This window comes from Mastacembelus armatus, chromosome 1 (assembly GCF_900324485.2).
Source record: "Mastacembelus armatus chromosome 1, fMasArm1.2, whole genome shotgun sequence".
Taxonomy (NCBI): domain Eukaryota; kingdom Metazoa; phylum Chordata; class Actinopteri; order Synbranchiformes; family Mastacembelidae; genus Mastacembelus; species Mastacembelus armatus.
This window is the reverse complement of record NC_046633.1, coordinates 19,035,637-19,314,017: the sequence shown is the minus strand read 5'-3', so window position 1 is coordinate 19,314,017 and position 278,381 is coordinate 19,035,637. Positions and strand designations below refer to the sequence as shown.

Here is a 278,381-nt window from a genome sequence, read left to right as displayed (position 1 = left end):
GGACCGACCAACAGAACAAATATTTCACCTCTTCAGGTAACCAAACACTAAATATTTACATTTCCATTAACAGTTATTCAGCTTATAGAGCACATATATACTTTTGATTGTGTTATTACACAATCTGTTCAAACAGGCGAGTCCAAACTGAAGTCGAGCTGCTTTTTACTTACAGATGAGGATCTTATCAAACACATCCTGGCAGATGGACAGAACTTCTTTCCTCATGCAGATGAAAGTGAGATGGCTGACCTGTAAGTCTGTCGTCTGAACTCTATACTGAACATATAGTCATTTTACAAAAACAGCGAATTATCAGCAGTTCTTGGGACATTAGTTTTATGGCTGCAGTTGAATTGTATTTCCATCATTTGTGTGTCAGGTCGAGCATTTTTGAAGACAAGACTGAAGTAATTCTTCTCCAGAAGCTAAATGAGCCTCTTCCTCTAGAATATGTCAGAAGAGACCCACCAAAAACTGCCTTTACCTCAAATACAGGTAGGTGTGCGTGTGCGTGTGCATGTGTGTGTGTTGAAATGAGGGGAAGTGTACATAATAGAAATGTCTGCAAAGTGACTGGAAACTATATCAGTGCGTACTTTGTTTATATTCTTGAATAACTTAAAAAAAACAAAACATGAGCGTAATCCTATCAAATGTTCAAAATACATTGTAAAATGAATTGATTTTTACTCACCTAAATTCAAATTTCCTCTTTTAGCTGCATGATAAATATGGGCACTGCTCTGCATTTAGATTTTTTTTTTGTGATCACAGTAGAGATGGCTTAGCAGAATAGAAAGGTTGTCAGAAGTCTATTTCTCCTTCTGTCTGTATCTGTACTACTGTAGCTCAGGATTATCAAGCACAATGACAGCAAGGTCCATCTTGTAGATTTTAAATCGTTCGCAGGTACAAAGGTCTTTGTGCTACAAATTACAGGAAATCTACCATCACCACAACAAAGTAAATGTAAAGTATCTTAAAATTGAACAACAAAGGACATCAAAAGTCATTTGCCTCAGAAAATCAATTATCTGCAAACTGCTCTGCTGTTACTGGAGATATTTTGCTTTTGGATCAAATTAGTGATGCATGAGGACATTAGGTAAAGTTCTTACAATGTTAAAACTTGATTGTTAAAAGGATTTAGAGTTCTTGTGGGTAACCAACTTATTTCCCTTTAACATTTACATTTATAGAGTACTGAATTCATAATGTATATGCCCTGAGAAGTGTCTTTGTTTTGTCTCCACTCTGGTTTTTCATTTTGTTTTTCTTTTTCAGTATTTCCTCTTACAAAGTTTCCTCACTCCTGACTGTTTCGCTTCCCTCTCCAATTATCACAGATGTCTGCCGTCCCAGACGGTTCCCTCCCTGGTGTGGATGTGCTGCCCTGTGGGGCAGCTGGGCAGGGATTGTTCTGGCGAATGGCATTTCAATTTGGGCAGGCCATGGGTTCAATCAAAGTGTGGCCATGATGTGGCTCCTCTCCTGTTTTGCCAGTTTCCTGTTTTCCTGCCTGGTGTTGGAGCCAATGAAGGTAGACACACAAACACTGACTAATATTCAGTGATGTGACTATAGATGAAATAACTGCAGTTTGAAAGATGTTGCTTCTAGTTATGTAGTATCTCCCATTTGTCCGAGTGTGTTTGAGTGGCTTTCACCTCCTTGTTGTTTTACAGCCTAATGTTTATGCTTTGGTTCACTCTCTCTCATTAACCTCCATTTTCAGCCACAGAGAGCAGCTGTGTTCAGTGGATAAACAAGCTGCCACTACCTGCTCAGCACAAACAGCAGATATAGGCTGCCCACACATACAGCGTCATACTTTTGCAGCCAGTAAAATGATAATCACCACGGTGTCTGCTCTTTATGTTTCTGTAAATAAAAGGACAAAAGTATTAGCAGCCAAATATACTTCAGGAACAAAAATTAAAATGTTGCATCTCACAATAATGTATTTGATACTATTGGATCATAATTATTGATGCATTCCTGTGTTCATCACTTTAATGCTGCAGCTGGTAAAGGTGGAGCTAAGGTGAACTAACATATAAGAGTTACTTCACATACTGCTGGGTAGCTGGTGAATTTGAGGATCAGTGAAGTTTTATGATTATACTGCATTTTGTTTTATCTGATTTCAAAAAGGTAACTAAAGTTATAAAACAGATGTAATGGAGTAAAATATTTTCCTTTGAAATGTAGTAAAGTTAAATTATGAAATAGCAGAAAATAGAAATGTTCAGGTAACTAAAAGTTGTTTTTGAGTAAATGTAATCAGTTATTTTCCACCACAGCATATTGGTGAACACAGTGGAGCATGTCCATGGTAAAGAGCCAGGTATTTCTCTAATGTATTGTGTAATTTTGTGTTCACAGCTTGTTGTGCTGCCCTAAACAGGCCAAAACAATCAAGACACGATGTTGAAAATGTGATTCTGCCACTTTTGTACCGCTGAGACCCTTAAGATTATTTCAAAACACACTGAATTTGGGATGTTTTCCTTTGTTTCTGAAAATATATACACAAACAGCCCACACCCACATTCTTTTTTTTTCATCCATCTGGCTGCAGTCGTGTTAACACTTTGTATAAAAGCATTATCCAGACTGCAAGCTCAATTTCTCCCCTACTTTCTGTCCCACAGGTGTTGTGTGAAGCTGTTTACTATGCAGTGTGTGTGCGTCGCCTGCGTCCGGAGGACCAAGATGTGCTGGTGGAGTTCCCCCGGGTGGAGCGGGTGGTCCAGCGGGTCCCCAGGGTGAGACCACCACAGGGCTTTGCTCTGTCTCAAGCCCGGAATCAGGCCCGCAAGGTCCAAATGTTGCACAGCATGCTCAAGGTGAGTCAGAAAGAGATATATTAGATCTTTTGAAGCTAAAGCTGTTTTATATTCAAAGCTGTATTTCTTGTTTGATGACACAAGTGTTGGTTCTCATTTTCAGAATTTCCTGGTTTACATGTTTTTCCTCTTGGTGGTTTTACTTCTCAACTACTCTGACTCGGCCAAAGACACACACAGCCTCAGACTGCGCTCTCAGCTGCAGCAAGCTCTACACATAACTGAGTACCACAACATCAGCAGGTGCCCACTCAAATAACAGTTCCCAAACTTGACCTTATTTGTCGATACTGTGCTGGTTCACTTAGACCTTTTTATAGTTTGCTCCTTTGAGAATCTATCTCATTTTTCAAGGATGACTGTTGGCTTTTCTCCTCCAAGATTTGCAGCATAAACATTTGAAGTGTGAAAATATTTTTTGGCTGCGCCCATGACTGAGCCCTAGTTTTCTTCTATCACAGACTTGAAATTTTATTTATATATTTTAGACCGAACTTTCCCAAATACAGTGTCTTGAGGAAATGGTGTCTTTTCTTATTTAAAATAAAGCAGAATTAGTTTCCTTTGGTCAGCTGTTCAGTCATACTGTATGATGCCCTGCAGTTTGACAGCAGTGAGTGACAAATACCCTGATTTGTCTTTTAGTCGAGGCGAAGTTCTGTTGTGGTTGAATGACTCCTTGTTGCCACGGTTACTGGATGACTCCGCCCTCTTGAGAGACACAGGAAGCATGTTGCTTGGCACAATAAGGCTGCGACAAATCCGTGATACACAAGGTGAGATGGTGTTTACCTTTCTTGTGAACTCCCTTGTGGGTAAATATTGAAATAATCTAATTGATCTGACATAAACTCTCCAACCTGGTTAGTCTGTCTACATGAAAATATTTTTTGTGGATATGCTTTTTTTGTTGATCTTTTAATTTGATTGTTTAAAATCCACTTGTCTGTGTTTTGCACCACATTTACTCCAGCAGATGTTAGTTACCGTTCCTGAACATCTGTTTACTGAATGCATTGTTGTTAATGTTTGAGTGAACCTTTCTGGAGGAATCTAATAGGTCAGTGCAATTTAGTCTGTTTGATATGGTTGTAAATGCACTTTTTCCCAGTTGCAGGTGGTGCCAGGGCAGGAGAGGGCTGGGTTACATCTCTCTCTAAAGACACTGGGAATTTCACAGCTCTTGGTGATACCAATGCAAACTGGTGAGGAAAGGGTGGAAAGCCTGACTCTAACAAGGACTTTGTTAAGCTAGTTTTTTGGTTAGATTCAGATCTGTTTAACATCTGTTTTTTGATGTCATGTTCTTTTTTCACCTTCCTAGGGTGTGGCATGTGGGTCAGATGAGGATGTACAGTGGAGATGTGGTCCATCAGCTGAACAGAAGCCTGGTCGAGGCCTCATCCCTCTTACAGCAGCTGCAGCAGCTGCACTGGCTTGACTACAGGTAGCAAACAGGGCTGAACATAGTGTAAAAAAAAAATCATTTTTATCAAGGCCAAGGCAATAAAGACATGATTTAAAAGTGGTTTGCTCAAGGATTTCCTTGACCAGATTGGAATAACACAGATTCATGAATCCTTTGTAAATCTAGAGATTTATTGTTTATCAGTGTCCCTGTGGTGAAATTTGCCTTACTGCCTGCAGCCATTAAAACATTGTGCACTGAGGCCCATCAGACAATAAAATAAAACATGGAGTACTATTAAGTAAAGAATCTGTAGGAATGTTGGCTCACTTTCATCAGTTGTATGGGAATAATATTGACTGGTGGCATAAACAAACCTTTAACCCTGTTAAAACCGCATTTGATATTAATTATGGATATTCAGATGGGAGCAAATTAAGCAAGTAAAAAAATAGGTGGGGAGGTCTCTTACAGATGCTCAACTCTATCTATTGCACAAACTGAGTTAGTGCTTTATATCACTACTATGAAATAAAACACCTATCTTAAGTAAGATGAGTATTAAGAAGAGGAAGTTAATGTTTTTGTAGTCCATTTAGTCTGTATTTTATGTGTGTGTTCCTAGAACTCGTTCTGTGTTTGTGGAGTTCTCGCTCTACAACATCAACACCAACCTCCTGGCTGTCTTCTCGTTCCTGTTTGAGTTCCCGGTTTCGGAGCGTGCCCAGTCCACTCTTGACCTCCTTGTCATCACTCTGTGGCCAATCACAGGCCTGGACCTGCAGCTCCTTCTCACGGTAATCACTGGAAACCTTTCTGACACTGCAAGTAGCTGCTGTTCAGCTGTGAAGTACAGATGAGTCCTTTGTCCTGTTGTTGGTATTGGTATCTTGGTGACACATCTGCAATGAAACAATGATTCTGTGTTTTCCAGATCATCCTCCTCACCCTGGTGTTGTATTTCCTGGTGCGTGGGATTTTGGGCTTCCTCAGAGAGGGCTACAGGTACCTGCTCTCAGTCTGGAGGCTCCTGGGCATTTGTAAACTGGCTCTGGCAGCATCTGTGTGTGGGCTGCACCTGAGCCGCTGCAGTCTGGCCAAGGAGCAGTGGACGTCGTATGTGAAACACCCACGGGATGCATTCACAGACTTCTACCCTCTGGCCAGGCAGAGTCAAATCTACACCGTCATGTCCGCTTTGCTGCTGTTCATACTGGTGCTCAAGGTAAGGGTGAGATGGAAGAAAAGAGCTGTTTCTTAACACAATACATCTTGTTTGTTGTCACTTTAGTTTTATTTCATAGCTGTGATCATCAGGACCCATTGTACTGTATGTAGCTATGGCATTTAAGTTTATTCCTATGGCATTTATTTTTCTGCTCTGTCCCTCCTGCTCTCTCCATTCTGATCTTACAGGCGTCCCACCAGTTGCGGTTTCTCCGAGAGTGGGCTGTATTTGGCAGAGCGCTGCGGCGCTCAGTCTGGGAGCTGTTGGGAGTCGCCCTTGCATTACTGCTGTTGGTGCTGGCTTACTCACACATAGGACACCTGGTCAGTTTTTTCTGTTCTTTTTTGGTCCTTTTCTTTCCCCAACAAAGGCTAAACATAAAGTATACTTGTATATAATTTGCAAGTACATGAGCTGTTCACCATCTGTCCTCCATATGTTAGTTCATGCAGCTTTATATTTACTTTTTTCAGAAATTGTCTGTCTATTCATAAGACAGGATTTCCTAAACATTCACTGTAGCCCAGTCACATAATGTAGCTTTACATAGACATTTTTGGATTTAGTTTGTTTGTGCTTTGGTGTTTTGTTTGCAGCATGCAGATACTGGATATCCACAATTTAATTTTTTTTTTAATTGTTGACCAACACACAAGCTTCCTTTTGTAATTTGTAAGCTGACAAACTTTTATAGAAGTAATTCGAAGCCAAATCTTTTGAGAGAGCACAAACCCAATTTCGAGAGCTACTTAGTCACAGTTCAGCATTTGAGAGAGAGCAGGTGCTGATTTGAGCGAACAGATGCAGTTTTGAGCGAGCAGAGTGTGTTTGCACGCTCTCGTTTCTGTGGTTGCTCTCTTCCACTTCCTCCAGGTATTTCGGCAGCTTCTGAGCACCTATGGCCACGAGAACTCAGAAATGCACACTTTTGACCAAAAAAAACAGCAGCAGGACACACCCACACCGAAGACACATTGTAATTTGTAAAAGACAAGGACAAATCAAATGTGGTTATAGTAACTTCGTGTCAATACATTTCAGTTTTTAGGATAATACAAAGAAATGATGGTAGTCTTTATCTCTGTCTGGTGGTAGGTTGGTGTCAACTTTTAATTTGATCACAAAGTTTTGAACAAGAGGAAAATTATGATCTCAAACTACCAGTTGATGCTCGTGAGTTTTAAAAGGACTCCAGCTGGTCTGAAATGTTTGACATTACTCCTCTCTGTTAGTAACCCGTGTGGTTTAGAATAGGAGAGCATGAGAAAAACTGCAGCCTGTGCAGATCAAGAGATGTCTATTTTTCTCATTTGTGATTAATTTGAGACCTACTTTTCTACAGACTTTGCAATTTGAAATGTTTCCACCATTGTTTTTTTAAGCACCATCAGCAGTTTAACTTTACCCTCCGTCTCTTTCAATCCAGCTCTTCCACTCTGTGCTGGATGGCTATGGTAGCGTGAGCTCAGCCTGTCTGTCGTTGTTGGGAACTAATGGGCGAGGGCTGTTATCATGGCATCCTGGATGGACGATTACCAGTCCCTCTAGCACCGTTTCCTCACTGGGGTTCCACACGAGCTTTGCCATATTCCGGCTGGTGTTGCTTTGGTTGGTGGCGTCAGTGTTAATGAGGAACTACCGCCGTGCACGAGCGGAGTTGTACCGTCCAGCTGTGGATCTCCAAGACTACGAGATGGTCGAGCTGTTCCTCAGACGACTCAAAATGTGGATGGGACTCAGCAGAACCAAGGAGGTATTTCCTGTTCCGTGTGTACAACAGCCTCTCAGGGAAGAAACACTATTTTTATCTTTTTGGGAATATTTTAGAGGGACAAAATCAGAAAAGATTGATGCAAAAAAAAGGGCAGCATATTGATATGTTGGTTAGCACTGTTGTCTCCCAGCAAAACGGTTCCAGGTTTGACTCCTGTGTGGAGTTTACATGTTCTCCTCATGTTCTTGTGGGTTTTCTTCAGGTACTCCAGCTTCCTCCCACAGTTTAAAGACATGCAGTTTGGTGTTAGGCTAATTGGTGACTCTAAAATGTCCGTGGGTGAGAGTGTCTGTCTGTGTGTCAGCCCTGTGATATATCTGTCCAGGGTGTAACTCACCCCCCAATCTTCTATTCATTTCTTAGTTTCGTCACAAAGTCCGCTTTGAGGGTATGGAGCTGCCACCATCCCGCTCGTCCTCCACCAGCGACTGTAAGTCCCTGTGTTTGCCGCCACTGGATGGTCCTGACTCCCCGCCCACCCCGGACAGCGTTGATGCTGGATCCGAGGCCTTGTGGCGCCCAGCCTCCTCGAGCCCCTGCAGCCTTACAGAAGCTCCAGGGATCGGTCTGGGACTTGGGTTGAGCCTGGGTTTGGGGCTCAGCCCAGGGGTGATTGTGGGCGGTACCAACTGGAGGGAGAGGGCAGAGACTGAAGCCTCTCTGAGGAGGCTCCTGCCCACACTGGACGCCCTGCTGCAACAGCTTGACCGTGTCATGCTGGCAACAGAGGATCTGTACCACATGGAGTGTAACATGGAGCGAGCCCAAAGGAAAAGGAGGCGTAGAGGGAGAAATAGAGGAGGTCGTGGTCAGGGAGGAAGGAGCGAGGCAGGACACAGGGAAAAAGGGGAGGACAAGGACACTGCTGGATGGAGAGAGCAAAAGAGTAGCAACGAAAAACACAAAGGGAGCAAGAAGTGGAAAAAGATGGAAAAAAATGAACTTTTAAAAGACAGTGGAAATGTTGCTGCCAACCTCAAAAAGACTCCTGCAGCCACGTCGGTTTCCTTTTTAAAGCCCAGACCAGCCTCTGCTTCAACACATTCCCCAACTCCTCAATCATCCAAACCCTCAACCAGCGCACCTCCTCCCACACCAGTCACAGATAAGTCTGCCTCTGACTCCTCAGCAAGCACTCCCCCCACCTATATCACACCACCCAAAACACCCACTGGACCTCCATGTACCCCTGTGCCTAGCACCTCCTTGCCTTCTACTCCTGCCCCTACAGCTATAACCCAGGACTGGGACCCTCCCACCGAGAGAGAGACCCTCCTTTCCACCAGCCTGTTCAACCACCCAGCTCACACCACCACCATTCCCACGCGTAAGCGGAAACGCAAGCCTCCACCCCTCAAAAACAAAGTGCACCCTAATTTAGACAGGCATGGCCCTGGACACCCCAAATCCTGAGGACTCTAAATGGAGGGACAAACAAGTAGAAGGTGCAGGAAGAGAACATGAGAATAAATGGTTGGGTTAAGGACGAGAGGAGGACGAGGACAGCAGGTTTTGTCCCCAGGTGCCCCTCTCTAAACCCAGAGGAGAGGAAATATGATAGTAAATGAGAAAGTTATTGAAAATCATACAAGAGACAAGTAGATAATGAAGACTTTGATGACTGAATGATGACTATGCAGGCTTATAAGCAGTGATTCAACCAAATCCCTGTCAAGTTCTCTCAAACAAGGTGCAGGTCACCAGATTGTTTAAACAGCCTGCCAAAGGTCAACAATGAAACCATGAAATTTACCCACATTCTTTATTCCCCCCAGACCAAACCTTGACCCTGAGTGACCCTGGAGGTCATGTGAGGTCATTGACAGGAGCACATGGACGTGCTCACCAGAGGATGTAATGTACTGAAAGCACAATGCAGTCAGACTTTTTGTGTGGGAAAAAAAAAAAAAAGTGCTAATTTCTCAGTTTGTCTAAAAATTTTTATATTTCAGTCACTGTGGGTACTTTTGTGGCCTGTGTCATGTTTTATAGTTTTGAACCCAAATTTGCATGCAGACACACACACAAATAGATATACACACATACAGGTACACATGCATAGAAATAACACTGTAGGCACAAGCATGCTCATCGTGATGTGTTGTACACTTCAGTTCATGAGGAAACAAACACACACATGCTTGTCTTGTGTGTTGGGACGACACTCGCGGATATGATGCATTCTCTAGCCCCTAACTCTAACCTTCACCATCACTAAATAGCGAACCCCAACCTATACCCTAACCTAAACCTAATTCTAACCTGAACCCTAAAACTAAGTCTTAACCTTCAAATACCCTGGCCAAAAGGTCTTCCCATCATAAAGCTATAATGACTCCCAGCATCATGGTCTTTTCTAGATGTTTTTTAAATTGTGATTTACAAGCACTTTTGATGTAGATTGTTTTTAATGGGGTGTGGTGTAAGATAATAAGCTTGGTATTCAAACCAATAGAGGAAGCTTCATTCATACTGTATGTTAACTATAAATGCTGCCAAAGCTTTTGTCATTTATGCACCCTGAGTTTTTACCATGCCTAGTAACTGATTCAGTTGTTTTGTACTTAGCACTTTATTTTCTAATGGAGCTGATATCCAACGCCATATTTAATGTCAAGATTTCATTTTGTATCAACGGTATAGAAACATCTTAGTAATATCGAGGTATTGAAGCAGTACTACGCAGCTGTGTCTTGTACTTTGTCTGGTCATCGTCATGTTGTTATTGTCTCTATTTTGATGAAAAATATACTTCCTGTGTCCAGTGGGCAGATCTCAGGGAACCCGCCCTTTCTACAAAACCTGGAAAGACCAGGAAAACCAAAACTGGGGATGCTTTTATCCATCAAAGGAAATGATGAATTTTATACTTAAATCATGCCACTGACACTGATTTCAGCTTCCCTTTCTTTTAGCCAAAAAGTGGAAAGTTTATTTGTCATTTTTAAGGCAAAGGTACTGGTACCCAAGTGTGATTTTAGGCATGTCTTCCCCCTCTTCCCCTCAAAACCCCACCATTAGACAGCAAATAGCAACATTTTATTTTATTTTGAAATTTGTCACCCATGTCCTGCTCAGCAAGATGCCTAAGATCTCACGAGTTTACGAATCTATGTGCGTGTGTGTACATTTCTGTATATATTGGTGCTTTGTGATGTATATATTTTTGCTTTTGATGATCAGTATTGTTTTATGTGCTGCAGTGGTATACTCATAGGTCAAGCACTGGTGTTGCAAAGCTCAAAGTTTTACATTTCCCCCAGTCTAACTAAAGCACTACAGCCAAAGCCTTCAGTGGCTTTAATATCAGTCAACCTGCCCACTAGAAACCACAGAAAGCCCAGCCATCAACACTAAATGCCTCCACTGGCCTTCATATTCCTGCTCTGTGTGTAACAACCGTTGTCTTCCAGCTGCCTTATTGTGTTGTATGAAGTGTTGTTTTAAAACAGTATTATGTGTTTACCTTTGAAAAGATTTGTCTCTGCTCGTTTGTATCTCATCTGTATTTTTCAGTTGTAGCACTTCTCATGCTTTTGCACTTGACAAAGTCAAATAAAGTGTTTGACAGCTGAACGGTACACAATGGAAGTGTTTAAATGCAGATTACTAAAAGGCTTGAGTGCAGAATACTAATGTTGTGCTCTGGCTTATGGTCTGCAGCTACCTGTGGTATCAGATTAATTTTTTCTATAGATGATGGCAGCAGACCAAAGTTGTGAACATTATGTTATCCCTTTTAAGATATTTTGCTGAACTTGTTCAGTGAGAAGTTGCTTATTTACACATCCAACAGTTGGAGAACATCATCACATTCCTCTTGAGTTGTTTCATGGTGATGATGACTTTATCTGTTCAGTTCTGCCCGACCCTGCAATGGGCCTTCTCTCACTAGGCTTTCCAGTCTGGTACTGTTTCATACATTTGTTTCATGCTCTGGCTGGTTTCAGTGTCTTTGATAGTCTGGCTTCCTTTTGCCACCAGCAATTCTGAGTATACTTTCTTCAGTGACTTCATTGACATGGCCAAAATAAGTAAGCCTGAGTTCTGTGGTTTTACATATTCCACTTCTACCTGCTGTTCATTTTTGAGGAAATCTGCATGAGCCTTGTCCAAATTTGTCTTTCTTCATTGATCCTTTTGATTGGATGTTTCAGGCCTTTATTAGCCTGTCAAAGATCGTTTCGTCAAGCTTCAGATTATTACGATGCAGTTCTTATAAAAATAACTTACAACCACTTAAACATAACCCTGATAAGAAGTGCACTTGGATTTTAATTTATTCCTTCTTCTGGAAACAAGAAAGAGTATAACTCCATATCTCAAATCTTTTCCATTGTCACTTTTTAATGCACACACGTTTACACACAAACTCACCCCTGTGTGTGGTTGTGTGTGTTGAGATAAGAAACGTAATCAAACAAAGTCAGTAAAATCATCTACTGTTGATACAAGTCTCTTCCTCTGCCCAGAGGCTTCTGGGTTGGGTGCTGGAGTGTTTGGCTGAAACGACTTGTTCTGCTGAGCATGTCCTTGAGTCAGCGAGATGCCAGGAGTCAGCCGAGACTGAATGTCTTCTTGAGCCTGAGTCAGAGCAGAGAGATAGCAAGGTGGATGAAATAGTGGATGTGAGAGGAAACTAAAAATGGCAAGAAGTTCAAGTAGTGAGAGATGGAGAATCATTTGTTAAAGTTTTATGTGGGCGTTATTCTCACCCTGGTCCTGATCCTCTTAATGTGCCGTAATCTCGCTAGCCACTTGGATGCATAAGCGTCAGAGGGGTTTGCTCTGTACTGATGCACCAAAGAGGCCATCTGCAGAGAGGAAAAAGACGGAGTGTGCATATGAGTGCGTGTGACTGTGCACAAAGTGTTATGAGTGCACTCAAGTGTAGAAGAAAAAGCACTATGTAAGCCCATAAGACTTAAGTGTGAGGCAGCGATAACAGAAAGACTTACATTTGCATGCAGAGCCATCTGTCTAACTAAGAGTGGAAGGTTGCGGTCTGAAACGATTTTCGCCACTGTCGTGTCCACTAACCCCTCCAGGTCTGAAAGAAAGAGCAGGTGAAGGAATAAAAGATAAGAAAAACTGACAGCAGCAAGTAACGTGACCAGAAAAAAATGTGATTGGCTTACCTTTGCGACACTGGAGGGTGACCAGGTTACATTCATAATCCAGTGGTTTTATAATGACTTCAACAAAATTAAACTGACCCTAAAAAAAGGACAAGAAACTAGAGCTGAATCACAAAAAGGTACTGCAGTTTTCAGATTTTGTGTGTGTGTGTGTGTGTGTGTGTGTGTGTGTGTGTACCTTAATTGTGCCCAGTTTGTACTCCTCTCCAGAGTCATTGTATACCACCATGACAAAATCATTGCCGATGTGACGCTTTTTATTACAGCAGCCCTTATCACTCTCTCTGTTTGGCATTAGTGTGGCTATGTGGAAGATGGCTGCAGAGGCATGATTTCATTAATAAGCTGAGCTGTGGAAAACAAGTACCATAAACATCAGTCTTTTTCTCTCTCTCTCTCTCTCTCTCACATGCACACAAACCTTGCATGATGTCGTCATGCCAGCAGTAAGTGAATTCGCCATCATCTCCATACTGGTCCAGCCCTCCAAGGAAGATCTGATCAGGGTCGCAGTCTTTCAGATGGATTAATTTGCCAAGGCCTGTTAGAAAGGCAGCGTAGCGGTTCGAACCATATTCGTTTGACAGGATGGCAACCTCATTGTTGACCTGAGGGGAGCAAAGAGGATGAAGGTGAAGAAATTATCTGGCAATAATAGCCAAGATATCAGTCAGTGCTCGTCTTCTCACCTGACCAGCTCCAACAAACACCACTCCAATCTTATGGGTGTCATAAGGAGGCATCTGGTCCAGAACCTTCACAGCACGGTCAATCACCTACAAAAGAGAAAATACGATAAACAACATTACGTACATGTCACTGGAGCAGACTCCAGGTCAACGGAGGTCAACTAACCTGAGTTTTGGGCAGAAGCAGTGGCTTGTTGGCTTCATTCCCAAAGAAAGGAGAGTGGTAGAGCTGGAGGAAGACAAAACTAAAAAAGACATACAGAGTGAGAGAATAAAAGTGGTGGGCATAAGAAAGAAAAAAAAACTACAATTTTTAACTTGCTATTCTTAATTTTTCATAATGTCAAACAAGCTCTTAAATTTCAAACCATGATGTACAACTATTTTCTTCACTGGCATGCTGCCTTTGCCAATAGAGCAAAGTGTGTGTCTTGGCACTTAATTTTTTGTGTAAATTGTGGAGTACCTGGGGCTCAGTCCAGAGGTCTTCTCTGTGTTCCCTGGTCCAGGTCGACTGTGGTATGAGTCCCTGTCAGTCCTTCTCTCCCTCCTGGAGGATGGGGCTGATACTGAGATAGTGTGACCCCGGGGTCGGTGGCCTCCACTGGGAGATATTGGTCCAGGTTGTGCTGCTGCCGTCGGAAACTCCAGCTTCATCTTTGCCCCTCCACTTTGAGATGATGCTACACCTGGGCTTTCATCCCCTTGATTCTGAGATCCTAGTCCATTAAGGTCCCCTCCTGTGATTCCCTCCACCTTTTCTTTCTCAAAATGAGGCTGCTGCAGCAGAGACTTGCCCTCAGATGGTGCTCTGGGCTGTGATGTGTCTGCCAGCATAGCCTCAGACTCCAGAGCAGCCTTGGTGAAGGCTTCAGGTAATGTCTGGAGTTCTGGAGAGGAGCTGGACTTGTTAAGTCCATGACCCTGGGACTGAGAGTGGCCCTGGAAGGGAAGCTCAGGGTCCTGGCTGCCTGGGGTGGAAGGCCCCATATTGGGTTGATCAATGGGCATCGCTCCTTCACTTATTTCCTCTAGAGTCGACTTTTCGTCATCATGACTGGAGGTGGAAGAGGACTGGAGGATAAAGATAAACAGAGACGATTTGAAATGACTGTACCAATGGGTTCAACATGTTTTAGCAGATTAATACATTCATTAAAAAAAAAGTAAATAAAAAAAAAAAAAAAAGCAAAACCACAAGCAGTTGTTCCTAGGCAACACTGGACTATCAGCTGTTCAAACAGCAACAGGTGGTGAAGATGTTAACTTCATCTTTTTTCACCTTTCAAATGTTGGAAGAGACAATAGAGCCAAAACATCCAATGTGCATTTATGAGTTTATGTTATTTTCCATAATGTAGTGTACATATACTACATTGTAGGGAACAACGCTATTGTGTTTATATTTGTTTATGTGTTTTGTACCCACCCTGCTGAGCGTTCCAGGAGGCGGAGTCTTTGTGAACTTGTCAGCAGACATGAAGATGGGTTCGGAGGTCACCGGCTCAAACTCATCACTCTCCAGCCAATCAGATGGGGTGTGTGCTGTGGTGACCCCTGAGCCTTCCTCCAGCACCACCACAGAGTCTACAACAGGACATGGCAACAGCAACCACATGATTATTAGTAGACGTACATACCCACAAAAACAGAACCTACTCACCAACACACACACACACACACACACCAAAGTGCTGTCCACCACTAGTTAAACAATCGTACACAAAAGCATACACAAGTGCAACACCCCAACAAAAAACATCAGGGATTTTATGACAGCTGTCAGTACCAATATTGACATCAACAAATCACACACATTCTCTAAGCTCATTAGATTAAGATCAATACCTACAAACACTGACATGAGAGCCACAGACCATTGCAACAGAAGTATTTATGCATTTCTGTTTTCTCTACTTGATTTCTACCAGGACACATGCATCTGCTTAGTTGCCTTGGTGGTTATCTCAGTCCAGACACACTGCAACTACTTCAACAGCAGCCCAGACCAGGCCCCACAGTCCGATATCTGTCAAACGACACTTTCCCGACACTTAGAAGAGGAAGTGACCAAAACAATCAGGCACACGATTATCATCAAAACTACAGCCCTGAAAATGTTCTCATCACCCCACTGTTTCTCCAGTAAGGAAATGAAGTGCATATTACTTGGATGAGGTCTGGGCTTTCCTGTTGACAACATCAGGAGGCCAGAGGTTAAAGGGTTATATTTAAGAAATTTAGAGAAAATGATTAGGAAAGAAAAACAACTCATGGAAGGAGTCAAAAAAAAAACAAACAAAAAAAAAAAACAAAAATCATGATCCATCTTTAGGTGTCAGTGGACTGAATGATCCCAGTGCAGGCTTGTGTTCAGCATCACGTGTGGATGATCCTCCCCCCAGGTTAATACAGGACAGACGTTTAAGCGGAAATGCTCAATTCTTTCACTTGCACAGCTTCTGAATATAAAACAATTTCTACACATTATCTCTCACTTACAATAACAGAACAGTTTCACATTTTGGAGAATATCAATACTACTCTAATAAAGGATATGAAAAATATGAAGCTGCAACAGGGAGAGAGGTGACCTGTCCAGGGTGTACCCCTGCCTTTCATCCCAGGAGAGCTGGGATAGGCTCCAGCAGATCCCCATTCCCCTACATAGGAATAAGTGGATATAGATAATGGATGGATGAACAGGGAGAGAGCTAGCTTAGCTTAGCACAGAAACAGGAGTCTCTGCTGGTTGCCTGTTATGCACTGAAATGAGGAGGTGGTTAGCATTCCAGTCCTGCAACTCCTCATAAAACAGCAACTTGTCATTTGCACTTTGGTTTTAGTACAGGTGAAACCAAGAAGATATTATGTATTGATTAGTGACACTATGAGGCGAAGGCAGATGGATTTTGTTAGCTCTGCTCAGTGCTAGGCTAGCTGTTTCCCCCTTGTGTTCAGTCCATGTGCTAAGCTAAACTAACCATCTGCTCTAATCAACAGAGACATGAGTGTGTCATAAATCATCTTGTCTTTAAGAAAATAAAAATGAATATTTCTCAAAGAGTCAAAACATTTTCAGGGAAAATATTTCTTTTCTTTTAACTGTCACTTTTTAATAGCAAGCAAGAAATAATGTGCAGCTATCTCTGCCAACAGTTTTTAACTTCCTTATAATAAGGAAATAATGAAAGCCATATGATGATCAAATGTCACTTCCAGTTTGTGCTGGCAGACCATTGTACAAGTGTGAAGAAATACAATTCACCAGGAGTTTTCGGAGGAGGGGGAGAGGTAGGTTCAAACATGGTGGACAATACCTGCCCAGGAAATACTCCTGTGCAACCTGCCAGTAGCTGGAGGGCCTGAGGGGACAGAGCCCTGACCCAGAGACCAGAGAGAGGCGCCCACTGCAGGCGAGACACCAGAAGACAGGTTGGTAGCACATGACCGGACATAACAGAGTGCAGCCAATCTCAAAACAGCATGGCAGTGAGAACAGAAAAAAAACATGAAAAATTGAGGCAATGAGAAAAGAAAAAAATGTTGACAGTAAAGAAAAAAAAAAGATGAGTTAAGTTAGAAAAAGTGTGCAGATGAATAACTGGAGGAAGTTGAGCCCCAGAACAATAGAAAAAAAATGTACAAATGTACAGGACACTGGACATCATTGAAAAGGAGGCTTCTGCAGAATAACAATAATGACTTAGAAAACGAGTGTGTCAAAACAATGATCTTAGATTAACACTGAGCAGAGCAAATCCAAGATGGTTTATGGATCAGCTTTGGGTTCAAATAAAGTATCTGCAGCAATGATGTCAAAATCTCTGGCCCTCAAGGGCCACTGACCTGCTTGTTTTCCAACTATCCCTGCCCTTGCAGCTTCTGATTGGGTGAACACACCCGATACAGGAATCCGCAGTGGGTAGGGCAGGGAGAGTTTGTTTGACACCTGTGATCTACAGGCAATTTGGCACTTTGTCTGTCCACTAACAGGAATCCAAGACAGGCAGTTAGGCAGAAATTAGGGATGTGTTCATGCTTAACGTTAAATGTATTATTCCACTAATAACTCTTCTCTTGCTAGCTCTTCTGGATGATGTTTTTGTTTACAGATGAAACTGATATTTTTATGGTCATAACATTTTGAAACGTATAACTCACCAATACACACCACCAATATATATACACATATTAGGACCTCTGATATTTCTAGCTTTCTCTGCTTAGACTGTTACTCACCAGTGTTTGAGCGCTGGATCAGGTTTGCCTTCCCTCCAATGCTGCTTGCTTGAGTCAGGGGCTCAGAGACAGGCGCTGGTGCGGGAGCAGCAGTGCTGGCAGGAGCGCTGGCTGTCTGAGTAGGAGGCTCCTTCACTCCTTCCATCGCCATCAGGACACTGGAGAGCTCCTGCAGTGGCATATTGCCAAGCTCAGAGGAGAAGGGACTAGGTGGGTTCTCTAGACACATCAGCCAGCTCGTGTTACCTGTAATCACAGAAGGACGACGCCTTTGACAGTGCTATTACATTTGTACATCTAAAATGTAGTTAACTAACCAAAATGTGTGAAAGAACTGGGATGATCTGGTGTTTGTAATAATAATGAAAAGAAGTCATCGACCATACAGCTGCCAGTGTTGCTATGTGTTTTTATTTCCCCCTACCAGACGGTCTTCGTATGAAGATCTCTGCCCAGCCCTGTGTTAGCATGGGGACAAACTCAGCCAGGCTGGGGTTGTCTCTGAGAGCTGAGGGAGCAGATGGGGGGGCAGAGGAGGAGGAGGGAGGACCCAGACCATCTAAAGTGGGGCCAGAGGAAGGAGAGAGTGAAGTGGCTAACTCGCCCTCAGAGGGGGACACCAGAGGACTGAGGCTCTGAGCAGGACCGGCACGTAGAGCGTGACCACCTGCAAAATGAAAACATATTTAGGCAGAGAAGAGGACGAAATAATGTATAATGTGCAGCACAGAAGAGTACAGTATATTAAAGCATGGAACATCACAGCTAAGAACATTGCTTACATTGTTTACCAGTGGAATAATGTGAATGTTACCATGAATATTTATTACCTGACATGGAGCGGACCCGTAAGCGTGTGGCTCTGCTGTGTTGCTGGCTGGACTGCGACTCCAGTTTAGCTGGAGCCTCTTTGGTTATTCGGGTGTGTAGTGATGGATCAGACCTGCAGGACCAGAAGAGGGAAATGATGATGTATCAATAATGTGAGAAAGTCATTTTCTGTGTGTGTGTGTGTGTGTGTGTGTGTGTGTGTTTTCACCTTGTCATTTCTGTTCCTCCCAGACGTTCAGACATGTCCAGTCCCAGCAGTGCTTGAGTTCTGACTCCTCCACTGGTTGTAATGGTCACCAGCTTGTTGCCCACGAGCCAGGTCATACTGCGACCACCTGCCAACAGGAACTCTGCAATGGGAGACCTAAGAGGATGGTCAGAGGCCAAATTTACATTCACACTCACATTACAAATACTCCATTTTTCCAGTGACTGCTGTAAAGTGCCAATTGGCATACAAACACAGAGATAAAACATGTTTTCCAACCTCTTGGGCAGTGCAGAAAAGTTGGAAAACACGTATCGTGCCATCATGTCCAGACAGGTCTCAGTGAGCTCTAGGTGGACCATCTTTAGCCCCTCGTCTGCCTGAGTCACCGCATTTTCATCAGCAGAACCCAAACTGCAGGTTGTGGTTGAAGTGTGCATCCTATGGGAGGAAACAGAGAGAAGGTTAGATTACAACAAGAGGTGCAGAGTAAGAAGAGGACACATTAGTTGGTGACACATTTTAATACGTAATCAGTGCGTACAGAGACATGCAAGCTATAAAATATATTTAAAATGAGAGAAATGAAAACATAAATGCGCATTGCTGTCCATATCACAAGCAACCTAAGCAGTTACATGCACACTACTCTACATGTGTTCATGTAGGCAAATGCACCATGAGGTAAAAATTACAATTTGTCATGCACACAGCCACACTAGCTGTCATACTGGTTATCTCCATAAATACAAAAACTGAAGAGATTTATGATGCAGTGTATTGTAATGTATTGCGTCTCACTAAGTCAGAAAACAGCAGAAAAATCAGCAGCCAGGAGCTGTGTGTGAATGTGTTTTACTGTGCACTAATGTTGCAGCTGAAGCCAAATCTCTTTATTAGTATTCATTGCAGAGTGAGCAGCACCTCTTTGTATCCACAACAACCATTACTGCATGCTGTCCAGGCAAATCAGGCTGAAAGCACATTTACAAATGTTAACATCAGTCTCAGTCAGGGCTGGAGAAATGTATTGCATATCAACTGAAAGCCATGCTGACTCACTACTCAGAAGTATAGTAAACAAAGCAAAAATGAGCAATTCACAAAAGCAATTTGTGGATGTCTGAGCCCAAATATAATATCACTGTGCATGTATCAGCGTGTAGTATTCAAGGCTGGCAGAGCGGTTGGTGCAGAATCATCAAGTAAAATGAACTAAAGCAACACAAATTAAAATAAACGAGGCAGAAAGCAATTATAGAAGGAATAAATAAAGATAATGCAAGAGAAGCTTAGGTCCATCTATCATGATAGACAGTTAATTTTGTCTTAGCACTATGAAAAATATATAACAGCTGAGGGAAGGTTATCTCGACAGCAATACATCTCATCTGATGATTCTCAAGGTATATAAATTAGGAAGAATACAAATTGGAATATATGTACATGGTTAGAAAATGACTGAGCTGTTTAAGCACAGATTTTTATTACATCTGTGCAGATTCATTATGGACAAGAAAAAAAATTATATAACTATTCCACACACTTTTACACTTACCATTATTATACTGGCAATGACTGATTTTTCACTTCAATGTCTATTGGACACATACTTTAAGCAACATGCCCATGAAACACTAACAACTGAAAGTGTAAGCTGTCTTTCATTATTTAAACTTTATCTCACTGAAACAGTTCAAACTAAACCTGAATTTTATGGCACTTATTAGATGCTACATTAAAGATAACTTCTTGATGGCACATCAAATTAAGTTTGTTAGAGTATGTCACCATCACATCTAAAAGCCTAAACCATGGGCATGTTGTCTAAGATAAAAACAAATGTCCACCAGAAAACTTAACTCAATTTAATTTGTCAATCAGGTGTCACCATTCAAGGAAAACAAAAACAAACAGTCCGAGAAATCAGCAGATTTGCAGCCATTTAGCAACTGAAGCAGGTCTACACTGCAGTTGTTTAGCCTCCTGAAGTGCCACGTTTCTCTGAAACACTTTATACAGAAGTGTCCAACATTACATTATTGTGCTTTTACTTCCATCTGTTGGACAAGAGTGGTATGACATATTGAAGAGCGTGGCACTGCAGCCACATCTGACAACTGCAATGATAGATCATACATCTGTCACTCAAGCAGATCAGCCAAGCAGAGATCAGTATGAATGTTTGAAGTTTAGAGAGGCAGCAAGTGTGTACATGTGTGGTGATATGCATGATTTCAGCCTTTATATCAAACAGTAAAGTTCACATTAGCTCAGATAGTCCTAAAGTCTGACACTAGATTGCCATGGTCATAGAAGCACAGTGTATACTTGTGAGTGTAGCATAACAAAATAAGTCAAGCAAGCAAACAAAGCTGTTCTGTTGCTGTCGTCCTTTTCACTGGCAGAGGAAGCAAAATTCCCTCTCAACCAGGAATAGGGAGGGAAAGCTGCAATTAAATCAAATCCAAACCAAAAACTAATTCGGTGTTAGAGCTAAATTAAGTGGAAAAACATCAACATAGATCAAGATGTTTTTCAATGTCTGCAAACACTGCATGCAAAAGCAAATCAAAAGAATACAATCTGTTTGTGTATGATCACAGCCCAAGACAAATGAAAACACAAACCTTCCTCCAGCATGCACCACCCCCGCTCCAGGTGTCCCTGGTAACAAGGCCCAAGGCCCACCCAAGGCCCACCCAAAAGACCCGCATGACAATGACACCGCACCCCATCAACCATCCCATGAAGGAAGCAAAAGTGTTTGTTTTTTTTGTTTTGTTTTTTTTTTTTGTTTTTTTTGCTTGGTTACCCAGAAAGCTCTTCTCTAACCTGCGGACCGCGTGTTCGGAGACACTGATGCTGCGGGAGCGGAAAGCGTCCATTGCTGACAGGTCCCTCAGCTCTTTAACTGGAGAGCTGCTGCTATTGGCTACTGCCGCTGCTGCCTTCGCCACTTTTGCCGCCCGCAGACTGGGCGATGATGAGTACCCCATGGCAAAGCGGGAGGGAAATGGGCCCGGGTTGCAATACGGTGGCAGTGGGCAGTAAGGGGATGGGTCATCATAAGGGGGGAGGTGGTTTGGTGGTTTGTGTGTGGTGGTATACCAGGAGGCAGGAGGAATCATCCCCCAAGCACCATCGCAACACGAGCAGGTGACCAGGGGGCATACACGCCACGCGGAGCCAAGGACAGGGAAAGGAGGACAAGGTCACAAAGGTGAAAGGATAGAGGTCACAGGAGAGGGAAGGGGTCAGGAGCAATGAAGAAAGGATCCAGGATGACATAACCACCCCCAAAACACCAACCACAACGCAGCACCCATTTGCAGGAGGCAGGGGAGAGGTCAAATGAAGAATTGAAAGAAAAACAAAACAAGGTGAAAATTAACAGCAGTGAACACTATGAATCCAATTATAGGAGAGCAGAGTAAGAAAAAGAAGATAACAAAAAGGATAAACATCAACTAAAAGGGAAAACAGATAAGCTACAGCAGGGGGTAAACAGCTTCTGCTATTCAGAAAAGAAAATACACACAAAGTATTCAGGAGAGCAAAAAAATTAACATCATTTCACACAGCAGGTACATAGTGAAGCCAAAGACTGGTACAGAAGTAAAATATTAGGGATGGGCTCAGCACAGGCCTGACAAAATGAAAGTTAAAACACAAGAACAACACATCCAACTGAAAATGAAATGCTGGGTTAAAACTGTGGATTGGAGCACAGCAAGTCTGTCCTAAAAATACTAAGAACTAGAAAACGCTATAATTAATTACTTGCTAATAGTTTAATACATTAAATATTAAACACAATACCAGCCAAAGGTTTGGACACATGTTATTTCTGAACTGAATGGGCAATTGTACATAACTGGAGACTTTTGGAGACCCCCAAATTTAATCTTGATATCCCAACCAGAAGTAGTGTGCCCATGAAAAACTGGATATATGATCCATAGGGAATATGACATGCAGCACTCCAATCCAACAGTGGGCAATGAGCAGCAGAAGGACAGATCACTGGATGATAAACACAATATGGAACACTGAAAGTGGGATGATACAGAAGATCGGCAGAAACCGATGTTAGCAGAGGCAATATGTCCCACTATAAAAAGATGTAATGAGGACTGTTGGCAGCAAGGGTGTTATAAAGTTTGAAATCAACTATTAAGTGTGAGGACCCAAACAATAAAGAGGCTTCACTAATACTTTAACCTACATAACTCAACAACAGAGGAGGAGGAAATAACATGTAGCAGTGTCATATATTATTTAGAGACTATCCAGAGTTTAGAGTGTGGCCTCAAACAGCATTAGTTAAATTTTAACAGTTATTTGGGGCACTGTGAAAAGATTAGTTTAACAGGAGATGAAGCTACCCATTCTAATTTTTAAAAAACAATTCTCTGAGAAAAATGACCTTATCCTCACTACTTTTTCCAGGTCATTGTTGTAAAGGTTGTTCTTTTAGTTGGCAAGAAAATGTGCATATTACAGCCAACATCTGTTTAGGAGATTAAGAGACACGGCCTAGTTAGTCAGCCAAGTGTCAGCTGGTTCGACCTCTGTTCTGGCTTCTCTTTCTTTGCGAGTTCTCTTTTAATCAGTTACTCGAGATATTTTTTTAATCCCACAATGTTTGGGCGATTGAGACACGAACAACTGACAAACATTCACACCATGTACAGATGAGAATGACGCCTTGCTGTGAAAAGCTTCCTTACACCTGTGTGTGAAAGGCAGTGTGTATTTTTCTTTGTGTTGAGTCTATTTTCACTGTGATCATAAACAACAGTCATGTAGCGAGATGTGACAACTGAAAAGAAAACAGTTCTACTGCCATGGCATCACTCTATATGTTTTTTTTTTTTTTTTAAAAAAAAGGTACAGGAGATGGGGAAAGAAACACAAACACCTGGAAAATATAATACAATCCAATATCTGGGAACATAATATCACAACCTCAAATATTTCTTAAGAGTTGGCTCAAAATAGACAGGTGTTAATGTTATTTTGGCCACCCCCTGTGTCATGAAGTAAAGTGGATTTTAAATAAACAGAAATCGTGGCAAAAAGAAGAACTTTCAAAATGTAAAAAGCATAAAAATAAGATGTACCAATGATCACCATGGCAACCTAAGAGGAGTCAGTGCAACCATCACGTCACAGTACCAGTCATGCTGAGTCCCTTGTTACCTTGGCAACCCCAACCCTCTTACACAACAGTGGCCACAGGGTCAGTGTGTGCTGTTGCTGGACTGTACGTCAGCTGTGTGTGCACATATGCGTTACCTCTTGGGTCTTTCATTGAGACTGGTGCTACGGGCGCGAAAGGGACTCTGCTCATGACCATCATCAAAAGGAAGCAGGGCGTTAGAACGCAAACCCTGAAGAGAGAGAGAAAAACAAATGTAAAAAGACAGAAACACAAAGTTTGACTAGTATTATAGTATTGAAACTCTACATAACATACACTATCTTATAAAGACTTAAAAAAAAATTAGTCTGCTGCTTTAAATGTAGAGCAGACATGACACCACTAGTATGGGGTTTTTAATCTAACAGCAAAGAAGAAAATGATAATACTTTCAAAAATGTCAAAATATCCTTTCAGCTATTATCTCATAATAACAGGACAACTTCTCTACTCTCAAAGTCTCTTCTTTACAGGACTGAGTCAAGAAAAGTTACTGCAGATCAGGAAAATATTTCCTAAAATGTACATTTTTCTGTTTTAAATGCATAAGCAAAAGGAGAGAAGATGAAAGTGATGACAGTGAATTCCATGTGGGAGTTTTGCTTTTGTACTTTTTCATTATTATACTGTCTGGCTGTATTTTTTTCTGCATTACATGAAAACACAAATGGCAAGTCATGAAAAAGTCACAGAGATCAGGTACAAAAATAGCACACACCTTAGTAATGTACTGAACAAAGTCTTTGCGGAAGGGGAGTCTGCAGCGTATGAACCACATGGCGATCACGTGGTGAGCCAGGGACACAATGTACTGGTTGAACCTGATGGGAATGGACGAAACATACAGGTCAGAGTGTGTCTGAGCACCTGGGAATACACTTATTTGTGAGTATGAGCACTTACTTGGAGGGATTAGTGTAGGGCAGGGAGATGGCAAACACACTGACATACTGCTCAGCTACAAAGTTGGCATACAAATGGGGCAGGCGCACCAGAGCTATGAAACAGAACAGCAGAAAGAACACATCTAAACATCTGAACAAAGCTGAACTGACTTTGACCACTGCAGTGAGAAAAGCCTTTGGTACTCACTGGAGAGGAACTCAAGCATAGGGGATGCCATGGCAACAGTGGCAGAGATGTGGGTGAGCTTGACGATAAGAGCCGGGAGGAGCTTGATCATGATGTCAGGCATCTCCACCGTGCACATTGTGAGGGCCACTACACACTGCTTGGCACAGCGGTAAATGAGGCCAGTCTCAAGGCACTGAACCAGCTCTCTCTGCAGACAGGAAATAAAATCAACTAATGCAGCTGTATGAGCTGTTTCTGTGCACCTATTTTCATGTATGCATGTAAGCAATAAATCCGAGGAATCCTGTTGATAGTGTCACAGATAGTACGACTAGTACTTCATAAACAATTGTTTGTACCTGTCTCGACTGCTCAAGGTAGCTGTGATAGGAGGTGATCGCTGTGAGGACAGGAACCACTGCCAACTGAACATCAGTGCGGGAAAACCCCTCCGGTGTCTTCTTCATGCGCTCTGAGATCAGTCGATCTGTCACCTACAAGCACACACATTAGTGTGCAACATTCTTGTCATGTGTATACAAGCAAATTCACATGTGTACAGACTTATTTCCAATACCATGCAGCAGAGTGTAGAACAGAGCTGGTCCAAGCTACATGGTGACGTCAGCAGCAGCACTTTATACTGCAGCGTCCACGGCAGTTTGTCGAGAACTAGCTTCACCACCTTCCAATCTGTCTCCTGCAAAAAACAAACCAACAAATGCCTGATACCTTTAAAGAAAACAGGGTAATCACTGCTGAAAGTGTATCTGACTAGAGCTGTACTGGACTATTTACTCCAAAAAAATGGCAGACTATTTTGATACATGCACGCCACCTTTCTGTGAGTTGGACACGATCATTCTGATTTTGTGTGTTTATGTACCATCTTGAGGCACTGCAGGAGAACACTGAAGGCTGGTGCGTAGGGAAGGTAGGCTGAGCGTATCGAAGCGGTTGAAGGGGGAGGAGCAGTGGGGGGAGCAGGGCTGCCAGCAGGAGGAGATGTTGAACCTGCTGGCTTTTTTTCACCAACTCGCTTCTCTTGTTCTCTGAAACAAAAAAAACAGCATAATTAATTAATTTTCTTATTATTAGGGGGCAGGAGTCCTTGCAAGAATGGTACGTGTGCTTCATCACCCTGTGTCACAGTAGCAGTAAGGGCTGAACCTCATGGCTCCATCCTTATTAGGAACTCCAATACGGTGAAGGGAGTCTGCACGCAGCATTAGGAAGAACTCAAATACCTGAAGGAGAGAGAACGTTCAAATAAAATAAATGACATGTACATCACAAATGAGGCACACATATTCACAGAAAAATGAATTACCCCTACCTGTATTCTAATACTGGAAGCAATAGCAGAACAGTACTTATGTTTGTAATGAAGCTGCAGGTGGCTAATAAGCAACTCATAAACACGACTAGCGTGACTGGCTGGTAGGCTGTAAAGCTTGCTCTGCCGGAAGAGAAAAATTAGGATTATCACCAAAAAGTTTATACAAGAGTCATTTACCAGATTGACAAAAACATTTTCATTGCTGTTAGATAGATAGTGTACTTCATTAATCCCTGAAGCAAAATGTTCACATTACAAAAGACATTACACAAAGAACTCAGTATAAATAGATAACATGAATAAAGTAAAATAAAAAAGTAGGAACCAAGCTTGAAATAGGACTACATATACCACACTAAATGTACATTAGTGCATATCAAGTGAAGAGTCTATATTTATCAAACAGTACACTGGACTCTACAGTGAGTCAGCATCATTATCATCAGCAGTTAATTTTATTATTGTCCTTCCTGCTACATTTGCAAACATTACTTAAGCAAAGATCACACTGCTTTATCTATTGTATATTTAAATGTTTGGAAATACAGTATGAAAACACAAAGTTAAAGTCATAAGAGTATAAAAATCATGTGAGCTGAGTGTTTACTCTTCTTAACAAATTATATTTTTCCTCAAATAACATCATCACCATCATTCTTAAAGAGTAAAAACACTACCATGAAAAGTTTTGACTGTTGCATATCTAGCCCTTAAAATCTCTATGTCAGTATAGTACCTGCAGGATTTCCAATAAGCCCAGTACAGCAGTTCTGACGTCCTCCATAGGAGACTCTGCTGTGGGGTCTCTCTCAGAAACCTCCAGGGACCCTGAACACACCAGAGAGCGGCTGGCCACCTAAAGAGAAACAAACACTGAAACATTCCCATCTTGGCTAGAATACAGAGAATTAAATGACTTCATGAGAGTAAAAGTGAGATTATGTGTTTGTGTGAATGTGTATATGTACCCGTTCAATGATGTCCAGCAGGCTGGTGAAGTGGTGTGTGTTGCAGCCCTCAGCAAGGTCCACCAGTAGCTGGGTGGCCTGTTTTCTGACAGCCGGGTCCCGGTCATCAGCTATTCCACTAAGTTGGGGAATCACCACCATTTCAATCAGTTCATCCTGGAACAAGTTATTGAAGGGGGAAGACACCAAAAACAACAGAAAGTTAATTTTGAGGATAATCAACACATCTGAGCAAACTGCATCAAAAAAAAAAAAAAAACATCAAATACCACACATTAGTGCACAACAGTAAACCATTTAGCAGTAATTGTACAGACACTCTAACAGTCAGTGGGCATTGGACCAGATAACAATGATGTTATAAGCCTGTATCTTGACAGTGAAGTGTGCACACAGAGAGGCTAACAGATGACAGTTTAATACTGATGCAAATGCGTGTGTCCATGCACGTGAATAAACAGACCTCATACAGCTGTCTGTTGGTACTGAGCACGAAGGACAGGATATGAAGCACTTTGATCCTTATCACACTGCGAGTCTCGTTCCTTTGAGAGAGACAGTGAGATGACAGAGAAGGACAGGAAATATGTCAGAGATGGAACAAGAATGGGATCGGGTTTATCCAACAACGAGGGACACAAAGAAAATACAAACAACTGGCAGCAAGGTATGTGTGCCCTACTTGAAGAATTTCTCCATGAGGCGGTGAAGGCTCTGAATCCAGCCGTCCTTGGCTGGCTGGATAGACTGGGCCCTGTACGAGATGAGGGTCAGCACTGATGCATCCTGTCAAACACACATTGAAGACTAGTATCAGAAAAGCAGCAGCAGTATGTAAAAGGATTACATGGCAACACAGGATGGCAGGGACAGATACTCAAAAGAACTAACAGGTCTTCTGTCAGCACATTTCTCCACTAGACTGAAGAACTTCTCTGTGGAGCCGTGGTAACCATTCTGTTCGTACAGCTCTTCTACTGTGGTCAACAGCTCAAAGACGATAGCCTTCAACTCTGCACTGCCTATTGTCTGAGAAAACAAATGAGACAGGCCACTTGGTCAAATCAAAACTGACATTTTACTGTGTGCATGTTCATACATCTGCAATGTGTATAGTATGTGTACCTGGATCTGCTGTAGCAGTCGCTCTATGATGCTCAGCAGGATGTCCCATGTGACCACCTGCAGCTCTTTGCCATATTTCTTGATCAGTCTGGTGATGGAGAGGACGATTTCATAGGACACTACCTCATTGGGACACGACATGGCCTGAAGGTGAACACAGAAACATAACTGATTTATTCCATTCATAGTATCAACACAGTCCTGTGTATTCAGACTAACCTTGGACTTTCTTATGTATCTCTACTCAATTCTGTCTCATCTCTTCTAAGTCAAGGCAGCAACCAATAACCTCCCACCTGACATGAAACAATATATAATGTATATCTGACATTAAGACATACTAAGCCAGACTAAGAATAGTCTGGCTTGGTTCTGGAGTTACTGTTCTGGTCACCTACAGTCAATGAGGGCAAAGAGTCTTCTTTCAGACACCCTGCCTCGATATAATAGTGTTCCACAAGGAAGCATATTGGGTCCTACTCTGTTTAATATTTATATAATATTGCATTTGCTTTCAGTGACTCTCTTACAAATCTGTACACTGACGACACCATTTACACATCCAGTTTCTTCCGTGACTACTGCACTGTCCACATTACAGGTGCGTTTCAACAGCATTCAAAGCGCTTTCTCCAGTTGGTTTTCAACAGAAATCTACCACAAGTTGAGTGTGCCCCTAAAATTTCCACCCTGGATGGCTGTGAGATTGATTTTGTCATGAGCTACAAGTATCTTGGAATCTGGCTTGACAACAAACTCTCTTTTGAAACTCACATAAATGTAGTGCTCAGTAAGGTCAAATCCCCCTTTACACAATCAGCAAATCAGTGTCTGGACAAAATGACAATGCTCCCTATTCTGGACTATGATGATGTAGCCTACAGGTATGGCTCAGAATCTCTCCTTCACAAACTGGATGTAATTTACCATGCTGTGATCCGGTTTGTGACTGCAGCCTCATTCAACACTCACCCCTGCCACCTATATTCTCTGTTGAACTGACCTTTAACTCCATTCTCATAGTCAAACTCACTAGTTTTTGTTCATTTATAAAACTCTCATAGGGAAAACTCTGTCATACTCTGTCATTTCTGAATATTCACAACACATGCATAACACACATAAAAATGCATTTGGTCACTACTCTCTTCAGTTTTCCTTACCCTTAAGCTGAACTTTCATCCCACTCTCTTCTTTTAAAGATTCAATACAATCAATAGTACAAGACCATTGCACTTGCAAGTCATTTATTAATGCTTGTCACTGTATATATTGTACTTTTCATTGTTTTTGTAACCCTTGTGTGCTTTCTTTTATGGTTGCTTGACTATATTTATGCTGTTTTATGCTGCCTCTTGGCCAGGTCGTCATTGCAAATGAGAACTGGTTCTCAATTGACCTATCTGGTTAAATAAAGGTTAAATAAATAATAACACACACAGCCTTTGCTGCACATTTGTACTTGTGGAATGTTTTTTTATATATTATATTAGAGGTTTTATATAATATTAGAGGTGAAACAATCAAAAAAAAAAAAAAAAAAAATCACAACAGAGTGAAGGTAACACACATATTTTTGTATGTTACCTTGTAGAAAGATGGCAGGACCAGTGTGGGTGTGTTTTTGAGGGCAGGGAGTCTGTGTGCCCCCCACAGTGCCATCCCAACAAAGAATACAGCTCCTCTCAACAATGGAGCATCCTCCATGTAAACCCTGGTGGAAATTGCAGACAGTTAGACACACATGTATACATAAACACATATAAAGAACCACATACGCTTCAAAACAATGTAGACTTAATGTACCACAAGCTCAGAAAGACAAAAGAACAATACCTCTCCTCCATGATGCGACACATAGTGTAAATAGCACTGTGACCGAGGTGAGTCCCTAACACCTTCCTCATCAACTAGAGAATAAAAGAGCAGGATAACAAGAAGGACCAAAGCACAACAGAGGAGAGAAGATCAGAAGAGGCAAATATGAATGATGTTCCTTCAAATCAAAACCTACAGACAATACATGTGTGTCACTCACTTTCCAGCAAGATTCACAAAACTCTTTGACGTTGACCGTACGACAGAGAGTAATGATGAACACAGTGAGAGAGTCTGATGGCAGGCAGTTGTAACACACCACTGCATCCAGTACCTGTAGTGCTACCTGGAAACAATGACACAAGACATGATATACACAAACAGGACAGAAGCTGCAGATCGGCATTAAATAAACAGCTTACAAACGCACATGGCAGGGGCCTGATTATGAAAAAAAAAAAAAAACAATCATGATTATTTTGGTCAATATTGAAATTACTATCATTTAACACAGTTTGTCACAGTACAGAAAACCAAGCTAACAGAAACATGTTGCATTTCTTGAACTTGGAAAACACCCTCAGGTGCTTAAAGAAAAATTGTGGTGCTACCCAGTGGTGCAGACCCCACCCTGCAGCAAATCTTGCACATGTTTCCAATCCACATCAGATTCCTCAAAACTTTAACTCTTCCCAGAAAACAGAATTGGTTCCACTGTTTTTGCTGACCAAACTCTGCTGGTCCTGCTGCTGCTATTACTCTCCTCCCACCGTCTTTTTTGATAGACTGTTCTCCAACCTTGGTTGAATTATAGCAGTCAGGATTCTTTAGAATCTGTGCCTATCAATACACACAGCCTCACACATGCTGAAGTTTTGCCTCATTTGCTGCAAAATCATGAGTTTCATTTTTCCTGATTACAATTTATGTAATGGCTTTGTTGGTTTTCATATCTGATAACATTTTGGAAGTTACCCACCTCAATATCTGTTGAGGATGTTGTTCTGTTGCACAGGAGACAGATTTTTCTGCAGGGAGCACAACAGAACAAAAAAAAGAAAAAGCAAGTTAATAACACTTCTCCTACAAAAGAAAAACAAAAGTGTGTATGTTTCTGTTTGTATGACTTACTGGACCATGATGGAGACATTTTGGTCCAGGTAGCAGCTGTTGAACTTCACCAGATTTACAAGAACATGGAGAAAGTCAGAGGTGAGACCAATGTCCATCCACAGTAGGACAAATCGTGCTGAGGGAAACATGACATAAACAGGAGAAAAATATATTACAAGTGATTAAGTTGTGTGAAACAATTTAGCTAGAATCTCAATTTATGAACTCATATCTTTGGCCAAATAACAGATGCACTGGTAAGAAACAACCTGTAAAATTACAATAACCTAATAAAATTAAAGTTCATACACCAAAATGATCCTGGTGCATCAGAAAATAACCTACTGTTTAAAAAGTACTTCAACATCCCTCTGTGATATGTCCTCCTCCATGTGAGATTTACCTATGTCCTCCTCCAGGTGTGTGATATCCTTCCCGTTCTCAGTTAAGGCCTTGAAGACTTCCAGCCTGTCAGAGAGATCTTCATTGCATGGCTGGTAGTCGCTGATCACCTTGAAAAAATAGGCTCTCAGAGGGCCAAGCCGTTCACCCTTCACAAGAAGAAACAAGAACTAGATTTGCATTTTGGATGTGTGTGTGTGTGTGTGTGTGTGTGTGTGTGTGTGTGTGTGTGTGTGTGTGTGTGTCTGTGTTGCATCAATATACCTGTCCCTGTATAATAGCCCTCAGCAGCTGCAGGACCGCATGTCGGGCCTCAGGCGGCTGATCCGGAGTCAGCATATCCTCCACAGCTTTCCACACTGCCTCCACTGCATGCTGAAAACACATATACAAACATGTACATGCACACACAGCCTAACAAAAACAAATGACTGCATGTACTGCTACATCATAAATAACAGACTCACCTCTTCAAACTTTTTTGTTTTGGCAAGATCGCAAACGTGGTTCATCATGCGGACACGGTTGCTCAGACCACAGTCCGGGTGGAGCTCCTGAAAGACAGAGAGATGAAAAGCAAGGCCACAGCACCATGTAAGACATGATGAGAAAAAACACTAAAATTACTGAGTTTAGTGTGCCTCTTGTACAGACCTTAATGATGTCAGTTGTAATAATAAACTCAGAGAGTTTGCTTTCACTCGGTTTGCTGGGCAGACGTGAGGGGCCCAGCCCAAAGATCCCCTTCAACTTGTCCTTGACACTCTCCTTGCTTGGTTGTTTATTCATGGCCCAGCCTGGTGGGTTGGCACACTACTGTAATGGAAAAATGATGTTTACTTGTATTCACAGATTGATATTATGAGAACACTGCAGTTGCAGGTTTTTGTTTTTCATGTCTCCGTTTTATCAAGTGTCTACGTGACAGAACATTGTGTACTCAAGGTTGGTTGTATTGCTGTGGCTATATACCAATATGTGAAGGAGTATTTGTAAGATATGCTTCTCCATTATGTGACAGAAAACTGGGTGTGATGAATAAAACAAGCACCAGAAAGCACACCCAGGATGAAGAACTAACTGCCAAATGAGATTGTAAGTTTCTGGGATATAACCATATTAATGAATAATCTTTGTAAAAGGATAAGAAAGAGAGAGAAGTTCGCATCTGTGTATAAATTGAAGCCCTCAACCAAGTAGGAGCTGAGCAGCTGGGGATATAGCAAAGTGTCTGGATTTGTATACTGCTCCTTTCCTTGCAAGGAAATAAAACTCAAAAAACAATTTGGTCTGTCATTCTCTTTATTGCTCACCTCAGGCTTTTTGCCACAACACTACACACTACTGACAGCTGCCCAAAGAAACAGTAACACACTAATAAATTTTTGCACAAACCATCCCAAGTAGCTTAAGATTATTATATAATGCAAAAACTATAGTCCAGAAAAAGTATCTGACTTTGTATAAATGAGACTTGATGTTGCTTGCCAGCTAGCACTTAAATGGATTGTTGCAATAAAATACATATGCTCAGCCAATGCCCACTGCAACTGTTAAATCACTTCGCAATGAGCTATTATCTAGATGAATACAGACCAGAAATATCACTGCATGATGGACTGATATCAGCTATAACTACAGTTACAATAACAAGTAGCAACCACGAAAAAAAAAAAAAAAAGCATTCCTGTGACTGGTTGTTGGCTAAACACATTAGAGTGATAAATGCATAAAACACGTGCAGTTAATAGATTATAAATATTTATATCCCCTTTCTTGTCCTTCTGTAATTCTTTCAATGTTAAATAGCATGGGACTGGAATCGGGATAGTTCTTAAAATGATCTTTTTTGCATGATGAAATAAGCCTTACTTTTAGGTTGAATATTGACATTTATACCTTCGTTTGCTTTCTACGTCTAAGCTGCGACTGTGTGAAGTTACACAGACTTCTTAAGACGACATCAGGACTTTCATTCAGAAATTGTTTAGCTGAGGTAGTCAGTCACCCAAAGATGCTGACACATCAGTTTAGTCAGTCGATGACAACATTAACAGCTGACACAGTCATTACGTATATTGCACTGCAACATAGGTAATGAAATAAAATTAAACATAAATAAAATAAAACATACGTAATTTTGTCTGACAATTAATGTTTTGTGTGTGTATTTCACAATGATGTTTATGGTGGTGATGCTGGTTTGATTTAAGCCTACTGTAATTAAGAAACGGGGGATTTTTCCATATATTATATTTTTCCACAGATATTGTTGAACCTGGCCAATTAAAACCAAAATCACAGAGACCAAACAGGGGCAACTCTCTGTCCTGGGGGTCCATTTATCTCCATTATCATTTCTGGATTATTGTGTAGGGTTGTCTGCTATTGAACCACATCTGTGCATGTTGGTAGATATTCCACCGTCTCTGACACCAGACCAGAACTGCTTAAGCAGTTAAAGAGTTTCTTGCACTAAGCCTGCATTAGGAGTCCATTGGAAGTAAATGAGAAAATGTTTTCTGTAGTTTGGCTGAACAGACACTTTAGGAGTCCAGGTCACTACTAATCAGCACTGAAGTTTGGAGTCCCAGCCTGTTAATGTGTAAACAGGGGCAGGTTTGAAGAATCTGCTGTCATGTGGACTTGACAGGGACAGAGACAGAAGGGAGGGGAGGTGAGGAGACAGACAACGATTGTTCTGTCTCACTTCAACAACAACCAGCACAGCGGCGCAAGGTAGCCCCAATCTGACCACATAAACACGGAATAACCCTGAGAAAGGCGCAACGGTGCTAATGAGCAGCTGGCTACGTTTTGCGTTGCCTGTCAGGGGCTAGCATTCCAGTGTGGCATTCAGTGTCTGGTAGCTTAAAAAACAACGCCCCCTCCCCCCTTCTCCCCTCTCCTCTCTCCTCTCACCTTGTTATATTTGAGTCTGTTCCGCTTTCATTTAGCCACAGCTTCGTCCACACGCAGCCTCCAGAGCCGCCGCTGTCTGTGCGTTGTTGTGACTCCGTATCTGCGTCTGAAACCTCGTCCTCGGCCAAGCTCAGTCCTCCACTCCTCAACTGGATGGCACAGTAATACTCTGACAGGGACACCCGACAAAAACACGGGTTTTTTTTTTATCGCGCTCGTCCATGGGAAATGTAGTTCTAAGATAGCTAGCGTCAACTCTAAACTACGCTAAAGTCCATTTGTTAGCTTGGTTTTCTGCACTGTGACAAATAAAGCGCAAAGTATGTAACGCTACACTAGACTAGACCACTTTAATGTTTCCCAACAGCTCCATAAAACTGGTTCATTGTGGAATAATGGAGATATAAGCGAAACGGTACCAGAGGGAAGTTAGCCAGTAGCTAGCTGACGGTGCTGAAGTTGGTTCCCCGTTGGTGCGGCGCTGCAGTGCAGGCAGGCGGCCTCAGAGGGGCGCTGTGGGCCACATGTTAGGGTCTGGTCATTTTACTGATTATAGTAGATTAAGCTTTCCTCGTGTCACAGGGGGCGCTATCACTGTCTGTGCTGCAACAACAACATGGACACAACTGAAGATGTTGAAATGGTTGTCCAGCCATCAGTGTTCAAACTAAAAACCTAATGTATCTGACTACATAAACTGTTGAATAAGTTGCAAATGTGTCCTGTTTTCTCCTCACACCCACTTTCCACCGTGACAACAACCCTGTGTATTTAAAACTGAACATTTGTATAAGATAGTGGCATATAATATTAAATGGAGTAGTTCTTTACCTTGGGATAAATCATGCATGCTTTAAGCTTCAATTATTTGAAATAATCTAAAACGAATTATATTTTTATTTATACCAGTATGTACAGACATAAGTTTAAAAATATAATATATTCAGGGCCTCCGCCGTGCCAAATCCACAATGCGGATCAATTGATCCGCTGTGGCGACCCTGAATGGGAGAAAGCCCAAAGGGAAAGAAGAAGATTTTTATTTGACTCAACTTCTCCGATCCCCTCGTGACCAGGAAACTCTGATTCTGAAACCGACTTCAATTAAATGCTCGCCGGCCGCTGCAGCTCCAAGGTGTGTTTTGCAGGGAAATGTGTTACAATGACTTCTCCTTATTTCATGCAGACCAGGTCTGTTGTCACCCGGAGTGGAAATCAAACTGCAGGCTGCAGACCTGCGGCCACGGTCGGATCCAAACTTACCAACAGACGGAGGACTGCGGATCCGGTTTCTTCTGTGGAGGTGAAGGTGGAGGTGGAGGAGGCGAGGATCGCTGAGCAGAAAACCCCCTCGGACTCCTCACCAAAGGGTGATGTTCACGTTAAGCTGCTATCTGTAAAAGTGTTTGGCAAAGCATGAGCCATCGTTTCTCTTAACTTCGAAAGGGCTACTGCGCCTGCGCAAAAGCTGGGAGAGTTTTTATTATTGTTTGGATTGTAGACTAGACCAGACTGGACTAACAAAAGCTTGCAGAGGGTACAGGGGTTTAATGCGTCCTGCAGGAATACACAATATACACTATATGGCCAAAAGGCTGTGGGCGAATCAAGGTACTTTTGTTCTGGGGTTGTTTTAATGGTTAGTGCCTATTAAAGACTAATTACTGTGAACGGGATGTTCAGTGAGGCATCCACATTCTTTATCCTAAGGTCTACATACCTTCTGTCATGTAGTCAATGTAGACATATTGCTGTGCTCCAGGGGATGTTTATCATTCTCTCTCCTCCATTCAGGTGGTGGCTATGAACTCCAACAACAGGCCTCTGTCCAGCCAGAAACGGTAGCAGATGCTCCACGACTGTCTTCACACAACCGCAGGAGGAGACAGCTAAAGGTGGAATATGACAAGGATGAAAGTGTTTCACTGGTAAAGACAGAGCACTGGGAACCCCCAGACTGGAAGAAACAATTGGGGTTCATCCGTGAGATGAGGAGCAGCCATGACGCACCTGTAGATCATATGGGAGCAGAGAAATGCTATGACCCAGAGGCCCCTGCCCATGTAGGTGTGGTGTGGATTTTTTTGTTAAAAAGTTGACATAATTCAGATGATCAGTTCCAATGAATGCTGCTCTATTTTCACTGTCGACACAGGTGAGACGTTTCCAGGTGTTGGTGTCACTCATGCTGTCCAGTCAGACCAAAGACCAGGTGACAGCAGCAGCTATGCAGAAGCTCCGAGCACATGGCTGCACTGTAGAAAATGTCCTCGCTACTGATGATGAAACACTGGGAAAACTCATCTACCCTGTTGGCTTCTGGAGGGTAACGCAAAATAACTGTAAAATAACTCTGTATTTCTTTGTTGCTCCGCAAAAACTAATCTGTCTGCAGCCATGTCTCCCCCTTCACACTCCTTCCTTCATTATTACTGTTCACATTTGGACCTGAATTGTCACCTTGTGTCTTCTACCCAACCTAATGTAGAATAAGGTGAAGTATCTGAAGCTGACGTCAGCTATGCTGCAGAAAGAGTTCGCAGGGGACATCCCAAAGTGTGTTGAGGGGCTGGTCCGCCTCCCGGGAGTTGGACCCAAAATGGCTCACCTGGCTATGGACATTGCCTGGGACCAAGTGTCAGGCATTGGTAGGAACTCACAGCCAAAGCATGTATAACCATTTACAAATAAAAGAAAAGAAAATATGTTTAGTCAACAGTATGGATTGCTAGAGAAAAAGACCATTTATTAAGTTTTAAGGTTGATTCATGTTGCTTATAAATAACATACTAAATGCTATAGTTATATGTCACAACACCTGACTCCCTGCATGCTGCTCTCCTACAGTCCAGTGTTACAAACACTGGTTGTTATGGGACTGTTGTGCATTTTAGAATAAATTCAACCTTTTTACTTTAAGGTTAGCTTAGATCTCTGAAAGCTGTAAGCAGCAAGTAAGTTTTTCAAAAGAAATCAGAAGTGTTTTTATGAATGCTGGTGAACTTTTTTTCCTACACTGCTTACAACACATTAGCTAATATGGCTACAACTGCTAACTAATTTATCAGTCCATTGATTGGTTGGTCTATTAAATGTCTGAAAATAGTAAAGTCAAAGTGATGTGTTCACATTGCTCGTTTGTCCAACAAAGAGGACAGAACAGCCTCAAAATGTATCTGCAGGAAAAGATCATGTTCGGTGGTTTTCCTCAATAAGAGACTTAAATGTCAGTATAGCTGCAGGCTAATTTGCCGTTTTGGTCTCAGTTAGGCCAACATTATCAGAATTTTCTTATAATGTGATTAGAGTTGTTTGGTAATGTCTTCAAGGAATTTGAGGTTGCACTGCAGATATTATGGAATAAATAATAAAAGCTAATGCATATGTAGTTTTGGGAGCAGACTGCGTGGGGGCAACATCGTGACTCCTCATTACATTTACCATCTTTTAAAATGACGTTATTAAGTGTGTGAGATGTCATTGATGGTGGTGATCTGTGTTTAGGCGTGGACACACATGTGCATCGCATCTCCAACAGGCTGGGCTGGCTCAGGAAGCCAACCAAGAACCCGGAGGAAACACGCAAGGCGCTCGAGGAGTGGTTACCCAGGTAACAGATGTACCGCTGACCTGTGCAAGCTGGTTAATAGGGACCAACAAACCTATAAAGATCAGAGCCGCTGTGATTGACCTAGATACACACAATTTATCACTGTCTGGTGGCTGATTAAAAGTCATCACCATAAGATGCTTTCAATGAGAATTCAATGAAAATAAAATCTTTATATACAGATTTTTACTGAAGATTTTTTGTCTTTAATTTGACAGATGTTTAAGCAGGTTACAAATCACCCGGATATGTTCTCTTACACTGTTGCAGGGAGCTGTGGAGTGAGATAAACTGGCTGCTGGTGGGTTTTGGACAGCAGGTCTGTCTACCTGTCAGCCCTCTCTGTTCTGTGTGCCTGAACCAGCACAGCTGTCCATCTGCCCACAAGAACTCCCCTACAAAGCGGCCTAAAGTTAAATCCTCTCTGAGCCCAAACTCTTCCTTCAACACTAAAACTGAACCTGGACAGGAAGCTGCTATTAAAGATGAGGGGACAAAGAAGGAATCACTGCTCACAGCTGGTTCCCCCTCCACACAGAGAAGGAGGCTAAAAAACAAGGTTAAACATTGATTTGTTTGTTTTGATGTTGGTGCCTGAGCTATGACCAGATGTTGGCTTCAAAGACAAACATACACTGAGCACCTGACTATAACCTGAACATTGTGAATGTGGTTAATTTACATTTCATATGAGATTAAATAATTTTTGTACTGTTTTTTTACCAAATAAAAAATATGCACTCAATTATTGTTTGAAGCTTTAATTTCAAGAAAGCAAAGTTGGTCAACTATTAAAAATCCAACCAGAGAAAAGAGGAAGAAGGGAGGCAAAATAAAAGAAAAGGAACACGCAACTTACTCTGTTCATGTCAGCACTTTATATTTTGAAATTAAACGATTAACATAAGAAATGTTCTTTTGAATAAAACTGTCCTCAATAGGCTATTATAGTCTACTTATCCTACTTACTCTTATGAAGCTGTGTTGCTCAGTCCTCTTCATCCAGTAATAATAAAATAGGAACCAAAATAACACCCTGTGTTCTCACTAGTTCGGCTACTCCCATAAGATTGTTGTCTATAAGTCCAACACCAAGCAGCTCAGTGAGTGTCAGAGAGATTAGTGTAATATGTCAGCCTTTGTATACGGATCTGAAACTTTGCTCAAGGGCACGACACGTCTGCAGGAGAAAGGGTTACTGTCACGGATGAATCCAACTGTAGAGCAGCCAAACTACTAATAGGCCCATGTTCACAAACATCAGGGGCGTGGTGGCATCTGTTGTTGACGCCCCCCCCCCCCCCCCCCCCCCCCTCACCGGATCCGACAGGAGGACACACGCCCAGCTGACAGGAGCATTAAGTGTTACGTGCAAGGAGCAGCTTTCTAATCCGTGATCTTTTGGATCATTCCTCCACAGGGTTCAGTCCTGTCCGTGGTTTTAGCCGCAGTTTCACACAGGCTGCGCACTATTTTGCGCGCTCATACTTGAACATCTGTCAGTTGAGTTTTTTCCTATTATTTGGTTTGGTTTAAATAGCATAATGCTAAATGATGTTTATGGTTTGGTCAGTGAGGAGCGCAGCTGTTCACGGGATTAAAAGCCAGAGTCTTTTCGCAGCTCTTGGAGCAAACACTTTTATTCTCCTGAGAAACTTTGACCTGTTTTCCTACTGCTGACGCTGCGATGGAGAGTGATCTGAGACCCAGGCTCTGTTACCTGTCTAAAGGAGATCGTGGCTATGGCTTTCACCTGCACGGGGAGCGGAATAAAGGAGGACAGTTCATCCGCAAAGTGGAGCCGGGCTCCTCGGCGGAACTGGCCGGGCTGCGACCAGGAGACCGGGTGGTGGAGGTGAACGGCGAGAATGTGGAGAAAGAAACTCACCTTGAAGTGCGTAATGTATCTATAAATCTTTCTTTAAAAACCACAGATGTGTGCTGATGTGGCAGAGAGAGGATCCAGGTATATTGGCACTGACAGACAATGACTCCTATACCTGTTACAACACGGGGGAGGAGGGGGCGACTAATAGGCCGATGTGTAATGGGAATCGGGGATATCTTATGTGCAGCTTGGTCATTATTCACTAAATGACAGCACAATAATGTCTTCATTCTCTGTCCCTGCCCTGCTCCTGTCTCCAGGTGGTGAGTCGTATCTGTGGAGCGTCTCTCCGCACCAGGCTGCTGGTGGTGGACAGAGACACGGATAGTTACCTCCGCAGCCGTGGACTGGCCTGCACCGAGGATCTGGCCATTGAGATGGGAAACCTCTGCCCGCTCCTGCCCCGCGCACCCACCTCCTCCTCTTTTCTTATTCCCAGAGAGAATTCGTCCCTGTCCCTCAAACAAAACCACATCCAATCACTTCAACTTACTGCTGCAGATTCAAGCACAGCCGCTGATACAGAGGTAAGAGACAGAGACTCTTCGTGGTCTCCTTAGCAGGAGAAGTAGGTTTTTGGGCGTTTGTGGGTTTTCTGTAGAGCTTATATTAGAGAAAAGGGAGGGAAGAGTCCTAGTTCTGAAGTGATGATGGTACCAGACCCACACAAATCTCAAGTGCACTGAGGAGGAGAGACGAGAACAAAGAAATTAATTGAAGCCGCATCAGAGGTTAAATAAATACCCAAGTCAAATAAAAATGGACAGTCACTGTTTGGTGGGCTTATTATTTTAGTTGTTTTTGGCTTCACACAAAAAAACACTGCACTCCTTCCTGTTCCTGTCAAAAATCAGCCTGTAGAGTCTATTGTAGTGCTTGGCCTATAGACATCATATTAGGATGAAAATACAACTCTTTTTTTGTGGGCTCAGAACATTTTACAAACATACATTCAGCGTGGATAGGAGCTATGGTAATAGGGTATGTCATGTCAGCAGTTTTACAGCTTTATTAATGGGGGTCTGTGGGGTCCACCGATTTGACAGGTGGAGGTGTGCTCAATTTGCATTCAATGTGCCCTCAAAACTCTTTCCCCGATTCTGTAGAGAGTCAGATGAAACAGGAATTTCATTAAAAAGGTAAAACTGTTTTAAAATCTCAATTCAATTCAATTCAGTTTTATTTGTATAGCGCCAAATCACAGTACAAATCATCTCAAGGCACTTTACAAAAACTAAAAACCCAACAAATCCCTTATGAGCAGCACTTGGTGACAGTGGAGAAGAAAAACTCCCTTTAACGGAAGAAACCTCCAGATGAACCAGGCTCTCAGACGTCTTATTTTGACAGTCGGCTCTGTTGATGACTGTACTTAGATCTTTGTAGCCAACAGGGACCAATTGTCCAACAATTTTATCACTGCTTGACTTTAATTCAGGTGGGTTTGGGTGTCTGCTGGAAGAACAAAATGTACCAAGCAGACATGAGAGGTATCAGATTTCAAGCTATATATTTTTACATAGGTGTTGTAATATGTTTGTTTAGCTTATTTTGGGCTACATGATCCCACATTCTCCTGCTGCGTGACCTAGAACACCTTCGACCTTACAGCTAAAAATGGGATCAAGTATAGACAGAAATATCCTTTGGTATGCTCGCAAAGCTTTGTTACTGTACACAAAATACACACAAACCCATGCAAGTTTATAAGCCAAAGTATGATGCAACAAAAAAAAAAATTCCACAAGGGCTCCAAAAAAAGGAACCCAGGATCCTCAGGACCAGTGGCTTGTGTCAGAGTGTCCTCTGTTTAGCCAAAAGCAGCATAAATACAGGCTCAAACATGGCTGGCTATTGCAACTGTCTTTCCCAGTCTTGGTAACGCAGATAAAACATCATATGCAATAACAGCAGCACCATACAACATAGTGCAGGCCATTACATCATCGGCAACTGTGGCTCCAAATATGAGCTGATCACCTAATGTTAATTACATGTTAATTACTGTTGTTTTTGTTATTGTAACTGGAGTAAATGGGGAAACATAGGGTCCTAGGTTTTTACACCAAAGCATTGTATACTTACTAACATTGATCAGTTATTAAATTACATCACCCATTTGTAGGCATTTTCAGTGAGTGACTACTAATCTGCCATGATTAAGTAGCCATTATGCCATATTAATTCCAGGCCAACACACACACACACACACACACACACAGTTAAAATGTTTCTCATCTCACTTCTTGTTCCATTCACATTATTATACATGTAAATACAGATGTGGTTTCATTGTTGCATGGTGTTATGGCAGCAGACACCCATATACTGTATTCTTACATAAACACTGTCTTGGTTTATTCACACACTTCATTCTCATACACACACAGAAATAAAACACTTTCGCTTTCCTTTCCAAATAAGACTTGTTCTCACATTCATAACATTAATGTTTTGTTCTTCCTGTTATATCTGTGTTATCTGTAAACTGGTGTAAGAAAATGTAACAGAGACTTTGAAACTATAAGAACTATAAGTTGACTGATGTGGTAAATACAGTAAACAGGCCAACAACATAAACAGACATCTTTAAAACCAGTACCAAACATGGTGACCTGTTGCCACAGCGACCTGACTTGCCACCATAGCAATCTGCTGCCAAGATGTTCTGTTCCATTACTGCGATCTGAGACTCCAGCTGACAGATAATGACAGACTCTGATACACTGAAAAACATGTTATCATTCATACACAACACCATAGACTCTTTCACCATCTGTGTATATTTCAAATCTTACTTGATGCAACAGAAAGAACAGAGAGATCTCAGCAGTGTCACCAGCCAGTCACGCTGCCTGGGCCTGGCAAGAACAACAAACACAAACAAACCCACACACACACAGTACAGCATATACCTGGTAGTAGAAGTACAAGTTCATTCAAGCAGATAAGTGTGTCAACTTTTGTCTTTGATCAACAGGTTCAGGTTTGTCTTAATGTCTCTCAGCAAGATCCACTTAGCTTGATCTGCTCAGCCCTGACACCACTGGTTTATCCCAGCAACCACTTTCTCCTGATTGACTCATCATACCACCTCATGAATATACAAGTGGATATTTTCCAACATAAACACTTGTTGGTTAAACTTACGTGTCTTTGCACATTTCACATTTTCAAATACATGTGACACATTTAGATTATATATGTTTTTTCCATTATGATAAAAGCAGCCAATGGTTTTCATTCATTTCCATTGGATGTGAAAATCTAATCTTAATATTATAGAGAGCATCTGATTACTAGCTTATGTAATATCTGATTTTTCATCTTAGGCTTTATTGTTTTAATTCCCATATAGCTGCAGATGGAGGTTCTTCCCCGACTGTGTCATCTGGTGAAGGGGATTAATGGCTACGGCTTCAACCTGCACAATGATAAGACAAAGGGTGGACAGTTTGTTCAGTCTGTGGAACCTGGCTCAGCTGCAGAGAGTGCGGATGTCCGGCCTGGAGATAGATTAATAGAGGTACAGTACAACCAAAGCGCAAACACCTTAAAAGCATCCCATCATTAGATGTACAAATTTAGGAAATGGATAGCAAAAACAACAGTACCACTGGTGAGTTTTACCTCGAAGTTCTTAAAAGGGTGTTGTACGCTGTAGAGTTTGTAAAACTCCTTTAGGCAAATTTATGATCACAATAAATTTAACTGACACACTAAAATTTTATAAAGTTGTGCTTCAAATTTCAGGCTGATGTTTCAAACAGACATACTTAAATAGATATGTTTAAAACTAAACTAAAAACATTAACCTCATAGAGTCCTACATACAACCTGCATCATGTGAGACAAAATACAATAAGGGGATAATAACATAAACGTGAAATTCAAGATTTATGAGGGAACACAGAGCCCTGAGTACAACAATAAAATATATTTCTATATACATATTATCAAATTTAACAGGCTGAAGGAAACAATTTATGCAAAAATATACAAATATCAAAAAAGAACATGATATATTTCCTTGTTAGATGACACTAAACAACAGTAGGCTATGCTTCTTTTTGTTTGATCATCATCTACCGTATGTCTTTAACTGGTTATACTGTAGGTGTGGCAGAATAAATATAAAGTGTCATAACTCTTAAATGTTTTATCTGGTTCCAACCAAACTGCCTTGCACAGAGTAGGGAAGCAGATGAGAAAGTACAAATTCATACAGTTTTAACAATATGGGAGCTACAGTAAAAAAAAAAAATCCCATACTTACTGTATAGGCAGAGAATGAACTGGGAATTATTACTACATGCTTAAAAGATTCCACCATATGGCCATTGATATACCTTGAAATGTGAACAGTTAACAATATGTGATGAGCCAAAGAGTTGGTGCGAATTCCCCCATGGAAGCTTCATATACAGATGATGCTTAACCTATTACATGGCCCCAAAGACAGCCATGCTGATATAAATCTTCAAGACCGCCCAACAAGCATCACCATCCCCCACCCTAGCCTATCATAAAATGCACTTCCAGTGATTTCCTAGGCACAACTACAGTACTGGGGCATAAATGCAGACCACCCGGCTGGCTAAGGCCCAGAAGGCTCCAGCATCCCAGAACCTCTCCCTCATCAACCTGCACCCACACCCCCAACACACTCCTTGATCAGCCACATAATCAATATCAAACCACAGCTAGTCCATGACAAATACTAACTAATCCCCACGTTAGCAGCATGATGCCTTATCCACCAGACACTTCAAATAACCCATCAAATCTTCATCTGCCCCCTTTTGTAGGCAACCGGTGCTCACTCTGCATACATGAACCAGTTAACTTTCATCTCTAACCCACTACTACCTCCTATCTACGCAAAACTGGTAGCCTGCCTCACACACCAAACATCTGATAAAAACCTAGTCCTCATGATCAAATGTAACTCTGTTTAACACATATAATCCCAACATGAGTTGCAGATTACAATTCAATCCCATCTACTTGTTCTACACTTACCTGTTTTTGCCCAGTCACAAAGATTTTCTACCGGAGCCGCTCACTGGAGTTGACTGCACTATCAGCCATGTTTTTCACTTTAGGCCCCGCCCTCTTATACCTAACTCACTTAACACAAAAAAATTACTTTCCAACAAACCCTCTGCATCCAACCTCCACTAGGGCAGATGTTAACTTTCCAGCTGAAGTACTCTACCTCCATAGCCTGCCTCCATGTAAATCTAAGCATTTTCCTCTCGTAGGCTACACTCTTCTACCACCACATATTTGCAGTTACAAACACACTTCTGCGTTTGACAGTTCTTACATATTTAGGAGACTGATGATTTCATTCTGTTTGTGATGTCTGTTATGATTAAAGAGGTATTCATTTAAATAGAGATAATATTTTTGAATATTCATCTATGGTAAAGAGCATAGAATCATCAAAACCTGAAATGCTATACATGTTAAAGTGAAACTGGTGCTCCATGAAGAAGTGGTCAGCATATTGAAATGTGCTGTCTTTCATCCTCATTCACTTTACTCCACTGCATCTTTTTTGTCTAATGTCTCATTTTTCCCCATCTCAGGTGAACGGAGTGAACATAGAGGGCCGGAGGCATTCAGCGGTGGTGACCCAGATTAGAGCAGGAGGGAACAAAGTGCAGCTCCTAGTGGTTGATCACGAGACGGATGAGCTATTACAAAGACAGGGAATCACACTCACCACTAACAATGCCAAAGGTCACACATTGCACATACATATAGGTACACACAGCTCCTTCGTGCCAGCATTTTAAATCTTGTGTCTTCTGTTTTTTGTATCACAGAGGACTTTGAGGAAGAATCAGCCTCAGAAAGCATGTCATCCAAGCATTTTCCCAACACTGAACTCCCCACTGGAAAACCTTCAACCATAAATGTCACAGTGACAGACTCTCCAGATGCTGTCAGGTCTCCAGAATACCAGGACAATGGTAGCTCAGCATCCCTGTCCTCCAGAAGTTCAACAACCCAGTCAGATAGCAGCTCAGACTTCAGTATCCAGGTAGAAATGATGAAAGAAGACAAAATAACAAAGAGCAAATGAGAAGATAATTAGTATGCACATTAAACATGCATGTTTGTGTGTATTGTAGGCCCCTGATGAGTATGACAGGCGTGTTTCCAATCCTTCCGTGGACAGTGGTCTACGTCTGAGTCCTACAGCTGCTCAGGCTAAACAAAAGGCCCTTGCTTGTCACAGCAGGAAGAGAGCACCCCATATGGACTGGAGCAAGAAACAAAAGATCTTCAGCAACTTCTGACTGCAGAATGCAAAGGAAAAAGAGAAACACAAAGACAGCACAGGACAATAAATAATCCTGTGATTCTTTACTGTTTGTATTGTAACCTTAAATACCTCCATCTTGTAGTCACAATAGTAATATGAAAAGCAAAAGATAGAAAAGAATAATATGAGCAAAAGACGTTAGTAATCTTATTACATTTCTTCATTGTAAAGCATCTAATTATATTTCCTAGATGCCTACTTTACAGTATCTATAGGGGTAAACAGTGTTATCAAATCAATCAATCAAACAAGGTTATCCGTGACTGGTAAACAATGTATTGAGAGGCTTGTCAATGCACACTGTTTCTCTTCATTAAATCAAAGTCATTTCTGAGCCTGTGTCCATGATATTCTTAGCACATTCTGACTTTGGGCTGTATTTGCTCTCGAAAAAGCATTTCTGTTTTACCTTCTATAGATTTTTGTGTCATCTCTTTTAATCTTACAATGAGCTGGTGTCTAACTTATATACAGGCTATAAACTGTCAGTTTCATATAGCACATACCATTAAAGTTATGAAATATATGATGCTGGACCTCACCTCAGTGATTCTCGGTGATTTATGAAAAGGGAAATATTTAAAAGACATGATTAGACTGATTACAGTGAAGAACTGTAGAGCTCCTGGTCATGTCTTTCTTTTAAGGAATTATCCCCATGTGAGTTGAAACACCTCACAATGAACAAAAAAGTGTAAAGTGCCAGAATAGGACATCTGTTATCAATACACAGTAAATAATAAATAAGTGAGCATTCTTTTAGAGCTCACCTAATGTTTGAGCTCATATTAACTATATAACCTGTCATTGGCCTTGTAGGATCCGGATGTGTCAACAGATCACAATGAGACCTCTAATTTAACTCAGTTTAACCATGAGCCCCAGTTATTTTTCTAAAGCTACATTGTGTTATCTGACAAAAGACATCAAACTGGCAACTCTAACACCCAGCCTTCAGCATGCATGACATGATTTATTTCAAGAATCCACAATCCAGCTGGATTTTCTGTAGTTTTTACACACATAAACTATAAATCATACAAAGCACTAAAAAGCATTTTATTTCCATCCCCAAGTTCAAAAAGGGAACATGACTGGCGAAAGTAACCCACAGAAAAACAAAACTACCCAAAGTCTTTCTGCCAAACTGCAATAATGTCAAGCTCTTTATTATATAAACAGAATTTTGGGGGAAAAAAAACATTCCTCCTCTATCTCCCTCAATCTGTCCTTTGTTCCCATCTTTTTTATACCTGTGTATCACCCCTCCTTTTTCCTTTCTCATGAACCTGTACTCATGAACCTGTCACTGGAGCAGACTAATACAGTACCATCCAAAAGAAAATGTAGCTGTTCTTAAAGATACAAAAACCATTCATGAAACATCAGTTAGAAATTAACACGCATCCTGTAGAAGTAGAAACAGACCAGGGTTCAGATTGTCTTGTATTTGAACTTATCAGTGATTGGGTTTGATTAACTGGTGGTTACAGTTTAGGTCAAATCAATTAAGTGCCAACATTTTGTTAATTTCCAAATATGGACCTGGAGGAAAAAAAACTGACATAATATGAATAAAAAATGAAGATCCCTGTAGTCAATTTTGCTGGCAAACATATTTCATGATTACTCCTAAAAAGCCCTACAGTGCCTATACTTTGACATCATCATGATGTACTTATTAATTACTGAGATAGCAGCTTTCTGTACTCTTTCACTTTTAAATTTCAGTCAGACTATTGCTCTTTGGCAGTGTCCTAGCTCTTATTCTTTTAATTCTTCTCTGCTCTCCTCTCATTGTGAACTGAGGTGGCATGTTGGTGTGTAAAGGGTGGTCATATTACTTTGATATATATGTAAAACATACACCACTGCGCACACACACACACACACACACACACAGAGTGACAACAGACACAAAGCATGCACACAAATTAGGTTAGGGCAGGTTAAATACCCTTCCAAACAAAAAATACTTGCACCCTCACTGTGCACACACCTTAAGAACAGCATCTAACTATCCAAAACATGCTCATAGGTCAAAAAGGTTCTCATGCGCACCTACTCATGCTCATGCCTACTCACACGTGTACGCACACATACACACACCTCAGCAATATGGCAAGGTTAGTCATTGTAAAAGTGCGGATTAGTCGCAGTTTCACAAAGGTGTTTTTATTTGCCATTTAGTATTGGGATATTTTTGCCAGTCAAAGACACGTAATTTCACAGTGCAACACAGTATGACAAACACTGACATTAGGGTCAAGACATATCATATGGGTGAGGTTAAAAAAAAAAGTCCATACAAAAAAGAAAAGGTCAAATAAAAAGTGCAAAAAAACAAAAAAAAACAACAAAAAAAACTTGTCACTGAAAATAGCATTATTTCAAACATTTTTTGCGTTAATTGTGCGAATTTAAGTTCACTATAGAAACAAAACTCATCAATAGCAGCAAAAAAAAATGGACCAGTTTTAAAACATTATAAAGATCACAATGACACTGCCAATCACTGTTTTACTAAAGATATCAATATGGCATCAAATGGATATCAGTATGAATGTAGACATAAACACATACACACTTTATCTTGCACACACGCACGAATACACACAAACACTTGGTCACAGTTAACAGGTGCCAAGGACATTGCGGTGGGAGTCAAGTTTTAGCTCGGTACCATATCAAAAACAATACATAGTTCACACACTGTTAACACAGAATGCCGAAGGAAGGATTTACAAACTGCACATGCATGCGCGCACGCACACACACACACATATACACACAAAACCTGAAAGAGACAACTAAGGATGTGATTTTCCTTTCTACAGTTCCCTCCCCCACTGATGAGAAAACAAAATGTGTTAGCCCTAATTCTCCCTTCCTAGAGGAATGGTTTCTGTGAAGCCACGAGGAAAGACACTTGCTCTTATATAATTTTTTTTTTGTTCAGGTAGAAAATGTGACAGGAATATGTCTGATAGATGGATAGCTATGAAGCAGCACTGGTAAAATAACGGTAGGAAACGCAGATGCAGATAGTGAGATCTTACAGTTAAGAGGAATTCAGTAACTACAGATGAAGTAATTCATATTGAATCCTAGTCCCCAGAAAAGAAAGATATCACCCAGAAAATGAACAGAGTTTAGACACCTGTCTGTCCCTAACTACATGCATTAGGTCTCAAAAAGTCTAAATAATAGTGCCGCCCACAGTCGGTTCCATGTACTGCATGTACAGCATGTGCAAGTGTGTGAGTCTGTGTATGTTGGTCTGTCTGTCAGTCAAGCTATCCATTACTCTTAAGTTTTAAGAATCCCATTAAAATCTCTAATGTCCCTGTGCTCCCAGCCAAGTAACAGACCTTTCTCTAGCTCTTTTTCCCTATTATTGATTTCCCTCCCTCTTTCCCTGACCTCTCTCTGTGCCTCCATTTCCCTGCGTCTCTCCAACTCTACTCCATGTCCTTCTCTCTGTCCTTCTCTATCTGTCCCTACCAGTTAGTTTTTCTGTGTCGGGTCCCTGCCTAGTTAATCTAGAGGTGTCCCCCTGTCCCTCCCTCCCACCCGCCCACCCTCCCTCTATGGACAAACACATAGGGCGTGGGGGCCGTCCGTCAGGGGGAGCGGCCAATAGCGTCCCTCTCCCTCCCCCCAGATCAGGGCAGTGCAATACACAGATGGATGAGTTTCCCATTCACCCTCCTCCTGCTGGCTCACCTAGGAGGACAGATATAGACACAAAGAAGTTAATTTCAACATAATCCATCCTCCATATAACTATGATTTGACTTTATATAGTGATGTGTGTGAGGTTACCTTTAGGGTGGGTGTAGAGAGTCTAAACGCCATAGCAGGCTGCCAATCTCTCCTTCAACAGGGGGGGGAACTGCTCTGAGAACTGCTGCCAGTTCTCCTCTCCAACCTGCTCCTTAAAACCGTGCAGGATCTGTGCAAAAAGGCAGAAAAAAAGTTTATTTCAGGCACATCATCAGAATCTCAATGCTGCACTGACCAGAGCTTGGCTAACCAAGCCTGCATTGGTACCTTTTGCTTCGTTCAGGTTTTCATTTTAAAAAAAATTCATAGATGCCACAAAAGCCACAATTCATTTATATAGAAATAGTATGAATATATGCATCTGTGGTTTTGCAGTGTCTCTCAGCCTGCTCTAGTTTTAGCTTAAAGCTTATATGTACATTAACTAAGATTTGACATAATTTCTAAACAATCAAGAGAAAATGGGACATCATGTCTCACAGCTACACTACATCCCCTCCATGACATTTAGCTCCTCTCCTGTTATTCCAGTTTGTCTAAACTGTGCTGTACAAATACATTCCATAAATTAGCTCCACCTGCCAGTGAGCACAGGCTGTAAGAAGCATTTTTCAAATCATGTAGTCATTCTGAACTAGTCAGCCAGGGTCAGACTGAACCATCACCTTGTAGAACATGTCCCTCAGGTCATCTTTAGGATTCACCCAAGATGCCACCGCGTCACAGAAGAAGATGAAGTCCTGAAGAAACACATAAGTAGTATTGAGGAGGCTCAGAAATCAAAAGGTGTCAGGATCAAACCCTAAATCAGATTTCTGTTTTACGGTGTCTCACCTGCACCACACCTCCTGGGTTCACACCAATCATCATGCAAATCCCACGAAAGGCAGAGTCTTTCTCTTCATTGTCTCGGATGTTTCGCAGAGACGTACACCTGCCACGTAAAACTGACCAATCAACAGCTGGAAAAGGTAACGCTGTCACAACTCTTGTATGGTCTATGAGAACATTTTTAGAAATCTACTTAAATGAAAACAAAGAGCTAGAACCAATTTCAAATAGCAAAATAAATGGTAACATCCAAATTGCCATTATCCTACAGCATAGGACCTTTGTCTTTTTTTTCTATGTCTGGGAAAACTCTCACACTTCCTCATTTCCTTCTCACTTCCTGCTGATTCCAGTCAATTCAAGAATTTTTTTACAGATTGTCGATACTGCAGCCTCTGTATGGCTGTGATTGTGTTCTGTGATGTGGAAAAACTATGAGAGGCAGAGCGCCTGTGCTGAGTGTGTGGTATATAAAGCAACTGCCAATGCAGACAGCATATGTGCACATTATAAGTGCACTATAAAGGTGATACTGTGTAGAATGAAAGACAGAGAAAGAGATTTAAATGTCTCTCACCAAGGTCGGATAAACTGTGGCAGCATGGGAGCCACCTCCTGAGGGCACACGTAGCCCAGTCGACCAATGGTGATTGCTGGAAGTGGATAGAGATGAGTCAGGACTGCATTTAGAAGAGTGTGTGTACAGTATTGTGACCCTAACTGCAGTCATTTCTCCCACACCAACCAATAAATACCATTTTCACTGGAATTTGCACTAAACTGTCAGTCTTAATTATTATATCTGTCAAATTCCCTTTGAAAAACAAGTATAAGAATATGTATTTACCAGTATTCTCCAGCAGGGTCTTAGGGGTGTTGGGTCGATTAATAATCTCAACCAGCTGGTTCAGCACCATAGCAATGTATGGCTGCATCTCCACTCCTGGCAGAGCAAAAAGTAATGTAAGACACATATATCAATATATTGTGTTCCATATTCCACAGCACAAGCACAGAACAGTGTTACATAAAAATAGATTTGCTGCCACTCACCCATCTGCATGCAGATCTCTCCTATGGCCCAAGTGGCATTGTTGCAGACAGAGATGAACTCTGGGTTCAGGTTTGTCCCGAGAATTGGCATGAATTCAGCTAAAGGACACACACAAAAATGTCACCATTACATTAGAAACACAAAAAGGAGGATGATGGGACATTTTGGAGGGGGGTGGGGGGCATGATGAGATAATTACCAATACATGGCTTCACATGAGGGAAGCAAGCCTTGGTTAAGTCACCAAGTAGAGCAAATGAACTCTGTCTTACTTCAGGCATCGTATCCTGGGACAAAAGAGACAGAAAGACAAAGACAAATGTGAACATACACCATCAACACACCTAAACCTATGGCTCTTCTTCTTACTCAGTTAACGTTGGGCCAATAAAATCAGCTGACTGACTGTGCAGACAAGTAGTGCATTTCCTGTGGCTCTTTCACAATAAATGCAACTGTGAGTTGCAAATACAAATAGAACTGAACAAAAAACCTTCTATTAATGAGATAAAATAAAGTCATATGTGCAGATGATGTTAATCTAGTATAGGAATGATGAACCCTGCCATGATCAACAGAAAGTTCAACACAAAAATGTAAATCTACTGAAAGTCTTTTGCTGAAGAAAACATCAGATTAGAAACCATTGTAAGACAAATGAGACATACAAACACAGGCTCTCCTCACCTGCATGCACTGGAAAAGTAGAGTCATGATATTACTGCGAGCCACAAGCGTGTCCACATGACCCCCAAGTCCCTCAGCCAGGCCACTTAAAAGATCCAGAGCCACGATCATGAAATCCTTGTCGGGTGCTTCGTACTGGTCTGGCTGCTGACTGTACATCTGAGACACACAAGCAGAGCATGTCATTTATGTAAATAATTTATGTAAATCAGCATCAAGTGCATTTTAATCAAGTCCATTGAGTACACAAACTCCACAGTGACTTGGTGTTTAACACTCACCATAGCCTGAGCCAGTGTTTTCTGAACTAGGGTGACGCAGCGCTGGTAAACAGGCTCGCAGTATGGGAGGAAGCCGCTTTGCAATGCCGTGGCAACAGATGACAAACACTCGAGGAGAGGGAAGAGGTCTTTGTCTTCATCCTTCAGCTCATTCCACTTGGCTATAAGTGGAGGCATCAGCTTCTGTATGTACTCCTAAAAACACATTGTGAATTTTGGTTATGATTTCTCATACCATTACTAAAATGATCCACACAACACATACAAAACATGCTATGTAAAGGTGTGTGTCTCTGTGTGTGTGTGTGTGTGTGTTTGAGGCTCACAGGCTGGTTGAGATGGTGTCCCACAGAATCTGCCAGTGTTCCTATGGCATCATAAAGGATGAGCAGGTTCTTGTGCTGATACTTTCCAAAAGCAAAAACCAGTGTGTCCAGGATGAAGCTCAGATAAGGCACCAGCTCTGTACATGCCTCCTCCTCCAGGGTGGCAAATGCACTTTAGAAATGATGAGATGGGTAAGGAAGAAATAGAGTTTCAGCATGAAGTGAGAGAACACGGGACAGATCGAAATATGGAAAATGTAAGGCCTGTACCTGCATGCTGCCTCCTGCACCCTCTTATTGCCATCCAGGATACGTTTCAGCAGTTCAGTCATGAGGGGTTTGAGGTGAGCGTCAGGGGGCTGGCTGACCACCCAGTGGGCATAGCGGCTGAGGGTCCAGCAAGCAATGGAGCGGACCAGGGCCTTCTTATCACATAAACACTGGATGAGGTGGGGGATGAGCTCTGGCAAGTAAGGTACCATGCCTTGCATACAGCCTGAAAGGATAAAAAGATATCATATACTGGGCAGGTCTCGAGTTCATATTACAGCATCTCTGAAGTCATTCTGGAGTAGCTTTACTTTAAAGTTTGCTGCATATTTTTCTGTAGCTCTAGCCCATACGTCCAATCTGGTTTCATTAATTGGACTCCAACATTGCTAGAACATTGATTAGAGGTTGACATAATCACCTACACTATGATTGTTTTGATTAATGTTTCAATATGGACCAGAACATTACAATGATTTGTTTGTTATTAGTTAATAAAGATTGTGTTTGTTCATATTTGTAACTAAGCTGAGGTTTTAACTATATTTAAAGAAAGACTTAGACACAGATGTAGATCAATCCACAGAGTTCCTGTACTTTCCGCTCCACTATAAACTGTATTTCAATAGCAAATCTGTGCTGTGCCTTACCCTCAGCGATAGCCCCCAGGACCAGAATGCCAGACTCCTTGATGACCCAGTCAGGGTGGAAAAGCAGGCCCTTGAGCAGGGGTAGGAGATGGGGAAGCAACTCCTCACGAAACACGTTGGCAAGAACATCCAGTGCCGCGGCTGAACACTTCCCTGCAGGGGTGAAAACCACCATCAGCATTAGATAAACCTGACACAGTAATCACGCTGTGTGTAAAAACTGGCACAACACAGCACTAGGTAATACAACTACGCACATAATACAAAACAACAGTGAGTATCGGAGACTCAGGTTATGATTGAAAAAAAAAAAAAGACTCTGAGGCTGAGGAATCTAACAGTGCATTCATACATACAGAGGCAAAGTATGTGTAGCTCTAGGGTTGTACTGTGCTGAGCACATAATTTACATCTTCTGCTCCAAAGCCTTTTGAATCCATATGTTTGAATGAGCCACATTAGTGTAAAAACTGGCCAGAGGGTGATTACTACATGTCTGTGACTTACGTAGGTTCCAGTCAGACAGCGTATCATCATCGTCGTCTTCGTCTTCATCAATATCTTCCCCCTCCTCTCCCTCCCCTCCTTCGTGCTGCAAAGTGACAGTGCGGGACTTGTGGAAGCGAGGTTTGATGTCTTGCTCGCTGTCTGGAATTGTCTCATCCTCTTCGACATCGCCCTGGCGGACAGAGAGGAAGATGAATGTGGAATGGACACAGGCAAACAGCAAATGACAAGAAGAGAAGGCAGAGTGTTTGTTTAAAGAGCTGGGAACATTTGATTTGCCCAGGACTGGCTGACCTTTAGAAGAATAATGTCAATCTCAGAGTATTTCATCCCATTCACCAAGATTGGGATCAGTCTGAAAGAAGAGACCGACAACCACATTAGCACTCAGTTGAAATTATCTTCTCATCACCTTAACCAAGTTCAGTGACTTGCTGACATATAAGCACTTACTGGACCAAGTGTCCAGAGAGGGCTTCTTTACAGATGGGCTGTTCAGCCAGAGTCAGCCAGAACTCACAGGCCTCCAGTGCAACGTTCTCATCTGGGTCCTGGGTCCGCTGCAGCATGTACTGATAAACAAGTGGTGACAAGAATAATGAGGGAAGGAAACCCAAACGCTGTCTGTCTATGGTAGTAGGTTAGATTAAGCCACACCCTCACCTGGATGATGCTGTGCATGTGTGGGATGAGGCGGTCAATGCGGACTTCCAGCAGCATGACGAGAGCCCTGCACACGTTCTTCCGCACTTCACTGTCCTCATCACCAGCCAGTGCAAAGAGACTCTGGGTAGTAAAGAGACAAGGAATGGGAGAAAGGGGATAGGTGGCAGAGAAAACATTAAGTTTTGTTAAAAGTTAGCAACTTCTGTTCTGCTTTGCCATATTCACATTAAAAAAGATCCCAAGGACAATATTAAACTGCCAGAAAACACTCAAACCATTGATGAGACGTTTGAAATGACAGAAGCCTCGCCAAAACAAGATCTTGAAAACATTCACCTCAATGAACGTATCAATATTGTCCATCAGAGCCTGAGCTCGACCAATGATGAACTGGTTCACGCACGCTATAGCATGGGACCTAAGAAAAAGACAAACAACTGCAGATTTTAACAATGAAGGCTGACAAGGAAAGGCAAATTGCTGGTGGAGCCAGATCCACACAGAAACCACCAGTGTTTCACTAACCTGATCTTAGGGCTGCAGTGTTTAAAAAACTGGAGGAATTTAGGGATCATGATGTTGAGAGGTCTGTTCAGAGCATCACTATCCAGCAACTCAGATGAATCCTCACAGATCTTCTGCAGAGCTCCAAATGAACCCTAAAAGATAAAAAATCATCAAGAGTGTTGACAGATCAAAATAAACAGATACAAATCAGATTATAACATTAATGTTACAAAAGCTGTGTGTGGGTCCAGGTATAGAAGCCTGACCTCGCAGGTGTTATAGTCCTCCGAGTTTAGCAGATTACAGAGCTGAGGCAACAGTTCCGGCCAGGTCTGCAGCTCTCCCTTAGAGGCTATGGTCGTGATCAGGATACCTTTACGAAAGAAAATAAGTAAGTAAAAATAAGCAACACTATTGAGTAACTCAACATCATATTCAATAATTTTCAAATAATCAGTCAAATACAGCAATGACTCCCACACAGCCACATTACCTGCAAAAACTCAACCACCTACAAAGTATTCTGACTCATGCCAGCTAGGAAACGCAAACTACAAAAGCTTTTTCTTTCGACCACTTGCTGTGTCTCACTCAAACACCCACCGATTGTAGCTCTGATAAGCGGCGAAGGGTCTCCGATGTTGTTGAGGCATTCTCGCTTGATGAAGTCAGCCACATTGGGAGGGAAGTTTTGATAGTGAGCCTTGACATTATTCTTCAGTATCAGTCCACTCAGAGAGCGAGTGGGCTCATCTGGAATAGAAGGGCAGCAGAGATGAATTAATATTCAAAAAAGGGAAGGAGGTTAGGTACAAAAATATTTGCTAAGGACCAGCAAATATCAACTGTTTTTAAGTAAATGAAGGTTATTCAGCAAGCAGTCTTCTTGTTTTTATGTGCACATACATACCCTCGGATTTGAGGCTTGTGAGGACAAAGATGAGATAGTTGTTGAAATCTGGAAACTGATTAAGTTGCTCCAGTTTCTGTAGGCTCTGTTAAGGGATTCAACCATCCAATCCATATATAAAATCTACAAAGTCTCATCACACACATTGTGTTTTATTCAGGTAGTGTAAATGAAAGCTGCCAAACACACATGCTTGATGCAAATTGCACGAAAACACACCCATTCCATTTTCGTTGTCATTCAGAGTCTCAATTTCTGATGGAGGAAGTAAAATCTTGAGCCACATTCTCTCACCCACACTATCAAACATACACACACACACACACACGCAGACAGACAAACAGATAAACAGATGTGAGGATACTTCTTGCACAGCTCTCTGTGTTGCTGTGTCTGGGGACTGGGAGTCCTTAAGGAGCTGAAGCACTTGCTGCAGACCCTGCTCATCTGGCTGCCACTCCATCCTATAACACGCACACACACACAACACACACTACCTGTTTATAAAGCATGTACTGCTCATATCGGTGTTTACATCCAGACAATCCCGCTTCTAACCTCAACACACCCTAAATTACAACTCCAGTCATGTGGTAGTAACGTAACCGGCTCAGTAACGAACACACCCCGCAAGCTGCCGTTACAAACAATGTGTCCCATAACTGCTGACCTCATATCGAGCTGATTCATGATTATAGACTAAATGCATTCATTAGAAATATTTGACTCCAATGTAACAAAACGCTGCACTAATGTTTACGGACGTTTTTTGGTTTCTGGCTATCTGGAAGTTATAAATATGTCCCTCCTAGGTCGCCCCTTGGTGTTGCACGAATAAAGGAGTAAGACCAAGAGCATGAATCGAGAGCTGACCAGTCTCTCCCACATGAGGCCCATACGGCACAGACGCTAATGTCTGGCTCATTTAGTTAGCATGCTAGTTAGCGCCGCTATGATACTTAGCTAGCCCCTCTCAGATTCTCACCCACAAAAACTGCACATCGCTATCTTACATTAAATATCACGCCAGCAGTTTGCGCTGTTAAAGTCATGTATGCGATCAAATCAAGCAACACGGCGCAAATGGAGTGCATTAGTATTCATAACAGAGCAAATCAACCCCCGGCAGCTACCAGTAGCTTGGCTAGCTAGCATCGTCCTGAAAGTACCGCGAAGACTTTACCTGCTCACTCCGGTGTGGTAGATCTATATTTCTATAGATAGTAGTGCAGTTACGCTGTAATAACTAACATTAAATAAAATATGACGGCGATCTGTGTAACTAAATACAAACTTATGTTCTCAGTAGATCTGTGTGGTTGCTATGCTAGCTGGTTTGTGACAGAGATTGCATGCCGTGCAATCAAGCCGGGTGATCGGTTTGATCACATTCGGCTTCCGTACTGGACGGAGTGTTGGGCAGTCAGGCTCCAGGGAGTTAAACAAGTGTTAGTTTGCCCTAATCTGATGGTTTGCTGGTCTGTTGGAAGTATTAAGTACACCGTGTAATCAATATATCTGTGTTGCAAACTTTTAATTCTGTGAACAGGCATGGTTTGTGTGAGCTGCAGATGTTATAGCATTAAACAAATAAATAACTGATCTACCTATACACGAAAGCTGAAATACCATTGTGAACTGATAGCATTATAACAAAATACAACAGAATACAACTGTGATGCTTGTTAAGCCAAAATGACACTGTCTCATTGTGATAGTTCAGCTTTGGTGGAAGTGGAGCTAAACACCTTGAACATCTATAAATCAACAACAAAACATCATTGTAAGCCTATTTTGAAGGTCTGTTTTGCTTGATTTCAGTGCTGCTCTGTTTATATATAAGGTGCACTCCTGTAGAAACCAGATGTAACTAACAGAATATCAAGGCACACCATGTACTCAGTCTCACCACTTCCTTCATTTCGTAATCTGAAATGTTTCTAAAATAACGTGTTGGGAAAGAAGAAGTATTCTAAGAGCCTGAAATATTATTTTACTATGATTGAGATGAGATTAAATACATTTATTTTTCCCTGAACTGAAAAAATATTTTGCAACTAAAACAGAAACATTCATAACAACTACACTAATCTTCATTAAATATATGTATCAATCTGTGTTAATCACAATAAACACATTTTGAACACATCCACTTTCCTATTTTGATAGTTCACGCTTGGATGGGGAGTTTAGTGGGCTGTGTAATTTGAAGTGCTTGAAGTGTGAAAAAAAAATAAGGAATCACATACAACAACAGCAAAAGCAACAACAACTCTTCATTAGGAGATTATGTATCTTTAAGAAAGTAGGTCATGTTTAGCACAGAGAGCTGATTTCACTCTTGCTACAGCCCCACTTGCAACAGGCATTCGATAGTCCAACCACTACATCCCGTCCTTTTCTATCTGCACTCCGTAGAGCCTCCAACACTTCCTCTGAGATTGGCGAACGAGCTGAGCGGCTAAATCCAACAGGCACAGATGCCACATCCAGAGTTTGATCTTTCCATGTCTGGGACTCTGCAGAAAATTGTTCACTGCTAAGTTGAGGAATGGGATTTGTGTTCCATGGGTCAAAGTCCTCTTCTCCAATAAGAGCTGATAAAAAGGAAGTGTCAGTCTATTAATATTACATTTTGGTCCAGGATAGTGTATAGTTTCACACACACAGACTTACCTGAATTTCCTATGCTTCTCCTCCAGCGAGAACCACCACAAGTAAAGATGACAGCTCGTATGAATTCCCTTCCACACAATTTGACCCCATAGAAAGTGGGGTGGTTGTCAATGGGGCGCACCCTGTCTACCAGGGCCACCAATAAACCCAGGGTCAAGAGTGCTGCCTTCCACATGGTGAGAGTTTAAAGACTGGAAATTGCTTCAGGTGTCTGTATAGTTTATGTTTCTTTCAGAGCAGGTCCCCAGCTTATATAGGCTTTAGCATCTGAGAGAAGGACCTCAGCTCACCTCCACTCTTCGCCATGTCCAGAGATAAGACCAGAGACCTTTAGGTACAACAATGCATCCAAAGAAAAATAAAAGTTATGATTGAGTAGTGAATGAATTCAGAGGTGATGTCAGCAAAGCTCCTGACTATCTAATCACCTGTGACCTTTTAGTGGCCTTTCTGTCTCTTACATCAGTAGGTTTGTGCTGTGTGTCAGAGGACTATCTGCTCTGCTGGCACTGGATCAGAGATCACTATCCATTCACACCAAGGTGAACTAGGGGGTATGTATGCGCTACAAGTGACACATCATATATACACAGTTCATAGAGATTTCTGAAGGCAGTGTCTGCAGTGACACAAATCAGATGTGAACTCCTGAATGTTGTAGAATCTGAATTATTTGTATGATAATACAGAGGGCTGAGAGATAAGCGACGGTAGAAACACTTTTCAATGAATGAAGTGACATTCCGTCATTTTCAGCCTATCGGCCTGACATTTTCTGTAATCAAAAAAGTAACATTAGAAGTGAGAATTCTGACGTCAGGCTCTGGCAAAAGTGACCGACAGGGACTGTCTTCCAATTAACAATCGATTATTTCACCGAGGCTGCAACCACCTCCCAGGTCAGCCAATCAGAATTTAGTATAGGGCGGGGCGATGACGGGAGGGTAGCAACAGTTGCCCCGGTGAAGGCAAGGCGCCATAGTCACGGTAGTCCTGGCGACAAGAACCAAGCAACGGGAGTCAACAACAACAACCAAAATCTATGGAAAAAAACTTTAACGACTAACAAGGACAATACTGGAATACACAAGAGGCGATAAAGTAAAAAATGTAACTATTGTTTTATTTATTTTTTTAATTATATATGTGTGCTTGTTTGTACAGTCGGCGTTAATGTGGAATTGGTCTAGCAGAGCGTGTCGGTGATGAAAGTCGTTGCTAGCTTCTTTCCAAACGCAGACCGTTGTTATGGCGATGTCAGATTTTTGATAAGAGCACAAGATGGCGGGTGTGTTGTACTGCCAGTCGTACTTTTTAGCTCATTTGTCAGAATGCCCAGAATGTTCGTTACAGTTTCGATTACTGTGAATCCACAGTGAGAAGTGTTTGCTGGCGTAGTCGTAGAAATACGGGCTATCCAACATGTGAAGCTAGCAACCAGCTAGCTTGCTTTAGCGTCACAAGTCAACGTGAGCTGCTAGCTGGCGAGGCTATCACTCTCGCTTTCTCAACTCACTTTTCGAGCAAGTAATGCAGAAGCAATACATATAAAAAAGCACATGGAACTGCCCTCAAAACTAAACCTGTTTGATTATAAACAGTGAGAGGTCGGTCTAGGATGTTTAATAGTTTTTTGGGACTTTGAAAAAGTTTTTGGTCTGACATTGAATTGGGGCACGTCACACCGTGTGCCGGATGGTCATCTGATTGTCTTGTTTGCTGTGTTGGTTTAGCATTACGCAGGAGTGGCTTACTTTCCAGTGGGATGGCCTACAATCCTGACTGATATTAGGTACAAAGATTTAATATTTCCAGGTAGTAGATCTTTGGCACGCCATGGTTGTATATTATTTTGAGTTAATCACTTAGCCATTTTATTTCACTTGAAGTATATTGTTCATGCTGAATTAACCTTATTTCTCAAATATGACTGAAATTAAACACATTGTTTTATTTATTGTGATTAAATCGTGCTATGGTTCATTCTGGATGACACAGGAAAGGCTCTAGACTACTGCTTAGTCTCAGACAAAAGCCCTACTTCCTCCTTTGGTTTATGTTCCATACACACATGCCAAAACATGTGTGAGCACATACACACTAGTTTTATCTGGCTAAAACCTAGAACGATGACATAATATACAACCAAACGTGTTTCTGTGTGTTTGTAGCACTTTCATTAATGAGTGATGTCTCTTTTATCCACAGTATTGGTGCCTCAAAGCATTGGTTGCCATGGCAACTTCTGGATACTCTGGGGACCTTCGGCCTCAGCAGACCAACCCAGTAACCATAGCAACACCTGCTGACACCACACCTTCATCTGCAAAGACAGCACACTTCCTGTCTGAGATTCCACCGACCTCTGGAACCATCGCAACAGCTAACCAATCAGCCACTGCTTCAAAAACAGGACAGGATGCGCTTTGTTCTCAAGCACCACCTACTCAGGCACAGAGCCAGAAGGCAGTGGTTCTGACCACTCCTACGCAACACTATGTAACCCCTGAAATCCAGCACTCTGCGGTCCAGAAGAGTAATGGTCAGAGCAGCTCGCCACAGTACATCATAGTAACTGTTACAGGTGAGAGACTCAGAAAGGACTGACAAGATACCTGCATAATGCATGATTTGTACACACATATGATATGCACTTAAGCAGCTGGCAGGGATAATATGGCATAAAAGCATCCCTCAGTTTGTCCCACTAATTTGCTTTTTCCCTGTGTGCTCTAAATTTTAAATGAAACATCTTTGGGCTTTACTCTGATGATTGGACAAAATAAGCAGCATGACAATATCACCAATGAACAAGTTTGACAGTGTCATCATGGGTATTTGAAATGTGTTTTTAGACATTTTACAGACCGCATCATTAATCATTTTTACTCGACAAATTGATCACCAAAATTTTCTTTATCCCAGTTTTCGCTTCCCCATCAACATTTTAACAGTAACTAACAGTAAGATGTCTGAGACTGAGAAGAAATCTGTGTATATTTAGGACATCAATAACTATAGTCCTAGTGGGCACCAGAACATTGGTTCAGTAGTTTCAACAGACCTTTGAGTAATAATTTGACTGAATTTGTGTAAGATGTATGTATTTGTTATTATTTTGTAGATATCTAAATGCAACCAGGACCACTGAGGTAGTTTTCCTGTCTGGTTGGGTAGTGCATATATTATGAGGACAAAATAAGCTGATGGAACTGGTTGCTAGGCTGCATAGTCTCCATCATGGGAGTGTGGATGACTGATAGATGGAACCCAGTTTTTCTTTTACCCAGCTGCTTTTGCTGTTCTAGAGAGAGATGGTGGCATAATGATGTTTTGTTATTATATTAGATCAACATTGGCTTAAAGACAATTAGATAAGCCAGTACTTATGGTAGATAATGTAATGTATATTTAAATGGCTTGAGACATTTTCCAGATATTAATTGAAATTAATTTATGGCATGGCTTTTTAAAAAATGTATCCTAATGTTTCCTAGGAAACTAATAGATATTTTAAAATATGCTGTTAACTAATGGAAATGAAAAAGAATCACCCCCAACAATGTCCATCAGTATGTTTATTTTAGGGTCATCTATTCATAGATCTTTTTGCCTGCTAGTATCAAGTAACACTGTGCACTCTCACCCAGAGTGAGAGTCACAGGCTCAAGGCTTGTCTCATTCTCATGGAGCAGACCTGCTTAGTTAGCTGAGTAGCTGCTTTTTAAAAATTCCCTCATACCTAAAATATGGACTGCAGTGAAAGAGCTGGGTTTTGCTCAGAACAATTGTGCAGCTAATTTAATCCTGGTTCATGACAAATGAACCTGGGGTAAACACTGCATGCAAAGAAGGAAAAGACATGCAGCCAGAATTGTTACACTGTATAATATTGCAGGTTTTTTGTCACTCTTCCTCATATCCCTGAACAGTTCTTTTGTGGCATGTCCCTGTTTCTATATGCTATTGTATTAGTTTATTGTATATGTTTTGTGTTTAGGTGATGCCATAGATAATAATCAATAAATCAATGAAAGAAAGTGACTGAAAAGTAATAGACAAATTTTGTGCCAATGAACTAATCAATTAATCAACTACAGCATGTCTGTGATTCAGAAGTGCTAGGTCTGACCTACTCACAGACCACCCCACAGATTCTTCAAGATATTTTACTTTTCAGTTAAAAGACTGCTTCGTTTCTAATTCTCATACTCCATATTTAAAATGGCAGAAATGCCTTCCTCAACAACCAGATAGAACTGTATGCATGCCGATTGCAAAGTTACACTCACCAAGATTGGATAAACCTGGTCAACTTAAACAAAGCTTTGGTCCACACTGGCTTACACAGAGCAATGTCGGTTTCATTACTTTGTTTAGCCAGAAATCGCTGAATCCAGAATTTAATGGCATTCTAAAGTAAAATGATAACTGGTTGGGCATTTGACAAGCACATAGCCTGTGGCAAAATTCATGTCACCTCTACAAAATAAATATTCACTGTTCTTTGTTCTTGAGAAACATTGAGGAACATTCCTGTGGGGAGTTTTTTTGTATAAACATTTAACCTGGAAATGCAGCACAGTGGGAGTAGGACACTGCAAAACGTGTTTCATCACCTGAAGGTATATAAAAGTGAATTGTATAATTGAATTACCTTTTCTTCCACCCATCACCCACTACCCTCCTCCTCTGTTTTCTGCCTCTTTCCTTCATCCCTCATGTGTGTCTCATTTCTCTCTCTCATCTGATCTGCATGTTTACACGATGGAGGGATTTCTTTCTCCATCTGGGGAGATTAGCTGTCCAAGGCTGTCCTTCTGCATGCAAGATATAAGGATGAACGGACAGTTGGACAGACACACTCTTCCTCCTCTTCACTATCATTCTCTCCTCAGTTGAGCAAAAGCAGAAACTTAGTTGCAGGATGTTCTGCGGTGGCTGTTATTACGATTTGGAAGCAGTGTGTCGTGAGTACTGACTTGTGGTGACGGTTACAGGCTTTTGTGTTTGAGTTTTATTTGATCATCTGATGCAACTTCTCTCCCTCATTATCCATGTCCCATCCCTAGAGGGTTCTGTTCACTCCAATGACAGCCTGTCAGACTCCAGCCCGCCTGCTCCTGGTGTACCTACTCAGGTGGTCCAACCAGTGCAGACCACCCCTCAGGTAAGACTCTCATATACCCTATACCCAAATCCCCTGAATCTGTCACTTGACCATGTAGGAGCAGGCTACACAAAGGGTTGAGTGTGAGTAAAATTTTATCCAACACTGTGGCTTTACTCACCAGCAGAGGTCAGTGTTGCAAGCGGTGTCACAGGCAGCCAAGCGGATTCAGACAGGCCACATCAGAAACCTACAGTCTGTGCACATTAACCAGGAGGTAAACAGACATACACAAGGCATTTCATCTTAGCATGTAAGAGAATAGACAATGAATATATACAGTTCAAGTGTAGCGATAATGCCATGTGTACATTACTAACAGTTTTGTCAAGTGATACACTCAAGGGCAAATTAGAAGGCTGTTGGAGAGAAAGTCATTTGCCTTGCATGTTGCTTGTGAGAGAACAGAGCAGTCTCCATGTCTGTCAGTCTTCCTTTTTTAGTCTTTCATCCCTCACTCTCACTGCAGGACTATTTGGGATATGCTTGAACACTGTACTGTCATGCCAAACCACTTATATTAATCTTTAACCACAAATTATAACCCTGCTTCTCCTTTGTTTTTCCCCAATTGTGTTCCTTAATACCTATGTTTAAACTATCATAGCTACTAAGGAATGTGGTGAACAAATGGCTTTCATGTACAAATACCGTAATGATGGCAGCCTGTTTCAGAAGTTGTCTGCACGGCCCCTCCTCTGAACAAAAACACTTTTGATCCAGTTACTTAGCATGCTACACTTTTCCACTGCTCTTACAAGCTAGGTGTTAGTTTGGTTAAGACTTCAGTTTAAAGCTGCTGTAATGTGGATCATTGGATCAAATGACCAGGTGTAATGTTGGGGTTTGTTTATAGTGATGAACCCATTGAGAATTATCCCCAAAATCTGCCAGTTCCCTCACTTCTGCAGCTTTACTGTTTTGGTTGACTCTCACTGAGCTGATCCACACAGCAGGCTGAAAGTAGAGCACAATGACTATTGGGCTTGGGTTCATCTCCTCAGGAACAGGATTCCAAATGAATGCTAACATTGCTCCATTTCTGCTGAGTGTGTAAATCGACAATTGTTTGCTAACAAGTTTGCTGTATCATAATGTAATAATATATTGATACTGTGTTTACAGCTTGTTGTGCTGCCTCCCAGCAGCCAAAAATAAATCAGTAACCACAGTTTCCTCTTTGTTTGTTATTCAGGTGGAGCATGTGTACTCTGGCCAGGTGCAGTATGTGGATGGAGCAGGAGAACCAACTTTCACCCCATCCACCATGTGAGTAGCGAGGATCCTGCTTGCATATGTTCTGTGCATGTTGTATATCTTATAGACATAAACATAAGTCACACACATCTTGATACGTCACAGGACTGTTCCTATTCAGCACTCATACGTTCCTCTGTGTCTTTGTGTGTGTCTTTTCTTGTCCAGTCGATCAAGCAACTACCCTTTCTCCGACTCACCCCTCTACTCTCAGACCCCTCCCACCTCCTCCTCCTACTATGAGGGCACGCCCAGCACTGAGTCAGACATCACTAGCTCTGTGACCTCGCAGCCAGTTTCTGTGGCAACTGGAGGAGCCAATAGCGGGACAGCTGCTGCAGGTGGACCAGGCTATGTTATTCAGGGAGGTTATGTGTTAGGGGGAGGAGCAGCATCAGCAGCAGGAGGAGGAGGACAGAGTTACTCTAGCCCTAACTCTCGTGCCCCACCTGCTACTGTGAGTACTAAAGTTGTGATAAATGTATTTGGTTATAATTTATGACATTAAGGTTCATGAAATTTGAATTCTGTGATCATCCACCATACCTAGGTGCAGTGGCTATGTGATAACTACGAGGGGGCGGAGGGGGTGAGTTTACCTCGCTGCACCCTCTACTACCACTACCTGCTGCACTGTCAGGAACAGAAACTAGAGCCTGTTAATGCTGCATCTTTTGGCAAACTCATCAGGTCTGTCTTCATGGGGCTGCGTACGCGAAGATTAGGCACCAGGTATCTACGTATAGAAATATATATATATATATATATATACCAAACACAAACAGTACCTTGATTCTGCTGCAGCGGTATCTAAGGCCATTCGTGCAACTTTTTCAGAGGGAACTCTAAGTACCACTACTATGGTTTGAGGATCAAATCTGGGTCCCCTCTGCTCAGACTGATGGATGAACAACAGCATATGGCGATGAGGCAGCAGCCTTTCTCACAGAAAAACAGGTATCCATCCATACATCATGGATATCTACTTCAGTGTAATAATACATTTTAGCATTACTTTATTTCTTGTGAAAACAGTATGAAATCATAACACTCTAAAAGGCTTATTCTCTGCATTTATATGATTGCATTTATTTGTTTGCAGGCTCAGTGAAGTAGGGCTGCATAACACATGCATCATAAGCAGTCACACATCAGCCATGCACATTATAAGTGAACAGGGCATTCAGTGCATCTTTGTAGTAAAAGTATATACTGTTACTTGCTTGATTTTATTGTGTCCTGTTTTTTCAAGAGCTTCAATTACAACATTAAACATAACCCGTGTCTGCCTGTCTCCCTGAATGATGGACACTGTCCAACAGGATAAAACCAGTTCAGAAGTCACAGGGGATCACCAATGGAACGCCAGGTGGGACAAATCAACAGCAGGCGGCAGCACTCTGTGATATTTCAGCCCAGGTGCAGCACTATCAGCAGTTTCTGGGTGAGGAATACCTGTACCATCCATAATTATTACCACTGTTGTATAGCATCAGTCTCTTATTTTATGATTTCACTGAAAAGAAATTAACAGGCTTTCCTGATGCGATGTTGCTCATGATCTGGCGTAAAGGTGGTGTGATGAATATATGGGTCTGACATGTGAGGCTGAAGAACTTGTTTGTCTCTTCTCTGTATGTGCTGGATCTTGTGTAGAGGCAGCACACCCGCTTCCAGACTTTGTAGACATTGATCTGCAAGATCGAACTCTGCCTGATGGGATCCTCCTTGAACACCTCAAGGCCTTTCAGACTCTTTACAGGGAACACTGTGAGGTAGGCAGCTGTGAATCCTTATATCAGATCAAAACATCAACTGTCATGGCTGTATGCTTGTTTTTATTGTATTATCTTTCTATATAGTTTTAGGACAGTTTGTGACTTCATAAGTTAGATGTTTTTTATACACTCTGCACTCTGTCATATACCTTTCTGCAGTTACTGCTAAAATTATGTTTCAATAACATTCACTGACTTATGTCTAAAGGTACAATGGACTTACTGTTTAGCACATAATGACTTAAGCTCTAATAGGATGTCGAGCTGAAAACAACAAGCAGAAAAAAAGTATTTATTCCCAACAGGCCATTCTGGACGTGATGGTCAACCTTCAGTTCACTCTTGTGGAGACACTGTGGAAATCCTTTTGGAGGTTCAGCCAAAGTAACGACACAGAATCACTCAACCTGTAAGTATCACAAACACAAACAATCTTATAAAAGAAATAAAAACACAGATCCCCATCCACTGCTACAACTCCGTCCACCAGGCACAATGAGTCTGAGAAGCGCCTGCCCAAATCATGTCTGGTGGTGCTGTGTAAGTTTGAGCCAGTGCTACACTGGACGAGAGAGTGTGACAACCTGCTCTACCAGACTCTGGTGGAGATCCTCATCCCTGATGTCCTGAGACCCATCCCTAGTAAGTTAGCAAGACCTATAAGAGACTTGTATAGAGTAGAAGGAAAAATTATTGATTTGTCTACGATGCAATACAAAGCATATCCAGGGTTTTTAATTTATATTAAATAAACTATATAAAATGAAGAAAATTCAAAGCCTTTAAAATGTATGAAAACTTAAGAGTATATTCTGAATGTCTATAATTTCTTGAAATTGATGAATATGCAACATTGTAGTATAAAAAAAGATGAGGAACCATTGCTTTTAATATAAAACTCAAAGTAAGTTAACCCCCTTCCTATCTTATTTCACCACCAAACTTACTTCAGGTGCCTTAACTCAGGCCATCCGTAACTTTGCCAAGAATCTGGAGACTTGGCTGACAGGTGCCATGATGAACATCCCAGAGGAGATGGTTCGCATAAAGGTATTTGTATGTTTGTAGACCGATTAGGTATCAGGACAAACCTCTGCATCCTGTTTTTTTTTTTAAGCTATTTCCAACTCTAGATCTAGCTGACTCTGCCTTTTTATTGACATGTTAGTATGGCTTTCTTCACTGTCCCCATTCCTTCAGGCGGTATGTGTAGGCTCCTTTTCTCAGACACTGCGTCGCTACACCAGCCTGAACCACTTGGCACAGGCAGCTCGCGCTGTCCTCCAGAATTCAGCCCAGATCAACCAGATGCTTTCTGATCTCAACCGGGTTGACTTCACTAATGTACAGGTTTGTACTACAAATGTTCTCCCATCTATTGTTTTCCCGAGTTGATGTTAAAGGGAAAGAGAGCAGAACCCTGACACTCCCCACCCCTGGCCCTCTTAGGAGCAGGCATCCTGGGTATGTCAGTGTGAAGACCGTGTGGTCCAGAGGCTGGAGCAAAACTTTAAAATGACTCTACAGCAGCAAAACTCTCTGGAGCAGTGGGCTACCTGGTTGGATGGCGTTGTCTCCCAGGTCCTAAAGCCCTATGAGCACAACCCTGCAGCCTTACCAAAAGCTGCAAAGGTCTTTCTGCTCAACTGGTCCTTTTATAGGTGAGGAAAAGGGAAAAGAAACATGTAAGAATGTAGCACCAAGTGAAAAATTTGGTTTCCTGTTTAAAGATAAATCTGCTTTCTCACCAGTTCTATGGTAATCCGGGACCTGACTCTGCGCAGCGCTGCCAGTTTTGGTTCCTTTCACCTGATTCGCTTGCTGTATGATGAGTATATGTACTACCTGATAGAGCACAAGGTGGCCCAGGCTAAAAGAGAGACACCCATCGCAGTCATGGGAGAAGTAGGTTTCTGCATGTGCAGTCACTCAGTGCAGTTGTCATTTGATGATCGATGGTTATACTGGTCCAATCCTTACTCTCTTGCAGTTTGCCAGTACTGTCAAGAACCGAATCTCTTCAGACCTGGAGAAAGGTAAATTTAATATGCTTCTCATCACAGATATACAGAACTTCAAGTTCACTTATAAAATCATTTGTTACCGCCCTTTCTCCATCAGAAGAAGAGGAGGATGATGATGAAGAGGAAAGCGATGAGGAGAGCGGAGATCTCGTGCTGCAGTCCAGTTCCCTGAGCACAGTGGATGAGAAGGAGTCGATGGAACCGCTTGCCAAGCAGCCCAGAACAAGTTTGAATCTGCACACACTTACTGAGGCCCACAGCACATCACCTTAGCTACTCACCTGCAGAATGAATACATAACACTGCAAACTCCTTCGATCTAAGTTTAACATCATGCCATCCCATTCTTTCACTTCATGTACACTTCTGATTTGCAAACAGACGAAGGTTGATGTCAAGTGTGTGATCATCTGTTGTGTGTGCAAGCATGTGAGCAAGTGGGAGAACACTTTTGTATTCTGTACTTTAGTGCTGCCATTCTTTTTCTTTGCCTTCATCTGATCATTTGTAACCTTTCCCTTTTTCCCTGTGTATCCAGTCAGTCACTGTCAGTTGCCACTCCTATCCAGCTAAGCTATACACTATACATTTTCTCAATCCCCTCGTGCCCTGCCTTAAACACTGACCCGATTGCTGTGGAGAGAAGTCTCTAGTGTTCTTTATTTTCCTCTAAGCTCAAAAATCTCTTACATTGCCTTTGAAGCAATGACTATGCAGGAGAGCTGGACTTTAATTAGTGGCACTGTCTGCATTTTTTAGTCTAAGAGTAGCATCTGAAATCATTCTGCAATGTGAATTTTATTAGCACATGGATACATTTACAGCTATTTGTGAATGCCATATTTTACTTTTTATGTTGTTATTAATTTGGCCAACTAACTGATAACCTGTGCCTTTGAGAGATTTCTACCCTGAAAACGCTTGTATTTGATATATTCTTTATTAGTGGAATAATAAATGAAGGTCCTGTGAAGTAGTCTTGGTGTTGTTAAACCTTTGCTAGCTGTAAAAAAAACAAAAAAAGATTGACATTCAAGCCTTGTGGTAAGCCCACCCAGTTTGCTGTTCATCCATCCTTTTACCCATTTATCATCCATTCATTCTTTCAAGGTAATCTGTTTTTATAAATACACAAATCTACTACACTGTATCCAACATTTGTACCAGCTACAGCTATCTCAAAGTTTTTGCAGTGTAAAGGTAGATTTTTATTTTCTGGGTATCTATGTTGAGTATACTGTAGAGGACCTATATTGTGTACTTTCTGTGAACACCATCGTATATCCAAAGTATTTGTATGTTTAACCATTATTGCCTTAAGAGATATGTTGTGGTATGTCCACCATCCAGAGTATTGAGCTATATTTTTCTTGTGATGATGGACCAAGCATGTGTGGTGAGTTTCTAGGGGAAGCACAGCAGCTTCTCACACAGCATGAACACATACTAAGTGTTGGACCTTGTACTGAAAGGCAAAGGGGGAAAAAATGGATGGTGATGTCTTTCAGGATGATCTAACTACCAAGATGTCACCAAAGAACACTATATAGAAAAAAGGGTATATTTACATTTATTCATATGGTGAGGGCAGAAGTCAAAATGACATGAAAAACAAAATCAACTGCTGAGATGTCCCAATTATATAAATTGCCACTTGGATTCTGTCCCAGCTTGTGCTGCTGATCCTTTTCTAAATGAGGTCCTCTTGATGTTATTCTGAAGACCTTTGTACTGAAATCTGTGATCATTTGTAGCTTTATTCTCACTGTTAACTAAAAGAATGTGATTGCTCTCAATACTTGTGCAACTTTTTTTTTTTTTTGGCTTGGGGCCTTTTAGAGGTGGATATTCCGGCAATGTAATATTGTACTTCCACAAAGATGGGAAACTTGTAAAAGATAGATTTGAGATAAAATTATCCAGTATTTTGCAAATAAAACATCACCCAGTATTGCCAGTAAGCATAACAGGCAAGACAACACAATTTAGACCTGGAGTTTCACTGACCCCAGACAACCAATAAGCTGAAAGCATCGCTGAATAGGACTTTTGTCTGAAAGGTGATTTAACACATAAGCACCTATTAAGCATTTAGACAATACACTATTGGCAAATCTGCAGTGCGATGTAAAACACTGCTAGATGACATTTAAACCAATCACCCACAAAAAATCCACTGAAGATTTTATTTTTAACAAAAATATCCCAAAAGAATGAAGTCTTACTTCCATCTCAGGAAACATAACATGTCAACCAGCTGAGTAGGTAACTCCAACAACTCTACTTCTATGACGAAGGTTTAAAAACACATTAAGTGATGCAGTGATGTAGTTCTGGTTTCACTTTGTCTCAGTTTAAATACTGTGGCCTTATCAATGAATATAGTGAGACTGAACTGGTCCAGGCAAGTGAGGAAACAATATGTTCAGAAGCAGCAAAATCTCAAATTTACATACACATTAAACATGCATACACACCCACTCTCTCTTTCTCACTCACACACACACACTTACTCTGTGTGAATGCACCTTGTCACATTGCACAGGTGCAGACAATACATACATTCAATTCCTGACACACAAACAGAAAATAACAGTACGTCTTCAGTATTTAAAAAAAAAAAAAAAAAAAAAGGGGTAAAAACTAAAACTTCATTTAGTCCAGCTCTTGCATGTGTTGGTTTCAATAATACAGTACACATTAAAAAAAGACTAAAGTAGTAACCTGATTAAACACAGATCACCTTAAAATTCAACTTGACAGTTTCATCTAGGACCGCCCATCCTTCAGTTTCAAACTGACACGTGTTTTATCTACATGTTACCAAGTGCACTGTATGTGTGCCGTTTTGCTCCTTGCTGCCATGTTGATGTGTATGTGTGTGCTTCTGTTTCTGTTACTTTGTGACCCTTTTTGTTCTTCATAATACAATCCAGGTACATCGGTCACTGTCTGCCAACACTTGCAGAGACGAGCCTAAGGGAGAGAAGACAAGTGAGATTTGATTTCAAACGCTTATCTACACAAGTGCACAAATCAAAAAACAAGCTGCAAGGACTCTGAAACTTATACCAATGCCTGGGACCATTGTCCAGAAATACACAATGTAACCTAAAAGACAGCCAGTGCTAAACTTTCTTTTGGCAGGTCCTGTGAAGTCCACACTGTACTAATGATCTTGGACATCTGAATATTTTTACAGATTTGTGTTGAAGTCTGTGTTAAATATCAGACGCTGGTATGGGCATGTAACTCACCTTTGTGCAAAGCCTCATTGGTCATGCGATTGATATAGCGGGAGCTGCTCTCGGGAACCAGCCACTTCATCACCGTGTTCACACAGGACTTCCTGTAAGAACTCCACACACTCCCACTGACAAGACACAATCATCCCATTTACAACCACATAATTAAGCTCAGCTCCACATGTACCAGGCAGACTGGCAGGAGTGTTAGAGAGGGAATGGCAGTGGCTCACCTGGTCTGACCTTTGACCTCTGTCAGGTCACCAACACCCACAGTACAACACACACCCGTGTTTAGGTCCCAGCTAACTTGCAGGTTGGAATGGTATGTGTTTGGCCTGTGAATATACATAAAAATAAAAATAATAAACCAAAAACTAAACAGCTGCCTGATAAAATGTTATGATTGATGCTGACAAGTAATTCAGCAACAGATAAGAGATTCAGGGGTGATGGAATATTTGGGCTCATTAGGACTTGGTTAAACAGCAGAGGAAGACAAATACCTGCATTGCTCCTCATCTGAGTTGGAGAAGGCCAATAATAGCAGACCAATGTTGATCATCACGGTGTTGGTCTCTGGACACACCTGATACAAATCAAACACGCATTTTATTCTTCAGGTTGATTTGTTCTTCCGCATAACCACAACACCCAGAAACACAGCAGTACCGTGTGTGTGTGTGTGTGTGTGCAATTACTGACTTCTAATATCACAACATCGTAGTCACTGAAGGAGCAGAACTGAGGGGCCCAGGCAGCATCGCTCCTGATCACCTCATTGATAAGATACTCAAAGTCTAGAGTCAACTGCTCCACACACACGCTCTGCAAGAAAGAAAACATAAATTAAATTTCTGTCTGCACAGATGGTGTCGCAAGAGCAGAGGCTCTGATGATTTATGTGTGTCTACACAGGAGGCATCCAACACAACACTGAGTTAAAGGCCAGGAGTGTTTTGGCAGTGATCAGTCTAATACATAATCACTGTAGTTACACACAGTAAAATAGACACGAAGTGTAAAAATACTATTTGGACGCATTTACGGGAACAAAACAAGAGTTGTTAACGTGGCCTCTGCAGAAAGCTCGACTGATTCGAACAAAATATGGGCTGCTGAGAGACACAGCAGAAACACCTTCTGTGTAGACATGGCATACAGAAAACACTCAGTAGCAAGAAAAAGCACACAATGAATCAGTCAGACTTACAGGTGCAACATTAATAGCCATCATTCTTATCACAATAATAAAGGTTTCTATAATATAAGTTGCTTGTTATTTTGTATTATTTTGGAGTTAATAAGAAAGCCTTCACATGGAAACAGATGCAGTCAACCCATTCAGCAAACAAGGACTGTCAACAAAATAAACTGCACGAAAAAAATGATATTTACCTTTAAATTGCAAAATCAGTAATTTATAAAACAGTGGGAAAAAATATCAGATGTAAGCCATTATATGTCTCATTATATGACCCCTTCTTTTTGTAACTATTTGTAAAAACTCTACTAAAGGCTTTTAGGAATATGGAAGCACACTGACATAAATACCTTCCACTGTGGCTACTGATTACAGTATTTCAAGGACAAGTAGTAAAACTGTATATATATATATAAAATTTAATGAAATTTAGAGCCACAGTTACATTGGCACATGCACACACCTGTCCATTGTGTGGCCCAGTGACAAGCTGCAGGTTCCGTCCTTTTAGGTCAGTGACTGTGAAAGGAAGCTGAACCTTATCATCTTCATACCCTAGAGATGGAAACAGAGGGGAAAATGTTGGTCAACTTCAGATTTGACCAGACAAAAGTTGTTTTTTTTTTTTTCAAAAACTCTTTGTCCTTTGTCTCTCACCTCCTGTACCTCCTGTATTCGGCTCTGCTGCCCCTGGCTGCTGGAGGCAGTACTGCAGGCGTGAGTAGTTTACATACCCAGGCTCACTGGGACCAGCCTCGTGGGATGAGAATGGGGTTGGAGGGGATGAAGGTGATGACGAAGATGATTCAGGAGACATCACTTGTTCTGGGCACTGTTGCAACCTCTGGCTTACACCTGATGTTGATGCTTGTGATAAACTAGTCCGTCTCTCCTCTCTTCTCTCTACATTCATACCTTTATCTCCTGGTATCTGTGCTACCTCTTTATCCCCTCCATCAACTGTTCTCCTCTCTTGCTGGCCTTCAGTTTCTTTTCCTCCTCCTCCTCCCTGGGCCCGCCTGAAGAGGTCCGCTGCAAACTCCCGGGCTTTCACAGCTGCCTGTGACTGGCTAGGAGATGAGGGGATTGGAGCAGGCCTGCTAGGCGGCAATCGGCTTTCGGGAGATCCCTGAGGTAGTGAGGAAGAAGAGGCTAAGGAGGTGGAGGACAGGGATGAGGAGACTTGACTTGACAGAGCTGCTCGCCTTGTGTAGAGGATCTGCGACGACTGACCCTGCTTACCTGCAACAGACATATTTTCAAGAGAGAACTTTAAAAAAAAAACCAAAAAAAAAAAAAAAAAACCCTCACATTGCGACGACTGAAGATCTGCCAGAAAATTTGCCACTCTCACAGAAGTAAATTAACAGGGATGCCGCTGAGCATCAGGAATAACACTGATCGTTTCACAAGACAACAATTTTGACAGCTTGTAAACATATTAGACTTACAACATATATATCCACTGCTTTACTGCTCAGAGCAGTAGTACCCAAACTCTTTCTGCTGCCCCTCCCCCCTTTTCAGATAATATTGCCATGCCCCCCAACCCAGCCCCTCAGGTTGCCACAATACATCGGCTAGCAAATGAAAATTTCCATGCTTTTGCCTGACTGCTTTCCCTCATCTCAACTAATTGAGTTCATTTTGCACCTTTCACAATGTCCTATCAATCCATCGTCATGATGTGCACCTAATAAAGTTTTGTATATTGCTCAGTCTGACTGTAGGCAGAAAAAAAAGACAAGCACTGACAAATGATTTATGTTATTATGCTATAGCTATAGATGCTGTATATGTGTGTTACCTGGGCAAAGTGAGATGCCACAGGCCACCAGAGAGTAGCTAGTGTTTAACAAGATGACCTGGTCCTTCTTCAGCTGGAAAGCTGGCTGGAAAGTGGGGAATGGGTACACCACCTGGTACCTGCTGTTGAGCACATAGCCATGCTCCAAGCACTCACCACTCCCTGTGGAGAGACCAAGATGTCAGAAGAGAGCAAGTGGGAGGCAGTGATGTTAGTATGTATTTGTGTGTGTGCGTACCTGTGCGGATGGTAGTTGCTGAGGGAAGCGGGCAGCAGTGAGAGCAAGGTTTAGGAGGAGGCATGGAAGCAACAGTTATGTAGATGTCTCTGTTGTTTTCATCACTCATCATCAAGTTCATCAGAACAGAACTTGAACTACGTGTACTGGTAGCCAGAAACACATATACAGAATAACTTATTATAACCTTTACATTGCAGATACACAATTGTGGCCAGCTCCATAAGGCTGTTGATCAGTGTGTTTATTATTCCTTACTTAAAGCCAAAGATGACAATTTTGGAGTGGTCATTTGGCCACTCACACACAGTCAGGTACAAGTCACTGTAGATTTCCTCGCCTGCGAACAGACGCACATGATGGACCTAAAGATATAAAGCAAATATGAGACAACTGACAAGATAAACATTCATTCAATTGACTTATCAAAGCTCTCCAGTTACAATTCTCTCAACAGTACATGGTACTGCATTATTTGTCTGCTTGTGATGCTCCTGGGTAGAACACACTGAGGAGTAACTTTTCTTTTCTTTTTTTTTTTTACCTGTTTGAGTCTACTGTGCAGATTAAACTCCCACCAATAGAGGTGGTAGGTGTAGAAGGAGAAATCATCATCTTCTCCACAGTCACTGGTGTAGGACAGAACATAACGCCCGCATTTGGTGAAGCCAAGGAAAATATGTCTGGAACCACAAAAGGGACAGAGTGTGGACCACTGTGATACATGTCTTGGCCAGGACAATATAACACTGAGATGCCAAATCAATATTGCTGCTCATACTGACACTATAAAGCAGATCAGATATCGGGCAGGATGCGACAAATCCATAGAGCAGTTTTAGAACAATGCCATTATAAAATTGTTTCCACTATCAATTTTGAGAGGCTGACAGTGAAGTTTTTAGTGCCACAGTAATTTGTGGCCTCGTGCTGTATAATACATAGGAATTGTTTTAATGCAGTGAGGTATGCAGTTTCCAACTAGGAAAACAAGAGTGTTGGTATCAGATCTGTACTCTATCATGTGATGTAATATGTACTTGGCAAAAGAAATATGCATCAGTGCATCTCTACTACTAGGATCAGAAATAGATAAGAGCATCAACAGCTCTGATTCATAACATTAAAGCCATGGTGGTTTCCTTCTCTTTGAAATGCACCATCCCAATACAGTGGGAGGTGAGGCTGTACATGCATCAAACACATAGAATAAACAGACTGACCCTGCTCTCAGGAACTCCTCGCTGACAATGTTTTTTAATGGGACACACACTCGAGGTGGGAGCTTCCTGAAGAGCCGCTGAGAAAACTGTCCTGATAGCTGGAGAGAGCAGAGACAGCTTACACAGATAACACACATATATATATAGAGAGAGAGATAGAGGCAGCAACACGAAGCATAGAAATGTGTGTAACAGATATGCAATGATTCTTTCAGGCGTGGTGGCTTCGGGTACAGACTACACAGTGAAGTTAAAGCTTCATTTAATCCTAGGAGCAGTATTACTCGAGGACACATGAAGTATTGTGGCTCACATTGCGTGTGAGGGCGGGGGTTGCATTTACGAGATAAGGCCGACTAAGCTTTAAAAATATAAGCTAGCAAGCCTTTACCATAGGCTTTAATGGTTAGCATGCTAACACTGTTCAGTTACATTGGATTAGCGTTTAAGGCGTCAATAAGCCGATAAGACAGAGATGAACATGGCTAAAGATGAGCAAAACACTGTATTCATACTTTATAGCGTTAGCTAATAAGTCAGCTGCCAGCCATTAGCTGATAGTTCACGCTAGCCGGCGAGCTAGTTAGCAACTAGCCTTTAGCCTGAGAAGCTCCAGCAAAGGAGTCTCTCTGAATTAATGCCGCAATTTCTGAGACACTTTTTGCCTTTCAACTGGTGCGTTTTGATGGTTCCTGCCTACCTTCCCACGCATGAGTAGCTTCACGACATGGTCTTTGTGCTTTCTTTGAGTTTTCTGTTTGTTGTCGTCCTTCTCTGATTTCGAGCTGGGCGCCATCTCTCACTGAACTGTGGTCCCTCGGTGCGTCCAGGGCCGCGCGGATTGGTCCAACGGCTGCACGTGACTGCCCTCACTCGCTGGTGGACACATCCGTCAAAATCCAAACAAAAGGTAGGGCTCGGCCATTGACGGTCTATGGTATGTGCATATCTACAGTATACATACACACACACACTATACTGTAGGAAAAAGATATATATATGCATACAGTATAGTATAGAGCTGAAATGTGAAACCAGTCCAAGCCTTTTCATTTGACATGAGTTTAGCATGAGGTTCAAACACAGTGGTGCTGAAGGCCACATGAGACACATAATTTGAATGTTTTTATTTGAAGTATTTAAAAACAAGCTGTAAAAAAATATTAACAAAAATCAGCTCACAATAACAGAACCTATTGGGAACAACCAAAAAAATCTTCCAACACTGAATTTGTAGAAATTAAACAGAGGGCAGTCAAGCACACAAACACATACATACACACACAAACAGCCTACATACTGTAGGACAGTTGGTGCCTTATTACTGCTAACTTACACACACTTTTTTGTTCAGTAGCATACACTGTATACAGACACACAACCCCCTTCAGGAAAATAATTACAATGAATAAAATTAAAATAAATCATGGGAGCAGGGAGAAATACACCTGCAACTTAAACAGTGGGAATGTTTTTTTTTTTTGTTTTTTTTTTTAAAATGAAGTTAAAAAGTACCAAAACAAAAAGGCCAAGAAGTTTGCAATAATCTTTCTCACAAACATAATTTTTGAATATATTCAAAATACTGATTGACAGTCTTACCCTTAGCAAACTAATGGGGAAACCTACTTAAATGTGAGTTGGTGTTGAATTGATGTGATAGCTGGCAAGCAAAGATGCTTTATTATTTCACATTAAAACATAGAAAACAAACAAAAAAGAAAAACAAGGTATGGGTGAGGTGAAGGGACAAACAGAATAGTAACCCAACTAAGATGCTTAGTGCTTTGTTCAATGCATGAGCAAAACATTTTCCATTTTTCTTTCTTCAATTTTGATTTTAAAAAAATAATCAAAGGCTGGAATAGAAAATGTCTGGGTAGATGAGAAAACCATTGTCAAAAGGGAGATCTGACAAAAAAAAAAAAAAAAAAAAAGTCCAGAAAAAACATCACAACCATCCAGCATTCCGTGACACTTGTTTACTGGGCCTGAAAAAATAAAAAAAAGTAAGAGACATGATGCAATTTGACCAGCCTTATGCAAATATGTAAATTCAATAATTATGGTGTAAGAATATAAATAAATTACAGTAAACCCCAGACATTTGCGGAGTGTTCTGTTTCTAGAGCACTTGTGAACTGTGAAAAACCATGACTTTCGAATGTAGTCAAAAAAATGCCTATTTTATTTCCCTAAATATGCTGCCAAAACACTTTAATTTTATTTCAAACTCTGCTTAATACATTATTAGTAAATAAATTAGTGACCTAAATTAGTCAATTATATTGTTCTCAATAATTTAGCATTAAAATGCACAAAAAAATTATATATTGCCACGAAAAAAAGCCCTAAAAAATTGCAGAGAATATTTGCGGCTTCTGTGAAATTGTGGGGGTTTCTGCGAACAATTATTAGTTAGGTTCTAAGGAAAAATCTGCAAACGACTGAGGCCACGAACTCTGAACTGCGACTTTGCAGGGGTACACTGTATTTTATGGAATTAATACTTTTATCATGCCTGCCAAGTGCCACACAATGCTAATAATACATGCAACATGAACTGTAATTTAACTACATTTGGTTATGTAACTCTACTTGTTTTACTAAAATATTCCTGTTACATCCATGTAGCAACATTCAAATGAGGACATGATTTAATTAAGATGAAGACACTGAGTGAGCCAATTTTAGGAGAACTAACCTGTGCTTTTTATAGCGACTGTCACAGTATCTCATTCTAAAACACCTGAAGGCAAAGAAAACTCCTAGGAAACATTTCCACTAAAATGGGTATTAATGATTTTGGCCAGTACATACATTTAGGCAGGTAATCATTTTGAGCTGATCAGATCTTAGCAGCTACCAGAGTAAATTTCGATATCAGTTTTTCATGTGGTACCTGTTGTCCCTGCTGTGGAGCAGCTGCCTGTCCAGGTGCCTGCCCTGCCTGTCCATAGTAGGCAGCCTGCTGTCTGTAGTACTCAGCCCAGGCTGCGCTGTAGTCCTGCTGGCCTCCAGCTGCAGCTCCTCCTGGTGTAGTGGTTGCTCCTGTGCCAGGAGCAGCTGCTGTCCCTGCAGCTGGCTGGGCTGGAAAGTCACACCATGCACAAACACATTTTACTTAAACACAGTCGTGCATTTGTTTGCAGAATACTACATATGTTCATGTAATTAATAATGTATTTGAAACATCACAGTTTTCCCAAATACATTTGATAAAACTGTAGAATTCACTTACTCATGCCCATAGACTTATAATACTCCTCCCAAGCCTTGGTGTAGTCTGGCTGGCCCCCAGATGTCTGTGCTGCTTGACTCTGGTCACCTGGAGCTGCTGCAGTGGCTCCTGGGTTCTGAGCTGTCATAGCACCCCCTGGCTGTTGTCCATAGTATTGTGCATAGTAAGCTGCCCATGCTGCATTTGGATCTGCAGCTGCCTTATCTATTGAAGTTTGGGGGCAGGGAACATGTTGAAAAAAATGTACGTAACAATGTACAGCTTATATGAATTACAAGTTTTTTGCAATGTAAATAATGGAAGCAACCATGGATACAGAATATGTGGGCAAAATGGAAATCGATGTACAAAATAAGGTACATACTGGGGTCATGGGGACCTGGGGCTTGCCATTGCTGGTAAGTACTTCCCCAACCCTGAGGGCAGTACTGGGGACCACCAGGTGCAGCTCCACTGCAGAGAGGGACAAGTTGAACATGTAAGGCTAATTCCTCTTGAATTGCTTTTCTAAATTGATTGATGTTTTTTGATTGTACTTACTGGGGAGCACCACCAGGAGGCCCTGCATTATAGGGGTTGGGATTATAAGGACCCATCGGACCACCAGGACCTCCTGGACCAGGACCACCACCCACTGGGCATAACGGAGCCTAGAGAGTGATTGGGGGTGGGGGGGATAGTGAGAAGTGAAGACAATTCACACTAAGAAAGAATTAAGAAAAGGTGTTATCTTTAGAGAACTTAATGAATGGTGTAGGCTTCTCTACGATTCACTTGAACATACCTCAATCTTCTCTTCTATAAGCTGCTTTGCATGGTCAATCTGTTGCGGGGACCCTCGAATGGTGAAAAGTTTGAAATTTGGGTCACCGTTTGGCGGCGGCTGACGGGATATTTCCACAAATGCACCAGTCTGTTGGTTGATGGACTTGACATTTTCTCCTCCTCTGCCAATGACAAGCCCACATTTGTGAGCAGGAATAGAGAAAGTCATCTCTCCTCCCGGAGGACCCCAGTTGCCCTGGCCTCTACCCCGTCCTCTCCCACCAGGCGGCATCCCTGCACCAGGACCTGGAGGGCCCTGTGGAGAAAACACACCACATATCAGGCATAATGGTTTCTGTGTTCTGCCATTAGCACAGACATCAAAATCAGCGCAAGAATGCATGCTGCAAACTTACCCCCTGCCCACCCTCCTCTCGTGCACGGATGCTCTGTAACAGGTCAGTGATGATTGAGGCAGCATGCTGACACTGGTCTGGTGGACCCATAATATGGGCAATTTTTTCTGGACCTGTGCCATCATCTGTAAGGTATGACAAAAATCACATTCAGGTTTATTCAGGGACTGAAAGAAAAGGCTAAAAGAAGAATTTCCAAGAGAACAAATCAGTATCACAGAGGATATTACTTGTTGATGTAAAAAACTATGGCATAAAAATATAATAGTCAAACTATAAAATTATATTTTGCTGAAAATGAAATGGTGGAAATGGCTTTACTGGGTTAAATGTATTTTTAAAATATTTGGAGAGCTCACCTGGTTTAAACTGTATCTTCACTCCAGCATCGCTCTGGATCTTCTTGATCATTTCTCCATTACGGCCAATAACAACCCCTACAGAGTGGCGTGGCACAGCTACCTGCAGAATTATAATTTAAAAAAAAAAAAAAAATGTGTCAACTGCTCAGAGCTGTTGACTCTGCCCCATTAAAGTTGTGATGATAAACATGCATCAAAGAAAATTAAGTTCAAAGTTTTCTTTAAACAGATATTACTTACATCAATGCCACCTCCTCCCATTCTTGATCCATATTCATTCCTTTCTCCAAAACCAGCATGATCCCTTTCTCTTAGAATCTCATTGACCATCTCCATTGCTTCCTACCAAGGTAACACCAAGGGAAGCACAATGAGTTAGAATATGTCAGATATGGGTGTAAAATACCTCTGAGTTACCAAAACTATGTCCAGTGAGCTTAGAGAGTACCTGTACTTTATAGGGGTCTCCAATGATGCGTAGGGGTTTATCTATGTTGGCTGGCTGAGATCCATCTTGAATAAGTATCATTTTAACTCCAGCTCGTTCCTAGAAATTTGCAGGAGACTTTTGTTACAGCAATCAGACAGGAGATCAGTTCAGATTAATTTCATGATGAACTTGAGCCTCTTCCAGCATTAAGTGGTTGCACTGGGCTTTTGCTATTATGAGGAACTAAAAATCAGCACAGACCTATTTTCTAATGTTCAAAAACAACAACAAAAAACAAACAATCAAGTGATCAATAATGCTCTATAATGCCTGTTAGTCTCACCTGTAGCTGCTTGATGGTTTCTCCTCCTTTGCCTATGATAAGGCCAGCTTTACCTGCAGGAATGATCATTTCCTGCATGGAACCTGTCTGCCCATTGGTCGACTCATGACCTCTGGACACTATGTCATCTATAAGTGCCTTAGCTCTCCTAGAAATAAATTCAAATAAAAGCAATGAAATGAGTGAAGAATACAAGACTAACGTACAAGCAATTCTATTATTTGAGATTTATTAGTCAGTGACTCTAATCTCATCCACATCATGCCGTAGGTTTGAACAGCTGAGTTTTAAACAAGCAGTGTAGCATGTACATTGAATAAATGTAAACAAAATCAAAGAGACCATGGAGAGCTATAAATGCTGTAATCATTTTCTGACATACTGTACAAGTGCAATCCAAATTATTAACTGAGGCTGTCATACCATTTGTTGAAAATTTTTGTCACAGACCAATGTATGTATTTCTAAAACAACATTTTTTCATGTCAATAAAATCTGGAGTTTGATTAGACAAGCCATCAGTCTCTAGAGAAGTTTAAGAGTATTTTTTTTTCCCATCTTTGAGCAGAGCTACTACTTGATCCCACAAATATCCATGAACAAAAAAAATCCCCAGGACACTTCATCTTTAACTGACGACAGGAGCAGTTACACTAAAAACTGACAAATCTATGGATTTAAATATTAATATGAACACTAACTTACTGTATGGCATCTGGTGACCCGGTCAGAGAAACACTTCTTTCTGGAAGACCAGAACTGTCTGTGAACGAACATGAGAATTTGTGTCAGTGCAAGAGAAGTTTCGTATACTTGGTTGATTTACCAAATAGAGGTTAGGGCATAGCTCACCGTGTGCTATCTGGACCTTGCAGCCAGAATCCTGCTGTATTTTGTTAATTTGTTCCCCTCCTCGGCCAATGACTTTGAAGACAGCAGCAGAGACATTCAGATTTTAGTTTGACCATGTGTAACACAGCAGCACATACATCATGTCTATGGTTTAGGAGTGCATGTGTAAATACTTACTGAGGCCGACCATGCCATCAGGTACTCTGTACTCTTCTGACATTGTAGAAGGCCTGACACTGCAGACAGGTAAAAAAAAAAATAATAATAAAAATTAAAAAAAAAAATATATATATATATATATATAAAATGACTTAAGGATCACATCTCTATCATAACCATTAGCACCAAAAGTGTTCACAGAAAAGAAATTAAGCCCCTATACCTTTGTTGGGAAAGGGCAGCAAGCTGTGCTTCAACAGCTGTAAGAGAACAAAAACTGGTGACTGGTTTGAAACTGGGCTGAGGGTTTCATTCTTAATAGGATCATTGTATCTAGTCAACATACACAATGCAGAATCTCTTTCACGCTGCAATGCAACCTTCTTTGCATCAGGTTCATCTGAAAACAAAAAAAACTGTGAGTCCTATAACACAAACGAACAAATGCAGACAAACTGCCGGTCGGTGCTGATTTCTAACCTGCTTCTTCCAAAGATCGTTTCTGGGATGTGAATGGATAGCTCTCAGCTCCTCCGTTGTTGCTCACTGGGGGAACAGTCTCTCCGCCGATTTTAGCTGCAATCTGGAAAGATACACTGGATGTGAGTAAGTGTTTCTAAGACACTTTACACTATGAAGCTTCTTTAAAAGAAGATCAGCACTATTAGGATTTAGTGACCCTTTTAATAATATTCAGTAGAGATGCACTGATTGACCGGCCAGTGATCGGAATTGGCAGATTTTTCGCATGATCGGCCCAGATCGATGACCGGTCAGTCTCACATCTTACCGACTCTATTGTCAGCGGCACAGGCAATGACGTCACAGCCACACGCACATAAGAATTCCCCGACTCACAGTCGCGCAGAGCACTTTGTTTTGTTGTTAAAGTTAATCTGTTATGAGAAGATCCTGTAATGTTTAATAATTTCGTTTATTATAAAATAAAAAATTTCACTGAGGAAAAGAAGATTTTTGTTAGTATAACTAAGTTATATACAGGAGCTCATTTTATACCCTTTTCAAGGCACAACACACTTTATTTTGTTGTTGAAGTTATTCTGTTATGAGAAGATCCTGTAATCTTTAATAATTTCTTTTATTTTAAAATAAAAAATTTCATTGAAGAAAATATTTCTGTATATGCTTTGATTACAGTTGGGAATCTGCAAAAATCAGAATCAGCAGGTCACACCAAAAAAATCGGAAATCAGAATTGGCCAAGAAAACTGCAATCAGTGCATCTCTGATATTTAGTTGTATAATTGTGATTTCATATAAAGAAAGAACATGTCATTTAAAGTGGCACTTCGACACATGGATTAGTCTATAAAAATTAACACAAGCAGAGAGGATTATAACTAAAATACAGTCTAAAATACTAAAATACAGTCAAGCCTGAAATTATTCATATCCCTGGCAAATTCTGACTTAAAGTTACTTTTATTCACATGCCACTTTTTGTTCAAATGTAAATAAAAAATAAGTAATAATTTTTTCCACAATGATGGCTCTTGTACATTGTCTTATTTTCTTCTGGGAGACACCTGTGTCATTTCTAATCAATAAAAAACTTGCTGGTTGAATAAAAGTAATTTTAAGTCAGAATTTGCCAGGGGCATGAATAATTTCGGGCTTGACTGTAGGTTTTTGGGAAAGGTAAGACCCAGTGTGACCCATAATATTGTTTACATCTCTGTCTCACAAGTGCACATTCAGTGCTATACTAAATCACTGGAGTACCACATTAATCTCTAACAGAGGGACTATAATCTGATGCAGCCATAGAACCATCAGTGCCTTCATAGCATTTTGATGAATCAATCCACAAAATAAAGAATAATCTGTAATAATCTTGACAACAAATTCAACTTGTATATCAAGCCAAATGCCAAACATTTATGAGTTTAAGTTTTTTAGCTATTATTTTCTGTCTTATATGTCCCTGTCAAGCTGAACAACTTTGGGTTTGCATCTCAGACACAATAGTCAACCAGCCTGGTTTTTAACCACTTTCTATACCAATCAAGAATAAAATCAGATAGTTTCACACTCTTAACACAGATCGCATAAGAAATAGCCAACGAGTGCTGAAAACTAAGCCACTAAATATCTTATGAGCATCCCTTTGTCCATTTGTGGTAGTTATCATTCAACGGGACACAGAGTTGACCTTAGCCACAGGACGAAGTCAGTGCTGTTAAATCTCTCTAAAATTAAGTTTCATACGTGGAGGAGTAAGAAACTTCGTGATCAGCTCACTAAAACCTTAGTAACAAACCAAACTAACTTAGCTAGCTTTGTAGCTATCATAAATAGTCCATTTAACGTAACTCACGAATTTCACGTTTCACGATACACCAAAGAGGGATCTACTATTGCTGTCGCTGCTCGCTCAATCCCGTAAACCCTTTGCAATAATCCGTGAAACTGACAGAGTTAAAACATCCAAACAGGAAAGGAAAAGCTACTAGCTCGCTAGCTTGTTGATTAAAGCTAACGGCTGGGGGGGCTAAGCTAGCTGTGCTATCCTCTAACTAGCTGTGCTACCCGCTAACTAGCTGTGCTACCCGCTAACTAGCTATGCTACCTGCTAACTAGCTATGCTACCTGCTAACTGTCTGTGCTACCTGCTAACTAGTGTACCAGCAGGTTACCTGTCTGGCTCGTTGTACGGCATCAGCAAAAGCGTCTTTTTTCATCCCAGCACCGACTCCATTCGTCGGCAGGCCGCCGTAATCAGACATGCTGCTCCGAGGGGCAAATAAGCACAGTGGGGGCAGGCTGGATCGCTGTGACCGGGTGGAGCTGCGCAGAAGCGGGAAGGCTAAACAGGACAGTGCGGGGGACACCAACGTGAGAGGGCTCGCCAAGCACGCCGGCAAACTTCCCTACTTAAAATAACCAATCAATGCATCTTTAACCCCATGTCTTCTTCCTCCTCAAACTCTGGGGTCGACGTCGCACCTTATAAAACATTATCAACAATACCGCCACCTCCTGGGCCGGAGTGTGTCATTTAGGGTTATTAGCTCTTCTATAACTCAGTAAAGCCATTTATTACAAACTGTTCTACATATAATCATCTTTTTCAGATGTTTAGAGAGAAAAAAATGGAATTGAAGTTGTATTAAAAACAGGAGATAACATCTGAATCACAGTATTTTACGGTTAGGGTTATATACCACTACCACTATCACTACCACTACTACTAATAACAATAATAATAATAAAGGGTACCAGCTCCACATGACTGACTTTCAAATAAATGTCCTTTTACCTAAACAACATATTAGTTCAGTTATAATTACTGTACTAATGTTGCAGAAAATACTCAATTATATATTTCTTTCTAGGAAACCTCTAAGATGCATAATAAAGCATAACATCGTGTTAATCCTCTACTGCTCATCCTGGTGGGGGACTGGAACCAATCCAGCTGACACTGGTTGAGAGGCAGGGTACAGATCACCAGTCTATCACAGGACTGACACACAGAGACAGACAAACACTCACATTCACGTTCACACTTAATGTTAATTTAGAATCACCAATTAGCCCAACCCCAAACTGTGTGTGTTTGGACTGTGGGAGGAAGCTGGAGTACCTGCAGAAACCCCACACAGAACATGCAAACTCCAAACAGAAAGGCCTTGGGTTCAAATTGGACTCCAAACCATTTTCAGCCACTGTACCTGAGTTGTAGGGGCAGTGGTCTAAGCAGGGATGCCCAGACGTCCCTCTACCTTGTGGGGAATCACAAGGCCAAATTGTAAATGAGCTCAATCCATTTTTTATTGTTACACTTGATTGAGTAGTTATCATATTACACACACGTACATAAAATAGACAAATGTTAACAGTATCTCATTTTATGTTCATAGTTACTGCTGCGCTGCAACTAAAGCCAACAAGACTGAACATAGTGCTGACCAATCATTACTTCTGTAAGAACAATGTGGACAGTGTAAAAACTCAGAGGTATTTATTTTAAGCAGCAAAATGCATGTATTTCTCTTCACATTCCAAAATAAATACTGGCACTTTAAATTCAATCATATTTTTATAGTTTCATAGTACAAAGTCATGTCTTCACCATCTGTGTTAAATCTGCAAATTGTGCACATACAGTTTATGGACATGCTATGAGGCAGTGGACCCAGTAGTGTTTTTCACACATAAGAAAACAGACATAAAGACAACGCCAATGAAACATGTACATTATGTATGAAAGGATATTCCAAATCCTCTGTGCTTCTTATGGCTTTGGCAGTTTCCCTCCTGCAAAATGTATAGTCCTTTGGTTTTCTTTAATTAAGTGCATTTCATTTGTGCTGTTGTTTAATAAGCATTTATAGTATTTGTTTCAGGAAATTAAAGGCCCGACTCTGTAACCATACTGGTTTGTGGCACTTTCAGAATTAAATCCCTTAGAGAACAGTAATTTGGATCAATCTTCTTATTTGTCCTTTATCTTCTCTAGGAACCACCTAGGAAGAAAAATACTGCTGTAGGAATGTAACATCTGGGTACGCCTTCTACCTGTTCATTCTCAGACAAGTTGATGCAAGTTTCCATTTGTCAAAGTAGCAACAGAAGGCTAGTTGATTAGTTTTCACACAACTGCAGGCAGATAGTGCAACACAATATACTGTATCACATTTGAATCTCTTCACAGCAGCTGCATTTTTTTAGATGAGGCCATCCAAATGTGAGGTTTTCACAACAGATTATATATGATGCTGATCTGTTATTCTTTTTACCTTCCATGGTAAGTTATTCCATTATATTTCCACCCAATCATTTTCAGCATGAAAAGTCAAGACTTGCTAACAGAGCATCACGTGTACATCCACTGCCATGCAGAGCTGTATGTGCCATCACCACAATCTCAATCCTTTCACTACCCTTTTCCTTTTCCTCTTCTCCTACCCTCAATGTCCACTCCCAGGAATATACTTGTGTATTCGTAGACGACATAGGACATGCAGACTGCTGGGATAACCTTCAGCAGGTTCGGGGAAATTCCTCTATAAAGTCCAGCCACACCTTCCTGGGTCACAATGTTGTGAAACAAGGCCAACATGGAGGATTTAGGCCCCCCCCTCTCTGAAGCTGAGGGGAGAGAAAAGGGATAAGCTTCACTAACACTTGAGGATTTGTTCAGACAGAAGAGCAACTTTTTAAATTAAAAAAAGTCATTTCAATCTGTTTTTGACTTCAGATTCACTTATTAGCTTATTCCATAGCTTTCAGTTGTACCTCATTGTTTTCTCTGAGAGATGAAGTTTGAAAACTTTGAAAACGCTGAAAACACCATGTCACTGAGTTACCATGAATTAAGACTTTTCTTTTGAAAAATCACTTTGTTTGATGAAATTAATATAAAACAGTGGATCGAAATAAGATATGATATTAATAAGTAGCTAATGGTAGGCTTTGGAAAAAAGTATTAAGTTAAGTAAGTATTAAGTAAGTTGGTAAAATCATTAGTGTGGTCCTTTAGTCCTAGGTTTTGAAGTTTTACAGTTTGCAAAATGATCTTGCTTCTTTGTATCCACATATCAAATAAAAGGAGAAACTGAATAAATGAGTAAAGAAACATGAATATTTACAGGGGGGTCACTGAAGGTTACGTGAGTGTGAAAATCATGTGAACCAAACAATGAAAACTTCTGAAGCAATGTGGTACAGTGCTTTTAACCACCATTATCAAACCACCAAAGGAAGGAATATCTTTGGAAGAATGATGTGTATCTCTCCAATAGAGTTTAGAGAGTTGCAGCAGCACTGAAGCTGGTCTTGGTGCTTGTGTGATTCACGGTATGATTAAGACTCTTTATTTTCTTTAATTTGTGACCCATATGTATCCACTGACCTTGTGCCTGCATTCGAGTGCGGATCAGTGCCAGTGGATAACTTGCCAGCTGTCCGCAAGTACTGGAGACGGCACCACACCCAACAAGCACCATGACCCCTGGGTCGGCTAAACCTCTGTTCCTGTTCAGCCAGGAAAACTTTAGAGTCTGAAGAATGAAAAGCATGAGAAGAAGGTAAACATTGAGAAGATATGCACTATGGGAGCCGTGTGCTTTCATGTGTCTAACCTCATAGACAGCCAGGTCGATGCCAGCATAGGGGACAATACCCAGTATATTTGGCACATAACCCTTGTAGAAGGCTGTGGCACCTTCCCTCTGAAGGATCTGTTTGGCACAGTCTACTATTCCTGAGTACTGGCCTGTTTTTCTTAATGCAAGACGGGTCTTCAGCACCTGGTTAGAAAACAAAGAGAAGGGAGAGGAACAAAAAAAAAAAAAAAAAAAAAAAAGAGTAATTTCTCTGGTCATGCAAGTCAGTGTGTTGTTGAGGCAATAAGAATGTCTGTATACATGTATTACCCCAGCATTACCTCCATTGGGTAGATAGCTGTCTGAGCTATAGCTCCAGCCAAAGAGCCAGCAACAAACCTATCACGAACCCTCAGATTTGTTGTTTCATTACTGCCACACATCACAGTCTTGATCTACGCAGAGTATAGCGAGCAACAGAAAGAATAAACATAAGTCTATGATCACAGACAAATGGAAAATGAAAAATGCTTTTGTGGTGAGAGAGATAGGTACCACTCATATCTATCTGTTGAATATCTGGCCACAGCCACCAGCTGATTAGCTTAGCTTAGCATAAAGACAGAAATAAGGGGTATAGCCAGCTCTGTCTAAATTTAAAAAAAAAATGCTTGCCAGCAGGTTGGCAACTCTAAAGCTCACTAATGAACATTATATATTTTGTTTGTTTAATTCGTACAAAACTGAAGTGAAAAAATCTTTTACATGGGTTTAATGTGATTTTAATTGGGAGCAGTGAAGAGACAGAAGTAAGAGTGAAAAACCAATCCAGCATCTGTTCCCCCAGTTACGTTACTTCTACTAAGCTAAGTTAACCAGCTACTGCCAGGTAGCTCCATATTTAGGGTACAATAAATTGACTGGTATTAATATGTTCATTGGAATTACAGTGAGAAAACAAATAAGTACATTTGCCCAAACTATTCCTTTAAATGTACAGTTGACCAAACGAGAAAAATGCTGCAGCAGAAATGAAATCTTCAAAAGAATTGGAAAGAGAATGAAAGCTAAACTTTAATGCGTGAAAGAAGTAGTAAAAAGAGGATAATTAAGAGAGATCAAAGATGAATGGATGTTCAGAGGTGGAGAAAAACAAGATAGGTTAAGGTCTGAGCTCTGCTTCACCTGTTCATATGCTGTGAACTTAATAGCAGTCTCTGGGGCAATTTTAAGAACATTGATTCCATTGCCCCGCCACAACGACCACACGCCTCCTTCTTTCACCATGTACTGAAAAGTGCTCAGCACATTGCCTTTAAAATCAGCGGAACCATGAACCTAGCAGACGAAACAAGAAAGTTTTCCCGTTGTGTAAAGAAGTGATGGCTGACTGAAGCAGATACATTTCAGACATAAGCAATATCACATGAATGAGCATTGAGCTTAGGCTGAGCAGAGACACACCATCACTGACCTGTCTGAAGATTTTCAGACGGTCCAAGGGGGCAGTTCCAGTCCGAGACACAGATCCAGCCACGGCTCCAGCCATCAGCTGCCGCCACACATATCCAGACTTCTTCTCCTCTTCTGAAAATTCATCTGGGACTGTCAGCTGCTCACCTATATCCAACATCTACTGAAGCCATGGTGGTTGGGATGAAAATCACGAATGATGAGAATAGAGAGGAGAGAGAAACACAGAGTTCAGTACATAAAGCTGTGCACAATGCTGTTAAAGGTGTGTTTGTTTAAATTGTGTGTTGTCACCACTCACCACTGAACGTTTCCAGTAACGCACCACTTCCTCCATGTTAGTGAGAGGGTTAAACAGAAAGTAGTCTCGCCATTCATTCCAGTCAATGGTCATGGTACCATCCTTATCCATACTGAGTGAGTAACACATACACACATATTTATAAAGTTGAACATTTATAACAGACAGCAGAGTCAATTTAAACCTAGAGAAGGTAGAACCAATAATTTTCTTACGTTAAAGCTTATGCTTAGCAGACAGGAGTCCTTTAAGACATTACCATATGTCTTAATATGTTTAAGTTATGTTTGGTTATCAGAGTAGCCACTGCAATCTGCTATTATCTCACAGGCTGTGGACAGGGAGCAGCTAGATGAAGCCGCACATGTCGTTTGCATTCAGGAACACTGGAACTTTGATGTATTGTATCTAGATACAAAGTCTGGATGTCTGTGAGGTTTAAACAACCATGTAAACTCAATGAACAAAGACAGAGCCATAAAACTCAAATTATTCAATGCAGACCAGTTAATGAGAAGGAAGCGGAATTTGTCTTCTTCAGTTGTGTGTGATATGACTAAAAATACACATTAATATCAGACCTTAGCAAAATCCTGGTGGCATCCTCGAGGCTAATGTTCACACCGAGTGTGCACATGGATTGCTGGATCTCTGCTGCGTCTATCTGACCTGCAAATACCCATCAGTCACACAAAGAGAGCAGAAGAGAAACGACAATATGGAGAACTTCTTTTTAACAATCTCAACATGAATGTGTTCAGAGACTTGTAAAGACCATCATTGTTCCTGTCCAGGCTGCTAAACATGAGTTTGAGCTGCTTTTCATGGGTGCGAAGATACTGTGTAAACTCTTCAAAGTCCAGTACTCCATCATGGTTGGTGTCCCCAGTCTCCACAATCTGAAAGGAAAGACAGCCAGAGATAAGAGCTAAGTCAATGAAAAATAAGCCAATCCACACTAGGAACATCAGACATCGTGTGGACTACTGTAAAGACAGTGTATCATTAATTATGTACAACAATATATGTTTGTTAAGTCAACAGATGGGACACAGACTGCTATCAAATACTACAAGACCAAAAAGCTGAATATGCAGTCTTTGATCAGACTATCTGGCATGCCATCTGTTATATACTGTAAGTAACCCTACAGCATGTTGTGTATTTGAGATAAAAGGTTTAAAATACTATAAAATACAGTTAATTTACTTCATTATCCTGAGACACATCCAACAATATCAAATATCCTTGAATAGTAAGGATTACTCTTTATATGCAGTAAATAAAGGACCTTTTCAGAAATAAAATAATAATATATCTTTCGCTAACCAGCGTGCTGCTTATGCTTGTTATGATAATTTAATTTAATATTTTTTTAACTGACTTTGATTGCATCACCTTGGAGATATAACTGTAGGATCCTCTTTTTAACCCCAAGGCTTCAATAACATGAACGGTCAGAATCTCATTTCTCATCCTTAAATTACAAATGAAGAAAAAGTTGACACATTAGCCAATGATCTATAATCTACCAATAAAAGGTTTGGACAGACTTTCTATTTTGATTCAACAGGAAAATCTGTCTAAATGTTTGACTGATGTGTAAAGTGTAAGTAAAAAGAGCACAGAACCAAGAGAAAGGTTACCACTCTCATCTTACAAAGTCCTGCTCCTTGTACCAAAATAGACAGCATGCTGCCCTTTACATGTGTGCACACAAACAGACACACACAAACAAACATTAATAACCATCACAGCTAAAACCCCACTCTTGACCTAAACATAATTTAATCCTAAAACCAGGTCTTAACTCTCAGCCTTTAAAGGTGTGAGGCCCAGTTAAAATATCCTCACATGGCATAAAACTCAACTCTTCTTCACAATGTAGAGCCATACAAGTAACCACACATAACACCTTTCAGCCTAACTAACCTAAACCTTAAAGTAAAACATTTTATTTGTATCTTGTCCCCAAGGAGGCGGCAGGTTCCTACAATGTGACTATTTCAGTTTCCACAACATGAATAATACATTTTCACCCACAGAGAAGACAGAGAGGAAGCTGCACTGGAGGATGTCACAACTTCATGGTGTCCAACACACTTTTGTCCCAACATACACAGACAGACTGAGAGGAGAGAGGCAGACTGTATTTACAGTCATGGTGTTGATGTGCAACACAGCAGGTTAGAAAGGATTAGGGAGGTTTTACATAAGGAAAAGATAAGGAAGATACAGGCCTTCACTGCATGTTTAATGTGGACTGGAGAGGAGTGAGCTCTGGGTCCTCTGATTTATTGATAGAGAAAGAAGTCTGTTTAACCACTCCCTGTCCATCACATTTTCTCTCCCTCACACACACATATTTACAACAGGATAAACCACAGGTGTGAACATGTCTCCGGTCTAGCCGCAACTGGTTGCAAATCTACTGGTTCCACCTCCTCAGCTGGTCAAATACTCTAATATCTCTATATGTATGTTGGATAACACTCTCAGTACACAATAGATAAGGGACAATTGATTGACTGAGTGATTGATGGTGACATCGTGTCAGATGACCAGTCCAGTCACCACTGAATGATATTAACATGACCTGAGACCACTGACACTACAACAGTCTTTGGGTAATGTAATGTAGCACCAACAGCCCACATACATGTCACTGCATGGCATCACAGAAAAACAGATTTGTGTGATGGGGGTCTTACCCTCTCCAAAGAGCCTCCTGAAAGTCCTTGGCTTGCCAACCCTGTCTGCAGGTCAAGGATGTCAATACGCCCATCTTTGTTGAGGTCCAGCTGATCGAACAGCTCAGCCCAGAGCTTTTCCCTCTCCTGGTCTGGACTGGGGTTTTCCCTCTTCTGGTCTGGACTGGGATTTTCACTCTCCTGGTCTGGACTGGGGTTTTCACTGTGCTGGCAATTCACCCGAGGGAACCAAGTCCATTGGTGTGTCATGACTATTGCATCTATTGTATCCTCAAGCTGCAAGCCTCAAGAAGTGAGAGAGTCCTGGGAAGCTTACTCTGTAATTCCACACCTGAAACATATAAAACAAAAACGTGTTAAATTAACAGGGTCCCCCTTAGACTGAAGAGGAAATTACAAAATATTTCTGTTACCCAGTTATTTAACTGTATTTTCAAATCTTGTATTATCCCCCTTTAATGGATCATTTCACTTCTTCACTCTAACAACTCTTGTTCAAACAACCAAAAACAGGAAACTGAACTGAGCGCTACAATAAAAACCAATAAGACAAAGAAGTAGATATAGCTTTTGGTGGAACAGGTCATAAGTCAAGATGCTTAGGAAACAACTGATTGAAATAATGTGAGTGTTAACATGTGACTGAGTTACCGTGGATATACAACATGGTGTTTGCGCTGCTTTCTCAGCACTGACTTCAGCTTCACAACACAAGCTCAGTTTGTACTGTGCAGGTCAGATTCTGGTTTGTATTGTAAACTAATCATTGCAAACATCAGAGGCCTGCAGCTTCAGGGCAGCCACTGCTTATTCACCCGAGTGGAGCCAGATGTTTAAGTATTCCAGATGTTTTGGTAATACCACACCGTTTAGTTTAAACTCACGTTGATCCACATGGGCAGGAGAGATTCAACTTTCATGTAGTTTACGGTTCCGTTAGTTAAACCCGATCCTCACTGTTATGGACGGTCTAATAATAAAACCTTGCGACTCACTCCGTGTGTTTATCTCCAGGTCGATCCGCCGCCCATGGTGGGATGCAGAGAACCAGGATTCAACAGGAACCAGCGGCTCCGGAACTCAGCTACCTGGATATGAATCCGCCCTGAAAACGGATTTGACAACAAAACAAGTAGTTCCCTCAGACCTGAGGAGGTCTCAGTGATCCCTACTACTGACCGCCCCGACCTGAAGATTTCACAGCGACTGTTGTTGAGGAAGCAGGAAGCGAGAGAAACTCACAGCCGTCCCCCTGCTGGCACAGACCAGACAGGCTACTGGGTCCAAAGCTCGCAATTACTCCAACAAATAGAGTCATTTACCTCAGCCGCGTAAATATTGATTGTTGGCCAATGCTGGTAGTTGGCGGTATAGACCTATGGAAGCAACTCAGTCCTGACATCACACGAGCCAAAGATTATTAATATAACGCATTATTAAAGAGAAACATGCAACTACAAATTAGCTCCATATCAACCAGCAACCTCGCTGTGCTCATGCATCTTTAAAAAGAGACTACTGTCCCTGACAAGTACACTAGTAACATAGGCTACTCTGCTTTGAATAGGAATTTGTGAAGATTTCAAAAACAAAACAAGACAAAACAAAGAAAATAAAGGATAATAAATTAATTACACATTTTTTAAAAAAAAGCACTTCTACTAATTCCTCTTAAAATACATTTTTAAAAATCTATTAATTAACAAATATTGTTTGTTTTAAAATACTAGTTTATTTTCTGGACACATAACTCACCAAACAGCCGGCTATAAAATAACAACACACACACACACCAGGCACAGGGCTATAAAATAACAACACACACACACACCAGGCACAGGGCTCCACAAAACTACATTATACGTTGAAATTCATAATTATCCAACATCTTTACTGATTTAATAAATAAAGAATCACTGGATTCAAACAGCTGTACAAGAGATTTACAACACAGTCAAAAGAGCTAATAAAACTATATGATAATACAATTACTGCACGGGTACTTTGTTTAATGATCTTCATCCTATTTAATCTCCATCATCAAACACACGCTCCTCCTCCCTGCAGTTGTCTGACTCTCCAGAGATGAGTGATGTTAGCAGCACACCTGCCGCTCCCTCACCACCTTATTCTCTTGTGATATAAACATTTTACTGGACAGGCTAGTTTTGTTTGTGGACGTTTCATAGACTTTCAATGATCCATGACCACACACACACAGCAGGTACCCTAGCTCTAATTTCCCTATTATATATACTGACTTGTATTGTATCTCCCTGTTGACTGTAAGCACATACACCGACTCTCTCACTCAGCTCTTTCCATCTCTATTCAGCTTCCATCTCAACACCTGCTGGTCTGAGGGGAGCAGATTCAGGGATCTGATAGCACACAGGTAGACTATATAAGAAAATCACACTGCAGTGTGGGAGGTAGACAGAAAATCAGCCTGATCTGATCATTTTCCCTTCGTTGGTTAGATCAACCTACAAACCTCAATGTGTAAGGGGCTCTCCTATCTGCCATCCTCATGCCTGGAGAAGTACGTATGCAACTGGGTTATTAAGTTTAGAGTGTGAACAAGTTATTTCCTAGTTGTTATTATGATGTGTTAGGCATGTGTGATTTCTTGTCTGTGTGTTTCAGGGCAAAGGAGATGCGGGTAAAGTTAAGCCACCTGACTGACACACACCACAAGCAAAAGTAAACCTACTGAAAGCTATATTTCAAATAAGTAGTAAGATGACTCGCAGTGAAGCAGAATTTTGATGCTTTTTGTCTCACTTCTCAGGGTTCAGGATGGAAAGACACTTCAAGATCTGGAAACTCTGCTAAATAGCAAAAGTAAGAGACAGTTTTCCCTGTATTTATTTTTAAAAATCACTTGTAAAGTGAAGTTGTTGGTTTAACAATACAACAGACACATTTTTCTTGGCATGCCATAGGAGGAAAAGCACATGCAAATAATAAAATGCATGATGTCTGAGGCTGCTTCAGGGTCCTCGTTTTGTACATGCTGGCTACTGGGACATCCAATACAACAAAACAGTTGTTCCTGGTATGACAAGTCAAAATGACTGCAGCAGAAAAGCTCTTCAAAATGTCTTCTTTGTATTAACTTTACAGTTAGCTCTTGCAGTAGTCTCTGTTCACCCTCAGAAGTGTCACTAACTTCATCTTACACAAAATTTGCCTGAACAAAACTGTTTCACTGGAAAATAAATATTATTGGCAGTATTAAAATTAATCCATATATATTTTATAGGAAATAACTGACTTTTCTTTCAAATAAAAAGTGGAAATAATATGCAAAAAAGATACACTTCACTTCAATACACTCTTGCAGGTTTTGGTGTTATAGTCCAGCCTTGTTTCGTATGCCCAGTAGCTAATGGGGGCTAATGTCAGTAAACCTTTTGTAGTGTGTATCTGACTCTACTGAGTCCTTTTGTTTGTTCTCTACTTGTGTTACTGATAAAGATTTTAGCATATATCATAACTAACTGTTACCAGGTTTATATAAAAAAATAAAAACATTTGTCACAGTTTGTTCACCTCTCTCCCAGGTGGTCTGCAGGTGTTTCGTGGCTTCCTGCGTTCAGAGTTCAGTGAGGAGAACCTTGAGTTCTGGCTGGCCTGTGAGGACTACAGGGTTTCACCTTCAAACCTGCAGAAGACCAAGGCCAGCAGCATCTACAGCCAGTTTATTAACCCTGATGCCCCACAGGAGGTTGGTGGAGAGTTGATGAGAGGAATGCAGAGCACTGATACCAAAGCATGTGTGCGTTAAATGAAATGAGATGAGGAGTGGGCTAGTATTCATATTCAATATCTGCTTTATCCTTTTTAGGTAAACTTGGACTCTGAGACCCGTGAGGCTCTTCTGAATGTGATGGACTCTCCATGTGCCAACACATTCAACAAGGCCCAGCAGAGGATCTATAGTCTGATGGCCAAAGACTCTTTCCCTCGGTTTCTGCGTTCCCATCACTGCGTGGAGACCATCAAGGCTTTCTAAACATATAGTGTATATTACCACAAACATGCTTCAGAAATAGCTACTTTGTGCTACTTGACACGTTGATTGTATTTTAACATTTATTTTAAAAACTAGCTCTTTCTGTGATTGTGTTCCTTAATGTGGTGGTGTCCCTGTGCAGCATAGAGAATGCATGCTGTTATGGAGCCTCGATGCAGATACAACAGTGTGACTCTGGACTGTATGAGCTACAAGTGACATAGACCAAGAATTTAAATAAATATCACATTAAGAAGAGAAGTTATGTAGTATTTAATGAAATCAAGTTTTTATACACACTGTGCATGAGCTTGATTTATCATATAGAAGGTTGGGGAGTGAGGGTGCTGGCAAACATTTAAACAGTTCAAACACGGTTTGGCCTTTTCACTGAGTAATTTGATGTCCCCATTAGTTTCTTAAATTTTACTAATTAAATTTGAATAAATAGGCTTGGGAACAACACAAATCAGACTTGCAACAATGATCAGCGATGGCTGAATTTTAGACTAATCTTATTATTTTCTGTACAGTGGTGATGATACAATAATATGTCCAAAACTTTTCCAAGTGAAATTATAAAAATACAATTTGTCTATTATGGTTTGATCTTTACAGTGTGTTTAAAGTCCTGTGGTCCCCCCAGTGGATGTTTACGTATTGTCCATGGCCATTCATACTCTCGTCTTCATTTAAATATGTCTTTGATGAATCAAGCATCTTTAGAAGAACTGATCCTATTATTATTATTATTTCAGTATGTAGCTCACTAGATACTTCAATAAAGTCTGTTTCATTTCAACACCACATCAGCTGAGATTCTGGCCTAGGGGCACATAGTCCTATTTGGAGCTGGTTCCAGGCTGGGCTGCTCCTGGGTTGCTTTTACCTTCGGGCCCTTTAACTATGCTCAGTGGTTTGTGAAGGGACAAGCTGGCCTTCTGGGTCACCTCCTGCTCAATCTTGTTCCTGATGGCAACCTCTAGACCCTTCAGGGAACAGCAGATCAAGTTATCAAATTAAACCTATGGATGCATTTGTAGTTAAAACTTGTAAAAGCTTTCAAGAGTTGTAATAAGACAAACTACCACTTTTCTAAGGTCATATCCCCCCTCACCTTTTTCAGTTTTTGTTGCTGGACCACTTGAGCCTTCTTAGGTGCAATGATCCTCCCTTTGCAAAAGAAATAAACGCTATCACCAAGTATTACACTCAACACTGAACATTAACCGTTTGCAGGACAGCAGGGATTTTAGCTCGTAGGTGTACCTAATAAACTGGTAACTTCACACATCACTCCATTTTGTCTAAGACACCTTCGTGATTACATTACCACATAACCACATTGCCATTATATTTTCACTGCCACATCGCACAAACACTTTCTGAGCTAACTGGGTAATCCACCAAGAATTAGACGCATCTGCTTGTTGCGCGCACATGTTGTTGATGCTGCTCGACTAAAATACTTTCTACACCTTCCTGTGAAACTGAGTCAAAGCAGGGAAGCTAGTGAACTCATACCTCCTTTCTTCGGCCCCTTCTGTTTGTTTTGTTGCTGTTTCTTCGACGCTCCAGGCCGCTGAGCTTTAAACTTCAGTTTACCTTGCGCCATTTTTGCTAACCGGAAACGCTCTCAGCGCTTCTTCTTCTGGTGGTTTATTTTGTCGCATCACCGCCACCTATAGGCTCCTCAGTAGTAAAACAGTGGGACTGACAAAAACAACCAATTTCACTGTGGTTTTATTCTTTTTACCATATTGATGTGAAAGAGAAATCTCTTAATTCATGACTGCACTTTACAGCATTATATTCATATTCATATATATATAAAAAACAGTTTTGAATTTTTTCCACATGTTACAAAGTTAAACCCAGATCAAGTGATTATAAACAACAATAACATACTTGCACCAAAAGAGGCCATCTGAACAACACTCCATCCACAGTAATTGCAGGCCATTCTAATCATTTGAATATACTAGCACCAGCTTTGATTATTCAAATAAATTTAGAAAATACATGGTAAGCAGGGCTGAATTTTGGCATGAATTTTGGCGTGTGTTAGGCTTTTCTAGGGAAGGTTGGTGGACATCCTTATAAATACAGCACTATGTTGATGCTGCTTCACAAGAATGGTGTAAATACATGACATAATTACAGATACTGAGATGCTTGGTCTGAATCTAAGCTGCTTTGGCAAAATAAAGACACCGCCACAAAATGTCATTTCATTTTCAAAACAGAAACGCTGGTGAGATGTGGATAAGTTTAGTCCAGATTTTTTTATGGAACATGTCAATCTGCTAAGTGCTTGTGTTCATGCATTTCAGTTTTTGAGTAGGCAGACAGAGGTAGTGCGTATGGTTGAGGAGGCCTCCCCATTGTGGTGTACTAATGGCCTAGTCACTAGGAATCACAATGTCATGAAATAAACAATAATAAACAAACCACAGCTAAACAGTTCTAATCGTGAAGTACAGACAAACAAAATTCCCTTAAAGATTTACAAAGAAATATTATTTGGCATGTCTGACGGCCACAAAGTTGCTACATATGTCTGGAACATTGTCTAAAATTGCCCCCAAACACATGATGTCTTAAACTGTACAAAACAAAGACGATTCAAATACATGTGTCCTTTATGTGAGGAGAGATTTGATGGGTGGACAGAGGAGAAAGAAGATAAACATAACAGAACAAGTGATATTATATAAAGGCATTTTAAACATATGCAGTGACACTGTTAAAACTGCAGTAAGTGTTCAAGTTTTTTTTAAATTTTTTTTTTTTTTTAATGGAGCTCTTGGTGGCCCTGCAGAGTAGAAAGGTGAGCCTGCGATCTGTCACCTGTTTAAACGACTGGAGTGAGTGAAAATGTCCATAAAGACAGTGTGTATTATGTGGCACACAAGTTTTTGTTTGAACAACTGTCTTGTAATTTCATTTGATGACACACTTGCACGCATGGTTGACAATGACCAGGAACCTGAATGAGCTTTATTTACATGTTATAGCAGCCCTAGGGTAATGTAAAAGTCTGATCATTAACAGGATACTAGTGTGTATGAAATTTTTCCAGTTTTCTTTGAGCTTGATGGTATAAAACAGGCAGAGGGGCTGCTATCTCTGTACCATGCCAGCTTCCATCTGTGAGCTGTACGTTGCTGCACTTGTAAGGCAGTGAGCAGTGTGTGACATTCAGTATAACAAGCAGGTGTGTCCCCATACAGACCACGATACCTGACACCATTCTCTGAAAGCCTCTTAAAATCCCAAATCCAAATGTATTGTAGGCTGCCTGGCCAGGTGACAGAGCTGCAGAGAACTCCATTACTCTCTTGTCACACACAAAACAGTGTATGACATTGAACATGTTATAATAGTAACAGTCTACTGGTTATGGGTAAATACAATTTAATGTATGAAATGTCCCAGAGGGTAGAGTGACATCTTCAAATGGGTTTCTTTTGTCCCACCAAATATTTTCCATTTACAGAGAAATAAGCTGAGAAAAACAGCAAATACTGACAGTTCAGGAAATAGCTTTTACCCTTGTTCTGTCAGGATCAAGAAGAGACAAACTCATAGCTGACAGGGCTAGAAATTCCTCCCAATAACTGTGGAGGAAACTTCTCTTCACCTGCTTGCTCTCATGGAGTAGCGTGATGGGCTGGGAGGGATTATAATCTAAACCCTGGAAACACATTCTGAGCTGACCACAAAGGCAAGAAGTGACCGAGTGTCTGGTCTGGTCACAGCGGCTAACTACAGCACATTTGTCTGAGAAATGACATTCTGATTGTTGGTTGCATCGCACCAGGTGACACAGTTTTCTGCAGAGAGAAACTGCAATGTGACACCCCACCAATCTTAAAGGGATAGTCCACCCCAGAATGAAGGCATGAAGCCGTCTTCTGCTCACCCCTCAGGTTTCTAATAAAGTTTGACCTTATGTTTCTGAGTATCTGATCTTTAAAAATCTATTAATTATAACAAAATAAAGACTTTCAGCTCTAAAGACACTTGCACAAACTCAGCAGCTGCTTTATTTCAACACCAAGCCTGAAATATTAGTTTGTTCGTTTTTTTTTGGTCACTTGGAGACTTGAAATGTTTTAAACACAACATCAGGCAGATGTTAGCCAACAGCTGTTTAATCAGTCATCCAGGGAAACAGTATCATTCACTTGGAGTCATAGTTGTGCCCAACTGATAAACGCACTGTGCAATATTTACTATTCTTAATTCACTTTCAGTCTCCAGCTCCTGAGGGAAATATCTGGCTCTTTAGCTGCTAAATGCTGCACTGTGTTCACCAGCTAATCACTTTCCTTGTCTGCTGTTTTGTTGATGAGAAGAGTGAGAGTGGACTCAGACACTAAACTTGGGGGGCTGCAAAAGCAAAACAAAAACTGAAAAAGACTATAACTCTGATATGGTGTAAACGACACCAATTCTTTTTTTTTTTTGTTTGTTTTTTTAGATCTTCTTTCATTCTTACAGACTGTCCTGTGAAGTACAGTGAAAGTCAGTATAGTGCTCAAATATATATTGTTACATAAACAGGTACATTATGATAATACATGTGTGGTATGATATGGTACAAATGGAAATAGCAAGACAAAAACAAGGGGTCAGGATAAATACAGCCATAAACTGTTATAGGTTTCAGCTGGAAAACGATAGAAAGTCCACTTGTCTAATATGTTGCTGCACAAAGTTTGGTGAAATATGTTTCTTTTTTTCATACCACTAAGAATTTATGGTTGTGAAAATCTAAATCTATAAACTATAAATTTTGAATTATTCTTCTACAAAAGGTTTCCACACAAAATTTAAAAGAAATTAAATGTTAATATAACATTTCTGATGTCGAATTTAAATTTAAAATAACCACATATATGGTTAAAATAGCAGTACCTTTTACTAGCAGTTAGTTCTCTACATATGTACACACTACAAGCGAGGATGTGTATATTTACAGGTATGTAGCAGCATTTTAGAAACCATAGCTAATTAAAATTATTATTAAAAAAAAAAAAAAAAAAAAAAAAATCAGTCATGCTATTTAGAATTTGTTGAGTTATTGTTCGCAACTGGGGACACCCTGAAAAATAACCTGCTAGATGGTAACTTATAAAAGCACGCTGGCGAATAGAGTCCAGCTGAGCGCTAGTCAATATCATAGAAGTCATTCAGGATGAGAACAGGCAGCAAAAGACAATGAGGGATGGGATGGGAAAACTTGGGACAACGGGGAAAACAAAGAAAAATCATAGAAAACAAACAGGGACTTGCAGGGGGTGACTGCGTGTGTGTCTGCTCGACTCCCTGCTGTGAATTTGTGTGTTTGTGAGTGAAGAGCATTTTTCCTTTGCCTGTGCACCACTGACATGTGACAGTGACATGTGCATTTACCAAAACTGAATTAAACAACCACAATGTGTCTGTGTGTGTGTTATGAGATTAAATAAGTTTGTGAGGCTAAGGTGCAGTGGTGCACACGGACCAGCAGGAGGGGCTGAGTAGCTCTAGAGAGCGGTGAGGCGGCCGGTGAGCGCAGCCTGGAGCTCAGAAGGGAGGAAGACTCCCAGCTCTGTGATGATGCCTCCTGTGATGAGCTGGTGAGGAGTCACGTCGAATGCTGGATTCCACACATCGATCCCTGCAGCACACAGGAAAAAAGGGAGATGGTTCATTCTTTCAGAAATGAAAGTGGCTGATGCTCTAGTTTTATGGATTCCAACTTTTTTTTGTCAGATCTACCCCCTCAGTGCCATCTGATGAGCACCTTAAGGCACTGTGCTTTATTTCAACTATTTATCTAATTTCACCTGTTAATCCATCATTATAAACTAATATCTGAACTGCTGATCTACAAGTTTAGCCAACTATTTACCATGTATTGTTTCAACTTTTCCGTTCACTTGCCAACTATGTGGGTTTTTTAAACTAAAAGCGTGATTTCTACTGTATGTAATTAGTTAATCTAATCTAATCTAATTTTCTGCCTATGACCAAGAAACTGCAGAAACCCTTTCTCTGGTGTTCTCAATCACATCTCTCAATTTTTCTCAGTGAAAAACAAAGTAAGCGGGCCCTGGGTTAAGGGGAGTGCAGGTGCATAAACTCTCATGCTCAGGCTGTATCAGGCTTTGGCTACCCAGGCAGTAACTGTGTGTGTCACTGGTCCTTCGCTGGTGTCATTCTTTTAAAAGGATTTTTTTCCCCACTGTAAGAAATAATACAGAGTAACGACAGCCCTGTAATTTAAAACGATGTTTACAGGAAGGACCATAGAAGACAGTGAGAGAAAAGACATGTAATGTAGAAGCACACGTCCTCCTCTCCAGGGGCCAGTGTGCTCATTAAATGACTGTGCTTTAATTACTGTTATGTCACCAAGCACCTCTCTGCTTTTGGCAATGTAATTAGAGATCAATGACTCAATTCAGCTCTCTCAAACGCACCTACAGCACACTTCCACTGTGTGCACCAATGAGTCTTTAGGAGCTCTGGTCCGAACTGAAGTGAAACCTGTAAAAGGGCCGAGCTTCTCTCTGTACAGTTGGGGCTTTTCTGTGGAACTCGCCCACAATTCACAGCCTTCTAAAGATTAAAACAAAGGCTAGGTGATGCCCAGATAGCTCTTGGATTCAAGGCACTGATCATGACCTGCCTTGAGGCATTCTACCTTTTTATAAAGGTATGAAAACACATGAAAGCAGGGATGATCTGAAAAAGACACTGAAAAACCTCTCAGGATGGTTTACAAGCAAATAGCACAAGTATTTTATGAGAGTCACACTTTTCTGGCTCTAAAGATTCTTCTGCATGGGCGGCGTGATCTTACAAAGTGCTGTCACATTCCTGATAAATCATTTGGAGCACATGCAACCTCTTCCACTCAGGCTCCATGTGACATCAGTTAAAGCCCTCAAGCCTTTAACTGGACTCACTGCTTTTTAAGTGAAGTCTGTGTGATTTTATACTTTTAATGCTACTTGCAAATGTAAGTAAGGAAAAACTTAAAAGTAAAGTAAAAGAAAAAGTTGTTTTCCCACAAACATCACAAATCATGCTACTTACCTGGGGCAGCAATGTGGACACCATTTATCATTGTGAGCTCCTCAGGGGGGCGCACTTCGATAACAATGTCCCTGCCGCTCTCTAGGCTCAAGTCGCACGATGTGCTGGGTGCGGCCACATAGAAAGGAATCCCATGGTGCTTTGCAGCGATGGCTAGCTGGTACGTGCCCACCTTGTTGGCTGTGTCACCATTGGCAACTACCCTATCTGCACCCACCACCACAGCTGAGAGGGACATGCACAAAGGAAATAAAGCAATAAGAAAAGAGAGGAAAGTGTGAATAAAGTGAAGAAAGAAAAAAAACCCGAAAGAGGAAAACTGACGAGCACACACCTGTGATGCCCATTTCTCTCATGGTGAGGGCTGCCATGCTGTCTGTAATGAGTGTGGCAGGGATTCCCTCTGCTACCGCCTCATAAGCCGTCAGCCTGGATCCCTGGTTGTATGGCCTCGTCTCCGTGCAGTACAAACGCTTCAGCCTGCCCAGCGTGTGGAGGCTTCTCACCACGCCTACACACAAACAGTCAGTATTACAATTACAGTGCCGCAGATATATTTAACAATCACCCTCCTTTTCTCATTCACACCCTCAGCTCCAGTCTTACCCAGTGCGGTCCCATATCCAGCTGTGGCCAGCGAACCGGTATTACAGTGCGTAAGGATAGTCACAGAGTCCTTCGGGACGCCAGACAGGATGTGCTGGGCTCCATAGTTACCAATCTTCTTGTTGTCACTGACGTCACGCTCTAGCATGTCTTCGATCCAGGCAATTACACTGTAGGAGGGGGGCCACAAGAGGTGGGAATTGAGAAGAGGCTCCGTCTGCCACTCTGGACTTAATATGTCCATCAAGTCTGCCGTTACAATATGACAGTTTTGTCTCGACTTCCCTTCATCCATAATCTTTGTCTTACCTGCCCAGTCACATTACTGCCCTCCATTCCTACTACTCTGCATTTCCTCACTTTCATAAAGTATACACAAGCTTTTTTCCCCACAGTTCAACTCATAAAGTTTTAAGAAATTGAAAATCATCCATGTGTCCTTGCTAGGGCATTAACCCCGCTGCTCCAGTGTTGTTCCTGAGCCCAAACTGTGCTGGGTTACAGCAGGCAATGCTTCATGTTAATGTAACAGCATGTAGTATATTACAGTGTCAGAGTGAAACATCATTAACTCAGTGCAATTATCATTATACATCCAGTGATGCACTGTGAGTTTTAGCTACACAGATTAATTCTATAACAGAAGAGAAGTAGCTTCAATCACCCCAAAGAGGGAAAACACTGATCCCACTTTTTTATTGCTGATATGATTTCTGACCCTTAAACTCAATATTGCTGACACCGTTGCTTTCTTCTTCTCTTTGTTAAAATCTGTACATCTGCTGTGATCTGCTGTCCAGATATTGACAGAGTATATTTATGCGGATTAGTCACATCTTGCTGATATCCAATCCACTTAATGTGGTCAGCATCAGAGCTGATACCAATCCGTCATATCAGAGCAGTGCAGCCCTAACAAAGAACTCTATTGTCCTAACCAAAGCAGGCACTACCCACCTGGATCCTAGTTTCTGATAAATGCTGTCACCATCATGGCCTCGAATGTGCAAGTTTATATCATTTCAAATCAAAGCACAAGTTTGTAAAGATTTATTGGAGAATTTGATAAGCACTATTGTCTATTGATAGATTCAACTTATCCTCGATGTCTAACTGGTGTTGTGTTCTCAGTTCCCTCCTCATAAAACACCTGCAATGCTGTTTTTAATTAAAACATTACATTGTGGTTTACCTACTAACACTCTTTCTCTCCTTTGCCTCCACAGCTTCTCTCTAAGCACCACCTCAACAGTGTGAAATCGTTGGCAAGTATCACCAGATGCGGGTATGTGTATCCTAAACAGGGACCCACACATAACAACTATGACTCCAACGTGCTTCTAGTGAGCAAAAACTCCATGGGGTACTTTTAAATAAATTACTGGCTGAAAGTAAATTAGCTAATCAGAAGTAAAGAAAAAAAGCCAAAGCCTTTGATCCATCTGATTGATATGATGAAGATTAAAAAAAAAAAACAGACAGTCTAAAATGATGAATTTGTGCTGTAAACATGGCCTGGACTTTTCCCACTAGGTGAGTGTATGTGGTAACATACACAAACACAAACACACTTGGGAATATACACCATGTAGATTTGTTTGAAGTCATTTCAATGCATCAAATTAGCACAAATTCACTGACGGTGCCTGAATATGTTGAGGGGGGACCATGAGCAGTTGCCTTGGTTGATAATGTGGCCCTGAGGCTCTCACATCCCTCCTACCAGCTCACCTTTCTCTGAGCTGCTCCGAGTTCTTCTCCATGCTCTCATTCTCTGCAAACTCCATCAGCTCTCGGGCGGCGCGGCCCATGTTAACAGCAGTGGGTCTGGCTGAGGTCAGATGACACAGAGACTCCCTGATGAAGGTCACAGGATCATCCCCTCCAGCGCCTGTTCGCAGTTCCACAGCCAGGCTGAGGCAGCCGACAATGGCGATGGCCGGGGCACCACGCACCTTGAGAAACAAGAGCACAGTCATGATCACACTGTGGTCCTCCTCTCTGGTTTCTATGCCAACTTCCAGCAGCTCTCCCCCAGTTTTCATGAGCGTTATTAATTTATTCGCAGCACAGAGTTTTAAGTGGGTGATCACAGAGCCAAAACTTGTCACAACAGCTTTAGTGAAATGACATCATCTGTGTTGGAGAAATCTCCCTTTCTACCATTAGACTCTAACAGCATCAACCCCTGCTTATGGCACACTTCACTCTGACACACACACACATTTCCTGAAGACTTACCCAACCTTAACCATAAGCACTACTTGCTCAACCCTAACCCTCACTATAAAATTCAATGATTTGCATTGATTTATGAGGAGGCAGAGTCAGAATGTGAGTGTAAGCAGGTTTTAGTTCCTCCATGCATGGACACAGAGGGATCCGATCCACAGAGTGAGTATCTGCTGGGTCCTAACAGGTGAACATCTGAAAATGTCTACAGCTGGTACAGAACTTGAATAACCTGCCACTATGCCAACACCTCTGGGGTGGAGGCTTCAGGTACAGGAAGATAAATGAGGCGGAGCTGTCACTGAGCGCAGCACAAGCCCAAAAGGCGAACGCACCCTGGCAAAGGTCATTAATAATTCATCAATAACCTCTCCCAGAGAAAGAGGAGCAGGGTGGGTGTCTGTGTGCAGATGCCTAGCCTGTCGTTGTTGCACGTGGTGATGTTAAAACCATAAATAAAGCAGTGGTGGGGGCAGATGATCGGGGGTGGTGTGTAGCTGGCGGACGCTGCAGGTGCATCCAAAACAAAAATACAGGTCGGCAGCCGGAAGCACGGCGGAGAGCAACACATGCGTGAAGCGGTGGGAGCACAAAAGACCCGAGAAAAATACACGGGCACGACGGGAATACACGCACATGCAGCGGGCATGCAGGACAGACAGGCTGGGGAGTGGGCGGACTGAGAGGAGGCGGAGAAAGGAGCTCCCTACCTTCATGGACTTGATGGCCTCGTAGCCGTCCTGCACCGAGCGGATGTCATCGTAAACGGTCTGGTGTGGCAGCAGGAGCTGGTTGAGGATCTGCAGAGACCCGGCCCGGTAGCGGATCGCTTCCAGCGTCATGACCGAAAAACAAGTGGGGTTTGTGGGGACAGCACGGACAGACAGGTTGGGGGCGGGTACGCGCACACGCACTCACTCACACTCTCTCTCACACACACACATACACACACACACACTTTCACACACTCCCTTTCGGTTTCTCTCTCTCAGCAGATCCACGTTGAAGTGACTGCGGCCTGGCTGTCGGCAGTCCCCGGGGCCGTCGCGTCGAGAAGGAGGAGAGAAGGAGGACGAGGAGGAGCAGATCCGTACGGGACGGAGTAACAGAAAGAGAGGAAAGGTTCTACTGTGTTGTACAGGGAGACAAAAGGGGAGTGACGAGGCCTGGAAACCTGCACACACTGACAGACACGCAGCAGGAAGGCGGACACGGAACCACGTGCTCAAGTGCAGGAAGCCCGGACTCGGTGGCCACGCCCATCAAGGTCCCGCGGGTTGTCCAGTCTCTGCACCATCCCCCCCATCGTCCCCCTTTTGTCGGGGGAAATTTCACTTTCAGATGTGTTATTAGCATAACACCAGGCTCCCCCCAACAGCAGCAAGCACCGTCTGAAAGAGACGCGTGTTTTTGTCTTAGATTTTATTGTTTTAAATCTGGTTCATATGTCATTGTCCTACGTTTTAAAAACTCAATAAGTAAAAATGCAGTGAAGCTCTGGTATTTGCTGAAGGTGACCGTAAAGCTGTCATGACACCGATTATTTCATGTTGAATATTTGTGAAAAAAAATGTTCCCAAAGTTTTAAATCTAGGGCACAGAAGGAAAAATAATTAGGGCAAGTACGAAGGTGACAAAACCATGGCAGATATTCCTTTGAATGGTTACGAGGTCAAAGAAGAAGACACAAACCGTTATTTCACCATTTTATTCACATGAACACCAACTTCATTTAAAGACCATGAAGCCTAAACAATCAGGCCTTCACACATTCCCACTTAGAGCTGCACAGTTCACCGCGAGTTACACTTAAAAATAGACACAGCATATTTACTGTATATAAATATTACATCTATTTCGATTGCCCTTACATGACTTGGCAGATGCCATACAATAGTATTTTTCCCAAGTCCACATCTGTGGCAGGTGATCAAGACAGAAAGATTAACAAAAAATGAGAAACCATCCACCAAACTTTCTTTTTTAACTGGAGTGTGGACAGACTACAGAGGACAGCCGAACAAACTAAACAAAGAAAACGTGAGGAGAGTGTGTGAGTGTGTGTGTGTGTGTTTGGGGGAAAGATGTGTCACCAGCAGGACAAACTTTAACAATATGTCCCTCTGCTTGGGTCCTGAATGCTGATGAGCTCGTTACCATGACGACGGGGCGGCCACAGAGGCCAGGTTTCTGGAGGAGTGGGGTGATGTGGCAGGAGTGTGTGTTTGGGGTGACGTGGGACTAAAGCGTTGGGTTGAGATAAAGGGGTTTTGTGTGCACTTTAAAACACGCGAGTGCTGCAACACGGAGGTTCATCAGAGCTGCACAGTCACATTCAGTCTTCATTTGACTTAGCAAACCAGAACCACATTCTTTGTTAAAATGGCCATGCCAGTGGTTTTTGCAAATCACATATAGTTTTTAATCACAGACAGTGTTTCTGCAGTGTTTTAGAAATTTTAGCTCATGTTCAAACATCTAGTTTAAAAAATAAACATTCTCTAGTTCCAGTTTCCTCATTGTAGGTTTGTACGTACGTGCTGCTTTTCTTTGTCTTGTGAGACAGTAAAATGAATATTTGTGGGTGTTAGACTAATTTGAAGTAATCAGTTTAAAAATGCTGCTTTGGGAAATTGCATCACTTTTCTCAAGCAGGAAACAACTGGAAGATTAATCAGCAATAAAAATGACTGTTAGGTGTGGCTCTTTCACTATGCGTCATCAACTGTGTGATCCAGCGTTTGAATTCACTTTTGTTGATGTAACATTAAAAGTAGTTTTTAATGCTGAGCTTTTCCAGTAAATCCGCATTTAAACTACCCAAGTGCATGATGCACCACTGAAAAACGTTAATGCAGATAAGACGTTTACTGTGATGGATTACACAACTCAACAAGGCAAACGTTTGGCTCAAAGTCAAGCAGTTTTTAAGAATCTGCTGAGTAAAACCAATGGTTGCTGGGAAAAGAAGGGAAAATACATATAAAAATCTGAAACTTGCACCCATTAGAAAACTGTGTATATCACCTGTACCAAGAGCTAAAAGTACACTGGTATGATCCTTTAACTGCCATCCCATATTAAGCTACAAATGATGTCAATATCCGCTACTTTGTATATGTAAAAAAACAAAATCAAATATTCACAAAAGTAAGAAGATACCCTCCTAATGAAAAAAAGCTACGGAAGGAACGGTGATCAGACTATGAAGAGATATCAGCTCAACTTTAACCCAGATGATTTGATAAATGAAGGAGGCAGCAGGTGGATTAGGGCAAACACATGATTCTCTGCTCTTTAACTTGACTAAAAAACTATTAGAGGAGTTCATTAGTGGAGGGAGTGAGCAACACTGAAGAGTCAAACATGATCACACAGTAAGGCTCATTCGAAGTAGGCGGCTACATTCTGGTCAACAGCATATGCGGACAGGTTAGCAGGTTGTCAAACACAGAGGAAACATCTGTCCAGAGTATCAGACAGAGCAGAGCATGCGTAACAGCATGCTAAAAAATAACTCAGCCAGAATTTATGGCTTACAAAGTCACCAAATGCCCTCGACTTTACAGTCACAAAAAGGTGTAACGCAGAGATGATGACAAGGAAGCCTATGGCAGGGATGTCTATGGTGGAACAGAAATAGAAATGAGCAATTACACAGTGTTACTGACACATTTTGGGGTGTCTTCCTGTGGGCAGACTACTGAGCATTCACTGTGCTGCCAGTACAGAGCACAGTGGGACAGAATCTGTTTTTGTAAACTGCAAGCACCAAAATCTGTGAAAAACAGCAGAACACTGACACAGCAGCTGTTAATTATTTTCTAATCCACAGCCCAATGGACTAAATATTGTTCAGAGTTTAAAGAAAATATGTGTGGAGCAAACTCTTGTGGTAGTCTGCATAATCTCGGAATATGTGCAAAAATAAGTAAATGCGAGTGAAGACGAAGACAACAAAGAAGAAAAAAATAAAAAAGAAGCAGCTTCTACCTCATTCACAGTGCACCGTTAACACCCGCTCACCCCAGCCCCAAAGGCGACTCTACGTCTGATCTAGTTGTCTCCTTGGTGACACAAACACTAATCCTTCATTATGGGATGTAGGCTGCAGCGCCCCAAAGCCCCCTTTTTTTTTTATTCCCATATCACACCACTCCAAATGGAGCAGATTACTGTAATCTGGGAACACTGGAGCAGACAGATTAGATTAAGCTCATTACACACTTAAAATATGGTAAAAGGGGTTAAAAAAAAAACACCTCAGTCAACTGGCTTAACACACCCCAGTCCACCCACACCCACACACACACACACACACACACACACGCACATACACATTTTTTGGTCATCAGTGGACAGCAAAAGATTTTGAGCTGGTGTCAAACATAAAATGTTAAGCCTTCTTATGTATCTCTTCAACGACAACAAAAGATGGGGGAAACCAGACTACAGCTGAGGTCTCTAAAGCTGTACCTCTATAGTGTCTTTCTTGTTCAAGTGCAAAATAAGCCTGCCGCTACCTTACTGATTTATGCTTTTTTAATGCTTGCTTTAATTTCTGCGTCCCTTAGTGATTACAGATTTTTTTTTAAATAATGTGGCAGGCGACTAACCACAAGTGACATGAGTTGTCCTCAATCGACAGAATTAGCAGGTAGATACATGCAGCTGTCAGACATGACCAGCACATAGTCATGCTAAAGGTACTGACTGTAGTGTTTGTACCTTTAGCACATAGTCATGCTAAAGGTACTGACTGTAGTGTTTGTACATGACTGTGTATGAGAGAGAGAGATGATATAACAGTATCCCAGCCAAGTCTCACACTGCCTTATTTTTCTCTTATCCAGCGCGTTTCCTTTTTAGTGACTCCAGCTGAGAAAGAGAGAAACACAGTATATACATTATACATATGCACATAGATGAAGATCATAAAACATTTATACTGACAGTACATAGCAACACTTACCTCACTCTCTACCATCTTCAACCTGGCCAATGCATCCTTGGCAGCATCCTATGAGAAAAAAGAATAGAAACATTACACAGGAGCACACAGACACAGAATTGTGAGCAGTAACAATCACATTCACAGTCAGCCCTGATGCTGCACTCACCCTGTTGCCTTGGCTGGAGTATTTCTTCACAGAGTCCGCAAGTCCTTGGACGAAGCGCCGCAGCACGTTTTCATACTCTACAGACATGGTGAAGGGAAACGTGGGTTATGTTCTTGATATGTAAGAGTGTACATGTAAACTTATCTGTGCGTGTGTTTATGTGCGTGTATTACCTGTCAGCAGAGCAGGAGAGGCTCGCTCCAGCTGTGCTTTCTGCCACTGCAGTCTGTGTGTGACCTCTGTGTGTTGCTGGACGAGGTCAGATGGAGGATCTCTCCTGTTTTTTCGGTACTCTGCAATCTGAGAGAGAGGCAGAATGACTTAAGAGTCCTTCAGGCTTTCAGGCCATTATGAGCATTAGCGTAGAAGATGTCGTGGTTGGCCTTAGGTCACACAAACGTAAACACACACAAATACCTTCCTGTCCAGTCGCTCCCTGTCATAGTTGAGCAGACTAAAGCTGTGGAGTTTGTACTGTGGTGGAGAGTTGCTAGGCTGACTGCTCCTGCTGCTCGCCTCATATCTGGGTATAGACCGAGGAGATGGAGCCTGATGCAAACACACACATAATGAAACTTCACTGAACTGACATTAGGAATATATTTTTTGCCAATGGCTTACTCTTCTGTGATTGCTACATTTATAGACCTTGCAAAGGGAGGATGATAGGATGATGTTCAGATGACAGCAGCTTCCTGGCTAAAGGCTGCGTTATGCTCAAAACAAACACTGTGTTGTCTAAAACGATCTAACGGTAAAATTATTTCAAGCAGTCCAAAAGTGAGGTGGGATGTCAGAAGCTGCAGACTGACCCTCTGACACCTGTTTCCTGATACATACAAATATGCAAGTTTGAGCTTTTGTGAGACATTTGCATGTTAATCCGTGTCTTCTTGATGAAACCTGCAGACATGTGGGTCAAGTGAAAAAACTCTACGAACCCTTTCCTTTTGTTTCTCCTTGGGAGAAAGCGGAGAGACTGGTTCGAGAACAATCCATTTCTCTGTCACTGGCTGGAGGTCAACTCCCGACAAAGGCTCTTTGATCTTCACCCTCACCTCTAACTTGCCACCTGTGGATTTACGTCCATCCATGACCTATGAAACAAATACACTCTTAGATAGATCTCATGTGCAAACGCATTTGTGTTTCCATGTTACTAACACTTACCTCTATGATCTCTCTAGTCTCGCAGTGGTTTTCTAGGGCCTCTAGCTTCAGCTGAGCGGTGCCCACTACTTTGTCTGTCTTAAACAGGCCTCTGTTGACAGACCGGGGGAATATAACTGACAAAGACACAAATGACTTGACATCTACAGCATAAATCATGCAGATAAACAAAGAGGCTTCTGACTACATTGCCCCAGTGCAGTTACCCCTTGTGGATAACTTCAAACTTGATTCCTTTGGATTGGAAGACTCGTTTGAGTCCTCGTTGGGTACGGTTGATGTTGAGTTTAAACTGCTCTTTAAACTCTGGATTGTTTGTGCTCTTCACTGTGCTGGTTTTATCCCTTTGAGCCTCCTCCTGCATGTGTACACACACACACACACACACACACACACACACACACACACACACACACACACACACACACACACACACACACACACACACACACACACACACACACACACAAATAAATGAATTAAAACATATCTGCATACAAACTGAATAAAGTGTCCATGATCTGTGTGAAATCTGTAAAACATTCTTACCGAACTGGGGAAAGGAAACTCAAACTTCACGCTGGCATCCAGGTCATTAGGTGAGACACCTGGAAGGACAGAGGCACACGTGAGTCCACATACAAAAGCAACATGACTCCCTGGTTCTTTCAAAGATGTGAACTACCTGAGGGAGTTGGTAGGTTGATGCCTCTGATGATATACAGTATCAGGTCATTAGGCATCAGGTTGGAGTAGCTTCTATAGAACAATAGACAGGAGTCAGGACCTTTCATTCATCATGAGTGACAGACGTCATCTATTCAGCATCACTGAAAGCCAAACGGTTCTGAGTCTGAATGAGTCACTGCTGGAGTCATCTAGCCCTTATGTGGTATGATGCTGGAGCAGAGCCAGAGTGAGTCACAGTGAATCACTCTCTTGTTTTTAAGAAAATCTTACCAAAATTGGACAACTGATGCAAATTTGGAGAATCTTCATAATCAAGTACATACTCATTTCACATTTGAAGTGTATAATAAATGAAGGCTAAAATCTAATAAATTACAAACAATTAGGAATTATGATGGCCCACTGATGTGTGTGTTTTATTTGAAAGTATGTTAGTGATGTTAAACCCAGGATTGACTACTGCAGCAGCAACAAATCCTCAGGGTAAAGACCATGCACCGATCAGGCGATCAGAGCTGATCATTACATGCAGACCCAAGGAAACGGGATTTCTGAGAGCATAAATATAAATACCTGTAAACTCAGTAACCACTTTTAAAACTATGATAAGTTTCAGTTACAAGTTACTCATATAGTAAATTATAACAGCTGTATCCAGGCACTAAATGTTATAGCAATACATAAGGTATTTTAAGTTAAAGCTAAAATGATAACTTGCGTGTGGTGCCTGACCAGACGTCAGGAGATCAACACGTTCAGTGGAATTTAATGGTAATTCATTCAGTTTTTGTTGAGATAAGTCGGTCTAGACCAAAGTGGTGGACTAACAAAACTGACTGACATTACCATCCCCACAGCCAAAAATACTGACTGCATTTTGTCTGTTTTCGGGAGCAAATGGCATTCAGAGAGGATTCATTACAATCTATAATTATCTCTTAATTATAGAACTGAAAGGTATTCTAAGAGTTTGTTGCTGACTTGACAGAGTTGAAACTCCTCTCCTCTGTGCGGCACTTGGGGATTGGGTGACCCTTGGCGTGGGCATTCTTCAGTATCTCTATATTCTTGGTCGACTCCTCGATTAACCTCTCAAATCTGGTGAGACAAAAATGGACCTTATATACAAATATCTCAGCAGTGAGGAGTAGTCTCACTGTCTCTGACCTTGGACCTTGCACAGACAATGGACAACAATATGTATTCCTGCATTTGTAAAACTTACATCATATATATATACACAAACACACACACACAACACAGAGCACTGCATTACTACTATTGTGTGACAGATACATTTGTCTATAAAAAAAACATGCAGTGTGACATGACTGACACAAATTTTATATTATAATTTTAATCATACATAATTAGGTTTAAAATACCATCAAGGCTGCGTGTAATATAAAATTGACACATATGCAAACAGAAATGAGGAATGTTTCTTACTTTAGAGCCTCGGCCACATTGCCTAGCTTTGTGACATCATTCGAGCATTTCAAACATTTCTGTCAATCAAAAACAAAAGAGGTTGTGGGTAAGAAAACACACAACAGCCACAGACAAAGATGAAACCAGTCTATTTAAACAGCTGTAAACTAGCTGTGATCATAACTATTCTGTCCACTGACACAGTGAAGAAGGTGAACTTATGTATTAAATGTGCGTTTCCTGACCTCGTGCTGCTTTCGTAAAAGATCCATCAGGCTGTGGTACTGCTCACTGGCGCGAGACGAGTGAGGGGACGTACGGGAGCGAGCCAAGGAGTAGTCCTCCTCCTCTACTGGAACACTAGGAATCTATGAGGAAGGTGACAAATAAATGTGTTGAGGAAAAAAAAAAAAAAAAGACAAATGTTTGGGAAAAAGAAGCATTTTTTTTGAGGCATAAAACACGAACAAGAAAACACAGAGCACAAAAATACATAATCATCCTTAACATTATGACCTCTGACAGATTAAGCTAATAATTCTGATTATCATGTTACTGTGGCACCTGCCAGTGTGTTGGGTATATTACATAGCAGGTGAATTTTAAGTCCTCAAAGTTGATTTGTTGGAAGCAGGAAAAACAGGCAAGTGTAAGGATCTGAGTGGCTCTGACAGGGGCCAAAGTGTTGTTTCTAGATTACTGGGTAACAGCATCTCCCAAACTATAGCTCTTGTTGGGTTTTCCTGGTCTGCAGTGGTTACTACCGACCAAAAGTTGTCTAAGGAAGGACAAACAATGAATAGATGACAGGGTCATGGGAGTCCAAGGCTCACTGATGACGAGGTTAACCTACTTTCGATTAAACTTTGAATTTGTTTGAATCTTTGCTGCAATGTTTGAAATAATGTACATTGCTCTCTATGAAGAGAAATATTCAGTGGTTGTAGTGGTGAGAAAGTTGAATTTGAAATTTATGATCTCCAACTTGTCCTCATGATCACAGTTTTCACTCCTTTTGATATGTTTTTCACTGAATCCTGGACAAATGTGTGTTTCTTGTCCTGACAGTATGGAAGCAAACAGATTCACAACAAGATGCACAATGCGCTGCAGATTGACATTGGTGCCAACCTACTGCTGCATTGACTCCTGTGTACACAGTGTTAGCCAGTTGATCATAATATTATGGCTGATTGGTGTATCTGAGGCTGAACACATCTCCAATCTGTTATTTTGCCAAAAGATGATAACTACCTACAATGTTGTTTTTTTACCTTGTTCATTTAATAATTTGCAACATATTTTTGAGAATCCCAGTTTCAGCATGCCCCAAAATATAATCAACTGCTCCTCTGTTTCCTATTTGCCATCTGTGCAACGAAAACTATGAATCTGTTTCTGAGCTGGTGTGATATTCTGCTGACTGACTAGAAAACAAACTAACAGAGGCACAAGCATAATATGCTTAGTAATTACACTGTGGGATAAGTCAGAGAGAAATGCACAGGGTTATGAAGCAATAAAGTCACACAAAGGTGTGGCAAATGAAAAAAGTCATATGGGATAAGTAGCAAATCTATAAAATGTAATGAAGCTGAAAATATGCAGAGAGACTGTTATGAACAGCCACAAATGCACAGGAGAGACCATGATGAGCATATAGGTATTTTGAATTCACCCTATGCTTCTTCTGGTCTATTTCTCTCACATTTAGTGTTAACGCACCTCACACATTCAGATGTTCCTGCGACATGTTCAACACACACATATATAAACCTGCTCTGTGCCGTCCGTATGTAATTATTCTGCTCATGAAAATACACACAAACTTGATCACATAACACCAAATTTCACCTCTTTACATTGGCACTTGCTTCATCTTTGCATTACCTTTCATTTATTGATCTTTTGTTTTCAAGGCTTTACAGGGTCCTACTCCTATCTACCTTAGAGAACTACTGATGTGGTTTAATTCATTACAATGTGTCAATGTGCGATGTGCTAATCAGTTTTTGTCAGAGGTACCTAAGGCTAAAATAGAGGAGTTGGGGCTTTTGTAACTGCAAACCTCAAACTGTGGAACTCTACCTCTTACCCTTACATCCATTGGAGACTTCACCATTTTTAAATCTCTTCTAAAAACCTGCTTTTACTCTTTGGCTTTTGATTGCCAGTAGATACTTTTGTTAACTTTTATTTATGTATTTATTTGCTATGTTTTAATATTTTGTTAGTGCATTAGAATTACTCTATCTCACTGTGCTGTGTTTTTAGTGTTATTTTTGATACTTTGGTCAGTAAGACACTGTTTTAAAGTCCTATATGAATAAACTTTTCCTTGACTGATTGATGAAAATTATTTATAACCTTTGTGATATCAACAGGTAAGCCAGACTTGGCTGCAGTAATCATGGAGTCCAGTCCCTTGGCATGTCTGAGGTGCTGTGCTGCTCCAGTCATGTCCTACAAACAACCAAGCAGCAGCAGATTGATCAGTCAAAGCACAGCAACCCAACAGATATTCACTTACACTTTAATAAAGCATCAAAAACATCTACAAAAATATAAATAGACCAGGGAGCAAAAAAGAATGAGGGAAGGTGAAAAGACTACAATTTACCTTCATCTGTTTGGAGCGCAGTGCTGCACGCAAAAAGGCCTGTCGCCTTAGCAACAGGAAATCCACTTGCTGCTGGGCTACAAGAATAATTAAGAAAAAAATTAAACTCTGCCTGGTGTAGCAGGCAAATTTTTTACATGCAGGCAGGTGCACATACTCAAAGCCACACTCCAAACACACCTTTTGGTCCCAGTTTCAGAGTTGTGGAGCCTCCAGGGGTTTGAGGAGCTGGAGACTTTGCTTTCTGGGTGGGTGGACAAACTGCAGGCTGCAGAGAAAAGAATAGGGCTAGGATCATCAGACAAACAGATGCAGTATTGTTCTCTTAAACTGCAAAAGCTGGAGACATTTGTACCCTTGATATAACATTGTCAATCATTTCAAATGCATAAAAGTCTTAATTAACGAAGAACTACCATTTCTGTAAAGTATTACATTAATATTACCGATTGCAAACAGGTAATACAACAGGCAAGAGGAAACATTACTGGCATGGAAGCTGACATGGCAAACCATAAAGCATTTGTAAGTTTGAGCCACACATAATCAAATTATTTGGCTGCTCAATAACAATTTGACCATTTTTTGTACCTTGGCAGGTTCTGTTGGACCATCGTCGTCTTCATCTTCTGCGTCTGCATCCTGATTAGCTATTTTCATAGCTGTTTCCAGGACACCCATTAAGTTCTGCTGACTCCCCTCTGAGCCCTGAAGTGGTGGACAGCCTGGAAGAGCAACACACACATGAAGTGACGTTATAATGCATCAAACACGTGAAAATCCTGAGAGAGCGTGGATTCAAAAAGTTACCTGGTGGCACAGGTAGATCAGACAAGTTGACAGGTCGTCCAGCCTTGTGAGCTCTGATGGCATCCTGGTATTGCTGTTTAGAAATCAGGAAGGCGTCAACCAATATACAAAGTAGCTTTGTTGCGTATGAAGATAAGCAAAATATATATACTGAGAGAAAGTACAAAAGCACAAATCCTGGATTAAAACAATGTCCCATCCACAAAAGCAATAAAGGTGTCCCTAACTATTTTTTTGTCCTTCATGATCTCCGTGTTGTTGTATCTATTCACCCTATCTCAGCCTAAAGGACTTTATTCAGATGTTTACTATTTTTGCACAATGGCTTTCAACAATCCTCAGAGGACAACACTTCAGGTTATTCTGGTAGGTGAAATGAGCAACAGTGGTAGTTACAGTCAAGACAACTCAGGATATTTCCAGTCAAAATAAAGTGAGTCACACTGGTTATTTAGGGAAGTGGAACAAGCACACCACCAAACAGCAGCATGGAGCCAGGAATACACGATGCATTTTTGAGAATATCAATACTTTTAAAATTTTGTTTCAGCTGTAAGAATGCATTTTACATTACTGTTTGGGAAAAAAAATAGGAAGTAACTTCAGGTCTACTTTTACCTTCACAATGCGCTGGTGCATGCGAGCCTTACGATCATCCCCTTTGCTCTTGGCTCCCTCTGCTGCTGACTTGTAAATATCCATCCTCTGCTGCAAGGCTTCTGCCAAACTGCTGGGAGCAGGTAGGTCTTTGCAAAGCATGCACACGCATACACACTTTATTTTAAAAAACGGATCAATTCCATTATAATTCAACTATTGATAACCTGCACTTCACTAACTACTTGGAAGGAGGTGTCAGGTTTTCTCAGTCTTACCAGTAGCTGCGACCTGTGCAGGGACAGGAACAGGACCAGGACCAGGAGGAGGAGCAGGAGCAGGAGCAGGTGCAGGTGCAGGAGCTGGTTTGGAGGAAGACTGAGGAGGAGGAGGTGCACAGTGTTCTGCTACTACCTCTCCTGCACATAATCAGACGTCAGTGAAAAGGTGGGCATGGGCTGTTTATAATAAACATAAACTGTAAAGAAATTAAGTTTCCTGTTTCGTTTGTAAACTGTTTATCAATTTGTTTTGCAGTCAACATCACCATGCTTGCCTTTATTTTCTTAATATAGAGGCAGCCAGTAAACTGGCTATAACCAATTTGGCTCAATCAAAAAGTCAAAACCCTGAGAGAAAGTATTTAGACTGACCAGGAGGAGGAGGTAGTGAGCTCATGTCTATGGGTTGGTTTCTGTCCATTGCCTCCACCAGCAGGTCCAACTTCTGCATGAAGGAGATCAACACTGTTATAGAAGTAACTCTTTCTCACCAGCCCATTACACAATCTATACACTTACACAAAGGCATTTATTAAAGTGGCAAACCTGACATTGGTTGTGTTACCTTGGCAGTGAGGTAGTGCTGTTTGGCCCGGTTGATGTCTCCACTCTGTTTTGCATTTATGGCAGCCATCTTATACTCCCTTTGTCTGGACAATACTGCCTGTTTCATTTCTAAAAGGAGTGAAGACACAAAATACGTGTTAGTGCATGTGACAAAATTAGAGAGAGGGAGAGAAAACAAAATAGAAAAGATACAAAGGCTACTTCCTACAAGCTCAGGAGAATCATGCTGATATTTAGCAGTTACACATGTCTGAGCCATCAAAACAAGACATGCTGATGTGGCTTTTTTTGATAAACACACATTAATTGGAATCACATAATACCAGATAAAAACAATTCAAATGGGATGATCAATCACTTAATTGTTTCAGCAATTTTGTTCAACTGTAACAAATACATACCAATAATCATTAAATTCATTTGAGTGTGAATCTGATGGTATTTATGGCTTTAAACCAGATAAATTTATGATGCTGCTTAGAGTAAACCACTGTGTTGTTACCTTTACACGTACAGTGAAGGCACAGAGAGGTTTGTCTGTGTGTGTTTACCTGAGTGCTGTGCATCAGGCTGGGTGGGGCTGAGGGGAGAGATCGCAGGTGTTTCTGGGGTGATGGCAGCAGTAGGCTTTGGGGTCAGGGTCAGATGAACTGGCTTCGTATTAGGAACTGTTGGCAAAGTTTCCCTCTGAGGTTTTTGATTAGAGGGTGGGGGAGGGGAGGGCTTCTGCATGGGCTCTGGTAGTTTTTGTTCCTTGACTGATTCGGACGCTGCTGTGTTTCCACCAAGAGCAACAGGAGGGGGCATCTCCTCCTCATTGACTGGTTTTCCTTTTTTGACAGATGCTAACATGGACTGCAATGTCTAGGAGTTAAGAATGTTTTTAACACGAATAAGAACAAATATTAAATCTTGGATCCATTCAAGAAAAAGTATAAGTAGGAATTTTAAAATATTCAAATGAAGACAAAGTATAAGGATGAGCTTGTACAGAATGTAAGAGATGTTTCCCCTTTTAATTCTTACCTTTAACCCACGGTCATATCGTCGAACTTTGCTGGTCTCCCCTGCAGCCTTGGCATTCGAAATAGCTGTCGTATACATTTCAATACGCTCCAGTAGGCGGGACTCCAACCCCATTGCACCACTGGGTGCTGAAGGTGCAGGGTGGGATGTAACGCTCAGTTTGGGTGCAGTCGGCGTGACTGTAGGAGGGGTGGAAGCTGGAGTTTGCTCTTCATCATCCTCTAAAACCTCATTAAGTTCTGCCTGCATACAGGGAAACAGAAATGTATACCAGTGGAATAAACACACTTTTTTTGTCAAATTTATGCCAATTATTGTTGTTTAATGTGTACATTATTATCCTATTTTTTTTTCTGACAGCTTCACACTGAATGACGTCTTCAAGTCATTATTTTAATATTCAGATATTAAAAGTATATCCTTGCATTAAAGGAGCTGGAGGGCTGCTTGAAAATGATTGACATCAATAATTTGTTCTCACAATTGTCACCAATTTTCTTCAAACAGTCATCATCTCTGCACTTTAAAGTACTGAAAGGCTGTCAGTTTGTTACCAGCAGATCTTCATCATCCAAATCTTCATCACCGATTTCTTCATCATCCAGGTCTTTCATACAAAGAGCTGCCATTCGCTCAATTTCAGACATGGGAACAGGAGCTGAACATGGACAAACAGCACAGGCAGCATTAATATATCCAGTGTGGAGCATATTTGTCATGACAAACTTTGGTAGCACTGAAATTAGTCACTCTGGTCTTTTCTCACCTCTCCCTTCACCTTTCTTCCCTTGTGGTCTCCCTCCTCCTCCCACTAGCTTCAGCAGCTCTGCCTCCAGTTCTTCATCATTTCCCTCAGCCTCCATCCCTCCATCAGGGGACAGGTTAAGGAGCAGCCCCATCTAAAGACAGACAGCAAGAGACAGCTGCTGAATCACACCTGGACATGTCGTTCACACTTCTCAGTATCACAGGAGGCGGGTATTACCTGTTTGGCTCGAGCTGCCCCTTGACCCCGGGGAGGGTTAGGGTTCCGACTGCGACTCATGGACTCTTTCCTGTCTAAAAGTTAACAATCAATACATAAACAGAGCCAATCCAAGAAGGAGACAGATGAGCGTGTAGTTACCTGCCACGAATCACTAGCACCTGCACTTCTGTGCCCTTTGTGTTATAACTCAAACAGCATAAACTTGAGTTAGCTTCTGTGCTCATGTTAGCTAACAGCTAGCACAAAGTACAACACAATCAACGTTAGCAGACAGGCTACTCACCCCGTCAGTCTTACGCAGCGTCGTGTTAATGTTACAGCTGCTGCTCGGTTATTCAAGCCGAGCACTGCTGAGAAACAACCGGACAAAAGCGGGCAAATAAACAGAGACAGGTGTATTTTGACGTTTAGCTGTCACAACAACAACGGTGAGCTGTGGAATTTACTTCCTACATTGCGTCTCCAATGGTAACGCACATCACGCTTTACGGCTACATGAAACACGCCCATTACTGACGTAAACCTCGACGTAACGCTGAAGTCCACTGTAGAGGTGGGTTGTAGTTTTAACGTAAGGACGAAGTGGCATCAACCTAATCAGCATCGACTGGTTATTTGAACCTCAGATTATTATTATTATTGGTTATGTGAATTGTGTACAGTAGTCTGTAACTTTCTACACACAGTAAGTGTAACGTTGTTGATGTTAGCTAGCTAAAATTATATTTATTGTTTTGAGGAAAAATAGGTAAGCAGCTCTTACCTGGCTAAAAGTTAACCATAACAATTGGTAGTATGTGTTAAGGCTGTATTCTTCAAATTTCATACGACGTTAAGTCTTTTATTAAGGTATCTTGTTTTTAGTCTCCAGTGAAATGAGATGGCTAAAGGGAAAACAAAGAACAACAGCAAAGGTAAGTAAGATGTACTGTCAGCAAAATGGGCAGACAAGATGGAACAGAAACTACTGTATGAATCATTGAACTGGCCTAGTGGGCCAAAGGGGTCAGGGGCCCTCTAGACCACAGAACCAAGAAAGGACCATAATCAATGACTACAAAAGCCACAACATGAAAAAAAAACTACACAAATCTAAACTAAACTAAAAAAAAAAAAAAAACAGAAACCACCACCAAAGACAAAAACCAACAGCACAAATATGCTAAATAAACAAAAGAAACATAAAATAAGTAAAATAAGTGGAAAATGACTACACAGAGATGTAAAATGAGTAAGTCTGTTTCAATGACATGAAACAGACACAAAATACCCCCCAAAACACAAACTGACTGCACAAGATGTGGTTGCTCAATCTGCAAGTCTTTTTCCAAAGAGTTCAGGAGAGGTGGGGCTTTCTACATGTCTGTGTCCAGTGGTCCAATGTCTCCTAGTCCGTCCATGAGTGAAGGACTATTAGACCTTGATTTGGAAATAGTAATCTAAATAACAAATTCAGTTTAATGTACATTGCCACACTTTATTATTATCACGCTCAGTGTAAGTTATAGCTACAGTGGTTTTCTTTCTCTTTAGATTAGTTAATTGAAGTGATCCTTCTACTTTTAGATGCCTTAGCTCCAACACATCCTCAGTCACTCAGGTCAAGAAAGAGAGAATGTCCAAAAGGTGACGTTTCCCTGACTGAAGATGTTCAGGCTACTCTTCGTCACAAGGTAATTCAATGACTGAAACACAACCCACATTATTATCTTATCAAGTAACATTGTCATTTGCCTTTATGCATTTCAGTACACTGAAGAGGACAGCATTGATCACCATGCAGCTAAATTGTCCTCACTCCCTTTTGCAGGAATGTAGTGTGATTATAAAACAGCAGGATCAGGTGACAGAGGAAATCTGTAATGTCAAAAAAGGGGACTCAACCAAAGAAAAACATCCAGAAGAAAAAAATCCTTTCTTAGGCAATGTCACAGTTAAAGATTCTGAGGGGCAAGAAGAACATACTGTCACCTATCCCAACAATGAATCTCAGCTGGAGAAGAGTCTACACATGGAAAATGATACTAATAAGAGTGGAAAGGAGGAAATCACATCACAGGAAACATGCGCTGATCAACAGCAGCTCTTCTTTCTTGTCTCTGAAAGTGGTGTTCAATCCTGTGCAACTGCTTTGGAGGATCAACCTGGTGCAGATGACAACTCTCAGTGTAGTCTGGAGAGAAATCACAAAACCAGCCCAGATGAATCCAGCAGCATGTGCATGTGTGATGCCAAGGAAGTCACACAGGAGTCAGCAGCAGGGTTTCCGGCCAAAAAGAAGCGAAGGATGGGTATGTGTGGTCTTACAGAGACGGAGAGGAGTCATTTTTTGCTGGCACAAAAGCGGGAAAACAGGCAGAATGTAACGGAGAGAGTTGAGAAGCAGATAAGTAATAACACAGCTGACCGTGTGTCTCAGGAAACGATTATATCTTTACCTCCATCTATCACAGTAGGCGGTGTCAGAGAGCAGAGAGCAGAAACAAAACTTCAGTCCAGTTGCTGTGGGGAGGAAAGCAGGTCAGGATTATGTAATTAAGAATCTAAATCACATGTTCAGCTTTTGCATTATAATGACAACAACTCATGTAAAAGTTACACAGAATACAGGTTTCAAAGTAATGTTTTAGAGTTGTGAATGGTTTGACACAATTTAGACTTTTAATTTGAAAAGTGCAAAATAGGATCTATTGTTTTTTTTTGTTTGTTTTGGCAAACTGGAAACTCAGGCATACAGTTACAATAATGCTTCAGTAAAAACTTTAAAGTGTTAAAGTGAAAATGCAACGATTTTTATTACTAGAACTAATTTCTTATTTCCTTCCCTGACATTAACAATGTCAACACACAGGCCAGACAGTGAAGTCTGCTTCAGTATCTCTACCTCTACCTTGGATGGAACTAGTACTATGTGTGATCCAGGCTACTCAGATGGGACTGGCTGTGAGGCTGAAGGAGGGATAGAGTCTGGTCCAAAACAAACTGGTGAGCCAAAGCCAAATCCACCTGCAGAAGAGAAAGTGGAAACACATTTGGGCAATCTGGACCAACAGGAACATGAGAGACGTACACATGGAACTCATGACAAACAAAGCAAAGATGGTTCTGCAGATGCAGAGTGTACTGCAGCCATCAATTTTTACACTGATCTGTCTCAGAATGAGGGCATTGAGAAAAAGAAGGATGGCAGCGAGGCTGATGCTTTGCAAGGGCTGAGTGCGACCAGGGCAAGAGATGAAAGGAATGAAGAGATAATGGGTGATGCTGGTAATGAAGCTGAAGCAGGTCCAGGAGGTCTCAGCTGTGGCTCTGTGGAGCACTGTGAGGCTGCAATGACACCTGGTGGATCCAACAGGAAAGATAGCGTGAGTGGTGGCAACAGAGTTGCAGATTTTCAAAATGCCAGTTTACCTCAATGTGTTGCCACTGTCCTGTAAGTCATTGCTCAGGTTATGGTTATTCTTTTCATTTGTGCAATTTTTTTCTGTGTTTTGCATCTGTTACTATGTTTTGCAATGTAACTAATACAATACAAGTGTTTTAGATTTGTGCTGCAACAGTGACTCAGGTGATCAACAGATAGTTAATGATCAGCATGACTAGATGGTTAAGTGCATCAAGACAACATGCCAAATATTTTCTGGTTTAAGCCTCTCAAATGTGAAATTTTGCTGCTGAAAATTGTTTTTTCAAGAAAAACTAAATTGATCTGTATGAGGTTTAATAATCATCTGACAATAACCAGAATAACGAATGAGTTAATGCCCAAGTATTTAAGGCAAATACTGCAACTAAAAAAGTTTGAGAGAAGCTGTTGCTGTTACGGACAGTCTTAACAAAAAACACTCATATTCATACAATAATAACTTTATGGAAATGGTTGAATTTTCTTGATGTACACAGTCTGATCCTGATGTTGGACCTGCAGTTGGCCCTTCTACTGTGAACACAGAGCAGATGCAGACTAAGGACACCACTGACCTGTTTGGATCTGGGCACTTGGATTTTGTATCAGATTCGCAGCTGAACTCCATCGTTCTGACGTAAGGAAACAGGGAAGGGGTTAAATCCTTGGCCTTGAAGAGGTTTAGAGTGGTGTGAAAACAGGGAGGGTGGGGATTCAGGTCCGCCTTTAGAGAAACACTGTAAAAAGGTCAATTTTTTTCAGCTTGAGAAAGCCAATCTTGGCAGGTGTTCTTGATTAACAATACTGATTGACAGGTTATACAACAGATTTCAACATAAATACTTTTAACAAAGACATTTTCCTGAAAGTTTCTACACCTCTGTTTTAATGCATCTAACATTTTACTTTCTCCAGTAAGGAGGAGATAGAGCAGGAGAAAGAGCCCAGTTTCTCAGTCTGTCATGAAGATGCTACAGACCTGGTGTGTGGGCTCATAAGGGAACTATCTTCTCTGAAGTTAGTAATTGGTTTCTCCTTTTTTATCTTGTCTGTTTTATCCCCCTGCTCTTTTGGCCCTTTCTCTAACTCCCCTCTATCAAAGTGCTTGTCTTTTTCTCCAGAGCTGAACTTTTGACTTCTACTCCTATTGGTTAGTTTTTGCCTCATTGCATCTTCTGTGCTCTAATTGGCTGGAGTTCTGTCAGCTGTAGACTGGTTGGCACCTTTGGCCAAGGCCACCTAAGGGACACTGGATGTTGTCTGGTCAAGCCTTCAAGGATTAAGCTTTGATGTGAGAGAAAGTTAGGCCAAAAGTCAAGCCAATATAGCATATTGTGGGTTTAGCAGTAGCCAGAAGATTCTCACATTGTTTTTAAAGGCTCGGTTTAAAAAGAGAAAAACCAGCTGTACATCTAGAGGTACAAAAAGTCATTTCTGTATGATATTAACCTATACTTCTAACTATTTATAGACACATGTTTTGATTTTGTCTCAAACTGTCCTCCCTTCCTCAGTGTGTCCCTGTGTCATTTACTCTGCCTTTATTAAAACATAATTTGTCATCTTGGTGCTTTCTTCCAGTCAAAAGGTCCTAGCCACACACAGGGAGCTGGAGAACCTGCGTCGTGGCAATAAAACTGCAAGGAGCTCAATACGCTGAGGATGAGAATGAAGTACCTGCCATTCTGAACTTAGTGTTGCCCAAAAGGTTTGTGGGTAATTAGTGCAATTTTGCTAATGCACAACTGTTTAAACGTTTCACCCTTAATCCATTTTAACTCTTGTTAACACTGACAGTTGGTGTTCAGTTCAATGACTTAGATATTCTACTTCTCCTCAGATAAAGGTTGATGTTGTTGATTTTAGTTTCATTATGACACTTAACTGTCACCAGGTCATACCTGTCAACACTCCCATTTTATCAGGGAGTCTCCCTTATTTTACCACCCCCTTCTGTTATTTATCTCAGAAAAAAATAAAAAATATATATAAGGTTGTCCAACTGCCAGATCTTCACCCTACATCATAGAAACCTCAACCCATTTGTGGCCTCAACCTGTCAACAGAACTACAACATATCCAAAATGACATTACAGGCACTCTAGTAGATATCTACAAATACATTTTGACTAGTCAGAGCTCAAATTTCATTTATCTACAATTGATTTGTGACTAGTAATATATTAGTTTTGGATATCCAATAGGATATTTAAGATATCTCTTAAATGTGTCAAATTACAGATATCTTTAATTGGAATTATGACTAGTCAAAAGTCCATTGTAGGTATTTGTAATTTGACTTTTGATTAGTCAGTATGTAATTGTATATATCTGTAATTCATATTGTGGATTGTCAAAATTCAATTGCAGATATCGTAAATGACAGTTGTGACTAGTCAAATACATTTATCTTAAATGTGAATCCTATATGATGTTTAAACAGCTTGCTATAGAGAAGACTTGGTTTATATTTGTAATAATAAAAAAAGGTGCAAAGAAACATGAATCACCTTATTATCAAAAGTCCCCCACAAAGATGACAAAACACAGATTTAGTAAGTTTAGACCTGTAACTTCTTCCATACAGGAATATTCACTTTGCACACAGAGGAGCCATAAGTACAAGATTCAAAATAAAAGCATGCCTTGAGAACAGGTACTCACACAGAACAAGAACAAGTCACTCATATTTTAAAAATTTAAAATACTGATATTTACATGCAGTAGGAAAGTTATAACTGTTAGCTGTAGGTCTAATAAAGTTTCGTTATAGTGTTGTAATCCTTCAATGCATTATCGGGAAATATGAAAATGGACATGTTTTTAAAAAAATTCTGTAAAACAAACACATTTTCCTTTGAAAAATGTTTCTCCTCCCAAACATAAATATCCGGTAGTCGTTCTAGAAAATACTTTGCAAAAATCCAACAGGACCAAAGAGACGCTGTTAAGGAAGGCTGGGTCAACAGAAAGACCAGCTGGAAGGCAACTCTAATCAGCTTCACAGTGGAGGTGCCAAAAGTATGCAAACCAAACCAAAACACACAAAAAGAAACACACACACACTTGTGTAAAACATATCACACGTAAAGAGGGTGATGCCTTCTGCAGTGTCTGTTGCTACCTGCCACCTGTTGGCTCAGCGTCTGGTCTTTGCGTACACGGAGCTGTACGCACTGTCCACCTTCGGACAGAAGCGTTTGGTGTGAGCTTTGGCCCCTGTAGCTCCGCAGAGGGGACACACATACTGCCGCAGATAGGGGCACAAAACGTCTCCTGCCTGGTTCTTCAGCCAGTGGGATCCGTACACCAACTCCGACTCCCCGTTGTGCTTGCAGAAACTGCAGAACATGCGCTCAGGTGATGGGGGTAACGTGGGCGCGTCATGTGTTTTGAAACGACTCGTCTTCTTTCGATCTTTTGGCCCCCGGGAGCCTGTCGGTCTTGTCACTAGTTTAAAATCCACATTATTTGGTGCGTCAGCCCGGAACGAGTCTGGTGCGTGACAGCTACCATCATCCAAGTGCTGATAAGCCAAAGACACTGGCGGTGCGTATTCACCGTGGATATCTGACGCACGGTGTGTCCCGGCGTCATTTTGGCAAACTGCATTAATGCACACGGACATCAGATTCTGGCACAAATCAACAGATTCCCATTGCGCAGCTGTGGAGGCTGGCAGTGAGGGCTCAGTGGCGGTGTTCCGACCCAGAATCTCTCGGATTGTGTCCGAAAGTCCCATGTAGTCTTTCCAAGGTTGGAAACACTTGCTGTCCGACTCCATGGAGCGCGTCATAAAGAGTCCCCAAACTATACCGTTCATTCTACATCCCCTTCGCCAAAGCTGTTTTCTTGTCGGCCTGACTCTCTATAAGTAAGATGGTCCAGTTGTTGACATGGTAATGTCATGTAAAACACGGTAGTAGGCGTGTGAAAGATTTTTTTTTAATAATTTGGAAATTGAACACAAGCTGTGTTCAAACGCACACGCCGCAGCTGGATTGGCCAGCTGCCAATTTACTGAGCTGCTGCACCACACGTGCGGGTCAGTTTCCTCCAATCAAACAAGTTGAATGATGCTGTAATCTACTCTGCACAGTAACACGCCCCGCATGCACAACAAGGTGCCATACAGTCTACTTCAGTTTCACATAGGCGACTGGTTTAGGAAGACAATGCAAGGAATTTAACAATGGTAAAACGGATGGAGCTTAGATTACAGACCAGAGGCCGCAGTCTCCATACTGAACATGTCCTTCAAACAGCCCCAGTGTATGATGAGAAAAGTACATGCATCCTGTTAATGAAAAAAGGTAAATGGACTTAAGAGATAGCAACCTAGACCTCCAATCAGTGAAAGCAGATTGGAGGTCTAGATTAGAGCTACTCTGACATAAAAAAAAAAAACTAACTAAAAAGCACACAGAGTTTGATTGGGGATGGGAATGTCTTTTGATTTGAAAAGGAGATCCCATAACACACTTAAGATAGGTGCAACTATCCATTTAAGTATATTCCCTAACGTGTTTACAATGACTGATAAAGGCCACAATCCAAAACATATTGTTTTAGAATAAAGTTACTCATTACACAGAAAGTGTTTCCCTCTTTAGTTTGATTTTCTTCATGCATCTTGCTAGTGGCTGATGTTGCATCAGAAACCTTTATTTTATAAAGGAATCTAAATAGACTCAGTAGGTGATGAGTTGAATAAAGCTGGAACAGATTTTTTATTTTAAATTGTCTATAAACAGGGATAAGGCAGTACTGTGGTTGCTCTTCATGGAAGCAGACACCAACCTGAGATGGTTCTAAATGCACAATGCTCAGTGAGTTCAAAAAAAGCCTAGTGTAACAACTATGGGCTTAAAGGAATCAGTGTTCACATGGTAAGTTGTTACAGTGCACTGAGTTTACCATCTGATTCTTCAGTTTGTTAGGAAACAACACATGGGTATATCACACAGAACAGACAGTTCTCATAAGGAGTTAGTGGATAAAATGTCCTGGTTTATAATTAGCCACCATGAGAAACCTAAATCTGTTGTCAATACTGTATTATAACAGGCAGAATCAATTTTCATTATAGTCAGACAGTGTAGTGTCAAAATAACAATAGGGAAATTCAGTCTTTATTGAAGATGTTAAAAAGAGAAAACAGGCATAATTGGATTTTAAGTGACCATCTAATGTAGCAACAAAAATTGCATTAAAATGACCAGTCTAAGTGTGGAGCATGTGGTGTATGCACTATCCTGTCTGCACCACCGTCCCATGTCTCTTGCTGGTGATTAACCTCAATGGCTCTGGAGAAAAGAAGAAACAGCTAAATAATAGCTGCAGTAATGTTGAGCATGAACTCAAAAGTCAATCGAACATGAACTATCACTTAAATGGAGCTAAAGATAAATTTCTATAATGATTCAAAATACCAATTTTGATGACTATTAGCATTATTAGTCTTCATAAAGGAGACTAAACTATAGATATACTGTTGAGAAGCTGTGTTTATTTACATCAGTGTTTACAAACCCAGACTGACAAAGAGGAAGCACAGGAGAGTGCTGGTAACTCATATCTGTGTTATCTGAACATAAAGACAGGTAAGTTCATCACTGTGCAATGTAATTCTTTGAATTTTTAATGTATACTACTCCTGAAATCAGATGTGTTGTAAAGAATCTGTCTTGACCAACCTGCAGTTGTATGATAGATTGAGAGCAGAGTACAGCTCAGGGGTGCTGGGAGTTTGAACTCGAACTCTTCCCTGATGTAACTGAGGAACAGCAGCAGTCCTGGAATCGGTGGATGATGGCGTAATGGGAAGACAGCCAGATATGTTGGTGGGCCCCAAACCTGAGAAATCTGGAGTCAAATACACAATGTTTTTTTTTTTTAAATGGTTTTTGGGGTGAAGTCCCGTCCCGCTGACAAATTACAAACAACTTCATCTTTTAACTGCATACTTACTGAGAGCAGTGCTCTCTCGCCTGTTGCAGCTCAGTGCCCCTTTAGTAAATAGAGGTGAGTCACACAAAAACTGCTGCTTCATTAGGGAACCTTTCTGTTGCTCAAAATCACGGCGCTGAAGAGGGGAAATTAGAAACTTGACACTAATAAGCAACATCTTAAGCCCAAATGCTCTAATTTTTCACATGATTTATCAACAGTAATTGTACAACGTCACGAGGGGAAAAAAAGTGCTACATCCCTTGGTCACACTAACATTTACCTATCCATTATCTACATTTTTAGCTCAGCGGGGACTACAGTATCGTCACATATCATCATATTCCTTCAGAAATTCCCTCTGCCTCTTTCTTTTCACCTCATGGCTTAGTCGGATTACAGCATCAGTGAAAGACTTCCGCTCCCTTTCAAAAGTCCGCCTCTGATGTTCAAGCTCTGCCACTCGCATCTGAAGATGTTCCCACTCTTCCAAAAAGTAGGAATCAGACAGTTCAGAGGGGATGGGTGAAACAAAGCTGTCCTGCAGGCAGAAAACGAGCAGAGTATTTTTATGTCTGATGTGCTTGTGTAATTGTATTAGCACACAAGATAGTCACACCTGCAGCAGCTCCTGTTGTAATCTGACAAGATTTTGACACTCCTTCACTTCAGCCAGGAGCTTGTCATGGTCAACAGCAACACCAGATTGGCCTAGAAAAAGAACAGTCATTAATTTGTCAGAAATTAAAACTCACTGGTCCTCTTAAAATGTACAACACATCAGCATGTCAGTTTAAAGACTAATGTGGGGGTTTACCTTTAGGTGGGACATTGCCCAGTCTCCTCTGCACCTGCCTCCAACTCTGAACCACTCCTCCTGTCACGTGGTCCCCAAGTGCCACCTCAGCTTGATCCAGTGTTTTGTCTTCATCTTGGACCTCATCCTGAGCATCCGCCATGTTCGACAGAGTCTGAGATCAGACTGCTTTATCATAAAGAATGCTTATCTTGGTTTTTACATTATGACTTAATACCAAGAGCTCATTCATGACCACAGAGACAGTACTTGACAAAACAATCTCACCACAAAATAAGTGGCTGTTTTAGTGCTTTCAAATCTCTTTACACCATCTCTTTCAGCGGTGGAATTAAACTGCTGTCATGTTCAAATTTACTTTTTCCCCCCCAAGGACTTCTCAGTGCTAAAGGCTTGTTTTGCAATTCTTCTGTCAACTGCTCGTTTAGGTTCACATGAACAAAAATTCTCATTACATTTAAAAAAAAAAAAAAAAAAATCGGAACAATTACAGTTCTACAATAATGACTTCTTTGTTGTTATAAAACCAGTCCAGTGTGGCTTCGGAAAAAAAACAAAATTAGTCCTTTTTTTAATGTGTGCTTAAGCCACTATGGCTGATAAACAATGGTCTCTATCCCCATGACATGACGTTCTGCAATAAATTAATAGGTCACCATTTTTCCCCTTTATTACTGAAGCCATCTCCAGTGTCTTATCAAAGAGACTCTTCCTCACCTGCTCCATGTTGACTCTGAGTGCATGAAGCAAAGTGGTGAGGCTGTGGCGCAGCTTCATGGCCTCTCTGAGCTCTGCTTCTCTGCGCTCCAGCATCAAACGCAGAGCTGCTGCTTCTTGTCTGCAACAGGAGGAGAGTGTAGCTCAGAAAGCACTGGACAACCAAAGGCAGGGATTAGCTGTAGGCCTACAGTTAATTCTTGCAGCTCTGCATCCTGAGTGCTGAGCCAACCATCATTCAAGGCAACCAAACAGAGTGGCTAGAACAGAAAAATAATGTTATTTATTTTCATATAAATGTATAATTATGTATGTCATGTACAGTTAGATACTGTATCTGAAAATAACATACAGTAAATGATTGTCAATAATAATATACTTAATTACATTAACATAAATTTACATTTTTACAGTGGTCTTTTGATCAAAATACTGATAATGATCATATTGAAGACATCATGTTAAACTTTTAGATCCGCTTAAAATCAACTGAACCTACCGCACTGCCCACTGTTTCTATGCACATGATGCAGCTTTGCTGTAGATCCAGTGAAACCCAGCACTCACTCATCACTTCAAGTAAAAGCATCTACATTTAGCGCAAACATGACGTCAAAACACTGATATAAGCTTTTGTATGAGACATTTCATGGATACAGAACCTGTCATAGCTACAAGACTGTTAATATAATAAATATATTTGTAGATCACAGTCCATATTATTCAGCATAAGCCCAAAACAACAGACAACCTATAATAGCTGGGACATGAAACACCAGAATGCCCACAGGCTTCGTGTCTACAGCGCATCTAGACATTAAGGATGTTACTAATTCACTAAGTGCTCGGCAGGAACAGAGAACTCACTTTGCAGTAGACCTGAATGATTTGCTTAGCGGTTCTCTCTTGGCTCGACCTCCAGGTGGAAAGTTCAACACCTCTATGTCTGGACAGGAAAAAAAACGCAAGGTGGCCGTCGTAGGTCGCTTTCAGTAAAAAGGCGTAAACAAACAGATGCGTGTGTCTTATCCTGTCAATGTCTCACTTGGTCCTTTGTCCCTGTGCCTGTCCGCCAGCTGTGACAGCCGCTCCTTCAGCCTGTTGCTCTGCTGCTCCCGACGCCTCAGCTCTGCCTCCTGCTGGTTACACCGCAGCTGGAGACGGCCACACTGGCGAGAGAAAGATGCGATTGAGAAACCGGGGTGTGTTGGTAAATACTGTTTCAGACGGTCAAATCCTCCAGTCTCCCACAAGGCCAGTGTATCTTACTTTGGTCCGCTCACACTTCAGCATTTCCTGAAGCCTGACCACATGCTCGTCCATATCCTTTAGCTGCTCCTACAAAAAGACAGTCTTTTCCCACAACTGGAAGCAATAATTATTTCATTCACTTTTTTTTTACCCACTCTGAGCGACTCTTCCTGATCTCTGCGCTCCTCCCTGTCAGGCCACCAGGAGGCGCTGTGGGAGAGCTGATTCAGAGGACTGGGATCCCTGAGCGGACAGTCTGTAGGGGGCAAGACAGGCAAAGTAGGAAGCAGTGGCACTAAAGACAGAAATTGCGACTCATGATATGAAACACCTACATGTCCATGGGCCTGGTGTAGATAATCCGTATTACCTGAGTACTCCTGGCCTCTTCCAACTCTCCTCTGGCCTGATCTGGCATCCATCTTCACACATTCGCAACAGAGACAGTTCACTCCCATCAAAAAGTAACAGGGTCAACATAAAAGAAACGCCAGCATTTCTGCACCAATCTGTCCTTTGAATGCATTAAATGACAAACATTATGGTACCAAGGCATAAATACACATATATATTTCCAGTGCCAGTCCAGCTGCCTCTTATTTCCAGCTGATGCCACTTCAGCTAATTACAGAGTTCCTGTTGAGTTCATCTACTGCCTACCACTGTCACCTGTGTGTCATTAACTACTTCTTGTACAAAGTGGAAGCAAAACAAATGCTGTGACACACATTAAAATATATGTATTTAACCATGATGGGAGGAGCAAATTTTATAATCCCCAAGATACAAATAGACTTAGCTCTACATGCTAAAAAGATTATAATCTTCAAGTGTTCTCTGGAGGATGAAACCGTTTTCAAGTCCCAAAATTAAAATTACGTCAGCATGTGGTGTCACCTTATAAATGTATTAGAAATATTAATAAACCAGTCTCAGGAAGCTTCCAATAACTTGTTTTGAAACAGCAATCCCAGTGCTGGCACAATGTGATTCACAATGATGCTGCATGTCCACTGTAGTCGTGTGGTAAGACATTATTAATTAGCAAGCTAATTTAGTCCAGCAGTTTAGTTCATTCATTCAGTCATTATAAGACTATTTTTCTAATGCTCTTTGCGCAGAAGATTGACATTTAAAAATCACACACAGCAGTTATTCAATGTCTGAAAAGGTCATTTAATTCCTAAAAGGCTGTTCATACCAGCAAATTTAAGAAAGAAACAGTAGTAAAAGGTTTGGTTGATAACATCATTACAATTTGGAAAGTTATATAAGGAGTCATTCAATACAAACAATATTTGGATGTTTTTGAACAGATATGAACATGTTCATGTTTTATCATTTGTATGTCTGTGATAATATACATTCAATTTCATGTCATTTTTCACTATCCAAATAGTGTAAGGCTTTGATGTGCTTTAAAAAAAATTAGACATATATAGGACAATAAAAGTAACCTTAACTGGCTGATAAATATATACAGAGAAGAGCAGGATGGACAGGGTGAAAGGTTAATCAGCAATCACACACCCTGTACTGATAGGGTTAAAGTCTGTACCATGTTGTTGTACCTTTACTTCTTTACCATTTCAACAAATACATAAGTAGACACGAATGGGTTTAGTTCAAAAGTTATCAGTATGTCTTTTGGCCACATACATAGTGTTTTGTAAAGACATAATATGAAATACAGTGTATATATAAAATGCAACATGTTCTTATTCTTGAACAGCACCTGGTTTAAATGAATGTTTGATTCTCCCCTTGCCACACAAAATACAAGAGGAGGTAACATCTTCAGTAGCCAGTTATGGGCTGCACTTCACCAACACTAGACAGAGGCAGACACTGAGACAACACTTTTAGTTGGCCCATTGAAGTTAGTGTCAATAACAACTTTGTGAAAAATTACAGTTTGGCCCTGTTTTAATGTAACAGATGGGTGCTACAATACTATTAGTTTTGGCAAACAAGTGGACTATACCCACCCCACCCCACAATCCCTTAACCAATCAGCCCCATGTTGCATCATCCCAAGAGGAGCTGGCAGATCTAAAGCAACATCAAGTAGAAGTGAAGACAGATAAATTCAGGAGGCCACCAAATTTCTTGCTGCTGTAGAAAGAAAGACAGAAATAACTAGGAAATACTTAAAAAATAATAAAAAATTAATTTAAAAAAAATTTATGATGACTGAACTTCATTTAGGTGCTTCAGTTTCTGTGTCCCAGTACTGTGGATGCTGGCTCACTAACACACTGTTGTGGTTTATTAGGACATTCAAAGAGAACTGAGCAATTGTTAATGTTAATATTAACCACTTTGCTATTCCTGTTGTGACAAATCAAAATCCTTATTCTTATTGGTGCATGTAGTACCACTACAGTGCCACCTAACATTTTATCCTTCCAACAACTGATCAGTGAAAACACCTGTGTGTCTGTGTGCAAGACCTATGTTGTTACAGAGCAATTACTGAACTTTACAACCAGCACACGTCCAGATAACACATCCACATAATGCTCTACAAGTAATTGATACACAATGTTCTTTAAAATAAAACAGGTTTGCACTTTGTATGTAAAGTCAAACTATAAACTCATCACAGTTTAACACTTAAAAATACCTATATGTTTATATATTTGCCAATATATCAGCCATATCATTTTGAACACCTGCCTAATACACAGGAGTCAGCACTCTATCACTCTTCAGCTCACTGTGCATCTCCTGTGAATCTGCTCTTCTACAGTTATATTGTCAGGAATAACATACATTTGTCTGCCATTCATTAAAAAAATGGATGTAAAGTGAGTGAAAACTAGTCATGAGGACAAGTTAGAGATTATTTTTTTAGACAAAAAAATACCTCTCTCATCTTTTTAAGTGGGAGAACTTGCACAATTGGTGGCTGACTAAATACTTTTTTGCCCCACTGTATATGTTTATATATTTGCCAATGTATCAGCCATATCATTTTGAACACCTGCCTAATACACAGGAGTCAGCACTCTATCACTCTTCAGCTCACTGTGCATCTCCTGTGAATCTGCTCTTCTACAGTTATATTGTCAGGAATAACACACATTTAAACTAGTCATGAGGACAAGTTAGAGATTATTTTTTCTCCACACTCAATATCACCACTGTGTTTATCTCCATGGAGACCAATGTAAAGTATTTCCTATTTTCAAACATCAACACATCAACTTCAAGGACTGAATGTTCACCTGTTGCGTAATATACCCCCCATACTGACAGATGTTATTGTAATAAGATAATCAATGTTATTCATGTTACATCTCAGTGGTCATAATGTTATGGTTGATCAGTGTATATGTGGATGTAATAGACACAAAGGAAGATTTTTAATTTGCACTTAGACATTAGCAGTGCTAGTATGGTAATACAGTAATGTTAATCACAACTAGTGATAGACTTTATGATTAGATTAACCACTTATTTTATAAAACGTCAGTGAACAGTGAAATCAGTATCATGGAGAATAAAGTGATGTCAATAAAATTAAATAACTTTGTCTGACCAAAACCCATATGTGTAATTGTGTAATGTAAGACCTGGAAAAGCATTACATTTTCACATTTGAACCCATTAAAGTTATGGCACTTCTGCTTGAAAATTAACTAAGAAAATCAACAATCAAAGCAGTTTGCAATTAATATTCTTTCAAATGACTAATTCATTAATCTTACATACATACATCTAATTCATTAATCTTACATACATACATCTAATTCATTAATCTTACAACTTCTTGGTGGCTGCTGGAGCTCTGTGGTGCCTGCCTGAATATAATAGATTAATTTGAGTGTTAACTTAATGCGAAGCTGTAATTAATTATACAGCTTAACCCTCAGCAGAAGCCCAGATGAAGGAAAACTCAGGCCTACCTCAGAACAGGGAGCAGGACTTGGGGGGCCTGAAGGGATTATCACTGGAAGGGACCCCAACCAGCAGAGGATCCTTAGTGGCATTTTGCAGACAGTAGCTTTTCAGCTCAGCAGCAGCCTGGGACACCTGCAAGATGACAAGATATATGATATCACAGGGTATCACAGGTACAGTATCTGTAGCTAATGTTAATGCCCAACCTGACCTGCTGCCAACCTCCTCCACTACCCACAGTCCCATTTACATAGGCAGACTAACTGGCTCAGACTAACTGCCTCTTATTTTGCATAAAAACTTCTAGAGACGACTCAGTTACACAAATGGGTGTGTCTACTACTAACTAACTTTCCGGCAGAGACAGTTTTTTCCTTCAGACCACCAACACTAAGAGGCTAAACCCATGTCATAACAGACATGTCACTCCTGTCTGTGAATACTTTACAGAGCTTAGCTACGATTTGACAGCTTTTCAAACACGGAAGAAACTGGCTTGTTTGCGGCTGTGGCTCAGCGCACCAGCAGCAGTTTAAGGCCATATGTGTAACTTTGTGGACCACTTTGTTGGACCCGGACACAAATGTTAAGAGTCCACCTCAGCTCTGTCATTTCTGCCACGGGCTGTCGCCGCCATTCAACAGCGGGTTAGTTTAGCTCTTGGTCTTCCGTGTTGGAGCGTCGGTTGAGGGGTTCGTACCTTGATTCTCCGGATACTGGCCTCTAACCGGAGCTGCTTCACGGCCCTCTGAGCGATGATTAGGTTGTTGCTGGCATTGTTGTTGGACATGACGACCACGGTCGACAGAGATGAGTTGAGGGTTATATTGTAGAGACGGCGGAAACTGACCCCAACTGCTCCAAACTCCAAACCCGAGTGGGAAATGTTGGTCACTAGATGCCCCGCCCCTTTTGTACCAGCCAGCAATTCTATTGGACTATAAGCCTGTCAATCAAAAAGTGACGCAAAAGCCCAGAGGTCATTATTATGAGTTTACTAGTGAACAGACAGTTTACTGTGATCTTCAACCACAACACAGGGTTATGTACCACCTCGTTTAACTACTGGTAATACTGTGAACATGTTCAATGTGAACGAACATCAATTGCTCATTATTCAAATGCATGCATCCCACTTCAGTGTAGAGTTGCAGGTACTTGTTAGCCCACCCAATGTAATAAAAAATCCAAGGAAGATGGGGTGATGGGTGATGGGATAATCACAACACCTGGTCTGAAGCTATTGCAAAGGAATAGAGAGAATCATTATCACCATCCATCCATTCATTGTGGAGCGTAGTGGGGCTGGAGCCAATCCCAACCTGCATGTGTTTGGACTGTGGGAGGAAGCTGGAGTACCTGGAGAGAACCCACAGAGACACTCGGAGAACATGCACACTCCACACAGAAAGGCCCAGGGTCAAACCTCATGCTGTGAGGTGACCACCTAACCACCACACTGTCGTGCTGCCCAGCTAGGGTAAGCAGTCTATACTTTTTTTTTTTTGTTATAAACAGGAAAAGGTAAATGTTTCTATATCTGAACTAAAGAGGTCAACAGCAGCAGAGACACATCATGGATATGCATCATTGATATCTGTTGTAGCTTTCTGTATTTCTAAAAGTTGCAGAACAATTTCAGTCTGTACCAAAGCCACCTGTTACAGTTGTAATTTGTTTTTACATTTTGTGATTTGTATTCCAGCATCACAGTATAGGGTTTTGTTAAGAAAAAAAAAACAAGATGATTTTGTAAAACATAAACATAAGAACACAGTTTACTCCATAATACGAAAACTCATTGGATCTAAATAACAATCCATACTGTATGCTGTAATTCATAAAAATGAGACGTGACCCAAGTGCATTGTAAAGCAAAAGCAAAAACAACTCCAATGTACTCAAATTATGACTGAAAATAATCACAGAGACCATAGTCCTTGCTAGTATATTTTATTTTTGTTGTTTAATAACCATTGCATAGGTTAACAAAAAAGGAATTAATGTGTAGTAAGATTTAATCATACAATATTTTTGTTATCGTATTGATTATGTATTTAAAAAACATCTTAAACAAAACAATATCACACTATAGAATTTGTTTCTGCATGTTACCATCTCACTTAGGTGACTTGTCCCCTGAAGATGAAGAAGAGATAAAACATGGATTATGAATTACAAGAGTAATATTACCTATATAGTTAATTGTGTTGATGCATCAATCCTGATATCAGATTGTATTTCATACTCACAAGTGATGGGTCCAATGGTGAGGGGTTTCACAGGAACAGAGCTGATAACAGAGCGGTATGCCCTACCTGTGCAAGACTACAAGGTGGAGAAAAATGGGTGGAAAATATAGGATATTCCCAAGACCCCAGTGTTTAAGCAGCACTGAATAAGGATTGACAATGTGCAGTGAAATGTGTAACTTACTGGAACACAGTTGAAATTCCTCCGATCACATAGAGTGAGGCTGCAGTGAAGATAAACATCTTGGTATGTACCCTGGAACAGGAAGAACAAGGCAGAGAAGCGAGCCTGGAGGGACGACCCACTCTCAACAATTGATACCTGTCGACGGTCAGTGGGACACCTGGCAAGAGAAGGTCAAACAGGTCATCCCCACCATAACTGTCACGACCGGTCACGTAGGTTTCCGGTCGTCTCGTGTTTTGTAATTTCCCCGTGTGTTTAGGTTTCCTGGACATCCGGTAATTAGCAGGCAACTCTGTCCACCTGTCTGTCTTTCAGGAGCCCACAGTACTTATCCTCCTCGGCCGCCACAGTCTAGTGCGGGATTGTCTGCTTCGCTTCACGAGGTATTTCTGCGAGACTCACCATTAGAAGATTCGAAGGGATATCACGAAGGAACTACGCGCTGATCGAAGGAAGGTGACCCGATCCTCTCCGCCACATTCCTCCTGGCAACTCTGGTAACAGTTTCTCTTGGACTATCTGTGAATTCAATGACTCTCAGCCCCGTTTTCTGCTATACGAGATGACGTCTTGGTGAAGGACTATTTGCTGTATAGTGCCCTCCAATTCCTGCTTGGAGTTTCGTTTGGAGGTGTTTTGTGTTTCTCCGTTGCCCCGGAATTCTGACCAAGAATACACCGCACCGTGAGATTCTGCTCTGCGGACCAAGACCCGGTTTCATCCTCCTACCAACCTAGACCCCCCGTGGAGTTACCAGGCGCGGGCCTAGGCATAAACCAACCTCCTGTTGACTACGTCCGGATTCTCCCTTCCATTCTTCATGGTCGTCATCACAGCTCTCAACTCCCTCATTGGTTATTGTAAATAAACTCTCGTTCAGTACTTAAGTGTGTGGCATTTTTGGGTCCTCTGATTCTCCGTACCTGACAATAACGTGATCACCATGCATTTAACCTTTTCTATTTTGTTATATTAAACTAAGCACCTGCTGAGGTTCAGAAGGGACACTTACTTGTTCTGGATGAGAAGATATCGCAAAGGATCGTTAGGGCTTGATGTGTGGGTGGCATAGCAGTCCTCCAGGACAGCAGCAAAGCTGGTATCGTTCTCCTCCACAGAGACACCCACATACAGAGGTAAGCCCAGTGGAAGGATGACCCCGCCTGATGGATAAGCCTCAGTAAAGTTGGAGTTGCGGAAAAGAGACATTGAGGCTCTAGCTTTGGTACCTGCACCTGAAAGGCCACCTCCCACACTGTCAAGAGAATATACATGCAGCACTGGATGATAGGATGACTGGTTAAAAGCAACACATAGACCAGAATAAGTTTGACCAGGTTTGACTAAATATTTGTGTAAAATTGTATGATCACAGACCATATATGGAATATATATGTATGTATGTATATATGTATATAAACTTCCTCATTTTATAACTGTAAATGATAAGTGATGTCATAGTCACATTCAGTAAAAAAAAGCTTACGGCAGCAATGGTCTGATAGCCACATTCAGGCTGGTGCTTGTGTTGAGGGGATACGCGCAGAGGAAAGGAAGGCTCACGGGAACAGTGAAGGACGTGTTGTTCGCTGGGTAGATAAATAAGCTGTTGGAGTAGATGGCATGTGTGTGGTTGGTCTGAAAGACAGAGGATGATTAAAATGATCAGTTAACTGAATGATTATGTCAGATTGAGTTACTTTTTCATTCCGGTGGTGGGTCTGGGTTTAGTATACTGTCCTTGTGAGTTCTTGATAATTTGAGATAGATTGCTCAGAGTGTTCAGGAAGATCAACCTGGATCTGTTTAATATTGAATCCTGATGGCCCTGGAAAAATTGTTGGTTCCTGAACTGGTGGCTGGTACTACCACACAATATGAACAACACTGCCTAACAGGGAGAATAATATGTTCTGAATATCCAGTGCACCCTGAATCAAACTGCTGATCCAGTTTTCAATATCTTACCCAACCCATTCGACCTTTTCTGCTGCAGTCTGCTGGAAACACTGGCATGTCTACTGTTCTGGAGAGGAAATACATAGGTATAGCCATTATCTAAATGCCCTGGGGAAGGAGCACCCTTGGGTGTTGCAGGTATTGAGGGCAAAATGAGTTAGCACCTATAGAGGAGGGCAATGGGCTTTGCCAAAAAAGAGGAGAAGTCATGGCAATCCTACATCTTACAATCCTACATAACTAGCAGCTGAAAGTTGACCAAGGGAGGCAGCTTGAGTTCCTTTGACCATCACAGAGATCACATTCTGCCCAGACATGGGCCTGATGGCCAAAAGAGCAAGGCAGGTCATGTAAACTGTCAGTCACTGGCAGTCATTGCCTACACAGGATTTGACAGACTGTCACTATGCAAGGCCCACCCAGTCTTTGGGAACACAGGTCTCCACTTAAAGAGGGAGACTTCAGAAATATCACTGATGCCACACAAAAGGCTTCCAGATGTTTGTGGCTCAAAGCTGTGACTAAACACACTATTTGGACACATACAGGGTCTTAATCAACCCTGGGTGGGTTGACTGAGGCCCAACTGATGTTGAAATCTCTGAAAAACACAATGATATGCATCAGATACTGTAACGTCATGTTGCAGTGACTCTTTTTACATTTTTTAAGACTACCTTCAATGTCATCTTGAACCAACCTATGTCCATCCATCCATTTTCTATACCCGCTTTTTTCCTGAAAGCCAGGGTCACGGGGATCTGCTGGAGCCTATCCCAGCTCTCTCTCGGGTGAAAGGCAGGGGACCAACCTATGTCAATTCAAAATTTTTAACTGTGGTAATAGTAGCAATAGCATTATGCCAGCTGGATTTAACCCGAAACAGAAGGCACAATAAACAATATGCTGTAATAATACACTGGAGCAGAGCAGTCATAACTGAACTGAAACCAAATGATGATTTGATGTTTCCACAGCTAAACAAAGGGCCCCCAAATTTGTCCTATTTAGTGGATTACGCACTGGGTAGGATAGAAAAGAAAAACAACAAACAAAACACAATCATGTCATTGACAAGCTGGTAATTAGGCTTACAGAAAAAAATAAAGTCCTTACCCTCAGTATGTTTCCACAGGCACCTGCCCGAGCCTCCACTTCGTACCAAACTACATCATTATGTACTCTGACCCAGGAGCAGTTATGGGCCGCCAGGTTTCCAGAGAATGGGTTCAAACCAACTGATGTCATTGTGGCCACATCCAGTCCTACTTGAAGTTTATCATGGCCACAAATGAGCTGAGAAGTCTGGAGTGGAGGGCGTTCAACTGAGGAAGATGTAAAGTCACCAAATGAAATGGCATTAGAAAGGAAATGAAATTGTTATTACCACACAGGTCCAAAATTGGAAACTTGACAAACCTTAAGCTCAGTTTGTGATTAGCTAACTGTATTATGTTAAGATATTTGAAAATATCAAAAGAGACCTACATTCACAAACAACACTGGCATCTTCACCGTGATTACAGTTGTGAACCCCAAACCCTGAATGTCTGCAGTGTGTTATGGATGGTTCATTTCCAGAACAACTGACATCATCCAACCAGATGGGTCCACTGCCTTGTCCAAAAGCTGCGTTTTGTAGTGCTGAACGAGCTCTGCCACAGCCCAGCTGTCTACACACCACTTTGGCATCGTTCAGGTCCCAGCCATCATCACACACTGTCCCCCACTGTCCAGCATGGTAGACCTCCACTCTGCCAGAGCAGAGGTTGTCTGAATTGACCAGCCTGACTGGTGAACCAGCTAACAGAAAAACATGTAACATAATCATGTTGATGGGGGACACAGATGACAGACGTTTTGTTATACTAATAATCTGTTTGAAATATATTTGTGAAATCCTCTGAGCTAAATGTTGCTCCATAGCCAGCCTGTTACACAACCAGATTTCATTGGCTCCAACTTTACAAATATGTGTTTACCTTCACAGACGACCCCAGCATCCTCATGGTGACCACAGTTGTGACTTCCAAACCCTCTGTGGCGGCAGTTGGTGAGCTTTGGTTCGCTGCCTGTGCACATCACATCATCCAACCAGATAGGCCCCGTGCCCTGTCCAAAACGTGCATTCTGTGGTGCTGACAGGACCCTGCCACAGCCCAGTTGTCTACACACCACCTGAGCATCGTTCAGGTCCCAACCATCGTCACACACTGTGCCCCACTGTCCACTGTGGAAAATCTCCACTCTGCCAGAGCAGGAGCTGTTTCCTCCATTGGCTAGGCGGAGCTGCCCCTCAACTACTGTACTGTTGCCTGCTGATGTTGTGTAATATGTCATCTCAGTGACAATGCTGGTTGTTGCAGTTCCAGATATGGGTGGTAAAACTGTGCTGTTGGGTCCTGACTGAACTGAAAGAAAAGTCTGTATTAACCTGCAAGGCAACTACAACATTTGTTGCTACTAGAATAAATGAGGAAAAGCATCCTTTCTTTAGGTATAAATAACTATGTTAATGTTTGGCACAAACATCCACATGTTTTCTTAACACAAACATGTGTTTCACTGTATATTTGATTTATTGTGCTATAAACTGAAACTTGATTCAGGGTATCCCTAGTGGTGAGAGAGTGGTGATTGGGGCAGACTTCAACGGACATGTTGGTGAGGGAAACAGAGGTGACGAGGAAGTGATGGGTAAGTTTGGTATGCAGGACAGGAATGCAGAAGGACAGATAGTGGTAGACTTTGCAAAAAGGATAGAAACGGCTGTAGTGAACACATTTTTCCAGAAAAGGGAGGAGCATAGGGCGACATATAAGAGTGGAGGCAGGAGCACACAAGTTGATTACATCTTGTGCAGATGTTCCAACCTGAAAGAGATCAGTGACTGCAAAGTAGTGGTTGGGGAGAGTGTAGCCAGACAGCATAGGATGGTGGTGTGTAGGATGACTCTGGTGGTGAGGAAGATGAAGAGGACAAGGGCAGAGCAGAGGACCAAGTGGTGGAAGTTGAAAAAGGAAGAGTGTTGTGTGGCTTTCAGGGAGGAGCTGAAACAGGCTCTGGGAGGTCAGGAGGTTCTTCCAGATGACTGGACAGCTACAGCTAAAGTGATCAGGGAGTCAGGTAGGAGGGTACTTGGTGTTTCATCTGGAAAGAGGAAAGCAGATAAGGAGACTTGGTGGTGGAATGAGGAAGTTCAGGAGTGTGTTAAGAGGAAAAGTTTAGCTAAGAAGAAGTGGGACACTGAGAGGACAGAAGAGAACAGACAGGAGTACAGGGAGATGCAACGTAAAGTGAAGGTAGAGGTGGCAAAGGCCAAACAAAGGGCGTATGAGGATTTGTATGATAGGTTGGACTCTAAGGAGGGAGAGGTGGATTTGTACAGGTTGGCGAGGCAGAGATGGGAAGGATGTGCAGCAGGTTAGGGTGATTAAGGACAGGGGTGGAAATGTGTTGACAGGTGCCACAAGTGTGATGGAAAGATGGAAGAAATACTTTGAAGAGATGATGAATGAGGAAAATGTTAGAGAGCACAGAGTAGAAGAGGTGACTGTTGTGGAGCAGGAAGTAGCAAAGATCAGTAGGGATGAAGTGAGGAAGGCGTTGAAGAGGATGAAGAGTGGAAAGGCAGTTGGTCCTGACGACATACCTGTGGAGGTATGGAAGTGTTTAGGAGAGGTGGCAGTAGAGTTTTTGACTGGGCTACTTAACAAGAGCTTGGAGAGTGAGAGGATGCCTGAGGAATGGAGGAGAAGTGTACTGGTGCCCATCTTTAAGAACAAGGGAGACGTGCAGAGTTGTGGAAACTACAGAGGAATAAAGCTGATGAGTCACACAATGAAGTTATGGGAAAGAGCAGTGGAGGCTAGGCTGGGTCAGAAGTGAGCATTTGTGAGCAGCAGTATGGTTTCATGCCAAGAAAGAGAACCACAGATGCAATATTTGCTTTGAGAATGCTGATGGAGAAGTACAGAGAAGGCCAGAAGGAGCTGCATTGTGTCTTTGTAGATTTGGAAATAGCGTATGACTGGGTGCCGAGAGAGGAGCTGTGGTTTTGTATGAGGAAGTCTGGAGTGGCAGAGAAGTATGTTCGAGTGGTGCAGGACATGTATGAGAGCTGTAAGACAGTGGTGAGGTGTGCTGTAGGGGTGACAGAGGAGTTCAAGGTGGAGGTGGGACTGCACCAAGGATCAGCTTTGAGCCCCTTCTTGTTTGCTGTGGGGATGGACAGGCTGACAGATGAGGTTACACAGGAATCTCTGTGGACCATGATGTTTGCAGATGACACTGTCATCTGTAGTGAGAGCAGGGAGCAGGTGGAGGAAAATCTAGAGAGGTGGAGGTTTGCTCTGGGAAGGACAGGAATGAAGGTTAGCCGCAGTAAAACAGAGTACATGTGTGTACATGAGAGGGACTCAAGTAGAACGGTGAGGTTACAGGGAGTAGAGGTGAAGAAGGTGGAGGATTTTAAGTATCTAGGGTCAACAGTCCAGAGCAACGGAGAGTGTGGAAAAGAAGTGAAGAGACGTGTGCAAGCAGGTTGGAACGGGTGGAGGAAAGTGTCAGGTGTGATGTGTGACAAAAGAGTGTCAGCAAGAATGAAAGGAAAGGTGGACAAGACAGTGGTGAGACCAGCAATGTTGTCTGGTTTAGAGACAGTGGCACTGAGAAAAAGACAGGAGGCAGAGCTGGAGGTAGCAGAGCTGAAGATGTTGAGGTTCTCTCTGGGAGTGACGAGGATGGATAGGATCAGGAATGAGGACATCAGAGGGACAGCTCATGTTAGATGTTTTGGAGAAAAAGCCAGGGAAGATAGGGTTAAACAGAGGCAGATGATTGATTCACTGTGGCGACCCCTGAAGGGAGCAGCCGAAAGGAGAAGAAGTGCTATAAACTGAAACTTTTTGATGAGGCCATTTTCCCAGTTAAAAGGGAGCAGTTAAGAATTGGAGAACACGTTTTATTTGCATAAATATTTACCTTCACAGATGATGCTGGCATCTTCACCATGATTACAGTTGTGGACCCCAAACCCTGGATGTCTGCAGTGTGTTATGGATGGTTCATTTCCAGAACAACTGACATCATCCAACCAGATGGGTCCACTGCCTTGTCCAAAAGCTGCGTTTTGTAGTGCTGAACGAGCTCTGCCACAGCCCAGCTGTCTACACACCACGTTGGCATCGTTCAGGTCCCAGCCATCATCACACACTGTCCCCCACTGTCCAGCATGGTAGACCTCCACTCTGCCAGAGCAGAGGTTGTCTGAATTGACCAGCCTGACTGGTGAACCAGCTAACAGAAAAACATGTAACATAATCATGTTGATGGGGGACACAGATGACAGACGTTTTGTTATACTAATAATCTGTTTGAAATATATTTGTGAAATCCTCTGAGCTAAATGTTGCTCCATAGCCAGCCTGTTACACAACCAGATTTCATTGGCTCCAACTTTACAAATATGTGTTTACCTTCACAGACGACCCCAGCATCCTCATGGTGACCACAGTTGTGACTTCCAAACCCTCCGTGGCGGCAGTTGGTGAGCTTTGGTTCGCTGCCTGTGCACATCACATCATCCAACCAGATAGGCCCCGTGCCCTGTCCAAAACGTGCATTCTGTGGTGCTGACAGGACCCTGCCACAGCCCAGTTGTCTACACACCACCTGAGCATCTTTCAGGTCCCAGCCATCGTCACACACTGTGCCCCACTGTCCACTGTGGAAAATCTCCACTCTGCCAGAGCAGGAGCTGTTTCCTCCATTGGCTAGGCGGAGCTGCCCCTCAACTACTGTATTGTTGCCTGCTGATGTTGTGTAATATGTCATCTCAGTGACAATGCTGGTTGTTGCAGTTCCAGATATGGGTGGTAAAACTGTGCTGTTGGGTCCTGACTGAGCTGAAAGAAATGTCTGTGTTAACCTGCAAGGCAACTACAACATTTGTTGCTACTAGAATAAATGAGGAAAAGCATCCTTTCTTTAGGTATAAATAACTATGTTAATGTTTGGCACAAACATCCACATGTTTTCTTAACACAAACATGTGTTTCACTATATATTTGATTTATTGTGCTATAAACTGAAACTTGATTCAGGGTATCCCTAGTGGTGAGAGAGTGGTGATTGGGGCAGACTTCAACGGACATGTTGGTGAGGGAAACAGAGGTGACGAGGAAGTGATGGGTAAGTTTGGTATGCAGGACAGGAATGCAGAAGGACAGATGGTGGTAGACTTTGCAAAAAGGATAGAAACGGCTGTAGTGAACACATTTTTTCAGAAAAGGTAGGAGCATAGGGCGACATATAAGAGTGGAGGCAGGAGCACACAAGTTGATTACATCTTGTGCAGATGTTCCAACCTGAAAGAGATCAGTGACTGCAAAGTAGTGGCTGGGGAGAGTGTAGCCAGACAGCATAGGATGGTGGTGTGTAGGATGACTCTGGTGGTGAGGAAGATGAAGAGGACAAGGGCAGAGCAGAGGACCAAGTGGTGGAAGTTGAAAAAGGAAGAGTGTTGTGTGGCTTTCAGGGAGGAGCTGAAACAGGCTCTGGGAGGTCAGGAGGTTCTTCCAGATGACTGGACAGCTACAGCTAAAGTGATCAGGGAGACAGGTAGGAGGGTACTTGGTGTTTCATCTGGAAAGAGGAAAGCAGATAAGGAGACTTGGTGGTGGAATGAGGAAGTTCAGGAGTGTGTTAAGAGGAAAAGTTTAGCTAAGAAGAAGTGGGACACTGAGAGGACAGAAGAGAACAGACAGGAGTACAGGGAGATGCAACGTAAAGTGAAGGTAGAGGTGGCAAAGGCCAAACAAAGGGCGTATGAGGATTTGTATGATAGGTTGGACTCTAAGGAGGGAGAGGTGGATTTGTACAGGTTGGCGAGGCAGAGATGGGAAGGATGTGCAGCAGGTTAGGGTGATTAAGGACAGGGGTGGAAATGTGTTGACAGGTGCCACAAGTGTGATGGAAAGATGGAAGAAATACTTTGAAGAGATGATGAATGAGGAAATGTTAGAGAGCACAGAGTAGAAGAGGTGACTGTTGTGGAGCAGGAAGTAGCAAAGATCAGTAAGGATGAAGTGAGGAAGGCGTTGAAGAGGATGAAGAGTGGAAAGGCAGTTGGTCCTGACGACATACCTGTGGAGGTATGGAAGTGTTTAGGAGAGGTGGCAGTAGAGTTTTTGACTGGGGCTACTTAACAAGAGCTTGGAGAGTGAGAAGATGCCTGAGGAATGGAGGAGAAGTGTACTGGTGCCCATCTTTAAGAACAAGGGAGACGTGCAGAGTTGTGGAAACTACAGAGGAATAAAGCTGATGAGTCACACAATGAAGTTATGGGAAAGAGCAGTGGAGGCTAGGCTGAGGTCATAAGTGAGCATTTGTGAGCAGCAGTATGATTTCATGCCAAGAAAGAGAACCACAGATGCAATATTTGCTTTGAGAATGCTGATGGAGAAGTACAGAGAAGGCCAGAAGGAGCTGCATTATGTCTTTGTAGATTTGGAAACAGCGTATGACTGGGTGCTGAGAGAGGAGCTGTGGTTTTGTATGAGGAAGTCTGGAGTGGCAGAGAAGTATGTTCGAGTGGTGCAGGACATGTATGAGAGCTGTAAGACAGTGGTGAGGTGTGCTGTAGGGGTGACAGAGGAGTTCAAGGTGGAGGTGGGACTGCACCAAGGGTCAGCTTTGAGCCCCTTCTTGTTTGCTGTGGTGATGGACAGACTGACAGATGAGGTTAGACAGGGATCTCTGTGGACCATGATGTTTGCAGATGACACTGTCATCTGTAGTGAGAGCAGGGAGCAGGTGGAGGAAAATCTAGAGAGGTGGAGGTTTGCTCTGGGAAGGACAGGAATGAAGGTTAGCCGCAGTAAAACAGAGTACATGTGTGTACATGAGAGGGACTCAAGTAGAACGGTGAGGTTACAGGGAGTAGAGGTGAAGAAGGTGGAGGATTTTAAGTATCTAGGGTCAACAGTCCAGAGCAACGGAGAGTGTGGAAAAGAAGTGAAGAGACGTGTGCAAGCAGGTTGGAACGGGTGGAGGAAAGTGTCAGGTGTGATGTGTGACAAAAGAGTGTCAGCAAGAATGAAAGGAAAGGTGGACAAGACAGTGGTGAGACCAGCAATGTTGTCTGGTTTAGAGACAGTGGCACTGAGAAAAAGACAGGAGGCAGAGCTGGAGGTAGCAGAGCTGAAGATGTTGAGGTTCTCTCTGGGAGTGACGAGGATGGATAGGATCAGGAATGAGGACATCAGAGGGACAGCTCATGTTAGATGTTTTGGAGAAAAAGCCAGGGAAGATAGGGTTAAACAGAGGCAGATGATTGATTCACTGTGGCGACCCCTGAAGGGAGCAGCCGAAAGGAGAAGAAGTGCTATAAACTGAAACTTTTTGATGAGGCCATTTTCCCAGTTAAAAGGGAGCAGTTAAGAATTGGAGAACACGTTTTATTTGCATAAATATTTACCTTCACAGATGATGCTGGCATCTTCACCATGATTACAGTTGTGGACCCCAAACCCTGGATGTCTGCAGTGTGTTATGGATGGTTCATTTCCAGAACAACTGACATCATCCAACCAGATGGGTCCACTGCCTTGTCCAAAAGCTGCGTTTTGTAGTGCTGAACGAGCTCTGCCACAGCCCAGCTGTCTACACACCACGTTGGCATCGTTCAGGTCCCAGCCATCATCACACACTGTCCCCCACTGTCCAGCATGGTAGACCTCCACTCTGCCAGAGCAGAGGTTGTCTGAATTGACCAGCCTGACTGGTGAACCAGCTAACAGAAAAACATGTAACATAATCATGTTGATGGGGGACACAGATGACAGACGTTTTGTTATACTAATAATCTGTTTGAAATATATTTGTGAAATCCTCTGAGCTAAATGTTGCTCCATAGCCAGCCTGTTACACAACCAGATTTCATTGGCTCCAACTTTACAAATATGTGTTTACCTTCACAGACGACCCCAGCATCCTCATGGTGACCACAGTTGTGACTTCCAAACCCTCCGTGGCGGCAGTTGGTGAGCTTTGGTTCGCTGCCTGTGCACATCACATCATCCAACCAGATAGGCCCCGTGCCCTGTCCAAAACGTGCATTCTGTGGTGCTGACAGGACCCTGCCACAGCCCAGTTGTCTACACACCACCTGAGCATCTTTCAGGTCCCAGCCATCGTCACACACTGTGCCCCACTGTCCACTGTGGAAAATCTCCACTCTGCCAGAGCAGGAGCTGTTTCCTCCATTGGCTAGGCGGAGCTGCCCCTCAACTGCTGTACTGTTGCCTGCTGATGTCGTGCCAGCCGAAAGTAGAATTACAGGTGTGGTAGAAGAAACTTCAGCATCTGTTCTCTTCACGTCTGTTTACAATAAAAACAGCAGTGTACTGATAAGCCAGAGTTTTTGCTAAGTTTTTGATAAATTGATTAACTTGAATTTATGAACAAGAGGACTACATAGCTTTTACATTTTCACTAAACTAAATGGATTAAATTAGAAAAATTTAATTTGTTGTTACAGTGTAAATATACCTGCACAGTAAGCGAGTTGGCATGTGGATGGCTTCATAAGTTTGTAGACATAGTAGTTTCCGTAGCAAAGCTTGACATGGATGTTGTGTGAATTAAAATAGCAGCAGCTGTCCATCCAGGTATTACACACAGTGCGATTCACAATTTCACCTGACTGTGTGGGATGGGGTTCTGTTATCCACAGAGGAGCATGGGTTCCACACCGGTTCTTCTCTACACACCTCTCTGGAATATGAGCACTGGTTTGCCCCAGAAACAGCCGATACCAGCCTTGCCAGTTAACATCTCGGTCACAGTGTATGATCTGATTACTGGTGTTATTTGTTGAGCGCCAGTCATCATTCAGTATGGTGTAGTGCTCACAAGGGTCGGCACAGCGGCTAGACACATTATTACTGATGCAGTCCATGCCTAAAGGACAAACAATATTTCCACAGTGGAACTGTACAGATTGGGAAGAAGGGCCAGATCTGGTTATAGAGGACGGCTCCATGCATTTGAAAGAACCAGGGATGTTTTGGCAAACATGTGGTGGTGCACAGTGTGAATCTGGAAGGGAGCACTCGTCAATATCTACACAGCCCCTCTCTGGTGACCAGTGAAAACCATGGCTGCAGCAAGAAGAGTCACTGCAGAGTGTGGCATTGAGGCAGGTGAGACCATCACCTACAAAGCCATCCTTACAGACACAAAAGAAGGCCTGGCTGGTGAAGGTGTCACCTCTTTCTTGTGAGACCCGGCAGGTGGCTTCATCATGACATGAGTCACAGCTGGAGACAAGTGTCCCTGTGAAACATATAGGGGTAGTTTGATGCATGCCATTACATTTTAGCAGTTTTTATAAATGCAACAGTGCAATAAAACTTCAACATGTGATTTAACAAGTGTTATAAATATTTTGGATTCAGGTATTCTGTGAGTGCAAACCAGTGCAAACAAATCTCACTGCAGAGTGATATCCGTTTATTACAAATCAGGTGTTTGAATACATCCAATCTAGATATGTCATCTGCCTGTACCTGTCTCACACATGCATGCTGACTGTTGGAAATTTGTTTAGGCCAATGTTACTATTTTTTAAATTCTGGTCAAATTTTTACAATATTATATTGGAAAAAAAATAACATCATGGATGGCAAGGTGAAGAATTAGTTAGGACTCAACAGCAAGAAGGTTCTAGGTTTAAACACCTGTCAAACCAGGGGCTTTTCTTTGTGGATTTTGGATGGGTTTGTGAATTTTCTTCTACAAGCAGGTTTGGTTATGTGGTGACTACATCGCCTGTAGGTGTGATTAGATGTCTTTCTCTATGTGTCAGCAATGCCCCTGCAACCCTTCAAAGGAATAAGTGGTATAGATAATGGATAGACAGACAGATACATGAATTTCCACCATGATAGGTGGATGGATATAGGCAAATGGTTAAGGTTATGGTGACATTATATGTACAATTTTTAATTTAATGCAGTCATGAAAAAGCTTTTTTGTTATATACATTTAGTGTGTCGTCTTTTTTTTTAGTAGTTTAATTAGCAGCCTTCTTTGTGTAGGTGCACTCACAGGTGTGTTGCCACAGTGGCAGGGTGAGACCTGAAGTACAGGTAACAGGTTAATGTCTGTGAAGACTGAATTACAGCAATTTTGTCTCACTTGTCATGTTTCATGGTAACAGTTAAACTAGACATGATCTTGATCTTGATTATCTTCTGTCAGTGTGGGATTTTTTTTTTTCTTTTTAACTTGGGGGTTCCTGAATTCTAAATGCATCTATTTATTTTTGTTTTATTTTTATTTACAGCCCAGCTGTATTGTATGTATTCTCAGACTAGTTTACATTCATACAGCGACAGATTTTAACACACACTGAGATGCAAGCTAAAGTCATGTATTCCACAGAAAGGACCAGCTGATAGAGATGGTGTAAGAAAAGTGGGGGATATCAAGGTTTCAGGGGGGAATAATGTAGACTACCTGTAGTTTTGTTAACAGGCTTGCATGAGTGTTTTGTTTATGGTCTATGACAATTTGAGGATAACTTCTAATTAAAACAAGAGAAGGGCAAATTTTGCACTGAAGTTTTATCCCCTAACATTTTGATGAGGGCAGTGTCATATTTCACATTTTACATTAAAGTCAGTTTAAGTGCAATAATAAAACTCTATACATTAAACCACTGAAAACATATGTCAAATTAAATGTTACCCTAATTTAATTTTTAAATGATTTTTCATGAAGAGAATGTGAACAAATTAATATTTATGAAGGTGTAATCCATCCTGATAATTTTAGTGCTGGAAATGATCATTTCTTTGAGCAGATATACATTCAAGGCATCATTTCATTGTTTTTTCATTTATGACACAAAAAGATTTGTAAATATATCAATTTAAATTTGAATCTTTTTTCAGAAGGGGAAGTACAATTACACAGTAACGTTTGACCCAAAATGATACAATGTTAAATATGTTTACCTGAAGTACTTCCCGTGAAAATCTGCAAAATTAGGAGCAATGACAAGCTCCCAGGCAGCATCATAATAGTCCAGATCCAGGACACAGACGTGCTGTGAAAGACAAAAGAGGTGTCTTACAATCATATTTTTAATTGATGCTACTGTGCATGACACTCCTTATTTTGCTTGTCTTTGTACTTACCCTACAGAGACCATTTGGGAATCCAGCAGCTGAGTGAAAAACCTGAAAGTGAAAAACTCCTCACAAGTGTGGGAATTTATAGGCACTGATAACATTGATTTCAATGATATCAAAATGGTTACTTATTAATCTAAGACAGATGGATAAAGTTAAAATAAATGTGGTACAGAAACTAAGCCCTGAGTTGATATATTTTATGGCTCTACAACTAAACTGCACCATGGTGTCAAAACACAATGGACACTGTGTTTTCACAAGTCAACATCCATTTATTACCACCTTTCATCAACCACTGGGTTTTTGAACATGAACATTTATATAGGACCTGTGACAAAGATCTTAACTCAATGGTCCACTTACAGTACTATTCTTTGTTTTTTTCCCAGCACGTTTTCTATATCCAATCATAAATGGATTTCAATAAATATTAACCATGTAATGATTTCCTTTGACATTAGGGTAGATGTCATTAGATGAATCCCAATTAGATAAATCTTATATTGGAGGTATGTTACATAACAACTTACTGTATGGTTCATCTAACGTATTTAATTGGCACTGAAAAAAAGAACGTTCCCTACAGGAATGAATGACCTCTCTCATTGTCCCACTTTGATAAATTGGGTTTTTATGATATTGACACATCACTTCTTATCGTTATTTCTTTGAATCTCTGTGCCCATTATGAAATTTATAAACCCACTTCCTCTTCTTTTTTCATTAGTCCAAGGTAAATGGTTAACAAAGTGCTTTCTTCCATTACAGTAGTGTGCTATTAAGATTTTTACAACACTTTATGACAGTAAATACTAGTGGTAAATGGTGTGTTCAAAAGTTATTCAAACATGTCCTTGAAGAGTTGGATGTGATTCAAAAAGAACATCTTTCAACTTTCAATCACAGGGAAAAGCATGTATGTGTGGTCAAACGTTGAAAAGAATAGTTTGTACTCTTTCTCTGTACCTTCTGCAGGAATCCCTGGTCGTGGAGTTAGATTTTGCTTATGTGCAGTTACTGGCGCCACCAACCTGTGCAGTGTTTATTGTTTTCATCCACTCACCCCAACCCGACTAGGTAGATGGCCGCCCAAACTTCACCTCAGGTCTGCTGGAAGTTTCTTCCATTAAAGGGAGTTGTTCCTCTCCATTGTCATCAAGCACTGCTCATGAGGGATTTGTTTTCTATGTAAAGTGTCTTGAGATTACCGTATTGTGGTTTTGCGCTATACAAATAAAATAATAGAATAGAATAGATCTTTATTGACATTGTATAATAAATTACAACAAAATTAACTAATGCCTGATAATCAAAACCAGGCATACAAACCAACAAATGGCAACATTGGACTTGGTGAATGTTTTGGTCTTTGTCGTAGTGAGATGTGTTTTAGTGGTGTCATAAATCTTTAGTGCAAAAATGAATCAATTGGTGTGACAGGGCAATGAAAGATATGAAAAGAAAAAGTCCCCTTCATCAAAATTGAACTATTATGCTTCACTGCAAGCTACAGTGGGCAATACTGGACATACAAAAATTCAGTTTGTGCTGTTGAATAAGACAAAAATACTGATGTACTTTCAGGCCTTGATAAATTATTCAAACTTTAGCTGGACTAAAAATAGAGTGAGCTGTATGAATATTATGATATACTGTATTATTAATTATGGACATAGTTCAGTTTAGACCACATCTAAAATCTGGTATTATTGACATATTGAAAACTTCATGTTGTTACAGCTTGTTGGATAGATTTTCTTTTTGGAAAAGGTCTTCTCAGATGAACTTGACAATAAATGAATCAAAAAGAGGATGCAGTCAGAAGTCTCCTTTAATCGTTATGAGTACTTGGGTTCAATCAACACACAGAGTACTGAGAAACGAAGAAAGTACAATTCACTCTATCAACTGCATTTATACATGAAATGGACGTGGGAAACTTTATGGTAGTAACTACAGATAAACTTTGGTTTGCATATGTTGTTTTGTGTGGTCTCAGAGACAAAACAGCATTTGATCCCCCTAGAACTAAATGTTATCTGAGTCTCATGAACTCCTAAATTCCAGAGAGTAACTAAGTTAATGAGTGTTTGAGAACCATGTTCCCAGTATTTTTCAATTGCAGTGCTAATGAAAACTTTTATTCCCTTTGGTAATGTTTTACACCATTGAAAGAAATATTTGACATGGGCTTTTGACACAGATCTAAAAAAACAAAACATTTTCTTGTCAGCATTAAAAAACAAAAAAACAAAAAAACAACCCTCTAAAAAAACACTTATTTACCCACAACAATTAAGAAAAGTCCTTTTCTTTACATAGATGACTCATAATATTAGCTGGCATTTGTGTTAGTGTTGCTCTGTGGATTATTCACACACTTACTGTTCTTTAAATTTAGACTTGGTCTCTTTCCTGTTGCCTTCGGGATTAGAACATAACAGAATCAATTCTCTGTTAAGAAATATATATACATGTATATTCTTAATCATACAAAATGCAAAGTGCCCATCAAAAGCATATAAAATCTTATCAAACAGTCTTTTGTACAGTGTCGTAATCTGGGAGATTCCACAATCACAAGTAGACACAAAGTTCAAGTGCAACACGTTCTTTAAATGGGAAAGAAGGGACGGCGTTTGGCTGAACAGGTTACTGTTACAACTTAATCAATTGTAGGAGGTAGTTTATCATGTTTTAATGTCAGACTTTATCAGCCAAATAATCCCAGGTCAGAAGTATTACTCATCAGTGTTGTTGCTGACCTGCTGCCAACCTCCTCCACTACCCACAGTCCCATTTACATAGGCAGACTAACTGGCTCAGACTAACTGCCTCTTATTTTGCATAAAAACTTCTAGAGACGACTCAGTTACACAAATGGGTGTGTCTACTACTAACTAACTTTCCGGCAGAGACAGTTTTTTCCTTCAGACCACCAACACTAAGAGGCTAAACCCATGTCATAACAGACATGTCACTCCTGTCTGTGAATACTTTACAGAGCTTAGCTACGATTTGACAGCTTTTCAAACACGGAAGAAACTGGCTTGTTTGCGGCTGTGGCTCAGCGCACCAGCAGCAGTTTAAGGCCATATGTGTAACTTTGTGGACCACTTTGTTGGACCCGGACACAAATGTTAAGAGTCCACCTCAGCTCTGTCATTTCTGCCACGGGCTGTCGCCGCCATTCAACAGCGGGTTAGTTTAGCTCTTGGTCTTCCGTGTTGGAGCGTCGGTTGAGGGGTTCGTACCTTGATTCTCCGGATACTGGCCTCTAACCGGAGCTGCTTCACGGCCCTCTGAGCGATGATTAGGTTGTTGCTGGCATTGTTGTTGGACATGACGACCACGGTCGACAGAGATGAGTTGGGGGTTATGTTGTAGAGACGGCGGAAACTGACCCCAACTGCTCCAAACTCCAAACCCGAGTGGGAAATGTTGGTCACTAGATGCCCCGCCCCTTTTGTACCAGCCAGCAATTCTATTGGACTATAAGCCTGTCAATCAAAAAGTGACGCAAAAGCCCAGAGGTCATTATTATGAGTTTACTAGTGAACAGACAGTTTACTGTGATCTTCAACCACAACACAGGGTTATGTACCACCTCGTTTAACTACTGGTAATACTGTGAACATGTTCAATGTGAACGAACATCAATTGCTCATTATTCAAATGCATGCATCCCACTTCAGTGTAGAGTTGCAGGTACTTGTTAGCCCACCCAATGTAATAAAAAAATCCAAGGAAGATGGGGTGATGGGTGATGGGATAATCACAACACCTGGTCTGAAGCTATTGCAAAGTAATAGAGAGAATCATTATCACCATCCATCCATTCATTGTGGAGCGTAGTGGGGCTGGAGCCAATCCCAACCTGCATGTGTTTGGACTGTGGGAGGAAGCTGGAGTACCTGGAGAGAACCCACAGAGACACTCGGAGAACATGCACACTCCACACAGAAAGGCCCAGGGTCAAACCTCATGCTGTGAGGTGACCACCTAACCACCACACTGTCGTGCTGCCCAGCTAGGGTAAGCAGTCTATACTTTTTTTTTTGTTATAAACAGGAAAAGGTAAATGTTTCTATATCTGAACTAAAGAGGTCAACAGCAGCAGAGACACATCATGGATATGCATCATTGATATCTGTTGTAGCTTTCTGTATTTCTAAAAGTTGCAGAACAATTTCAGTCTGTACCAAAGCCACCTGTTACAGTTGTAATTTGTTTTTACATTTTGTATTCCAGCATCACAGTATAGGGTTTTGTTAAGAAAAAAAAACAAGATGATTTTGTAAAACATAAACATAACAACACAGTTTACTCCATAATATGAAAACTCATTGGATCTAAATAACAATCCATACTGTATGCTGTAATTCATAAAAATGAGACGTGACCCAAGTGCATTGTAAAGCAAAAGCAAAAACAACTCCAATGTACTCAAATTATGACTGAAAATAATCACAGAGACCATAGTCCTTGCTAGTATATTTTATTTTTGTTGTTTAATAACCATTGCATAGGTTAACAAAAAAGGAATGAATGTGTAGTAAGATTTAATCATACAATGTACATGATATTTTTGTTATCGTATTGATTATGGATTTAAAAAGCATCTTAAACAAAACAATATCACACTATAAAATTTGTTTCTGGATGTTACCTATATATGTATGTATGTATATATGTATATAAACTTCCTTATTTTATAACTGTAAATGATAAGTGATGTCATAGTCACATTCAGTAAAAAAAAGCTTACGGCAGCAATGGTCTGATAGCCACATTCAGGCTGGTGCTTGTGTTGAAGGGATACGCGCAGAGGAAAGGAAGGCTCACGGGAACAGTGAAGGACGTGTTGTTCGCTGGGTAGATAAATAAGCTGTTGGAGTAGATGGCATGTGTGTGGTTGGTCTGAAAGACAGAGGATGATTAAAATGATCAGTTAACTGAATGATTATGTCAGATTGAGTTACTTTTTCATTCCGGTGGTGGGTCTGGGTTTAGTATACTGTCCTTGTGAGTTCTTGATAATTTGAGATAGATTGCTCAGAGTGTTCAGGAAGATCAACCTGGATCTGTTTAATATTGAATCCTGATGGCCCTGGAAAAATTGTTGGTTCCTGAACTGGTGGCTGGTACTACCACACAATATGAACAACACTGCCTAACAGGGAGAATAATATGTTCTGAATATCCAGTGCACCTTGAATCAAACTGCTGATCCAGTTCTCAATATCTTACCCAACCCATTCAACCTTTTCTGCTGCAGTCTGCCAGAAACACTGGCATGTCTGCTGTTCTGGAGAGGAAATACATAGCTATAGCCATTATCTAAATGCCCTGGGGAAGGAGCACCCTTGGGTGTTACAGGTATTGAGGGCAAAAAGAGTTAGCACCTATAGAGGAGGGCAATGGGCTTTGCCAAAAAAGAGGAGAAGTCATGGCAATATGATATTACAAAAATCAGAGATCACATTCTGCCCAGACATGGGCCTGATGGCCAAAAGAGCAAGGCAGGTCATGTAAACTGTCAGTCACTGGCAGTCATTGCCTACACAGGATTTGACAGACTGTCACTATGCAAGGCCCACCCAGTCTTTGGGAACACAGGTCTCCACTTAAAGAGGGAGACTTCAGAAATATCACTGATGCCACACAAAAGGCTTACAGATGTTTGTGGCTCAAAGCTGTGACTAAACACACTATTTGGACACATACAGGGTCTTAATCAACCCTGGGTGGGTTGACTGAGGCCCAACTGATGTTGAAATCTCTGAAAAACACAATGATATGCATCAGATACTGTAACTGTCATGAGTTGGGTTTTCTGTTTCCGGTTTTGGTCTCTTATTTTGGTTACTTCCTGTTTCTGTTCTATGTAGCTTTATAGGTAGCTTTGTTTCTTGTTAGTCTATTGTTTTCACCTGTGTTCAATTAGTCTTGAGTTCTGTCTATTTATACCTCCTGTGTTTCCTTTGTTCTCCGTTGGAGCATTGAAGTTAAGTAAGCGTAGTGTGAGTAAGTAATGCTGGTTGTAGGAAGGTTTTTGTTCTTTTTGCCTGTCAGTCTGTACGCCTGTACGCCGAGTGGCATCTCCGTTTTTGCTTGCCTGTCTGTCTGTCTGCCGTGTGGCGGGGATAATTTATGTTTTTGTGCCTGAGTCCTGGAAGATCCAGGAAATAAAGTATTGTTGTCCTGCACTTGGGTCCTCACCTCTCCTCCTTCATCACCAGCACCGCACACCGCAGTTCTTAACAGTAACGTCATGTTGCAGTCTCTTTTTACATTTTTTAAGACTACCTTTAATTTCATCTTGAATCAACCTATGTCAATTCAATGTCAATTTTAACTGTGGTAATAGTAGCAACAGCATTATGCTAGCTGTCTGGATTTAACCCTGAACAGAAGGCACAATAAACAATATGCTGTAATAATACACTGGAGCAGAGAAGTCATAACTGAACTGAAACCAGATGAGGATTTGATGTTTCCACAGCTAAACAAAGGGCCCCCAAATTTGTCCTATTTAGTGGATTATGCACTGGGTAGGACAGAAAAGAAAAACAACAAACAAAACACAATCATGTCATTGACAAGCTGGTAATTAGGCTTACAGAAAAAAATAAAGTCCTTACCCTCAGTATGTTTCCACAGGCACCTGCCTGAGCCTCCACTTCGTACCAAACTTCACCATTATGTACTCTGACCCAGGAGCAGTTATGGGCCGCCAGGTTTCCAGAGAATGGGTTCAAACCAACTGATGTCATTGTGGCCACATCCAGTCCTACTTGAAGTTTATCATGGCCACAAATGAGCTGAGAAGTCTGGAGTGGAGGGCGTTCAACTGAGGAAAGATGTAAAGTCACCAAATGAAATGGCATTGGAAAGGAAATGAAACTGTTATTACCACACAGGTCCAAAATTGGAAACTTGACAAACCTTAAGCTCAGTTTGTGATTAGCTAACTGTATTATGTTAAGATATTTAAAAATATAAAAGGAGACCTACATTCCACGTGTTTTCTTAACATAAATGTGTGTTTCACTGTATATTTGATTTATTGTGCTATAAACTGAAACTTTTTGATGAGGCCATTTTCCCAGTTAAAAGGGAGCAGGAATTGGAGAATACGTTTTATTTGCATAACTATTTACCTTCACAGATGATGCTGGCATCTTCACCATGATTACAGTTTTGGACCCCAAACCCTGAATGTCTGCATTGTGTTATGGATGGTTCATTTCCAGAACAACTGACATCATCCAACCAGATGGGTCCACTGCCTTGTCCAAAAGATGATCTATGTAGTGCTGAAAGAGCTCTGCCACAGCCCAGCTGTCTACACACCACGTTGGCATTGTTCAGGTCCCAGCTATCATCACACACTGTCCCCCACTGTCCAGCATGGTAGATTTCCACTCTGCCAGAGCAGAGGTTGTCTGAATTGACCAGCCTGACTGGTGAATCACCTAATAGAAAAACATGTAACATAATCATGTTGATGGGGGACACAGATGACAGACGTTTTGTTATACTAACAATCTGTTTGAAATATATTTGTGAAATCCTCTGAGCTAAATGTTGCTCCATAGCCAGCCTGTTACACAACCAGATTTCATTGGCTCCAACTTTACAAATATGTGTTTACCTTCACAGACGACCCCAGCATCCTCCTCGTGATCACAGTTGTGACTTCCAAACCCTCCGTGGCGGCAGTTGGTGAGCTTTGGTTCGCTGCCTGTGCACATGACATCATCCAACCAGATAGGCCCCGTGCCCTGTCCAAAACGTGCGCTCTGTGGTGCTGACAGGACCCTGCCACAGCCCAGCTGTCTACACACCACGTTGGCATCGTTCAGGTCCCAGTCATCGTCACACACTGTGCCCCACTGTCCACTGTGGAAGATCTCCACTCTGCCAGAGCAGGAGCTGTTTCCTCCATTGGCTAGGTGGAGCTGCCCCTCAACTACTGTACTGTTGCCTGCTGATGTCGTGTAATTCGCCATCTCAGTGACAATGCTGGTTGTTGCATTTCCAGATATGGGTGGTAAAACTATGCTGTTGGGTCCTGACTGAGCTGAAAGAAAAGTCTGTGTTAACCTGCAAGGCAACTACAACATTTGTTGCTACTAGAATAAATGAGGAAAAGCATCCTTTCTTTAGGTATAAATAACTATGTTAATGTTTGGCACTAACATCCACATGTTTTCTTAACACAAACGTGTGTTTCACTGTATATTTGATTTATTGTGCTATAAACTGAAACTTTTTAATGAGGCCATTTTCCCAGTTAAAAGGGAGCAGTTAAGAATTGGAGAACACATTTTATTTGCATAAATATTTACCTTCACAAGTGATGCTGGCATCTTCACCGTGACCACAGTTTTCGACCCCAAACCCTGGATGTTTACATTGTGTTATGGATGGTTCATTTCCAGAACAACTGACATCATCCAACCAGATGGGTCCACTGCCTTGTCCAAAAGCTGCACTTTGTAGTGCTGAAAGAGCTTTGCCACAGCCCAGCTGTCTACACACCACGTTGGCATCGTTCAGGTCCCAGCTATCATCACACACTGTCCCCCACTGTCCAGCATGGTAGACCTCCACTCTGCCAGAGCAGAGGTTGTCTGAATTGACCAGCCTGACTACTGAACCAGCTAACAGAAAAACATGTAACATAATCATGTTGATGGGGGACACAGATGACAGACGTTTTGTTATACTAATAATCTGTTTGAAATATATTTGTGAAATCCTCTGAGCTAAATGTTGCTCCATAGCCAGCCTGTTACACAACCGGATTTCATTGGCTCCAACTTTACAAATATGTGTTTACCTTCACAGATGACCCCAGCATCCTCATGGTGACCACAGTTGTGACTTCCAAACCCGCCGTGGCGGCAGTTGGTGAGCTTTGATTTGCTGCCTGTGCACATGACATCATCCAACCAGATGGGTCCACTGCCTTGTCCAAAAGCTGCGTTTTGTAGTGCTGAACGAGCTCTGCCACAGCCCAGCTGTCTACACACCACGTTGGCATCGTTCAGGTCCCAGTCATCGTCACACACTGTCCCCCACTGTCCAGCATGGTAGATTTCCACTCTGCCAGAGCAGAGGTTGTCTGAATTGACCAGCCTGACTGGTGAATCACCTAATAGAAAAACATGTAACATAATCATGTTGATGGGGGACACAGATGACAGACGTTTTGTTATACTAATAATCTGTTTGAAATATATTTGTGAAATCCTCTGAGCTAAATGTTGCTCCATAGCCAGCCTGTTACACAACCAGATTTCATTGGCTCCAACTTTACAAATATGTGTTTATCTTCACAGACGACCCCAGCATCCTCATGGTGACCACAGTTGTGACTTCCAAACCCTCTGTGGCAGCAGTTGGTGAGCTTTGGTTCGCTGCCTGTGCACATCACATCATCCAACCAGATAGGCCCCGTGCCCTGTCCAAAACGTGCATTCTGTGGTGCTGACAGGACCCTGCCACAGCCCAGCTGTCTACACACCACCTGAGCATCGTTCAGGTCCCATCGTCACGCGCTGTGCCCCACTGTCCACTGTGGAAGATCTCCACTCTGCCAGAGCAGGAGCTGTTTCCTCCATCGGCTATGTGGATGTTGTGTGAATTAAAATAGCAGCAGCTGTCCATCCAGGTATTACACACAGTGCGATTCACAATTTCACCTGACTGTGTGGGATGGGGTTCTGTTATCCACAGAGGAGCATGGGTTCCACACCGGTTCTTCTCTACACACCTCTCTGGAATATGAGCACTGGTTTGCCCCGGAAACAGCCGATACCAGCCTTGCCAGTTAACATCTCGGTCACAGTGTATGATCTGATTACTGGTGTTATTTGTTGAGCGCCAGTCATCATTCAGTATGGTGTAGTGCTCACAAGGGTCGGCACAGCGGGTAGACACATTATTGTTGGGATAGCTGTGCAAAGCAATAAAGAGAAAAAACAAATTTTTTTGTCTCTTTTCTTCTCTTCGTGTCAACTTTCAGCTACATAAACAATTTATATATCAAAATAGTAGAGATTTTTGTCTTCTTTCAGGTAATGCTGTTCTCATTTTGATAGGACCAACGGTTTTTCCACCAGGTGACCAAACCCACAGAGAGTGACTGCTCTATCTCTCATTCACTCCAATTATAAAAGAGCTCCAGGAGTTCTGGTGAAAAACACAAATGAAGGCTGTTTCTAACTCGCCACCAATTCTTCATTTTTTCGAATATCTTCACAAAAAGTGGACCAGTCTCTTTGTTGAAGCCTGCTGGCACTGTTAGTGAAAGAATTATTTTGATAGATCTTTTTCTGTAGTCCTCCATTTTGTCCATATCTATTTAATTTATAGGAAAACATTACATATTTGTAAATTATAAGGAATATTCAAAATAAAGTCCAGATTCTTGTATAAGGTTGCACGAGACTCCCGTAGCACTTTGTCCTTTCAAAATAAAAGCCCTCAAATAGCATTTTCTCAACAGAAAAGCCCTGAAACAGCATCTCAATATTAAAACGTACGTTGCCTATTGGCATGCGGCTTCAGGTACCAAGTGAGGCCATTTTCAATATCAGCCATGGTTTCTGACATGGTCAGACTTTCACAATAAAAGTCTACAGTTATTTATAGGAAGATATTACATTTTTGTAAAGTATAAGGAATATTCAAAATGAAGTCCAGATTCTAGTATAAGGTCCTAGGAGTCTCCTGCAGCACTTTGTCCTTTCAAAATAAAAGCCCTGAAATAGATTTTTCTCAAAATAAAAGTCCTGAAACAGCAGCATGATCTTAAAATGGTCAGGCACCAATTGATCATTTTTAATGTCAGCCATGGTGTCTGCTCCAAGGAAATGGTGAGACTTGCACAATAAAAGTCCACAGTTATTTTTAGGACAATATTACATTTTTGTAAAGTATAAGGAATATTCAAAATACAGTCCAGAATCTTTTGTAAGGTCCCATGAGTCTCCTGCAACTCTTTGTCCTTTCACAATGACAGCCTTTTTATAGCATTTTCTCAAAATAAAAGCACCCTCACTACAGTTTGTATTTCTCGATTATTCCAACTGCATCAGGCGATTCAAAACGTGCTTCGGCGACGCAGTTTGCCTCAAGCTTTTTGCGGCGATCAGCAATCCCAACGCAATTTCTTCAGAAATTGCATCGTCTAGTTACTGATGCAGTCCATACCTGAAGGACAAACAGTATTTCCACATTGGGACTGTACAGATTGGGAAGAAGGGCCAGATCTGGTTCTAGAGGACGGCTCCATGCATTTGAAAGAACCAGGGATGTTTTGGCAAACATGTGGTGGTGCACAGTGTGAATCTGGAAGGGAGCACACGTCAATATCTACACAGCCCCTCTCTGGTGACCAATGAAAACCATGGCTGCAGCAAGAAGAGGCACTGCAGAGTGTGGCATTGAGGCAGGTGAGACCATCACCTACAAAGCCATCCTTACAGACACAAAAGAAGGCCTGGCTGGTGAAGGTGTCACCTCTTTCTTGTGAGACCCGGCAGGTGGCTTCATCATGACATGAGTCACAGCTGGAGACAAGTATCACTGTGAAACGTATAGGGGTAGTTTGATGCATGCCGTTACATTTTAGCAGCTTTTCTAAATGCAACAGTGCAATAAAACTTTAACATGCGACTTAGCAAGTGATATAAATATTTTGGATTCAGGTATTCTATGAGTGCAAACCAGTGCAAACAAATCTCACTGCAGAGTGATATCTGTTTATTACAAATCAGGTGTTTGAATACATCCAATCTAGATATGTCATCTGTCTTAATAAAATAACCATAATTCTTCCATCTGTCTGTGGGAGGAAGTGAAGTACCCTTCAGACCCAAAGCCTTCATGAGGTGACAGTACTAACAACAACAGAGCTTCCCACCAGAGTATTTAAAAAAAAACCACATAATTAAAATAAGTACTGAATGAAAAGTTTTTAGTGGTGCTGAAATACTGTACCTGTCTCACACATGCATGCTGAGTGTTGGAAATTTGTTTAGGCCAATGTTACTATTTTTTAAATTCTGGTCAAATTTTTACAATATTATATCGGAAAAAAAATAACATCATGGATGGCAAGGTGAAGAAGTAGTTAGGACTCAACAGCAAGAAGGTTCTGGGCTTCAACACCTGTCAAACCAGGGGCCTTTCTTTGTGGATTTTGGCTTCTTCCCACAGTCTAAATACATGCAGGATTGGTTATTGTACGTGTAATTTGATGTCTTTCCTGATGTGTCAGCAATGCCCCTGCAACCCTTCAAAGGAAGAAGTGGTATAGATAATGGATAGACAGACAGATACATGAATTTCCCTTCAGGGATTAATAAAGTTTATCTATCTAACTAATGGATAGCTGGATGGATATAGGTAAATGGTTAAATTATATAAACAAAATTATATGGTGATATTATATGTACAATTTTTAATTTAATGCAGTCATGAAAAAGCTTTTTTGCAATATACATTTAATGTGTCATCACTTTTTTTTTAATAGTTTAATTAGCAGCCTTCTTTGTGTAGGTGCACTCACAGGTGTGTTGCCACAGTGGCAGGGTGAGACCTGAAGTACAGGTAACAGGTTAATGTCTGTGAAGACTGAATTACAGCAATTTTGTCTCACTTGTCATGTTTCATGGTAACAGTTAAACTAGACATGATCTTGATCTTGATTATCTTCTGTCAGTGTGGGATTTTTTTTTTCTTTTTAACTTGGGGGTTCCTGAATTCTAAATGCATTTATTTATTTTTGGTTTATTTTTATTTACAGCCCAGCTGTATTGTATGTATTCTCAGATTAGTTTACATTCATACAGTGACAGATTTTAACACACACTGAGATGCAAGATAAAGTCATGTATTCCACAGAAAGGACCAACTGATAGAGATGGTGTAAGAAAAGTGGGGGATATCAAGGTTTCAGGGGGGAATAATGTAGACTACCTGTAGTTTTGTTAACAGGCTTGCATGAGTGTTTTGTTTATGGTCTATGACAATTTGAGGATAACTTCTAATTAAAACAAGAGAAGGGCAAATTTTGCACTGAAGTTTTATCCCCTAACATTTTGATGAGGCCAGTGTCATATTTCACATTTTACATTAAAGTCAGTTTAAGTGCAATAATAAAACTCTATACATTAAACCACTGAAAACATATGTCAAATTAAATGTTACCCTAATTTAATTTTTAAATGATTTTTCATGAAGAGAATGTGAACAAATTAATATTTATGAAGGTGTAATCCATCCTGATAATTTTAGTGCTGGAAATGATCATTTCTTTGAGCAGATATACATTCAAGGCATCATTTCATTGTTTTTTCATTTATGACACAAAAAGATTTGTAAATATATCAATTTAAATTTGAATCTTTTTTCAGAAGGGGAAGTACAATTACACAGTAACGTTTGACCCAAAATGATACAATGTTAAATATGTTTACCTGAAGTACTTCCTGTGAAAATCTGCAAAATTAGGAGCAATGACAAGCTCCCAGGCAACATCATAATAGTCCAGATCCAGGACACAGACGTGCTGTGAAAGACAAAAGAGGTGTCTTACAATCATATTTTTAATTGATGCTACTGTGCATGACACTCCTTATTTTGCTTGTCTTTGTACTTACCCTACAGAGACCATTTGGGAATCCAGCAGCTGAGTGAAAAACCTGAAAGTGAAAAACTCCTCACAAGTGTGGGAATTTATAGGCACTGATAACAGACTGATAACATTGATTTCAATGATATCAAAATGGTTACTTATTAATCTAAGACCGATTAATAAAGTTAAAATAAATGTGGTACAGAAACTAAGCCCTGAGTTGATATATTTTATGGCTCTACAACTAAACTGCACCATGGTGTCAAAACACAATGGACATTGTTTTCACAAGTCAACATCCATTTATTACCACCTTTCATCAACCACTGAAAATTTATATAAGACCTGTGACAAAGATCTTAACTCAATGGCCCACTTACAGTACTATTCTTTGTTTTTTTTCCCAGCACTTTCAGACCTTGATAAATTATTCAAACTTTAGCTGGACTAAAAATAGAGTGAGCTGTATGAATATTATGATATACTGTATTATTAATTATTGACATAGTTCAGTTTAGACCACATCTAAAATCTGGTATTATTGACATATTGAAAACTTCATGTTGTTACAGCTTGTTGGATAGATTTTCTTTTTGGAAAAGGTCTTCTCAGATGAACTTGACAATAAATGAATCAAAAAGAGGATGCAGTCAGAAGTCTCCTTTAATCGTTATGAGTACTTGGGTTCAATCAACACACAGAGTACTGAGAAACGAAGAAAGTACAATTCACTCTATCAACTGCATTTATACATGAAATGGACGTGGGAAACTTTATGGTAGTAACTACAGATAAACTTTGGTTTGCATATGTTGTTTTGTGTGGTCTCAGAGACAAAACAGCATTTGATCCCCCTAGAACTAAATGTTATCTGAGTCTCATGAACTCCTAAATTCCAGAGAGTAACTAAGTTAATGAGTGTTTGAGAACCATGTTCCCAGTATTTTTCAATTGCAGTGCTAATGAAAACTTTTCCTCCCTTTGGTAATGTTTTACACCATTGAAAGAAATATTTAACATGGGCTTTTGACACAGATCTAAAAAAAACAAAACATTTTCTTGTCAGCATTAAAAAACAAAAACAAAATAAACAACCCTCTAAAAAATTAAATAAATCCAACTTATTTCTGAGGTTGCTCTTCCTGAAGTCATCTAATCATCAAAAAGTTCATAGATTTTCCTTCACTGATGTATTTACAGTTGAAATCATTGCAGAGTTTGACCATTGGAAGCATTATGTGCTTTTTGAATCTGAAGACAATCACACTTCTTATATTTGACTATATCTTTGACTTCACTATAACACAAACATTTCTGCATGCACAAGCACACATATACATATGCACATATTATTCAGTCAGTACTAATGTAAATGTGATGATTTGGGTTTATTAAAAACAAAAAATCTTAACCACATAAAAAGGATTTTGCCACTTGCCTTGACAACACTTATTTACCCACAACAATTAAGAAAAGTCCTTTTCTTTACATAGATGACTCATAATATTAGCTGGCATTTGTGTTAGTGTTGCTCTGTGGATTATTCACACACTTACTGTTCTTTAAATTTAGACTTGGTCTCTTTCCTGTTGCCTTCGGGATTAGAACATAACAGAATCAATTCTCTGTTAAGAAATATATATACATGTATATTCTTAATCATACAAAATGCAAAGTGCCCATCAAAAGCATATAAAATCTTATCAAACAGTCTTTTGTACAGTGTCGTAATCTGGGAGATTCCACAATTACAAGTAGACACAAAGTTCAAGTGCAACACGTTCTTTAAATGGGAAAGAAGGGACGGCGTTTGGCCGAACAGGTTACTGCAACTTAATCAATTGTAGGAGGTAGTTTATCATGTTTTAATGTCAGACTTTATCAGCCAAATAATCCCAGGTCAGAAGTATTACTCGTCAGTGTTGTTGCTACATTGCATCTGTCCAGCATCCTGTTCTCAACAGACTGCGACCTTTGTGTGTGTCAGTCATCAGGCAGGTTCTCTGACTCCAGCTGCAGTGCTGCCTCCACACTGTCTGTATATCTGAGAGCCTGCAGATCAGCAGCCAAGAGAACCTCCAGAACGGAAGGCTAAAGGAGTGTGTGAGAACAAATGAGTTTTTTTTTTTTTTTTTTGCTCTCAATACCAAATTCTGAAACCAAGAGAGAATCCTACCTGCAACCTGGAAAAGATGAGCTGCACGTTTCGTAGTTTGAACTGTGCCAGCAGGTCCCTGAGCTCAGTGATCACAGTGTAGTCTATGGTGCTGACATGATGGCAGTCCAGGACCACTGACCGTGGAGGGAATGCTGGGTGGTTGGGGAGATTAAGAGGCATAAGTAGATAAGTAAATGGCAGGAAAAGCTGAGGTGGTGAGACAAAACAGAAATCACCACACCTTACAATTTCATGGAAGTGTCCTCTATAAAAAGTGTAGCAAACAAACCCTTACCCTGCAGAGCCTGGGTGTGTATGATGTGGCTGAGATACTCTGTGGCAGGAAAGCTGAGTCCACTGCTCGGCTCCATCACCAGCATGCCGTGATCCCACATCTAGGTACAACAGGCACATATTGGGAGCAAAAAAGCCTCTTCAGTTATGTCTAATACCTTGCCTCTAAAATATTCATGTGTGCTAGTTGTGTTTTTGCAGTTCAATATGTCATGCTCTCACTCACACACACTGATGTATGGAGTATTACAGTACCTTTATCTGGGGTCTGGCCACGTTGTACAGCAGCAGGGCACCGGACACAGCTACACCTGCTATTATGCCGTATTGCACCTGCCAGAAACTCGTCAGGAATGTCACAACAAAAGGGAGCAGGTCCAGCTCTGTGGAACAAACACATAAGTGCCAGACCTAAACGAACAGACACACTTGAATTCAAACAGTCACCTACTGCGTATTCTCCACATTTTAGTCACGATGCGGTAATCCACCATGGGAGCTACGGCACAGATGATAACAGCAGCCAGAGAAGCTTTCGGGATGTAGTAGAAGGCTGGCATGAGGAACGCCAAGGAAAGCAACACTATCGCACCTGCAAAAAACACAACAAAAACAAAAAACTGAAATTTCTAGAAGAAGCAAGCAAAATCGCAACAAAATATGTTTGACCTAATCATCAAAGACAGTGATTTGAAGTTGAAAAATAAATTGATATTGTTGAACGCCCCCAAAAAAACATATTTTATCTATGTGAAGTTTAATTGGACTACATAAGCAAAAATATACAAACTAGATGCACTTTCAACATCATGAACTGCATGATGCCATTTTGATAAACTGAGAACCAAACATGACAATCTTTTATTTTTTTGTTATTTATTATTTTGTTGTTTTTTTTTGTTGGCTTGTTATTTCTTAAAAGAATGTTTGTAGAATAGGGCTGAGGGGAAATTAACAGTTATCTTTAATGTTTGCCTGTGCTATTTAAAAAAAAGGCTGCCTATATCCACACGCTGGACTCTGTTTAAGATGAATGTTGTTTAGTTAGCTGTTTATATTAACTAAAGCCTAAATAAAGTGTTTCCATTAACACTTTCACATGTGAACTCAGTGACAACACTGCATCTCAGTTAATGAGGCAGCGAGAGGTAATATGGGCAATAGGGGATAATATGGGATAATGGACACCACCACAAGAGGGCAGAAGAGACAAGGTGAAAGTTTAAAACTGACAGGACTTACTGGTGACTATCCCTCCAGCTGGAGTGCAAACTCCGGTCTGGGAGTTCACCGCTGTCCTGGATGTGAAGAGGAAATGTAAATATTTGACATATGAACACTCTCTCACACACAAACACAAACACAAACACACGTGTACACGTGCACACACACCTCCCAAAGCTTCCAGTGACAGGGTAGGCTGACACAAAGGAGCCCATAATGTTGGTCACACCAATCGCCAGCAGTTCCTGGTTGGCATCGATCCTATAGCCGTTCTGACTGGCTGAAGAGAAACAGGAAGGTACATTCAGCCAACACTCAAATGAAACACTGATTCTATAGGTGCCTTGGTTATTAATGCTTGTATGATGTGTAGAGTAGTGCAACACTCCACACATTCCCACATTTTATTAAACACTTATTTTAGAAGTATCCAGTTCATAATAATGGTTTGCATAAAGTCATTTTTACTTGTTGAAGTAAACTGAAAGAGAAGAGATCACAGCCTTTTGTGACTCTGTGGCAGCAGAGTCACAAAAGGCTAATGTCAACACGACGCATGCTGATATTTATGAGATAAGATTAACCATCTTCAACAGGTTAGTATAGTGTGTTAGCTTACATACAGCAGCAGGAATCACAAACACAGTACAGCTCAGGCTGATGTGGCTGTCATTCATTTTGCAGGTATCACATTTAAAGTTTAGCCTGATGATGACACTAAAGGCAAACGATCACCAAAATTATTTGGTTAGACACTTCTGTTCCAGTCACCAAAGTCTTTAGGATTCACTTACCAAAAGCTTTTGCGATAGCAATGCTCTCCAACAGACCCATCAAGGGAATCACAGCAAGCCCTCCTCCAAAGCCCTGTACAAAAAACAAAAGAACCCATGCAGGACAACTGGTTGGTCAGCTGCATTTCTTGAGTACTGGACTGGACAGAAATCAGGAAGTAAAAGTTGATATTCAGTGATTTAGCTCTCAAACCCACTGCCTTTATCCTTTTACTCTTTACCTCTACAATCTCTCCAAAAGAGACAATGCTGCCATTGGCTGTGGTGTCTGAGGTCGGTGGGAGCCTGAATGGTGGGAGGCCCTGGGTAGATTCCCCAGTGATCGAAAAGACATGATGATCATAAGCCTCCCAAGAATATGCTACAATGGCTGCAGCCATGACCACCAGAGCGTTACGTGCTGACAAAAGCAGAGAAGAAGAAGCAGGAAAAAAATAAACATTTCAACAAAGAGAAACATGTTGCTAAAACACTGTAAAAAGTGAATCAGGTGTTGTGTTATCATTTGTAAACGTCAGAACCACACAGGTACTGACTGGTAGCAACAGCCCACACTAGTTTCCTGGCGACTCTGGAGTACGGAGGACTGTCGTCAGAGCCCAGAGTCGCCTTCATGAACAGCAACATGACCAGCACACCGAGACAAAGCAGACCCAGGACCACATCACCTATCCTGGCCTCTGGGATTTTGTAGAAGGTGTAGTAAACCGCCAGAGAGAATTCATGAGGGATGCCTTTGAGTCCCAGTATATTCTAGACAAACAGCAGAACGGCCATCAGCGAAAACTATTGACACTGAAAAAAAGCTGTATTAGAGGAGCACTCTCACTCCTATCAATATTTTTGAGTTTAAGAAAAGCCAGAAAATGTATCCATCATTCAATCAATGCAACATTTTAGAAGGTTCTCTCATTCTCAATGTGGCATGATACTGTCATCGAGTACTAGACAAAGTTTTCAATGAAGGCCCAGATACTAACTGCATTATTACTGTTTAGTCACTTTCCTTTGTCAGTGTAAAGATTTTTATAGAAGTACTAATGAGTACAGCGACTGGTACCTGGTGGTTTTGTTGTTGTATGTACTGATTTTGTTTCTGTGTGTATGTGTGACCAGTATGTGCATGTGTGTAACTGTCACCTTGACTTGGCCAAAGCCAATTGTTACTGCAGCAGCACAAGTGAAGCCTTTTATTACAGGGAAAGAGATGAAGTCCAAGAGGAACCCTGCAGAAGACAAGCAAGAGGATGAATGCCCCAAAAATAAAAAGCACAGCTGTGATCCACAGATTTCACAGAAATCATGTGTGGTTAAACAAAGGAAGTCATACACGTTGTGTTAGGAAGTGACTCTGCTGCAGACACAAACTAATATCCTGTTAGTGTCTGTGCAGTTCAGTTCCTTTTTCATTTTGCATACGGCGCTCTCTCTCTTTCCAAAACATTATTTTAATGTTAATGTTTTGATGCAGACGTCACCCTGAATTTTACAGACTGAAAGACACATTTCAATTTCAATCAGTTTAAAACATGTCACATCACAAATGAAATAACATTTTTGTTATGCTAAAAATGTCATCACTTGCATCACGAGTTTTCATTGAAACAAAAAAAAAAAAACAAAACAAAAACTAAATTTTAGTCACAAGGTTTCCACATGTTTGTAGGAGCCCTGCCCTCACCCAGCCGCAGTAACGCCATTGTAGCCTGGATAAGTCCACAGAGGCAGCTCAGCAGCACAGCTCGGTGTGGCTGCCCCCCCACCACGGAGAAACACAGGAGGGACATGATGGCTGTGGGACCCAGTGTCACATCCTTAGAGGTCCCCAGGAGTGTGTAGATAAACCCCCCCATGATGGCAGAGTACAGCCCATACTGTGGAGAGAAAGGATTTTAGGTGAACAGGGCTGAAACCAACAATTATTTTCATAAGTGAGTGAAGGCCTGCACTGCTCAAAAACGTGTTTGCCTTCTTGTTATTTCACCTAGATGTTTGATCCACACTGGGCAGAATCATGTATGTGCACAGTTTGCTTCCACATTTATCTCTCTCTGCTCACCTTAAAGATGTGTGAGACGTACACAGATATAAAGATACTGTACACATTCTTTAGACATTATTTTTGTAAATCAGCATCCTCAGCCTCGTTCTTTGACCCATTTACACAAATACAGCGGCTTGAAAACCACTTTTCCCACTTATTATTCATGATGTGAAAAACTACAAATGGAGGAAGTAGACAACTTGTGCACAGCAGTTAAACTTCTGAAACAAAAATAGTTGCATATTCATATATGCTGAATTATTCAATTAAGGAGAAAGAATTGTAATTATTTTTGTCTCTGATTATTTTCTCCATGAAGCAATTATTGATTTTGCAAATATTAAAATTCAGAACACAGTCAACAATGACCCTGCAAATTTCCCCAAAGTTGACATCTCATTAGCAATTACATGAAATACAAAACATCACATGCTCACATTTGAGAAGCTGGAAACAGCAAATGTTTGACAATTTTTCTTAAAAAAAAAAAAATTACTGACTCCCTAGACTGTTGCCAACTAATATTTGGTTCTTTGACTACCAGTGATTGTTTCAGCTGTAATGATGAATAAATAAAGATGATGATCCTTAGGTGAAAGCTAAAGCATCAGTAAAACAGACGATCATGATTTTAACTCTCTGCAGTGTAGAAGAGGAGACAAAAATATGGAGGTAATGCATACTTGTTTACTGAATTTGTTCATGTAATTTTTTTAATATTTAAAGTCTTGCTGGAAAAAGATTATTTTAACATTGTGGTGACTGAACACAAACTGCTGAGATATGAATCCGAATTAAAGCTTAATCCAAATACCGAACCTTCACAGATAAGATGTACAAGGATTCACCTGCACAGGAAGGCCAGCAATTTCAGCATAAGCCAGCGCCTGTGGTACAGCTGTCAGCCCAACCGTGATGCCTGCAAGAACGTCCATCTGAAGCCACTTCAAGTTGTACCTGGGCAGCCAGGAGAGGATGGGGAGCCAGGCCCTTAGGGTGCTGTATGAACAGCAGCTCCTGACTGACACTTGTTCCACAAGAGGCTGGTCCATTGAACCAAAGTTAGAAGTGAGGGCCTGGAAAAGGAGAATGAGGACAGACAAGAAGATGAATTACCTGTGAGTGGACAGAGAAACGAGGTTTTACAAAGGTATGCACGCTGAATAACACATACAGAACAGTTATATAACCTACTCTGCTTTAAATGCCACTCAGTGTCTTGCAGAAAATGCTGCCTGGTTTCTACGTCTGTGTTTGCTTCTAAAGACACACAGACCCAGCATTCAGGAAAACACAACAAAGACGTGCTCTGTGTGCACGTGTCAGTTTGCTGTGTTTGTCTGACAGCCATGTTTTTATTTGCAGGCTGTGATCGGAAAGAAAAACTACACAAAGTCACTTCCACCACTTACTACACACCTGGTTACAGTTCGCCTAATATTTGAACATGAAGACAGTTATTTCTTCCTTGAGCTGTTTGATGATGATCACATGACAGGACTCTGTTTTATAATAGCCAGTCACTTCTACAAGCCATAAAAGTCCCTAAGAAAAAAAGATTCCCACAAACTGTCATGTGAGCTCCATGAGAGAGAACCATACTTTTTGTAGTTTCCACCGTGTCCAATAAGGAGTTTGTGTTACACAGGTTATAATATTCTGCTGGAAGGAACTGAACAAGAAGATAAACAGAAAACACAATGTAAAATGAACAGATTACAACAATGAAACGAAACAAATGGAAGTTCATTGTGTTGAGAAGAGAAAGCCAAGACAACAACAACACAACTGAATAGACTAACAAAAACACAACGAAATATTTGGAAAAACTCGCCGGAACAGACAAAATAAAAAGGAAAAGAAACAACAGAAGAGAAAAAGAGATCAACTCTCACCTTATGTGTGTTGTCTGGCATTGTTGCTGGCCCAGCAGTGATTTCTCAGCTCATTTTCTGACACAGAGCTCATGTTCCTCCTAATCTTCATTTCGCTGATGAGGTTCCCGGTTTCCTTCTCACGTGACCGATGTCATGTGACCACGCGTGGGCATTGTCGATGTTGTTTGCGGAAGAACTTAAAATGAGTTTGTGGCTGGTAGTCCAGCTGGTTTATAGCTTTATTCTCACTTTGTGTGCTTCCTCTGCATGAACGTTGATGACTGACTTCCTTTGGATGGGTGGATGTGACTGTTTCCAAAGCCAAACCAGAGACGTCAGGCAGGATTTTTAGATCATCATGCTGCTTCCGTTAGCTTTTTTTGTTTTGGCATCTTGTTGCACTGGGGAGTCAAAAACAAGAAATGTCCTTCTGATAATTGGTGAGTGAACATTCATTCATCTCCTTCAAATTACTTACATTACACACATCCCTGTGTTTTCTCTCTTCCAGCTGACGACGCAGGGTTTGAGACAGAGGTTTATAACAACTCTGTGGTCCACACTCCGCACCTGCGCGCCCTGGCCCGGCGCAGCCTGCTGTTCAACAACGCCTTCACCTCTGTCAGCAGCTGTTCCCCAAGCCGCTCCACCATCCTCAGCGGCCTGCCGCAGGTAACACACACACATACACACAGAGGGACCCACATACACACAGAGGGACCCATGGCACTTGTTCAGGACGGCCCAGTAGTGAGTGTTTTTGGTCTTCCAGCATCAGAACGGCATGTACGGGCTTCACCAGGATGTGCATCACTTCAACTCATTTGATGGAGTACAAAGTCTGCCCTTCCTCCTCAGCCAAGTTAATGTACACACAGGTGAGGAAGTACAAAAACTAGTTCATTGTAAGCCCGCGCTCCCACAGACTTTCATCATTCCTCTCTCTTTTTTAACACCCTCTTTGCCATAGGGATAATAGGGAAGAAGCATGTCGGTCCTGGGTCCGTGTACCCTTTTGATTTTGCCTACACAGAAGAGAACAGCTCTGTCCTCCAGGTGGGGAGGAACATCACTCGCATCAAACTCCTGGTCCGCAAGTTTTTCCAGACCCATAAAAAGGAGGCTTTTGACCGTAGGCGAAAGAAAGAAGAGAATAAAAGCAGTAGAGACAGTTTAAAAGATGGAGAGAGGCCATTTTTCCTCTATGTTGCCTTTCATGACATCCACCGATGTGGACATTCACAGCCCCAGTATGGAGCTTTCTGTGAGAAGTTTGGGAATGGTGAAATGGGGATGGGTAGAATTCCTGACTGGACGCCAAAGTATTACACACCAGAACAAGTAAAGGTCAGTGATATAAACTATTCACATATTTAAATGTGTAAAAAAAAAAAAAAAAAAAAAACTTCTAACCTCCTGAGACCCAGCCCACTGACTTGTGTCCATTGTAGTGGACAGTTTGTTCACATCCAAACGGTTCTATGGTCCACTACAGTGGACATGCTATAAAATTACGAATAAAAATAAATTTAAAAAAGTCTAAATTGTAACATGTTTTTTTAACCAAAAATAGGTAGGAAATTACAAAAAACAAGAAAATGGAAGACACTTATTTTCCTTGGTTCTCAGGAGGCTAAGGACAGGGACTTTTTAACCTCAGTTTTGTATATTTCAGAATTAACTGGTAAAGTCTTATCAGTGTCGATCAGTGGACAACTTGATGGCTTGTCTGCTGTTTGTTTTCCATCTACCCCTGCCCTATCTACTGCTGATTACCAGAATCAGGTGTGTTCAGCCAATCAGAAGCTGGAAAATACCAATTCACTTTGTCTTCTCCCTTCCTCCCCCTGAGATGGTATCTTCCAGCTTCTAATTGGCTGAACACACCTAATCAATTAGTTTAAGGAAATTTCTACATATTTCTTATTTCAGATTTGACCTATTTTTTGTGTTCACTGATAACATCGCATCAGGTATAAATTTCAGCCAGTAATAAAAACCATTGAGAGTACCAGACCTTCTTTCAATTCTATTTCTTTCTTATCTGGAAATACTTTGTAATAGATAAATAATTATATGGAACATTAATAATGTAATACTTTCATCACCAATCAGTGTCATCAACTGAGTTTGATTCCTACATATTATTGATTTCTTCTTTTTCACTTCATGGTCATACTTATTATTGCTGTTAGTCTGATATTAAAGTTTTTGTCATTTGCAATAAAAAAAAAATTATTATAATTAAATGCATCTAAAGTCACACAGGCTCAAGAGTTTGATCCACTAATTAGTCGGTCCTCATCTTGTGTATTTCAGGTTCCTCCTTTTGTGCCAGACACACCTGTGGCACGAGCGGACTTGGCTGCACAGTACACCACTGTCAGCAGGCTGGATCAGGGTACGCCATATATCTACACAGAAAAAACAAAAGAAACCTTGAAAAACATTTACCTATAATGGTGTAAATTTCCTCTGCAGGTATTGGATTAGTTCTTCAGGAGCTCAGGGATGCTGGTTATGAGAATGACACTCTGGTCATCTACAGCTCAGATAACGGCATCCCCTTTCCTAATGGCAGAACCAATCTGTATCGCTCAGGGACAGCAGAGCCCATGCTGGTGTCCTCTCCAGAGCACAGGGAGCGATGGGGAGAAACCAGCCAGGCTTACGTCAGCCTGCTGGGTAAGAAGAACGAGGCTGAGAATGCTGATTTAAAAAAAATAATGTCTGAAAAATAAAGATCAACAGCCCCTTGCTGTGATTACAGTGCCCCCAGCAGATTTTGATCTGTGGTTCCCAACATTTTCTTTAGCCTTTGGCTCCATAGGTGAATCTATATCTACTTCCTCAGACCTAATGACACATGTCCTTAGTGTTGATAAAGGTTAAGGCAATTCAACTGGAGTTTTTTTTTTTTTTTTATTGTCAGCCACATTTCAGCGATTTTTATAGGCTGCAGAAATGTTTCAGAAAATAATTAAAAATCTAAATGTTTTTTTCTTTCTTTAATCATCTTGGGACCACTCCGATTTACCTTGGTACCCTTTGGGTGCTTCATACCTCCAGGTTAGGAACCCCTGGTGCCCACGGATAAACAAACAGCGAGGTCACTGTGTTTGTCTGATGTGCTTTATCAGCCACAAGAGGGAGACTTAACAATGATCAATCTGCATCAGATAAAATAAAGATACTGAAAATTAGCTTATGAGTAGGTAAATAATGAACAGCACTGATTAAGATAAACCAGTAGGAACAACAGCCGTAGAACAGCAGAGACAGCTGCCATGTATTGTAAATGCCTACAGAATATATCTATAACATACTATGGTAATGGAAAGTGTTTAAGCATAAGTTGTTCTTCAATTATGTCACTAAATATTTGTTGTCCTATGGATAGCATGTCTGTCCAAATGTAGATTTCATGTTTTTAATCATTGTGCTGATAGGCAGCTCATAATAAAACATGTTCTAAATGTTTTATTTATGTTACAAATAAGAAAAATCTTCTCAACCTATAGAGAAGCACTTCATACCCGGAGACAGATTGTTTTCAGTTGTGTGAATATAAAGATGTTTTTCTGTAAATAGTATAACAGAAACTAGTTGAGTATGTCTTCAGTATTAAAGAAGTTCTGTATTTGTACCTGCAGTGTTTGTGTAATATTTAATTCAAGTGTATTACTTGAGGTGATGTACTAGTTTCCTATTTTCACAGTCTCTCTTGTTTAACTTGCCTTCTCTCTTCTCCTTCTTTTTCTGGCAGACATCACTCCCACCATTCTGGACTGGTTCTCGATTCCCTACCCATCATACAGCCTCTTCAGCAAATCCTTCTCTGCAGTCCACCTTACTGGCCGCTCTTTACTGCCTGCTCTGGTCACTGAGCCCAGCAGCTGGGACACTGTCTATGCCAGTCAGTCCCTCCATGAGGTCTGAACATCTTTGAACCAGCTGCCTGTCAGAAATATACTTTCATGAAGGAATCAAGGTCAGTGCCTTTGACAGCTCGTCTGTGATTTTGATTTCAGGTAACCATGTACTACCCGACCCGCTCTGTCCACCAGGGTGCGTACCACCTTCTCCACAACCTACACTACCGCATGCCTTTCCCCATCGACCAGGACCTGTATGTGTCCCCCACCTTCCAGGACCTGTTGAACCGCACCAGGGTGGGTCAGCCGACACACTGGTTCAAAAGCCTACAGCAGTACTACTACAGAGAGCGCTGGGAGCTGTACGACACCAGGTCAGTTACAGCCGCTGATGACACTTGAGTCGTTCCAGTGTTCATTAATTTTCAGCTCAGCAGAAGAAAAACATTCACTGCGACGAGTCACAAATAAAACCTAATAAGTCAGAGGGGAGAGTAGTCACATACTTGATCTCGATTGCCTGACACAAGATCCCCCGATTCAGATGAGGTAAACCTGCAGCACATAATGGTTCTAATACACTCATTAATCACCTTTTAATACAGTGAAGGTGCACAAGTGTGTTCCCTGTGGTGAAGAGCTGAGCCCCAAGATGAGTCAGATCCTTGTGTAGAGCACTCAGCAGATCTTGCTCTCTGTGCATTTTTCTTTTTGGACTGTTAGACTAATAAAAAAGATAACACAGTATTGGCTTTACAAATTCATTTGTACACTGAAACTGTTTTTTAACCATCTCGATCATTACAGTCAGTTCAGATTATGATTGAAGACACTAGAATAGGAACTTTAAAGTTTGACTTGGCTGTTTGTGATAAATGAATATTACCATTTGCTTCACCAACACAGGACTGACCCGCTGGAAACAAGGAACCTTGCATCAGACCCGTCTTATGGCACCGTGCTGGAAAGTCTGAGACAGAGGCTGCAGAAGTGGCAGTGGGAGACAGGGGACCCCTGGGTCTGTGGACCAGACTATGTCCTGGAGGACAAACTGGAGCCCCACTGCAGACCACTCTACAATGGACTCTGATGAACTCTAATGGTACTTTTACTCACCATGATGGCTGCATACAGTCAAAAATGATGTTTATTTGAATTAACATTTTTAGATATGTATTTTTATAAGTCAACGCATCTTTAAGTCCTTAAAACAAAATAAAGATTTGTAATGTTGGTTCTAGTTTACTCTGCTTGCCTTTATGTTACTCGACAATTTCATATGACACTGCAAGTCACTGATCCTTCATATCTGTTTCGATACATTTGAAGTGCAATGTCCCATCATCCAGGTCCCTTTATAAGCCAGTCTCAGCGAAGTCAACATAATTACACACAGCTGGCAAACTGCTTTTAGTAATATTTAATTGCACAAATGTAAATGCATCCTGTGTGTCTGTTGTTGTTCACCTTATTACACAGGTGGTGGAGTTCATGTCATATGGCCGGTGAGGTCAGCAAATCAATCAGCAAATGGTCTGTATTGACAAAAGCCTGTTTCTTTTTTTTTCTTTTTTACCAAACTTCCCTTTGAAGTGACACTGATTCCCAATTGGACCATGTAAGAAAAGGCACTGACACGTAACACAATTTAAATCAGTTGATTATTCACCCATTTATTGATTCGTTCATCCTTTCACTCCTAATCTGGTCGTTTTGAAGCTGTGACCACTGATTCGCTTGTTCTTCACTTGTTTGTTGTTTGCTGAGAGCTTTTATGAATGTTGTGTGGTTTCCTGTGCCAAATATCTTCATCGCACCAATAACTTTTCACTGCATCGTAAAACATTTAAAGCTGGTCCAACTTAGCTCCCCTGCTGCCTTAGAAATGTACATTAACCAAACTTAGGTTGTTAGTTCGATGCTGTTTAAAAAGTCTTGAAAATGTAAAACTGAACATGTTATTTGTTAACAGAACTTGAGAAAGTTCAAAGAGCTAAAGATACTAACTCAGTCATGGACAGATGTGCTTTTTTTTTTTTGCTTCTCAGTTCTTCATTTGACTTTAGAGCTTGAATCTGCAACTGCAACATTCAGTACATAAAGGCTGTTCCCAGGGTTTTTATTCAGTTCTACAGGGAAGGGACAGGAACTGTTTAAATACAATTAAGAGATAATCTGAACGTCAGGAACGTGGGATGGTTTGTATTTCAGTAAATTGACAAACTGTCGGACATGTTTGAGTTTTGACCACTTATGTCAGTCCCTATTCTGGTTCATTGATCTTAATCCATTTCACTTTTACCTCTTATTAGCGTCAGAGACTGACGTCCCTATATGTCTCCAGCCCCCTCACACTCTATACCCCCCCCACACACACACACACACACACACACACACGGCACTCCTCCCGTGCCTCCGCCAAACCATCAAAACTGAATCAATACGGATTTGTCTTTTCTTTCTTCTAAATAAAGACGGATCATCACCCGCCCACCTCAATTCTGATTTGACGAGCTTCCTGGGTCACGACAGCTTCGCCCAGTGCGACTATATAAGCAACAGAAAGTTTTCCAAACACTCAGAAAAGCATAAAGTCGGTCGCTGATAAAGAGCAAACGAGAAAAGCGCCGCTTACCTCTGCGTAAAAAGTGCTGAGCCGGTCCCAGACATGGAGAAGTCAGTCAGGTTCGCCGTGGTGTGCGTCGGAGTGTCTTTGCTGGTCTCCTGTCATTCAGTCGAAGCCTGGTACAAGCAGTCGACCGGGCCCAGTTACTACTCGGTGGGTCGCGCCTCCGGTTTGCTGTCCGGTATCAGGAGGTCGCCCTATGTCCGGAGGTCCGAGTCCGAGGAGACGGTGATTGACAGCGGGGAAGCAACAGGTAACAACGCGATCCCAGAGACTAACAGGCAGATCTCCGTCCTCAAAAGCATGGTGAGTATAAAGATCCTGCACACCTCATTGCTCTTTGATGCGGTTCTGTTCTTTCCACTGGTGATAAACTGAAGTGTCGCGGCACTACAAGCCCCCGGATGCTTTAAAGCTAAAGGTTAAGGATATTTAAAGTAAAAAAAAAACAAAAGAGTATTTTGATTTCATAAGATGACAAAACAAATCGCTGAGCTAAAATTTGCTTAAAGTGTGACAACTTGTGCGTAAAGGCGCAAACCGGTGAGCGCTGCAGGTGAAGGCGCAGCCCGCAGCATCAAATGGAGCCATTAAGTAATGAAATCATTACTCAAGGCAAAGAGCTGAATAAAAACAATATGATGATATGAAAATGAATCAGCCTATGTCTAATAAACTGTTCCTCAGCATTTGTTTTGTATCAGCCACAGCCTGCGGTTATTACCTATTGCAACATGAAGTTGTGATTTAGCTGTTTTACAGATTATTCGCCTATAAACTCAAAAGAGAAAAACAGAATCACTGAAGACTCGTTTTGCCGGATTTTCAGTTGTACATTTAAAGTCTCTCATCACTAATTTCCCCTCCTGCAGGCCATCTGCGTTAAGGACATCTCTCCAAACCTGAAGAGCTGCGAGCTGCTGCGTGACGGGACGGGAACCTTCCAGTGCAAGGCGGACGTCTTTCTCACCCTGGATTCCCTGGACTGCCTGTCCGCATGAGTCCCGGTCTGGCCGACCGAGACGAACCTGGTCCTCCATCGAGCCCCGGGAACGCTCCTCTGGAAAAAGAAAAATCAAGGAAAGAGAGTGGGTTGTGGTTGGGGAGTGATGGCGCGGTGGAAACCCTGATCATTATCGACGATGGAGCGCAGCAGACTCTGAATGTTCTTATATTCATGAAACACAAACATTGTTCAGTTTTGCTTTGGTTGCACAGACAGGAGTATAAAAGAAAAATATCAGTGGGAGAAATGTAAATGAAAATGTTTTCTTTCCAGATGACTTCCCATCTTCACTGTTCAACATGTACCACCGTTGCCAAAATGTATTGTGTCCAAAACGTTGACTGCAGAGCGCATTTCCATGGAAAGTACTTTTATTTATTTTATCTATTAAAATGAACAAACATGGTAACTCTGTAGCCTAAGTCTGTCTTCAACTTTTTTTTCCTTGGTTGTATTCAAAGACATCTAAAATATGAATTAAAATATGGCTGGTAGCATCACTCAGTGATTTTGTATTGCAGTTCCTGTACAGCAACACACCATAAACCATAAAAAGAGAACATGGTCTATAGGGCTTAAAGATTATACAGCATAAATGGTACATAGTTATTCTGAAAGTGCAGAAAAAGAAGAAAAATCCATAAATATAATTTTTATATAAGCTAAATATGAATCATTTCATTAGAGGACAGGAATATGACTTCATCTAAAGGCACTTGAAGGATGCTTTCCTTCACCTTCAGGATCCACGTTAGACAGCATCAAGTCATTTCCACATCTTGTTTATCACTGAGTCAGAAAGGCGCTGGGGTGATAGCACAGTCAGTCACTCGTGGGACCTTCAAAACAGTCAGATTAACTGTAACACAAATGACACATAGGAGACATCATCCTGCTTAACAAACTGAGATATGCATGTGTGTGTGTGTGTGTGTGTCCCATATTGAAATGATAATTAGCAGTGAAACAAACAAAATTAAACACAAGCGAGAGGCTTCACTTTTCCCATTTGTAACATTAAAGTTTCCCAGCAGCATCGCTAGCTGGTAGGAGTCGGGGGAAGGAGCGAAGGAAGAGATGAAAATGAACACAGTGACGACGATTCCAGCTCTGGACAGGTAAAAACAAACTGGGGTGTATTTACAGCGATCACCGCCTCATTAGGAGTGTGTGACGCACAGGACGTGCACAGCAGAGACACAGTGATTAATGAGTGGAAAACACACAGGGGTATGCATGAGTGAACATCTTTTCCAAAGGATTCAACAGACAAACAGTAAATCATCACCTCTGTGCTCTGCCCACATACGCACAGGAAAAGGCAGGGAAATAAACGGCACACACAGATCAAGTCAAACAAAAGTAATGTCACTGTTTATGGTTGGAGTTTATACTACAGTACAAATATAAAAATGCCCATTACTCCTAATAAACATTTTCAAAAATCAACATTTTAGGGCTGAACCCCAACACAGAGGATTGTCCTTCTCCTTCAATGTGATTTGATCTAAGGGACATCAAATCATGTGGTGCAGTGTTTAAAGATGAGCAGCGTCAGAGAAGATAAAATGCGACAGCGGCAAAGAGCACCAGAGCTCCCACGCTGCAGCTCATATGTGAAAAACCAGAAAACGTGTGAAAACGAGTGAGATGATCATCGTGCTCTGTTCAATGCCTTTTTTGCGTAAGTTTTATTTTAAAATGAGACATCCAAAGGTTGACAGCACTGACCACCCAATGAGGCCTCAGTTTCTGGTTGGTCGGGCCTCCACTGGCAGTTACAGGAGCGACACTGTCTCCAGGTTCTCTTTGATGATTGTTTCCATTACCACCTGAAAGACAACCTGGATGTTGGAGGTGTCTGTCGCAGTGGTAAAGTGATGGTATATGAGTCTGCTGGGTGTGGCGTTGAGTGAGATGAAGGTGGCGGCAATGAAGCGGGCGGCTGAATCCACATCACAGTCTGCACCTGGAAGAGAACACAAGGAATCAGACTTTACAGTGAAACATCTGTCTCCTTTACATAGAAAACTGAAAAAGTGTCTCAAATACATGTATTATTATTAAATACTGGCAACCACTGGCTCCACCTTGACCAAAGTAAGAGCTCATTATTGTTATTTTTATATCAAATCTTAACATAAGTAACTATAGCTTTCAGATAAGTGTAGTGAAGGTAAAATTATTTGCAATCTAGTGCCTGTAAAACCGCATCAATACATCAACAGGACATCAAGTCTCTGAGTAACAGTATTAACGTTTATGTTATTAGCAGTGTCATATAACATCCAGTTTGACATGAATTCAAATAAACACACTCCTGTGGTCATTTGGTGTTGGTGCTGCTCAAAGGGAAGCCTACACGAGCTCCTCTGATGGGCTGTGGAGCCACAGTATTAAACTGCTCATCATATCTGAGGTCAGAGTGAAATGGACGCGTGCTCTGCTGGTTGACCCCAATTCCAAGAGTTTTAGCATTTATATTGACATTTGCATGAGAGCGGGGATGACACAGGCCCTGCTGAGTCCACTGACATGTGGAGAGTGGAAACAGAGGCAGTGTGGACAACAAAGATATTTTAACCTTAGATATTTAAGATCGTTTAGCTTTACAGCATTCCTATATATTTAACAGGACACTCTGGATTAGCGAGGGAAAATATCTGGTATATGATTTATTTGTTGTTTATTGTTATCATTTTTTAGTACAATATTCATGATGCTCAGGTCAAATTGTTCTTTATTTATAAGGAAAGATGGTCTGTTAATGATTATGATTACATTGTCTGTGCAGAACTACTTCAGTGCTGAGCCTTATGTGAAGCAGAATTTAACTAAAAATCAAAGATCTTCTTGCGCACAAGTAACATCCAGTAACATCCAGTACACCAGTCAAACTGTATAAACAGGTTTATGGTTTTGCCTAAGTGGAAATGTGAGACTGAAGATAAAGTCTGTTTTATTGATAATTCTGATGATTTAAGGAAAACACCTTTTAGTAAGACGGTTAGTTACTCTAAGGAATAATCCATAATGGATGGCTGGATGAGTTACTTTATTTGTTTGGCAGAAGACAATGTTCATTGTTTGCAACAGACCTTTATTATGTACACCGATATGATTTAACACAACCCAGCACAACACATCTGCCACAAATTCTACATTTAGGAAGATTTTAATGTTTTTCTCGATGCTGTCAGAGACGCGTGAATCCAATACTGTGTATGACATAGAAATCTGCTTATAATATATTGTAGTTTACTTCTCATGCAAAGGGGCCTCTGCAATAACCAATAGCTAAAGTAACATCTCTCTGTGTGGCCACTTTTATATGCAGTCGTGTGTTCTGCACATCTGTATGTGCATGGCACAGTAAGAAATGTAACCAACATCAGTCCTACCTTTAAACTGTGGCAGGTAAAACCGCAGATGTCGTCCAGAGTGCAGGATTTTGTCTTGAAAAAGGTCTATTTTGTTCATGAATAAAATCTGCAATAAAAACACACACAGATGTGAAACAATTAGCTGAGAGCACGACAAGCAAATCACAAATTAAAGGCTTCATATGGATGTTCTTCAGCTATCTATATCGCTGCAATAACATACTGAACAGTAAAACCAATAAATCAAATTCAAACATGAAAGTCTCTCTTTTTCTTTTAAGCACTTTACAGATATTTACATAAGATGTAAAAACCAGTGGCAGTGTTGATACGAGCATTGGGTACGATGATGGCCGATCAATGACTTTACTCTATGCATCACTGTGCAATCAATCCCTCACGTGGTCTCCAGTAAAAGTGCTCAACAAGCTCAGCCATCACTTTAATAAATCTGTCTATTTGATGCTCTGCTTTACTGCCTCTGAACTCAACTTCTGCTTGGCTACCACCACATTTCACATGTACTTTTGGCTTTGTAGTCGACCAATTAAAACTAAAACTAACTTCAGTCTTTTCCGGCCTGTTTGAGCACAAAATTAAACACACAAAAATAAAAGTCCTCGATAATAACGAGACAGGGATGAAGTAGAGCTGATTTTCAATGAACAGGATACAAAGCAACACATAGGTGTGTAATTATCAGCGACCGGCCACAGTAAACACTTAATTGAGGTGGAGGTGACAAATTTCCTCCCACGTTGAAAAAAACCCCCAAAAAAACGTATCATTAAACACTTTTGTTTAATGAGCCTGCTGGCCACGTTACCGTGCAGGCCCACACACAACCCTGCACATAAACACGTCACACAGACATTTAATTGCCCATTTGGCTCCAATGAAGCCTTAAATAACATTTCTTCATGGTTAAAAAAAAGAATAATTCACTAGTAGAGATGCTGTGTTCAATATATCAAACCAGAAATTATGAGTTTGATTGATAAATCATTGCAAATGGCTCGTTTGGTTTTAGATTTAAGTTTTATTTCTATATGGGCTATATCTGTATTTTAAGTGAGCTTTAAACACAAGTGAAGTTGAATGAATGAAACTATCTCATAACATGGTTGTTTTCATGTGATCATCAGAAGTGGGAATGGAAAACACACGGAGGGGAAAAAGTCACCTCACCAGTTCACCCTAAATCTAACTTGCTGTTTAATTACGAGTGACAGAGGACACGGAGACAAAGGGCTGAAGCTGGGGTTTCTAAATGTGTGTGCGTGGAAGCAGCATCAGTGTTACTCTTGTCTCATACTGTCATTGAGAACTACAAAGAAACTGTGCTTGTGTCTCTGCCATTAGCTCCATCCTGCCAGCCTTAACTGTACTTCCCATACTTTTTTTTTGCTGATTTCCATTGTCTCAAGTTTTTTATCTTGTGACTTTTAAAATAAAGCTACAACTATTTGTCAGTTCACTGTCAGGATTAGGGTTAGTAGTGAACAACTCAACCAAAGAAGAATTTTCCCCTGAGAAAGAACAACTGTCTAATGTCAAGGTCAAACATTAGGCAAACCCTGCAAACCTAACTCAACTAACTACCACATACTACTATTACTACTGTAACAGGAAATGACAGGGGGAAACTTGAAGTTGGCGTCCTGTAGAAATCTATCTACTGTATGAGTGGAGTCAAACTCACTAGGCTTTGGTTAAGGCCTGCATCCTTTCTAAGGCATCAGCAAACTCAGTATCTGCCATGTCCAGCAGTAACTGGTATAGCTGCAGGACTTACTGTTAATGTGTTATTAAAGTAGTAGTAGTATCAATTCTTGTTTGTGAGATCTGGTTAAAGTTCATTTAGTTAGACAGTTTTCCCTTCACAGATCTGACAAAGAAAGTTGTATGAACTCTTTGCGGTTCCAGAAGTTGCATGAAATCTGTGTCTGTGGTTAAAAATACAATTTTGAAAGTGAAAAAAATAGGTAGATGTGTAGTTAGAAATGATATTACCAGGCATCTGGAACCAAATCCTTCTTGCTACCCAAGGCTCAAGGCGATACAGGCTACTTGATCACTGCTACTAACACTGTTGCACATTCACAACATATTTCACTAATAGGCAATTTTCTCAGTCTTAAAGATAATTTAAAATCCTCTTTGTTTTATTACTTGCATCTTCCTCCTGAGACTGAGGAACTGTTTGATGAATGTCTCACCATGGACGTGGTGCGGAAGAAGACGTTGTTGCAGATGGAAGAGAAGAGCTTCATGCTCTCATGCAGACGATTCTACAGAGGGAAGACAATAACACCATCAGACAGCTGCAGAGGAGCCCCGAGAGCAGACACTTCGTTACTGGTCTTTGAGGACAAAACAGAATCTAATTGGGTGAGACTTAAAAAGTGGTCTCTGGCGGCTTTGACTGCAGGGCATGAACATTTGTGAGGGAATGTCTGAGTGCAGCTTGTACCACGGAGGGGTCTTCCACCAAGGTCATGTCGTAACCGCTCAGCGACACCACGAACAGCACCGCCCTGACATCCTCGAAACAACCAATCCACTTTCTGCGCTCAGTTCTTTGGCCCCCAACGTCATACATCCTACACAGACAGACAGATGGAGATCACAAGAAGATTTGACAGGTGCCCACAGAGGGAAGAAACATACAGTACACGAGTGAAGCACCAAGCTGCTGTCTTTCTGCTGTTTGGTGCTGGGTAAGTAGCACATTATGAAAGGCAGAGAAGCTACAGGTTTGGACCATGAAAGAAGACTCTGTGTGTACAACGGACCCCAGCTGTGATGTTAGTGATCATGGCTGTGCTGCTGAGAGATGCATGCATTGTTAGAGTCATACCTGTATAATAAATCCAATCTGTGTTGATCTTACACTTTATCTGCCTGATCTCATTCACACCTGACCTCGTAAATAGCTGTATTTCTGTTCCACACTGACTTCACCTCTTCTCTGGACTATGTGTGCAAGCACAGATTGTGATTGACATCGTTACTGGGATTGTATTTATTTCTGTAAAAAGTGTCCACTTTTATTTTTTTCATTAGAACAATACATGGGGACTAACATTCTGACATGTCACAGCAGGAAAATATAATTATGAACAATAACAATGAAGGCGTGCCAGACCCATGGTCCTAAAATTTTGCATGATGCTTCCTTGTCATGGGTGATTTGAACAATTGAGCTTTTTCTGCTGTGATCACTCTACATATCTGCAGATAGGGCCATGCAGACTGACGAAATATGAAATATTATTAGAGGATAAATAACTGCAGGAACAAAACAATCAGAGTATGTGTAGAAAATGTGTTTCAACATGTGCATTTTTAATCTAAAACCAACTGGTAAGAAAAGAGTCACGTGTAGAGGAATAGGAACAATCCACACTGATACAGGCCCCCAGGTGCTGCTGATTTAGCTGGTCACTTCAATCGAAGATGGTCAGAAGAGTAAACATTGCGCGCACACACACACAGTATTAAACAGAAGTCATTACTTGTACCTATTATTTTGTCCACGTTTTTTTAAACTATTACTCTAAGCCGACCTTCTTTTACTACTGAACTAACAAACTGACAGATTTTCTACTTATTGATTTCGAGGCAAAAACCTTAACATTTGATTATTTTTATTATTATTACTACTCTTCTTCTTCTTGTTATACATAACACTATTTATAATCCAGAACTCCGTTGTCTGACATAAAATCGTCCTTGGTGCAGCCTTATACTGTTGAGGGTTAGAAAGTCTGTTTACTTTCATTCATCAGACAGTGAAGGCTGAACTGTACTTCAGTTATGTAAGTTAATAAATTAACAAATATTCCTAAAATTCTCTTTTCACTTTGTCAGTATGTGGCACTGAGTGTAGGAAATAATAAGGAAACAAAATGAAGAAAACAATTTCAGTATCAGGCTACAACATAACAAAACTGAAAAAAGTGAAGGGAGTCTGAATACTTTCTGAATGCACTGTATGTGAAATGACTTCTACCTGTGACTAACATCCTTTATCAAGATTCACTTTCCAGTAGAAAAGTGTTAGGCTTTGCTTTCTGCATGTTCCAGACCTTCCATACTGGTGGTATAAGTGTTACTATGTAGTACTCGGGGAATTGCTAACCAGTGAGAGGTTGTACTGGGTTTGGATGAGGTCAGATATTTCTCACATATGTGATTTTACACACAGACACACACAGACACACACACATACACACACACGTCCCTGCTGATCAAGTCCCCCTTTTCAATTCAAACCAATCACATTTTTCCGCCGAGACAATCCCAACATGGCAGCTCAAGGAGCGTAAAGGTCAGTGTTCTCCAAAAAGATTAGAAAAACACAACAGGAATAAGAGCAGAGACACAGATAGTAAGACACAGATCAGTTCATCCTGTTTCACCCATTTTCAAAACCAGATGTGCCATCTCCCACCTTCCATTTGAGTTAACGCTGCTCTTTATTGAGAGGGGAAATGAACACACAGAAACAAGGGAGCGGAGGAGGGGAACAAACAGTGAAGGCGGTATAACGTAAAGATGAGATAAGATATCTGATGGAAATTTTCAGCCTTGCACAGGACGTGTCAGTGAAGGTGTTGCTTCATTACACTAACGTACTCACAAGCACATGCACACACTGTCACCCTAATAATGCACATTCTGACTAGTAATGGGGCTCCTGGCTGCTCTGCAGGTGCACACACAGATACTCAGAAACCACATTCTGCTCCTGTGTCAACTTTCAGCATATTATCAGTCAAGTCCTGGCTCCAGCTACCTGCTTTTCAGCCATAAAGAAGTGACTGAAGACAGTGAGTGAACCACACAAATAACATCAGATAGACATGTGTACTCAAGTCACATGGCTTGTACTTGACTTTGCACATGTATCACACAAACACATGGCACCTCAATAATAATTACATTAATCATGAGGAAAACAAGAACGCCTGTGCAAAATTTCACAGCAAGCATCAAATAACTGTTATTTCTGATCAAGAAGTGGAGCCAACGCTAATGTGCCTAAAAATGACTTTGATTATAAAACAAGTGGCTCTTCTTTGCAATATACAGCACATCCATTAATTGGTCGACTACACATCCAGTTTGCACAAGTGGATTTTTTAAACTCATGTTCAGTGGCACTTGTTTTGATTTGTTTAGAAAATTTGTAAATATTAAATTGACTGAAAAAAAGCACTGACCTAGAGTCTGTCCTTTACGTTGTAGATAAATTTATGTTAATGTTAATATGCTCTGAAGCAAAACTGATTGAACAGCCTGCCCACCGTGTCCCAAACATCGACCTTGACCCCTTAGTTTATATGTCACAGCTGACTTTACATCCCTTCCTCCTCCATCCACAGTTTCCTGCTCCATAAATCTTCGCTCTTATATGCAGCAGTGTAATAATAATTATCAGACCAGCTGATGTTAATGATGCAGGAAAAACCATGGTGCTTATTACACTGAGAGGTCAAAGGGCAAACAGGACATCTGTATGCTAAATAGGCTGGATCTGGGTCTAAAGTTGTGAGACTGTATGCACGCTCATTTCCATGCAAACACACTTACACACACAAACCCATGCACACTGCAAAGCTGGCTGCTTGGTGATGGACTGTCAAATAAGCTTTTCAAAATAATGACGAAGTGTTTTTGATCGTTCAGGGTGTGAATGTGTGTGAACAGGAACTACAACTTGTTCCTTAAAAAAAAGAAAAATAAAATGATATTTTTTTCATAACATAACGGGAGCCTAAAAATGCACCAACATCTGATCTAAAGAGCAGTTTTCGCTTGGATGCATCTCGAGGATTAGAAGAGACAAGCAAAAGGATTTTGTCTCCTCATAATTATAAAAGCTGAGCGTCTTTGGATTAGACAATGACAAGTGGTGATCAGTCAGTGGGTTGGGCACAAAACACATGATCTCTGACAGGAAAGTTGAATGGAAAATGAAAAGGGGACTAGATACAGAGGAAAAGAAAAACAGATGGCTAGAGATGGAGTCACTTTAATGCTGTGATTACTAATAAAAAAACACTTAACACACAATTGTCCTTAATATACCTGAGCAAGCCGATGAGAAATGTTGGACATTTTGAGAAATACATACACAAACAAGAAGTTGATTCCACTGAATATAAAGTCAAGGAACCTCTAAAGCTGTATCTCATTTAACACAAGCAGAAACGTCAATATGATAATTTGCTGTTTAGAGACATGTAGGATAACTTAACTGCACAGGATCATTATATTTGCATCTGTAGAGCGGATTTAATGTGAATTATTCAAATCTGAACATTTGGTCACATTTATTATTCAGAGAGGATCCTCTAAAGTTTGGTGTTAAACACTGTGAAAGTCTTGTACGGTGTTAATATTTTAATATTGTACTGTTTACTTCTAAATGACAGACACAGTACCTATTGTTTGTCTTGTAACATGAGACAAGTATCGAAGACAAAGACACAACTGATCATTATTTTCGACAATACTTTGCATTCATTTTTTTCCTTTTAAAGTTTGAAAGTTAAAGTTACTATAGCTTAGTGGCCTTTTGAAGCAGATGAAATATAAATGGCTGAAAATGTAAAAAGTGGATAATTGTGTATTATCTCAGAGATACTGTTGGAAGGGATCCATTAAAGTCTGACATTAAAGAATTGCAACCAAAACATAGGCAAGATATGTTACAGTTGAAAAATACATGTCAGTGCTCTCTGGTGGACAAACTATGTAACAACAACACAGTTTCTAAATGAAATTTCTCAGCTGCAATTCTGTGGTAATATACCTCACATAAGACATTATTAGTCGATTTATTGGTCTAGATCAACTATATATTTAGTTGTTAATTTAAGGCTATTTTTTTTTAATTTTTGAAAATTTGCAGTAAAAATTCTGCTATAACTTTAGGATTAATTTGCTGCATGGTTTAATTAGACATAGTATGTTGGAAATATGAACCCAGATTCTTTTTCAACATTATATTTAGTGCATTTCTGCTTTGATGTGTAATGAGACAGACAATAAGAGGAGTGCTTGGCCTGGGGTATGATGACATGTTCCTCAGCCAGAACCAAACAGGGAATATTGTTGCTACATGACAACCATTATATATGAATGAAAACCAAAGATATGCATGTTTATAACATTTTCATTTGTGACTTGAAAGTTATAGATTTAGCAGAGCAAATACATCCTGCAGCAACACAGTCGCAGTGCCAGCAGAACTCACAGAGACACATAAAACAATTGTCCAATAACAGAAACAGGAGCACAGGGCGCAGGTGCTGGCTCAGATGAGAAACCTTGAGCATTAACCAACAAGAGAAGAAACTGAGGGAGTTTCACATTGTGTCAGCTACGAGTGCAGCCTCAGTATTTACACGATGAGACCAAGCCACAGCAGACATCTGTGTTTCGACATTAACCCAGGAGTCTCTGTCGCTTTCTAAGATTTCAGCTGGATTAAAACTGAAACCAAGACATGATATGATTAAGGACAAATATTTGTTCAGTGAAACTATATATTTGTGTCTGGATAAAGAATCATGCGCCATATACCTGTTGTCTTTTTTCTCTTTCTGACAGAGAGTGCACAACAACATAAACCACTTAGTTCTGCAACTCTGTTTAATATCCTTTTGTTTCTAAGTCTGAAATAATTACATCAACATATGCTAAGCTCTTCATCAACCCCAAGGGCTTGAACTTTCCAAGTCACAGACATCAACTCAAAAACACACATGAAGGCGAGCGTCACACTCAGGGTACCGAGTGTCAATTAACTAAACCCGATTATTTATCTCCTTAAGAATTCAGGCAGATAAGAGAGGGGATGTGTGAGAGCAGGAGGGCTGGCCTCCAGCCTGCAGCTCCACCTGAGACTCTGCTCCCCTCGCTCAGATCTGACACTGGTGTCTGGTGGTGATGTCACCACAAGGAGAAAAAAAAAAAAAAACAACACACAAACAAATATTAAAAAGACAAAAAGAATTGGCTTCTGAGTGACTCAACAGTGACGCAAACAGCAAGACTGCGAGGAAAAAGCAGCATTTATCTACACACGACAACAAATACTGTTGCGATCAAAGTGTTTTGCTGGGGAAACTTTTCCTGTTTAAACAGTGTAAACTGTGTTAAATGTGTGCGAGACGTTTAGAGTAAAAAAAAAAAAAACACACAAGTCAGCGGCACCCAGAGACATACAAGGAGCGCTTAGTTGTGACACAAATGCCCCAGACTAAAATCACTGGCTTGACAAACTGACTCCCTCAACAGAGTTATATATATATTAAACAGATTTTATGAAAAGCTGAGGTAATGTGTTTTATTACTATAATTCCATATGAGATGCACTGTAATGTCAAGCTTGGATGAAGGACAGGTTAATATTGTGGTAGGATGAGGGAGGAGGATGATATTACCAAGAGACAGTCAAAGTAATAAGATTTTCCTGCATATGATGACAGATACAGTGTCAACAACGCGCGCACACACACACACACACACACACACACACACACACACACACACACACAGAAAGAGAGAAAAAGCATGTTGAATGTACTGTATCTCTCTTAACTCTAACCCATGGCCCATTATCCTTCCATTAAATCCAAACTGTGGAAGAATCAGCCACAATCCTTCACGCTGCTGTTACGAGCCAACACTCTAAAAACTGACTTATTGATTTCTACTTCTACAGACCACAGATTTTCACAGTTTAATAAGAAATCACTGGTCTGTGGTAATTTGTGTTAAAGCACATGAATCTAACTTTTGTCTTCACACTATTTTTATCCATTTATATAAGAAAAAACATTTTCACAAATCCAGTGTGATGTCTCCTGAACAGATTGGTTCCCCTTCATTTTCTGCAGTGCCATTATCAGGTTGACATTTGTGGCTTTGCATAAACTATCAACAACTATTTGATTCATTGCTATAAAGTCTGGCACAAACACGCCCCCCTCAGTATCAATACTAAGAAATTGAAGGGGGAATATGAATTCTATCCACTTGCACGTGAATGAGGGGGTCAAGACTTTTGTCTCTTTTTTGACCTTAAAATTCCAACAGCATCATCTAATACTGTATAAGGCCTCTGTTCAGTTTTTATTCATATAGGTACAAGATGCCTAAAACAATGAGTGCAATTTATGGCAACTTGTGAACACATTGCTGTAATTAAATAGATTGCCCATGACAAGGTCCAGTGCCATTTCAGAATACTGTAAATATTATTATTATGTATTATTACACATTTAGACCTCCAGAGGAGTCAATATATCAGACAATGTTAGCTGATCACAGATATGTCAGCACTGGCTGATATACTGGCAGGCTGCAGTATCAAGTGATAGCAATAAAAAAATGTAGACAGTGTTTCCATTACAATAGTTAGTCAATCAGTGAGCTGTTGTTGTTTTTTACTTCAGTGTTTCTAGTTTTATGTGTTTTTACTAAAGTTCGTGTAATGTGTGATGAAGCAACAAACACTGGTGGATTTGGAATATCTGGGTTATTTTGTTTTTACTTACGAAAATAAAGCATTTTTAATGTAAATTTTGTTATTAAAACTCAAAATTCTGTTTGTAGCAATGAAACATATTAGAACTGATACAAGCTGTTACATTACTAACATCTAAACCTCAAAAAGACCCTGGTACAACATCAGTAACAGAAGTAATGGCTGTTTTTAATAACGTTATTAGTGTTTGTTCTGCATCACTAAGACTGTGGAGAAACAAGTTCATTAATATCTATCGACCTGTCATGGCCATCAGCGGCTGCAGGAAATGAGTTCAGCCAGTGGAGAATGATAAACTGGGTGGTTTTATGTGACATGGGCTCACTGATCAGAGATGAATATGGTCATCTGACAGCCACGAGTCCTTTGCTCAGATACCTGTCCTCTGCTTCTCCACTGATAAGACCGAGCCATCGATGCTTTTGAAAGTGTGTGTGCAGTCAGTTGATGAGTGTAAGGCGCCATATTGACATATTGAATGAAGCCGCTCATCTCCACCTCACATCTGCTGTAGACAGAGATAAGAGTGCGACAGCTGAGTAAGTGAAGTAAGCTGGTCTGACAGGTGCTGCTGAAGTTGGGTACAGCCCTGACTGGCAGCATCTAAAAGTGAGTCAGTGGTTATTAAGTCGCCGTATGCTGCAGCATTTCATTTTGTTAAAAAAGGCAAGTCAATGGTGTCTACCTGAAAATGAGGCGGTTGACTTTGAATTGGGTCTCTATCACACCTGTGGTCCTCAGTCGTACTCGCAGAACATCTGTCTCTGTGGGCACGTAGTCTGGAGATGTGATGCGGGTCATGTTCTCAAAGAAACTAGAAAATGAGGAGAAAGATGCAGAGAGAGAGAGAGAGAGAGAGAGAGAGAGAGAAAAGGGTGAAAAAGGTTATAGAAAGGGGAGAAACTGAGAGGCAGGAAAATGTGATGACCTGCAGACAACATGAGATCAAAAGAACAAAGTTGGGTATCAGCTACAGGTGTGTAAGGTTGTGTTTGTGTGTCATGGTCATGTCAGCTGCCAGGCGGCGGGTAAAGGTGTGCAGTGATAAGGCTGGAGCCCCAGAGGGAGCAGCAGCTCGTCGCAATGAATATTCAGACTGTGGTTTACCATAATAACACACTGAGGCTAAGCTTTCAAACACAAATTAGGTATTAATACAGCGGGTGTAATGAACTGTATCCTGTGTGCGTGCACACGCGCGCGCACACACACACACACACACACACGCACACACACACACACACACACACACACACACACACACACACACACACACACACACACACACACACACACACACACACACACACACACACGTCTCCACCCACCAACGACCTGTGACATTCTCAACCAGTCGACCTGAATCAGTTTCCTGGATAGAGATACAAATCCTGCTGCTTTAAAGCCACTGCAGGCTGGAGACTGCACAGTGCAAACAACATACAGTATATGTGTGTGTGTCCTTGCACTTCTGTTTTTGAGAGGACCACTCTGAATTTTAGAGAGAGTGGCCATTTTGACCAGTTCTCTTTCTTCAAACGGGTGTGTTAACTAATTTCTAGGAAAGTGGGGGCAGAGCAACTAGTAAACACTGACATACAGTATGTTCATTCATCTGGAGCTGTCTTTGTGTGGTTTAATTTTAGAATTAGGTTTGAAAAAAAAAAAATGTACTTTTTATTTCTGCTTAGTTTCAACTCTAGTTTTAGTTTGTGTATTATTAGTATGAGTTAAATCAATGACTGCATCAAATAAGGCAGGTACAATATCATACACATATTTAGATATAAGTTTGACTAACAGAGATTTATTTCAAACCTGTGGGATCATCTGACCACTTGTGTTTCTTGCCTTGTACGACCAAGAATCTGCCATGTTCCCAAATTGTACTTACTGGAATTTTCTTTAACATTAACTCTTTATGTCAATAACGATCCTCACAAAAATAGAAGTGTGTGTGTGTGTGTGTGTGTGTGTGTGCATGCCTGTGGAGCAAGCAGGGTGATGGTGATGTACACTGGTTCTCAGTGGGTGCCAGGGTGATTGTCGGTGTAAATAACCCCATAGTCGAACCCTCTCGCTGGGGTAGTGAATGTGACTAGACAGCCTCCTGTTGGGGCCCAGCTCTGTTGTGCTTCTGCAGCACACACTCGATCCCCTTTCCAGTCTTCACCCTGACTTCTTATTTTGGCCGCACACATTTGACTACTCCTAACATAAGCACATCTTTAAATATTTTCTGCTAACGCATTTATTTACCTGCACCTGAATTTGAGAGATTTTTTGCATCACTTTGCATTGCTCTTACATTCACACTGCTGACACCAATACAAAACAAATATATGTATTTTAAGTATGGCACATGGATGTATATATTAGCTGATGGAGATGTAATTACATTTAACTGTGGTCTGTCTCCCTCCCTCTTCCCTTTCCACTCCTGAGACCCTGACTCCCAGTGACAGCGAGCACACGGCCGAGCATCAGCTGCTCAGTCCAGCTAATTAGACCCCTGCATCTTCTCAGCCCAGCGTGTGTGCGTGCTGAAAGAGTACTCACTACAGCGCAGAGTCATTGAGCTCATACTCGTATCCCCGGGCCACTGCAACCCTCACCCCCTGGTCAGTCCACAGACAGGACAGGGCATGGCTCAGGAAAGGAAACAGCACCTGTTCCTCGTCAAAACACCGCCCACACGACAGGACAGAATGGGCATGGACCTGCAAGTGCCGGAGACAGCAATGTGGATAGATGATCAGGGAGGAGCGGAGGCCAGATGGAATGAAAGGATGTGAGTCTAAACGGCAAAGTTTATGAGTCTGTCTCTGCTCTCTAGACATGTTAATCAGAATAGATGTACAAATGAATGGATATGCACACATATACACATACACATACACGCCCTGGTGTCACTTAATAGAGGAAATACTTTGGTCATCATGTCCCAACAGGATGTGCTGAGTGGGTGGACAGTATATGAGCTCTGATAACTTTGACAATAAAAGTTCAAATCAAACCACCCACCAATTGTCTAACTGCTCTCGCTCAGGGTGTGTGTGGTGCCAGATGCAGCAGCTGTAGCTGTTGTGCTGAGATGCTGCTCTCTAGAGGAGACATGGATGTAGTGCAGGGAAACCAGCTACATAAAACGCTAAAAGGAGAAGGAATACAAAGAGACATAAGACAGACTACCTTGTTCCTGCTGTTAGCCAGGTTGATCCGGAGCACACCCATGCCGTGGAGGACAAACTTCATAGAGGTCAGGAGGTTGTCCAGCACTGCAGGCTGCCAAAGAACATAGGTCAGAGGTCACGTTCATGAACAGCCGTGGTAAAAGGACAAAACAAAAATGCAGATAAAAGACTGATTAGACATACTGTCCCAAAACACATACACTGTCTTAGACTTTCTAATAACGCTCCATATTGTACTTGCTATAAGTTCAGTTAACACAAAGACTAGAAACAGGCTCCGCCCAAAGATAACAAAACGTCCCAATCAGCAGTTCTGAAGCTCATTCTTTGACACACATCACATCTATTTTGTTTGATCTTCACAAAAACTGAGTAAGGTAAAAACTCTTTACACGCTTTACAGAGGACTATGTACCGGACTTGCTTTTAACTTGGTGCAGTAACCAAATCCTCCAGTGAGTCAATGGTGATTTTAGAACTGAACTGAGATGCCTGGAAGGCTGATATGCAGGTCCCTTTATGGATAATTTGGATACAGTCTGAACTTGTTGACTTTAAAGCTGCATTATTTGATGTTTTGGCCACTTGGGGGCAGCAGAACAAGCTCATAAACATACATGTTTATTATATACACATCCTGACAACATGAAGCTCTTATTTGGAGTTATATTTCTGATCACCTGACCAATTTCAATCTGATATTCAGTCACTTCTAAGATTTTTTTTAGCTATTAAATTCTCTGCTGTTTCCACGCATTGTGCTTTGTCTGTTTGTTGAAACAGATGACCAAAAATGGTGTTTGGAGACTAGTAGGAATAAAACCAAAACAAGCTTGACTAGAATTACTGCATTGTGGTTGCATGCCTTTGCCAACCAGTTAAGTTACATTTTTTCTTGTTTGTAATAAATAAACATGCAACAACTATTAAGAAGTTATGACTATTAAATTGGACAGACTTCATAAGTTATAGCCATGACAATACACAAAGCTTCAGATATTTGTATTGCTGCAAAGAAGCTACAAATTGTAAAATGTAGATGCTTCAGACAATCAACACTTAAAGCAAAACCAGTCACCAATTCTGGCCACGACTGTTCCTGTGGTGTAGGCATAAAAACACTTCAAAGCTCCATTAAGGTGAAGGGAATCACAGAGTTTTATGATAATTCTCAGTGGGTTTATTACTAGAAGCAACAGCTTTCACATTACTTACAGTCATAAGATCCACTGTTTCAAAACTGGACCAAATTGTTCTAATATGACCATTAACATAAATTATTTAAATGCTAATAATGTGTCTTACATTATGTATATTTATATTCATATTTATTGGGCAAATTGTTGGTGCACCTGCTTTTCTCACACTCCATGGATCAGCCATCATGCCAGCTGAGTGAAAGTAAGGAGTCTCACATAAATGAAACTCATAACTCTGTTTAAGTACCTGAAGCCTGGAGACTTAAGTGACTAGTTGGGAAGTGAGCACGTGTATGTATGATAAAGTCTGTCACTACCCTGCCAGCAAGAGATCAGCTTCATATTTCATCACGATTCTATCACAGTCTGGTCGCACTTCTGCTTCTGTGTGTTTGGGCCCAAAGTGAGATCTGTTGTACTCCCAGTGAAATGTCTGCTGTGAGATAAGTGTGTGACGTGACTTGACATCTTCTGAGCAGAGCTGAGAGCAGCCGACACCTCAGCATTAGGGACAAATTAGTCTGTTGCAGGGGAACCTTCCCTAATGGTGCCGCTGCGTTTATTTGTGTCAGAAATAAATGCTTTGTGTGTTTGTCTCCCTCTTCTACACCATCACTGTCATCATCAGATTTGTCACACAATAACACATTCAGATAGTCTCAAGACTGCTAAAAAGTATGAAAAGTATAGGAGACACTGGTGAAAAGCAGCATTTACTCTTTTATACCTTAGTTTCTTCTGCTGAAAACTTCACTGGTCTGAAACATGTTGAAGTAACTTAACCTGTTTAAGTAATACTGTGTAACCTCTAACTGGATACTTTTTGTTAATGGCTATAAGTGATTTTTGACCACTAGGGGTCAGGACTCAGCACCTCAGTTGCTGTGGTGAGTGGGTTGAATGAGGAAACACATTTACAGCAATATCTTCCTACTGTTACCGATGCAAACAGAGACTGCTAGCTGATGCAAATGTAGAGTTTTTTTTAAACCCTGCAGTTGGTTTTAAAATGTTCTATGAGGAAGGAAACACAATCAAGACCTCTGCTAAATGTCAAGGGCAACTCCCAGCTGCAGGTCTGCTGGGCCCAGATCTTTTAGAGCATGCATCTGAGGCTGTTTGCGGTGAAGGATGGTATCTGTATTGGCTGACCCTTAGGCCTACTTTAGAAAGACTTATGTAAGTGTCAACATAATGAGATACAACTACACAACTATACAAATCATGATCCCAAAAATCACCCTGGAGAAAAATTATCAAATTTTGGCAATCTCAGCTAAGTCACTGCTTTATAAGCATCGCACAGACAGCATTGATTGCAGGCCTATTATTACCTTGCAATCTTTTGTACAGATGTAATCTACCAATTACTGGCCTCTTCATTTCCATCTTGCTTTTTCTGCTTCATACAAGACACAGACTATGGCACTGATCCAGTATTAGTGTCTACACCTCTGTTCTGCTGCATTCCCTCCCTCTGCCTTTGGTCATCTTATCTTATTGTCTCCCAGTTCCTCCCTGTCTGACTCAAGGCTTTTTTAAGTTTGGTGTTGACATGGTGGATGGGAGGTTTAGAGGTCATGGCCGAACATCAGACACCTGTGTGTGTCAAACGAATCATTGTTTCTATGAGTTACAAACAGCATGTAAGGAAATAAGATTAGAGCAACGGGCTTGTAGCAGATGTTTATGGAAGTTGTTTCATGTCTTTATTCTGCTGTCAAATAAAACATATTTGAGAGAAATCTTTGATGCTGCAACAAAAATAACTTTTTTTTTGCAACAGGATGTCTTATATAAACCACAAACAACCACATTTGAAGTGAAATCAGAAGTCATTTTCTTTATAGTTTGTCACAGTTTGCCTGGTTTGGTTGTGCTCCTACAAGCTTACTGACAGACAGTTCTTTTGTTCGCAGAGCTTTAGCCTTAAACCAAGCTGCCACCCTTAAATCCACTGACTTACATGGTGGGAAGGCCAGGTCCCCACAGTGTGACTAATACTAGGTGGGTACACACACACACACACACACGCACACACGCACACACGCACACACAGAGCCCCGGGGCCACAGGTGTGTCGTCATATGGTCATTTGAATCCATTAACAGCTCTACATCACCTCTGCAGATAAGTACGGAGTAAAAAGACACATTGTTTAGACCATCGGTTTAGAAGGACGCCCAACAGACAGAAATTTCTCACACCTCTCTAATCTTTGTTTCCTGCTACTGAGGCCGTTGCTGTTTAAAGTACTGTGGGAACTTGGCGGTACACCGAGCGTCAGTGGAAATATTACAACATTATATCATTATATCGGTGTGATCTGTAAATCCATCCAGACACACTGTTCTTGTCCAACCTGCTGACTGGACCTGCTCCCTGAACACAGAAAACTAACAGCAGTCTGCAGTTGTTTTGTGTCAGAGCGTTTGCTACAGAAACATAACAAATAAAAGAATGCAGCTGAGCTGGTGGCAGCCCCATATTTAATCATTAACTACAGACTGCTCTACTAACAATATCAAACTGAATGCATGTGAGGTTGTAGGTTTCAAGCTCTGCTGATTTTACAAACCCAAACCTCACAGTCATTCCAGGTGAAGAAACCCTCCAGATTTAGTGCATTTTTAAGAAACGGATCCTTTAGATAATTTCTCATACAAACACCTGTATCAACAAAAAGATTCCAGGCTAAAAAGTTCATAAGTGTTAACCACACCAGCGTGTGCACAAAAACACAAACACACAAAGCATCAGTTTTGTTGACACAGAGTTGTGTGTATTGGAAGAGAATGCAGGGGAAAATCTCAGTCCATCAGCCTTTCCACACAGTAAAAACAATACTACAGCCTCAGGCCCCAAATAAAGGAGGGATGAGACAAAGAGGAGCCCCCTCCCTCCCTCTCCTCCCCCTTATTCCTCCCGTGCAGGCTGTCCTGTCATGGTCCTAACGCAACACAAACCTGGCTGGCAGGGTCACAAAAAAAAAAGAAAAAAAAAAAGAGAGAAATAACAAGATGGGCTTTCTCATTGGGCCTTAAGGGGAAATCTGAGAAAAAGCATAGAGCAGACAGATAATGTGTCCAGTTCAAGGCAGGGCTGAACTGTTTACTACAATATCAAAAGACACACAGGCCCGATAAAGAATGACAATCTCATGAGTGTGTGTGTGATTGTGTGTGCAGGGGAAGGTGTGCCTGTGTTTGATGTGGGAGGTTAGGATGGTCAGAGAAGGGAAGGGCGGGTTTGTGGGTTAGTGTCATTTTTCCACTTGAAAATAAGGGTGTCACCTGAGAACAAAGGCAAAGCCAACCGACAGCAGAGACAACAAAGGAGATCTGACTGCTGCGATTAAACATGGCTTGATCCATTTGGCATGCAGGCACATGTAAAATATCTAAATATAGTTGGTAAATAATTTTGTATAAAAGCTAGCTTGTGCATTGATAAAGCTGGAAAGACCATGTTACAAAATGTTCATTTTTATTCTTCTCTTTACTTCATGAAGTTTTTCTTTTGTATGTAAATGTAACATCAAATTGTTGCAGGAAAAGCTGGTACCATTTATCTCAGCCTCCCAATTGTAATTCTGATCAGAGATATCAGAAAAAATAATAACTACCATTTGGTGAAAAATTCAGACATGTCAGACTGTTGAAAAGGTCCCAAGCTACACCAAAATAAAATCCAATATGAACAAATATCATAAATTCAGCTAAATCTAAGGAGCTGATCTGGTTTCCCTTGGTAAATACAATTTAGGCTTTATATCTGATGAATGCAAAGTTAGCTCTAGACCTAACCACCTTAAAACATTTGGTTTTTCTCATTGAGCTGACATTGGATGAAAGCATGAGATGCTGAACATAAAATCTGCTAAACACTGGCCTGTTAGTATTGTTGCTATAAATGTGATCATGCTGACGTTTGCATTTAGCTCAGTAAGTATGGTCTCACACCAGCATGGCTGTGGGCTCAGCCGCGTGGCAGTGCAGTACCAGACTTCATTAGCAAATCAGTAGTTTTTGACACTTTACTTTGAGCAGGTTATTCTACAACACCCCTTTGTAACTGAACTAATTATGCCAAAGCTACAGAACACAAGACCTGTACAACAGCACAGCATAAAAATAATATACAATAAAATACAAACTGTGATTAAGAAAGTAAATACAATTATTAATCCCACATTGTGATGTCTGCTACAGATACATTTTAGTGGATACAAAAAAGTATTGAGTTCAATCTGCAGCCTTGCTCAAAGCGATAATAAACCGACCTGATGAGGGGTTATCTTTCTTTGGCCTGCACAGTCCAATAAATAAATGTGATGCTTGTGTTGGCAAGAGTGAACTGCAGACAAGGTGCCTGTTATGAGACTTGAGAGGCAGCAGGAGGAGAGATGAGGGCTTTAATATCTAGGAATGCCTTCAACATCCCAGCTGCCTGTACAAACAACAGGGACCTTCATATGTCATATAGTGTGCGTGCGTGCGTGTAATCCTGACCAGTGAGCCAATGCCAAAGGACAAAGTTTGACAGAATATTTCCAGAAGACAGATATGATCTGGTGCACATAAGATAACATCACACACAAACATGAAGCCTCAATGCAAATAATAGCAACATTAAAGTCACTTTGGTTCAGTATGAACATGCTCCACACGCTTCACTCTGGAGCATGTTTTTCAGTTTTATAATGTCTGCCACAGCCTAAACAAAATGTGAATCATGTTAACACGGGTCCAAACACCAGCATCTGTATCTGTGTAGCTTGTTCTGGCTGTTCAGGGTGACGGAGCAAGGATCTGAAGCCCAGTGAAGTCAGAGAAAGAGCTTTCTGTCACCACATATTCATCTGTCTATGCACAAATGAAAGGAGGAGGCAGCAGGAGGAAAAGAAGAACAGTGAAGGGGAAGGAGGAAAGTGAAAACTATGAGGCGGAGGTGATGTCAAAATGGTGTGTGTATGTTTGTGTGTGTTTTAAACCGTTCCCACTGTCTCGACCCCATCCCCAAACCAAGGAATTAGGCTTCGGCTGATCACCACACACACAAAAGGAGGAGCAGAACAGACACGGACCAAACCACTGCATACCAGCTTGGACCTGACCCTGTGTATCATAAGAAATCTCAGCCCCCCTCAGGAACTAAGCCTCAGCTCATTTCCCATCTCTCCTGCTCATCTCCATCACTGCCTCTCCATCTTTTATCTCATCTAACTTTCATTCCATAATACATCACACGCCTGCAGCGCAGACCGACCTCTTCCTCTATCAAAATCAGGTTCTAAACTATGATAACAACTCAAAGTCAAATGTCATATTGGTCTATGTAATGGACTGATTAGTGTTGGACCACTATGCTTATACAGTGTGACGTGATAAAACACTGGCAGACACAGCCCTGATCAAGTGTGTGTGTGTGTGTGTGTGTGTGTGTGTGTGTGTGTTTCTAACCTTAAAGCTGGTCAGCTCTTGCAGGGTGAAGCCATTACTGTGGATGATCTTCATCTGTTTGACCAAAGTGCTTTTACCGCTCTCTGCTGCACCTGGAAGAGGTTGTGCATAATGGTTCAGTTTTTAAAAAATGATTAGAGATAAAACATAATCAACTCACACACATTCATCTGCTTCCAGGTACAGTCATTGAATTTACAGCGGCTAAGGCCTAACAGTGGTTCTGTCTCCACCAAAAACCAGTGGTAACGTTTTCAGCCCTGGGGACTTTCCAGGAGTCATCAGGTAAAATGATTTTATTCCATCAGAGGCAGATATTCGCGCCCCGCAGGGTTCACATGCACACACTTTCAGGGGACTTTAGGTTCAGTGTAGGATGGTCAGGCATCAGTCTCACCTAGCAGGAGTATTTTAAAGACGTTCAACTCCTGTTTGGCGTATTCGTACAGGTCTCTGTCTATCTTGGAGCTGTGCGTCCTCGCCTTCTTCTCCTCCTCTGTGACTTCGGTACCGAGGCACAGTCCCATCCCGAGCACTCATCCCCTCTCCGAGGAAACCACGAGCAGGGAGTCCAGACTCGGATCAACCCGAGTTTGTTTCTACAAGCTGCATGTTCCGAGCTCCCCAGTTACTGAAGGCTCACTGAGCACAAAACTTCACTCGATCTCCAGACCTAAAAGAAGTTCAGGCCATCTCCAAAACATCTTCCCACGTCGTAAAGACGGACAGGGTGAAACAGATTTTACGCATGGCTCCAAGAGTTTCCTTCCCTGTCAGTGTCAGACTTTAATGGCTGGTAACTTCTTTTTTCCACGGCGGTGAAAACACCGAAGCGTTTTGTCTCCGTGCGCCACACCGGTTCAAACTCAGCTCAACCGCGCTGGCAAAGACCCCAGATTATCCTGAAACTGCCCCCTCCCACCGCTGCCTGCAGCCCAGGAACACTTGAGGACTTCCTTGGGAAGTGACGTGCCGGGGACGAACCTGCTGATCGCTCAGGTCCATTGTTTCACCTGTGCACAGCAAGAAAACTAAACACGCATCTCAGTTATTGCACCTTTGCCTGTTACCTGTTACTTTAAATATGCTGAACATATGTTCAGTTCATAGATAATGATAGAATACAGAGTATGACCAGATTAACATACATAGAGTATACATAGTGTTTTGGCTGTGCAGAGGCATGTAAAGCTGCAATAACAGGATACAGTTACTCAAATACTTGCAATGGATTGTTTTTATCACGGTGTCAGTAGTTTTTCTTTAGGAATAATGTGACTGATCTTAGACCTTAAATTTGTGTGTAGCCTGTGACTGCTGCCATTTTTGAAATGGACTTGTTGCTTAGCTCCTAGTAAGTCAGGATGTTTTTGTCTAATGTTTTAGATGTTTCTTTGTTGTTGGGACAACATGAAAGCTGTTTCTAAACCGAGTCAGCTGGTAAAGTTTTTGATTGCCCTGTTTTTCCTGCTAAAAAATAAATAATCTGGGATTATTTTACTTATTTGAAGGATTTAGGAGCCGGGAGAGGTGAAGGAAAAAAAGCATCAAAAATAAAAAAATGCTGGAAACTTTTCTTTATCTGACCAATCCTCTGATCCCTCTTGTTTCAGAAACTGCTGATCTATGGTGATCACTAAAGTTAAGATTTAAACTTCATTATTACTGTCATTTGTCTCATCAGTCTGAGACTGAATGTCTAAACCCACAGTCTCCTCTGAGCCCTCAAGAAGCCCCTGCGTAAAATAAATGTTTACACTTTCTCAGTCACTAAAATCCAAAGCAGTATAAAAATTCAGAGCGCCATGAAAAAGACTATGGTCTGTTATCAGACAGGACTTGGGATTCTTCTGCACAAGCCCCTCCGGGAACTTGAGTTGGTAGATTAAAGGGTCTTTGTGTTGGTGACAGTTTGCAGTTTTTGATCAGTGCAAACAGGACAGGAGCAGTTTCTGAGCGGCTGTGGCCTCATTTCTCTGACTCACTGAACTGTGACTATGTGCTGATCCAACAAAGATCTGCCATTCAGCTGCACACATTAGCTGCTTCGGTAAAACATACATCAGATGACACTTTGTGATATTACTTTAATAAAGGCAAATTTACACACTATCATTCCACAGACACGCTTTCAAAAACATGGGGTGAATCCCAGTTCCACTAATTGCATCCACATTTCCCTCACTAGCATTTTGATTTGAATTATTGCAAAAACAAAGTAACAATGAGCATTTAAACTTCAGCTGCTTCTCAGCCATCTCATCTATAGGGGTGGAGTATTGGTACATTAAGGCGAGAGGTTTAATCGAGTGTCCTGGGTTATGGCTCCTCTGGGCAGCCTCCTCTGTCCTCAGAGCAGAAATAAGAGCTTTGGACTACCTTCATAATGGCTAACTGGGGTGACTTCTGGGTCGACTGAGGATTGAGGAATGATAAATTAAGGGAACTGGGATTCACTGACATCATGTTGCACTAGTTCCTATCCAAGTTATATGTCCCATATAATGACAGGAAAATCAACAATCCTTCACACATTTAACAGTAAATTAGGTCCCAAATCTTTAAGTTGTAGGATTGTCTTGTTTTCTAAAACACATTTCATTGGACATAAACTGATGAGGGACAACTGCAGTAGTTTTTGATAAAATTCACAGCCCTTAATTAGTTACAGCTTTAGGAATGAAAACACTCATTCGCTAACCTCACTTGACTCCTTCTCATTCAAAAAGATGTTTGGTGCAAATTCAGGTAGTTAAAATCCACAGTTAAAATTAGAAGACACCATTTTTTTTTTTTTAAGGATGGACAAAAACATTGAAATGAAAATAAATCTACATAATTAAAAACAAGACATCATTCAACCTTACTGACATCACTTCCAATTATTAAAAATGGACTGAACAAATTAGGGTTAAAATCTAAAAATAACAATATTTTGTTAATAACTTATGGATAATTACAAATTTAATATGCTATGTCAACACCTACACAGGGACGTGTAGTAATTAAATTCCTAGACACAAACAATACATAACAGAAGATAAAAATAACTTTGCTGTGAAGATGAGACGTGTACTTTTTTGCAGGTTAAAAGTGTTAGGTGCCTGAACTGGGGCTCTTGTTGAGGCAGATCCATCTATTTCAAACCCACTGAGGTTTGAGTAGTTTTATATGACAGAAATGTGTAGAACACACTGTCTCACCAAATATTATAAGCAGAATTCTGTACCTTCTGGACTAATAGAGACCAACTGATCCCCGCCCTCCTGGGCCGCTTCACCCAGCCAGTTCTATTTTAGGACAACATGGACTGTCTGTCTGGACCAGTTGAGTCCATTCTCTTAAAAGGCTGAGTGTTAAAGCAGACACACAACCAGTTGGCCCCAGGTCTGAGGTCTCTCTAGTGAGCAGCCTGGGCTGTAGCTTCACTCTGCTGCTCCTGCTGCTCTCTCTTCTTCATCGCCTCGATCACTGCCATCTCCTTGGCCTCCTTCTTCTGGTTCCTGGCTTCAAACTGCAGTCTGGGGAGAAGAAAAGAGGCATAAACAAACTTGAAATAAAAACATAAAAAACAAGAGTCAAAATCAAAGGCAGATGGAGATGCTGGGAAAGTTAAATTAGAACTGAAGTGTTCCTAACCTGTTTTCAATGATCCTCTGGACGATATCATCAGTGGTGAGACTGTTCCCACTATCAATGGTCTTGAATATCCCCCTCTTCCTAGGCTCCTGAAGGCAGGACACACACGCAGGTTTTTAATCAAATCAAGCAAAGACCCGAGCCATCCCCTGTAAATGATTTATTCTTCAATCTAAAAATCGCTTGACCATGAAAAGTCCAAGTCTGGGATTCAACAGGCAATTGTAAAATGCAAATTTTTGAATTTGACTGAACATTCCTGAAGTATTACATGGGTCATTACAAATTCAGACTGTAAAGCATTCTGGTGTTTCCCTGAGTCATTACTTCATTGCCTATTGCTTTGCATGCATAGGCTACAGACAAACACACTCAAAGTAAATGAACACTGCCACAGTCTGAATAAAACAAGCAGCATATTTTAAATTACAACCAACTTCAAAATAAACGCAGTTCAATCCCAGGGACTGCTGCACTTTGATCAGATACAAGAAGACCATGTACTCACAGCATAGGGGTCTGACCCGTCGTTGTCTGGAAACACCTCTGTCTTACCATGGCACACCAGGTCCACCTGCACATTTATACAGACCCACCTGGTTATACAAACCATCGCCAAGCATAAAAAATGCAAATGTATTCTTCTATGTTTCTTCATTGTAGAAAGAATGCACAACTCACTGAAGAACTCTGTGCTTTGCCAATAAACTGCTACTACTCTCAAGTCTGAACTACACCTGTGATTAACTGCTTTTTATTAATATTTATAACTGCACATTATTTATACTGAATGAAAACAAACTTTAGATAGCACCAGTGTGTGATTAGCAAATTAAGTCAACATGATGCAGCACTTCTTGATACATCTACAGATGTCCAGCCTGTAGATCACAATGTTTCATGTTGATTTTGTTTTCATTGTTGTCAACTGGTTTCTTAACTGCCTACAGTGTATCTGAAAGATCTTTGAGTCCAGAATGATGGTCTTTCTTCTGAAACTTCAACTGTCCACAAGAAGGTGCCACTGTCCAGCATTTTGTAATTTACAATGACAGCATCTTTTGTTTGTGTTAAGTAATTACAGTAGTACTCTCTTGAGACTTAAATCAATTTAAATGACATGATTGAACCATGAAGTCACACAAAGGCAACTCACCTTAAAATGATCCAGCAGGTCTTTGCCCACTGCATAAGGTGCACCAATCACCACCTCTGACACATACTAGAGAAAGACAGGATAATGGTAAGAGAAAAAAGACTGTTCTAATAATTATCAATTTCATGCAAGTACCTCTTATCTGTGTGAATGCCAAAATTTAAGCATCTTTTAAAGAGCTCAAAGGTGAAAGTGTGAAGCTGCTCACTACAAATGTTTTACCTCGTCATCAGGTATTGAGTAAAAATGATAACAAGGCACAAGCAGTTCTGTGGTTTTAGGATTGTGAAATACTCCTGCAAGTTAGTTCATATTCAACACAAACACAGACAGTGCTGCTGGGGCCACAGAGGTTCACTGTGTTAGACTGACATCTGACCAGCAGGAATGAAGTACACTGAGGCAAGTTCTGCCTGGAGCGCCATGGGAGTGTAGGGACAGAAATGTATCCCACTGTGCTGAAAAGTCTCCAGTGTGTGAACTCACCCGACAGGCCAAGACACTCAGAGTTCTCTCATGGATGTTCATGATTGGATAGTTCTTTCCCTTGTATCGATTCACTTCCTGAAGAGAGCAAAAAACTCAATGACTACTTTTGTCTTTTAGATTCTTTGCCAACACAGGAAGACAGAATGCAGCAAATTTAAAAGTACCATGGGCTTCCATTCCCAGACCACCAAAATTTCAAACCAATCGGTCTGAGCTGCTCTTACCTTAACTTGTTCCAAATGTTTCTCTCATAAACCACATAATCAGCAGGAAGGCCTGAATTTCTCACCATTGTGTGCATGTGTAATAAATGAGTGGATATCTGTAATTGGACATACCTGGTCAAAGTGCAGACCTACAATGACATAAGGCTTCTCCGCCTGCTTGTAGACCATCTCTAAGAAATCAACATGGCCGATGTCTGTGAGGAGTTTTTGATCAAGGCAACAACTACAACCTGCACAGCAGAAATACTGGTTCCTGAAGTACCTAATTCAGGTCTGGTTACCGCCACATGCTAAGGATACGGAAGAGGTCAAATGCTCCAGCCACATAGATGATGGTGTCAGTGGGCTGAGGCTCCTTTCCTGATGCAAACTGGATGATCTTCTGGGATGTCTGCAGGAACTGAGACACTCCTGTCCATGGACTGTGGCCTTTAGGACCCTTGAACAAAATATAATATAATGTATGAAATCACACTGACCCATTCTTATCACCGTGGCAACTTGTGTGTAATAAATGTCACAATATATTAACATTATAGGATTGTAGTACCATCCAATGTCATAATACATACCTTTCCAAAGTTGTCTGTGTGCTGCTGGTAATGTTGGCTATCCTGAGAAATTAGTAAAGAGGAACAGATTAGACAAACAGCAAAACAACCATTGTTTGTACCCGTAATACAGTCACACTATCTCACCATGTTGCTGTGGTGGGCTTTGGTCATGAGCAGCATACGTCCCACTAGGTCAGTGGTGGAGACACCCTGCGTGCGTCTACATTCCCGGTAACGGCCTGCATGCTTCACCTCTTCATAGGTGTCTTTACCATCTACCGTCAGCGTGATGTCATCTGGTAAACATAACAGCATTAGTCCATCATCAACAACCTTGCTAAAGAGATCTCTTGGACAATTGCTTGTGTTCAGACGTGAAGCAGGTTTCAAAGAGTGGAGTTTAACTGGCTCACCTCCGTGCACACAAAAGTCACAGCTGTACTTGTCCAGAGTCTCCAGGGTGGTTACATAAGGAGCTCCTTCTACTATCTCATCCACCCACTTGATCGCCCGGACCATCTTGTAGCGTTCTTCCTGAGTAAAGACCGGAGGACCTTTATGCTTGGCAATCTCCGCTTTTAAAAGGGGAATGAAATAGTTATTATTAGTACATTACTAACATCTATTTAGTAAGTAAAGGATAGCTCAGGTTTTGTCTGCACTAACCAAGTAATGTCTTTTTGGCCTCACACCGCAAGATGCATTGAGGTTGATAATAATTAGACTGTGGCACAAAAGGGAAAAAACGTTTTCAGAAATGTCAGAAGATGTGCGCCAGTCTTACCATCCGTATGCACTCCCACTATTAGATAATCTCCCATGGCTTTGGCCTGGCGCAGCTGGTTAGAGTGACCATAGTGCACCATGTCATAACTGTGGAAACAGAAACGGAGACACCAATGTGGTCAGTATGGAAAACAAGAGATAAAGTGCACAGGTCAAAATAATAATATTTAACACATAACATTATGGGATGTGGCCTTCACAATCAACACTGCAGGTTTTCAAGTGAAGTCTGTAGGTTTTAAGCATCAGTTTTTCAAATGTCTTTCAAACACAAGGTAGCTTTGCCAATTCTACTTACTTTATTGTTTGACATCATCATTACTTCTTGTTCTCTCTTTACTGTGAACTTTGCATAGCAGAGCACAGTGTTATATCCCAAAACAATGGATAGATCTTTTTAGCATGCTGAGTGAAAATGATAAAGGTTACTGGGGCAAAGGTAATAGCCACAGACACTACTTGTGTCAATGTGTCAGTGTGTGCTCTGCAATTCAGTAACTTCTAAAGACAACGTTTTGCATTAGCTTGTCTTGTTAAAAAGAAACTAATGTGAGTTCTACTTCCTCATTGCAGAATATGTGAAGTCTTATCTGATCGTAAACAAAAGTAAAATAAAGAAACTGGCTTTCTGCAGTTCCACTGATATTCATTTATCTCTGGTCCTGGTATACTGGAATGCTAGTCAGTTTCAGTTTGCTCAGGTTCTGAAGAAAATGTGCTTTTGTTCAGCACCCTGCAGCTTCACATTCCTAGAGCTATGAAAAAGTCATGCCTCAGGACGGCCAAACTGAGCAAATTCACAAAAGCTGCTTGTGGTTAAGAGCTCACACTATAAAAAAATGTCTCAATTAATTTATAAGCAAAAGTGGACTTATTTGACGCTTTGATACTTGTGCTCATTCAAAATATCTCAAATAAATAATTCTCATTTGACTGTTCAGAATGTGAATGATTTTTTTTTTTTTTTTTTTCTCTTCCCTCAGAAACTTTACAAATGAGTGTACAAACTTTTTTTAATCCTCACTTTCCAGAGATTCAAAGCGGGTATTTTTCAGATTACAGGTCAGTTTCTCTAGCTTTTAGTTCTCTGCCAGACCATTAAGTTGTTAACACTTCTGCAGAGTGTTTCCACATCAGACTGCTTTAAAATGGCCCTCTATGTCACTCTATCTCCAGTAGACAGATCAGTTCTCTATGATGATATTACCACAAGCTGCTAGCCAGTAAGACACTATACTCGCAGCTGTAAATCTATCCTCTTCAGAGTGTTGCAGATGCAGACTGTTTGCTCTATATGACAATTTTCCACTTCAGTCAACTACAACAGTTTTAGTCCTTTAGGAGAAAAAAGCAGTTCTAAAGTGAGTAAAAAGAGCAAGTAAGTGCACTATGTGATCATTTGCCTATAAAAATTTGTCTGTCAAACAACTTGATGGAATTTACATGTAATCAGATATAGTAACATGCAGTACTAAAAGCCCACAAATGTACACATATTGTATATTTAATTTATTTATGTTAATAGCGCAACCAAAAAATAAAGACAATTCATTTTGGATGCATCAAGATTGGCCTTATTGAAATTAGTAAATGACATCACAATTTATTCTCACCAGACCAAACGATTTTTTTTGCTAAACACCTTTTAGGTATGTATCACATTCAACTGATCAGATACACTGACAATTCACTGACAACTCCACTGAATTCAATAATTACACTTAACTGCTACTAAAATATTATATCTCTTCCCTTTCTCTGATTACACATTTAATCTGTTGTTAAATATATGCTGTGTCCCCTCTTTAGCCCCCCAAAGACAGGGCACCCCTGGCCACCACACCAAGATGTTTTGCATAACACTAAACAACATGTTCACTATGTTAGTTATTTTTAACCATAACCTGATGTCAAATTATATATCAGCAACCTGGCCACCACGTTGTGAACTGAGTCCAGGAAGATTTTCTGCTTTGCATATAAGCAGTTTGTCATCTCTGCAGCTGAAGCTAAATCATGTAACAACTGTGGTATTCCCATAGTACAGCTGTGTGATAGCACAGTTTAAAATAACAACAGAGAAATGTCTGTCTGACTCATGGAATGAGTGCCACAGTCAACTCCCAGATGTTAATGTCAGAGTGACAGAGAAAGTAAATAAATGTCCTTCCCAGATCATTTCTTTAAAGCAGTCAACATTACCAAACACATCCAGTATCACTGTAACTGTATAGGCACTGCAAAGAGTCTGCACAAGAACCTAGAGGAATAAATGGCTCGACTCAAATGAGAGGGCAGGGTAAGGGATAAGGTTAATCGACATCAGACATGGTTTAAATTTCATAACCATTTTATTAAGTGTATAAAAGCAGCCTGACATTCTCAGGGTGTCATCTGTAGCACACTAAAACGTGTTAACCACTAGCATCTCTAACATCTGTACAGGCAGCATAACGTTTCACTGCTTTTAATCTGGATGCCAGTCCTTTAAATGACTATAATACCTGTTCTGTCTGGGTACAGTTTCATACACTCTGACACAAACACGGTTAAAACATCATTAATACCCTCAGCAGTGCTGTGAGGTTGCTTTGAGGTCAATGTCTCCAGCTAATCTAAAGTCACTGTGCCATAAAAACTAATAACAGCACTGAATGAAAACTGGTGCTCAGCAAACACAGTAACGTTAACAACCACGCTGCCTCAACGGGGCTGGACTGCTAGTGTGAATTAAACGAGAGGTTAACATAGACACAACAACTAAAACGAGGATATCCTGAAACACACCGACTTCACGATACAGATAAAGTTAATCAGTAAATTAAGGATGATGAAGTGGTTAAACCCCTGTTGCCAAGTTACTTAAAGCTAAAGTAAGTAGGTAGCTAGCATTAGCATGCTAACCCACCTGTAATGTCTTAAATGTGTGCTAAGCATAGGACGAATACTGTGGGACGAGTTTAATGAACCAGAATCGACTCACCAGCCGTCACACCACACCCGGACGACACGCTTCCTTTTCTCCGGGCTGCACATCGAGCTAACCGGCTTACTGCAGCCGGCTTCATCCCGCTGGTCGTCGGTGGCGTGGTGTCCGTTTTTGATCATCTCGACAGCGTCAGGCAAACAGTAGTGGTAGCACAAGACGTAGGGTCAGTTTTAAAGTGCGCCCCTTGGTCAACTCCGTTGTTTTTCACAGAAATAATTAGGAAAGACACCCTATCCGTGTCAAGTTTCCCAGAACCGACAGAATAACACTGAACACCGGCCAACGCCTCCAACACGACGTCACAACGGATGTGCGTGCTCATTACATAATGCCGCGTGACCGGGGACAACCTATAAACAGACGGGTATTGGCGTGAAAGACTGTAGGCTGTATCATTTAATCACTGGGCTGTTCTGGATGCTGTCACTCAAATACAGTCACCCATCCATTATCTATAATCCCTTATTCCTATTTATACTCCAATACATTTCAGAGAAGCAAGGGGCTGCAACTTGTTATAGATTGACTCTCCAACAGTGTGTAGTTAAATCATGTGCAGCTGTGATTGAAACAGGTGTAATACAGTAATATAGCCCTCTACATTGGCAGGGGTCGTTCTGCTACATGAGTAACTTTAGACTACTTACGGAAATACTTTTGTTCTTGTACTCAACACCAGGATTCTATTAAATGATTTCTGCAGCTCTTTAACCAGTTACACAGTATTATCAGTATTTGTCCACCAATGATAATCCACTCACACCATCATGCCTTGAGTGACTCATCTCTTTAAGGACTGATTCAACACTAGATAGCTTAAGTGTAATAATAGTGATGTGAATTCACCAAGTAAAGCATAGGTCAGTGTCACCAAAACACAGACTATGAAGCCAAACAAAACGATAAAGACTTTATTGTCTCACAAGTATAACTTCCTTTGCTAGATACAGAGACAAATAATGGGTCTTCACATTCAGGTTCATATCTGGTTTGAGTGTTAGGAATGCTGAACACCAGCTTATTATGGCTAGTCTGTCCTTTCAGACTCTGTATAGTACAGGATATAATCATTAATACCACTGGACATTCCTGAGACAAATTCATGGGAACAACTATTTGGTTGTTTCCCATTAAGAAGGTAAACAGTAAGTTAACATGACACAAACTGAGCAAAATTACACTGCTGTAAACAAAGGAGATAAATATGTAAACAAATTCAGAAACTACAGTAAACCAAGGTACAGTAGTAGCTGTACTGTGTGTCGTGTGAACCTGAGGATGGAAGACAGCAGATTGAAGATGAGTTGTGAGTTTAAAAAATACTTTAAGGTAGAAAATGATGCAGATAAGCTCTTTTGGAAAAGGTACATTCAACAATGACTGAATAAGACTACAAATATATCATTTCGCCTAAGTAATACATGAAAAAAAAAAATTGGACCTCCTGAATCTTGGTAAATCTCTTCAGTAAAAAATGGTACTACAGAATCCAGTTATTGACCTTTGGTATTCTGCTCATATTTGTCAGATAACACTGCTCACTGTTATATACATTATCTAAGACTAATGCACCAATTACTGTATCTTCTGCCCATTCAATTATATGCAGGCTTTAAATATGACTTTTTTAATGTTCTGAAAATGGGAGTATCATATACTGGGCAGATTTCAAGATTTTATTTTGATTGGCTTAATTTTGATGCTTTTTCATCCCACCTACCATAAAAAAACATGTCACAATTGAAATTTGTTGTGACTGTCTGAATTAAAGCTTACAGCAGGTGTTGTGCATAAATGACGAAACACTTTCCACTGCTTTTCAAGCCCAGAGGGCACAAATGTAAAATTATACAAATATACATTTCTCAATATGATAATTCTGTTGTTTTCTCATTGAACCTTTGTTGCTGAGTGTGCTAGCCATACTGGGCTACTTCTGACTAACACAGGTCAGCTTAGCTGCCACAAGATAATAGCACAAAGGACAACTGTAGCATAAAAGTCACTCAGTTCATGGCAAAAAATGCCCCTTTCATAAAGGGAATACCTAGTATTATTTTTTCCTTCATGCACACTCAGTGCATGTGACTAAATCATATCATAGTAGCCACAACAGCATCACAGCCCATACACATTAACAGCACCCTAAAGATGAAAGTCCTTGTCTCCATCATAAGACAAAATTAACTCCCTTGCTGGGATTAATCACTGGTAGCTGCTACTACTACTTGACCACAACATATGCAGTGTATAAAGTTCACTTTATTATGCACTTTTTTTCTTCTTCTTCCTTCCTTTGCCATAGCCTCGTCCAAACCACCCACCCTGCACAGCTGGGGCTTCTTCTGCTGGCCCCTCAGGGTCAGCTGAGCAGTCCTGCAGTCCATCAGTGGCTATGATATCACGGGTGTGGCTGTCAAGCTCTTCTGGCTGCAGAGGTGTGGCTACACTGAAGATGGGGTCCTCTGCCCTGAGGAGACATCATAAGGACAGCTGAACTGTGAGGCAAAAGTCTGTCTATTTTTTTTTAATTTCTTTGTGTGATTGTGTGCGATAAGAGCATAGGGACAACATTTAAAAATTCAGGTAAAGCAAAAATAATTCATTAAATATTATTATACAAGTAGTTTTTAAGCATTTTAAGTAAGTACAAATGTTTTGCTAGTACCCATTGTCTTAAGCAGAGTCTGATTTACAAATTTGATCTACGATGGCATTACTTTTCTACTTTTCTGTACATCATGATATAAGTACTTCAGAAAGTCCTCACCTGTTATACACAGGAATTTGAAAGTTCAGTTCCTTCATGAGGAGATTCATGACATCATCACACTTGCCGTGAATTTTCAGCACAGCCAGGTCATCTTTTGGTGTCCACTGGAACATAAGCACAACCACATAATCATCCACTTTGCAGCCAGGAGAGCATCAGCATGTTTTTCCAATTCACTTGCACTCTATTCACCTACAATGTCAAAAACAAGTGTACCTGGAGGTTGACAATGTAGAGTTTGGGTCTTTTGCTTGCTGGTCTGTTCATGCACCAGAGGCAAGCATATTTCTTCAGCACCTACATGGGTAACATACAGAGTTCACAGAACTGAAGACGCTATAAGAAAATAAACCATCAAACAAAAATTCTATAATAAAATATAAACAGTCGACATGTCAATGTGTGTGCTGTATAATATTTGTATAAAACAGAATAAAACAAGACTATGAAAGTGCGATGAAAACTTTTTTCTGATTACCAAATGCAATTAAGAAAATAATCAGGGTAAGGACAATTAAATGGAGGATGATGAATGTTTCAAATTTAGAAAAAAAAAAAAAAGAGAACATTATATGCATTATAGGAAAAGGATATTGTATTGATTTGTGCACTGTATTACTACCAAACTACCTTCAGACTGGAGCCTAAGCAGAGAATAACATCTGCCATGTTGGCAGCCTCTGCAGCTCCTTTCCAGTTCAAGGGTTGTTCCAGGGTTCCACGTTCCCCAAAGTGCACTATGGTGTCCCTGAGTTCACTGCTACAATGGCTGCACCTCCGACCTGTCCCGTGGCGATGCAGCGATGTCCGCTCTGTCACGTCAAATAACCGCACATACTCCCTGACCGGGGAGCAGGAAGTACACACCTGGGACCAGCATCCAAAACCATAACGTTAGGTAAATCACCTTACTTTCGAAAAGACCTCAGGAATGTTGAGCTTGGTCCAATTTTTACTACTCACAAAAATCTTTCATAGATAATCCAGTTCTGTCACCTATCTTTTTATAACCTATTTATAATAAGTTTTGAGCTGATTTGCCTCATCCTAGGTTTGTTTCCCTTCCTCTGGGCCAGTAAATGGTAAGAACAAACAGCCAAAACCAGGCCTACATTAAAATCATAAAAGCTGTTTAAACGTGTGATGGCAGGATCTGTTGTGGCATGAATGTTTTAGTCACAATTTGGCCTTTCTTCATTTCCAGAATGAACAAAACAGGAAATCGCAAAATCAATGAACAGCACTCCCAAGATGTAATGCACTGAAGAATTACTAATTGCATAGATGCAAAGAAACAGCTCAGCCTGTCACTAAATGCTGTGAAGTTGTTTTCTGAGCTTGATGAGATGTTTTTGGCAGGTTGTGGAATCACAGCAGATAAAGGCTTAAAAAAGTGTCAGACTCTATACAGCCAGTACTGATGCATCACAAACATGCCTGGATCTGTAAGATTTCTGTTCCAAACTGTTGCCTTTAGCAGCTTCAAATGCTTGCCAAACTTTTCTTTTTAAAGACAAGACTGCAAATTCTGTCCAAAAATTTCTCGACTTTATAGGGGGTAGAAATCTTTCATTTTGGAGTGATTAGATGGGGGTAAAAAAAAGCTAAGGACAACTGTGAGGAAAAAAGGAAAACGTTTGTTTCACCTCAATAAACATGTTTCCATGGAGCTCAGACAGGGCACTTCTAGGCAGACCACTCCGCAGGTGAAGCCCATCACAGTTCTGAGATACAACATGCTTCACCTTGAGAGAAACATACACACCCATATATACTGTAAAAACCATTAAAACCATAAATACCAATAGAAATAATGCCAGTATAAGTTATACATCTAGGTGCTGCATACCATATTTTCTTTGTGAAGCATCTTAATACACATGTGCGTAAGGGTCGGCTCTGCTTTACTCAGGTCAGATGAACTGTTTGTAAAGAAAAACAAACAGAAGGAGTTTAATTCACCTTGGCAAAATTATGCAGATAATATCACGTCACAGCAGAACCTACATATCTGACCTGACTGTGCGGCCCTTTTGTAGCTGTGTCCACACCCCATTAGGACCCCTATAGTCTGGAATAGAAGCTGCCTGAAAAAGAAAAACATGGCATGAGTCCTGTGAGAGTCTGAAGAAGACAAGAAAAGTGGAGATGTAGAGTTTGGCGCACCGTACTGATCCCAGCTCCAGTGTAAACTACCAAGTGTTTTGCTTGTTTGACTGCTACGGCCAGTTGCCTGACTTTACATTTCAGCTCATCAGCATCATCAAATACCTGCAGATTGTAACAGAAAAATGTTAGCATGTAATATGACACACTACAGACACCTACAACAGGTTTTCATCATCTTATCTATCACAACTTGTACCATGTATTTAGAAAAACTAAAAGCATAATTATAGGTGCTTGTGTACCAGAGAAACTTTTTCATAGACTACCAGACTTTTTAATTGAAATTTAAGCAGTTCAGTGTTTGAATGTAGGCCTACTCTGAAATTAAAGCATAGAACAAATAAGAAATTGAACATAACAATTAATAATGTAATTGTTTAAAGAAAATTTAATCTAAATTTTTGAAAAAGTAGCCACCTTTTGCAGATACAGTTCTGCTACTAACTTTCATACCCTGGAAATGCTGGCCATTTTAAAAAGCTATAATTGATCACACTCCTCTTCATATGGTAAGTGGTCAGATAGTATCTTTAGTAATTGCAGTTGTCATTATGATTTTAAAAAGACACAGGTTCTGCATGCACAGCTGTATTTTCCAAAAAAAAGGGCAGCATTTCTTAAACTGTGCCCAACAGGAGTGTTTAAATTCATGAGCACAACTGTATAACAGCTGAACACACTCATGGCATTGTTTCTACAATGGATAACAAATATTATTCAGAAAGGTTTTCTCAACACTATTGCAGTAGTCTTTTAGTGTGTCCTCAGAGCAGGAACAGAAAACTATAATAGTTCTTGAAACACTGTTCTGGGGAACTTTTTAAGTCCTACTTCGAAGTAATAATAATAATACATTTTATTTCATGGCGCCTTTCAAACTCTCAAGGTCACCTTACAGAGAGAAAAGGAAGCATACAGCATGAAATACATAGAGTGCATTAAAACAACAATAACAACAATGCATAAACAGAGGGAGAGAATGTAAAGGCAAAAGTGTGGAGTATCTAGGAAGTGGGCGATGTACAGTAAAAGTAAATTGAAACACAGAAACCCAGATGACAGAACAACAAATATGAAACAATATGAGACAATATGAAATAGGCAGAGGGTGGTAGAACATCACGGGCTGCTTTGAGAAGTTAAGACAGTTAGGTGGAAAACGCTATACGGAACAGATATGTTTTGAGTGATGATTTAAAAGTTGATAAGTCCGGAGACGACCGGATGCGATGAGGGAGAATGTTCCAAAGTAGGTACTTTTCCAGTGCAATAGGAACCACGAGTGACGTACATTTATTTGTAATTTTTAAAATATTATTTTAGTAGTTTAAACAACAGCTTTTCTCCATTAACCTCCATCAAACTAGAATGTGTACAGGAAATAAAGGATAATCACTAAAATGTAAAACCACACAGGATGACCTGACAGTGATCAAACATGGAGTGTAGCCACACACACAAAAAAAAAAAAAAAAAAAAAAAAAATCACTTTATTTCATGTAAATGTTGGCTGTAAGTGTAATTGTCTACCTATGTGTGATGGTTTAACCCTGAGACACCAGTATGTAGTTCATACACACTGGTCTTGTTTTGGATGGTGTAGGCGCCTTCCTTTCTTTTAATAATCTAACATCATACACCAATAGTGAGCAGCTTTCCTCTTCAGTCACTTTCAGGCCAAAATATCAATAAAACAAACAGATTATCTCGTCCAAGATAAATTACTGTTTACTTTCCTGTGCACATTACGTCTACAAATGGGATGATGGCCTTAATGATGGCAGCTTTATTTTAGACGGACGCTGCTCCTATCAGGAACAAAACTGGAAGACAACCCATGCAACACATATCTTGCTAACAAGACAAACATGAATACTATCGATCAGTCAAATCGCCGCTTCTGCATTTCAGTGTAAAAGGCGAACAGTCAGCTAAAGCCGCCCGGCCCGACAGGCTCACCTCCTCCTGCTTCCTCTTCAGCACATTTCTGCGGACCTGTCTCTTGCACAGCTCCTCCGCGGTGTCTCTGTGCAGCTGCAACACTGCGGCCTCCTCCTCTGACCGCTCGGCCTCTGGTTTCTTCAGGAGCCGTCCAACCTTTTGTTAGCAAAAGGAGAAAAACTCCGGTCAGGCTCACCGGCAAAAAAACAAAACAGTTAGCTGCTATTTTAGCCGGTTAGCTCGGCAGAAGAAAGTAAAGGTGCTGTTCAGGCGTCCTACCAGTCTGACGATCCGCCTCTCCCTTTCCCGTTGCAGTATTTTGTCCTTTTCTAACGCTTTTCTCTCCGCCCGTGCAGAAACACCGAGCTCTGCCTCCTCGGCCATCCTCTTAAATCACCTGAGCAGTCAGCAGCCTCCGGTTCAAAACAAAGCTCATAGCGCCAGTGACCAGCAGCCGGGGCGGAAGTTGCCGAGATAAGCTGAGAGAAAACAGCCAGCAGCGCCGCCTACAGCTGGGAGGCTGTAGCTGTTAAAACGCGAGGTGCAGTTTTCAGAAAAAGGCCACACAACAAGACTGAAATATTAACAAACATTTATTACAAACCGTATATAAATAAATAATATATAAAAAGGTCCACAGGAATAATAAAATGCAACGGTTTACATGGCTTTTGGCTGTTATCCCAATACTCTACAGGACAATATGTAAGGCAACACTTTGGAGTAACACACAATTCAAGTTTTACGCTAAGACCTGGCGCTGGATATTAAACTTGATGTAGGCGAGTATAATATGTGCTGATACATCTGTTCTTCATGTCATTGAACCAGGTACATGAAACACGAAGGAACTGAATAATTGGACTCTGAAGCCCACCCCACAAAGAAGAGATTTAACGTTAAGGAAAAACCATGAAATGCAAAATGCTCAACTATCTGGTTTACAGAGAACTTTCTCACAGTTTAACACGGCATAGCCTAACTACAGGAGTAATAACTAACATGGCTGCACTCCAACTGGTTTCACAAAGAAGAAAACTATAATCTTGTATGCTAATCAGCTCACAAACTTCACCCTGTGAACTACTGACTTATCACTAATATTTTTCATTACACCTGAGCTTTTCCTGTGGTGGTGTAAAAAAAACAGTATGTATCTTTCAGCTGCAGTGCATGAAGCTTTAAAGGTGCAGCTGAAGTGTTGTTCCGCCAACTCATCGTTTTACCCACTATCACCTTCAACATGAAAACAATGAAGGCGGTGAAAAAAATCTGGTGTTGTAGACAGGCCAGCGATGTTTTATCTCCACTTCTGAGCATCATCTCAGTGTGAAACTAGCCTGTGCAGAACTGTAGTCACTATAATATTATATGTTTTGGTCTGAAAGTTTTTAAAGACTCCACAGTGCTCTAGATATAAAAAAAATAATAATATATTACTCAGCAACTGGCCGTACTTTGTGTCAGATTTGGATTTTAGATGTGGAAACTCTCAGATGATTAGTTATACAATATTCATGTAATCACTAGAGGCCTTATTAGGAATCCTCACTGGGGCCAATTAGGAAAGTGTCATCGGGGTCTAGTGGAGTAAGTGTTCTTGGGAATCCTCTGAGGATTTGCTCTGAACTGTCCTCGTTTGGCTTCCAGTGGTTGCTCAGCAGAGAATCCAGTATTTTGTCCAGTCCTCTTCTCTACTCCCCGGTGTCTCTCTGTTGCTTTTTTCTGTATCCTGCAGGGAGGAGATGACTAGTTTGGACAAAGGTACTGCCAACAAAAAAATAAAGATCTTCTTTGCATTTGGTGCAAGACTTTCACTTCATTAAAAATTAAGCTGCCTTCGCTGTAGCAGTAACCTCTGAAAAATGTCCCATCAAGAATTTTATTTCATAAAACTATATGAAATAAATATGTTATCCACTAATAAAGCTTGTTCATATTTTCATAGGTTAGGCTGTCACTTTATTGTGCCATTCACAGCTTTAATGCAAACAGAAAAGATCCTGTAAAAACTTACATTAGTCCTCTCTTCCTCTCCAGTGATTTTTGTGTTGCAGCTGACAGAGAACTTTTTCTTCTTGGGTGGCCTGTGTGTCCGCTCTACAGCACAATCAAGCACAAGCATGGACATGTAAGGACAGAAGAGATTAACCTTGGTTCTACCCTCTATATGTTAGAGTACTATATGGCTAACATGTAGTGTATTAACAGTACTTGGATGTTGAATGATTAGAACTGGATCGTAACTGCTGAAATTAAAGACTAATAGTGTCCCAGATGTTCACAATCGCTATATTGCACTGATTTTCCCACTTTATAACTTTGATAGTGTCTATTTTTGGAAGTCTTTGAAACTGTTTCCTTATCTATATTGGGAACCCACCACTCCTCCCATCATGTATGCTTTTGTTCATTTTAGCCAGTGCTTCTGAAAAGGTTACCTGTTGTCTGAGCTCTCTCTCTCTAGCCAGCTCTCTGTCCCAGCTGATCAGCTGCATCCTCTCTCTGGCTGACAGGCTGAAGAATATATCGTAGACCTCATAACGTGCAGCGCGCAGCTGGAGGAGCAAACAATTACAAAACAGATGACGGCTTCAATGAATGCATGGTATCTGCTGTGGTAAGTGCTAATGGAGGGAATAATTGCTCAGCTGACAGTGAAGAAGAGAGAGAGGATAACAGATGTTTTACAACGTGTTTGCCTTCCTACCTGCAGAGTGACTCTCTCCTGCAGTAAGAGGTCCTGTCTGCTCGAGAGCTCCCCTCTGCTGGGGCTCTGCTCCTGGAAGGCTTGCAAGAACTGCTGTGTGTCCTACAAACACATACACATACATACAATGTTTGTTCATTTTATGACAACACAGATTGGTGCTGGAGACACCGTTGCCTCTACTCACCCTGATGGTGCGCACCAGCTGTGCCACTCTCTCAGTCCTCAGCAGCCTGCGTGTTAGAAAACCCTTCACAGCTGCTAACAGCAGGGGGCGGTAGTGCTCCGATAGAGGGCTGGAGGGCTGAGGAAGAGGAGAGGAGTGATGATAGGGGTGAATAATGAGGACCAGAGGGGAAGGCAGAGGAGAATGCTAATTCCATCAATGACAACCAATTAATTTCCCACACAGACTCTCAAGGTCTTCTGGTTGGCATCTGTTTAGAGCATCAACGCAAGTGGACTCACAGCTCATCATTATAATAGAGAATAATAACAAGAATAATAAGCGGCTGATGTGCTGTCACTCACTTGTTGATTCTAAAGCTGTTGCATTAATAGGGGATTGTTTATTGAACATCTGTATTTTAACTGAAGCTGAGCTGTTATACTGCAGTACATAACAGAGAGCAGTACCAGATGACAGGGTTACTATTGAGGAATAAGACATCGAGGGGGAAGTACGTTTCACCCGAGTGTGGCAGCCAACTGGCGAATAAAAATCCTCTGGATAGAAGGATAAGCAAGACAAGTTTTCGCATCTCTGACATCAGTGAACCAATGTGATGGTAGTACCTGAGAGAGGGTAGAAAAGGTCAATGTGTCCCCGAGACGTGAGGCTGACATGGAGCAGGGGAAGGACACGCTCTGGAGGAGATGGTAACGCACTGCTAACGCCTGAAAGAAAGAGAGAGAGAAAGAGAAACAGACAGAGAGAGAGACAAACAGGAGAGATGCAAGGGAGGAGGGAAGGAATAAGGAGAGAAGGTGTGTGTGTGTGTGTGTGTGTGTGTGTGTGCGCAAGCATGCGTGCGTGCATTTGGGAGCAGGCAAGGTTGGAAAATATTGAATTGGAAAGGACAGCAAATGAGGCAGGAGGAAGAAATTAATTGAGGGTAGAGAGAAAGAGACAGAAGGGGAGAGATGGGGCACAGAGGCAAGAGAGATGAGAAGAGGGAGCAGAGGAGAAGGAGGGTGATGATGAGACAGGAGAGATGGAGAAAATTAATACAGCCAGAGAGTAACAGCGACGTCGGAGGAGGTATGAGACAAAGCAAAGAGACGGATGGGGGGTGGGAGAGCAAGAGAAGGGACCATTAGCAGTGGCACTCGGCAGGACGATCTGGCACTTAACCACAGATGCTCATGAATTAAACAAATTATCCTTTCCTTTTCTGTGTCAATTCCCTCAGCCCCTCCTCCCTGTACCAGCGTCCAGCCAGCTCACTCTCTCATCACATCAGAAATGATGGAAGGACAGAGGGGAGGCAAGAAGAAGTCTTTTTATTAAACAACTTATGTTAATTATATTGATATTAAGGATACATAAATTAAACAGAGACTGTGATTAATAGGGCAAGGACACTGGCCAAGAACAAATGCAGGCACAAGATGAAGAAACAAGAACTGGCTGCCAGAGAACAGCAGGAGTCCTTGAAGTCTTGCATGCACACACACAGAAACAAGCGACCATGCCAGCTTGTCTCTTAGGGATGTAATGAACATTTATGGTAGAATTCCTGTGTGTGTGTGTGTGTGTGTGTGTGTGTGTGTGTTTGTGCTTTAATACTGGGGAGAGTCTGAAGGTCTATTGTAATGAGCAGATGTCTGTAGTCTGCCCACGACCCAGGTCTCCAGAAACACACTCTAACAGGTAGGTCCGCAGCATGTGTGTGTGCTCACAGTGCCAGAACCTTTCAGAGGTCTGCTTTGAATTTCAAAAATAACATTTAGGGTCAATGTTATATCACTGCTTAATAAACTGGTTAGATATTGTTTTAAAAAAGATTAAAACACTGGGCCAGACATTAATTCTTAATTTTAAATAGGTGACTTTGGGTGGAGTCAAAAACCTTGGCGGAGGGAATTATGGCAGCTGTACAGGAATTACGTAGTGCTAGATCTGTACAGCAATACGTGATGCAATCTAATGCAAGACGCGGACCAATGGGATGGAGGAAATATCCGTGACTGTGTATCAGCCATATTCAAAGTTAAATGCCTGGTGGTTGATAAATATGTTATTTCAAGTTTGCCTTCATTTTCCCATGATATTTTATGTTGTTTTGACACTCAAAGAAAACAACACTAAACCTCTAATTTGCAAATCAAGAGAAAAATTCACAAGATAAGACTAATTATCTATAAAAATCCCATAAACACAAACCGTCCAAATGCTCTTCACTGGCTATGGTATTCAGACCCAAACCTGCTTGTATACTGCCATTATTCTTAAAAAACAGCTCTCAATATACTCTCACTAAAAAATGAGATACATATAAATACATATATACATATTCAGATATATATATTTCCCAATATACTAGTTTCAGCTAAACAAGAGTAAATTGTGTACTTGTTAGAAACTAATTATAGCTGTGAACATGATGTGTTACTGAATGCACAGGTGACAGGATTACACCTGTTTTTTCAGCTAAAAGTCAGGTTTGTTGTGTTTGTTTAGTCTCAGAGCTATCATTTCACTAACATCTAATTATTCACCTACTGATACCAAAGTGTCTTCCCCACTGTCTCACCTGGAGCAGCTCCTCTTGTTGTCTCCTGTGTTCATCTTGCAGGGCTCTGACCTGAGCAGCATGAGCCTGTTTTAGTTGCTCTTGCTTGTCCTTATTATGGCCATGGCCTTCATACCACCGGGCTGCCACTAAAATCAGTAAAAACAATGTTGTCAAATACGAAGATAAACTGATGTCAAGGAAACAACTGACAGCAGAAGGGTTTAAAATCATGTGTCACAGACGACAGGAGTTGAGGTAGTTTTCTCTTCTGGCAACACTTTTTTTTTTTTTGTGCCTGTGATCCTGATCAATCTTGAATATTATCTGTCTAATGGTCAGAATAAGGAGCAATAATGAAATCCATACACATGCTCACTGTTATTGCTGAGTTTTTTGTGTAATATTTATATCATCAATTCCATATTTTTCTATTTTCTTAGAATCTGTACAGCACTGTGGTTTCTACTCAAGTGGAAACTTATGTTTAATCAGCTCCAGTGTTTCCTGGTGTGTGTAACTGGAGTGAAAACCTGAACACCCTCAAGTCTCTATGGCTCATATTTTAAAACCCCTTACCTCTGGGAGTGCTGGAGCTGGGTCTGACTCCTCCACTGACATCTGCACTTCTTTCCTGTGCCTCTTCTACCATGTGCATAAGCAGTCTGCGTTTGACTTTGGACACCCCGCCCTGACCTTCGCCTTCACTCTCTGGGGTCAAATGCTTCCCCTGAAAAAGATGGCCTTTTGTGCCCGAGTCAGACCCTGACCCTTCAAGGAGCCATAGGTCTGACGGTGTGTCCACATCATACGACTGGTTAAGAGACGGTGAGCGGGAAGAGTCATGACCTTCCACAGCCATCTCATTCCTCCTTTCCACTGTATGGCTACTGGTGTCCAAAAGCTCCGAGGCATTACACTGGACCGTGATTTCAGATGGAACATTTCGGAATACATCAGGAACACGCATCTGCTGTGCTAGAGAGAGGATATGTTTAGCAGGTGGCTGCTGCTTTTTACAGGCATAACTCTTGATTACTTCTCCTTTTCCTGACCCCTTTTCCGTTTTTCTTTCTGTAGTTAAGGTTTTGACCAGCCTGAGCTCACTTGTGTTAACTGTCTCAGTTCCCTTCCCCTGTACTGTAAGAGGAACATCATTTGCGTCACTGAAGCTTGGTTCAGGTTCTGTATCTTCAAGTGTGTTTTTGCAGTTGTCAGATGATTGTCTTCTCGACCACTCCATGTACTCTGCATCTTTGCTATCACATTTGCAATCACTCTGAAAAAGCTGCATATGTTGTTCATCTTTAATTTCCTCAGAGTGATTGATGTCTTTAAAACCGGACTCACCTTGCATGGTGTGCTTAATTTGGCTGCAATTTTCTTGCAAGTTTTCTTTCACTGTGGACTCCAGGTCTGAGATCAGTACCTTTAGACTGGACAGGCTGGACTCAAGCTGATCAATGTGCTGTGTACTCTTGGCTAAAACGTTTGTTACATCACCCTCAACAATGAGATTCACAGCGGAGAAAACTGCTGTGTGACTGTTTCGATGACTTTTTTCTTCAGCCTTGTGGTCTTTGTTTGAACAGGTATTAACTACAACTTTCCCCACTGAGGTCTCTGCCCCACTAACAGCTCTTCCATCTTTGATACTGCTTTTGCAGCGAACAGGACTCCTAGAGAAATTAGGCACTGGGATAGAGTGATACTTCTCCAAACCCTTACATAAATAAGTGGGATAGGTGTTCAAGTAAAAAGCTCCCTGGTCCGGGAAGGTCTCTGTTGATGTGGATAGGGGGTGCTGGATGAGGGTGTTGATCTGTTTAGGCTCTGTTATGACATCTTCCGAACTGTTCAGCTTATTATTTTTTAAGGTTGTGTCTTCATCACCACTCGTCATTTCTTTAGCATTCTCGTCTTGTGTTAAATGCATGCTTTCAGATTTAGCATTTGTCTTTTTGCCAAAAGACTCACTCTCGACCGTTCTCTCATTTTCCCAGGATTTCTTTGTTGACGCTTCCATTGTCAGGATTAAAGTGCGCCTCCTCTCTTTCGTTTTCTTCCCCTCTGCAATCACAGTCCCCTTGGAACAGGACTCGTCATTCTCCTTATCTGAGAGGCTCTGCTCCTCCGCCCTTGCTCTTGGTTGTTCTTGGGTTGTCTCCTGGATTTTAGTGTTTTTGGCTTGGTTCCTAAGCATCCGCTGGCGCCGTCGATACTCCTGAGATTTCTTCAGCAAGGCCTGGAGGCTCAGACGATAAGGCTCCTCAGATGGCTCTGCTTCATCTACATGGCTGTCTGCTACCTCTGTTTCTGTGTGCTTATGCTGAATTTGCACTTCTGTTGTTGGACTGTGATGAGTACTTAATGTCTGTGATATTTCTGGACTGTTTTCTAATGAGGAAACTGAGCCCTCAGTTCTACTATCAAAATTCTGATCTTTGTCAAGGTCAAATACTGTAGTAAAGGGAGGGTTATCTTTATGTTTTGAGCTGTCTAGATGACTGCTTTCAGATGTTTCTGCTAGTAAATCATCAGATGTGACTGAATCCTTCTCAAACGGGGTGCAGCAGATGTCTTTTACTGTCAAAACGTTATTACAAAAGGATGACTCCAGTCCACTCCTCTCTAATTCCTCTCCATCTATGGGGGGGTAGCTAATAATATCTGGCATTTTAGCAATTGTGTTTGAGGTGTTGTGAAGGAAAAAGCTAGCCATGTTATAAACTCCCTCTAAGGAGCCAAAGCCATGGCTTTTGCTTGCTAAATCAGTCTTTCCAGAAACAGTGATGGTGTTTTCGACACTCTCATAGGCCACGTAACCTGAGGATACTGAATGGTGGCTCGCACCATTAAGTGAACTTGGCTGTGGTCCATGTTGGCTGTCATGTTGGTCAATAAGGCATTCTTCAGAGAGCGGAGGTGTCAGATTAGAAGTGAAAAAGGCACTATACGTTGTTGGTGTCAACAGAGGGAGAGAAGCATCATCATTTCCTTTCCTTACAGGTGGTGGGGAGAGTGACAGATTATCCTTTGTTGAAACAAAGAAATTACTCTGTGACACTGCTCCAGTGGAGGTGTTAGAGGAATAAGAAGATTTTGCATTAATGTCTGACTCTTGAAGTAACTCCTCCAGTGTCGGTGTCTTTCGCAGCTAAAAGTTATGGGGAAAAGAAATAATTAAATTGTCAAATATGCTCTTGTGGTGTAGGAATGCATATAGAAGTACACACTCTGTGTACCAGGAGGAGAGCCGAAAAGTCAGGAATTAAATTACCTGAACACTGTGCAGAATAGCTTGCACATAGGCCATTCTGGGATCATCCTTCAGCTTTCTATGGGCAGCAGCTTTCTGTGCTGCTTCTCTGTGCCTCTGCATCTCTTCTCTCTGCTCCCCTGAGAGCTGTTATCATCAGAAAGCATGCGTAGGATGTCATGGTTGTGCAACACCCATGAGGGGTGCAACTAAATATTATTTTCATCATCAGTAATTATGTTCTGGTTTGTATTTAATTGATTAATTGCTTGATTTACAAAATTTAAATAAACAGACACACGCCACAAATTCCCAGAGAGCCACAGGACTTATTCAAATTGCTCTAAAACACAGCAGATTAACTACACAACTGACCGGAAGTGAACGGGGAAAAAACAAGTCATAATAATGTGTGGCATGTACCTGTGAATAATAAAATAATTAATATAGCTGATGTCTATGAAAATCTTAAAATATCAAATAAAACTAATTAAAGTGTCAATTCATAATTAGGTCACAAAACAGGGAGAGCATGACAGTAACTACAGTAAATACCCAGCACAGACAGCAGAGTGGTACATCTCATCTAATCGTCTTCTTTGGGTGTCTTAGCTGAGATCAAAACCACTAGTTATGAGGATTTTAACAGAAAGGCCTAAACAGACAACAAGATTAGCGGAGCTCTGACCAGGGGAGGGAGGATGGGCCGTCCATGGAAGCGAATGAGAGAGGATGCAGGTGAAGCTTTGCTGTGTTGTTCCTCCTCCTCTCCTCTCCTCAGATGGGAAAGACGATGCTGCACAAACCCGTCGTAGTCCTCCATCAAGATACATCAGGATACGATAGGCAGCAACGATAGCTAAGTAGTTTTAAGCCAATCTTACCATGTGTGCGTTAAATAGCCGCCTGTGCTAATGTTAGTTAGCTGCCCCCAGCTCTAGCACTAGCTGGTTAACTAGTCTATGTAGCTAAAGCGCAGTTAGCTGGTTTAATACCAAAACACACGACAGAGGCATGAAAACGACAGCGAAGGCAAATGAAGCAGCTCTACTGTTGACGTGAAAGCAGCAGAAACAAAAGTCTCCATGAGGATGGTCCGTGTTTACATCTTTACCCGCCTCTCCTCCCGGAGCGACACACAGCGACGGTTGAGACCCGGCGGGTGACTCTCAAATCCCGGACTGGTTCACCTGCAGTGACCTGGATTTAGCGGAGGAATCAGCGAATATACATATATTTAAAACACGACTTTAATTTACCAAAAATTATGTTAATTTAATTAAAGAAAAGCGTGTTGTCCTCTTGGTCAGACGCATTACCGTAAAACATGTAGCATTAACGCACAGCGTGTGAGGGTGCTCCGGGTTTTCTGGGGATCCGGACGGTTTGAGGAGAGCGGGCTGCTGATAACTTGATACTGCCATCTACAGACTTGACTGGCCACACAAAGAGGGAAGGTTTTCAATAAAACTGGAAATGAAGTCAGTGGTACAAATGACCTACCGGCTAGTTTTAAATAACCTTTTCATATCGAATAGTAAATGTATAAATCCAATGTCCATATGTCTTTTTAAACCACTCTCTTCTCTCAAAACAGGATTTTCTTTCTTTCTTTCTTTCTTTTTAGATATTTGGGGATAAATTGGCCTCTGACTCCCATGACTGCACCAGTACACATATGTTGGGGTTTGTTCGTTTCACATTAAATCTTGGACTATCTGTTTGAAACAAAAGTTTGCAGTGAATGTTAAAAAAAGAAATCCAGTCAGCAAAAACAGCAGATATTTCTCACTGCAGACATTTTAGTTGCTGCCATAGGAAAAGCACATGTGAAACTAATAACATCATGATAAATTTTAGTTATATCAGTTTTCCAGGTTGAAATGTTTTCAGAGGAAAAGCTCTGAATGATTGTGTTATATGTTTATAGAAATAGTGTGGCTCTTAAATAAATACAATACACACAAAATAAATATATACAAATTATTTGCTTTGTTTTTGAAGGATTTGCAATTTTCCTGCCTTTTTCATACAAAAGCAGCACAGACCAGATTTGCATATATGATACTCACTGGTTGGTCATTACATGTATGGAATGGTACAGATAGTGTTATTCTTCATTTTAACTGATCAAATAATGTAAGACAGTCTAGATGACATTTATTTCATCCAAATCATCTCTTGTATAGTCAACAGAATTTTATAATTGTATAATGTCATACACAGTGTATCGTCATATATTTGCATTGCAGAGATTTTTACAAAACATAAAATTAAATAAACAAAATAATATTAATAACATCAACAACAATCCATCCATCCATCCATCTTCTATACCCGCTTTTCCTGTTCAGGGTCACGGGGATCCGCTGGAGCCTATCCCAGCTCTCTCTCGGGTGGAAGGCAGGGGTACACCCTAGACAGGTCACATCAACAACAATAATAACTGAAAAAACGTGGGCAAGATAATATCAGTATTGATGAGTAATTGAAAGCCGATACCCTTTTTAGTATTTTAGGCCAATACAGAATACATCTGGCTTCGCTTATAGCTTGGATCAATAAATACAAATGTGGTGCTGAACATAGTAACATTTCTGAATTAATAGGAATAGGCTAATTATAAGACAATAACCCTTAATGACACAATGTAACAAAGCTGGTCCATTTTAAAACATGTTTATTGGTCATATACAAAATAAAGTAAGCTGTTTATCAACAAACATACAGTATATACATCAATAAATTAAAAGATGCATCAGACTGATGATGAAACAGTTAATTTCATGATTACCAATACCTTTTCATCATCACTTACGTATCTACAAATTGCAAAAAAAGTACAATAATTTAGTTGAAGATAAATACTTACAAAGACTGTCACATTTTAAGTATTTTCCCATAGAAAGTACTGTCATAGAATAATTTATTACACCCCATACAGAAATATTACAAAACACAGAATTCCCTATTACAAGGGCTTTTCTGAATAGGCTACGCCATATTCACACAAACTCACTACTTTTCTATAGCTTTAAATTGACCATGATATACTATTAGAAACACAAAAAGATCCCAGCTCCCATGAGCAACCTAGCCGCGTGCTCATCAGCAGACACATGGTTTGACAGATGAAAAAAAAGGTGAAATTAGAGGATCAGACTGTTGCAACAAAAAGTAAAAAAAAAAAAAAAAAAGAAAACAAGTCATATGCACCTGAAGAGTTTATGTTAGAGGTTGTACAACTAATGAGGGCAAGAGCAGCAGTGACAGGCAGCGCAGCAAAAGTGGGCAACTTGAAAAGAAAAAGCAAACATTATTATTGATGAAATCACTAAACAAATGATCAAAGGAATCCTTGGTTCATTTACTGTCATCGATCGGCATGGGTGGGTGAAAGGGCTTTTAGAGTCCGGTGGCATGATTCACTAGACAGGAAAACAACTGAACGACTAACATACTGATTGGCCAAGCAGCAAGATAAGAAGTTAATGATTTGCATCTTCTAGAAGGATCGGATGTTTTGAAGGAGGGCTTGCTGAGTTCATTTGCAGACACTCAGTAAAAAGGGATAGGATAAGTGGAGTGGGAAATGGTTAAGAGTTGTTTCAGACGTGTCTCCACCAGCCCTTTCTGCCTCTGTAAAATATTTATAGATGTGGTTTAGGAGTGGTTGCTTGGGTTTGTGATGAAATGTCTTTTCATAAGGAGGGTATGACCTCTGTACAGGCAGTGGAAAATAAGGTCTACGTGTCTTACAAGCTCATAAACTCTGATATGAAAAGCTACCAAGCTGACCTGTCCGATAATCACTAAAGGTCAATGTTGTCAGCTGTTGTATGGCTGCTAAGTGAAAACTGAGAAAGAAACATTCTGCTGCTTCAGACTGGAGAAATACTACAGCCACAAGATATTCACGACTGGAAGACAAAAATAATGATATTCTTAAATTTGACTGGAGGCCTTTCATGACAGCTACAGCGTATTTTGCATCATGGCTTTTTCTCAGTTGGAAACAGATTAAAAATAGTCAGTAATTTCACAGTTATTAGTTAAGGGCAAGATAAAGATAAACCACAACACATAAGCCAGATTTAACAGAGCCAAACTGGCACTGGCATTTATAGCAAAGTAGAACTCGATAAACACTTTGTATATAAGCTCTTTAACCTTGTCACATCACACTATACCTGCAATTATAAAACAGACAGCTTGACACAGCGACTACGATAACATCATTGCTCCTGTGTGCCAGGAGTGCTAATTCTGCCCTACACAGTTTGCATGTCTAGTTAACAGCAGCCACCATGTTGACATATTTAAGTTTACAGAGTATGTATACTTTTTAAACTAGGGGAGCATAAATAATACAAGGGCACATAAGTTACGTACAGTTTGACAAGCATCAAGGTTCATATTTTGGTTCAAAACGAGCTTTGTTTCTTGCTATTGTATACCAAACATGACCACAAACACCACACAGGATCTGCCAGTGACAGAAAAACATCACTCAACAAGGAAATGTAAAAACAGACAGGAACAACTGACAAAGAGAAAGAATATATGAAAAAAAATATATATATAACACACAATTAAATAATAGCAATCCTCCCATAGTAAACAGCACAAATCTTTCAAAACATAAAGAAATGCATAAAATATACTGGGCGTGATACCTATACATCCTTGTAGCTGAATATCATGGATTATATTCCCCTTATAACACATAGCTAGCTAACTCATTGTTTTACAGTGGAAACATAGTGGTTCAGAAAGAGGCGGCATGTAGGTAATGATTTTATCATTGGAAATTGCTTCTATTTCAGTAAATGACTTCCTTTAAATCAGGTTTTCCATGGATAAAGAATGGTAGTTTGTAATAGTAAACCTCACTCTGACAAACTGTTAAATAGCAGATTATTTTCACTTCATAAAACACCAAATACAATAACAAATGTAATTTTACTTCCCAGACACTTGAAGAACAGTTCAAAAACAAATGAAACAGGACCAACATCAAATAGACATACTTAGATAAAATGTATACAGGAAAAACAAATTGTCATGACATGACATACTACAAAAATAACTTAGAAAGAGTGATGCAGCCATAAAGACCCACTGAAGACACAATACCATGAAGTTTGTGAGGTTAACCAGAACTTCATGTAATCAGTCAGGTTATCTGCAATAACAACCTTTGAAGCAAGGACCAAAATAAAGCCACAATATAAGCCTGCCAAAAAGAACTGTATGAATCATAAGTGTGAATTATGAGCAGCGCAACACACTAACATGTCTGCAGTGTTGGAGCTGAACGATGGGGCTATGAGGACAAAGACTTTTACGATTAGAGAAAGAGTTGCCGTTACCCACAGTGTCATCACCCCAATGGCCTGAAATCAAACAGGGATCAAAGTCATATCTATGAAATAGTGAACATTATAGTTACCTCGTCACATACCGACACAGCACACCACACACTAGTTCACGGTTACACACACGTGCCTAGTCACTAGAGAAAAAACAAAGCTATTCAGTAGTTAAGCCACTTTTGGTACAATTGCAAAATAGAGAGATACTGTATATCAAACAGATTTTGTTATACCTTTTTTACAGGTCATTACAAACAATGCAAAGATAATTGTCTTTATAAAACTCCAGACTCTACCATACATAGACAAAGATTCTTTGAGTATAGAACACCACATAAGACTACTTTCATGGTAAAGCTTGTGTGAAATGACAGCCCATTTGTGTGACTGGAAAGTCAAAGAACTATCTTTGTTATCCATGCTAGCTGACTGCGCTATCAGTAATCACATTTGCACTTACAAAGTGAGCTTTGTGGTTAAAACCAATAGGAATGCAATGTAAACCACTTTGTTTAAAAGCTTTTTTTTTTTTTTGCTGTAGGTGTAACAGATTTCTGAGTCAAATTCATAAACATCCGAACCAAAGCATTAACATAAAACAGATATATAGACTTTTCCCAGTAACAGAATAATACCTTTCTAAAAAGTATATTCTGCTCAGGATAAATACAGACATCTGTTTTACAAACTCCTTTTGCTAATACAATAAATGAAAGCCCAAGTCACATAAATGGGTGTGATTAATTATTGATCCTGATGGCTACTACACAGCTCATACAACAACGCACAGTGAGTTAAATGCTGTCACAACCTGATTCCTGATTGGTCAGTGTATCCCATTGAGCACAGGTATAAGCAAACACCTGCATTAAATCTCCACTGCCCTTCAGCAACTCCTTATGTCCTCTTGACTTCTTGATGCATATCGTTAGGAGACCAAGGCACTTGCCCTTCCAAATTTCTTAAATATATCATTTTCAGGGAAAGTCAAACAGACAAAAAAAATTGTCTTAATTCAGTTCTGGTTCTCAAATGACCATTTCCCTGAAAAATATTTCCATTTGAGATAAAGTCAAATACTTTCAAAAACTTCATCTCCTTTTCTCCTTCTTTTGTCTGTGAATTTCTTTGTAAATATCATTTGCCTCTTCCCTCCTCTATCTTTTAGATCCAGGAAGTACTGTATATAATGGAAGCCAGTGTGAACTAAAAATGGGAAGGATAGAGAAAGAATAGATAGACAAGAGAGAGTCGTACACTGAAAGTGAAAAGACCATAGAAAAAATACAGCTAACTAAATATATCAATACCAAAACAAACACGCGCCACAGAATTTCACAGAATTCCTGATATATAACATTTCACACACAGAGAATACACTTTGGACCTCATGTGAATGACAACACAGTACAAAACAGTAGAAATACAGGTACCACCATTGTGTAATATATATTTTTTCCATAGTACTTTTCCAAAGAAGTTCTTGGCTAGGTGGAGCAAGATGGGATTTCTCTGCAGCCACTGAAATCAGCAGGTAATGTGAACTCATGTGTTTTCTTTTTCAACTCAGAGACCTTTTGTGTGCATTAAGTCCAGTGATGTTATTATCGCTAATCCATAATTAATTCAATAATACCATCTTCCTGCTTCTAACATACTGTACACGTAAAGTAGGTGTTAGAATATTTTTGTTTGTGTATCCAATTTCAATGTTCAGTCTTGGTTCAGGCAAACTACCGCTTCAAATCTGGTGTGCAAAGGTGTGACAGGCTTATTATGCACTTACAAATTTCTAGATATATACCAGCAGTAAAACCTGACGCTGAACACAGATTTAAATGGCAACTGAACAAATGTTTTGGGCGTTTACAGTTTTTAGATTTTTGTTTCCTGGCCTGTAAATGGATAATTCTTGGCCTTCTTCAGGCCGTCGTGAACGTGTATCTTTCCTGTGCTAAATGATCATGCGCTGACCAAGGGCTTGCATCTTTATAGTCACAACAATCGTTCTCTGCTTAAGCCTTTCCTTTCACCTGCACTGATCTGAGACATGTGACCGGAAGATGCTGAGGTGATCAAGACTGCCCAGCTATTTGAAGTCAGTGCAGGTGGAGGAGAGGGGGCCAGTGGAGAATAAGAATTACTTTGATACAGTTGAACTCCATCCCAACACCCTCACCTACTGCTCCCTCCCTCAAGACCGTGCATCTGTTTTTGACTTCACTATTGTAATTACGCTCGTTGCTGTTGCCACCTTCCCTGGTATGAGTGGCCCAATGACCGATGACGCCACACCTCCTCCTCCTCCTCCAGCCCTGACCCCAACCCCAACAGTGGGGCTCCGTGCCACAGTCCTGGCGAAGGTCTGTAATGCCTCATACTTAGACCTCAGGGTGTCCAGCTCAACACGCATGGAAGCATTCTCATTGGCCAGTTTGTCCACCTCCTGCTGCAGCTGGGCCTTCTGCTTCTCCAGCTCCTCCTTCTGTGTGACTCGCTTCACTCGGCAGCTGGCGGCATAGCCCCGGTTTTTCAGGGTGCGCCGGCGCTGCTTCAGCTGCAGAATCTCTTCTTTGGAGAGCCCTCGGAGGTGCTGGTTCAGCTCCCGCACTGACATGGTCACCAGCTCCTCATCTGTGAGGCTGGTGCCATTCTCCCCCGGCTCACGCTTCACCTGGAGGAAACAGGAGGAAGGAGAGGAGTGACACAGAAACAGGGCAACCAATCAAACATACATAACTCAGATTTTAAATGCAGCCTTTCTTACCTTTAGGGCTTTATTTCCTTTGTTAGTCGTCGTCATGCCACAAGAGCCTTGCTCTTCTGACCAGATCTACGGATATCACAGGGGAACACAGAACACAAACAAAGAAACATCAAAAAAGACCATCAGAGTGTTTAAGGACAATAACAGCTTCATGTGATCAATAAAAATGCTTTCATCGCAGATCGATACCCACCCGCACCAGTGGAGACATACCAATTCTAACTGTACCGTTGGAGCTCTGTTGTGTGAGCATGTTAGTGTTACGCATCTGTATCAGAGCAAATGAGTGAAAGTGGCACAGAAACTTTTCTTAGAATTTCCCTGACTTCCTGGTGGTTACACCAACAGTGCCCACTACCTTTGTGCTGTTGAATTCTTATTGGTTGGCTTCAGACCAACAGTATTGAAATGAGCATGAAAGAAGAGGAAGTGGTAACATTTGTGGGGAAGAACTCCAGGGGAAAACCAACTGTTAAGAGTCCTAACACACACATAGACACCTCACTAGAGACTGTAACACAGAGGCTGCAGAAAAACAGATAGAGAGAAGCCTGCACCAACTAGGGATAAATGAATACTAAACAATGACACAAATCAAATAAAACGATGTATATGCATTTGTACGAAAGTGCTAACAAGAGACAAAAGGATGGAGATACAACAATGCTAATCAGAAGTCAACAAAGAGCAAGCAGGGAAGTGCAAAAGATGAGATCAGTCCTTAGAGCGCACAGCTCCAGAGATGAGCATCTCCACAAGCTTTCAATGAGATGCTTTGTATGGTGCATTGGTCTGGCTCTCATCTCTCAGACCCGTGGGTTTGTGTATATGTGTGTGTTCAGTAAAGGGGGGCTATTGTTGCTGCTGCTGAGCGATCATCATGAGACCAGCCATGATGACTCAGCAGATTCCTGATCTCCTCCCTCTCCCCTCTCTCTCCTCTCCTGCAAATTTCTGCTCGGCTCTGTCACTTTTATGCCTCCGCCCTCTCCGCCGTTTTTACATCCTTTGCAACACTCTACGTCCTTCATAAAATGTAAGGGTTTGCCTGAAATACAGCTGCAGGTTAAGAGAAGCCTTCACTGCTTGGGGGGTGAGGGGGAGTCAATGAGAGAACGCACTTCCATGTGATTAGCTGTTTAACAAACAGTCCTCAAAGTGTATAATACCTGCTTGTCAGCCAAACTGCCACACAGTGCCTGATTTGGAGTGATGATATATTTCATAAGCAATTTGGGTAATTTAAAGAAATAGTTTTTGAATGGTGACATGTAAGTGATATGCGGAAATGTGCCTGTTCGATTTTCATTCTTATTCTTGTTTCTGTCAAAAGGTTTGGTACTGAGTACGCCAGTGAGCCTCCCCCACAATGCACCTCTCTGTCTGTGAGGGGGCGTGCATGTTTGTGGGGCTGCTTCAACAAATCCTGCAGTTGTAAATAGTTGTAGATCAAAGAAAAACATGACAGCACATACGAGTAGTTGTGGCACCGCAAATGCACAGCAACTTCCAAATTATGTAAAGAAATCTTTGAAATGATGACGAATATAGGAAAGAAACAATGCTAGGCTTTTCCTCACATATGAGGGTTACTGTGATGGAGCGGGGGCATCCATCAGGTACTCCTCAACAGGGTCAGTCAACGATAACCAGTCTTTACTTTAACTGTTAATGCATATTTCTTCTCAGCGACTGAATGGCTTCCATCCTCATGTGCCACTGCACTCTTGTTGGGATGCAACCTCCCACAGCTGGAAGTGTATCCTAGTACAATGGATGGATCAAGGAGAAGGCTGAGGGTGGCTGGTGTGGGTGATGAAGGGGAGGGGGGAAGAGAGGGCAAAAAGGAGGCTGTTTTCCTGCCAGATGATGGTTTATTTCCCCTGTGCCAAAACCTCAACCCCCTCAAACCCCATCTACATAGAAACAAAAAGCATGCTGGCAAGCAAACACACACATAGCCCCCTGCTGCCATGCCAGTGGGGCACAATAAAACACACACACAAAATGGTCGACTGCAAGTACAAGCAGTATCCATCTGCTAAACAATACATGGCATGTGCAGAAATCAAGCACACTTTACAAGCATGGTTCAGAGGTTTGACACCATACTTGACAACACGTAACTAAAATCTTATATTCTTCTTAGCTATTCTCCAGTTGTAAGTTTTGTTAAACAAAGATGAAAAAAAAAACCATCAAGACATGCCAGCTTTTGCTGTTTGGTTTGTTTGCACATACACTGGCAATGTAATAAACATTCATGCCAGTGATTATGCACTGTTTTACTGATGCACAGTCGGTAGTGGTAATGCACCAAAAAGGCAGTAATGTGCCATCAAATGCAGGAAAGAAGAAGAAGACGACTGCAGGCTAGAAAACAGCAATATAAACAACACTATTAAAACATGCTTCAAAAGATAAGCTTTGCAATGTTGTTGAGTGATGCACTCAATGCATTTAGTGGGAACAATGAATCTGAACGTGTATGTTTTTTAAAAAAACTCCACATGGCACCTTTCATTTTTGATTTGACTGTTTGATGAATTGTGTCAGGTATAATAGGTGCACATCTGTAGTAGTATCTAGGAATAGCTGTAGTCCTATACACTTCGAGAGCAGGACATTAAGTTTGGGTGCTATTTCACCAAGGTTAGACAAAAAAACACCTGACCTACACCACGGGGTAAAACTGCAAAAAACTTGTTTGTGTCTGTGTCTATTGGACAGTTCTGGCCATGTGTAAGTCACCCAGGTTAAGGATCATCTGCTGAGCAAAGGCATTGCCATTCATCTTAGGCATCCACACCCACTCATACACACACACACAAAGTACCAGAGGTGTCCTTCACATAATGCTTGCAGGGTGGTCGCCGTGGTGTGGTCAATGCCACGGCCACTGTTGCTACAACAGACAGCTTTTTTGCTGTGGCAGGCTGTATTTTTATGGAGCAACCAAAAGAACGCTGACGACTCAAGAGCAGAGCTACTTACGGTTACAGTGGAACAACACACACACACACACACACACACACACACAAGGGACAGGCGTGGAAGAGGAGGTGACAACCAGTGGAGATGAGAAAAATATGGCTAAAAAAGAAAAACAGATCCGGGAATAAGGGAAAAGGAGGCTGAGCGTTCAGTAAGACAGCAAGGTGAAGACAGACTAGGTAAGAAAGGAGAAAGAAAGTATAGGGGGGTGCTGGTGGTGGTGAAGGAGGACTGAAAGAATGCTGACGTCTCCAGAGCTGATTAGCGTTACAGAGGAGACATCACACCCACAGCCAAGAAAAATGCTGAGTATGGAGGGAGGACGGGGTGGGGGGTGCAAGTGACAAGGGAGAAAGAAGAGAAGAAAAAGAGAGAGGCAAGTGAACAGGGAGGAGAGGAGAGAGGGAGGAACGCCGATGAGAAGAAATGGGACGGGGGGGAGGCAGAGAAGGAGGAAAAAGAGGGGGTGGGAAAGCTTTTGGGTGAAAATGCATCCTCAACACATTTGTAAGAGCTTAGCTGTTGGGCACGGAGGGGGAGGGTGGCGGAGAGAGGAGAGAGACGACCAAGGAGGGAGGTATGGATGAAGGGGAATTGGGGTTGGAAAAAAAACCCAAAACCCTGAACTCAGCAACGACCACGACTAAAACCTCCAATTAGAAAAGTTCTGAAGCTGATCCAGTGAAATGAAACTACTGCTGACCATTTCTCCCCCAAACCTTCTGCTCTCTGTCTCTCACACAAACACACACATGAGAAACGCTTCACATCTTGTCTTGTTGACAAATCAAGTCTGCAGAAGGGATGAAAACAAGAGTAATAGTGTAGCAGAAGGTGATCATGGGGCTTATAAAACAAGATTAAAGGGCACGAGAAACAGCACAAGACATATAGCACGACTCGTTTCTCTTCATGTAGTGCAGACAAACAGGATGATGAACTCTGTTAGTGTGTGTGTGTGGCTGGCTTCAGACAGAGCTCTAATTAATCTTGTTTGAGAGAACCTTTTGCTCCAGTCACTACCGCCACACAGAGAGGAATTTCTTAGAAAGAGACTTCCTACTTAAAAGCTGGCAGCATGCTGCACAGACACACACACACACACACTTGAACACACAGGAAAATAAATAGCCAGATCAGGCGCTTCAGAAATGACCTGGAGGCTGGCGTGCGTGGGTGTATGTGAGCATAAACACCAGCATATACAGAATGATCAAGAATAGATTGTAAGAGTCACAAGTCATTTGTGATGCAGTGGCGAGTCAATAATCCTACCATAACAACTGCCTTAACTGCACCTCTTCCCTCAGGCAACTCTCTGAGCAATAATGCAGAACACAAAGGATGGCAGCCGAGTGAGCTGGTGAAGACACACAGTAGGACACAGAGAGGACATGATGGAAAGACACAATGAGAGCAAAATGTAGGGAGTGTGAATTAAAACCTCAGAGCACCACAGAACTCAGCTCCTGGCTGCAGTCCACCTTGCCTTTGTTAAAAAAAAAGAAAAAAAGAAAAGAGGGAGCAGTGCCTGTGTTCATTGATCTACTGTGGGCCGAGGGTGTTGAGGGAGTTGGTAAATAATTAACGATGTGCACTGTGTGGAGGCTAATTGAGAATTAGGAATCAGATCAACGATAATGGCAACCTGTGCATGGAGAGGGGGGGAGCAGGCTCAGAGCAGAGATACAGGACCATGGAGAGTAGGTGAGGAGCTAAAGAGCGAAGGGGAGAAAACCCACCAGTTTGAGATGTGTGCATGCGGATAAAGAGCAGGAAGCTATTAACTGGGAGGTATGCAGAGCGTGAAATAAGCATGATAACACAGACAGAGAGGAGAGCAGAGGAGATGAAGAAAACAAGCAAAGTGAATGAAAAGGCTTGCAAAGAGCAAGAGTCTAGCACCTGATATACATATTATAATACACATAATATATGGAGAGGGAAGAGCTATCAGTTTCACACTTTTCTGAGAGTTCAAAAAGGGTTTGTGTGTGCGTTCGTCTATGTGGGTGTGCATACGTGCTGGTTAAGTGTTTGCAAGGCAGTGTTTGTGCAAGTGTGTTATTAAAGGTGAGAAAAAGTCCTGGCGTCAACACGTTTTTCCCCATTCCAGGTAGTAAGTCGGAGTGTGATGACAAATTTCCCAACACAAGCGAAAAAAACTGCACTGTCAGGCAATTGAGCTCTGGCTTCTCTTTTTTGTAGGTGTTTTTTTTTTTTATTTTATTGAAGAGGAGAGAAAGCACTAGGTTAAGTTAGTTCTCTCTATGTGTGTGTGAATTCTATTGAGCTGTGTTATAACTAAATAACATGTTAAGTGTATTCCCCTCTGATGCTACATACAGTAAATCCCTGGTCAGCAATAGAAAGTTGAGACAAAGAGAAAGTTTCAGTGCAACAGCAAAGTAAGCATTGTGCAGCTCTGAGTGGATGCATTCATCATTATCCGTCGATTAATGAGAAAATAACATCTGAAACGTCTTGGCAAACATTTAACCACAGTGAGGAGGAGGCCAGCCTGTGTCTGTAGCTCAGACAGGAGCTAAAGTGGCCTTTTGCATTGGAACATTCCTGGTGAAGTCACCTGTGTGAGATGGTATGATCAGCATTGTGTCTGACACACACACACACACACACACACACACACACAGGGCCATAGTGTGTGTTTTACTATAGGACTATTGTCTCTTTTCTTCATGCAGCTAGTTTAGTTTTCCTTCCTGTTTGGCTCATCACCAATTCATCCTAGTCCTTAAATATACTTTATATCAAACCTCCAAAATATAACAAGACATCTTCAGAGAACATATACAAACAAAAGGGAAAAAACTTGTTATAAAGTTATGTATACACTCCTATACACTGTAAAATAATAAATGCTTATGTGGAAAGGTTCATATAACTTCCAAATCTAAGACTATCCTGATAAAATGAAATTGTTCTAATTTTCCTAACTACGTACTGCAAATACTGGGTAACTTAAATATCATAGTCCACTCAATTTTTCTACATATATTTCTATTTTTATTCTAAATAATAAACTGCATGCAATGACAACAGAAAACAGTAAACTATATTACTCATTCCAGCTTTTTCAACTTTAGAGCTGAAACTGTTGATAGAAAATTAACTAAAAGAAATCTCCTAATCGATAGTTTATTTGTTTAAGCAGAAAAAAACAAAAAATTTATTTTTCTATTTTTAGTCTTCTGTGATACTGAATTGAATATTTTTCAGTTTTGAATTGTTCAGGCAAAGCAAGATATTTCAAGATGTTATCTGGCATTCTGGGAAAAATGTGATGAATAATTCTCAGCATCTTCTGACGATTTATGGACTAAATAATTAATTACATTAAATAAAAGTCTGACTATTAAATATTAACTGACAATTAAAATAATCGTTAGTTGCAGCCCTGTTAAACTGTGTGCAATTGTTCTGGTGATATTTTAGTTGTCAATACAAGGAAAAAAACAACAGATGTGTCATTCAGAGAAGAACATGCACTGCTGCACATCAAAACATGATGGCGTAATTGTTAAATGTTTATAAATTTCAGCCTGACTCCACATCAATATATCCCATGCCATCTGTCTAAATCTGATCATTCTGAAGATGATTAGACAGGGGTATATTAAACATGCACCTCTTTTGTTTAAAAACACCTCTGATAGTTTTCAAACTAGACTTCAAAGTGAATAGGGAAATTAAGATATATGGATTATATGGAAATTATTTACTGCCACAGATAAAGGTACAGAGCTGGAGCAACATTTGAGGCACAGACATACCTTTGTTGCCTCATTTTGATCCTTGCCTTGATGAACTATGTGTGTATGTGCTTTTATTTTGATTTTAAAAGGTTCAGAAATTTATACCACAATCCTGGGATCATCACACTGCAGTTGAAAAATGCAGCAAGGTTGGCGCATAAAGATGATGCAACTAGTAGACAACCGCTGGTACAGATACTCCTTAACCCAGGGCCTTGCATCTTCACGGCAATATGCCACTCTCAATATCTCAACACTGCACGCAAACAAAATCACTGCAAGGGTATGAAAGTCTCCCTGAACTGGATACTTCTCAAAAAGCTCCAAAATAAACCCTAAGTCCTCAGAGGGAGAACATGAGAACATGACTTAAACAGTCCTGATCAGAGTGATTACTGATACTGAAATCAAGCCTGGTATTTGAACACACAACAACCAATTCAGAACAGAATGTTGGATCCGTATTTTGAGCCACTTACACAGAATTTTAACTTGTTTTTCATTTCTTAATCCTTTTGACTTGTTGTGCATGTTGCAATGGGATTTATCTTGATTTCATACATTTTTGGTTCTGAGGGAGGGTATGTAAATAAGGAGTTAAGACACTTGTGGAGGGAGGGTACATTTTATACACACGCGCACACACACACGCACACACACACAGACAAAATGTTGAAATAACACAAACAGCACACTCACAAGGAAACAAAAAAAAAACAGTGAAGCACAGCAATGATTATGCACCAGATCTGCTTACACCATATTTCATCATTACTGTGGAGAAAAAACACTCAACTATTGATCTGCCCCACTGCTTCCTTTTCTCTCTGCCTCTCCCTCTCTCCCACTCTCTGATTCGCTCTTTTATTCCTGCTTTTACTTCTCTCTCACTCTGAGAAATTTGCAAGCATAACAAGACTTTTCTGAAGTAGATCCCAGTGGTAAACAAGCTCACAAACATGCAAGCACTACTTAGAAATTATGTCCTCACACACACACACACATACAAAAACAAACACACAATGGCAGACACAATCTGGTGAACACCTGTGCAATCAAATGCAATCCAGTACTATGGCCCTGCAATAAATTTTAATGCAGTCCTAGAGCAGGGATGGATATAGGAACAATCCGACAGGAACACGTTACAGTATGATGCTGGACAATACTACAACATCTTTAAACACAGCCTCAAAAATGATGATCCCCAGCCCTCACTTGACAGTGTTTAACAGCATTAGCTCCACAGTGGTTACTTTTAGTTTTTTACTGCATGTTTGTAAATGCCCAATAACACTGGACCTGAAATAAATTATTGACACAAATATCTGCAACCATTTTTGTACATGATTTAACGCTTTGGTCATTCTCTGATTCTAACTTGTCAAATGGGAAGATTAACTAATGTTCTTTGTGATATATAATCTTTAAATAAATATTTGGGATTTTGGGACTTTTGATCAAACAAAAGAAGATGTCTAAAGACATGTCCTTGTGCCATAAACTAATTAAAGCTTAGTTGAAAAATAGGCAGAATAAATCAATGAAAGTAAATCTTTAGTTGCATCTCTGTAACACAATACGTTTTAATAACATTAGTAGGATTGCAGCAAAGTGACTTAACCTGACAATTATATTCTCAATAAGTGAGTGGCCTATAAAATGTAAAAAAGTGTCTACCATAATTTCCTACAAGCATTCAGAGATTGACGAATTGTTGCTTTTCTACTTAGTTTCAACTACAGACATAAATACATCTCTATGTGCACAAAGAAGAAACACCACTCTTATCTCAATAGCTCCTGTCCCATCTTTTCTTTCTCGCACAGCAAGAGCAGGTTTTACATGGTGTTTCATCAACTTGACCTCTGTGCATGCAGGGAATCAAGCACATTTATAGGAGTGCGCGTGCCCGTGCACACGCATGCGCGCGCGCGCACACACACACACACACACAGTGATGTTATGATCATTACTTCAGGCTTCCACCTGAACAGAGAAGCTGCAGGTTAGATGTTGTAAAGGGATAGAAAGGAATCAGCTGCAAAGTGTTGTAAGGACCAAGAGTCAGTTTCCATTAACACATTTAAACACATTTTCACAAACACACACAGTTTGAAACCTTAGTGGTTACCCTGCTCTCCCTCACACACAGAGCCCCTACAGCAGCTAGGTCTTATCCTTATAGGTGTCTTATAACTCCTGCTCTCTTTGCACGCTTTCTCACATGTATGCAGACACAGACACACGCTCTCTCTCTCTCTCTCTCTCACACACACACACACACGCGCACACGACAAGGCAAAGAAACTAGCTGTGGTAAGTAACAAGTGAAAACGCCATCTGTCAAGCGAGAGTGCATTTGCTTCGTCTCAGCATTTTCAGGGGAATGCCTTGAAGACAAAAAGGTCCTTGTTCTCAATCTCTTCGCAAATCCCATCTCTCATTCTTCCTCCCTCTTTCTTCATCCCCCTTGCTCCGCGCGCGCCTTGCCGCTCCGCCATCATCAGCAAAGTTGCACACATAAGCATTGGTCAGCGTTCAATTACCGTGAACACCAGGGAAGGATGGGGAAAGTACTTGACAGAGAAATGCACTTCAAGCACTGATTAAATACTGATACCAAGTATAAAAAGCTTAGCCCCTAGGTTGTGCGTGTGTGTGTATGCATTCACAATGTGAAAAGGAAATTGGAGAAATGTGTGTGTGAGAGAAAGACAGTAGGGGGGTTAGGGGGGGGGGGGGGGGTGCTCTTCTCTCCAATACTGATACAACTGTTTCATCATTATGACCCTCTATTACAGTACTTGCCAACTTGCTTACTACATACTTTTGATACACTCTGCAGAGTGCTGACTCTAACTAAAGCTGCTGATATGGACTCATTAGGGGGTGAAGTTTCTGTTTTTCTTGTGCCCACAGAGCTTCCCTATTACTCTTCAGTGTTTAAGAGTTGCAATACCCATAGGTGGCTAACAGGCAGCAGATAATGGCCCGTCTACGAGAGGACGTTTTGTTGCAATGCATTTTAGTTAATTCATGGGCTTTCTTTTTTAAGCGCAAGTGTCTGTGTGGGGTCATGAGCAGTCACCTTTCACTTGTTTTCCTACAAAGGTGCTGAATGATATCCAGGGCTAAGTTTTAAGGGTTTCTCAAAAAGTGAACAAATGAGGCTAAAGAGGCATGAAAGTAGCGTAGAGTAGGTAAACCGCTTTCTGTAAATGAGCTGTTTTATCCAAGTCATTCCTTTACAGTACAAAACAAGATAAGCAACTAAATAATTCACAGCGTGCTGTTTGTCATGCCTATGTGCACATTCTTCCCATTTGTGTCATGCCCACTGTCTGAGCCCGCTGAACAACCAGACCCCACTGACAAAATGAGCAAATGTCGCACTACTGACATTTTAAACACCCGGTCCTCGGCCCACATGAGCAATAATTATCCCGTGAACACGTCAACATCAAGCGCATGACCGGGCCGTTTTATTTCACAGCCAAGCCCCCAGCAAACACACCGAGCTCTTCCTTCCCTCGCGCCAGACCTTTGTCCGCCCGCCCGCCGCCGGTGCCATGTTGCCATGGCTCCCTCGTGCCTCCGCTCTGCTCGCGCGAACGTTGAGAAATAACAACGTTGTGATGAATCAGCATCTCTGTCGCGAGCCCAGCCGGCGTATAAAAGCAGGCGCGCCAGGAAATAGACCGCTTCTCTCGGTGTAACCCCACGGCTCAGGTCCCTTCGGCGTAAAATGCATCATCTGGTGCCAATAGGTGCACACGAAGCGAGGGCCCGTGTGACACAAAGCAAATGTCAAAGCAGGGGCTCAGCGCGGTCACGGCTGTGCTCCCTGTGACAGCCGGGACACGGTGTCTGTCGAGCCGCTGGACGTGTGACAGTTACCGACACGCCACAGTGACAGCCGGGCTGCTTGTTCCTATTCATCACATAATTTACTTCGGTCACCCTGCCGGCTAAGCAAACAGCGAGCACAGGTTACAAACGCCAGTAAAGCCGTACGAAAAACAACAACATAGCCCGGGAGCAGCTGGCTGTCTGTCTTACCTGAACCCACAGACGGGTCGGTGAGTGAAGCGACAGTGTCCACCGCCGCCTTCAGCACCCCGAGGAGAGGACAGTCGGAGAGGCTGCGTTACGGGTATAACGTTGTGTTGTTTCCGCCGTCTAAAGTAGTTACTCCACGTTCAGATCTCACCCCTAGCTCCTCTTACTTTCACCTTCCTAGATATTCAGTCACTTTCTAGCCAAAAAATAAGGGAATCCCCGGCCGCACCAACACCACAGACAGCCGCCGTGCTCTCGAACTCCCGGCGCGGTCTAATTCCGACACATGGCTCCGGGTTGAGCTGACAGCCGTACCTAACGTGCCCCCTTTGTCTGGGTTGTTATGGAAGCGCCGGTTAGGCGGTCGATCCGTTTTCGGTGGAGCATGTACGGGTCTGGATGACGACCGGATCGTGATGATTCAGCACTAACAGACCAGTGCCCTTTAAACGGCAGCGGCGGTGCTGTGAGTTCGGCGGAACAGGACCGCGCGGCGGCGGCGGCGGCGGGACAAGCGGCAACATGAGCGCGACGCGCTCGGGGCGATAACGGTATGGCAGCAGCGGCGGCGCACACTCAGCAAAACAACACCCCATACATTCAGCACTTTCCAAGGAAATTCAGTTTTGATTTCGACAACGCTGACTCACCAGAAGTCGAACCGGCGCCTTTCGCCCACCGAGGGTTTGGGGTTCGCCGATGGTTGGTGGACCCGGTGTGGAGATGAGACAGCTGGAGAAATGTGTTTTCCGCTCACGCCTTCTCGCAGGTCTCTAGATATATCCACTCCTTCCTCGCTTGTTTTAGTCTGTGGTCGGAGGCGCCAGACGTCAAATGATGTTTGGATCACATGGTTTCATTCATGAAGGATCTACGCAGCCCGCATTTAAAGAGACATGAGACACTACTACTGTGTGAGCCACACTTTTAACTACAGTCAGGGTGGAAAGGGTGACAAGGCAGCCACCCTCGGTGCACATTTCTAAACTTAGAGCTAACACTTCATGTAATGATTGGCTGCAACAAAAGTACGAGAGTGGTGAAGTAAAAAAACAGATGGGCCAAGGTACTGTCACACATATTTAACACCAGCAGAGTTGAGAATAAGATAGTTAACATGTTGTTCCTTATTTTGACTTTTTAATGTTTTTGCAATCTCATAAAAAATACAGTTATAAAATTGGGCTACACATTATTTAGAAGTGGAACAGAGATACCAAAACAGGAGGGGAAAAAAGCACATAATTAATGATAACGCATCCACAGCCTTGACATAGGCTACTGAGCTAAATATTGATTTGAGAAGGCTTTCTATGTAGGGCATGTTTTGAAGCTGACTACCGAATCCGACTGACATGTAGATTTATATCACTGTATCACTTCCCCTAAGAAGAGGACATGATATGGCAGCATCAGCAAAGATGAGCTCCTGAGTCAGGCTCCAGAGAACAAATGGTCACTTTTCATTTTCAGATATTTAGCTTTTTCTTCTTTTTTGTTTGAGGCGATGACAATGTACAGAATTTTCATTTACTTTTTCACCAGGTGATCAAAGTCTGTTTTTCAGGGGTTTCATATGCAATAGTAACAAAAGGTTTGTTGTTGAATATTAGTAATAATTGCTTTATTTTTGTTTCTCAGCAGTTTTGCTGGCAGGTTTTAATATCCAATTAGCAACTTAACTTTAAAATGCCACTTTCCCAATCTTGTTTTAGTGTATAGGCTGTTTTAAACAGTGAAGAAATCAAATAGTAGCACAACCTTTATAAACAGATCATGTACATCCTTATTTACAGTATATTTTAAAAACTAAACCATTAACACAACTGTACAATCATTAAGATTCTGTTTCTGGGGAACTAATGACTTCCCATGGATGATGACTATCCAGATTAAGGCCACTCAGTTTATGAAAATAGTTGATATGGTACTTACAGTATATTCAGAAACTATTCAGCTCCCCCACCTTCACCTTTTTCAATTTTCTTATGTTGTGGCTTGATACTATAATTGTTTAACTTCATATTTTTTCTCATTAATCTACACTCAGTGCCACATAATAAAGTGAAAACAGAATTTTAGGAATGTTTAATTAATTAAAAAGGAAAAACTCAAAGTTAACATTTACATAAGTATTCAGACCCTTTACTCAATACTTAGTTGAAGCACCTTTGGCAGCAATTACAGGCTTGAGTCTTTTTGGGTATAAGACAACAAGCTTTGCACACCTGGTGTGTGGTTCATCATCGGTGAACAGGCATTTTCAGGTCTCTCCAGGGATGTTCAGCAGGGTTCAAGTCAGGGCTCTGACTGGGCCACTCTAGGACATTCACATTTCTTATCCACTCCTGTGTTGTCTTGGATGTGTGCTTAGGGTCATTGTCAAGTTGGAAGGTGAACCTTTGTCCCAGTCTGAGGTCCTGAGCACTGGGGAACAGGTTTTCATTCAGGATATCTCTGAACTTTGCTCCATTCAGCTTTCTCTCAACCCTGACCACTCTCCCAGTCCCTGCTGCTGAAAACACCCCACAGCATGATGCTGCCACCACCATGCTTCACTGTTGGGATGGTACTGGGCAGCTGGTGAGAGGTGCCTGGTTTCCTCCAGACATAACATTTAGAATTGAGGCCAAATAGTTCAGTCTTGGTTTCATCAGACCAGAGAATCTTGTTCCTCACAGTCTGAGAGTCCTTCACATGCTTTTTGCAAACTCCAAAAGGATTTTCATGTGTTTTGCACTGAGGAGAGGCTTCCATCTAGACACTCTGCCATACAGCCCAGATGAGGACTCTAGTGATGGTTGACCTCCTGCACAGGATCTCTGAGCTCAGTCAGAGTGAACATCAGCTTCTTGGTCACCTCTCTTACTAAGGCCCTTCTCCCATGATTACTCAGTTTGGCTGGGTGACCAGCTCTTGGAAGAGTCCTGGTTGTGCCAAACTGCTTCCATTTCAGTATTATGGAGGTCACTGTGCTCCTGGAAACCTTCAGTGTGGCAGATTTTTTTTTTTTTTGTAGCCTTCCCCAGCTCTGTGCCTGTCAACAGTCCTGTCTCTCTGCAGGCAGGTCCTTTGACCTCATGGTTTGGTTTTTGCTCTGATATGCATCGCCAGCTGTGAGGCCTTCTATAGAGAGGTGTGTGCCTTTCCAACTCATGTCTAATCAATTTAACTTACCACAGGTGGCCTCAAATCAAGGTGTAGAAACATCTCAGCAAAGAGGAAGAGAAATGGGAGGCTGAGTTAATTTTCACATGTTGTTGCAAAGGGTCTGAATACTTCTTTAAATGTGATATTTCAGTTTTTCCTTTTTAATAAATGAAACATTCTTAAAATTCTGTTTTCACTTGGTCATTATGTGGCACAGTGTAGATTAATGAGAAAAAATAACAATTGTAGCATCAGGCTGCAACATAATAAAACTGAAAAGAGTGAAGGGGTGTGAATACTTCCTGAATGCACTGTATATTCAGCAGGTGATGTTTCACTTGGGTGTTCACAGACCTTTGAGGAGTCAAAATAAATCTCTGCTAGTCTGCTCAAAGTGAAGATGCATTTTGAAATGCTCACTTGGTTTTGGCATGGTATTTTAAAGAAAGTGACTAATATAAACACCAGAAATAATCAAGATTGGTATAAAAATGTGATTTTTAAGTTTGTTTCTAGGATCCAGTACGAGGACCCCAAAGCAAAGATTCCCAAAGCATCTCAAAAAACAATATGGGCAATTTCCCATTAAGGAGACGATGTGTCACTTGTTCTTTTTTTGAAAGCCACCAAAGATCATTGTAGTGATGAATGTGACTCTAAAGAAGAAGTAACGTGCTGCATCCTCAGGTAGTACTATGTAAAAATGTTTCTCATACTGGGATCTTGTATGTGGTACTTAAACTTATAATTCATCATTAGAATTTATAGGATCCTGGAATAAGCCATTCTGCAGGGATTTGAATATATGTTAATGGATTTTTAAGATACATTATAGTTTTACTTCACTACTATTCAGAAATAGTGTACTTTTTACTCTGCTACATTAATCTGACAGCTATTTTTGCAAGCCAGTTTTGCAGATAAGTAGAGAAAGTAGAGACCTGGGGGTTTTACACACAAATACAAGTCTTTTACTTGGATTGGAGCATTTTTATATGTTCTCTTGCAAACTATGACTTAAGTAATAAATCTGAATATTACTGCACAGAGGGCAGATATCCCTGTGGATGCCTGATTCCCAGATAAGCATTAGCAGAGAAAATACATTCAGCAATCCTCTGGTTTAACATTTCAACTTAGCATTAGAGGGAAGCCCATACTGCAGATTCACTGTGGTAACTGTCAGAACTTCCTCTTTTCTTTGACCGTTTCACCAGACAGCTGCAAAAAGCTGATACTATATCAGCCCAGAGATCACAGTTGTGCTCAGGTCACACGCACACACGCACACACACACACACACACTACTGACAACACTGCAGTGCACTAACAGTGAAACAGACCAACAACAAATGCATCTTTCCTAGCTTGTCCTGGTACGTACATTGCAGAGAGGATTAGGTGGATGTGTGGTGGTGATGGAGAAGAGAAACAAAAAGAAAGAAAAAGGTCTTCCATCAATTCAGTCATCTTTGTTTCTGGCACTCCTACTGGCCTTAATACGATATGCAAACAGCCATGTTACTGCAAAGGTCAGTGATTACATTGATTGAATGGAGATGACAGGTAGCATCTGGCCTACCTGTGGATAGCAATCCCATGCTGGGCTGAGTAACACACACACACATTCTCCCACACATACACAGTCCAGACTTTCCACTTAGGAATATCAGCCATTGAACTGCCATCTTAGACCCTCCGCCAGTGTCAAGTTGATTGACACAGAGCACATCCTCTTCACCTCGGGTGGAAGAGAGGAGCTCAAAGCTTCCTGACCAACCAAAGGTAACAGAAGTCTAATAATGAGAGGCAAATGGAAGTCTCTCCAGGAATGGCTAATCTTAACAGACAGCGACAGGAGCAAGCACAGAATAACCTTTTGGCATAAAAGAGGGATTACCAAGACACTTCAGCACCAGTGGAAAAGCCATTGCACGCAAAAATAAACAGCCCGAGTGCACTAAGATTATGCAGGGCGCAATTTAATCAAGAGACACTGGTGTGTGTATTACTTTAAGGAAAAATAAACTAATCCTACAGCTATAAATTGTTCAATTATAATGAGGACATGGCTCTTCACAAACCATCACTTTTCTTCCATCATTTTTACTTCGCCATTATGCACCTGTGTTGCCTGAATAGACTCATCGGCCTATCTCATACCAACACAAAGTGGCATCTGTTAATCCAAAATACAGCAGCCTGGAGGGCAGCAATGGGCCAAAATGTCAAGAAAGTACTTTACAGATTTCAAGTCTGCTGTAGCTACTGTCTCTTAACATACCCATTTGTAACAGCCTTTCTGCCCATTGCCAGTAATGATATTTAGTTTAAAATTGCCGCATCCAGTGGTGAAACGAGTGAGAGGCAAGTGTGAGTCTCTCGGGGAATGGCTAATCAGGAAAAATACACATTTATACTCAGAAATAACTATTTCCATTCCACGCTTTATACTTCTACCCTTCTTACATGAAGTTTTTACAATTATGATTTCATATGTAAAAAACAAAACAAAAAAAAAAACGATCAGCTTATAAAACACAATGTATGTAGTAAACATTAGAGCAGTGATTTCTAATCCTTTGTTTTTTTGACCTGTTACAGAATTTAAAAAAACAAAAGACTTAAGACATCTCTGAGTGGGTAGCAGTTTCACTCCAGTGATTTCCCCAATAAACTGCTTAGATTGTTCAATCTAAAGAACTACTTCCTGAAAGGTTTTTAAAAAATGTAATATAAACTTCTATAAAAGAACTTACTTTTTACTAACTAACTGTATTAGTATACTATAAAGTCACTCAGGCCAGACAGAAAATGTTACATATGCACTAATGCATCAGCAGTAACAATACAATAATGTCATATCACTCACATTTGCATTTTTCTTAAGATTAAGCACATTTACACAACACTCTTAGCAGACAGTTCTTCCTTAAATTGGATATTTTTGCATATCATCTATTGGTAATGGAGCACACTGTATTTACAGTATGCTATTAGTATTCTTACTTAAGTCAGGATTTGATTACTGCTTCCATCATTAACAGTGCTCCTGAGTGTGTGAACCTGAGAAGTAATAATGTCACCGCTTGTAAGAGAGGAGAGGGCTGGATCCAGGGAGAAATCCACTCACTGGTCATATGTCCTGCTGACAGAAAGCTTCTAAAATTGGACTGTGTTTCCTCTTAGAGCAGCCAATCACAACACACCTCCAGTCCAGCGAGAAAAATCCTGTCATTATTGAGGACGTATGTAAAGTCTGATTTTGGGAAAAGAGGAATGTGACTGGGGAAGAGACCCGTGAGGCAGTGACCTACCAGAAGAGAGAAAACTGGTAGAGTTTTGGATGACACATATGTGAAACATTTAACTGTTAATGCCGTTTACCAATAGTGAGGCCTTGTTCTATGTGATGTTAGTCCAGAGGGGATTTTAAGCCACTCTTAACTGCCAGCTATGTGAAGAGTGTAATTTAATCTTTACATAGACGTGCAAATGTGCCACATTGATTGTAGAGCGCCATCTGCAGCCCAGGGTACATCTTTATTACTGACAGAAGAGTCTGGTCAGCTCTGGTCTAAGGGAATCTTTGAACTGCAACCAAACCAAAAAGGAACCAAGGTATCACACAGCGGTTGGAAACCAAAAGGACCCGGTAAAATGGAGGAAGACACTTGATCTTCAAAGAACAGCTGAGTCAGAGCATCGTGAGTGTTCCTTTCAAACTGGTTTTGGAAGAGTTGTCTTTGATTTTGCTTCTTTAATATTGAAATTTCAGACTGGCACACCCACTCAGTAGTCAGTATGCCAACAAAACAATACATTAACATTATTGGGCTAAAATATATAGAAGAATACAAAAGTCACACAATTAAGATGAACTTACACTTTTACATCATCTATACAAATGTAATTATCAGCTAGTGCTTCACTGTGCTGGCGAATGAAGCCTTCTTCTAGCACTTTCAGATAACATCATCACATTCCCTAAAACTCCCCTCATGGGGGGACAACATCTGCAGCCTCAAGATAAATGATCAAGATTTTGATTTAAGATCTTCACTGTCTTCAACGACAACAAAAATCAACAAACAGGAAGTGACCACATGGATTTGAGGAAAATGCTGAATGAATTAAAGCTTGGAAAGACCTTCATATCTGAGAATAAAGCTCTGAGTCAAAAGAATAGAAAAGAGAGAAAGAAAAGAAAAAATAACGCAAAAAAATGTATGCATGATTTACATTATGGGACAATTTCTGTAAAGAGTGACAATTAAGACATATATTACGGGTTTGATAGTATCACAGTAGCCATCTGCCGCCTGGTGCACACCAGGATCACTAGAGCCAAGCACAGACATACAGACTGTAAATGCACCTTCGATCCTTGTGTTTATCTGGTTTTCTGTATGTGTTAATCCTGTATAACAACATAATGCTATAACAGTGAGGAATGCACCCAGATTACACATGTGCCTGTGTTTAGAGTGACACAACTAGGTCTAGGGTCTGCATGACACTAAGTATGATGAAATAATTTGGATGTAAATTGGATGTGATTTTAGATCAGTCTTAACTGCTGTAGCTGAACAGTTTAAGATGTATCTATGTGTACACACTGGTACACTTAAACCTGTAACATGTTTGTGTGTGTGCCTGCCTCTCTGTGTACTCAGTTCTTCTTGATCCCAGGGCTGCGCGTGTTGAGCAGGCTGAGCCCTGATCTGCCATTTCCATTAGCCACTCCACTGACTGTGACTCCGGGCTGCTGGAGCACCTTGTCCAACGTGGTTTTCTTAATGGCTGCTGGAGAAATACGCTCTTGGTCTGCCAAGAACTGCAGCTCCCTGCCAGAGAAAGGCAAGTGAAGCGTCAGGTGTATAGTATAAATGTAGATGATGAATGTGTGTCCTATTTCCATCATATTTTACTAATAAGTCCTACGCTCTGAAAGAGAAGGACATGCTTTGAAAAGTAAGGTCACCAGATATAGAGAGAATCAGATTCCTCACACATTTAAATTCTTTTTTTTTTTTTTTTAAATAAAAGAAAATATTTGAAAATTTGTTTTTTTTTTTTTAGTATATTCAAACTGATGAAAGTAATTCACAGTGCTTTGACAACTCATCCTCCTTGGACCCCGGAAGAACAGGAGGAGAGAAAACACTCACAGGGGAAAAAAAAAGAAAAAAGAAAAACCTGTTACGGTGATGTTGTAGATTTGGATGGAACTTAAATTTTCAGGTGCAATCGTCTCACCGTGTCCTGATGCATGAAGCCTCCACTGCGTTGATCAGGAGGCTGCGGAAGCCACCACTCTCCAGGACGTGCAGGGCGTGGATGGTGGCGCCCCCTGGTGAACACACATTGTCCTTCAGCTGGCCTGGGTGCTGCTCTGAGTCCAGCAACATCTTAGCTGCTCCCTGAAGAGAAACAGCAACATGAGAACGTACTTAAGACAAGGCAGGAGATGAGGATTTGTATGAACAACTTACTGTTAACTCCTGCACAGTCATGGAGTGCTGACAGGGCAACAATCCTCAGCAGCACAGATGCTTTTGTCATTATTATAATGTGAGTGGTGCACATATGCATTAATGTAGAATCAATCGCAAATAATGATAAAGTCTTTTAGGAAATTAAATCTAATCTAATGTAAAGATTTTCCAAGCAGCATGTTGGTTTATAACAGGTTAACATGACTATGCTTCTATGGTGCCTTTGGTGATTGCTTCCCACAGACGTGAAAATGAGAGGAGACACTCAGACAAGGAGTACTTATTGTCTTCAACATGTAACAATAGCTGAAAAGGCTCTTGCAGAAAAAGCAAAACGCACAACACTGCTCATGAAGTTACAAAAAGTACAGACAGACCCTGAAGCAGCTCCTACAGTTACAAAAATTACAGTGACTAATTTTCAGTAATTTCTCTTGACAAATTGTGAACACAGTAGGGATGCAACAATTTCCTCACTTAATATTGAACTGTTCATTACGCCATCCACGGTACAGGATGTGCTTGTGAATTGCAGGATTTTCTGTTTCACATATAACTAGTTTCCATGCATCATGTTATAATTCTTCCCGTATTTTCTCTGTTTGTGTGTGTATGTGAGTCTGGGATGAGGAAAAGCCTCCCAGCGAATAAATATCCAAACACTATGCACTAAAGTTGGAGGACGCTGACAATACTGGCGTCAGATTTGACACATTACTGACATGGTGAGCGGTGAAAAGTGGCAGCAATATGAGAAAGCACCACTATCTTTCAAATCTGTGGTGTGGGGACATTTTGGTTTCTATGAGCACACACACTAAACACCACTGACCAATAGGGCCTGAGCTCCAAGTCTGACAGCCAGTCTCCTGGGCAGACCCATCTTCACTCCTCCATCTGCAAGAGCGTCCAGGGCTGTGAACGCCTGTTTAAACAAACACAAACACAGACACACATTTGTCAGTCTTTCCTTTAAGGCCACAATGCCATCACATTTTGACACTTTGACAAATGCAGAGCCATTATATAGTCTAAGTAATCACAGAGTGATCTCAACCAAAGTGCACAGATTTCAAGTTAGTCCACTTTTCTTCATGTTCATTCATTTAGGGGGTAGATGCTAACTTCCACTTTATTCAGCGTTACCTCACTGCCTCCACACAGTCAGAAGAAAATGTACCGCTTTAACACTGCTTTTGAAAATACCTGTCTAAAGCTCAAATTTTAGGCAGACAGCAGATAAAAACCCACTGACAAATTACTGTTAATTTCCTCAACCCATGCACACCTTAGCCTGCTACACAGCAGGGTTGACGTGACCGTTTTATAAAGCAGGAAGCATAGAGATTTGGAAATACAGGCATAGCAATGCAAGTCATTACCACAGCTGGGCTTCCTTATATGCTTTCTAAAGAAAATGTTCATTAGTGAAAAACATGCACTTGATCGCTGTCTTATCCTTACCATTGTTTTTTGCATGTTTAAGGTTTGAATACATACAAAAACAAAAACAATTAGCTGCTAGCATAGTCTTGACTACTGCATATGGAGACAAAACTAGTTATTGTTTAATCAAATAAGTCAATACACAGAAAAAAAATATGTAATTTAGCAAGAATATGGCAACTAGTCTTCCAAAAACACATAGGATCTTCAGACTAGTTATGTCAATTACTAACTCTTGTTAACATATATATATTAAATAAATAGGATGTATGACGAAAACTGGGTCAGGGTTGTTCTGATTGTAGATATGGTTGAGACATTTTAGTCCGATTTAATGTGTATTCTCTAATAGTGATAGTTTTGCTGATACACAAGTTAAAAGATCAGTCATTGGTGTAAAATTGTAATGAATCCTTTGACTGCTGACATAATGCAGCTTTGCAGCAGATTTCTATTTTGTCTATTTTGGGATAAAAGGACTAAATGTGGTGAGTTATTCATCCCATAACAAACCACACAATAACTGACAATGACACACGCACAGGTATCAGTCACTTACATAGGCTGGACCACTGCCACTCAGCCCGGTGACGGCATCAATTAGGTCCTCCTCCACCTCCGTGCAGAAACCTACACTGGCCATCAGCTGCTCCAGTAACTTGCCATCCTCAACCTGAAAGGATGATAACAACATAAACAAAGTACACATAGAAATATAGTATGGGAATGAAAATAAAGTCCTAAAAATGTATACTCTATTAGTCCATTTAAAAGAATGAGATTCTTGTATTCACATCCATCCATCTGCTCCTCTTTTACCTCTGCATGTGTCCCAGTGGCATACACTGTAGCACCTTCTCTCACCACCACTGGGGTATTAGTCATACACCTCATGACTTTAGGAGCTACACGGTACTGAAGCAGCTTCTGTTAAAAAATTACAAGAAAAGAAATGCAGGGGATGTTTATAAAGGGATGCTCAACATTGTTATATGTTTGCAATCATGCCAGAACAAGCTTGATTATTTTAATTTAGGTAGAGAGCAAGAAAAGAAGAGTAGGAATGGTACCAGTTGAAAAGGACAAAAAAAGTGTTATCTAGCACCCATGAAACTTCAACAGACTGATAACCTTACAGAGCAGGAAAAGCAGAAGGGGAGACAATGCGGCCAACCTTCTCTATGGAGCTGATGGTGACACCAGCAGCACAGGAGACTATGAGATGGCGGTCCCCTATATCAGGCCCAATCTCATCCAGAACGAAGGGGATGATGTGGGGCTTCACAGCCAAGAAGAGCACATCACTCTTACTGACTGTCTCTTTGTTGCTAGTTGTCAGGTTCACACCCATTCTCTGTAGAAGAAGGAGAAAACTGATTCTGAGAATAAAAGCAAAAGGCAAAAAAACAACACACACAGAGACACTACAACTGACTGGATCACCCCATGCTCTTACACATACAGGCTCACAGAACGTCCCGTTTTCAGACACCACACAGCCAAGAAGAAACTTTTCTTCTCACCCTCATTCCTGACACAGTGGGCAGGTCTGTGTCTGGAGAACTAGCTGTAATCCTGTGTGCAGCAATCACACCTGCAGAGGACGACAAGAGGACGACATTCTAAGCCAATGTTTACATTTGGCCATTGTGCATTTATAAATGTGCAGAAGTAATGAGCCCAGTAGAGCAGGTCTGGAGCCCGTAAATCAGTTCATCTGGGTGAACATAGAAAAAAGTGCACAGTAAAGTAAGTGGTCTCACCTGCAGCTGTGAACCCTTTGACCAGTGCATGAGCCAGCTGGCCTGCTCCAATGAATCCAACACTCATGCTGTCTGATGATGTGGCTTTGCTGCTCTGGAACAGAGAGAGGGATTGCTGTGGGATTGCTGCTGCAGACTGTCAGGGACTCCACTGGACCAAAGTTATGAACAAACCCCCTAAGAGACAGCATGCACTTCACATAAGTACTTCTAAACAAATGAAAGGTCTGATTTTAGCTTTGGGGGCAGGCTTTGGTAATGATGCAATCTGGAGAAAACACCTGGAGCTGGTCCACAGACAGTGAATGATGATGAAACACCTTCACCGACACTGAGGCTGCACCCATGGGTGATTTCACATTTACAGCTGTAGATTTTACATTCAGATACAACTCATCATTATTCATGATCAGACATTTGAAACAAAAAGGGTCAGTGTCTGTTTCACTGTAAACTAGATCAAATCCACAAAGCATCACCTTAAGTCATCATCCGGTCTTAATTACCAACTGTGGATCTTAACTAACACAGATGTTACTATTTATAGTCCATTGTTATTGTTGCTGCCTGGCTGTTACTGTACTGTGTTAGCATCAGCGCTCAGGTGGTTGCTGATCAGAATGATAACATTTTGAAGCTAATCGATAGCCGCCTGTCCTAGCTGCTAGCTAGGTCTCACGACCAGGAATGAATGAGAAATGAGAAATTCACCCAGCAGGGAGACAGTTACCTTCCCCTAGAAGGTCCAGTCGAGGTTCTGCTATAAGTCACCGAGCAGTCCGCTACTTCCCGGCGTCAGAAAAAACATTTGTGTGTAAACGTGGCTCCTTTTTTACTCATGCCCCCCAACGTCCAGAACCGTGACGGACAGCGACACTGGCCAATCACGAAACAGAGAACCGAGCGTCTGACCAATGAGAAAGTAGATCACGGCATCTGTGTGGGGTTAAGAAGTTCATGGAGGAGCTGAAGTGTATGAGCCCCCTGTGTTTAAAAATGTAGGTCAGGTTCACGGACTGGGATATGAAGTACGTTATGTTTATAGTGCTGGCTGGTTTAACACAGACAACACGATTCAAATCAAGGCTGTCTTAAATACTTCCAGTCGCTTAACAAGTCCCACCTCACAACGTCCACCACCTCAGTATTCATGCACATACAATATAATATATAATCCTAATGTACTATGACTGCTGTGACATGGTGTCAATCATCTTGCACGAGTATAAACAAAATCCATCCATCCATTTTCTATACCGCTTTTTCCTGAAAGCCAGGGTCACGGGGACCTGCTGGAGCCTATCCCAGCTCTCTCTTGGGTGAAAGGCAGGGGTCCACCCTGGACAGGTCTGACTAAATCATGTCTGCAATATATACATACAGTATATGTAACACTAGGTCCTTATACAACACTGTTTCTTTGGTCCCAGGCTGAGTTTTATGTCAACATTTACAAATAAATACATAAGATCTAAGTTACACAACATAATAATCATAAGCAATTCAAACTTCACTATTTATATAGATAGATAGATAGATAGATAGATAGATAGATAGATAGATAGATAGATAGATAGATAGATAGATAGATAGATAGATAGATAGATAGATAGATAGATAGATACAGACAGAGAGACAGACAGACAGATAGATTGATTGATTGGTGTAATTTATGCTTCTACACCACTAAATCCAGTTTTCACTCCACTTCATGGTAAAACACATGATCAGTTTATGAACTACAATCAAATAGTGGAAAGTTTGAACATCTTAAATTAGATTTAACATGATGAACTACAACATTATGCTGTTATATTTTAAATTACATCACACCTTTATATGCCAACAAAAGAAATCTTCCTCCTGGATGATCTGGGCTGTTCACTGGTAATCATTTTGAATACAAATGCACTGAGCTCTGAACATCAATCCCCAGAACATTTCAGGGGACCAGAAGTGGCTTGTGATATTTGAAGGAGCTGAATTTGAATGAAGGATTGTTATTCTAACAGGAAACTGGAGACCAGTGCGTTTTCCTTTCCCCTTAGATTTGACAGAATCTGAAATAAAGTACAATCTGATGGCGCGTACACTAATGAGCCATGGTATTTGACTTGGCTTCATATCCCCTGGTAGTTCACCAATGCATATTCTTACAATTAGCCCTGTAACTGTCAGTTTCATGCTAAAATCTCCCCTCTGCAAATTTTAATACGACAAACCCTCCCGTCTATCTGCCTTTCTCTTCCTTTGTGTGTTTCTCATGCCATACCAGACTGAAGTTACGCTTCTCAAGACATAACGCATGTCCTTTTTGATGGACCGCACTGCATTTATTCTCTCACAGTGCTGCTGGACAGGAATGCAGACTGAGAGATTGCATATGCTCCTGTCTATATATAAAACAGAATGTACCAGCTGTTGGCATACTGTTCCTCTTTAGTGAACTGACCTGTGATATATACCACCAGTTAATTCCCCACTGAGATAGATAAAATAGACATTTTTGCCCATGGCCATTGGATGACTAGTTCATGTTCAATTATTGATTCATATACACTATTTTCAACTAGCTTTATGGACCCACATTTTATTTCATATGTGTAAATCAGTAAAACCTCTTGAATTTCCCAAATCAACACTATGAAAGGACTTCAGAATACTCAGCAATGTCGCACAAGTTTGTGTACTGTAATAATAATTACAAACAAAGCTGTTCTTAAAGCTTATCTCAGACAAGTTAAAACATTTACTAATGCATCCCTGCAAGTCTGCCTCTCAGTTACACACACACACAAAGTCAATTTACCACTGCCTGCCTCTGTTCTATCACTCAGACTTGGCATGTCTACTGAGGCGTGACAACACTCATTCAGTCTCTCTCTTTTTTTTAACAAAACCCAAGAGGTTTATTAAAAAATACCAGTGCACACAAATCTGTGTTTTGCCTTATTTTTCAGCACACAGCAACAAGAGGATCAAGGTGAAGAATTCAGAACAACTTCTTTCTTATAGTGATTTGAGGCCCAGAGGTGTGTGTGTTGTGGAGGCTGGGGCGAGGGTGGTGAGGATGAAGTGATGGGGGACAATAAAGTGACTGCAGAAATCCAAGAGAGAGCGAGAGAGGAGTAGCTTTTGGAATGAGAAAAGATGTGCATATTTAATATCACGGTCAGAAAATCTTTCCCAAGTGAGCATTACACCTCTGTCCTGTAGTCTGAGATGAGAATGAATGACAAAAACAGAATACAAAAGAAATATCAGCAGGGAAGTTAAGGCATGCAGCTTTCAATTTTATCTCAAACCCAAAACTAATAAAGGATTTCCCACAGCACATCACAAAATTTCACAGACAAAGCATACTGAAAATCTCAAAAGAACCAGGAGTAGGGGAGAAGCTGTGTGTCATACTACTCCACTATTTGTATGCACAGTTCAGTGCTTAGCATAGAATGTGAATTCAATTAACCAAATTAATTAAAGAACACAGCCTTTCTAGTTTAATGAAAGTGTTGAGGAGGCCAAGAGGTTGAAGAAAACAAAACTATGGCCATATGGTCAGAGGGGACCAGCCCAGTTCTGTCTTCTGATTGCTCTTCTTTGATGGTCAGCTGTGGAGGAAGTAGGAAGGTTGTCAAGCTGCTTGTGTCTGTACTTTGACCTTCGAGTAGAAAGTTATGTGAAAGAGGGCCATGTGTGTGTTCTGGAAAAAATATTAAAGCCAGACAATTAATTTTGATCTATACCCACCTATTCAATCAGTATCAATAAGATCAACTCTATGAATGAGACCAGCACACCAGGGCACTGCACCTTTTCAGTTATTTCTAATTCAAAGTATATTTACAGACGTAACATCCAGGTCCAGACGTAACATCCAATGTGGTTGACCTGAGGGGAGTAACATCAGACTCAAACTCCCCTTTCCCACGAAACAGCAGCAACAATAATTACCCCGAAGTAATACACATAAAGCTGAAATCTAAGGAGTCCATACATATGTGGAAAATGTTCAGACTTGAAACTGAGCAACATAAGTACTCACAGTGACAAACAGTGAAGGTAAGACAGACAGTAACAGTGACCATTAATGACAAGGATCTGGCACAGGGCAAAGCACAAAGCCAAGTATAAATACAAGAACCAAACTAACCAGCCACAAGTGAACACCATCAGGGCAAATGCAAAGCATAAAGCAGTGAGACATGAATGAAACCAAAACAGGAAGTAGTGTCAAAATAAGAGATCAAACAGGAAGTTTTGGGCTAGTCTGCAGCTCATTACACAAACAGTGTAGAGGAATTTCACAGTGAAGATGGAGGGAAAGAGCCACAGGCACATAGCTTAATATAATACACAAATATACAATTAAATATACAATTGCAATTTCACAACTTCAGGCTGTGGTATAGGTTAATAAGCTGTTGGGTAATTTACGAATTTTAAAACTGTCATATTATGTTTTGTTGTTTTTCTGCCCTTGTCGTCATTTTTTCAACCCCAGGTCAATCTGCATAGTAGTTGCGAATGCTTCCAAAACCAGTGTTCATACAGTTTTGTATATAGTAGCTTAGAGGATGGCAAATTAGCAGAGCTGGCATAGATTCAGATTCACTGGGACCAAAGATTTAGTCTGGCAGCATTTGGCAAAACAAGGGCCAGGAGCTATGGGGAGGAGCTGATATCAGCAACATGCGCCATCAGAGATTAGTCACGACAGCAAGCCAGCAGCCCCCTGTCCCACTGTGTCCCCCCTGGCCTGGAGAATCAGGAAGGAACAGTTATGATGGACACCTGTCGCTGCTTATCTCTGTCATATGATTTCATACAATGTGGGCTGCATGACTGAGTGTGTGTCTGTGTCTGTGTAGAAACACAGCTATGTTTAAGACAGAGGCCCGTGGGGAGTGAGAAGCTAAATGCTAAGTTAAGTGCTAAACATGGAACAGCTGCTAAATGGGGATCTGCAGAGGAGCAGGGACTTCACAGGCCTTAATAGAGCTCCAGATGCACTGTCCATCACATTCAGTGGTAGCTTTCAATGGAGTCTGTCATAGTCCACTGATGTTACATTGCAATCAAATTTTAGTCTGAAGAAGAGTGGATCAAGTGCTGTGCCACCAGAGGGACTGTCAACAGTAATTCATCAGATAATCTAAATTATTTTAATTGAAAAAACACACACAATAATAGAAAAATGTTAAACACCGATATTTACTGCAGCAAAAATCACCATCAATTTACTTAGATCCACCTTTAATCCATTGCCCATCTCATTCTCCATGTATGTTATTCACTTGTATAAATTGAATAACTTATAAAAAATGTAAGACAGCAACGTTTTCCGTGGTCTTAGACAGATTTAGATACAAGAGCAGCCAACTGGTGTTGGATTTACTGCTGAGCTTTGAGACAGTTTTGCTAGACGTATGTTATGGCACAGTAGCTTTCCAAGGACTTAATATAATACATCCATAGCACTCACAGATGTGACAGGGGAATACATTGATCCTGGATTAGAGAGAAGAGACTCACTGAGGTGGCCAAAGCAGAGCGGAGTAAAGGATGGCAACGAGGAGGAAGAGGAGGAGGTGGTGACTGGTGTGATGTGTGAAAAAAACAGAGAAGTACAGACAAAGTCAAAGAGAGAAAGAAATCCTAGTCAAGAGAAAAGGAGAACAAAGACAGTATGGGATCTGATCTCTTTGTTTTACTGCAGCTAGAGAAGGTGGCAGCCAGAGAGGCCTCTGTCTATTGTCCTTTTCCCACAGAATGAGAATATATGGTGGTCCCATTTTCTAATTAATCAATGGTCAACAAGCCAAAACCCAAAGGTCGGGTATGATGAACTCTTCGGTTTGTCTTTACGGTTTCTTCTTGCATCTTTTCCTTGTATTTTATGTGGCCGGGACTAAGACACGAGGAAAAGCTGCGAGTGAGTGAAATGTAAGGGGTGTTTCCCAATTGCACTAATTGTATTGCACATCCACATTTTGCTCAATTGGGAAAAGATGCAGTTGAGACAAACATGGATGTAATTCTTGGAGTCAGGATTGGTGTACACAGCACGTTTTGCATTTCACTTAGTCATATGATCCACTGATAACATGAAAATAGTGATTATTGCAGCTTTAAGTCAGTAAATTATTAAAGTGTAAAATATCTCAGCATTTTAATAGACAAATCAAACCCAACTGATCAGTTTGCACTGTCAGTGTAAATGCATGAAAGTGACACAGCTTGTTAGTTAAGGATACAATAGGTCAGAGGTACCATCTGTGAAATAGGCAAGCATTCCCAGGTCACACTGACATTGTTCAGTTGTTGATACTGTGTTTTTGAAATTGGTTGCTGTAACTGCAGGTCACCTCAGGACTGGACAAAACAACATAGCAAGATGTCTGGTTTTTGAAATAGGCTTTACTTTAAATTACAGACTGAGGGAATCATTTTAGAGACACCAGCCTCATATAAATGCTGTCTCACTACTTCAACATGAGTGCAGACAGCTTGTGTTTATTTTTAGCTGCCTGGATAATGTCCGTCGATCTCTGGAGGGGGGGTCTGCAGATGACAGGGATGCCACAGATGCCAATGCCAGATTTGCTATTTATATTCAAAACTTTTATACATTATTTGAACAGAAATACAAGCAGTGACTACACATGTTTGTGTGTTGTTCCACAGGTCAAGAATAGTGGAAGTGTCTTGTGTTATGAGGATTTTGCAGGACATGCCAGTGGACTCTGGCTGCATGAGTCGGGGTGGCTGGTCTCCCTAAATTTCTCAGAGGGCAGAAGGGGTCAGTTAGAAGGATGGGGTGTCACCTCAGTGGGGTGTGGTAGAGGAGACAGTGAAAAAGTTCATTGTTCACATTCCACAGTGCTTTCAGATTGAATGTGGGGTGTCTGGGTGCAACAGTGGTAGACCATGTGCAGCACTAGTGATGTCTGGGGCCTCATATTCCTGTCTCTGACTTAATAGCTTTTATTTTTTGAATATTAAAATAAACACACTAACAAAATCATAAAATGTGAAACAAATAACTTAAACCTGTTAAGCCAGTGATGCCAAATAAGTTTCTACACTCTTGAGTTAGTGGGCACATGTGAAGTGATGAATCGTAGCCTCTGCGAATAGATCAGGTCTGCCACATACAGTCCCAAGTTGACGAAAGAAAACACTGCCACCACAACTTTGCTGTCCCATGAACACTTCCCCCATGGACATGATGACTGTCTCCAAGGGGAACCATATTTAGAGTCAAAGCAGAACACTGGCCACACCACTGATGCACTGAGGTAGAGTAGAACTTCCAGGAGGGTGCACACCACCACGAAGCGGTCAAAGGACATGCAGCGCACAGCTCTGGTCCGCCCACACATAGTCATTATAACCACCAGTGCAGTGACAGCAAAGCAGAACACATAGACGACAACACAGTAGATTGTGGCTGCGTAGCGGGAATACTCGCTACCATTGGCCAGAGCTCCAAAGATGATGCAGGCAACAAAGCCCTGGACGACTTTGAGGAGGCCGGAGGCCGTGGCCATGTAGCCCACCACAGCCTGGCCTGGCCTGGCTCGGCACAATGCGACTTCAGCCCCGTAGGCCAGAGTACCCAGGATGGAGCAGACAGTGACTGCAATGCGGAAATTTCGGACATCACAGCCTTCGTAGGGGCACTCAGATCCAACAAAGAAGAGTGGGTAGACAACAGAGGCTGTCACATACCTGTGGAAGGGGGAGGGGGAGGGGGGAAAAAAGCATGAAAATGTGGAAAGTGGAAAAATACACACAAAAAAATAACAAAAACAATTCAATTTACAGCCCACTTAAGAAATCATAATCTGGTTTAGAATCTAAGATTGACATGACCATATATGGCATGACCATATATGGTCATGTCATATATGGCATGACCATATATGGCATGACCATATTCTCATGTGCCCATGTTCCTCTGTCGGGTCTCGTGATAACCCCTGATCAGTTTGTATTCAGACTGCACAGTCTAATAATAATTCTCAGTTGGTTACTCACTGTGAGCAAATGTCGAGTTAAACATGACATTTCTTCCATTAATGTAAAAATATTAGTAATGAAGTTTAAATATTTAAACATATGATGAAGTTGCTGCTCTTTGACAGTGGAAAACCAATGGAAATCTGGGAGCTGCAGCTTTTGACCATGGTGAGACTATTGCGAAAAATGATGAAAGACTTTTGGAAAAACTTGTAACCTAAAAAGATCATTGAGGATTAGTAGAGTTTATTAAGTTTTAGAATTAACACATTAAATAATCTCTCAGGTGTACTGAAGATGTGGGTGAATGGATCACACAAAGACAGGATCATGGGTTGCACCTGAACGTGACTTACAGGAGTGTGGCAAAGGCAGCACATGTGACCGTAAGGTTGTCCCAGGACACGGTGAGGCAGCTGTAGAGACGAGTAGCGTCCAGGAAGAACACCAAGACTGACATGGCGAAGCAGAAGCACCAGGCCGCCATGCAGAACACCCCCTGTGAACCATTGTGGCCTGCACTGTGGGTCACCATGGCGATCACAGCACAGCCCATGGCTATCTGGCAGAGGCGTGCAGCACCCAGAGGTGAGCACAGCGCCTTGTTGTTGAGGTATGGACCAACCTGTGAATCCATGACTGTGTAGGTGCAGGGTAACTCAAAAGGTCTGAAGTACTGGGAGATCTTCAAGAGGTAGCTGGGTCCCTCAGGGCCTCAGAGAGACTTTGGATGTCCACTGCACAACAGAGGGTGTAGACAGTGTAAAGTCTACCCAGACCAGGATTTAAATTTTAGTCCAGGTCCTGTGGTGTCCAGCTCCTTAATAACATCTACAAAACAAAGGCACAGTGTACACATTACTGTCATAGACATACTGTCTATTTAACCATGGGTTAAATAGTTAAATAGCCCTGAGAGCTCAAAGCACTGCGACCTAAGAAAACACATGAAAATGACCAAACGTAAGAAAATAAAAAATAAAAAACAACAAAAATAAGGTACAAAACAGACAGATAGCTAACTTAATACCTGGGTCGTTTGTTTCTTTGTTTTTTTAAAACTACATTTTCCAATAAAACTGATCGTGTGAAAAAACGGTTCAACCTCTAATGTAACCATGGCAACAACAAGCGCGTCCCCGAAGTGGCGAAGACACGTCATTGTCGTGTTGTCTGCGCGTGTTTCCTCACAGGTGCTGAGCTCTCGGGGCCTCAGTACCCGCGTGATTTTACCTGACGTCTCGTGTTTTTTTTTTTTAAAGCTCCTGACAGCACTGGTATGATCCTGGAAACGCAGCTCCCTCCAAAAGCCAGTTCGTCTTTAGTCACAAAGCAAGGCAAACTTCCGCTCTCCTGGGCGACTGCGGTGTGTGGTTGGTATCTGGTAATAGCAGCCTCCTGTGTCTGCTGCGTTTACTGTCTTGAAACAGCTTCACCAAACACAGGGGAAATCCCTCTGCTGACAGAGCTCAGGCTGACCAGGCACACACACAGTCACCTGTCATGCACTCTGCACTAAGTCACTCTCTCTTTGACAAAATCTTGGAGCTGTTGTAAGTTCACAATCTGTCAGTCCAGCTGAGTCCACCAGGAAAGCTGAGAAGGCCAAATCAGAACCAGATCCAGCCTGAGCTCCAGGTGAATATTCTTGGACCATTTATCCAGATATGTTTGGTTTGCATCAGTAACACAGTCTTCCTCACACGCCGTCCCTCCCTGTGCTGTGAGGAGGGGGTGCAGTCAGTTATTTAGGGCCGGGCCACCAGCACCAGTGTTGGAGAGATGTGTTCATGTGGTTGGGTGTGGAGTCCGGGCACGCAGACACATTACAGAGCCTGTGGTATGAGCTGAGAGGACAGGCTCATGCTGTCAAGACAAGCAGCCTGAGGTTTCACTTCACAGTCAGGGAGATATTGAATGTGCACAATAACTACGTTGAAAAAATGTTCAGGTGCCTAAATCACTTTTTTTTCTCTCATTATCTTTTAATCACCACTTTTTAAGACTTTTTAGGCTTTTCATTATAGTGTCACCAACTAAACCATATAAGTTAAACTATAATGTGCAGAATACCATTTCAGAGGATCTCCCTCGACTTTATCTGCAATCAAGCATCTTATTTGTGGAGCCCCAATAAATAAATGACATTATAAAATAAATAATCGTATGAATTGGCCTTCCTTTAGTGAAATAAAAAGAAGGCAGCATAATATTGTATTATCACCTTATAAGGTTGTGCTGGCTAACATGTAAGTAGGCAGTTATATAACTACACAGCAGAGCAGACACACTGGGATGTCCAAGTGATGTTTCTGGCCCCATCAAAGTTAGTCCAGAATTCACTCTCATGTTTGGTCTCCTCCACCTCCTGAGAAAACTTTCTAAATCCCGAAATGTATTTCAAATGCATCACACTGAAAGTCACATTTGTTTCTTCTTGTTATATTGTTATCATTGTGAAGTATTTAACTGCAGTGTCACCAGGCAACAAAAACAAAAGTGTGACAAAAAATAAACACAAACATATTAGTCACTGGATTTCTCAGCTTCATGCTTTGCAAATAAAACTTCTTCTATCACTGAAACAAAATGTTCAACTGACGTCACTTTGACAGTAAAGTCAGATGATATTATGTTTGGTACTGACAAACCCTGTAAACACATCAGCTACACTCTGTTCACCTCATGTGGATGTAATTTTACAGCAGCAGGATACAAGAGTCAGCTCTGCTTCACAGTCCATTAATGTAACTGTGCTTCCATCTCACCAACAGTGAGGAGGGCTCTGCTGCCCTCTGGTTGTTTTATCCTACGCGTGCTCAGGTCTCTGTCTCCATCTGCAGGGGGGTCACAGTCTGTCTGTCTCTGCTCCACAGTCTCCACTGAGAAACCACAGAAACATGGGCTTCTTAAATAATCAAAGGAAAAGGTAACTACATCTGGATATATATATATATATATATATATATCCAATATAGATATAGACCAACATAAATTAATTATTTTGGCTCTGAAAACTACAACTTCAAAAATATCAATAACAAAAAATCAGTGTTTGGAGAGTTGTTAGCTTCACATTTCACAACTGCCTCCACGTTGCAAGGGCTCTTCTTCTTCATGTAGGTCTGAGAAGGAACTGCAATTTATTTTCAAAAATTATGCTTTTTGAGGCATTTTAACTCATTAACAGCATAGTACATGGAGACACGTCTACATTAAAATTAAATTGTCTTAGCATTTCATCAGACAGGCATTATTGACTTACCGCATCATGGTGCACTCAGCTAATACAGCAATCCTGCTGATTTACACAAAATCAGTTTCAGTGCAATGTTTGTGACAAAACATAATTTGACTCAGCATCAAACACATGAAGCTAGATGAGGAATCTTTTGTCTTTAACAATGAAATGTTTTTAAAAAACACAAATGAAGGCCAATGAATTCCAACTTACTATTGTGCACCAACCAGCCGTCCTATGACATTTGACCTTTAAAACAGCACCTGTTATCTGTTATACCTGTTGCAACAAGAGCCCCATGGCAGCTCATCCAGCCAGACGGTGGAGTCTGCAGCACTGAAAGCACCAAGCAGCACTTTGAGATGGCTGGGTATAGTTACGCACAGCTGCAGCAGCTGTGCAGTCAGATGAAAACTTTGGCAAGTAAAAAATATTTGTTTACGTTTTGGGAAATAAAGCCTGCTAAACTAGCTGTGACACTGACAACATCAAGTGTTTGTATGAGTGTTTAATTATGTCAGACCACCAGGTGATAGCAGTATGACAGCTGACTGTTGCAGTGTTACCTTTACTGTTCAAGCTCACAGGGAGTCATTATTAGTGACCTTAATTATGTCACAGCTGCTCTGATAAATGAGCTGCTAACAGTCTACAAATGTCAAATACCAGAACAGAGGCATTTCACAACAGCCTCTATGTTGCAAGGGCTCTTCTGATGACATGTGGTGCATTATGTGCCAATATACTGGTCATCATCCACAGACTTGAATGAACACCAACAACAGGCAACTGAATTGCTGTGACCTGTCTAAGACTTTATATTTGGTCAGTCCTGATGTCATTTCCTTCTAAAACTCAGTACTGATGGTTAGCTTGGCTACATATCTTGAGTCATCTGGCTGAACGATTTCTCCGGATGTTTGTCTTTCTCTGAAAACAATACATCAGGATGACACGGGGATTTTCATCACTTTTTCCACTTATTTTCTTCCTTCGCTGCCTCACTGACCACATCATCGTAGCTCTCACACCCTGCCTCTACTCCAGACGCAGAATCACATGACCCAGTTGTGCTGGTGCCATTGGAGACGGAAGATGTGCTAAAAGGACAGCACAGCAGAGTTACTGCAGTACTTACGCAATGTGTGCAGCTCAGAACGCCCCTAATGAGGATACCGTAAATGATTATGTGTGCCCTCAGAGCATGCAAACAGCCAGAGCTTTCCAGTTGAGAAAGTAAAAAGGACTCTGTCAGTTCATGGACATTCAGTACTTTTAAAGTCAGGCAAGAGTCTGTCTGCTTGTTCAGTGATCATACACCAGTATAATGAGTGGAGGTGGGTATTGGGTATTATGACTTTAGTTCACCAAATAAATATGGTGGAACGTGTTTAGCTGAGAACCTATGCTTATTGCTTTATTTCGACCTTACACAGTTTACCCACTTGATGAAGGATTGAAGTGGATGTCATACTAACACAATGGTTAAAAAACACACAAGCACAGGTCTTTCATTTAATACCAGAAGACCCTTAAAGGAGAAGGAGGAAATTCATAATATCAAGTTAATCTGGTCAGTGAAAGAGTCATATGATCATTCAGGCGTCCAGCCTGGTGTCCTTTCAACTTACACGATAAGATAAACCTAAGCATTATTTTTTCTGTTTATAAGTCTTCAGAAGATGGTTGAAGATAATGGTGTTAGGAAAATATTAACTATATATAGACCACACTGGCCTATATAAAGTCTGCTGTACATACCATGTTTCAGTTGTTCATCCAGCTATAGCCTAATAATGAGTGACGTTCCCTCTGTGCCACTCATATGTGTTCTTATTTATATATGTAATTATTCTTTTAATTGTAGGTTATTTGTTAAAATGGACACAAAACAAATCTATTAAAACTGCTTATGAATATTTTATCTTATTGTAGAACTACCTCTCATTGTTACAGCTTCCACCAGGGAGCGCTGTTGTAGCAGCACACCAGTGCTGCAGCTAAATGACCCCAGGGTCCCACGTGCTGACACCACAGCCTTTCATTAAAACTCTTTAAAGTCCAACTTAATGTAGTAAACAAATTAGCAGCTGGGAGCAACTTCTGAACATTATGGCTTTAAATACAGAATAGATCAGTTTTTAAAATGACTTTTAAAGCAGTTTTGCATCACAGTGATGAGGTGTGACTAGTACACACAACTCTGCGTCCCCC

At 41.2% G+C, this 278,381-nt stretch overlaps 28 protein-coding genes and 1 long non-coding RNA gene across 55 annotated transcripts in view; 8 read left to right on the top strand and 21 right to left on the bottom strand.

Annotated features, from left to right (window-relative positions):
* Positions 1-9,173, top strand: part of pkd1a (polycystic kidney disease 1a) — a 55,966-nt gene extending 46,793 nt beyond the window's left edge. Inside the window, exons 43-56 of one of the 2 annotated variants that reach the window (XM_026302789.2) lie at positions 1-36; positions 176-254; positions 383-498; positions 1,350-1,543; positions 2,658-2,852; positions 2,956-3,095; positions 3,498-3,628; positions 3,970-4,057; positions 4,177-4,299; positions 4,886-5,057; positions 5,195-5,485; positions 5,677-5,811; positions 6,915-7,241; positions 7,626-9,173. The exon at positions 1-36 is cut by the window's left edge and continues 179 nt beyond it. In XM_026302789.2, the coding sequence (XP_026158574.1) occupies positions 1-36; positions 176-254; positions 383-498; positions 1,350-1,543; positions 2,658-2,852; positions 2,956-3,095; positions 3,498-3,628; positions 3,970-4,057; positions 4,177-4,299; positions 4,886-5,057; positions 5,195-5,485; positions 5,677-5,811; positions 6,915-7,241; positions 7,626-8,675 (3,077 nt within the window). In that variant the 3' untranslated portion in view covers positions 8,676-9,173. Of the gene's footprint in view, positions 37-175; positions 255-382; positions 499-1,349; positions 1,544-2,657; positions 2,853-2,955; positions 3,096-3,497; positions 3,629-3,963; positions 4,058-4,176; positions 4,300-4,885; positions 5,058-5,194; positions 5,486-5,676; positions 5,812-6,914; positions 7,242-7,625 lie in introns of both variants that reach the window. The other variant, XM_026302788.2, reaches the window with a different exon arrangement.
* A 2,411-nt stretch (positions 9,174-11,584) lies between these two features.
* tsc2 (TSC complex subunit 2) lies at positions 11,585-35,731 on the bottom strand. Of its 3 annotated transcripts, XM_026302763.1 has the most exons (44): positions 35,601-35,731; positions 34,757-34,940; positions 34,338-34,506; positions 32,070-32,231; positions 31,883-31,969; positions 31,680-31,790; positions 31,417-31,564; positions 31,032-31,149; positions 30,880-30,928; positions 30,121-30,246; positions 29,919-29,992; positions 29,670-29,796; positions 28,083-28,226; positions 27,849-27,986; positions 27,640-27,743; positions 27,421-27,502; positions 26,958-27,113; positions 26,726-26,845; positions 25,987-26,109; positions 25,791-25,897; positions 25,537-25,702; positions 25,228-25,350; positions 25,010-25,144; positions 24,669-24,858; positions 24,480-24,573; positions 24,295-24,397; positions 23,672-23,766; positions 21,206-21,346; positions 18,650-18,811; positions 18,371-18,526; positions 18,162-18,274; positions 17,756-17,998; positions 17,332-17,577; positions 16,410-16,499; positions 14,519-14,676; positions 13,556-14,163; positions 13,256-13,334; positions 13,090-13,176; positions 12,822-13,008; positions 12,579-12,718; positions 12,401-12,479; positions 12,221-12,312; positions 11,978-12,076; positions 11,585-11,846 (listed from the first exon to the last, which is right to left on the bottom strand). In XM_026302763.1, the coding sequence occupies exons 4-44, from the start codon at positions 32,202-32,204 to the stop codon at positions 11,679-11,681; spliced, it is 5,703 nt and encodes a 1,900-aa protein (XP_026158548.1). In that variant the 5' UTR covers positions 32,205-32,231; positions 34,338-34,506; positions 34,757-34,940; positions 35,601-35,731; the 3' UTR covers positions 11,585-11,678. The 3 variants fall into 3 exon arrangements, with proteins under 3 accessions (XP_026158548.1, XP_026158546.1, XP_026158547.1); XM_026302761.1 differs by lacking the exon at positions 16,410-16,499; XM_026302762.1 differs by lacking the exons at positions 16,410-16,499; positions 21,206-21,346.
* nthl1 (nth-like DNA glycosylase 1) lies at positions 35,433-38,595 on the top strand. Of its 3 annotated transcripts, none has more exons than XM_026302765.1 (6): positions 35,433-35,707; positions 36,132-36,400; positions 36,493-36,663; positions 36,826-36,985; positions 37,842-37,947; positions 38,218-38,595. In XM_026302765.1, the coding sequence occupies exons 1-6, from the start codon at positions 35,446-35,448 to the stop codon at positions 38,516-38,518; spliced, it is 1,269 nt and encodes a 422-aa protein (XP_026158550.1). In that variant the 5' UTR covers positions 35,433-35,445; the 3' UTR covers positions 38,519-38,595. The 3 variants fall into 3 exon arrangements, with proteins under 3 accessions (XP_026158550.1, XP_026158552.1, XP_026158551.1); XM_026302767.1 differs by having other exon boundaries at positions 35,433-35,746; positions 36,186-36,400; XM_026302766.1 differs by lacking the exon at positions 35,433-35,707 and adding an exon at positions 35,826-35,948.
* Positions 38,596-39,314: 719 nt separating this feature from the next.
* nherf2 (NHERF family PDZ scaffold protein 2) lies at positions 39,315-46,506 on the top strand. The gene is made up of 6 exons (XM_026302440.1): positions 39,315-39,841; positions 40,096-40,362; positions 43,194-43,361; positions 45,430-45,583; positions 45,670-45,887; positions 45,979-46,506. Exons 1-6 carry the CDS (start codon positions 39,635-39,637, stop codon positions 46,144-46,146), a joined length of 1,182 nt encoding a protein of 393 aa, XP_026158225.1. The 5' UTR covers positions 39,315-39,634; the 3' UTR covers positions 46,147-46,506.
* A 3,251-nt stretch (positions 46,507-49,757) lies between these two features.
* Positions 49,758-58,020, bottom strand: tnpo2b (transportin 2b). 2 transcript variants are annotated; one of them, XM_026304296.1, is made up of 24 exons: positions 57,831-58,020; positions 57,012-57,111; positions 56,648-56,723; positions 56,341-56,490; positions 56,004-56,110; positions 55,756-55,889; positions 55,567-55,648; positions 55,228-55,350; positions 55,018-55,136; positions 54,859-54,919; positions 54,565-54,736; positions 54,058-54,210; positions 53,408-53,633; positions 53,138-53,309; positions 52,812-53,006; positions 52,531-52,689; positions 52,043-52,136; positions 51,843-51,941; positions 51,637-51,732; positions 51,367-51,442; positions 50,793-50,892; positions 50,624-50,698; positions 49,998-50,127; positions 49,758-49,898 (listed from the first exon to the last, which is right to left on the bottom strand). In XM_026304296.1, the coding sequence occupies exons 2-23, from the start codon at positions 57,108-57,110 to the stop codon at positions 50,020-50,022; spliced, it is 2,676 nt and encodes an 891-aa protein (XP_026160081.1). In that variant the 5' UTR covers position 57,111; positions 57,831-58,020; the 3' UTR covers positions 49,758-49,898; positions 49,998-50,019. The 2 variants fall into 2 exon arrangements, with proteins under 2 accessions (XP_026160081.1, XP_026160082.1); XM_026304297.1 differs by having other exon boundaries at positions 52,043-52,130.
* A 943-nt stretch (positions 58,021-58,963) lies between these two features.
* On the bottom strand, positions 58,964-59,498 carry rln3b (relaxin 3b). The gene is made up of 2 exons (XM_026303951.1): positions 59,324-59,498; positions 58,964-59,244 (listed from the first exon to the last, which is right to left on the bottom strand). Exons 1-2 carry the CDS (start codon positions 59,496-59,498, stop codon positions 58,964-58,966), a joined length of 456 nt encoding a protein of 151 aa, XP_026159736.1.
* Positions 59,499-60,269: 771 nt separating this feature from the next.
* On the top strand, positions 60,270-71,348 carry rfx1b (regulatory factor X, 1b (influences HLA class II expression)). 8 transcript variants are annotated; one of them, XM_026302941.1, is made up of 18 exons: positions 60,270-60,433; positions 61,532-61,907; positions 64,396-64,493; positions 64,621-64,710; positions 65,689-65,762; positions 65,919-66,207; positions 66,301-66,482; positions 66,588-66,707; positions 67,073-67,194; positions 67,407-67,525; positions 67,834-67,937; positions 68,019-68,170; positions 68,481-68,578; positions 68,729-68,878; positions 68,978-69,189; positions 69,280-69,433; positions 69,519-69,564; positions 69,650-71,348. In XM_026302941.1, exons 2-18 carry the CDS (start codon positions 61,559-61,561, stop codon positions 69,823-69,825), a joined length of 2,535 nt encoding a protein of 844 aa, XP_026158726.1. In that variant the 5' UTR covers positions 60,270-60,433; positions 61,532-61,558; the 3' UTR covers positions 69,826-71,348. The 8 variants fall into 8 exon arrangements, with proteins under 8 accessions (XP_026158726.1, XP_026158727.1, XP_026158724.1 ...); XM_026302942.1 differs by having other exon boundaries at positions 64,618-64,710; positions 69,653-71,348; XM_026302939.1 differs by having other exon boundaries at positions 64,618-64,710.
* Positions 70,049-78,065, bottom strand: dcaf15 (DDB1 and CUL4 associated factor 15). Its single transcript, XM_026302948.1, has 13 exons — positions 77,970-78,065; positions 77,270-77,367; positions 76,591-76,729; positions 76,305-76,411; positions 76,047-76,192; positions 75,809-75,970; positions 74,659-75,243; positions 74,465-74,556; positions 73,503-73,625; positions 73,304-73,386; positions 73,031-73,135; positions 72,810-72,925; positions 70,049-72,528 (listed from the first exon to the last, which is right to left on the bottom strand). Exons 1-13 carry the CDS (start codon positions 78,063-78,065, stop codon positions 72,473-72,475), a joined length of 1,908 nt encoding a protein of 635 aa, XP_026158733.1. The 3' UTR covers positions 70,049-72,472.
* Positions 78,066-78,748: 683 nt separating this feature from the next.
* Positions 78,749-86,789, bottom strand: khsrp (KH-type splicing regulatory protein). 3 transcript variants are annotated; one of them, XM_026304273.2, is made up of 19 exons: positions 86,495-86,789; positions 84,318-84,420; positions 84,184-84,237; positions 84,061-84,097; positions 83,856-83,914; positions 83,679-83,759; positions 83,532-83,589; positions 82,827-82,974; positions 82,502-82,600; positions 82,294-82,395; positions 82,051-82,153; positions 81,692-81,816; positions 81,295-81,591; positions 81,130-81,160; positions 81,051-81,063; positions 80,875-80,963; positions 80,511-80,714; positions 80,172-80,359; positions 78,749-79,260 (listed from the first exon to the last, which is right to left on the bottom strand). In XM_026304273.2, exons 1-19 carry the CDS (start codon positions 86,582-86,584, stop codon positions 79,252-79,254), a joined length of 1,890 nt encoding a protein of 629 aa, XP_026160058.1. In that variant the 5' UTR covers positions 86,585-86,789; the 3' UTR covers positions 78,749-79,251. The 3 variants fall into 3 exon arrangements, with proteins under 3 accessions (XP_026160058.1, XP_026160056.1, XP_026160057.1); XM_026304271.2 differs by having other exon boundaries at positions 81,051-81,160; XM_026304272.2 differs by having other exon boundaries at positions 81,051-81,160; positions 83,679-83,750; positions 86,495-86,788.
* Positions 86,790-87,881: 1,092 nt separating this feature from the next.
* On the bottom strand, positions 87,882-95,869 carry LOC113128194 (calcium-binding mitochondrial carrier protein SCaMC-1-like). Of its 3 annotated transcripts, XM_026303323.1 has the most exons (12): positions 95,389-95,869; positions 94,574-94,724; positions 94,394-94,519; positions 92,458-92,581; positions 92,264-92,351; positions 91,683-91,794; positions 91,383-91,541; positions 91,094-91,246; positions 90,250-90,363; positions 89,945-90,112; positions 89,716-89,863; positions 87,882-88,952 (listed from the first exon to the last, which is right to left on the bottom strand). In XM_026303323.1, the coding sequence occupies exons 2-12, from the start codon at positions 94,640-94,642 to the stop codon at positions 88,741-88,743; spliced, it is 1,473 nt and encodes a 490-aa protein (XP_026159108.1). In that variant the 5' UTR covers positions 94,643-94,724; positions 95,389-95,869; the 3' UTR covers positions 87,882-88,740. The 3 variants fall into 3 exon arrangements, with proteins under 3 accessions (XP_026159108.1, XP_026159106.1, XP_026159107.1); XM_026303321.1 differs by having other exon boundaries at positions 94,394-94,724; positions 95,389-95,868; XM_026303322.1 differs by having other exon boundaries at positions 94,394-94,724; positions 95,278-95,390.
* Positions 95,870-96,244: 375 nt separating this feature from the next.
* LOC113128196 (regulator of G-protein signaling 5) lies at positions 96,245-98,411 on the top strand. Its single transcript, XM_026303325.2, has 5 exons — positions 96,245-96,935; positions 97,040-97,096; positions 97,185-97,237; positions 97,960-98,123; positions 98,244-98,411. Exons 1-5 carry the CDS (start codon positions 96,892-96,894, stop codon positions 98,409-98,411), a joined length of 486 nt encoding a protein of 161 aa, XP_026159110.1. The 5' UTR covers positions 96,245-96,891.
* A 253-nt stretch (positions 98,412-98,664) lies between these two features.
* On the bottom strand, positions 98,665-100,086 carry c1h19orf53 (chromosome 1 C19orf53 homolog). Its single transcript, XM_026303326.2, has 3 exons — positions 99,936-100,086; positions 99,529-99,584; positions 98,665-99,400 (listed from the first exon to the last, which is right to left on the bottom strand). The coding sequence occupies exons 1-3, from the start codon at positions 100,024-100,026 to the stop codon at positions 99,254-99,256; spliced, it is 294 nt and encodes a 97-aa protein (XP_026159111.1). The 5' UTR covers positions 100,027-100,086; the 3' UTR covers positions 98,665-99,253.
* A 2,815-nt stretch (positions 100,087-102,901) lies between these two features.
* On the bottom strand, positions 102,902-109,217 carry mri1 (methylthioribose-1-phosphate isomerase 1). Its single transcript, XM_026303324.2, has 6 exons — positions 109,052-109,217; positions 107,841-108,064; positions 106,110-106,279; positions 105,838-106,014; positions 105,504-105,728; positions 102,902-104,079 (listed from the first exon to the last, which is right to left on the bottom strand). The coding sequence occupies exons 1-6, from the start codon at positions 109,181-109,183 to the stop codon at positions 103,946-103,948; spliced, it is 1,062 nt and encodes a 353-aa protein (XP_026159109.1). The 5' UTR covers positions 109,184-109,217; the 3' UTR covers positions 102,902-103,945.
* Positions 109,100-110,390, top strand: LOC113128198 (uncharacterized). 2 transcript variants are annotated; one of them, XR_003295499.1, is made up of 2 exons: positions 109,100-109,239; positions 109,337-110,390. It is a non-coding gene; the product is annotated as an uncharacterized LOC113128198 (long non-coding RNA). The 2 variants fall into 2 exon arrangements; XR_003295500.1 differs by having other exon boundaries at positions 109,334-110,390.
* cc2d1a (coiled-coil and C2 domain containing 1A) lies at positions 110,034-124,102 on the bottom strand. Of its 2 annotated transcripts, XR_003295498.2 has the most exons (29): positions 123,925-124,102; positions 123,639-123,712; positions 123,420-123,552; positions 123,208-123,311; positions 122,654-122,896; positions 122,179-122,491; positions 121,626-121,735; positions 121,433-121,505; positions 121,058-121,198; positions 120,801-120,928; positions 120,183-120,255; positions 119,964-120,097; positions 119,553-119,640; positions 119,373-119,449; positions 119,120-119,215; positions 116,998-117,120; positions 116,771-116,829; positions 116,303-116,419; positions 115,317-115,390; positions 115,181-115,239; positions 114,838-114,989; positions 114,632-114,722; positions 114,403-114,558; positions 113,879-114,010; positions 113,635-113,761; positions 113,462-113,538; positions 113,314-113,361; positions 113,116-113,219; positions 110,034-113,069 (listed from the first exon to the last, which is right to left on the bottom strand). XR_003295498.2 is itself a non-coding variant. In XM_026303320.2 (28 exons), the coding sequence occupies exons 2-28, from the start codon at positions 123,696-123,698 to the stop codon at positions 113,187-113,189; spliced, it is 3,021 nt and encodes a 1,006-aa protein (XP_026159105.1). In that variant the 5' UTR covers positions 123,699-123,712; positions 123,925-124,102; the 3' UTR covers positions 110,034-113,186. The 2 variants fall into 2 exon arrangements, 1 of the variants encoding a protein (XP_026159105.1); XM_026303320.2 differs by having other exon boundaries at positions 110,034-113,219.
* A 6,040-nt stretch (positions 124,103-130,142) lies between these two features.
* On the bottom strand, positions 130,143-130,870 carry nanos3 (nanos homolog 3). Its single transcript, XM_026303970.1, has 2 exons — positions 130,676-130,870; positions 130,143-130,570 (listed from the first exon to the last, which is right to left on the bottom strand). The coding sequence occupies exons 1-2, from the start codon at positions 130,868-130,870 to the stop codon at positions 130,187-130,189; spliced, it is 579 nt and encodes a 192-aa protein (XP_026159755.1). The 3' UTR covers positions 130,143-130,186.
* A 945-nt stretch (positions 130,871-131,815) lies between these two features.
* LOC113128495 (afadin- and alpha-actinin-binding protein) lies at positions 131,816-136,431 on the bottom strand. The gene is made up of 11 exons (XM_026303867.1): positions 135,937-136,431; positions 135,800-135,868; positions 135,576-135,699; positions 135,398-135,476; positions 134,531-134,651; positions 133,814-133,967; positions 133,616-133,707; positions 133,376-133,537; positions 133,018-133,132; positions 132,744-132,912; positions 131,816-132,353 (listed from the first exon to the last, which is right to left on the bottom strand). Exons 1-11 carry the CDS (start codon positions 136,237-136,239, stop codon positions 132,257-132,259), a joined length of 1,485 nt encoding a protein of 494 aa, XP_026159652.1. The 5' UTR covers positions 136,240-136,431; the 3' UTR covers positions 131,816-132,256.
* A 505-nt stretch (positions 136,432-136,936) lies between these two features.
* On the bottom strand, positions 136,937-140,586 carry LOC113128798 (guanine nucleotide-binding protein G(I)/G(S)/G(O) subunit gamma-10). 2 transcript variants are annotated; one of them, XM_026304367.2, is made up of 3 exons: positions 140,388-140,586; positions 139,693-139,819; positions 136,937-137,896 (listed from the first exon to the last, which is right to left on the bottom strand). In XM_026304367.2, the coding sequence occupies exons 1-2, from the start codon at positions 140,475-140,477 to the stop codon at positions 139,694-139,696; spliced, it is 216 nt and encodes a 71-aa protein (XP_026160152.1). In that variant the 5' UTR covers positions 140,478-140,586; the 3' UTR covers positions 136,937-137,896; position 139,693. The 2 variants fall into 2 exon arrangements, with proteins under 2 accessions (XP_026160152.1, XP_026160153.1); XM_026304368.2 differs by having other exon boundaries at positions 136,937-137,893.
* A 1,111-nt stretch (positions 140,587-141,697) lies between these two features.
* On the bottom strand, positions 141,698-169,984 carry LOC113128119 (deleted in malignant brain tumors 1 protein-like). The gene is given in 26 exon segments (XM_033325172.1): positions 141,698-141,826; positions 141,940-142,015; positions 142,124-142,283; positions 143,139-143,381; positions 143,613-143,764; positions 145,202-145,410; positions 145,574-145,888; positions 146,068-146,496; positions 149,069-149,383; positions 149,563-149,991; positions 152,565-152,879; positions 153,059-153,466; positions 153,638-154,423; positions 156,109-156,200; positions 156,292-156,347; positions 159,543-159,788; positions 161,080-161,208; positions 162,933-163,141; positions 163,452-163,766; positions 163,946-164,374; positions 164,643-164,957; positions 165,137-165,451; positions 165,637-165,849; positions 165,852-166,255; positions 169,785-169,876; positions 169,968-169,984. Coding segments are annotated over 24 exon segments (6,291 nt in total). The 5' UTR covers positions 165,967-166,255; positions 169,785-169,876; positions 169,968-169,984; the 3' UTR covers positions 141,698-141,806.
* A 1,345-nt stretch (positions 169,985-171,329) lies between these two features.
* Positions 171,330-178,495, bottom strand: slc26a11 (solute carrier family 26 member 11). Its single transcript, XM_026304298.2, has 14 exons — positions 178,352-178,495; positions 177,305-177,532; positions 176,094-176,286; positions 175,553-175,638; positions 174,949-175,165; positions 174,634-174,812; positions 174,413-174,485; positions 173,787-173,898; positions 173,637-173,692; positions 172,846-172,986; positions 172,650-172,777; positions 172,396-172,495; positions 172,119-172,252; positions 171,330-172,033 (listed from the first exon to the last, which is right to left on the bottom strand). The coding sequence occupies exons 1-14, from the start codon at positions 178,370-178,372 to the stop codon at positions 171,926-171,928; spliced, it is 1,776 nt and encodes a 591-aa protein (XP_026160083.1). The 5' UTR covers positions 178,373-178,495; the 3' UTR covers positions 171,330-171,925.
* Positions 178,496-178,633: 138 nt separating this feature from the next.
* On the top strand, positions 178,634-184,218 carry sgsh (N-sulfoglucosamine sulfohydrolase (sulfamidase)). Its single transcript, XM_026304299.2, has 10 exons — positions 178,634-178,773; positions 178,845-179,005; positions 179,106-179,211; positions 179,304-179,680; positions 180,653-180,734; positions 180,815-181,018; positions 182,100-182,266; positions 182,365-182,582; positions 183,115-183,310; positions 183,688-184,218. Exons 1-9 carry the CDS (start codon positions 178,692-178,694, stop codon positions 183,296-183,298), a joined length of 1,581 nt encoding a protein of 526 aa, XP_026160084.1. The 5' UTR covers positions 178,634-178,691; the 3' UTR covers positions 183,299-183,310; positions 183,688-184,218.
* A 141-nt stretch (positions 184,219-184,359) lies between these two features.
* Positions 184,360-186,337, top strand: npb (neuropeptide B). Its single transcript, XM_026304303.2, has 2 exons — positions 184,360-185,140; positions 185,707-186,337. Exons 1-2 carry the CDS (start codon positions 184,877-184,879, stop codon positions 185,833-185,835), a joined length of 393 nt encoding a protein of 130 aa, XP_026160088.1. The 5' UTR covers positions 184,360-184,876; the 3' UTR covers positions 185,836-186,337.
* An 855-nt stretch (positions 186,338-187,192) lies between these two features.
* gnav1 (guanine nucleotide binding protein (G protein) alpha v1) lies at positions 187,193-209,532 on the bottom strand. Its single transcript, XM_026304301.1, has 9 exons — positions 209,041-209,532; positions 208,644-208,735; positions 201,981-202,073; positions 201,348-201,508; positions 199,474-199,602; positions 191,697-191,826; positions 191,443-191,514; positions 189,242-189,329; positions 187,193-187,809 (listed from the first exon to the last, which is right to left on the bottom strand). Exons 1-9 carry the CDS (start codon positions 209,168-209,170, stop codon positions 187,619-187,621), a joined length of 1,086 nt encoding a protein of 361 aa, XP_026160086.1. The 5' UTR covers positions 209,171-209,532; the 3' UTR covers positions 187,193-187,618.
* Positions 209,533-211,429: 1,897 nt separating this feature from the next.
* pcyt2 (phosphate cytidylyltransferase 2, ethanolamine) lies at positions 211,430-218,794 on the bottom strand. Its single transcript, XM_026304300.2, has 12 exons — positions 218,478-218,794; positions 215,493-215,581; positions 215,122-215,283; positions 214,853-215,004; positions 214,727-214,768; positions 214,455-214,593; positions 214,266-214,348; positions 213,925-214,002; positions 213,439-213,504; positions 212,791-212,856; positions 212,283-212,371; positions 211,430-212,164 (listed from the first exon to the last, which is right to left on the bottom strand). Exons 1-12 carry the CDS (start codon positions 218,600-218,602, stop codon positions 212,044-212,046), a joined length of 1,212 nt encoding a protein of 403 aa, XP_026160085.1. The 5' UTR covers positions 218,603-218,794; the 3' UTR covers positions 211,430-212,043.
* Positions 218,795-219,379: 585 nt separating this feature from the next.
* Positions 219,380-225,814, bottom strand: sirt7 (sirtuin 7). The gene is made up of 10 exons (XM_026304410.1): positions 225,646-225,814; positions 225,385-225,522; positions 223,423-223,527; positions 223,273-223,343; positions 223,106-223,178; positions 222,903-223,001; positions 221,887-222,123; positions 221,473-221,553; positions 221,254-221,360; positions 219,380-220,953 (listed from the first exon to the last, which is right to left on the bottom strand). The coding sequence occupies exons 1-10, from the start codon at positions 225,748-225,750 to the stop codon at positions 220,749-220,751; spliced, it is 1,221 nt and encodes a 406-aa protein (XP_026160195.1). The 5' UTR covers positions 225,751-225,814; the 3' UTR covers positions 219,380-220,748.
* A 127-nt stretch (positions 225,815-225,941) lies between these two features.
* Positions 225,942-235,477, bottom strand: cp110 (centriolar coiled-coil protein 110). Of its 2 annotated transcripts, XM_026303765.1 has the most exons (11): positions 235,390-235,476; positions 234,759-235,270; positions 234,092-234,217; positions 231,391-233,968; positions 230,833-230,960; positions 228,872-228,973; positions 228,264-228,380; positions 228,077-228,178; positions 227,808-227,924; positions 227,384-227,466; positions 225,942-227,098 (listed from the first exon to the last, which is right to left on the bottom strand). In XM_026303765.1, the coding sequence occupies exons 2-11, from the start codon at positions 234,891-234,893 to the stop codon at positions 226,939-226,941; spliced, it is 3,648 nt and encodes a 1,215-aa protein (XP_026159550.1). In that variant the 5' UTR covers positions 234,894-235,270; positions 235,390-235,476; the 3' UTR covers positions 225,942-226,938. The 2 variants fall into 2 exon arrangements, with proteins under 2 accessions (XP_026159550.1, XP_026159551.1); XM_026303766.1 differs by lacking the exon at positions 228,872-228,973 and having other exon boundaries at positions 235,390-235,477.
* Positions 235,478-236,733: 1,256 nt separating this feature from the next.
* Positions 236,734-253,947, bottom strand: mafgb (v-maf avian musculoaponeurotic fibrosarcoma oncogene homolog Gb). 4 transcript variants are annotated; one of them, XM_026303146.1, is made up of 3 exons: positions 253,695-253,947; positions 242,213-242,278; positions 236,734-242,119 (listed from the first exon to the last, which is right to left on the bottom strand). In XM_026303146.1, the coding sequence occupies exons 2-3, from the start codon at positions 242,246-242,248 to the stop codon at positions 241,640-241,642; spliced, it is 516 nt and encodes a 171-aa protein (XP_026158931.1). In that variant the 5' UTR covers positions 242,249-242,278; positions 253,695-253,947; the 3' UTR covers positions 236,734-241,639. The 4 variants fall into 4 exon arrangements, with proteins under 4 accessions (XP_026158931.1, XP_026158932.1, XP_026158930.1 ...); XM_026303147.2 differs by lacking the exon at positions 253,695-253,947 and adding an exon at positions 253,045-253,597; XM_026303145.1 differs by lacking the exon at positions 253,695-253,947 and adding an exon at positions 242,406-243,641.
* A 4,138-nt stretch (positions 253,948-258,085) lies between these two features.
* On the bottom strand, positions 258,086-265,766 carry pycr1b (pyrroline-5-carboxylate reductase 1b). 2 transcript variants are annotated; one of them, XM_026304476.1, is made up of 9 exons: positions 265,632-265,766; positions 264,902-265,078; positions 264,662-264,732; positions 264,313-264,492; positions 263,958-264,065; positions 263,698-263,811; positions 262,525-262,617; positions 261,454-261,617; positions 258,086-261,041 (listed from the first exon to the last, which is right to left on the bottom strand). In XM_026304476.1, exons 2-9 carry the CDS (start codon positions 264,966-264,968, stop codon positions 260,867-260,869), a joined length of 972 nt encoding a protein of 323 aa, XP_026160261.1. In that variant the 5' UTR covers positions 264,969-265,078; positions 265,632-265,766; the 3' UTR covers positions 258,086-260,866. The 2 variants fall into 2 exon arrangements, with proteins under 2 accessions (XP_026160261.1, XP_026160262.1); XM_026304477.1 differs by having other exon boundaries at positions 264,902-264,995.
* Positions 265,767-270,140: 4,374 nt separating this feature from the next.
* On the bottom strand, positions 270,141-274,665 carry LOC113127737 (myeloid-associated differentiation marker-like protein 2). 2 transcript variants are annotated; one of them, XM_026302475.2, is made up of 3 exons: positions 273,957-274,665; positions 273,283-273,757; positions 270,141-272,635 (listed from the first exon to the last, which is right to left on the bottom strand). In XM_026302475.2, exons 2-3 carry the CDS (start codon positions 273,561-273,563, stop codon positions 271,984-271,986), a joined length of 933 nt encoding a protein of 310 aa, XP_026158260.1. In that variant the 5' UTR covers positions 273,564-273,757; positions 273,957-274,665; the 3' UTR covers positions 270,141-271,983. The 2 variants fall into 2 exon arrangements, with proteins under 2 accessions (XP_026158260.1, XP_026158261.1); XM_026302476.2 differs by having other exon boundaries at positions 274,160-274,665.
* Between the last annotated feature and the right edge of the window lie 3,716 nt (positions 274,666-278,381).

Excerpts from the sequence above, each read along its gene's own strand:
- tsc2 (XM_026302763.1), bottom strand. The coding sequence starts at position 32,204 with ATGAATAAACAACCAAGCAAGGAGAGTGTCAAGGACAAGTTGAAGGGG. Across the intron at positions 17,578-17,755 it reads CTTCATACGAAGACCGTCTG|GTAACACGAGCTGGCTGATG; the intron begins GTAGGGGGAAAT and ends CTGTGATTACAG. Across the intron at positions 12,313-12,400 it reads CACCCTCCAGTGTCGCAAAG|ACCTGGAGGGGTTAGTGGAC; the intron begins GTAAGCCAATCA and ends TCTTTCTTTCAG.
- nthl1 (XM_026302765.1), top strand. The coding sequence starts at position 35,446 with ATGCTCGCCGGCCGCTGCAGCTCCAAGGTGTGTTTTGCAGGGAAATGT. Across the intron at positions 36,664-36,825 it reads ACCCTGTTGGCTTCTGGAGG|AATAAGGTGAAGTATCTGAA; the intron begins GTAACGCAAAAT and ends AACCTAATGTAG. Across the intron at positions 36,986-37,841 it reads GGACCAAGTGTCAGGCATTG|GCGTGGACACACATGTGCAT; the intron begins GTAGGAACTCAC and ends ATCTGTGTTTAG.
- nherf2 (XM_026302440.1), top strand. The coding sequence starts at position 39,635 with ATGGAGAGTGATCTGAGACCCAGGCTCTGTTACCTGTCTAAAGGAGAT. Across the intron at positions 40,363-43,193 it reads GCACAGCCGCTGATACAGAG|CTGCAGATGGAGGTTCTTCC; the intron begins GTAAGAGACAGA and ends ATTCCCATATAG. Across the intron at positions 45,888-45,978 it reads GCTCAGACTTCAGTATCCAG|GCCCCTGATGAGTATGACAG; the intron begins GTAGAAATGATG and ends TGTGTATTGTAG.
- tnpo2b (XM_026304296.1), bottom strand. The coding sequence starts at position 57,110 with ATGGAGTGGCAGCCAGATGAGCAGGGTCTGCAGCAAGTGCTTCAGCTC. Across the intron at positions 56,111-56,340 it reads GCTTATCAGAGCTACAATCG|GTATCCTGATCACGACCATA; the intron begins GTGGGTGTTTGA and ends TCTTTCGTAAAG. Across the intron at positions 54,920-55,017 it reads CTCTCTGGACACTTGGTCCA|ACTGATCCCAATCTTGGTGA; the intron begins GTAAGTGCTTAT and ends CTCTTCTTTCAG.
- rln3b (XM_026303951.1), bottom strand. The coding sequence starts at position 59,498 with ATGTGGAAGGCAGCACTCTTGACCCTGGGTTTATTGGTGGCCCTGGTA. Across the intron at positions 59,245-59,323 it reads GAGAAGCATAGGAAATTCAG|CTCTTATTGGAGAAGAGGAC; the intron begins GTAAGTCTGTGT and ends CCTTTTTATCAG.
- rfx1b (XM_026302939.1), top strand. The coding sequence starts at position 61,559 with ATGGCAACTTCTGGATACTCTGGGGACCTTCGGCCTCAGCAGACCAAC. Across the intron at positions 61,908-64,395 it reads CATCATAGTAACTGTTACAG|AGGGTTCTGTTCACTCCAAT; the intron begins GTGAGAGACTCA and ends TCCCATCCCTAG. Across the intron at positions 69,565-69,649 it reads CTCTTCAGACCTGGAGAAAG|AAGAAGAGGAGGATGATGAT; the intron begins GTAAATTTAATA and ends TTTCTCCATCAG.
- dcaf15 (XM_026302948.1), bottom strand. The coding sequence starts at position 78,065 with ATGGCGCCCAGCTCGAAATCAGAGAAGGACGACAACAAACAGAAAACT. Across the intron at positions 76,193-76,304 it reads ATTGTCATCTTTGGCTTTAA|TACACGTAGTTCAAGTTCTG; the intron begins GTAAGGAATAAT and ends TCTGGCTACCAG. Across the intron at positions 73,387-73,502 it reads ACGATGTTGTGATATTAGAA|GTGTGTCCAGAGACCAACAC; the intron begins GTCAGTAATTGC and ends GATTTGTATCAG.
- khsrp (XM_026304271.2), bottom strand. The coding sequence starts at position 86,584 with ATGTCTGATTACGGCGGCCTGCCGACGAATGGAGTCGGTGCTGGGATG. Across the intron at positions 82,601-82,826 it reads AAACCATCAAGCAGCTACAG|GAACGAGCTGGAGTTAAAAT; the intron begins GTGAGACTAACA and ends GCAAATTTCTAG. Across the intron at positions 80,715-80,874 it reads CCCAGGTCCCCATGACCCCA|ATAAGGCAGCTGCAGATCCA; the intron begins GTATGTACCTTA and ends AAACTTCAATAG.
- LOC113128194 (XM_026303321.1), bottom strand. The coding sequence starts at position 94,642 with ATGACACACCAATGGACTTGGTTCCCTCGGGTGAATTGCCAGCACAGT. Across the intron at positions 92,352-92,457 it reads CCTGGACAGGAACAATGATG|GTCAGATAGACGCAGCAGAG; the intron begins GTCTTTACAAGT and ends GGGTATTTGCAG. Across the intron at positions 90,113-90,249 it reads CAGCTATCTACCCAATGGAG|GTGCTGAAGACCCGTCTTGC; the intron begins GTAATGCTGGGG and ends TTTTCTAACCAG.
- LOC113128196 (XM_026303325.2), top strand. The coding sequence starts at position 96,892 with ATGTGTAAGGGGCTCTCCTATCTGCCATCCTCATGCCTGGAGAA. Across the intron at positions 96,936-97,039 it reads CCATCCTCATGCCTGGAGAA|GGCAAAGGAGATGCGGGTAA; the intron begins GTACGTATGCAA and ends TGTGTGTTTCAG. Across the intron at positions 97,238-97,959 it reads AACTCTGCTAAATAGCAAAA|GTGGTCTGCAGGTGTTTCGT; the intron begins GTAAGAGACAGT and ends CCTCTCTCCCAG.
- c1h19orf53 (XM_026303326.2), bottom strand. The coding sequence starts at position 100,026 with ATGGCGCAAGGTAAACTGAAGTTTAAAGCTCAGCGGCCTGGAGCGTCG. Across the intron at positions 99,585-99,935 it reads GAAGGGGCCGAAGAAAGGAG|GGAGGATCATTGCACCTAAG; the intron begins GTATGAGTTCAC and ends TCTTTTGCAAAG. Across the intron at positions 99,401-99,528 it reads AGCAACAAAAACTGAAAAAG|GGTCTAGAGGTTGCCATCAG; the intron begins GTGAGGGGGGAT and ends TGTTCCCTGAAG.
- mri1 (XM_026303324.2), bottom strand. The coding sequence starts at position 109,183 with ATGACGCTGGAAGCGATCCGCTACCGGGCCGGGTCTCTGCAGATCCTC. Across the intron at positions 106,280-107,840 it reads TCGGAGCAGCTCAGAGAAAG|TGTAATTGCCTGGATCGAAG; the intron begins GTGAGCTGGTAG and ends CCCCTCCTACAG. Across the intron at positions 104,080-105,503 it reads TGTCCACATTGCTGCCCCAG|GGATCGATGTGTGGAATCCA; the intron begins GTAAGTAGCATG and ends TGTGTGCTGCAG.
- cc2d1a (XM_026303320.2), bottom strand. The coding sequence starts at position 123,698 with ATGAGTCGCAGTCGGAACCCTAACCCTCCCCGGGGTCAAGGGGCAGCT. Across the intron at positions 123,553-123,638 it reads GGGCAGCTCGAGCCAAACAG|ATGGGGCTGCTCCTTAACCT; the intron begins GTAATACCCGCC and ends GTCTGTCTTTAG. Across the intron at positions 120,256-120,800 it reads TGCACCAGCGCATTGTGAAG|CAATACCAGGATGCCATCAG; the intron begins GTAAAAGTAGAC and ends ATTTCTAAACAG.
- nanos3 (XM_026303970.1), bottom strand. The coding sequence starts at position 130,870 with ATGAACGGTATAGTTTGGGGACTCTTTATGACGCGCTCCATGGAGTCG. Across the intron at positions 130,571-130,675 it reads TTGATTTGTGCCAGAATCTG|TTGGATGATGGTAGCTGTCA; the intron begins ATGTCCGTGTGC and ends GCTTATCAGCAC.
- LOC113128495 (XM_026303867.1), bottom strand. The coding sequence starts at position 136,239 with ATGGGAGTGAACTGTCTCTGTTGCGAATGTGTGAAGATGGATGCCAGA. Across the intron at positions 132,913-133,017 it reads GCGAGAGAGCACTGCTCTCA|ATTTCTCAGGTTTGGGGCCC; the intron begins GTAAGTATGCAG and ends ATTTGACTCCAG. Across the intron at positions 132,354-132,743 it reads AATCTATCATACAACTGCAG|AGCCATTGAGGTTAATCACC; the intron begins GTTGGTCAAGAC and ends TCTTTTCTCCAG.
- LOC113128798 (XM_026304367.2), bottom strand. The coding sequence starts at position 140,477 with ATGTCCAACAACAATGCCAGCAACAACCTAATCATCGCTCAGAGGGCC. Across the intron at positions 139,820-140,387 it reads CCAGTATCCGGAGAATCAAG|GTGTCCCAGGCTGCTGCTGA; the intron begins GTACGAACCCCT and ends GTCATCTTGCAG.
- slc26a11 (XM_026304298.2), bottom strand. The coding sequence starts at position 178,372 with ATGCCAGACAACACACATAAG. Across the intron at positions 176,287-177,304 it reads TTGCTGGCCTTCCTGTGCAG|TATGGGCTGTACTCTGCCAT; the intron begins GTGAATCCTTGT and ends TTCTCTCCACAG. Across the intron at positions 172,253-172,395 it reads ACACACCCAGGCTCTGCAGG|CATTCCCTCCACGGTCAGTG; the intron begins GTAAGGGTTTGT and ends CCAACCACCCAG.
- sgsh (XM_026304299.2), top strand. The coding sequence starts at position 178,692 with ATGCTGCTTCCGTTAGCTTTTTTTGTTTTGGCATCTTGTTGCACTGGG. Across the intron at positions 178,774-178,844 it reads AAATGTCCTTCTGATAATTG|CTGACGACGCAGGGTTTGAG; the intron begins GTGAGTGAACAT and ends TCTCTCTTCCAG. Across the intron at positions 179,681-180,652 it reads ACACACCAGAACAAGTAAAG|GTTCCTCCTTTTGTGCCAGA; the intron begins GTCAGTGATATA and ends TGTGTATTTCAG.
- npb (XM_026304303.2), top strand. The coding sequence starts at position 184,877 with ATGGAGAAGTCAGTCAGGTTCGCCGTGGTGTGCGTCGGAGTGTCTTTG. Across the intron at positions 185,141-185,706 it reads TCTCCGTCCTCAAAAGCATG|GCCATCTGCGTTAAGGACAT; the intron begins GTGAGTATAAAG and ends CCCCTCCTGCAG.
- gnav1 (XM_026304301.1), bottom strand. The coding sequence starts at position 209,170 with ATGGGACTGTGCCTCGGTACCGAAGTCACAGAGGAGGAGAAGAAGGCG. Across the intron at positions 201,509-201,980 it reads TGGCTAACAGCAGGAACAAG|GTCCATGCCCATTCTGTCCT; the intron begins GTAGTCTGTCTT and ends CGGCACTTGCAG. Across the intron at positions 191,827-199,473 it reads GTCAACCGCCTCATTTTCAG|GATGTATGACGTTGGGGGCC; the intron begins GTAGACACCATT and ends CTGTCTGTGTAG.
- pcyt2 (XM_026304300.2), bottom strand. The coding sequence starts at position 218,602 with ATGATCAAAAACGGACACCACGCCACCGACGACCAGCGGGATGAAGCC. Across the intron at positions 215,005-215,121 it reads TGACTTTTGTGTGCACGGAG|ATGACATCACGCTGACGGTA; the intron begins GTGAGCCAGTTA and ends TATGTTTACCAG. Across the intron at positions 214,769-214,852 it reads AAGCCCACCACAGCAACATG|GATAGCCAACATTACCAGCA; the intron begins GTGAGATAGTGT and ends CTAATTTCTCAG.
- sirt7 (XM_026304410.1), bottom strand. The coding sequence starts at position 225,750 with ATGGCCGAGGAGGCAGAGCTCGGTGTTTCTGCACGGGCGGAGAGAAAA. Across the intron at positions 223,179-223,272 it reads CAAAAGGGCCGCACAGTCAG|TTCATCTGACCTGAGTAAAG; the intron begins GTCAGATATGTA and ends CTTTACAAACAG. Across the intron at positions 223,002-223,105 it reads TGCTTCACAAAGAAAATATG|GTGAAGCATGTTGTATCTCA; the intron begins GTATGCAGCACC and ends GTTTCTCTCAAG.
- cp110 (XM_026303765.1), bottom strand. The coding sequence starts at position 234,893 with ATGGAGGACTACGACGGGTTTGTGCAGCATCGTCTTTCCCATCTGAGG. Across the intron at positions 228,974-230,832 it reads AACAAGAGGAGCTGCTCCAG|GCGTTAGCAGTGCGTTACCA; the intron begins GTGAGACAGTGG and ends TCTTTCTTTCAG. Across the intron at positions 228,381-228,871 it reads CCTTTTCTACCCTCTCTCAG|CCCTCCAGCCCTCTATCGGA; the intron begins GTACTACCATCA and ends CCTCTTCCTCAG.
- mafgb (XM_026303145.1), bottom strand. The coding sequence starts at position 242,480 with ATGCGTAACACTAACATGCTCACACAACAGAGCTCCAACGGTACAGTT. Across the intron at positions 242,279-242,405 it reads GTATGTCTCCACTGGTGCGG|ATCTGGTCAGAAGAGCAAGG; the intron begins GTGGGTATCGAT and ends TGATATCCGTAG. Across the intron at positions 242,120-242,212 it reads AAGGAAATAAAGCCCTAAAG|GTGAAGCGTGAGCCGGGGGA; the intron begins GTAAGAAAGGCT and ends TGTTTCCTCCAG.
- pycr1b (XM_026304476.1), bottom strand. The coding sequence starts at position 264,968 with ATGAGTGTTGGATTCATTGGAGCAGGCCAGCTGGCTCATGCACTGGTC. Across the intron at positions 264,733-264,901 it reads CAAAGGGTTCACAGCTGCAG|GTGTGATTGCTGCACACAGG; the intron begins GTGAGACCACTT and ends CGTCCTCTGCAG. Across the intron at positions 261,618-262,524 it reads TTGGAGCTCAGGCCCTATTG|GGAGCAGCTAAGATGTTGCT; the intron begins GTCAGTGGTGTT and ends GTTTCTCTTCAG.
- LOC113127737 (XM_026302475.2), bottom strand. The coding sequence starts at position 273,563 with ATGGATTCACAGGTTGGTCCATACCTCAACAACAAGGCGCTGTGCTCA. Across the intron at positions 272,636-273,282 it reads GCTGCCTTTGCCACACTCCT|GTATGTGACAGCCTCTGTTG; the intron begins GTAAGTCACGTT and ends CCCCTTCCACAG.